At 44.9% G+C, this 288358-nt stretch overlaps 1 protein-coding gene and 2 long non-coding RNA genes across 3 annotated transcripts; 2 read left to right on the top strand and 1 right to left on the bottom strand.

Moving 5' to 3' along the window:
* The first annotated feature begins 10574 nt into the window (after positions 1 to 10574).
* Positions 10575 to 235757, top strand: SMIM24 (small integral membrane protein 24). The gene is made up of 4 exons (XM_040420425.1): positions 10575 to 10763; positions 134625 to 134759; positions 185959 to 185994; positions 235508 to 235757. The coding sequence occupies exons 1-4, from the start codon at positions 10705 to 10707 to the stop codon at positions 235647 to 235649; spliced, it is 372 nt and encodes a 123-aa protein (XP_040276359.1). The 5' UTR covers positions 10575 to 10704; the 3' UTR covers positions 235650 to 235757.
* Positions 32365 to 42104, top strand: LOC120989562. The gene is made up of 3 exons (XR_005776278.1): positions 32365 to 32542; positions 38557 to 38567; positions 42094 to 42104. It is a non-coding gene; the product is annotated as an uncharacterized LOC120989562 (long non-coding RNA).
* Positions 112111 to 120276, bottom strand: LOC120989564. The gene is made up of 3 exons (XR_005776279.1): positions 120145 to 120276; positions 118874 to 118879; positions 112111 to 112121 (listed from the first exon to the last, which is right to left on the bottom strand). It is a non-coding gene; the product is annotated as an uncharacterized LOC120989564 (long non-coding RNA).
* Positions 235758 to 288358: the final 52601 nt, after the last annotated feature.

A 288358-nucleotide genomic window follows, 5' to 3' on the forward strand; every position in this document is an offset into this window, starting at 1 on the left:
TGCATTTCGTGCTGGCAATTTATTTACAGTGATGGGTCTGTGGGACTTTAAGGTTGAGACCGAAGACACTTATGGTGCCTCCGTGCCTGACCCCCATTTTGGTGGAGGTGTGACCCCCTGGTTTGTCACCAGGGACCACACGTTCCCCAAATTTCACCATGGTTCCCTTTTATACTCTGGAGAATGCCTGTGGCACGTTAAGCATAGTTCATCTGGTGATTTCTTCTTATTAATTTTTATTAGCGTTGTTATCATCTATTTTCATTAGCGTTGATATTGTTTCTATGGTTACTGCCCCAAAAATATGGACGCGGTCTTGGGCATGCACGGTCGGCACAGTTATGTAGTAGGTTCCATTTGTAATACTGGCAAGGTAGCTCTAACATTACACCATGCGCATGGATACTGACAATGGGCAATGGGAATCTCCTTGCATCATGATGATCGCTCTGCCCTGCTGAACTTTGACCACATGGGATCTATGAAGGGAGGTGAGCGCCTCACATTTTATAAATATATCTATTGAATCACAATTATTGTGCAACACTTGTGCACCTGTGAGTTATTGGTAAATCCCATTTACTTACATATCACTTTACTCAAAGAAAGTATTTTATTTTATTTCTGAATGAACACCTACAATGCCTTGCAAAAATATTCACCCCCCTTGACTTTTTGTGTATTTCGGTGCCTCACAACCTGGAATTAACATGGATTGTTTGAGGATTTGCATCATTTAATTTACAGAACATGACCACAACTTTGAAGATTTTTTTTTATTGTAAAGGAAACAACAATTAGGACAAAATAACAGAAAAAGCCAATGTGCATAACTATTCACCCCCCTAAAGTCAATACTTTGTAGAGCCACCTTTTGTGGCAATCACAGCTCCAAGTCGCTTTGGATAACTCTCTATGAGCTTGCCACATCTTACCACTGGGATTTTTGCCCATTCCTCCTTACAAAACTGCTCCAGCTCCTTCAAGTTGGATGGTTTGCGCTTGTGAACAGCAATCTTTAAGTCTGACCACAGATTTTCTATTGGATTGAGATCTGGGCTTTGACTAGGCCATTCCAACACATTTACATGTTTCCCCTTAAACCACTCAAGTGTTGCTTTAGCAGTGTGTTTGGGGTCATTGTCCTGCTGGTAGGTGAACCTCCGTCCTAGCCTCAAATCACGCACGGAGTGGTACAGGTTTTGCTCAAGAATATCCCTGTATTTAACACCATCCATCTTTCCCTCAACTCTGACCAGTTTCCCAGTCCCAGCGGCTAAAAAGCATCCCCACAGCATGATGCTGCCACCACCATGTTTAACTGTGGGGATGGTGTTCTTTGGGTGACCATATCTCCAGAAGGATATTGATACTTTGGAGAGAGTTCAGAGAAGAGCTACTAACTGGTACATGGATTGCAGGATAAAACTTACCAGGAAAGATTAAAGGACCTTAACATGTATAGCTTGGAAGAAAGACGAGACAGAGGGGATATGATAGAAACTTTTAAATACATAAAGGGAATCAACAAGGTAAAAGAGGAGAGAATATTTAAAAGAAGAAAAACTGCTACAAGAGGACATAGTTTTAAATTAGAGGGGCAAAGGTTTAAAAGTAATATCAGGAAGTATTACTTTACTGAGAGAGTAGTGGATGCATGGAATAGCCTTCCTGCAGAAGTGGTAGCTGCAAATACAGTGGAGGAGTTTAAGTATGCATGGGATAGGCATAAGGCCATCCTTCATATAAGATAGGGCCAGGGGCTATCCATAGTATTTAGTATATTGGACAGACTAGATGGGCCAAAAGGTTCTTATCTGCCGACATCTGCCTATGTTTCTATGTGTTGGGTTTGCGCCAGACATAGCATTTTCTTTGATGGACGAAAAGTTCAATTTTAGTCTCATCAAACCACAGCACCTTTCTCCATACATTTTGGGAGTCTCCCACATGCCTTTTTGCAAACTCACAAAGTGCCTTTTTGTTTTTAGCTGAAAGTAATGGCTTTCTTCTGGCCACTCTGCCATAAAGCCCAACTCTATGGAGCATACGGCTTATTGTCGTCCTATGTACAGATACTTTGCAGCTCCTTCAGGGTTACCTTAGGTCTCTGTGCTGCCTATCTGATTAATGCCCTCTTTGCCCAGTCAGTCAGTTTTGGTGGGCGGCCGTCTCTTGGCATGTTTGTTGTTGTGCCATGTCTTTTCCATTTGGTTATGATAGATTTGATGGTGCTCCTGGGGATCATCAAAGATTTGGATATTTTTTTTATAACCTAAGGCCTCATGCACACGACCGTTGTGTGCACCCGTGGCTTTCAATGGGTCCGTGGAAAAATCGGAAAATGCACCGTTTTGCAGCCGCATCCGTGATCCGTGTTTCCTGGCCGTGAAAAAAATATGACCTGCGTCCGGTCGGGAGCTCCTCCTACTGGTAAGTGACAGATCTGGCCGAGAGCTCCTCCTACTGGTAAGTGACAGGTCATGTCACTTACCAGTAGGAGGAGCTCTCGGCCGGACCTGTCACTTACCAGTAGGAGGAGCTCCCGACCGGACGCAGACCATCGCAGCTCGCAGGTAAGTATAATGGTTCTACAAATTGCTAAGTAACCATGGCAACCGGGACTGCAGTAGCGTCCTGGTTGCCATGGTTACCGATCGGAGCCCCAGCGATTAAACTGGGACTCCGATCGGTACACTCCGCTGCCACCAATGATAGGGGGGAGATTTTAATTAGGAGGGGGAGCCCACTGGCCACCAACGAGTTAACTACAGGGGAGGGAGGGGGGCCGGCCACACTGGCCACCAATGAGTTAACTACAGGGGAGGGGGGGGCCCACTGGCCACCAATGAGTTAACTACAGGGGAGGGGGGGGGCCCACTGGCCACCAATGAGTTAACTACAGGGGAGGGGGGGGGCCCACTGGCCACCAATGAGTTAACTACAGGGGAGGGGGGACCCACTGGCCACCAATGAGTTAACTACAGGGTAGGGGGGGGCCGGCCGCACTGGCCACCAATGAGTTAACTACAGGGGAGGGAGGGGGGGGGGCCGGCCACACTGGCCACCAATGTGTTAACTACAGGGGGGGGCTGCCCCCTGCTGCCTGGCAGCACCTGCCAGGCAGCAGGGGGCAGTCATGTACACAGTTCTTTTAGTATATTCTAACCTGAAGCGTCCCCATCACCATGGGAACGCCTCTGTGTTAGAATATACTGTCGGATTTGAGTTTCACGATGTAACTCAAATCCGACGGTATATTCTAACATAGAGGCGTTCCCATGGTGATGGGGACGCTTTAAGTTAAAATATACCATCGGATTGGAGAAAACTCTGATCCGATGGTATATTAACTCCTGACTTTACATTGAAAGTCAATGGGGGACGGATCCGTTTGAAATTGCACCATATTGTGTCAACGTCAAACGGATCCGTCCCCATTGACTTGCATTGTAATTCAGGACGGATCCGTTTGGCTCCGCACGGCCAGGCGGACACCAAAACGACTTTTTTTTCATGTCCGTGGATCCTCCAAAAATCAAGGAAGACCCACGGACGAAAAAACGGTCACGGATCACGGAGAAACGGAACCCCGTTTTGCGGACCGCAAAAAAATACGGTCGTGTGCATGAGGCCTAACCCTGACTTTGTTTTGGAAAGGTGTGTATATGTAATGACAGATCATGTGACATTTAGATTGCACACAGGTGGACATAATTTCACTGATTATGTGACTTCTTGGTAATTGGTTGCACCAGAGCTTTTTATGGGCTTCCTAACAAAAGGCGTGAATACATACAGTGCTGCCCATAATTATTCATACCTAGGTTAGGTTCCCTGATCCATCGGCTGAAAAACACCCCCAAAGCATTAGATTCCCACCACCATGTTTGACAGTGGGGATGGAGTTCTTTGGGTTGAAGGCTTCTCCTTTTTACGCCAAATGAAGGAAACATAATTGTGACCAAACAATTACATTTTTGTTTCATCTGACCAAACGTAAATAAAAGCTGAGAAATGTTTTTTTTCCCACAATAATGCCTCTTGTACATCGTCTTTTTATCTTTTGGGAGACACCTATGTCATTTCCCGACAAAAATTTACTTGCTGGTTGAATAAAAGTGACTAAGTTAAAATTTGCCAGAGGTATGAATAATTATGGGCATCACTTGTTAGGAAGCCCAAAAAAAGCTTTGGTGCAACCAATTACCAAGAAGTCACATAATTAGTGAAATTATGTCTATTTCTAAACAATAGTTTTATTTATAAATTTTTCTCATTCACTTCAGCAACTTAGACTATTGTGTCAGATTAACAAAACATTGAACTTAAAGCTGTAATGTAACAAAATACGAAAAAAATCAATACTTTTGCAAGGCACTGTATGTTTAGGTACACTGAGAGATGGTTACCTTGGGATGTATAATATGAATTATGACTGTTTTGCTTATGTAAAATCATGTTCACTTTTTAATTGAGTCTATTATTGTTGAATTATTGTTTAATCATGAAAACCTGTATTGGCCATATATATACTTGTACTGGGCACTGTTATCACTGCTTGACAAAGGCTCCATTTAGATTAGCTGAAACGTTGCATTTGGTGTAATAAAAGAACCACATATTCTTCACCAAGACCGGAGTGCTGCCTTGTTTATCTTTACATATATATATATATTACAGTACAGACCAAAAGTTTGGACACACCTTCTCATTCAAAGAGTTTTCTTTATTTTCATGACTATGAAGGCATCAAAACTATGAATTAACACATGTGGAATTATATACATAACAAACAAGTGTGAAACAACTGAAAATATGTCATATTCTAGGTTCTTCAAAGTAGCCACCTTTTGCTTTGATTACTGCTTTGCACACTCTTGGCATTCTCTTGATGAGCTTCAAGAGGTAGTCCCCTGAAATGGTCTTCCAACAGTCTTGAAGAAGTTCCCAGAGATGCTTAGCACTTGTTGCCCTTTTGCCTTCACTCTGCGGTCCAGCTCACCCCAAACAATCTCGATTGGGTTCAGGTCCGGTGACTGTGGAGGCCAGGTCATCTGGCGCAGCACCCCATCACTCTTCTTCATGGTCAAATAGCCCTTGCTTTCAAAGTTTTCCCAATTTTTCGGCTGACTGACTGACCTTCATTTCTTAAAGTAATGATGGCCACTAGTTTTTCTTTACTTAGCTGCTTTTTTCTTGCCATAATACCAATTCTAACAGTCTATTCAGTAGGACTATCAGCTGTGTATCCACCTGACTTCTCCTCAACACAACTGATGGTCCCAACCCCATTTATGAGGCAAGAAATCCCACTTATTAAACCTGACAGGGCACACCTGTGAAGTGAAAACCATTTCAGGGGACTACCTCTTGAAGCTCATCAAGAGAATGCCAAGAGTGTTCAAAGCAGTAATCAAAGCAAAAGGTGGCTACTTTGAAGAACCTAGAATATGACATATTTTCAGTTGTTTCACACTTGTTTGCTATGTATATAATTCCACATGTGTTAATTCATAGTTTTGATGCCTTCAGTGTGAATCTACAATTTTCATAGTCATGAAAATAAAGAAAACTCTTTGAATGAGAAGGTGTGTCCAAACTTTTGGTCTGTACTGTGTGTATATATATATATATATATATATATATATATATGGGGATTAGCATTCTCACAGATACCTTGCCAGACAACAGATTCTCGTGTCCAAACTATGTATTTATTTTAACATCAGCACACACAAAACAATACAAATGAACACCTGCCCGTCTAGGCTCTCACTAAACAAAAATAATTTCCCTACCTCAGTTAAAGCGCCGTTCACACCCTGTTAACCAACATGCTGCTTTTCCAGCCTCTCAGGTAGTATCAAGTCCAGTACCTTTAGGGGTAGGGGTCTAGCAGTCCTCCTGACTCTGACCTAGCGACCCTACTTTCCGAGGCATTACTGCGTTCCCCAAAGTCCAGGCTATCACCTAGCCTCGTGGCCCCTCAGCCTCCCCGGCTGAGACCACTCTAAACCTCTGCAGGTCTCTCGTCTCAGATAATACACTGGGAGGTGCTTTATCATAGCCTGATTAGAGCAGGCCTCATCTGCGATCACCTCAGGTAAAAGGGAATACCTGTGCAGGAAGGGTGTGGACTGGCAGCTCCCTCTACCAAGCCTATTTGCCAGTCCAAGTAAAATCCAGCCCAGAAAATGTTTAAAAAACGGTCTCAGCAAACTATGCTTTTGCTGAGACCACTGCAACTCTCTTAGTTTATCTGTCTCACACATCTGAGGTACCCAAGTGGGACAACACGCCTTCCAGCACTGTACACCTTACCACAATATATACATACACTATGTAGATACTGAGAACACATTACACCTAGTAAACTGTAGATAGGACATCAGGAGTATAACTGAGCAGTATCACAGGATAAGAGCAAATACAGACACACATATGCATAGAGAGAAACACACTTACATAAAGAGAGAGAAATACACACAATGTGCACTTACAGACTTCTGCCGGTTCTCCACTCTCCATGCTCTCCCAGATCCTAGAGTTTTCTAATTACTCAAGGTTTTTTGATTATTTGACAAGCAAATGTGATCACCTAAAAAGGTCTGACAGCCCTCCATGCCCTCCTCTGGATAGGAGTAGGCTGGTCCTACTTCCTTTCAGGAGGGATAGGTAGCTAGGCTATTGAGGAAACAGGGCGCCCATGTATCAGCACCTGCTCAATAGGGCCTTAGGAACAGAAATAGGCTTGTCTGTGAGGAACACTGCTCCAGGGAGACGAAAAGGTCTAAGGACCGCAGAAACTCATCAAAGCTTTGGAGTTGCAGACAGCAGAGAGACCAGCCACCAGCTTTACATACCCTTTTGCCAGGTGGAGGGGATAACAAGTTAAAACACCCGTCACCATAGCCCAATTTAGGCAAACCTAAAAGCCTGCATTGCACTGTACAGACTTTTACAGACTCAGGTGCCAGTTTACAGCCGAATGGGAATCAGGAGAGAGACTTTGTCAGTTAGCATACTTCTGAGTGGCAGTCATTGCCATATAACCATCCACCGTACCTCATCATCTGCGGATAGAAACTGCACCTTATACTTACTATTGCTGGATGTACCACAAGTTATCCTTTGAACTCGGTAAAGAAAAAGGTTTCACTAGATAACATTTAGTGGCTTACCATTAACTGATAATTGGAAATTGGGGTGCTCAAATTATCACTTTGCCTAAAACTGGATATGGAATATAAGTATTAGTTAATAGTTGGCACTCTCACTCATTGGCACTACTGTGGCAACAAGGTCAAAAAGTTATATCTTTTATTCAAAATATATACAAACATAAAATAAATAACCAAACATAAAGTAAACCGCAATAACAATATATGGCAATCCACCTGTATATAGTATAGTGTGCTGTTGCAGCATTAAAATGGTATTATGCTTATGTCACTTTATCCATATATGCTGGCCTCCTATATTAAAGAAAAATATAAAAATATATATAATAATGTAAAAATGAAAATAATAATATGGAGAATTGTGTAGTTTTTGTAGATTTGGTCCCCTTTATTTAATGCAATTGTCTTTCCTTGTTCCTTGATTTCTCACAAAGCCTCTCCTTACAGTTAATTGCCGTAGTAAAAATGCGGGGGGTAGTGTGACAAAGTAACAATGTAGTTGCAATATGCGCCTTACCACATCCCCTTGTAAATTTTGTCCACGTGGCTATTGCAGTTGCTGCAGCGAGGACGCTATCCCACTTGTGTTCTCTAGCATCGGGCATGTTGACGGCCATATCTAATGCAGTGTGCGAGGCCAGCAGATACAGACCCCCTGGTTAGCTGTGGCTTTTCATATATCTGTAAGGCTGTAATCTGTATTTTAAAACCGCTATACTCACAGATACGAACCTCCCACTTTTGACGTTGTTGCCGGAGTAGTGGCGATGAGTGGGAGTGCAAATTTTTAAAGAAAAAGTTTGGTGTTCTTCTACATTATTCTTATTTATTATTAAATTACAGAAGGAGAGAGGGCGCTTCCAAAAAGGGCTTACAATCTACAAGTATGGAGGAAGGACATAGCAGGTGAGGGTCATATCTGCCTGATTCCTTCACTCCACCTTTTCACTGCACCTAACCCCAGGGAGCGACAGCCTGAGGGAGTACACTGTGATGCAGTATTTCATCAGGGCCACTACCACTCCCATCCTCTGCACCGCACATACATAGAAATCATTGGGCCCTATAGCAAGAATCTGAATTGGACCCTTTACCTTGGCTCATGAACTAAATCTACTGCAAGAATCTGAACAGGCGCCTATGCCTCATCCCTAGCTCCTCATGCTATATGCATCTGGCCCCTTCTTTTGCCACATGAACTGTGCCTGCTTATGCATGTTATATAGTGGCCAGGGCAGATATTCACTTTGCAGCTTGAGAGTCACTCTGGACTGGTGGTGCTGCTTTGACTCACGTTCTCGATCAGGTCACAATGCTTGCTGGCAGAGATGAAGTCCCATGGCATGGTTCTTTATAGTTTCTCTGTTGGGTGCTAGGGTAGCCAATCAGCAGCAGGCTCTGCTAGCACTGCAAATGCTGATTGGCCAGACCAGCATTGAGTGTTCATCATAGCCACTGATGTGCTGGGTAAGGGGGAATCCTTTTAAATAATGATCCAGACTTTTGCCATCCTATCCACTTACTTTCCTTACACCCTTTTCCCTTCTTGTTTCCTTTTCTTTTCCTTTCCTTTTTCTATTTAAACTGTTAAAAGAATTGTAAAACAACAGTTAAAATAAGAGCTACTTGTCAATATTTATTTATGGAAACTATGCTACCTATTAAGTATTTACTCATATAAATGACAATTTAGTATTCTGGCTTTATTTTTACTTTGTAGATTGGGCATTTGGACCAAAGATGGAGGAGCAGAACCCTGTAGAGCAAGGTTTCAAAGATGAGAGTGAGCGTCCTGCTGGTGAGTTCACACTGAGCATGGATGGAGGGGACATACCATGTAGAGAGCTACCATTCCTGGATAGAGATCCATTACCTGCACGCTCAGCTCACCGACCTTCTCTGATCACTTTTAAAGAAGTCAGCCGAGGCAAGCTCTTCTAATAGAACTCTGCAACTAAACTCTGCATGGCCCCAAATAACAGTTAATAAACTGATGGACTAAAGTTTTGCATTGCAATAATGTGATACAGTACACAAATTAATGTTTTATTTAACATCATGATGTAAAAACACATTAAATATTATTCTGATTGCTTATTAACAAAATAGTAACAAAAAATGTAATGAAAGCAATAGTAAACAAAAATGGGGAAGGTTAAACAGTAGATTTATTTCTATTACAAAGTAGATGCATGCCAAATCATGACAACATTGAAATCTGGGAACTGATCACAAGGATGACCAGAGAAGACATTAAAGAGTAACTAAACCTTTGACTAAAAATGTTTTAAGATGTCCCTAATGCCCTAATAAAACTTTTTCTAATAAAGTTTATTAATGGATTTTCTATTTTTATTAGACTTTTCCCTACCTAAAGCGCACCATTCCCTGTGCACTTAAAACTGAGATTTACCATGTATTATGCCAGGATTAGCTCAGCGGAGTGGGCTCCTGCTTCTGCAGCTTCGCTAAGCTAAGAGAACTGCATGTCAGCTCTTAGCTGGTACAGGGTACCCATGTGCTATGCCAGGAGTTAGTAAACCTCCGGAGGGGAAGGAGCAGCAATATGCGCTCCTGCCCGTACACAATGCTGCTACGGTCCCATTCAAAAAGTGCATACAGCCCGTACTCTGTACACCGCTGAGCAGTCAGCGGTGTACGGAAATGTCAGTTTTAAGAGCACAGGAAATGGTATGCTTTAGGTAGGGAAAAGTCTAATAAAAATTGAAAATCCATTAATGAAGTATATTAGAAAAAGTTTTATTAGGGACATCTTATTAAAATTTTAGTCAAAGGTTTAGTTGCTCTTTAAGCACAAAGGCCTACATTTCACCTGAGCAGGTAAGCAGAGGGAGACGTTGTATAAGGGAAAGGATTACTGGGTAATAGTGTCTTACACTTTGAATTGGTTGCTACAGAAATCCCTAACTTACAAGTCCAAATATGAGATGTTTAACTCATTTACAGCAGCAATAAATGTGTAGAACCTGTCGAAATAATGGTCATTATATATGACCTAGCTGAACTGTTACACAACGTACACAGTTCTGATAAATATGCCATATAATCTCTGCTCTTCACACTGGGTATTGTGTTGTCAACAAGCATTCATCCTGTGCTACCTTTCATGTTTCTGTTTGCAATATATGTGTACTTGATAAAAACCGTAACTGTATATAGCTTGTTATAGTGTATCCTTACATTAAATGTCTATAATAAACAGGTGGAGTTCAACGTTCAACTATTGTAGTGCTATGTCATTTCAGTGTGCTATGGTGCTTAATTTGCTATGTTACATAAGTGTGGGAGGAGATATGTTATTGTGTTACAGAATTAAAAGTCAGTGGAGTTTACCCTCTGGACTGCCATAAAATGCAGATAACTGAGTGACTAATGGAGCATTAAGGACAAGGTAACATAAGGAGTATATTCTCTGGATCAGAACAGCCAACACTTAGTGGGATTTCTGCTTTGAAGCTAAAGGTTTCACTAAAGATCGCCTTTTTCTCAATCCTTCACTATGACCATCTGCTGTGAACTTCTTATTGGTTTGCTGTTTGTTTTATCTACAAATGCACAGCAAGGTATGTCTGATGTAGTGATGACTTTATATGTGTACTACTAGGAAGTCACCATATTCTTTCTTTATTATTAGTGACATGTTTTTAGGGGATGGAGAGAGTACTATATATCTGAAGATGAAAATTCATGACCTATTATATTTTCTTATTATTTGGCCACACATACTTTCTTTTATGCGTTTATGTCCTCTGACATCTTGTAGCTTTATTTACCAATGGTATATTGTACATCGGTGACTGCAAAATATGTAATAATAAACATTATAAGGAAGTGAGCAATATTCTATGTTAGAGAAGTTTTGTGGTTATTATGGCCAAATGTGATTCATTAGAATAATGACAACATTTTGATATTCACAGCTTTATAATTTTACTTTCCAGTCTCCAGTATAAAGTATAAGTATGTCTCAGCATATCTTCTGTAGCTACATTGCTGTGATTTCTCAAAGCCTGATATAAATGTGATGTACGTGTGTGTCTGTGGTTATAAATAGGGATGAGCAAAGTTTTCAAAAATTCAATTTGGCAGCTTAGCCGAATTTTTCCAAATATTTTTAACACAACAGTTAAAACCAAATAACTGAAAAAATAGAGCGCTATTTCACCTCAATTACAGAATCAAGGTGTTATAGAATTACTTATGTATACTACAATGTGGAGTACCCCAATAGCAGTAGTATTAGACCAATTTTAACCCCATTTCGAGAATCAAGGCTTAATGGAACTACTTATATATAAAACAAGGTGTAAAACCAAATAACTGAAAATATAGAGTGCTTTTTCAACCCAATTATAGAATTAAGGAGTTAGAGAATTACATATGTATAAAACATGGACACCACAATATCAGTAGTATTAGACAGCTCTTTCACCCCAATTACTGAAGGTGTTATAGAATTTCTTATCTATCAACCAAAGGGGACACTGTTCAATTAGTCCCTGCACTCTCCCTATGCTCTCCCTATACTGTGTAAAAAGTCTCTCTATGATCTCCCTACACTGTCCCAGAGCTGTCCCTGAATTCTCCCTATCGAATATTTCACAATTAAAGGCATTCTTAATCACTGTCCCTAGCGCCTGTCATGTCTCTGCCTACGTTCAATTCATAGTAAAAAGGTAGAGACCGGGCAGGGTGAGGTTTTTATAGGGCTGTGACATCACAGGGGCTGGCCAGCTGTCATTGTGGGCGATCTCACTTTCCCGGGCTTCTTACTTTCATTTTGTAAAAAATGTAGCCACCATTTTTAGAAAAAATCGATTTGTTATCAGAAAGCGCAAGGAAATTTGTATCCGGTGGAAATCTAATTTTTTCTAGACTTCGGATTGAATTCCACTTCGTCAACTTTGATTTGCTCGACACTAGTTATAAACAAATGTTATCAAGGTTGTACATGACATGCAAACACAAAATATTGACAGATTCTGTCCAATGGTACTTGTTCTATAACATTCTATAGTTTGGCAGAATATAAATTAGAATACCATAGCTACAATCTTGATAGCCCATGTTCCCAGATGTATCAGTCCTGGGAAACCCTTTACATTTTTTTGGTTTGACTAGTGGTGACATCTTTATCTTTCTTAAGCTGCATACATATCCCTAGTTTTCTACATAGGAAAAGCTGTATCTCCTGCCAGGAGTAACTGCCACCAGGGGTACAATTAGAAAATTCTGAGGCTCATGCAAAACTTTTAAACAGGTCCTCTCCGTTTCATGTGGCCTATCTGTCACGGCTGAGGATGGGGAAAACCCTCAGCTGTGCGAGGCCAGAAGATGGAAAGGTTGCTACTTGGCCAGAACCACAGAATTAGGGAGCAGGTCACCTCCTAGAGCCTCCCTAATCTGACCCTGACTCCTAGCTGCATGAGCCGCCCTTGAAGGTAGGAGGGCTCATGCTCAGGAACTTCGGATCCCTTCTGACCCTCCGCCGATCCCTGAACTAGGAGCTGGGTAGACAGCCCGTTCCTCCTGGACGCGGAGAAACAGGAGTCTAAAGTGGCCAAGCTATAAAGAAAGGGGAACAGAAGCAGACATATGGCAATGGCAGGTAAGTGCAACCACTACCACACCTACCTGCCACAGACACAGAGCCTGGAACCCAAGTATAAGTGCTGCTGTCCACAACAACACAAGAGACAGAGCACACACCACACAGGAACCCAGGAAACCATACGCTGCAATAAATAAGCATAACACAAACACATCTTCATAACATCTATGACCACAAGGGTGGCCCTCACTGGCAGATGGTATCTGAGACCAGGAGGGTGCCTCCAGCCCACTACAAGGCTGGAGTACCCCTCAGCTTCCGAAACACAACAGAAGCTATATATGCCCAAGTAGCCACACCCACACAGACACACCCAGTGGACACACACTAGGAAGGGAATTAACCCTTCTCACACCAGGGAAGGGAAGACAGCAACTTAAAGGGAAAGTGCACACAACTCAAACCCTGTGCACACCAAACAGGGAATGTGCACACATATAAAGGCAGGTTGCCAGGTGCAACCACATGCACATTGCAGCAAGCTTCCCAGCACCAGCTCAGGCTGCCAAACTGCAATACAACCACATGTTGCCAGCGGCAACCACAAGTGAGGCAACATACAAGCGGCCCTCACCTGTGGCTGAAAATAAAACCAAACCGCAGGCAACTGCATGTGGATCCTGAGTCACGACCATAACCATGGTCGTGACACTATCACATCAGGCCCTTCATGGATTGATCTCGTCGTCAAATAAGTCACACCAAATACTTGCACCCCGCACACAAACAATGATACTGGATCTTTACAGTTAAATATGCAGATAACTTCTCTAGTGATATTCATTACACACAGCAGTATATCATAATAATGATTATCAATAGAATATTTAATATATTTATTTTTCAAAACAAAACAAAAAAACACATCTGTTTAACATACATGTGTTTTACTTGACTCAGCAGGCTGGAAAAGCATAGTGTACTATGCATTTGCATCCTTTTTTCCCCCACACGTACAGTACAGACCAAAAGTTTGGACACACCTTCTCAATCAAAGAGTTTTCTTTATTTTCATGACTATGAAGGCATCAAAACTATGAATTAATTCATGCGGAATTATATACATAACAAACAAGTGTGAAACAACTGAAAATATGTCATATTCTAGCTTCTTCAAAGTAGTCACTAGAGTTGAGCAAACACCTGGATGTTCGGGTTCGAGAAGTTCGGCTGAACTTCCCGGAAATGTTCGGGTTCGGGATCCGAACCCGACCTGAACTTCGTCCCGAACCCCATTGAAGTCAATGGGGACCCGAACTTTTCGGCACTAAAAAGGCTGTAAAACAGCCCAGGAAAGGGCTAGAGGGCTGCAAAAGGCAGCAAAATGTAGTTAAATCCCCTGCAAACAAATGTGGATAGGGAAATGAATTAAAATAAAAATAAAATAAAAATAAATTAACCAATATCAATTGGAGAGAGGTCCCATAGCAGAGAATCAGGCTTCATGTCAGCAGAGAATCAGTCTTCATGTCATAGCAGAGAATCAGGCTTCACGTCACCCAAAACTGGAACAGTCCATTGTCACACATTTAGGCCCCGGCACCCAGGCAGAGGAGAGAGGTCCCATAGCAGAGAACCAGTCTTCATGTCATAGCAGAGAATCAGGCTTCACGTCAGCCAAAACTGGAACGGTCCATTGTCAGATATTTAGGCCCTGGCACCCAGACAGAGGAGAGAGGTCCCATAGCAGAGATTCAGGCTTCATGTCATAGCAGAGAATCAGTCTTCATGTCATAGCAGAGAATCAGGCTTCATGTCACCCAACACTGGAACAGGCCACTGTCAGATATTTTTAGGCCCCGGCACCCAGACAGAGGAGAGGTTCATTCAACTTTGGGTTGCCCCGCAATATAATGGTAAAATGAAAATAAAAATAGGATTGAATGAGGAAGTGCCCTGGAGTACAATAATATATGGTTAAGGGGAGGTAGTTAATGTCTAATCTGCACAAGGGATGGACAGGTCCTGTGGGATCCATGCCTGGTTCATTTTTATGAACGTCAGCTTGTCCACATTGGCTGTAGACAGGCGGCTGCGTTTGTTTGTAATGACGCCCCCTGCCGTGCTGAATACACGTTCAGACAAAACGCTGGCCGCCGGGCAGGCCAGCACCTCCAAGGCATAAAAGGCTAGCTCTGGCCACGTGGACAATTTGGAGACCCAGAAGTTAAATGGGGCCGAACCATCAGTCAGTACGTGGAGGGGTGTGCACACGTACTGTTCCACCATGTTAGTGAAATGTTGCTTCCTGCTAACACGTTCCGTATCAGGTGGTGGTGCAGTTCGCTGTGGCGTGGTGACAAAACTTTTCCACATCTCTGCCATGCTAACCCTGCCCTCAGAGGAGCTGGCCGTGACACAGCTGCGTTGGAGACCTCTTGCGCCTCCTCTGCCTTCGCCTTGGGCTTCCACTTGTTCCCCTGTGACATTTGGGAATGCTCTCAGTAGCGCGTCTACCAATGTGCGCTTGTACTCGTGCATCTTCCTATCACGCTCCAGTGCAGGAAGTAAGGTGGGCACATTGTCTTTGTACCGGGGATCCAGCAGGGTGGCAACCCAGTAGTCCGCACACGTTAAAATGTGGGCAACTCTGCTGTCGTTGCACAGGCACTGCAGCATGTAGTCGCTCATGTGTGCCAGGCTGCCCAGAGGTAAGGACAAGCTGTCCTCTGTGGGAGGCGTATCGTCATCGTCCTGCGTTTCCCCCCAGCACCAGTGATGGGCCCGAGCTGCGTTGGGTGCCACTTCCTCGTCTGGGGAATCCACAGTTCCTCCATAACGGACTGCCCTATCATGGCATTGATCAGGACACAGTAATTATATCTAACTATCTATTGTATTTCATCCTGCATGATGTTAATTATAATTCTTATCCTATAACCGACCCCCTGACGAACCAGAAGTGGGGAAATGCGTCGGGATAAAAATATATATATAAAAAATTATCGGACATCATTTGTAATAAATTCCCACTGTACAGGGCTGTACAGGGTTAGACAGGGTAGGCACGGGGACAGGGTGATCCCACCATCAGGGTTCATCCCTGGGCAGAGGATTATCTTAGGGCGGGTACAGGGAAAGAATCATCCCGAATACCCACATCAATGTGCCCTACTCTCTACCCGACCCCAAGCCTAAAAGGTCACTAATGCCACGGTAATTCTTGGCACATCTGTCTATTTATCTTCTTTGTTTCACCAATTCACGGTGGTAGCTGGGCAACATCTTGTCCTATTATTTGTTTTGGATATCCAGTTATCAAAGGGTGTCTATACTTATGCTTTTTAAATAAAACTAATAAAAGCGAATTTTAAAAGGGTCCACTCCAGGTTAAAAACTCACGTATACGGACACTTATAATATATGTAATTATTTAATATATTTCCTTGTTTAAAAATTATGGCCAGTTTTTTAAATGGGACTGTATTAACGGAGGCTCTAATCAAAGAGGTAGCAGACATTTTCTCGGAGAGAGAGATCCCGGGCCTTTCATCTTCCGTTACCTGTAAACTAGCCTTCAATGACCTTTACACAGCTTTCAAAGAAAATATCAAGTCGTGGTGGGAAATTAGGTCACTGGAAAGCTATCTGTCACATAAGATAGTTCCCAGGGGCCTACGCATAACAATTTCCCCAGCTGAACGTATTCTCTCCGCCAGCTTAAAAATCCGCTGGGAGGAGGAAATAACCAAGAGTTCCCTTAATCTTATGAGTATTCTTCTGGAGGAGGAGAAAGGCCTTTTTGATAGGACCTCAGAGAAACTGAGCAATCTTAAGGAATCCGTCCTTAAGTTTGAAACAGATCCAGACTTCAAAAGAAGAGAATCTTCTCTCCAAACTTCTGTGGAAAGGTTCCAAAATCTCATCAAGGAACGCAAACACAGACAGTTTGTGAAAGATTTGAGTGACTTTCGGGAAAATAGGGCCTATCAAGTGGTAAAAAAGTCAAATTATCCCTCTGCCTCTGAGGTCTCCTCCTCTGATATTGAATACTCAGAGAACGAGTCCACTGGGAGAGGAGACAAGGGTGGTAATAGAAAGGGCCCACCACCCCAAAATAAAAAACAAAGGAACAAATGGAGAAAATGGGGAAGGGAAACAAACAACCAGAGAGGCGGAGGCTACAGGGAGACTACCTTACCCGCAGTGGCATCCTCCTCCTATGGGGCATCGGGCTCGGAAAATGCTGCCACACATCTCCCCTCCCCTTCTGTATCCACAGCATCTACAGCGGTTCCTTTTTTAGGACAGGGTCAACCACCCTACCAACTACGGGACAGAACCAAATAGACAACATGGTCCAAAACAGTGAAGATCTACAAATTATAAATTTGTCTGCGCGGGACCTAAATACCGCAGAGATCACAGTATTGAAAAAGGGACTTTCATTCGTCCCTACGACTGAGTTCAGGATCTTTACATGGATCAAAGATCTTGATTTATTCTGTCGAAAACTCAGGTGGAGGAAATATTTTGACGTTTCTAACAAACAATCCCATGATAGACTAGGAATACAGGAATGCGACCTGGCAGACCTTGCCATCCTAATGTATTTATGGGAGGAGGGTTCAAAAAAAACAGGAGAAGGTCCCTTTACTAAACTTTGCCCTAAAAGTAGAAGAATGCCTCCACCACTTAATTACGAACATATCGATATCTTCCAACAATTGGTCACCAGGGAATTAGAAACAGTAAAAACGCCCCGTTCACACGGCAGGAATCTGACTAGAGGTGAATTCGAGGCCTTGAGGACACTGGAAAAAGACAACTCCATTGTCATCAAGCCCTCGGATAAAGGGGGAAACCTGGTGATAATGAACCATGATATGTATACAAAGATGTGTATGGATCTCTTGAGGGATAAAAGTGGTTACCAAATTTTACCCAGTGACCCGACAGATACTAATCTTACAGAACTCCAACAAATCCTCGACACAGGACTGGAGCAGAGAGTCATTGGTAAATCAGAGTATCACTTTTTATTATCAAGTCATCCACAGATTGCAACCCTTTATGGACTCCCCAAAGTCCATAAGGGGACGACCCCTTTAAAGGGTCGACCGATAGTATCCGGTGTTAATTCAATCACACAAAACTGTGGTCTTTATCTTGATCAGGTATTGAAAGATTTCGTGGTGTCCCTTGCGTCATACACAAGGGACATCATGGATTTTCTGAAAAAAACTGAGTCCCTGGGGATCGAACCTTCTTGTTTATTAGCCAGCATTGACGTTGAGTCCCTATATAGTAGCATCCCGCACGATAAGGGACTTTTGGCAGTCACCTACTATCTTGGCACAAGAGGTAATCATTTCCAGGAACATAATCAATTTATCCTAACCCTACTTAATTTCATCCTGAGGCACAATTTTTTTCTGTTCAGTGGGCGGTTCTACCACCAGCTCAGGGGGACGGCCATGGGATGCCCATGTGCCCCCACATATGCCAACCTCTTCCTGGGCTGGTGGGAAGACAACATCGTCTTTCCAGGTCACCACACTTGGTGGAATGAGAAGGTGGCCTTCTGGACGAGATATATTGACGACATTTTTTTGCTTTGGAATGGGAGTAGGAGGGAATTTGCTGATTTTATCAATGTCTTAAACATCAACGACATAGGCCTTAAGTTCACATCTGAGGTACATGAAGAAAGTATCAACTTCCTAGACGTGACAATACACAAACAAGGCGATAAATTGGTCAGCACAATTTACAGAAAATCTACGGCAACAAATTTCATACTACATTGGGGGAGCCACCACCCCACTCCACAGAAAAGAGGTATCCCCAGGGGACAATACCTCAGGATTCGCAGAAATTGTTCGGGTATACACGATTTTCACTGAGAATCTAAGAAACTCTACAAAAGACTTACCGACAGAGGGTATCCAAAGAATACTTTAAGAGATGCGTTTCAGCAAGCCCTAGCAACAGACAGAGAAACCTTACTTATCCCCAAAACACGTGGGGATGATGGCGGGGGCGAAACACGTCTTATTTCCACATTTGACATGGCCAACACTGAGATAAGGACCATTCTCAATAAGTACTGGCCAATTTTACAAATGGACACAAGTGTCGCCAAGAACATCTCATCCCACCCAAGCATAACCTACCGCAGGGGTCAGAGTCTTAGAGACAGACTGGTCCACAGCCACTATATGCCCCCTTCTCCTTTGGGAACGTGGCTTGATCGCCGTCCCATCGGCATGTTTAAATGTGGGACATGCAAAATCTGTCCCTTTATCACTACAGGTAAATCGATTACATGTTCGGCCACCCAAAAGGTATTTACAATCCGGGATTTTATTAATTGTAAAAGCAAAGGGGTAATTTATATTTGCCGTTGCCCCTGTCCCAAGGACTATATTGGAAAGACCCTGAGGGAATTAAGGAAAAGAGTGGGCGAGCATATAGGTGATATTAGAAACAACAGAATCACACCGGTGGCAAGTCATGTACATGAATGCCACTCAGGAGATCCTCGCTCACTCAGCTTCTCTGCATTAGAACTTGTACCCATGTCCCCGAGAAAGGGGGACTGGGATAACAAGGTTCTGCGCAGAGAAGCAGAATGGATCTACAGATGTCACTCACAAGCACCTGTTGGCCTTAATGAACGATTGACGTTTACTTGTTTTTTGTAGAGTTTCCCCATACCTCATGAATCTGAGAAAGTAGCTAGGAGGGTTCGGGAATCTCCTTCCTCCGATACTTACCTCTATTTCTCATAAATAAATAATGGTCTCAAACTGGTCATGGGTACACAAAGTACCCAATATATGATATCAGAAGGGTCTGTGCTATATCATGCCCCACCCAGCTAAACTATCTACTACCTAATTTTTATTTAGTCTGATCAGGTGTTTACGCTGACTGTACACACGTCTCTACTGATCAGAACAGCTATAACCCAGAAATGAACTTGGTCCTGCTACTGTGTTGCTGTTTATATAAACTTAGAGGGTCTTTTATTACATTGGGAGATTTGGGGATTATGTACAAACGACCCCACAGGGTTGCCTTACCTGGCATACAAAATTTGCTTTACCAAATTTGCTTTACCAAATTTGCTTTACATGGCATATCAAATTTGCCCAGAGTAAAAGTTATCAGAGGAATCGTACCTCAATAAACAATCATATATACCTCAGCCCCAGTAGTGTATAATTAGAATAATCACTGGGGAACAATCAGGTGCCATAGTCGGATTCATCTTAAACCATATATGTATCACATAGGAGCACTAGGAGCGCGCTGGCATCTCTATTCCGGAAATGACGTCTGCGCCTCAGCAGACAGGAAGCGATGCCTGCGTTCCAAGATACCGGAAGTAGTGGAGCGTGCGTTCCAAGATACCGGAAGTAGTGGAGCGTGCGTTCCACCCACCGGACATGCGGCTCCTGACAGGCGCCTTCTAATCAGTCCTCTATAAACAGCACCAACACAGGGATGCCTCACTGCCCCATCGGACACGGCAGGCGGCAGTCTAAACAACAGGGGGACATCTATATGTAAGTCACCGCTAATTGGAAATCCATATGAATATTTTTATGCAGCCATAATATAGACAGCAGGCTCTTGTATAATATTTTTTCCTAGGTGACTTTTCCCCGTCTGGGGAATCCACAGTTCCTCCATAACGGACTGCCCTATCATGGCATCGATCAGGACACAGTAATTATATCTAACTATCTATTGTATTTCATCCTGCATGATGTTAATCATTATAATTCTTATCCTATAAACGACCCCCTGACGAACCAGAAGTGGGGAAACGCGTCGGGGTAAAAAAATATATATAAAAAATTATCGGACATCATTTGTAATAAATTCCCACTGTACAGGGCTGTACAGGGTTAGACAGGGTAGGCACGGGGACAGGGTGATCCCACCATCAGGGTTCATCCCTGGGCAGAGGATTATCTTAGGGCGAGTACAGGGAAAGAATCATCCCGAATACCCACATCAATGTGCCCTACTCTCTACCCGACCCCAAGCCTAAAAGGTCACTAATGCCACGGTAATTCTTTGCACATCTGTCTATTTATCTTCTTTGTTTCACCAATTCACGGTGGTAGCTGGGCAACATCTTGTCCTATTATTTGTTTTGGATATCCAGTTATCAAAGGGTGTCTATACTTATGCTTTTTAAATAAAACTAATAAAAGCGAATTTTAAAAGGGTCCACTCCAGGTTAAAAAATGCCACCCCGCTGTGAACATGCTTCATCCTCATCCTCCTCCTCATCCTCGTCCTCCTCGTCCTCCAGTAGTGGGCCCTGGCTGGCCACATTTGTACCTGGCCTCTGCTGTTGCAAAAAACCTCCCTCTGAGTCACTTCGAAGAGACTGGCCTGAAAGTGCTAAAAATGACCCCTCTTCCTCCTCCTCCTCCTCCTGGGCCACCTCCTCTTCCATCATCGCCCTAAGTGTTTTTTCAAGGAGACATAGAAGTGGTATTGTAACGCTGATAACGGCGTCATCGCCATTGGCCATGTTGGTGGAGTACTCGAAACAGCGCAACAGGGCACACAGGTCTCGCATGGAGGCCCAGTCATTGGTGGTGAAGTGGTGCTGTTCCGCAGTGCGACTGACCCGTGCGTGCTGCAGCTGAAACTCCACTATGGCCTGCTGCTGCTCGCACAGTCTGTCCAGCATGTGCAAGGTGGAGTTCCACCTGGTGGGCACGTCGCATATGAGGCGGTGAGCGGGAAGGCCGAAGTTACGCTGTAGCGCAGACAGGCGAGCAGCGGCAGGATGTGAACGCCGGAAGCGCGCACAGACGGCCCGCACTTTATGCAGCAGCTCTGACATGTCGGGGTAGTTGTGAATGAACTTCTGCACCACCAAATTCAGCACATGCGCCAGGCAAGGGATGTGGGTCAAACCGGCTAGTCCCAGAGCCGCAACGAGATTTCACCCATTATCGCACACCACCAGGCCAGGCTTGAGGCTCACCGGCAGCAACCACTCGTTGGTATGTTGTTCTATACCCCGCCACAACTCCTGTGCGGTGTGGGGCCTGTCCCCCAAACATATGAGTTTCAGAATGGCCTGCTGACATTTACCCCGGGCTGTGCTGAAGTTGGTGGTGAAGGTGTGTGGCTGACTGGATGAGCAGGTGGAAGAAAAGGAGGAGGAAGCAGAGTAGGAGGAGGAGGCAACAGGAGGCAAAGAATGTTGCCGTGCGATCCTTGGCGGCGGAAGGACGTGCGCCAAACAGCTCTTCGCCTGGGGCCCAGCCGCCACTACATTTACCCAGTGTGCAGTTAGGGAGATATAGCGTCCCTGGCTGTGCTTACTGGTCCACGTATCTGTGGTTAGGTGGACCTTGCCACAGATGGCGTTGCGCAGTGCACACTTGATTTTATCAGATACTTGGTTGTGCAGGGAAGGCACGGCTCTCTTGGAGAAGTAGTGGCGGCTGGGAACAACATACTGTGGGACAGCAAGCGACATGAGCTGTTTGAAGCTGTCTGTGTCCACCAGCCTGAATGACAGCATTTCATAGGCCAGTAGTTTAGAAATGCTGGCATTCAGGGCCAGGGATCGAGGGTGGCTAGGTGGGAATTTACGCTTTCTTTCAAATGTTTGTGAGATGGAGAGCTGAACGCTCTGGTGGTGGTGTTGGTGGTACATCCTCTGTTTGCTGGGCGGCAGGTGCCAACGTTCCTCCAGAGGCGGAGGAAGAGGCCGAGGCGGCAGCAGCAGAAGAGGTAGCAGGGGGAGCCTGAGTGAGTTCCTTGTTTTTAAGGTGTTTACTCCACTGCAGTTCATGCTTTGCATGCAGGTGCCTGGTCATGCAGGTTGTGCTAAGGTTCAGAATGTTAATGCCTCGCTTCAGGCTCTGATGGCACAGCATGCAAACCACTCGGGTCTTGTCGTCAGCACATTGTTTGAAGAACTGCCACGCCAGGGAACTCCTTGAAGCTGCCTTTGGGGTGCTGGGTCCCAGATGGCGGTGGCCAATAGCAGACGGACTCTCTTGGCGGCGGGTGTTCTGCTTTTGCCCACTGCTCCCTCTTTTGCTACGCTGTTGGCTCGGTCTCACCACTGCCTCTTCCTCCGAATTCTGAAAGTCAGTGGCACGACCTTCATTCCATGTGGGGTCTAGGACCTCATCGTCCCCTGCATCGTCTTCCACCCAGTCTTCCTCCCTGACCTCCTGTTCAGTCTGCACACTGCAGAAAGACGCAGCAGTTGGCACCTGTGTTTCGTCATCATCAGAGACGTGCTGAGGTGGTATTCCCATGTCCTCATCATTAGGAAACATAAATGGTTGTGCGTTAGTGCATTCTATCTCTTCCACCCCTGGGGAAGGGCTAGGTGGATGCCCTTGGGAAACCCTGCCAACAGAGTCTTCAAACAGCATAAGAGACTGCTGCATAACTTGAGGCTCAGACAGTTTCCCTGATATGCATGGGGGTGATGTGACAGACTGATGGGCTTGGTTTTCATGCGCCATCTGTGCGCTTTCTGCAGAAGACTGGGTGGGAGATAATGTGAACGTGCTGGATCCACTGTCGGCCACCCAATTGACTAATGCCTGTACCTGCTCAGGCCTTACCATCCTTAGAACTGCATTGGGCCCCACCAAATATCGCTGTAAATTCTGCTGGCTACTGGGACCTGAGGTAGTTGGTTCACTAGGACGTGTGGCTGTGGCAGAACGGCCACATTCTCTCCCAGCACCAGAGGGTCCACTAACACCACCACGACCATGTCCGTGTCCCTTACTAGATGTTTTCCTCATTGTTACCGTTCACCACAATAAGAAAAAAATTATTTGGCCCAATGTATTGAATTCAAATTCAGGCCTTTTTTTACAGGCACCTAACACTATCTGGCTATCTATTTAGGTACCGTATTACACTAATACAGGCACAACAGTAACGACAGATTTAGCTGAATATAAATTGTAGGCCTATTATTTAGGCGCTGGGTGACAGGTATACGTTTACGGACAGAATTAGACTTGGAAATGCACGGTAGCGTGTGAAGTTATTGAGAATGACCCTATCCGCACCTTCAATCTGATATACCCTTTTATGGATAGATTTAAACTTGGCCTGATACAGCAGAAAAAAATTATTTAGGGAATTGCTAAGTTGGGAATTGTATTCAACCCAGAACAAAAACTGTGCTTTGGCGGACACTAAATGAATTGACCAGCCTCAGCAATAAACACAGATTTAGCTGAATATAAATTTTAGGCCTATTATTTAGGCGCTGGGTGACAGGTATACGTTTACGGACAGAATTAAACTTTGAAATGCACGGTAGCGTGTGAAGTTATTGAGGAAGACACTATCCGCACCTTAAATCTAATATACCCTTTTATGGATCGATTTAAACTTGGCCTGATACAGCAGAAAAAAATTATTTAGGGAATTGCTAAGTTGGGAATTGTATTCAACCCAGAACAAAAACTGTGCTTCGGCAGACAGCAGACAGTATTACAATTGGCTAGCCACAGCTGAAACACCAGATTTAGGGTACTGCTATTTTGGCAATTGTATTTTACCCCTCAATAAAATAGCAAGCACAGCCAAGCCCCTGATGTAGGATATAGCAAAAAAATAACCACACTATTGATGGTTAAATGGACTTGGTGGCAGCTTGTGCTGGCGCACCACAAGACACAAAATAGCCGCCGGTCACCCAAGAAAAAAGTGACAGAAAAACGCTCTGGGCAGCCTAAAAACAGTGAGCAATTAAATAGCAGCAGTTCAATGATCCACAGCTGTAGATCGATCACTGAATTAAGTGTTTTTGCAGAGTTAATCACTGTCTAATCTGGCCCTAACAGCAGCTGCAACCTCTCCCTACACTGATCAGAGCAGAGTGACATGCGGCGCTACGTGACTCCAGCTTAAATAGAGGCTGGGTCACATGCTGCACTGGCCAATCACAGCCATGTGTCACTACCAGAGCTTTGAGACGTTCTCACAGCTCTGTTTCTCCACCCCTGTGATGATGTCACTACTAGAGCTTGGAGGAGTTCTCTCTGCTCTGTTTCTCCGCCCCTGTGTTGAGATCTTTACTTTCTGTTTCCTTCTTCCCAGCTGTCCCTCCTGTGTTTGATTTCTCTGCCTTTAAATCACCCTTCCTCCTTTGTAGGGGGCGGATTATACTTTTCATTTGAGCTGTATCTCTCGCTTCAGTATCTTCACTTGTGATATCTTTCAATGGACCTGAGTTCTGCTGAAGCAAGTACTTCGGATATTGTCTGCTGACTTTGGATCTGTTTTCACTGCTGCTGCAGCTCCTTCAGTTAAGTGTGCAGACATTGTGTATTTCTGTTTGTTTGCTGACTGGATCCGAGGCGACCCCGGTTCCGTCCATATTCTGAGCAGGGCATCGGTGGCCGTGCCCCTTCCACTATTGTAGGGGTTACAGTGGTTATCAGCCTTAGGTACGCGGGCATGTCTCGATCAACCATCTGGATCTGGACATGTGCTTAGCAGCATAGGGAGAGCTTTTTAGGGTCTGACAGGGGTCACCCTTTATCCTCCCTAGTTTGGGTCCGGTCAGTAGCTAATTCACTGTGTATGCTCTTGTTGCTCACAAACAGCCGTGACACCATGCCAATAGTAGGCATGGCTGTGATGGCCTCTTGGGGCAAGTAGTATGACGCTTGTTGATTGGCTGCTTTGCATCCTTTCAAAAAGCGCCAAGAAAGCGCCGAACACCGAACCCGAACCCGGACTTTTACGAAAATGTTCGGGTCCGTGTCACAGACACCCCAAAATTCGGTACGAACCCGAACTATACAGTTCGGGTTCGCTCATCCCTAGTAGTCACCTTTTGCTTTGATTACTGCTTTGCACACTCTTGGCATTCTCTTGATGAACTTCAAGAGGTAGTCCCCTGAAATGGTCTTCCAACAGTCTTGAAGGAGTTCCCTAAGATGCTTAGGACTTGTTGGCCCTTTTGCCTTTACTCTGCGGTCCAGCTCACCCCAAACCATCTCGATTGGGTTCAGGTCCGGTGACTGTGAAGGCCAGGTCATCTGGCGCAGCACCCCATCACTCTCCTTCATGGTCAAATAGCCCTTACTTTCAAAGTCTTCCCAATTTTTCGGCTGACTGACTGACCTTCATTTCTTAAAGTAATGATGGCCACTCGTTTTTCTAGCTGCTTTTTTCTTGCCATAATACAAATTCTAACAGTCTATTCAGTAGGACTATCAGCTGTGTATCCACCTGACTTCTCCTCAACGCCACTGATGGTCCCAACCCCATTTATAAGGCAAGAAATCCCACTTATTAAACCTGACAGGGCACACCTGTGAAGTGAAAACCATTTCAGGGGACTACCTCTTGAAGCTCATCAAGAGAATGCCAAGAGTGTGCAAAGCAGTAATCAAAGCAAAAGGTGGCTACTTTGAAGAACCTAGAATATGACATATTTCCAGTTGTTTCACACTTGTTTGTTATGTATATAATTCCACATGTGTTAATTCATAGTTTTGATGCCTTCAGTGTAAATCTACAATTTTCATAGTCATAAAAATAAAGAAAACCCTTTGAATGAGAAGGTGTGTCCAAACTTTTGGTCTGTACTGTATATATTAACTGTGAGATGAAAATGTAAGTAAACAGCAAAGGGGTTGTCCAACTTTTTGGACTATTTTAACTTTCACTAGCGGTGTGCTGTAACTTGTTGAAGAAAAGCATACTTACTTACTCCCTGCCATGCCATTCTTTGATCTTCCAGTTGTCGTTCTTTAAACTTTTGGGTGCATGGGAATCATAAGACCTCATAATTATGTATCCCCAAGTGGCAAATGGGGGCCCAGAGGACTGAGGGCATCTCACAGATAGGGAACCAAGATGACTGGGGACATTAGATGGGTAGAGGGCCCAGGGGACTGGTTACATCAGATGGATAGAGGTACCAGAGGCCCTCCCTATCTGACGAATCCTCCCTCCCCATCTGATAAATTCATACCAAAACTGGTTGAGAGTGGTTTAAACATGAATGAGTGGGCTTAGAGAATGCCGCAAAAACAGACCATAATGCTGCCACTACCAGCTTGTGTTCTTCAAGGAATGGTTGCAGCGTGTTTGTTATCTGATGTTTCTCACCTGACACACCAAAATCCAGAAATTAAAGCCTTTTCTGCCAAAGCAACTTTGATAGCAGAGATGCAGTGACATTCCATGCTTCAGAGCCCCATATGCAGTAGGGTTTGCTGAACTCTTGTTTTAGAAAGTGATAGACGATTCGCGAAAGCTATCGCGCGAACGCAATCAAATGTTCGTGAACCGAAAGTTTGCGGTGGGCCCCATTCACTTTAATGGCAGGCTAACCTGAAAAACCTTCAGGTCATATTTGCACCCACCAAATACTTACTAGAAATGCACAAATCATCCCACAACATGGACAGTGACATACCACAGGCAAAAATTCCCCCCAAAAATATGTATTTTAATCAGGGGCCATTTTTATACGTGTTAAAGGGAAATTCTCAGAAATGTGCCCTGCTGGAGCCTAGAAAAATTTTACTTTAAGCCACTGGAGTACAGGCCACAAAAATTAGGCATTCACCTGACAGAAAACATCAAGTGATTATGTGGCTGGAGGTATATTAGACGGTAATTGGATATCAATTTTACTGCAGGCCAGTACAAATAGATGTCAAATCCATATGTTTAAAAGAACAAAAAATATAAAATTGGATTAAAAACATGGCTACCGAAATCCGCTGTCTTGAAAAAAATAAAATGACCTTCAGGTCATATTTGCACCCACCAAATACTTACAAGAAATGCACAAATCGACCCACAACATGGACAGTGACATACCACAGGCAAAAATTCCCCCCAAAAATATGTATTTTAATCAGGGGCCATTTTTATATATGTTAAAGGGAAATTCTCTGAAATGTGCCCTGCTGGAGCCTAGAAAAGTTTTACTTTAGGCCACGGGAGTACAGGCCCCAAAAAATAGGCATTCACCTGACAGAAAACATCAAGTGATTATGTGGCTGGAGGTATATTAGACGGTCATTGGATATCAATTTTACTGCAGGCCAGTACGAATAGATGTCAAATACATATGTTTAAAAGAACAAAAAATATAAAATTGGATTAAAAACTGATGGAATAACGAAATCCGCTGTCTTGAAAAAAAAAAAAAAGATAATAGTTGAAATTCGATAACACGTGGTCGTCGTCAACAGGTGTTGAATTCCTCCAAGGTCCTAAACATTAGGCATTCACCAGACAGAAGAGAACAAGTAATTATGTGGCTGGAGGTATATTAGAAGATCATTCAATATCAATTTTACTGCAGGCCAGCGTAGTACAGGCCCCAAAAATTATTCATTCACCGTACAGAAAAGCACAATTGATATTGTGGCTGGAGGTAAATTAGGCGGTCACCATATAACAATTTTACTGTTGGCCAGTTAGATTACAGGCCCCAAAAATCATGCATTCGCCATACATAAATGATCGAGTGATTATGTGGCCGGAGGTATATTAGACGGCCATTCAATATCAATTTTACTGCAGGCCAGTGTAGTACAGGCCCCAAACATTAGGCATTCACTGGACAGAAAAGAACAAGTAATTATGTGGCTGGAGGTATATTAGACGGTCATTGGATATCAATTTTACTGCAGGCCAGTACAAATAGATGTCAAATCCATATGTTTAAAAGAACAAAAAATATAAAATCGGATTAAAAACATGGCTAACGAAATCCGCTGTCTTGAAAAAAAAAAAATGACCTTCAGGTCATATTTGCACCCACCAAATACTTACAAGAAATGCACAAATCGACCCACAACATGGACAGTGACATACCACAGGCAAAAATTCCCCCCAAAAATATGTATTTTAATCAGGGGCCATTTTTATATGTGTTAAAGGGAAACTCTCTGAAATGTGCCCTGCTGGAGCCTAGAAAAGTTTTACTTTAGGCCACGGGAGTACAGGCCCCAAAAAATAGGCATTTACCTGACAGAAAACATCAAGTGATTATGTGGCTGGAGGTATATTAGACGGTCATTGGATATCAATTTTACTGCAGGCCAGTACGAATAGATGTCAAATACATATGTTTAAAAGAACAAAAAATATTAAATTGGATTAAAAACTGATGGCATAACGATGGCATAACGAAATCCGCTGTCTTGAAAAAAAAAAAAAAAGATAATAGTTGAAATTCGATAACACGTGGTCGTCGTCAACAGGTGTTGAATTCCTCCAAGGTCCCAAAAATTAGGCATTCACCAGACAGAAGAGAACAAGTAATTATGTGGCTGGAGGTATATTAGAAGATCATTCAATATCAATTTTACTGCAGGCCAGTATAGTACAGGCCCCAAAAATTATTCATTCACCGTACAGAAAAGCACAATTGATAATGTGGCTGGAGGTAAATTAGGCGGTCACCGTATAACAATTTTACTGTTGGCCAGTTAGATTACAGGCCCCAAAAATTATGCATTCACCGTACATTAAAGATCAAGTGATTATGTGGCAGGAGCTATATTATACGGTCAATGGATGTCAATTTTACTGCAGGCCAGTGGACTACAGGCCCCAAAAATTATTAATTCACCATACAGAAAAGAACAATTGATACTGTGGCTGGAGGTAAATTAGGCGGTCCCCGTATAACAATTTTACTGTTGGCCAGTTAGATTACAGGCCCCAAAAATCATGCATTCGCCGTACATAAATGATCGAGTGATTATGTGGCCGGAGGTATATTAGACGGCCATTCAATATCAATTTTACTGCAGGCCAGTGTAGTACAGGCCCCAAACATTAGGCATTCACTGGACAGAAAAGAACAAGTAATTATGTGGCTGGAGGTATATTAGACGGTCATTAGATATCCATTTTACTGCGGGCCAGTACAAATAGATGTCAAATCCATATGTTTAAAAGAACAAAAAATATAAAATTGGATTAAAAACATGGCTAACGAAATCCGCTGTCTTGAAAAAAAAAAAAATGATAATAGTTGAAATTCGATAACACATGGTCGTCGTCAACAGGTGTTGAATTCCTCCGAGGTCCCAAACATTAGGCATTCACCGGACAGCCTTTTATGCCACTGTATTTACCTAAGATGGGGACAATAATTTGTTCTGGGTGGTGGCGGATATTTGTGGGCAGTCATGAGGAAATTCAATTAAACGTGGTCGTCACAGGTGTTGAATTCCTCTGAGATCCATGCCTCATTCATTTTTAGAAATGTGAGGTAGTCCACACTGTCGTGAGCTAGGCGAGTGTGCTTATCGGACATGGCTGAACGTCCTTTTGGACAGGACGCTCGACGAGGGTCAATCCAAGAGTTCCATGGCAAATTGTGCCAGCTCTGGCCACAAGCCAAGCCTGCACACCCAGTAGTCCAGGGGTTCCTCGCTTCTCAGAACGTCCACATTGGCTGTTAACCCGATGTAGTCAGATACCTGAGGCTAGATCCGGAGGGCGGCTGTCTATGGGTTGACTGGAAGAATGATCTCATATCCGAAGTGACCAACGCATCTTCAAACCGCCCTCTTCTTGCATGCGCTGTAAGATTGGTACTCGCAAATGTTTCTCTGTGGGTGGAAATTCCTCTGCCAGCACCCGCAACAGCAGAATGCAGCATCTCCCGCAGCAAGGCCTGGAAATGCTGCATTCTGACAGCCCTCTGTGATGCTGGTAACATGTCCGCCATTTTGTGTTTGTACCGGGGTCTAAGTACGTTGCCACCCAGTACTGGTCCTTGCCCTTTATGCTTTTTATACGGGCGTCCCTCTTCAAACACTGGAGCATTAAGGCCCCCATTTGCACTAAATTGGAAACAGTGGAGCGGCCTGGCTCCTGCTCATCGCACAGGAGAATGTCGTTCTTAATCTCCTCCTTGTCTCAGATGGAGTAGCCCCCCTTGGGAATTCATTCAGCATTGCGACTTCCTCATCTTCCTGCTCCTGCTCCTCGACAGCTAGATCAATGACACAACGCAATGCATGCTCCAGAAAGAAGGCATAAGGTACGATGTCACTGATGGCGCCCTGGCTGCGACTGACCAGTTTGGTGATCTCATCAAATAACCGCAGAAGTCTGCATGCGTCGCGCATGAGCCAAGCTCCCCAGAACCTGTCCTGCCACAAAGTTCGTACAGGTAGTCTTTAACGACACGTTTCTGCTGGAGAAGTGCATCAAGCACATACAAGGTGGAGTTCCAGCGCGTCGGCCAGTCACAAATCAGACGTCTGACGGGCAAGTGGTGTCACCGCTGAATGTCAGCAAGGCGAGCCATGGCCGTGTAAGATCTTCTAAAATGGCCAGAGATTTTCCTGGCCTGCTGCAAGAAATCCTGGACCCCGGGTTATTTGGCAACGAATCGCTGCACGACTAAGTTCAGGACGTGTGCCATGCATGGCACGTGTGTCATTTTGCCCTGTTTCAGCAGATTGGCACAGCATCGGTAAGGTCTGGGAATTGATGGAAAAAAAGATCTTCTGACTCGAGTGGAGGGGCTATGTGGTGGTGGTGTCTTTGGGGGTGCACACAGCAGAGAATGAGGAGGGTGCAGATACAGAGGATGAGGAGGGTGCAGAAGCAGAAGGCTGAGTGAGCCACTGAACCAACTCTGGTGCGTCTTTTGATGTAATCGCACGCACCTTCTTTAACTTCCCACTTAGGCTCCGGCCTGGTGCACCTGCCCGACTCCTACCACCCCTGTGAAATGGCCGGCCTCTTCCTCTGCCTGTCTTTTTTAAAATTACCCTGTGACAAAGTCCCTATAGAAGAGCAGTATTAGAAGCAGGTACAGAATATAGAACCACTTGATGATTATTTGCTAGAAGCAGGTATATCAAACCCCTTAATCAGTTTTTTTAGGGGGCAACTGGTATATTACACCAGCTGAAATTATTAGTTCCAATAGCGTTTGTCCCTCTGTATAGCTGGGGTATCTCAGCAGAACCGCACACAACTCCTGCAAATTACAAATGTACTATATCAAAATTATATTATAGGTATATCACACCCATGCCTCAATCAGTTTTTTTGTGGGGCAACTCGTATATCACACCAGTAGAAATTATTTGTTCCAATACCGTTTGTCCATCTGTATAGCTGGGGTATCTCAGCAGAACCACACACAACTCCAGCAAATTACAAATGCACTATACGGAAAGTATATTCTAGGTCAGGGGTCAGCAACCTTTTACACACCGAGTGCCATTTTTGAAACCATCAGACAACCGGGTGCCAGTGAACAACAGCGCTCCATAGTGTTAGTTAGATTTTCATTTTTATACTTTTTATACAGTACAAGTACATAGTTGTACTGCTAATAGTAAGTTAAACTCACTAATTAATTAAAGGTGTTTACCTTGCCATTAGCAGCACAGCTATAAGTGAAAAAATTGAATAACTGGTGCACACACAAAACATGTTCATTTTTACATGTGCTGAAAAGTAAACAGGACTTACAGTTTTAGTGTGATCCCTGTGCTTGTATTTCACGGCTCAGTTGTGCTATGTCTGGCCTGTAGGATGTTACTTTCAGCTGCACACACGCTTCCGAATTATCAGTTGTGAGTCGGCTTCGAGATGGACTTAACACTGTCTTCATGTGAGAAAAAATCTGTTCGCACATATATGTGGATCCAAATGCAGAGATTAATGCAAAGGCCACCTTTTTTAAACATACAAATTTTTCTGGTAAACTCTCCCAACAAGCCACAATGGATGCTGCTTGGTCAGTGTCAGGGTTTTCAAGTTTTTTGCGGAGTTCTGTGAATTTACATGTCCACAGCAAAGAGGTTTTAAACTCAATATGCTGCATTTCAAACTCATCAATCCCCATCCATTCAAAATGAGGTAAAGACAGGTCTTTCTCTTCAAAATGTTCTGGATGAATCAAAAATGAAAACAATGGGCCATTTTGCTCAAAGTCCCTAAACCTGGTGGAGAATTCAAGCTCAAGTCCTTCAACGTACTGAATGATGGCATCAGGATTGACAGCTTGTCGTGACGATAAACTCTTTAAGTGGCTGAAATAACAAAAGCTTCCAGTTTGAATATCACGAGAGAATACTTTAATTTTCACCAGAAATGCCTTCTATGCATCAAACAAAGCTAACACAGTTTGTCCTGCGCCTTGTAATTGCCGATTGAGTGTGTTGAGATGTCCTGTAATATCTGTCAAAAACATAAGTTTTACTAGCCATTGCTCATCCTCTAGCTCTGGGTAGTGCAAACCCTTCTCTTTTAAAAATGTGTGGATCACATCAAAACACTCCACAAACCGCTCCAAAACCTTCCCGCCACTGAGCCATCTTACAGGGCAATGTAGAGGCAAATCTTTATAAACACTCTCCATTTCCTCCAGTTCGAAACTGTCGGTGTATTAATGATGAGCGAGCAATAAGATAGTTAACAATTTTAACTACTGTGTTCATAACAGCACTCAAATCAGAATGAGATATTTTGGCACATAAATTTTCTTGGTGAATAATGCAATGAAATTTCATGACTGGGTGACCGATCTGACTTTCAATTAAACTCACAAACCCCTTTTGCTTCCCCACCATAGAAGGGGCACCATCTGTTGTGATGGCAAACATTTTCTTCATGTCTATATTTTTTTTGTTAAAATGGTCAGTAAATGCTCTTGCCACATCTTCTCCTCTTGTAGTGTCATACATGGACCTAAGGCAGAAGAGTTCCTCTCGCATTCTGTTTCCACCACAGTATCGTGCAACAACAGCTAACCGTGGGATGTCATTGATGTCAACACTTTCATCCACAGCCACACTGAACACCGGTGCATCTGTCAGTCCATCAGATTGCTGGGAACAGATATTTTCTGCCATTAGTGAAATCCTTCGTTCTACAGTTCTTGCTGAAGCTGGCAAATCTTTAATTCTTGAAATAATTGTCTCTTTGTTTGGTAACCCATCAAATAAAATGTCTGCACTGCTTAGGAAGGTATCTTTCAAGTACTCTCCATCTGTAAATGGTTTTCCATGTTTGGCAATACATTCAGAAAGTTTAAAGCTGGCTTGTGTAGCCAGAGTTTTAGTGTTGCTTAGGCCTTTAAACAAAACACTTTGCTTTTCATATTTTGCCACAGCTCTCCTGATACTTTCTGCTCTGTCTGCTTCATCTTTGAACTTTTTCTCATGCTTTGTTTCAAAGTGACGCCGCACACTCGATGTTCGGCACACAACATGTTCACAACATAGAGAACATATGGCTCGATCTCCTCTCTTAACAAAACCAAAGTCATTTGTCCAAACAGTTTGAAAAGAACGACTGCTGCACTTGGCTGCCATTTTTGTACTGTATTAAGGTTCTGGCTAGCTGGTTATGTCAGGACTTCCGGAGCCTGGAAGAGTTAGGAAAAGATTAGGAATTGCTTTATGTGGCCCATGCTCTCTGTATACAGCCAATGTTGGTCCTCAAACCTGCACACACGCAGATCCCCACAAATGCACTGCAGTATCTTGATCCACAAATAGCTTTGTTTTTTTCCCTGTCCTAATATATAGGACAGGAATAAAATCAATGCTATTTGTGGCTGATACAGCTGTGCACTTGTATGAGTCTGCATGCCAGGGGAGACTTCCTCCCGTCACCCTAAGCTCAGTATAACGCGAGCTACAGCTATGTGCATGTGTTAGCTCACCTCCCGATCTACTGAGCCGACCTGTGACAGTCTCATTGTCACAGGTCGGCTAGAACTATGAGGTGAGTGAAAAGCACTCACCTCATAGTTCTCCTTTATGGCAGTGAGAAATTCTATTCCACATTACAAAAAGACCTCAGATCAGCCCTAAACACTGCACCTTCATAAAACACAGGGTTTTTACTTACCTGATGGAGAGCTGAGACAAAAGACCGGAGGCGTGTGGGCTGTAGGCGTTCAAGCTGTAGACTTCTGACTGTAGGTTACTGGCAGGTATTTTCTTCTGGTAGACTGGAAGAAATACAAAATAATTATTACTTACAGAAAATAATTTCTAACAGGCCTACAGCATCACCAAAAGACCTCACGTCAGCCTCAAACCTTTTACCAGACCTCAGACTTCAGGCTGCAACAGCCCCAATTTTGAAATGAAAAAGAAAACAAGTATTGTAGCAGAAGTCTCCCCTGGCATGCAGACTCATACAAGTGCACAGCTGTATCAGCCACAAATAGCATTGATTTTATTCCTGTCCTATATATTAGTACAGGAATAAAATCAAAGCTATTTGTGGATCAAGATACTGCAGTGCATTTGTGGGGATCTGCGTGTGTGCAGGTTTGAGGACCAACATTGGCTGTATACAGAGAGCATGGGCCACATAAAGTAATCCAGAGCAGTATATGGAGAGCATGGGGCACGTAAAGTAATCCTGAGCAGTATATGGAGAGTATGGGGCACATTAAGTAATCCTGAGCATACAGAAAGCATGGGGCACATTAGGTAATCCTGGGCAGCATACAGACAGCATGGGGCACATTGGTACTCCTGGGCAGCATACAGACAGCATGGGGCACATTGGGTAATCCTGGGCAGCATACACACAGCATGGGGCACATAAAGTAAAACTTGGCAACATACATACAGCATGGAACACATAAAGTAAAATTGGGCAGCATACAGAGAGCAGGCAGAAAGCATGGGGCACATACCGTAAACCTGCAGGGTGATCCTTCAGCTCTCTCCACTGCGCTCTGGCTCCTGATGAAACTGGGCAGGGAACAATTTCTGCTGCTGTACGAGGGAACCGCCAGGCACTGCAGGCGGGAGATCGGGCAGACCGCTGAGAGCCTCCTCAGCGCGCCTTTGCAAGCCAATGAAATGCGGCAATGTCAGAGGTGGGTGGGCGAATCACGTACCGTATTTTTCTGTGGATGACAGACACTGTTATGGGGGGGATCTGTGGATGACAGACACTGTTATGGGGGGGATCTGTGGATGACGGACACTGTTATGGGGGATCTGTGGATGACGGACACTGTTATGGGGGGGATCTGTGGATGACGGACACTGTTACAGGGGGATCTGTGGCTGGCACTGTTAAAGGGGGGGGGTTTGTGGCTGGCACTGTTACAGGGGGGGGATCTGCGGATGGCACTGTTATGGGCTGTGGGGATCTGTGGGTGGCACTGTTATATATGTGCCATCCACAGACCCCCCAGCCCATAACAGTGCCATCCACAGACCCCCCCCCAGCCCATAACAGTGCCATCCACAGACCCCCCCAGCCCATAACAGTGACATCCACAGACCCCCCCCCAGCCCATAACAGTGACATCCACAGACCCCCCCCAGCCCATAACAGTGACATCCACAGACCCCCCCAGCCCATAACTGTGCCATCCACAGATCGCCCCCGCCTCCCCCCCCCCCCGCCGCCAGTATACAAATATAAGATGTTATATTCATTTATTGGTTATTAAACATGCCCCCTCAGTCCTATTACTACCTTACATCCTGACCTAATCGCTTCTGTAGAATTCAGGCAGGCCAGGCGGGCGGCTGGCGCGTCTCTCACTGACGTCACTTGCCTGCGCCGCCTGCTTCATTCAGGCACATGACAAGAGTTACGCTGCCGCCCGCCTGGCCTGCCTGAATTCTACAGATATACTACACTGACTGCACCGCCCCGCCGCTATTGCCAGCCCCCAGATCCTCCTCCCAGTCCCTCCCCGAGTCCCCGCTCGCTTCTACATCGCAGCTTGCGATGTAAAACAGCAAGCATTCGCCCCATAAGACGCAGGGGCATTTCTTCCCCATTTTGGGGGAAGAAAAAGTGCGTCTTATGGGGCGAAATTGACAGCCGCTCACACGTGCCAGCAGAGACAGACTCGCGTGCCATGCCGGGCACGCGTGCCGGGGGTTGCCGACCCCTGTTCTAGGTATATCACCCATTTTGGGCAAAAAACTAAATTTGCAGACTTTGCTGCATCTGTCAATGTGAGATACACGCATTAGATACTTGTGTTCTATTCTGTGATAAAAAAATTACCCATTTTGGTCAAAAAAATTAATTTGCAGCCTTTGCTGCATCTGTCAGTGTGAGATACACACGTTAGATACTGGTGAATTATTCTGTTATTAAAAAAACACCCATTTTGGGCAAAAAACTAAATTTGCGGCATTTGCTGCATCTGTCAGTGTGAGATTAGATACTGGTGTTATATTATGTTATTAAAAAAACACCCATTTTGGGCAAAAAACGAAATTTGCGGCCTTTGCTGCATCTGTGTCACGACTGCTATCCCAGCAGCAGTCGTGTCGCACCAGATGGAGGGGAAGGGGGACCCTAATCTACAGATGGGAATAGTATGGCCACCCCTGACTAACCCTAAGCTGGCACCTGTCTGCCCTGATACCCTAGACGGGGTGTGAACCCGTGCGGCGAGCAGTATGCCTAAACCCTCAGTCACCCTAACAAGCCTAGAGTGGGGAAAGGCCGATGGGAGCACTAGTCACCATCACTCATGTCTAGGAGAACAGCAGGGGAAGACAGCAACAAACAAACTATAGCAGAGATAGACTTATCCAGTCACGAGCAGAGAAGGCGATCCCAATCACGACAGTCCACGCCGGACAAGAGCTCCACAGCAACACCATCAAATGATCTCCTTCAAAGGTCAGCATAGAACTGGAAGTAAGGACTATATCTGGCAATGACTGCAAGTGAAACTGAAACTAATATAGTAGCTGGGAGTGGCAGACAGGACTCACCTGAGAAGGATGCCTACAAACTCCCAGTCAGGACAAAAAGGTTCACAAGGCAAAACCCGGATGACGTACCCTGAACCATGGAGATAACTCACAAGCTATCGCGAGTAGCAAGTCGCTGCGACCTTCTCCTCCCAGACCTGTCTGGATCAGTCACAGTCGTGACAGTACCCCCCTATCTACGAGGGGCCCCCGGACCCTCAAGACCAGGCCTCTCCGGATGGGAGCTATGAAAAGCCTGAATGAGTCTGTCCGCTTTTATCTCTGAAGCTGGAACCCACATTCTCTCTTCGGAACCATAACCTCTCCAGTGCACCAGGTACTGAAGAGAGCGGCGAACATATCGTGAGTCAACAATCTTTTCTACCTGAAACTCAAGACTGCCATCAACAACCACCGGTGGAGGCGGTAGTGGCAATGGTTCAGGAGGTTCTACATATCTCTTAAGCAGAGATCTGTGGAAGACATTATGGATCCTTAGAGTCTGAGGTAGCTCCAGACGAAAAGCCACCGGGTTAATGATCTTAATTACCCTATAAGGACCAATAAATCTCGGACCTAATTTCCACGAGGGAACCTTCAACTTGATATTTCTGGTAGACAACCACACCAAGTCATTCACCCCAAGGTCCGGACCTTCAGAGCGCCTTCTATCAGCCACACATTTGTATCTACCACCAATTCTCTTCAAACTTTCTTGCACACTCTGCCACACTGAAGAAAGTGAAGACGCAAATCGTTCCTCCTCGGGAATCCCAGACGGCCCCCCCCTCACTAAACGTACAAAACTGAGGATGGAAACCATACGCACCAAAAAATGGTGACTTATCGGTGGATTCTTGACGACGATTATTAATTGCAAACTCGGCTAACGGTAAATAAGATGACCATTCCTCCTGATTTTCAGAAACAAAGCATCTCAAATATGTCTCTAGGTTTTGATTGGTACGTTCAGTCTGACCGTTGGACTGTGGATGGAAAGATGAAGAAAACGACAGATGAACCCCTAAACAAGAACAAAAAGCTTTCCAAAATTTAGAAACAAATTGGGTATCACGATCCGAAACAATATCGGAAGGGACCCCGTGAAGCTTCACGATGTGGTCAATAAAAACCTGAGCCAGTGTGTTAGCATTAGGCAATGCGGCAAGAGCAATAAAGTGCACCATTTTACTGAATCTGTCAACCACTACAAGAATAACAGTTTTCCCCGCTGATACTGGTAGATCCGTAATGAAATCCATTGATAGGTGCGTCCAAGGCCTGTTGGGGATGGCTAGAGGTAAAAGACGCCCTGCCGGACGAGTATGATCTACCTTAGAACGAGCACAGGTAGCACATGCAGACACAAAATTCAACACCTCCTGGCGCCACTTAGGCCACCAGAACCGACGAGACACTAATTCAGAGGTTGCCCTACTACCTGGGTGTCCTGCCAGTGTGGAGTTATGGTGTTCTTTTAGTATCTCCAGGCGTAAATTTTCTGGCACAAACAGTTTACCCGAGGGGCAGGAGGCCGGGGTGTCCCCCTGAGCCTCCAACACCCTCCCCTCTAAACCTGAGTGTAATGCAGAGACCACCACCCCCTTTTGCAAAATGGGCTCTGGTACCTCAACATCACCCCCTCCAGGAAATCTTCGAGACAATGCATCCGCCTTAGTATTTTTTGCCCCCGGGCGATAGGTTATTACAAAATTAAACCTAGTAAAAAATAACGACCACCGAGCCTGTCTAGGGGTGAGACGTTTAGCAGACTCCAGATATAATAAGTTTTTGTGATCAGTAATCACCGTGACGGGATGAACCGCCCCCTGCAAAAAATGACGCCACTCCTCAAAAGCCAACTTAATAGCCAAAAGTTCCCTGTTGCCAATATCATAGTTCCTTTCTGCAGTAGACAATTTCTTCGAAAAGAAAGCACACGGACGCCATTCACCAGGGGACGGGCCCTGAGATAGTACCGCTCCCACCCCCACCTCTGATGCGTCAACCTCTACAATAAAAGGAAGCGAGACATCTGGCTGTACGAGAATAGGGGCCGAGGTGAATCTCTCCTTCAGAGATGCAAAGGCAGTTTTGGCTGCATGTGACCATTTGGAAAAATCGGATTCCTTTCGGGTCATGTCCGTCAGTGGTTTGATCACCAAGGAATAGTTCTTTATAAACTTTCTATAAAAATTGGCAAACCCCAGGAAGCGTTGCAATGCCTTCAGGTTCTCAGGCAGATCCCAGTCTATAATCGCCCGGACTTTCTCTGGATCCATGCGGAAACCTGAATCTGACAACACATACCCCAGAAATGGCAGTTCTTTTACGGCGAACACACATTTTTCTAACTTAGCAAACAATTTGTTGGCCCTTAATATCTGCAGCACTTGTCTCACATGGATCTTATGTGTATCCAGATCCGGGGAATAGACCAGGATGTCATCAAGATATATCACAACAAATCTCCCGATAAGGTGACTAAAAATATTGTTGACAAAATGTTGGAATACCGCAGGCGCATTAGTAAGACCAAATGGCATGACCAGATTTTCATAATGCCCTTCCGGAGTATTAAAAGCCGTCTTCCACTCATCCCCCTCTTTGATGCGAACCAGGTTATAGGCTCCTCTGAGATCCATTTTGGAGAACCATTTAGCACCAGCAACCTGATTAAAGAGGTCGGGAATGAGAGGAAGAGGATAGGGATCTCGGATAGTTATCCGGTTTAATTCCCGGAAATCCAGGCAAGGACGTAGGCCCCCATCTTTCTTTTTAACGAAAAAGAACCCTGCAGCCACAGGTGAAGAAGAGGGTCTGATGTGTCCCTTAGCCAAACTCTCCGAAATATAATCTTTCATAGCCTTCCTCTCCGGGCCGGAAAGATTGTATAACCGGGTTTTAGGTAGTTTTGCCCCAGGTAATAGATTAATCGGGCAATCATATGGACGATGAGGTGGTAACCCCTGACAACCCTTCTCAGAGAACACATCCATAAAATCTGACAGAAAGGCAGGTAAAGATGTTACAGAGAGTGTAGAGCACCTACTACTCAAGCAGTTGTCCTTACAATGTTCACTCCACTCCACAATCTCCCCGGCCTGCCAATCCACCACTGGATTGTGAGTCACCAGCCAGGGAAGCCCCAATACCATAGGAGCCGAAAGACCGTCCAGGACATAACAAGAGATATGCTCTTTATGGAGGTCCCCTACCTGCAGATGGATATTATGGATGATCTGAGTTAACTCTCTCTGAGTAAGAGGGGAGGAGTCGATGGCAAAAACAGGAATGGTTCTGCGTATCGGTTCCGGAGTAAAACCCAGAGCCTGAGCAAACCGTGCATCCACCAAGTTGACCCCCGCCCCACTGTCAAAAAAGACGGAACAGATCTCAGTCTTATTGCCCGCCTCAACGGTAGCGGACAACAAAAACTGAGACATGCGTATGGAGGAAACGAATACGCCCAGACTGTTATCCTCCGCACAATCTGGGGACTCTAGTTTTCCGGCGGCTCCTTTGTTTGTGGTCTCTTGGGTTCTGAGGGACAAACCTTTACAAAATGACCCCTCCCCCCACAACGAAAACAAACCTCTGACCTACGGCGGAACTTAGGAGGATTCACCCGTCTAGTGGCGCCCCCTATTTGCATTGGTTAGACTGGATCATAACAAACCGATCCCTGCCCTATAGAGGCCTCCGTAAAATTTAATAGTCTCTCCCTGAGTCGTCTGTCGATTCTTATGGACAGAGACATAGCAGCCTCCAGAGACCCAGGGACCTCGTATACCGCCAGCGCGTCTTTTAATTTCTCAGACAACCCCTGGCAGAACTGACTCCTAAGGGCCGAGTCGTTCCATAACGTATCAGTAGCCCACCTACGGAATTCGGAACAATATAGTTCAGCAGACCGGTTCTCTTGCTGAAGTCTACGTAGCTTAGACTCAGCCAGTGAGACCCTGTCCGGGTCATCATATACGAGACCCAGGGCTTCAAAAAACTCCTCCACTGATCGTAAGGCCAGAGAGTCTGATGGTAGGGAGAAAGCCCAAGCCTGCGGATCTCCTTGCAGGAGAGAAATTACAATGCCCACCCGTTGTTCCTCACCGCCGGAGGATCTAGGGCGTAACCTGAAGAACAATTTGCAAGCTTCTCTGAAGGTTACAAATTGGTCTCTCCCTCCTGAGAACCTATCAGGTAAAGCCACTTTTGGCTCAGGAGTACCTTGTTTTTTTTTTTAAAAGGCCAGATATACTGTCACGACTGCTATCCCAGCAGCAGTCGTGTCGCACCAGACGGAGGGGAAGGGGGACCCTAATCTACGGATGGGAATAGTATGGCCACCCCTGACTAACCCTAATCTGGCACCTGTCTGCCCTGATACCCTAGACGGGGTGTGAACCCGTGCGGCGAGCAGGATGCCTAAACCCTCAGTCACCCTAACAAGCCTAGAGTGGGGAAAGGCCGATGGGAGCACTAGTCACCATCACTCATGTCTAGGAGAACAGCAGGGGAAGACAGCAACAAACAAACTATAGCAGAGATAGACTTATCCAGTCACGAGCAGAGAAGGCGATCCCAATCACGACAGTCCACACCGGACAAGAGCTCCACAGCAACACCATCAAACGATCTCCTTCAAAGGTCAGCATAGAACTGGAAGTAAGGACTATATCTGGCAATGACTGCAAGTGAAACTGAAACTAATATAGTAGCTGGGAGTGGCAGACAGGACTCACCTGAGAAGGATGCCTACAAACTCCCAGTCAGGACAAAAAGGTTCACAAGGCAAAACCCGGATGACATACCCTGAACCATGGAGATAACTCACAAGCTATCGCGAGTAGCAAGTCGCTGCGACCTTCTCCTCCCAGACCTGTCTGGATCAGTCACAGTCGTGACAATCTGTCAGTGTGAGATACACGCATTAGATACTGGTGTTCTATTCTGCTATTAAAAAAACACCCAGTTTTGTCAAAAAACAAAATTTGCGGCCTTTGCTGCATCTGCCAGTGTGAGATACAAGCATTAGATACTGGTGTTATATTCTGCTATTAAAAAAACACCCATTTTGGTCAAAAAACAAAATTTGCGGCATTTGCTGCATCTGTCAGTGTGAGATACACGCATTAGATACTGGTGTTCTATTATGTTATTAAAAAAACACCCATTTTGGTCCAAAAACTAGATTTGCAGCATTTGCTGCATTTGTCAGTGTGAGATACACGCATTAGATACTGGTGTTCTATTATGTTATTAAAAACCATGATGTGGGAGATAGGGAGTTGTTGGCCATCAAGTTGGCTTTCGAGGAATGGCGCCATTGGTTGGAGGGGGCCAGGCACCCTATCACCGTTTTTACCGACCATAAGAATCTGGCATACTTGGAGTCGGCCAGGCGTATGAATCCGAGACAGGCCAGATGGTCTCTGTTCTTCTCCAGATTCAATTTTGTCGTTACATTCCGCCCTGGGATCAAAAATGTGAAGGCTGATGCTCTCTCTCGCTGTTTTCCGGGAGGAGGAAACTCCGAGGACCCGGGTCCCATTTTGGCGGAGGGGGTAGTTGTTTCTGCTCTATATTCTGATTTGGAGGCCGAGGTCCAGGCTGCCCAGACTGAGGCACCTGCCCATTGTCCTTCTGGGAAGTTATTTGTGCCTCCTGAGCTACGTCACAAACTCTTCAAGGAGCATCATGGTACTGTTCTTGCTGGTCACCCCGGGAGTAGAGCCACGGTAGATCTCATTGCTCGGAGATTTTGGTGGCCGGCTCTTCGTAAGTCGGTGGAGGGTTTTGTGGCTGCTTGTGAGACGTGCGCTCGCGCTAAGGTCCCTCGTTCACGGCCTTCAGGTTCCCTTCTCCCGTTACCCATACCGTCTCGTCCTTGGACACACCTGTCCATGGACTTTATCACGGATCTTCCTCGTTCCTCATGGAAGTCGGTGATCCTGGTGGTGGTGGACCGTTTTAGCAAGATGGCTCATTTCGTACCTTTCCCTGGTTTACCCAATGCTAAAACGTTGGCGCAAGCTTTTGTCGACCATATTGTTAAATTGCATGGCATTCCCTCTGATATTGTTTCCGATAGAGGCACGCAGTTTGTGTCCAGATTCTGGAAGGCTTTCTGTTCTCGCCTGGGGGTATGGCTGTCCTTCTCTTCTGCTTTTCACCCGCAGTCGAATGGTCAGACTGAGCGCCTCAATCAGAATCTGGAGACATATTTGCGCTGTTTTGTGGCAGAGAACCAGGAGGATTGGTGTTCATTTCGCCCTCTTGCTGAGTTTGCTCTGAACAACCGTCGTCAGGAATCTTCTGATAAGTCACCATTCTTTGGTGCATATGGGTTCCATCCGCAGTTTGGGACATTCTCGGGAGGGGCTCCTTCTGGTTTACCTGAGGAGGAGAGATTTTCCTCGTCTTTGTCTACCATTTGGCAAAAGATTCAGAGTAATCTTAGAAAGATGAGTGAGAAGTATAAGCGTGTGGCTGATAAGAGACGTGTGCCTGGTCCGGACCTGAATGTGGGTGATCTGGTGTGGTTGTCTACAAGAAATATTAAACTGAAGGTTCCCTCCTGGAAATTGGGTCCCAAGTTTATTGGGCCTTATAAAATCTTGTCAGTCATCAATCCTGTTGCCTTCCGTCTTGATCTTCCACGGATTTGGAAGATACATAATGTATTTCACAGATCTCTCTTAAAACCATATGTCCAGCCCACGGTACCCTCCTCTTTGCCTCCTCCTCCGATTTTGGTTGATGGCAATCTGGAGTTTGAGGTTTCCAGAATTGTGGACTCTCGCATTGTCCGCGGTTCTCTTCAGTACCTCGTTCATTGGAAGGGTTATGGTCCTGAGGAGAGGATGTGGGTTCCGGTGTCGGACATTAAAGCCACTCGCCTCATCAGGGCATTTCATAGGGCTCATCCTGAGAAGGTGGGTCCTGGGTGTCCGGAGTCCACCCGTAGAGGGGGGGGGTACTGTCACTACCAGAGCTTTGAGACGTTCTCACAGCTCTGTTTCTCCACCCCTGTGATGATGTCACTACTAGGGATGAGCGAACCCGAACTGTATAGTTCGGGTTCGTACCGAATTTTGAGCTGTCCGTGACACGGACCCGAACCCGAACATTTTCGTAAAAGTCCGGGTTCGGGTTTGGTGTTCGGCGCTTTCTTGGCGCTTTTTGAAAGGCTGCAAAGCAGCCAATCAACAAGCGTCATACTACTTGGCCCAAGAGGCCATCACAGCCATGCCTACTATTGGCATGGCTGTGATTGGCCAGTGCACCATGTGACCCAGCCTCTATTTAAGCTGGAGTCACGTAGCGCCGCACGTCATTCTGCTATGATCAGTATAGGGAGAGGTTGCAGCTGCGATGTTAGGGCGAGATTAGGCAGATTAACTCCTCCAAAAGACTTCATTCTGTGATCGATCTGCAGCTGTGGATCATTGAAGTGCTATTATTGACTTGCTCACTTTTTTGAGGCTGCCCAGAGCGTTTTTAGATCACTTTTTTTCTGGGGTGATCGGCGGCCACTTTGTGACTTGTGGTGCGCCAGCACGAGCTATCACCAAGTGTATTTAACCATCGATAGTGTGGTTATTTTGTGCTATATCCTACATCAGCTGCAGGCTGAGCCTGTGTCACCGAAGTGCATTTAACCATCAACAGTCTGGTTATTTTTTGGCCATATACTACATCAGCTGCAGGCTGAGCCTGTGTCACCCAAGGGCATTTAACCATCAACAGTCTGATTATTTTTTGGCCATATACTACATCAGCTGCAGGCTGAGCCTGTGTCACCCAAGTGTATTTAACCATCGATAGTGTGGTTATTTTGTGCTATATCCTACATCAGCTGCAGGCCGAGCCTGTGTCACCCAAGTGCATTTAACCATCAACAGTCTGATTATTTTTTGGCCATATACTACATCTGGTGCAGGCTGAGCCTGTGTCACCCAAGTGCATTTAACCATCAACAGTCTGATTATTTTTTGGCCATATACTACATCTGGTGCAGGCTGAGCCTGTGTCACCCAAGTGCATTTAACCATCAACAGTGTGGTTATTTTTTGGCCATATATTACATCTGGGGCAAGTTGAGCCTGTCACCCAGCGCCTAAAAAATAGACCTGACATTTCTATTCAACCAAATCTGTACTGTTTTAGCTGGTCAAGTTATTTGTATTGACCGTAAAAGCACACTTTTTTTTTCTGGGTTGAAAAAGCATTCCCAAATTTGCCATTCTCAAAATAACTAGTTTCTGGTATTTGAGGCCTACTTGAAATCTATCCCAAAAAGAAAATCTTACATTGAAGGTATTGATAGTGTCATTCAGAAAAACCTAAGACACACGCTAGCGTGCTGATAGAAGTGTGATTCTGTGATTAAACCTATACCTGTCACACAGCGCAAAAAAAAAACAGGTCTCACATCTCTATTCGACCAAATCTGCACTGTTTTAGCTGGTCAAGTTATTTGTAGTGACCGTAAAAGCACACTTTTTGTTCTGGGTTGAAAAAGCATTCCCAAATTTGCCATTCTCAAAATAACTAGTTTCTGATATTTGAGGCCTACTTGAAATCTATCCCAAAAAGAAAATCTTACATTGAAGGTATTGATAGTGTCCTTCAGAAAAACCTAAGACACACGCTAGCGTGCTGATAGAAGTGTGATTCTGTGATTAAACCTATACCTGTCACACAGCGCAAAAAAAAACAGGTCTCACATCTCTATTCAACCAAATCTGCACTGTTTTAGCTGGTCAAGTTATTTGTAGTGACCGTAAAAGCACACTTTTTGTTCTGGGTTGAAAAAGCATTCCCAAATTTGCCATTCTCAAAATAACTAGTTTCTGGTATTTGAGGCCTACTTGAAATCTATCCCAAAAAGAAAATCTTACATTGAAGGTATTGATAGTGTCATTCAGAAAAACCTAAGACACATGCTAGCGTGCTGATAGAAGTGTGATTCTGTGATTAAACCTATACCTGTCACACAGCGCAAAAAAAAACAGGTCTCACATCTCTATTCAACCAAATCTGCACTGTTTTAGCTGGTCAAGTTATTTGTAGTGACCGTAAAAGCACACTTTTTTTTCTGGGTTGAAAAAGCATTCCTAAATTTGCCATTCTCAAAATTGTGGTGAACGGGAACAATGAGGAAAACATCTAATAAGGGACGCGGACGCGGACGTGGACATGGTCGTGGTGGTGTTAGTGGACCCTCTGGTGCTGGGAGAGGACGTGGCCGTTCTGCCACAGCCACACGTCCTAGTGAACCAACTACCTCAGGTCCCAGTAGCCAGCAGAATTTACAGCGATATTTGGTGGGGCCCAATGCCGTTCTAAGGGTGGTAAGGCCTGAGCAGGTACAGGCATTAGTCAATTGGGTGGCCGACAGTGGATCCAGCACGTTCACATTATCTCCCACCCAGTCTTCTGCAGAAACCGCACAGATGGCGCAAGAAAACCAAGCCTATCGGTCTGTCACATCACCCCCATGCATATCAGGGAAAATGTCTGAGCCTCAAGTTATGCAGCAGTCTCTTATGCTGTTTGAAGACTCTGCTGCCAGGGTTTCCCAAGGGCATCCACCTAGCCTTTCCCCAGGGGTGGAAGAGATAGAATGCACTAACGCACAACCACTTATTTTTCCTGATGATGAGGACATGGGAATACCACCTCAGCACGTCTCTGATGATGACGAAACACAGGTGCCAACTGCTGCGTCTTTCTGCAGTGTGCAGACTGAACAGGAGGTCAGGGATCAAGACTGGGTGGAAGACGATGCAGGGGACGATGAGGTCCTAGACCCCACATGGAATGAAGGTCGTGCCACTGACTTTCACAGTTCGGAGGAAGAGGCAGTGGTGAGACCGAGCCAACAGCATAGCAAAAGAGGGAGCAGTGGGCAAAATCAGAACACCCGCCGCCAAGAGACTCCGCCTGCTACTGACCGCCGCCATCTGGGACCGAGCACCCCAAAGGCAGCTTCAAGGAGTTCCCTGGCATGGCACTTCTTCAAACAATGTGCTGACGACAAGACCCGAGTGGTTTGCACGCTGTGCCATCAGAGCCTGAAGCGAGGCATTAACGTTCTGAACCTTAGCACAACCTGCATGACCAGGCACCTGCATGCAAAGCATGAACTGCAGTGGAGTAAACACCTTAAAAACAAGGAAGTCACTCAGGCTCCCCCTGCTACCTCTTCTGCTGCTGCCGCCTCGGCCTCTTCTGCTGCTGCCGCCGCCTCGGCCTCTTCTGCTGCTGCTGCCGCCGCCTCGGCCTCTTCCTCCGCCTCTGGAGGAACGTTGGCACCTGCCGCCCAGCAAACATGGGATGTACCACCAACACCACCACCTGCGTCACCAAGCATCTCAACCATGTCACACGGCAGCGTTCAGCTCTCTATCTCACAAACATTTGAGAGAAAGTGTAAATTCCCACCTAGCCACCCTCGATCCCTGGCCCTGAATGCCAGCATTTCTAATCTACTGGCCTATGAAATGCTGTCATTTAGGCTGGTGGACACACACAGCTTCAAACAGCTCATGTCACTTGCTGTCCCACAGTATGTTGCTCCCAGCCGCCACTACTTCTCCAAGAGAGCCGTGCCTTCCCTGCACAAAGTGTCCGATAAAATCAAGTGTGCACTGCGCAACGCCATCTGTGGCAAGGTCCACCTAACCACAGATACGTGGACCAGTAAGCACGGCCAGGGACGCTATATCTCCCTAACTGCACACTGGGTAAATGTAGTGGCGGCTGGGCCCCAGGCGGAGAGCTGTTTGGCGCACGTCCTTCCGCCGCCAAGGATCGCAGGGCAACATTCTTTGCCTCCTGTTTCCTCCTCCTCCTACTCAGCTTCCTCCTCCTCTTCTTCCACCTGCTCATCCAGTCAGCCACACACCTTCACCACCAACTTCAGCACAGCACGGGGTAAACGTCAGCAGGCCATTCTGAAACTCATATGTTTGGGGGACAGGCCCCACACCGCACAGGAGTTGTGGCGTGGTATAGAACAACAGACCGACGAGTGGTTGCTGCCGGTGAGCCTCAAGCCCGGCCTGGTGGTGTGCGATAATGGGCGAAATCTCGTTGCAGCTCTGGGACTAGCCGGTTTGACGCACATCCCTTGCCTGGCGCATGTGCTGAATTTGGTGGTGCAGAAGTTCATTCGCAACTACCCCGACATGTCAGAGCTGCTGCATAAAGTGCGGGCCGTCTGTTCGCGCTTCCGGCGTTCACACCCTGCCGCTGCTCGCCTGTCTGCGCTACAGCGTAACTTCGGCCTTCCCACTCACCGCCTCATATGCGACGTGCCCACCAGGTGGAACTCCACCTTGCATATGCTGGACAGACTGTGCGAGCAGCAGCAGGCCATAGTGGAGTTTCAGCTGCAGCACGCACGGGTCAGTCGCACTGTGGATCAGACCCACTTCACCACCAATGACTGGGCCTCCATGCGAGACCTGTGTGCCCTGTTGCGCTGTTTCGAGTACTCCACCAACATGGCCAGTGGCGATGACGCAGTTATCAGCGTTACAATACCACTTCTATGTCTCCTTGAGAAAACACTTAGGGCGATGATGGAAGAGGAGGTGGCCCAGGAGGAAGAGGAGGAAGAGGGGTCATTTTTAGCACTTTCAGGCCAGTCTCTTCGAAGTGACTCAGAGGGAGGTTTTTTGCAACACCAGAGGCCAGGTACAAATGTGGCCAGACAGGGCCCACTACTGGAGGACGAGGAGGACGAGGAGGAGGTGGAGGAGGATGAGGATGAAGCATGTTCACAGCGTGGTGGCACCCAAAGCAGCTCGGGCCCATCACTGGTGCGTGGCTGGGGGGAAACACAGGACGATGACGATACGCCTCCCACAGAGGACAACTTGTCCTTACCTCTGGGCAGCCTGGCACACATGAGCGACTACATGCTGCAGTGCCTGCACAACGACAGCAGAGTTGCCCACATTTTAACGTGTGCGGACTACTGGGTTGCCACCCTGCTGGATCCCCGGTACAAAGACAATGTGCCCACCTTACTTCCTACACTGGAGCGTGATAGGAAGATGCGCGAGTACAAGTGCACGTTGGTAGACGCGCTACTGAGAGCATTCCCAAATGTCACAGGGGAACAAGTGGAAGCCCAAGGCGAAGGCAGAGGAGGAGCAAGAGGTCGCCAACGCAGCTGTGTCACGCCCAGCTCCTCTGAGGGCAGGGTTAGCATGGCAGAGATGTGGAAAAGTTTTGTCAACACGCCACAGCTAAGTGCACCACCACCTGATACGGAACGTGTTAGCAGGAGGCAACATTTCACTAACATGGTGGAACAGTACCTGTGCACACCCCTCCACGTACTGACTGATGGTTCGGCCCCATTCAACTTCTGGGTCTCCAAATTGTCCACGTGGCCAGAGCTAGCCTTTTATGCCTTGGAGGTGCTGGCCTGCCCGGCGGCCAGCGTTTTGTCTGAACGTGTATTCAGCACGGCAGGGGGCGTCATTACAGACAAACGCAGCCGCCTGTCTACAGCCAATGTGGACAAGCTGACGTTCATAAAAATGAACCAGGCATGGATCCCACAGGACCTGTCCATCCCTTGTGCAGATTAGATATTAACTACCTCCCCTTAACAATATATTATTCTACTCCAGGGCACTTCCTCATTCAATACTATTTTTAATTTAATTTTACCATTATATTGCGGGGCAACCCAAAGTTGAATGAACCTCTCCTCTGTCTGGGTGCCGGGGCCTAAATGTGTGACAGTGGCCTGTTCCAGTGGTGGGTGACGTGAAGCCTGATTCTCTGCTATGACATGAATACAGATTCTGCGCTGACATAAGGCCAGATTCTCTGTTACGGAACCTCTCTCCTCTGCCTGGGTGCCTGGGCCTAAATGTGTGACAGTGGCCTGTTCCAGTGGTGGGTGACGTGAAGCCTGATTCTCTGCTATGACATGAAGACAGATTCTGCGCTGACATAAGGCCAGATTCTCTGTTACGGGACCGCTCTCCTCTGTCTGGGTGCCGGGGCCTAAATGTGTGACAGTGGCCTGTTCCAGTGGTGGGTGACGTGAAGCCTGATTCTCTGCTATGACATGAATACAGATTCTGCGCTGACATAAGGCCAGATTCTCTGTTACGGGACCTCTCTCCTCTGCCTGGGTGCCTGGGCCTAAATGTGTGACAGTGGCCTGTTCCAGTGGTGGGTGACGTGAAGCCTGATTCTCTGCTATGACATGAATACAGATTCTGCGCTGACATAAGGCCAGATTCTCTGTTACAGGACCTCTCTCCTCTGCCTGGGTGCCTGGGCCTAAATGTGTGACAGTGGCCTGTTCCAGTGGTGGGTGACGTGAAGCCTGATTCTCTGCTATGACATGAATACAGATTCTGCGCTGACATAAGGCCAGATTCTCTGTTACGGGACCTCTCTCCTCTGCCTGGGTGCCGGGGCCTAAATGTGTGACAGTGGCCTGTTCCAGTGGTGGGTGACGTGAAGCCTGATTCTCTGCTATGACATGAAGACAGATTCTGCGCTGACATAAGGCCAGATTCTCTGTTACGGGACCTCTCTCCTCTGCCTGGGTGCCTGGGCCTAAATGTGTGACAGTGGCCTGTTCCAGTGGTGGGTGACGTGAAGCCTGATTCTCTGCTATGACATGAAGACAGATTCTGCGCTGACATAAGGCCAGATTCTCTGTTACGGGACCGCTCTCCTCTGTCTGGGTGCCTGGGCCTAAATGTGTGACAGTGGCCTGTTCCAGTGGTGGGTGACGTGAAGCCTGATTCTCTGCTATGACATGAATACAGATTCTGCGCTGACATAAGGCCAGATTCTCTGTTACAGGACCTCTCTCCTCTGCCTGGGTGCCTGGGCCTAAATGTGTGACAGTGGCCTGTTCCAGTGGTGGGTGACGTGAAGCCTGATTCTCTGCTATGACATGAATACAGATTCTGCGCTGACATAAGGCCAGATTCTCTGTTACGGGACCTCTCTCCTCTGCCTGGGTGCCTGGGCCTAAATGTGTGACAGTGGCCTGTTCCAGTGGTGGGTGACGTGAAGCCTGATTCTCTGCTATGACATGAAGACAGATTCTGCGCTGACATAAGGCCAGATTCTCTGTTACGGGACCTCTCTCCTCTGCCTGGGTGCCTGGGCCTAAATGTGTGACAGTGGCCTGTTCCAGTGGTGGGTGACGTGAAGCCTGATTCTCTGCTATGACATGAAGACAGATTCTGCGCTGACATAAGGCCAGATTCTCTGTTACGGGACCGCTCTCCTCTGTCTGGGTGCCGGGGCCTAAATGTGTGACAGTGGCCTGTTCCAGTGGTGGGTGACGTGAAGCCTGATTCTCTGCTATGACATGAAGACAGATTCTGCGCTGACATAAGGCCAGATTCTCTGTTACGGGACCTCTCCTCTGCCTGGGTGCCTGGGCCTAAATGTGTGACAGTGGCCTGTTCCAGTGGTGGGTGACGTGAAGCCTGATTCTCTGCTATGACATGAAGACTGATTCTGCGCTGACATGAAGCCAGATTCTCTGCTATGGCATGAAGAGACTGATTCTCTGCTGATATGAAGCCAGATTCTTTGCTATGGCATGAAGATACTGATTCTCTGCTGACGTGAAGCCAGATTCTCTGTTATGGGACCTCTGTCCAATTGATATTGGTTCATTTTTATTTTTTTAATTTTAATTCATTTCCCTATCCACATTTGTTTGCAGGGGATTTACCTACATGTTGCTGCCTTTTGCAGCCCTCTAGCTCTTTCCTGGGCTGTTTTACAGCCTTTTTAGTGCCCAAAAGTTCGGGTCCCTATTGACTTCGGGACGAAGTTCGGATCGGGTTCGGATCCCGAACCCGAACATTTACAGGAAGTTCGGCCGAACTTCTCGAACCCGAACATCCAGGTGTTCGCTCAACTCTAGTCACTACCAGAGCTTGGAGGAGTTCTCACTGCTCTGTTTCTCCGCCCCTGGGATGAGGTCATTACTTTCTGTTTCCTTCCTCCCAGCTGTTCCTCCTATGTTTGATTTCTCTGCCTTTAAATCACCCCTCCTCCTTTGTAGAGTGTGGATTATATTTCTCATTTGAGTTGTAGCTCTTGCTTGAGTATCTTCACTTGTATGCTATCATTTCACTGGACCTGTGTTCTGCTGCAGCAAGTACTCCGGATATTGCCACCTGTCTTTGGATCCGTCTTCTCTGCTGCTGCAGCTCCTTCAGCTAAGTGTGCAGACATTGTAGTGTATCTGTTTGTTTTCTGACCGGATCCGAGGCGACCACGGTTCCCTCCATATACTGAGCAGGGCACCGGTGGCCGTGCCCCTTCCACTATTGTAGGGGTTACAGTGGTCATCAGTCTTAGGTACGCGGGCATGCCTCGTTCCACCATTAGGATCCGGGTATGTGCTTAGCAGCATAGGGAGAGCTTTGAGGGTCTGACAGGGGTCACCCTTTATCCTCCCTAGTTTGGGTCCGGTCAGTGGCTCTATTTTCTGTGTATGCTCTAGTTGCTCACATACAGCCGTGACACCAGCACAGCAGAAGAGGCAGCAGGGTGCAAAAGCGGAGCGGCTGTCCCCTAGACAGTACACCTGCTACTTCTTACCGCAGCAAGGGACGGAGCACACCAAAGCCAGCAGTTCTTCAGACAATGTGCTGACTACAAGATACGAATGGTTTGGACGCTGTGCAATCAGAGCCTGAAGCGAGGCATAAACGTTCTCAACCTGAGCACAACCTGCATGACCAGGCATCTAAGTGCAAAGTACGAGCTGCAGTGAAGTAGACACCTCAAAAACCAAGAAAGGTCTCTGGCTCCTCCTGCTTCCTCTTCTGCTGCAGTCTCGGCCTCTTCATCCACCTCTGGAGTGACAGGCACCCCGCAAACAGAGGATCTGCCAGCAACACCAACACCTGGGTCAACAAGCATCTCCACAATGTCCCACGGAAGCGTTCAGCTCTCCATCTCCCAAACACTGGAGCGGAAGAGGAAGTACCCCCCTACCCAGCCACGATCCCTGGCCCTGAATGCCAGAATTTCAAAATTACTGGCCTTTGAAATGCTCTCATTTCGTCTGGTGGAGACGGAGAGTTTTAAAAGCCTTATGGCAGTGGCTGTCCTACAGTACGTCGTGCCCAGCCGCCACTACTTTTCCAGGCGTGCCATCCCTTCCGTGCACAACCAAGTAGGGGACAAAATCAGGTGTGCACTGCGCAACGCCATTTGTGGCAAGGTCCACCTAACTACGGATACGTGGACCAGTAAGCACGGTCAGGGACGTTATATATCCCTAACAGCACACTGGGTAAATGCAGTGGTGGCTGGGCCTGAGGCGGAGAGCAGTTTAGCGCATGTCCTTCCACCAACGAGGATTGCAGGGCGCTTTAGTTTGCCTCCTGTTGCTTCCTCCTCCTACTCCGCTTTCTCATCCTCTACCGGCTCCTCATCCGGTCAGCATAACATCTTCACCACCAACTTCAGCACTCACTGCCAGGGGTAAACGACAGCAGGCAGTTTTAAAACGTATCTGTTTGGGGGACAAACCCCACACCACGCAGGAGCTGTGGACAGGCCTTGAACAACAAACTGATGAGTGGTTGCTGCCAGTGAGCCTCAAGCCCAGCCTGGTGGTGTGCGATAATGGGCGAAATCTCGTAGCAGCTCTGGGACTAGCCGGTTTGACGCACCTCCCTTGCCTGGCGCATGTGCTGAATTTGGTGATGCAGAGGTTTCTTAAAAATTACCCCGATATGTCAGAGCTGCTGCATAAAGTGCGGCCTGTCTGTGCACGCTTTCGGCGTTCTCACCCTGCTGCTGCTCGCCTGTCAGCGCTGCAGCGTAACTTCGGCCTTCCCGTTCACCACCTCATATACAACGTACCCACAAGGTAGAACTCCACCTTGCACATGCTGGCCAGACTGTGCGAGCAGCAGCAGGCGATAGTGGAGTTTCAGCTGCAGCACACACGGGTGAGTCGCTCGGCGGAACAGCACCACTTCACCACCAATGACTGGGCCTCCATGCGAGACCTGTGTTCCTTGTTGCGCTGTTTCTCCAGCAACATGGCCAGTGCTGATAATGCTGTTCTCAGCATTACTATCCCTTTTCTATGCCTCCTTGCTTCTGGCGATGATGGAAGAGGATGTGGCACAGGAGGAGGAGGAGGAGGGATCATTTCATAGGGTTTCCACAATTGTCCAGCCAGCTACAATTGTCCAGCCAGGGCACAGTTCTGGAGGATGACAAGGTGGAGGATGAGGAGGAGATGGAGGAGAAGGAACCGTGTTCACAGCAGGGTGGCACCCAAACCAGCTCATGGCCATCACTGGTGCGTGGCTGGGGGGATACAGAGGACACAGACGATACACCTCCTACAGAGGATAGCTTTTAATTGGCTCGTGGGCAGCCTGGCACACATGAGCGATTACATGCTGCAGTGTCTCCGCAACGACCGCCGAGTTGCCCACATTCTAACTTGTGCTGATTACTGGGTGGCCACGCTGCTGGATCCCAGTTACAAGGACAACGTACCGTCCTTAATTCCATCACTGGAGCGTGATCGTAAGATGTGCGAGTACAAGCACACCCTGGTAGATGCGCTGCTGGTGGCATTCCCACCTGACAGCGGGGGCACAATGGAAGCACAAGGCGAAGGCAGAGGAGGAGGAAGAGGTTGCCAACACAGCAAGGGCACCGCCAGCACCTCAGAAGGCAGGGTTAGCATGGCTGAAATGTGGAAAAGCTTTGTCAGCACGCCACAACAACCAGCACCACCAGCTGATATGGAACATCTTAGCAGGAGGCAGAATTTCACCAACATGGTGGAGCAGTATGTGTGCACATGCCTACACGTACTGAATGACAGGTCTGCCCCCTTCAACTTCTGGGTCTCCAAATTGGGCACATGGCTTGAGCTTGCCCTTTACGCCTTGGAGGTGCTGGCCTGCCCTGCAGCCAGTGTATTATCTGAACGTGTTTTTAGCACGGCAGGGGGCGTTATCACAGACAAGCGCAGCCGCTTGTCAATAGCCAATGTGGACAAGCTCACGTTCATTAAAATGAACCAGGCATGGATCCCACAGGACTTGTCTGTTCCTTGTGCAGAATAGACATGTATACCGGCCTTACCCAGCCATTGTTATACTACAGCGCAATTGCTCATTGTTGTATTTTGGATATTTCCCACTCTTTTGAGTGTACCCTAATAAAAAATGAAAATTAAAAATTAAAACCAAAAACCAGTGTTGGCTATCTCGTACTCCTCCACCGCCGCTTCCACCTATACCACTACGTCCACCGCCTCCTCAAACTCCGACTCCATATGGACCTCCACCTCATAAATCAAGATAATTTTTTTTGATTTGTACATATTTTATTTTATTTTATGCCGTTTCACTAATTTGTCTGTTACATTTTTGGGTGAAATTCACCAATTTTTGGGTGTGAAATACCCCTGCTCTACCTAGTAGACAGGTAACACCATTTAAGTAATTTGTCTGTTACATTTTTGGGTGAAATTCACCAATTTTTGGGTGTGATATACCCCTGCTCTACCTAGTAGACAGGTAACATTTCACTAATTTGTCTGTTACATTTTTGGGTGGAATTCACCAATTTTTGGGTGTGATATACCCCTGCTCTACCTAGTAGACAGGTAAGATTTCACTAATTTGTCTGTTACATATTTGGGTGAAATTCACAAATTTTTGGCTGTGATATACCCCTGCTATACCTATTAAACAGTTAAAAAAAAATCACTAATTTGTCTGTTACATTTTTGGGTGAAATTCACAAATTTTTGGGTGTGATATACCCCTGCTTTACCTAGTAGACAGGTAACAACATTTAAGTAATTTGTCTGTTACATTTTTGGGTGAAATTCACCAATTTTTGGCTGTGATATACCACTGCTATACCTAGTAGACAGGTAAAAACATTTCACTAATTTCTCTGTTACATATTTGGATGAATATCAACAATTTTTGGCTGTGATATACCCCTGCTATACCTAGTAGACAGGTAAACAATTTTCACTAATTTGTCTGTTACATTCTCGGGTGAAATTCACAAATTTTTGGCTGTGATATAGCCCTTCTATTCCTAGTATACAGGTAAAAACATTTCACTAATTTGTCTGTTACATTTTTGGGTGAAATTCACCAATTTTTGGGTGTGATATACCCCTGCTCTACCTAGTAGACAGGTAAGATTTCACTAATTTGTCTGTTACATATTTGGGTGAAATTCACAAATTTTTGGCTGTGATATACCCCTGCTATACCTATTAAACAGTTAAAAAAAATTCACTAATTTGTCTGTTACATTTTTGGGTGAAATTCACCAATTTTTGGCTGTGATATACCACTGCTATACCTAGTAGACAGGTAAAAACATTTCACTAATTTCTCTGTTACATATTTGGATGAATATCAACAATTTTTGGCTGTGATATACCCCTGCTATACCTAGTAGACAGGTAAACAATTTTCACTAATTTGTCTGTTACATTCTCGGGTGAAATTCACAAATTTTTGGCTGTGATATAGCCCTTCTATTCCTAGTATACAGGTAAAAACATTTCACTAATTTGTCTGTTACATTCTTAGGTGACATTTGACAATTTTTGCTGTGATTAAACCCCCTGCTCTGCATAGGTGACAGGCAATTAAATTTCAAAAATTCTTCTTTAATTGATGCGCGCCCCCTCCTTACTTTCAATGCTTAAACTTCAATAATTTGTCCCACTTTTCCGCTCAATCACATTTAATTTCAAACAATTAACCTCCCTTGGATGTGGTATCCCTTTCTCACGCTCCCTCTCCGGCAAGGAACCCTGATTCGCCGCTAACCGTGGTCAACATGATAGGCGCAGAAAAGAACATGGAAAGTCGATAGAGCAGATATCCAATTGGATCGTGGACATCACGGGGACGTGCGACATGGTGGAGCAGTATGGGAGCACACGCTTACACGTACTGACTGATGGGTTTGCCCCCTTCAACTTCTGGGTCTCACCCTAAAAAAAAAAAAAATGAAAATTTTAATAAAAAACCAGTGTAGGCTACCTCCTCCTCCTCTACCGCCGCTTCCACCTACACCGCCACATCCACTGCCTCCTCAACCTCCTACTCCATATGTATCTCGTCCTCCTAGATCAAGATTATTATTTTTTATTTTTACGTATTTTATGTTATTTGAAGTTATTTCCCTATCCACATTTTTTGCAGAGCACTTGCCATGTCTCTTAACCACATTTTGCTGGCATTTGCAGCCCTCTAGCCCTTTCCATGACATTTTTAGAGCCATTTTAGTGCTCAAAAGTTCGGGTCCCCATTGACCCGTCGAAACCGAAGATCCAGGTGTCCGCTCAACTCTAATTATAGCACTATATTAGCTAAATTGCTCTATATTTGTATTTGGCGAATATTCACTATATTGCTATATATTTTTGTTTTAGAATATGACGAATATTCTAAAAAACAAATATATAGCAATATAGCGAATATTCGTAACATACACATATAGACTGCAATTAAGCCAATATAATGCTTTTTTTTCAAAGTTGTAATTTTTCTTCAAATCTGAAGTTGATAAGAGAAAAAAATTTACGACTATGAAAAAACGTTTATAGCACTATATTACCTAAATTGCAGTCTATATGTGTATTTTATGAATATTCGCTATATTGCTATATATTCTTGTTTTAGACTGACGAATATTCTAAAAAACAAAGTTATAGCAATATAGCGAATATATTCGTTATTTAGAATATTCATATTTTTTTTTCAATGTGTACTGTTATTCCACTTTGGCATACTCCTCCCCAACAAGCGTCCCCGTCACCATGGGAACGCCTGTGGGTTAGAATATACCATCAGATCTGAGTTTTCGCGATCTCAAGGAAAACTCAGATCCAATGGTATTTTCTAACCCACAGGCGTTCCCATGGTGATGTGGACGCTTGTCGGGGAGGAGTATGCCAAAGTAGAATAACAGTACACATTAAAAATACAAAATAAACTAATATTCTATATAACAAATATATTCGCTATATTGCTATATATTCGTATTTTAGAATATTCCCCAAAAAATTTCCATAGAAAAACATGATTCCTTCCTGCTTAAGTTGCTTGTGGGCCAATGACTTATTGACCCACAAGAAAGAAGCACGGAGGAATCATGTTTTCAGATGTAAAAAAATGACGATTATTCGATATAGCGAATATATAGCACTATATTAGAAATATTTGCGAATTAGCGAAGTTGCGATATTCGCGATAAATATTCGATATTCGAATATTCACGCTCAACACTAATCCTGGGAAGGTCTTGCAAACGACCGCAGGTTAACATATGCTGCCATAAACTCTGATTCAGATTCTTCTACCGTTTCTACTATATCACTCAAGTTCCTTTTTATACTTTCTTGCTTTAGCTTTCTGGGAATGTCTTTAATGTATGATTTCCACCTATCATACATCCGGGCAAACTTTTTCTCTTTTAATGCTGCTTCTGGCTCTAAATTTTCCAGCATTTTTGGGGTTGATTTTCTGACACGTGATGAACGTCTGAGTTCATTTTTTTGGGCTAGATTTGTTTGAAGCAAGACTAGTGCTGCATTAGACTCTTCTAACTCAGACAGGTTTTCTTGCTCTTCACCTTCTACACTATCTATCTTTGTATCCTCTAACAGTGGCATGGTTAAATACTATATATAACGGTGTGCAGCCATTTTGTTTTTTGTAATCATGTTTGCTTCATGGATATGCACCTTTGATTCTAAAGGTTCTAGTCTAAATTTTCTTGCATGGTTATACTAGACTCAGACATTTTTACTTTAACCTCTTAAGGACTCAGCCCTATTTCACCTTAAGGACTTGGCCATTTTTTGCAAATCTGACCAGTGTCACTTTAAGTGCTGATAACTTTAAAACGCTTTGACTTATCCAGGACATTCTGAGATTGTTTTTTCGTCACATATTGTACTTCATGACACTGGTAAAATGAAGTAAAAAAAAATTCATTTTTATTTATAAAAAAAATACCAAATTTACCAAATTTTTTAAAAAAATTGCAAATTTCCAAGTTTCAATTTCTCTACTTCTATAATACATAGAAATACTTCCAAAAATAGTTATTACTTTACATTCCCCATATGTCTACTTCATGTTTGGATCATTTTGGGAATGATATTTTATTTTTTGGGGATGTTACAAGGTTTAGAAGTTTAGAAGCAAATCTTGAAAATTTTCTGAAATTTTCAAAAACCCAATTTTTAGGGACCAGTTCAGGTCTGAAGTCACTTTGCGAGGCTTACAGAAACCACCCAAAAATGACCCCATTCTATAAACTACACCCCTCAAGGTATTTAAAACTGATTTTACAAACTTTGTTAACCCTTTAGGTGTTCCACAAGAATTAGTGGAAAATAGAGATACAATTTCAAAATTTCACTTCTTTGGCAGATTTTCCATTTTAATAATTTTTTTCCAGTTTTAAAGCAAGGGTTAACAGCCAAACCAAACTCAACATTTATGGCCCTGATTCTGTAGTTTACAGAAACACCCGATATGTGGTCGTAAACTGCTGTACGGGCACACGGCAGGGCGCAGAAGGAAAGGAATGCCATACGGTTTTTGGAAGGCAGGTTTTGCTGGACTGGTTTTTTTGACACTATGTCCCATTTGAAGCCCCCCTGATGCACCCCTAGAGTAGAAACTCCATAAAAGTGACCCCATCTAAGAAACTACACCCCTCAAGGTATTCAAAACTGATTTTACAAACTTTGTTAACCCTTTAGGTGTTCCACAAGAATTAATAGAAAATAGAGATACAATTTAAAAATTTAACTTTTTTGGCAGATTTTCCATTTTAATAATTTTTTTCCAGTTACAAAGCAAGAGTTAACAGCCAAACCAAACTCAATATTTATGGCCCTGATTCTGTAGTTTACAGAAACACCCCTTTTGCTGGACAGTTTTTTTGGACACATGTCCCATTTGAAGCCCCCCTGATGCACCCCTAGAGTAGAAACTCCTAAAAAGTGACCCCATTTTAGAAACTACGGGATAGGGTGGCAGTATTGTTGGTACTAGTTTGTTGGTACTAGTTTAGGGTACATATGATTTTTGGTTGCTCTATATTACACTTTTTGTGAGGCAAGGTAACAAGAAATAGCTGTTTTGGCACCGTTTTTATTTTTTGTTATTTACAACATTCATCTGACAGGTTAGATCATGTGATAATTTTATAGACCAGGTTGTCACGGACGCTGTGATACCTAATATGTATACTTTTTTTTTATTTATGTAAGTTTAAGGCCTCATGCACACGACTGTTGTGTGCATCCGCGGCCGTTGTTCCGTTTTCCGTTTCTTTTCGCGGACCCATTGACTTTCAATGGGTCCGTGGAAAAATTGGAAAATGCACCGTTTGTCTTCCGGGTCCGTGATCCGTTTTTCCAGTCCGTGAAAAAAATATGACCTGTCCTAGTTTTTACACGGACAACGGTTCACGGACCCATTCAAGTCAATGGGTCCGTGTAAAATCACGGATGCACACAAGATAGTCATCCGCGTGCGTGATCCGTGTCCGTGATCCGTGTCCGTGATCCGTGTCCGTTTTTCCTATAATTTTCAATGCAAACTTGACTTAGTTTTTTTTTTCACTTTTCATGTCCGTGGATCCTCCAAAAATCAAGGAAGACCCATGGATTAAAAAACGGACACGGATCACGGAACAACAGAAACCGTTTTTGTGGACCGCAAAAAAAATGTCCGTGTGCTTGAGACCTAACACACTGATTTCATTTTTGAAGCAAAAAAAATCATCTTTTAGTGTTTCCATAGTCTGAAAGCCATAATTTTTTCACTTTTTGGGCGATTACCTTGGGTAGGGTATGATTTTTGTGGGATGAGATGACGGTTTTATTGGCACTATTTTGGGGTGCGTGTGACTTTTTGATTGCTTGCTATTACACTTTTTGTGATGTAAGGTGACAAAAAATTGCTTTTTTTACACAGTTTTTATTTTTATTTCTTTACGGTATTCACCTGAGGGGTTAGGTCATGTGATATTTTTATAGAGCAAGTTATTACGGACGCTGCGATACCTAATATGTATACTTTCTTTTTATTTATGTAAGTTTTACACAATGATTTCATTTTTGAAGCCAAAAAAATCGTTTTAGTGTTTCCATAATATGAGAGCCATCATTTTTTCAATTTTTGGGAGATTACCTTGGGTAGGGTATGATTTTTGCGGGATGAGATGACGGTTTTATTTGCACTATTTTGGGGTGAGTGTAACTTTTTGATTGCTTGCTATTACACTTTTTGTGATGTAAGGTGACAAAAAATTGTTTATTTAGCACAGTTTTTATTTTTTATTTTTTACGATGTTCATCTGAGGGGTTAAGTCATGTGATATTTTTATAGAGCCGGTCCATACGGACGCGGCGATACTTAATATGTATACTTTTTTTTATTTATGTAGGTTTTACATAATAATATTATTTTTGAAACAAAAAAAAGTCATGTTTTAGTGTCTCCATATTCTGAGAGCCATAGTTTTTTCAGTTTTTAGGTGATTATCTTAGGTAGGGTCTCATTTTTTGTGGGATGAGATGACGGTTAGATTGGTACTATTTTGGTGGGCAAACGCCTTTTTGATCGCTTGCTGTTGTACTTTTTGAGATGTAAGGTGACAAAAAAATTGTTTATTTAGCACAGTTTTTATTTTTTACGGTGTTCATCTGAGGGGTTAGGTCATGTGATATGTTTATAGAGCCGGTCGATATGGACACGGCGATACCTAATATGTATACTCCCCCCCCCCCCTATTTTTTACCAATTTTTTTTAACTTTATTTGGGGAAAATTATGTTTTTGTTTATTTTTACTTGAAACGTAAAATTTTTGGGGGGAAAACTTTATTTTTTAAACTTTTTTTTCACTTTATTTTTTGTCCCACTTTGGGACTTGAATTTTTGGGGGTCTAATCCCCTTTACAATGCATTCCAATACTTCTGTATTGGAATGCATTGGCTGTATGAGTAATACAGTGTGTATTACTCATACAGCTTCCGGCCTGTGAGATCCAAGGGGCTGGATCTCACAGGCACGTCACAGGAAGGTAGCGGCGATGCCTCAGAAAGGCATCGCACTACCTTCCAAGCCATTGGGTCCCCCCTACAGCCGCATGGGGACCCGATGGCACCTGCGCCTGCCGCCGCCGCACCATAGAAAAGCTGCAAGCCGCAGGTTTGAATTGACCTGCGGTTTGTGGCGATCGCCGATACGGGGGGTCACATGACCCCCCCCCGGCGTTGTGACAGGATGCCCGCTTTTGCTGGACTGTTTTCTTTGACACCATGTCCCATTTGAAGCCCCCCTGATGCACCCCTAGAGTAGAAACTCCAAAAAAGTGACCCCATTTTAGAAACTACGGGATAGGGTGGCAGTATTGTTGATACTAGTTTGTTGGTACTAGTTTAGGGTACATATGATTTTTGGTTGCTCTATATTACACTTTTTGTGAGGCAAGGTAACAAGAAAAAGCTGTTTTTGCACCGTTTTTATTTTTTGTTATTTATAACATTCATCTGACAGGTTAGATCATGTGATATTTTTATAGACCAGGTTGTCACGGACGCTGTGATACCTAATATGTATCCTTTTTTTTTATTTATGTAAGTTTAACACACTGATTTCATTTTTGAAGCAAAAAAAAATCATGTTTTAGTGTTTCCATAGTCTGAGAGACATAATTTTTTCACTTTTTGGGCGATTACCATGGGTAGGGTATGATTTTTGTGGGATGAGATGACGGTTTTATTGGCACTATTTTGGGGTGCGTGTGACTTTTTGATTGCTTGCTATTACACTTTTTGTGATGTAAGGTGACAAAAAATGGCTTTTTTTACACAGTTTTTTTTTTTTTTTTTTTTACGGTATTCACCTGAGGGGTTAGGTCATGTGATATTTTTATAGAGCAAGTTATTACAGACACTGCGATACCTAATATGTATACTTTCTTTTTATTTATGTAAGTTTTACACAATGATTTCATTTTTGAAGCCAAAAAAATCATTTTAGTGTTTCCATAATATGAGAGCCAAATTTTTTTACATTTTTGGGCGAATACCTTGGGTAGGGTATGATTTTTGCGGCATGAGATGACGGTTTTATTTGCACTATTTTTGGGTGCGTGTGACTTTTTGATCGCTTGCTATTACACTTTTTGTGATGTAAAGTGACAAAAAATTGTTTATTTAGCACAGTTTTTCTTTTTTCTTTTTTACGATGTTCATCTGAGGGGTTAGGTCATGTGATATTTTTATAGAGCCGGTCGATACGGATGCGGCGATACCTAATATGTATACTTTTATTTCTTTATGTAAGTTTTACACAATAATGTCATTTTTGAAACAAAAAAAGTCATGTTTTATTGTCTCCATATTCTGAGAGCCATAGTTTTTTCAGTTTTTAGGTGATTATCTTAGGTAGGCTCTCATTTTTTGTGGGATGAGATGACGGTTAGATTGGTACTATTTTGGTGGGCAAATGCCTTTTTGATCGCTTGCTGTTGTACTTTTTGTGATGTAAGGTGACAAAAAAATTGTTTATTTAGCACAGTTTTTTTTTTTTACGTTGTTCATCTGAGGGGTTAGGTCATGTGATATGTTTATAAAGCCGGTCGATATGGACACGGCGATACCTAATATGTATACTTTTTCCCCCCCTATTTTTTACAAATTTTTTTAAACTTTATTTGGGGAAAATTATGTTTTTGTTTATTTTTACTTGAAACGTTTAATTTTTTTTGGGGAAAACTTTATTTTTTAAACTTTTTTTTTTACTTTATTTTTTGTCCCACTTTGGGACTTGAACTTTTGGGGGTCTAATCCCCTTTAGGCTCCATTCACACGTCCGCAAAATGGGTCCGCATCCTTTCGCAATTTTGCGGAATTGGTGCGGACCCATTCATTCTCTATGGGGACGGAATGGATGCGGACAGCACACAGTGTGCTGTCTGCAGCCGCAATTGTGGAGCGCGGCCCCGATTTTGGGTCCGCAGCTCCGCAAAAAGATAGAGCATGTCCTATTCTTGTCCGCAGCTTGCGGACAAGAATAGGCATTTCTATGGGGGTGACGGACTGGTGTGTTGCGGAATGCATTGGCTGTATGAGTAATACAGTGTGTATTACTCATACAGCTTCCGGCCTGTGAGATCCAGGGGGCTGGATCTCACAGGCACGTCACAGGAAGGCCTTCCATGCCATTGGGTCCCCCCTACAGCCGCATGGGGACCCGATGGCACCTGCGCCTGCCGCCGCTGCACCATAGAAAAGCCGCAAACCGCAGGTTTGAATTGACCTGCGGTTTGTGGCGATCGCCGATACGGGGGGTCACATGACCCCCCCGGCGTTGTGACCAGGGGCGTACACAGAATTCATTGGGCCCCATAGCAAGAATTTAGATTGGGCCCCCATGCCCGTTCCTAGTCCCTCCCACGATGCTCCCTGGCTCCTCTCACTACCCTCCCTAACTTCTCCCCTGACCCATCTCGTGCAGCAGTACTCACGCTGGAACCCAACAGACCCATTATAGTGAATGGGATCTGGTAGGTTCTGGCGGTGTTCAGCATATATTGACAAGAATCTGGGGCATTACATGATGGAATACCACCCAACTTTCCTGCTGTCCAGCATGGCACATGCGCATACGCAGAGACATGAGAAAAGTTTGATGAAGTGAGTGCCCCCTTCCCCCATCCTCTGTGTCATGCAGGACAGCTGGGAGACACTGATATTACTTGCTGTCCTGCATGACACATGTGCAGAGACATGAGTCTCTGGGACAGCTGAGTGACCCCCTCCCCCCTGCCTTTCCATGTTCTTATTATCTGCTTTTATGCCTTGCAGGATAGCAGGAAATCTGAGTGACATTGCATGATGTAATAGCACCCAGCTTTTCTGCTCTCCTGCATGGCACATGTGGAGAGACATGAGAAAGCTGAGTAACACAACCCTCATATCTTCTCATGCCTCTGGACTTGTGCCATGCAGGACATCAGGAAAGCTGAGTCACATTACATAATGTAGTGACACCCAGCTTTTCTCCTGTTCTGAATGGCATATGTGCAAAGGAATAGCCTGGGAAAGCTGAGTGACCTTGCCCCCTTCCACACACACACACCTCTGCACTGACCTCACCTACAAGTCGTCACTTACTTCATTACTGGTTGTGGCAATCCAGAGGAATCAGGTGGGGGCGGAGCTAACAGGCAGGAGGCGGGGCTAGGAGGCGGGGCTAGTAGACGGGAGATAGTTAGGAAGATAGACGGGGGTGTGGACTCTCCTCCACTGCAGGGCCCCCCCTTCCTCACGGGCCCCATAGCAGCTGCGTGGTCTGCCTATATGGTAGGTACGCCACTGGTTGTGACAGGATGCCCGCTTTTGCTGGACTGGTTTTTTGGACACCATGTCCCATTTGAAGCCCCCCTGATGCACCCCTAGAGTAGAAACTCCAAAAAAGTGACCCCATTTTAGAAACTATGGGATAGGGTGGCAGTATTGTTGGTACTAGTTTGTTGGTACTAGTTTAGGGTACATATGATTTTTGGTTGCTCACTTTTTGTGAGGCAAGGTAACAAGAAATAGCAGTTTTTGCACCGTTTTTATTTTTTATTTACAACATTCATTTGACAGGTTAGATCATGTGATATTTTTATAGACCAGGTTATCACGGATGCGGTGATACCTAATATGTATACTTTTTTTTAATTTATGTAAGTTTTACACACTGATTTCATTTTTGAAGCAAAAAAAATCATGTTTTAGTGTTTCCATAATCTGAGAGCCATAATTTTTTCACTTTTTGGGCGATTACCTTGGGTAGGGTATGATTTTTGTGGGATGAGATGACGGTTTTATTTGCACTATTTTGGGGTGCGTGTGACTTTTTGATCGCTTGCTATTACACTTTTTGTGATGTAAGGTGACAAAAAATGGCTTTTTTTACACAGTTTTTATTTTAATTTTTTTACGGTATTCACCTGAGGGGTTAGGTCATGTGATATTTTTATAGAGCAAGTTATTACGGACGCTGCGATACCTAATATGTATACTTTCTTTTTATTTATGTAAGTTTTACACAATGATTTCATTTTTGAAGCCAAAAAAATCGTTTTAGTGTTTCCATAATATGAGAGCCATAATTTTTTCAGTTTTTGGGCGATTACCTTGGGTAGGGTATGATTTATGCGGGATGAGATGATGGTTTTATTTGCACTATTTTGGGGTGCGTGTGACTTTTTGATCGCTTGCTATTACACTTTTTGTGATGTAAGGTGACAAAAAATTGTTTATTTAGCACAGTTTTTATTTTTATTTTTTTACGATGTTCATCTGAGGGGTTAGGTCATGTGATATTTTTATAGAGCCGGTCGATACGGAAACGGCGATGCCTAATATGTATACTTTTTTTTATTTATGTAAGTTTTACACAATAATATCATTTTTGAAACAAAAAAAAGTCATGTTTTAGTGTCTCCATATTCTGAGAGCCATAGTTTTTTCAGTTTTTAGGCGATTATCTTAGGTAGGGTCTCATTTTTTGTGGGATGAGATTACGGTTAGATTGGTACTATTTTGGTGGGCAAATGCCTTTTTGATCGTTTGCTGTTGTACTTTTTGTGATGTAAGGTGACAAAAAAATGGTTTATTTAGCACAGTTTTTATTTTTTATTTTTTACGATGTTCATCTGAGGGGTTAGGTCATGTGATATTTTTATAGAGCCGGTCTATACGGACGCGGCGATACCTAATATGTATACTTTTTTTTATTTAAGTTTTACACAATAATATCATTTTTGAAAAAAAAAATCATGTTTTAGTGTCTCCATATTCTGAAAGCCATAGTTTTTTCAGTTTTTAGGCAATTATCTTAGGTAGGGTCTCATTTTTTGTGGGATGAGATGATGGTTATATTGGTACTATTTTGGTGGGCAAACACCTTTTTGATCGCTTGCTGTTGTACTTTTTGTGATGTAAGGTGACAAAAAAATGGTTTATTTAGCACAGTTTTTATTTTTTATTTTTTTTACGTTGTTCATCTGAGGCGTTAGGTCATGTGATATGTTTATAGAGCCGGTCGATATGGACACGGCGATACCTAATACGTATACTTCCCCCCCTTCCCTATTTTTTACCAATTTTTTTTTAACTTTATTTGGGGAAAATTACGTTTTTATTTATTTTTACTTGAAACGTTTAATTTTCTGGGGGGAAAACGTTATTTTTTCAACTTTTTTTTCACTTAATTTTTTGTCCCACTTTGGGACTTGAACTTTTGGGGATCTAATCCCTTTTACAATGCATTCCAATACTTCTGTATTGGAATGCATTGGCTGTATGAGTAATACAGTGTGTATTACTCATACAGCTTCCGGCCTGTGAGATCCAGGGGGCTGGATCTCACAGGCACGTCACAGGAAGGCAGCGGCGATGCCTCAGGAAGGCATCGCGCTACCTTCCATGCTATTGGGTCCCCCCTACAGCCGCATGGGGACCTGATGGCACCTGCGCCTGCCGCCGCCGCACCATAGAAAAGCCGCAAACCGCAGGTTTGAATTGACCTGCGGTTTGTGGCGATCGACGATACGGGGGGCATTGTGACAGGATGCTCGCTTTTGCTGGACTGGTTTTTTTGACACCATGTCCCATTTGAAGCTCCCCTGATGCACCCCTAGAGTAGAAACTCCAAAAAAGTGACCCCATTTTAGAAACTACGGGATAGGGTGGCAGTATTGTTGGCACTAGTTTGTTGGTACTAGTTTAGGGTACATATGATTTTTGGTTGCTCTATATTACACTTTTTGTGAGGCAAGGTAACAAGAAATAGCTGTTTTGGTACCGTTTTTATTTCTTGTTATTTACAACATTCATCTGATAGGTTAGATCATGTGATATTTTTATAGACCAGGTTGTCACGGACGCTGTGATACCTAATATGTATACTTTTTATTTATTTATGTAAGTTTTACACACTGATTTCATTTTTGAAGCAAAAAAAATCATGTTTTAGTGTTTCCATAGTCTGAGAGCCATAATTTTTTCACTTTTTGGGCGATTACTTTGGGTAGGGTATGATTTTTGTGGGATGAGATGACGGTTTTATTGGCACTATTTTGGGGTGAGTCTGACTTTTTGATCGCTTGCTATTACACTTTTTGTGATGTAAGGTGACAAAAAATGGCTTTTTTTACACAGTTTTTATTTTTATTTTTTTACGGTATTCACCTGAGGGGTTAGGTCATGTGATATTTTTATAGAGCAAGTTATTACGGACGCTGCGATACCTAATATGTATACTTTCTTTCTATTTATGTAAGTTTTACACAATGATTTAATTTTTGAAGCCCAAAAAATCGTTTTAGTGTTTCCATAATATGAGAGCCATAATTTTTTCAGTTTTGGGGCGATTACCTTGAGTAGGGTATGATTTTTGCGGAATGAGATGACGGTTTTATTTGCACTATTTTGGGGTGAGTGTGACTTTTTGATAGCTTGCTATTACACTTTTTGTGATGTAAGGTGACAAAAAATTGTTTATTTAGCTGAATACAGAATGCTAAGTAAAATAGCGCTGGAGGGGTTAAAAAAATAAATAAATAATTGAACTCACCTTAATCCACTTGATCACGCAGCCGGCATCTCTTCTGACTTCTTTCTTTGCTGTGTGAAGGAAAAGGACCTGTGGTGACGTCACTCCGGTCATCACATGGTCCATCACATGATCTTTTACCATGGTGACGGACCATGTGATGACCGGAGTGACGTCACCACAGGTCTTGTTCCTGCACAGAGCAAAGAAAGAAGTCAGAAGAGATGCCGGCTGCGCGATCAAGTGAATTAAGGTGAGTTAAATAAGTATAAGTATTTTTTTTTAACCCCTCCAGCGCTATTTTACTTAGCATTCTGTATTCAGAATGCTATTATTTTCCCTTATAACCATGTTATAAGGGAAAATAATAAAGATCGGGTCCCCATCCCAATCGTCTCCTAGCACCGTGCGTGAAAATCGCACCGCATCCGCACTTGCTTGCGGATGCTTGCGATTTTCACGCAACCCCATTCACTTCTATGGAACCTGCGTTGTGTGAAAAACGCACAAAATAGAGCTTGCTGCGATTTTCACGCAACGCACAAGTGATGCGTGAAAATCACCACTCATGTGAACAGCCCCATAGAAATGAATGGGTCCTGATTCAGTGCGGGTGCAATGCGTTCAACTCACGCATTGCACGCGCACGGAATACTCTCCCGTGTGAAAGAGGCCTTACTATCACCATTATTCCTTTCCTTCACATGTTCTATTAATCTAGGTTATCCTACTTCTGTTTTAATAGAATTCAGATGTTCCTTAAAGGGGTTGTTTCACTTCAGCAAATAGTATCTGTAACGGATCTCCTAGCACCCCGACCGGGTACCTCCGTTGATAGGTGCTCCTAGTGCTTCCAGAGGTCCCCAAGCACTCCACTTGACACCGTAAGCGCTGCAGACCCCACTAACCGCCGAAGCTTGGTTGAGGTCTCACCGTCTCCTACCTCCCCCTGGACCTACGACAAGGCTCCAGGCTCCAGTGGATGAACCTCTCCCAAATACCGAGAGCAGGAACAGCTCTTACAAGAGCTAGTAGTTATGCCAGGGAAGTATAGCAAATATTCAGCGTATAGCAATCCCCCAGTGTCGATCAGTTACCCAAACACCAGCCTCAACATGGTAAAGGGTAAAACAGGAACTCTTTATTTGAACACACAAGCATTGATTTATACACATTTTCCAACAAGGTTACCACCCACAGGGTTTTTTAAAAACAGCCAATAACCACGTACAATACACTCAGACACTCCCACACAAAATCCTCCCCTCTGCCCGCGATACAATTACCTCACTCTGGGTTGATGCAATCATCACAGGCAGGAGAATACACAATGTCCTCTGTCCTGGAGACAACCGAGAAGTAATTCAATTATCTCTCAGGACAAAGGACATCGCCAATACACACAGAGAGACAATGGAACAGACCTCACTACTCAACGTATACAATGTCCCACCTTTTTCAATACACATAGTCATGTAACCTCCCAAAATGGCACGAATTAGACCAGGGGTTCAAGTTAGTACAAGTCCTTTGTGAACAAGGGAAGCCTGGCTGATGAGAGGGCCCATAGTCCTGGGGCAAGAGGCTGGTAGCCAGGCCCCTCCAAAACCCAGTGGCGAGGTTGGTTTCGCCACAGTATCCATTATGTAGAGCAAGTTAACACAAGACACTTGCTAGTGTATTGTTATTATCAATATTACAGTACTTCCTTTGCTGACTGGATTCATTTTTCCATCACACTCTACAATGCTTGTTTTCATGGTTACGACCACCCTGCAATTCATCGGTCGTGGCCCTACTTGCACACTATAGGAAAAATCACAAATCTATGTGCACGGTCTCAGCAATCAGAGAGGACGTTGCTTTTTCCTATAGTATGAAAGCATGGCCACCACTGATGGATTGCAGGGTGGTTGTAACCATGAAAACGAGCACTGTATAGTGTAATGGGAGAATGAGCCCAGCCAGAAAAGGAAACATAATGGATAATCACAATACATTAATAAGTGGCTTGTATTAACTTTCTCTACATAATAAATGCTATTTGCTGAAGTGAGACAACCCCTTTAAAAATTTTGTGCAAACATCTAATCGTTTTACCTATGTAGAATCTATTACAACTGACAATATTGCATACACCACAATATCCTCTTTTCCCACTGACCTACCTTCTCAAAGTCGCTGCATTGACCCTCATAATCAATCATCTTGCAGCGCCTTGCTGCCGTCTGCAGCTGGTGTGAGCAGGAAATATTTGAATATATCCCAATGGAGGGCCCCCAAAATAAATTTTACTGGCAACCCAGTCCAACACTGCAAAAGACCCTTGTGCCACATAAGAAAACACCTGTATTATAGAAAGTGCATGCTGGTCAAGTTACACCTCTGGCTGGAGGAAAGGGGTTAGGTCGAGTATTTGGCATGGGGGAGGTACCGTTTCAATTTTTGTCTCAAACAGCATGAAGGCCATGTGCTTCTCTTCCCCTGGCCACAAAGCACAGAGGGAAGGGGGCCCAGCTGAACTCTTGTACCAGGGCCCATGAGCCTTTAGCTACTCCCCTGGATGGACTACATGCCTTAGGCTAGTTTCAGCACTATATAGCACTACAAGCACTAAATATATGGCTTGGCTATTCCAGCAGGGAACAGCCTGCCCGATCTCCTTGCATTCCATCATTGACGGAAGTTTTTAAATCTCTAAGAGATGAAAAAAATAAAAACCTGGAGACAGCACGTCCAAAGTGATGGAATTTAATCCGGATGCAACGTTTCTGCTCTAACAGCCTTTGTCAAGCATGCACCTACACCATAAGGTGGGGTTATAAATACCCACAAGATAATCACATAAGTGGGAGTAACCCTGCAGACCCAATTACTTTCATTGGGGTCAAGGGGTGTGTGTAACATGATACATGAACATACAGTGATTTAAAAACCGTGGGAGGTACCTGTATTCTTCCTAGTTTCCATGATGTGGACCCATGTGGGACGCCAAGCCTGGATGCTGTGATGGAGCGCAACTGCGTTCCACCGTATTACTTCTGGAAGCTAACTCAATTCAAAACTACCTACGCCCAGTAGATGACTTACTATGTAGTGTGCATTATTCGGTGGTGGTGCCGGAGCTGCCAGCACATCAGATGGAGTAGATAAAAAAGTGGCATTGCCACTATTTCTACCTATAATTCTCTGTACATCTTCTTCTGTATATGCAAAGGTTCCTGAAGCCTGTATATTTGCCATTGCCATTCGTTCACAAAAAGAATAGGGTGCCCGTCCACAAAAATTGCCATCCAATTAGAGAAAAACAAGGAGGAACAGCACTCCTTAGTATCAGTGTGGTGGGTGCATGTCTCCGGGGGGTGGTAAAAATACCCCCAATCTAGTGTACATAACCAACAGATGAAAAAAATAAAAAAAACTGGAGACACCGCCGAATAATGCACACTACATAGAAAGTCATCTACTAGGCGTAAGTAGTTTTGAATTGAGCGCAGAGCGGCGCTCATATTATTATTTTTTTTAACTTATATTCATGCTAAAGTGCAGAGGAGCGGCACCGGAAGTTAGCTTCCGGAAGTAATACCGTGGAATGCAGTTGCGTTCCATCATGGCATGCAGGCTTGGCGTCCCTCATGGGTCCACATCATGGAAACTAGGAAGAATACAGGTACTTCCCACGGTTTTTAAATCACTGTATGTTCATGTATTATGTTACACACGCCCCTTGACCCCGTTACTCCCACTTATGTGATTATCTTGTGGGTATTTATAACCCCACCTTATGGTGTATGTGCATGCTTGACAAAGGTTGTTAGAGTCGAAACGTTGAATCCGGATTAAATTCCATCACTTTTGACGTGCTGTCTCCAGTATTTTATTTTTTCATCTCTTGGTTATGTACACTGGATTGGGGGTATTTTTACCACCCCCCGGAAACGTGCACCTACCGCACTGATACTAAGGAGTGCTGTTCATCCCTGTTTTTCTCTGTTTGTAAATCTCTGTCTGGCCCTATTAACTATTAATAGTTAATTTGCCTGCAACTTGGAAAGTATGAATCAGCCAGAAGAAAACCGTAAATGCAACACTTCACCTCCACTTAACGAGGAGCCGAGCGTTGCTCTTCTGCCTGTGTAAATCTACCTTAAGGCATGTAGTCCGTCAGTTTTTTCTCTTCTAAAACTGAGTTTGTAGTGTACGTAATATTGTGCAGTTGTGATAGATTCTATTATTATTATTATTTATTATTATTATTATTATTATTAAAGCTCCATTCATTCCATGGCACTGTACATATGACAAGGGGTACACATTAGTGTTGATCAAGCACCGTAGTGCTCAGGGGCTTTGGCCTAACACATCGGGATGTTCGGATGCTCGACCGAGCACCCGAGTATAATGAAAGTCAATGGGAGACCTTGAGCATTAAACCAGGAACCCCCTGCTCTGAAGAGGGGAGGGTGCCTGGTTCATAGGAAAATGTCTGAAATTTATGGAAACACCACCGAAATGGTTCTGTAACAGCATGGGGAGGATGTCTGGATGCATCTTGGACTCGCAGGTCGCTGCTGGGAATGATGTTGTCTGAATAGTACGCCACTTTTACAGACTGACAATAATATGCACAAAACCTAATAAAAAATCTATTTTAGAGGAAAAATTTATAGGAAACATTCTTTCCTGTATATCTACTTGTATATAAAGTGCAAATGCTGCCAAAAATTACGAGGAAGAGGCACTCCGAATCAACCTGTATATTACATAAAGGAGGGCCTCATTCACATTGTGGTACAATTGTTCATGTAGTGGGACTCCTACACTCATAAAGCCTATGCACTAAGTGAAAGGCCTGTCAAAAATTACAAGGAACTGACACTCCAATACACCCTTTATTACACATAAAGGAGGGCATCATACACAGCCTTGAAAAATTATGATTGATGGCCTGCTGGTGACCCTCAAAAACATTTGGATCAACGGCCTTCTGATCTGACCATCTAAAACATTATGGGTGAGGGCCTGCTGCCGCTTTGGTGACTCTAGTTAACCTGGGACCGATCGCACGTCCCCGTGACGGCGAAGATCCATTCGGATATCTGGCCCATAAACTTTTGATGTTATTGTCAGTGCAAACAATTGTAACTATGGGTAACGGAGAATCAGTGTTTGATTCACGAGAGGGAGCCTGAGAAACAGTTAAATCAACCACATCCAAGCAAGGCAGCATGCGCACAAATTACCTATTAGGTATAATTAGGTGAGGGCCTGCAGGTGAGCTGACCCAGTAAAAGATTTTAGGTGCGGGCCTGCAGGTGAGCTGACCCTGTAAAAAAATTTAGGTGCGGGCCTGCTGGTGAGCTGACCCTGTAAAAAATTATATGCGAGCGCCTGCTGGTGAGCTGACCCTGTAAAACATTATATGCAAGGGCCTGCAGGTGAGCTGACCCTCTAAAAAATTATATGCGAGAGCTTTCAGGTGAGCTGACCCTGTAAAAGTTTTGAGATGCGGGCCTGCAGATGAGCTAAACCTCTAAAAAATTGAATGTGAGGGCCTTCAGGTGAGCTGACCCTGTAAAAGATTTGAGTTGCGGGCCGGCTGGTGAGCTGATCCTGTAAAAGAGTTGAGGTGCGGGCCTGCTGGTGAGCTGACCCAGTAAAAGATTTTATGTGCCGGCCTGCTGGTGCGCTGACCCAGTCAAAGATTGTAGGCGAAGGCCTGCTGGTAAGCTGACCCTCTAAAAAATTAAATGCGAGGGTTTTTAGGTGAGCTGACCCTTTAAAAGATTAGAGTTGCGGGTCTGCTGGGGAGCTGACTCTGTAAAACATTTGAGGTGCGGGCCTGCTGGTGAGCTGACCCAGTAAAAGATTGTAGGTGAAGGTCTACTGGTGAGCTGGCCACTTTCCTCTGGTGGAGTCGAGAAGTTATAGTCAATCCAGGCCTTGTTCATTTTTATAAGAGTCAACCTGTCAGCATTTTCAGTTGACAGGCAGATACGCTTATCTCTTTTATAATGCCACGAGCAGCACTAAATACCCGTTCAGACAAAACGCTGGCGGTAGGCCAGCACCTCCAAAGCGTAGAATGCCAGTTCGTGCCATGTGCCTAGATTGTACACTCAGTAGTTGTAAGGCACTGAGGGATCATTGAGGACGCTGACACGGACTGCTATGTACTCCTTCACCATCTTCCAAAATTTTTCTCTCCTTGTGACAGTAGGCCGCACATCAGGGTGAGGGTGCTGGCGGGGTGTCATGAAACTGTCCCAGGCTTTGGAGAGCATTGCCCTGCCTCTGTTGGAACTGCAGTGTGTTCCCCTTGTCTCCCCTCCTCGGTTGGCCAAGGAACTACGAACTCTGCCGCCAGTGTTGTCAGATGGAAATTTTTGGAGCAATTTTTCAACAAAGACCTTCTGGTATTCCACCGTTTTGCTCATCCTCTCCACCAGAGGAATGAGAGATGTAGAGGGGGTCGAGAAGAGTGACAACCAGTATTCCGTGTGGTCTAAAATGCGTATAATGCGCAGGTCGCGGGAAAGGCTGCCTAATATGAAGTCAGCCATGTGTGCCAGAGTACCAACAGGCAAGACTTTGCTGTCGTCATCAGGAGGATCACTCTCAATCTCCTCATCCTCTTCTGCCCACCCACGCTGAACCGATGGAATTAAACTTCCATGGGTACACCCTCTGTAGCGGAGGCAACTGTCTCCTGCTCCTCCTCCTCCTCCTCTTCTTCATCATCCAATTCGCTTTGAGAAGAGGAACTAAGTGTGGTCTGGTTATTTCCCAGTGTAATGTCTTCCCCCATTTCCACTTCTTCCACATGCAAAGCGTCGTCCATAATTGTGAGCAGCGAGCGTTTGAGTAGACACAGAAGTGGGATGGTTACGCTGATAATAGCATTGTCGCCGCTCACCATCTGTGTTGATTCTTCAAAGTTTCTTAAAACCTCACAGAGGTCAGACATCCATGTACACTCCTCGCTTGTGAATAGCGGGAGATGCCTGGAAAGGCGACGACCATGTTGCATCTCGTATTCCACTACTGCCCTCTGCTGCTCACAAAGCCTGGCCAACATGTGGAACGTGGAGTTCCAGCGCGTGCTCACATCGCACAACAGCCCAGTGAGCTGGCAATTTCAAGCTCTGCTGCAGTGTTGACAGACTGGTTGAAGCTGTTGGTGACTTGCAGAAATGTGCACACACGCGGCGCACCTTCACTAGTAGCTCAGGCAAATTGGGGTAGGTTTTGAGAAACCGCTGAACCACAAGGTTGAAGACGTGGGCAAGGCATGGGATGTGTCTAAGCTTGCCAAGCTCCAAAGCCGCCACCATGTTACGGCCATTATCAGACACGACCATGCCTGGTTCTAGGTTGAGTGGCGAGAGCCACAGCTCAGTCTGGTCTCTTATCCCCTGCCACAGCTCTGCAGCGGTGTGCTGTTTGTCCCCTAAGCATATCAGCTTCAACAGGGCCTGTTGCCACTTACCCACTGCAGTGCTACACTGGATCTGGTCAAGATAGCAGGTAGGTTGATGTACTGCTCCAAATTAGTAGATATTGTCTTCACGTGCACGGAGGAATTAAGCAAAGGCACACACACTGGAGTCAAAGCAAAATCTCTAGTTTAATATGAGTGTTCACACAGAATATACCCCCCTGTGGGAGGTGACTAAATGTGGTCCATTTTATTGGTTACTGGGAAGCAATAGCAAGCATTTAATGGGTTAATCTTACACTTCTTTTCCATCAGGCTGACTTAAGATATCAGCTAGGAGCGCAGCTACGCAGCCCTCTCACTGACATGTACATAGGGCTTTGGAATGCGCTCCTTCCCCCCACCCATCTTTATGATAGTGGATAAGCTGTATGCGTGCCTGGTGGTACATCCAGGAAGCAGGATTTTTCTACTAAGTGGTGTCTGAGCAGTGTAACTCAAGTGCATATAAAACAAGCAATTATACATACTATTTCAGTAGTCCATAACAGTCCCCCCTTGGAAACTTGATTGTAGGCTATCCCTACCTAACGAATCCACTGGGCATACCCTCTGTATCCTCTTCACCTGCAGTGGCGACAACTTACCGACAACCATCATTTTCTCTAGACCCACCTTAACTTGCAAATTACCTTGCGGGTCTATGTAATGGCAACAAGTGGGTCCCACAACCTGGCACATACCTCCTTTTTTAGCTGTAACATAGTCTAGAACTAATGTGTGTTGGTTGGTAACAATGATCAACTGGTTCTGCATAATGTTCGAGGTATTCATAAGTCTCATTGCTTCCCATATTTGATTATCTAGATAATCAGTTGCTACCACCAAATAATCCCACATCTGCACTATCATGGGATATGTGTTAGTCAATTGTACATTGCTGTGTTTGTGAGAGGGGAGACAGGGCCCTACAGCCTATTTATACCTGCAGGCACACAGCCACAGGTGCGGTACGTCGACGTTACAGGCACTTCTGGTTCGGCTGGGTTACCATCAGGTTCTGTGTGCACTACTGGTGGTTCAGCATTTTTCCACAGCAGGCGCTGCTACAACTGGTAGGATGAAGGCTGCTGGGGCTTGCTGGCAGCATGGGACATGTTACGATCATAGCTGTTATCCGGGGGGCAGGGTTGGTGGTGCTTACTTTCAGTTTCGTTCCTGTCTTGAACGGCGCACACTGGGCTTACAGCCGGCGTGCTCGGCCCTTCCCAGTGCGCGTCGCAGCGGTCGGGGTGTGCGCGCGCCATCTGCTGGTCTTTTTTCGCTGCGCAGCTCTGCAGCTTCACCAACACATCTAAGCGCTGCTCGTTATGTTCTATGTGTTTAGCTGTTTGTTGCTGGGGGGTCGGGGGGGGGGGGGGCCTGGGGCCCACAAGTCCGTTTAATACTGAAAAAAAAAAAGGAGAAAATAAAATAAAGCTATGCAATTAATAATTGTTATATTATAATGGTGCATTTTCTGGTTGGTTATCATAGGGGGGTTACTTGACTACTACTTTTACATAGTAAGTTGATTTTCCTTCATTTCAGTAGTACAGTCAGCTACACTAGGTGTGTGCTGCAGTCCTATCGTTATCTTGTTTACCTGTATTCAAAGGTAGGTATGGTAGGGGCCTTGTTTGTCATACTATTTACACATGCTGCTGGGCTGGGGGTTAGACTGTGTTTTATCACGGGTGCGCCATTTTTCCATCTCCTCCACAGGCACTAGATTGCCTGTTGGCGCTTCTAGTAGTTCTACTGTTCACGTATGGGGCTAGTTGGTATCTGCAGTCGGGCCACTGTCATGGCATTTCCATTAAGGTATATGTCTTTAAAAAAAAAAAAATGGTACGTTTAATTTTTTTGATAAATAAATAAAATATTTTATTTAAAAAATATATATATCTATATATTTTTTTATTTTTATACGCAAGGTCTGTCAAGACTACAGGCTCGATTTCAAGTCCTGTCACGACTTCAGGCAACGGGGCTAGTTGGTACCTGCAGTCGGGCCCACTGTCACGGCATTTCCATAAATAAAAAAAAAGGAAAGGAAAGGTGTATATATATATATATATATATATACATTCATCTAAAGAATTATTAGGAACACCTGTTCTATTTCTCATTAATGCAATTATCTAGTCAACCAATCACATGGCAGTTGCTTCAATGCATTTAGGGGGGTGGTCCTGGTCAAGACAATCTCCTGAACTCCAAACTGAATGTCAGAATGGGAAAGAAGGGTGATTTAAGCAATTTTGAGTGTGGCATGGTTGTTGGTGCCAGAGGGGCCGGTCTGAGTATTTCACAATCTGCTCAGTTACTGGGATTTTCACGCAGAACCATTTCTAGGGTTTACAAAGAATGGTGTGAAAAGGGAAAAACATCCAGTATGCGGCAGTCCTGTGGGCAAAAATGCCTTGTGGATGCTAGAGGTCAGAGCAGAATGGGCCGACTGATTCAAGCTGATAGAAGAGCAACGTTGACTGAAATAACCACTCGTTACAACCGAGGTATGCAGCAAAGCATTTGTGAAGCCACAACACGCACAACCTTGAGGGTGGGCTACAACAGCAGAAGACCCCACCGGGTACCACTCATCTCCACTACAAATAGGAAAAAGAGGCTACAATTTGCACGAGCTCACCAAAATTGGACTGTTAAAGACTGTAAAAATGTTGCCTGGTCTGATGAGTCTCGATTTCTGTTGAGACATTCAAATGGTAGAGTCCGAATTTGGCGTAAACAGAATGAGAATATGTATCCATCATGCCTTGTTACCACTGTGCAGGCTGGTGGTGGTGGTGTAATGGTGTTGAGGATGTTTTCTGGGCACACTTTAGGCCCCTTAGTGCCAATTGGGCATCGTTTAAATGCCACGGGCTACCTGAGCATTGTTTTTGACCATGTCCATCCCTTCATGACGACCATGTAACCATCCTCTGATGGCTACTTCCAGCAGGATAATGCACCATGTCACAAAGCTCGAATCATTTCAAATTGGTTTCTTGAACATGACAATGAGTTCACTGTACTAAAATGGCCCCCACAGTCACCAGATCTCAACCCAATAGAGCATCTTTGGGATGTGGTGGAACGGGAGCTTCGTTCCCTGGATGTGCATCCCTCAAATCTCCATCAACTGCAAGATGCTATCCTATCAATATGGGCCAACATTTCTAAAGAATGCTATCAGCACCTTGTTGAATCAATGCCACGTAGAATTAAGGCAGTTCTGAAGGCAAAAGGGGGTCCAACACCGTATTAGTATGGTGTTCCTAATAATTCTTTAGGCGAATGTATATTTATTAATTTTTTTATACGCAAGGTCTGTCACGACTACAGGCTCGGTTTTAAGTCCTGTCACGACTACAGGCAATGGGGCAATGTCTGTCACGACTACAGACTCGATTTCAAGTCCTGTCACGACTACAGGCAACGATACAATGTCTGTCAAGACTACAGACTCGATTACTAGTCCTGTCACGATTACAGGCAACAGGGCTATGTCTGTCACGACTACAGACTCGATTAGTAGTCCTGTCATGATTACAGGCAACAGGGCTATGTCTGTCACAACTACAGACTTGATTACTAGACCTGTCACAATTACAGGCAACAGGGCTATGTCTGTCACAACTACAGACTCAATGTGAAGTCCTGTCATGACTACAGGCAACATTCCAATGTCTGTCTCGATTACAGACTCGATTTGTAGTCCTGTCACGTCTACAAGAGCAGCATTGACACGTCTGTCACATCTTCAGACTCAATTTATAGTTCCGTCACGACTACAGGCTCAGTATGGTAAACTACCATGACTGTAGTCCTAGTCCACGGTCATTAGTCCTGTCACGTCTACAGGATCGGGGTATAGTGGTTCACGACTATAGTTGGCGTGTATTTAGTCTCGGTTGTACGTGGCGGTTGTCTTTACATAATTCATACTAAGGTGTAGGTATATTGTTTTCAGGGTCTGCACGATGCTTGTCAATTAGGGTGCTAGTTTGGTCTCTTGATTTATTTATCATTTTTAGTAGAGATGTCTCAAGAGTTTCTCGCTGAGGGCTCATCCTCCTCTCGCGACAGTGGTGATCTGCAATCAGTACAAGGTGCTGTATCATCGTTGAGGTCATGGACCTTCCCCTATGGCCTCATGCACACGACCGTTGTGTGCATCCGTGGCCGTTGTGCCGTTTTCCGTATTTTTTCGCAGACCCATTGACTTTCAATGGGTCCGTTGAAAAATCGGAAAATGCACCGTTCTGCAGCCACATTCGTGATCCGTGTTTCCTGTCCGTCAAAAAAATATGACCTGTCCTATTTTTTTGACGGACAACGGTTCACGGACCCATTCAAGTCAATGGGTCAGTGAAAAAACACGGATGCACACAAGATTGGCATCCGCGTCCGTGATCCGTGGCCGTTGACAACTTTCACACAGATGGATCACAGATCCGTCTGCATAAAAGGTTTTTCAGATATGAGTTTTCACTTCGTGAAAACTCATATCCGACAGTATATTCTAACACAGAGACGTTCCCATAGTGATGGGGACACTTCAAGTTAGAATATACTGAGAACTGTGTACATGACTGCCCCCTGCTGCCTGGCAGCACCCGATCTTTTACAGGGGGCTGTGATCCGCACAATTAACCCCTCAGGTGCCGCACCTAAAGGGTTAATTGTGCGTATCATAGCCCCCTGTAAGAGATCAGGTGCTGCCAGGCAGGAGGGGGCAGACCCCCTCCCTCCCCAATATTATATTCATTGGTGGCCAGTGCGGCCTCCCCTCTCCCTCCCCCCTAGTTAAAATCATGTTCCGAATCCCCCATTATTGGTGGTCAGTGCGGCCTCACCTCTCCCCCCCCCTAGTTAAAATCACGTTCCGAATCCCCCATCATTGTTGGCCAGTGCGGCCTCACCTCTCCCCCCCTAGTTAAAATCACGTTCTGAATCCCCCATCATTGGTGGCCAGTGCGGCCTCACATCTCCCCCCCCCCCTAGTTAAAATCACGTTCCCCCATTATTGGTGGTATTATGCTTCTAAAAATTGCTAAGTAACCATGGCAACCAGGACTGCAGTAGCGTCCTGGTTGCCATGGTTACCGATCGGAGGCCCCAGCGATTAAACTGGGACTCCGATCGGAACTATCCACTGCCACCAATGATGAACGTGATTTTAACTAGGGGGGGGGGAGATGTGAGGCCCCACTGGCCACCAATGATGGGGCATTCGGACCTTTTTTTTTATGTCCGTGGATCCTCCAAAAATCAAGGAAGACCCATGGACGAAAAAACGGTCATGGATCACGGACCAACGGAACCCCGTTTTGCGGACCGTGAAAAAATACTGTCGTGTGCATGAGGCCTAATTGACTGCAGAATTAGTTAAAAGAGGAATCCGTTCTCAGCCTCAGCTAGAAAGGCAGTACTTTACCGTCTTCTCTACGGATTCGGCTGCATCAAGCCAGGAAGTGGTATCCATGAATACCATCCAGACTTCACTTACGCAGCTGCGCGCTGTCATTTATACGATGGCTTTTTCAATGTCTGACATTCAGGCTAGACTGTACAGTCCTAGCCAGTACTGCTGCTTCTGGCTTGATGGGGCAGACACCGACACCAGTTTATGCTCCTGGTAACGCTAGATTGAATAGAAAGCTCAATATTGCAGAGTTGGTGTTGGCCTTGTTTGGGGATGTGGGTTGTACGCTTAGCCCACTTAGGAGGGAGGACTTAGACCTCTATATGTTTGAAGTGGTAGACTTGGGATACAAATATGGTGGTACTGCATTCTACGACTATCATCGCTCATTTTCGGCTTAGGCAGCAGCTGCTCTTGCTCAGTGTCAGCATACCGTTGATTGGTCTATTATTGATACAGAGCTATTTTGTCGCCATTTTGTGGGACTTAAAGCCCCAATCTGTACACTTTGTAACTCCTACGCCATACTGCTGGGTGGTGTTCTAATATTAACTACACAACGGAACCATTCCCAGTCTAGCGCTGTTCCGGCCCGTCAGTTAGCAGGGTAGTCTCCAGGGTCGATAAATTGGGTCGGCCAATTAAATATTTAGGTAAACCACAAATTTGTAACAATTTCAATTATTCTGCGTGCCACTACAGCCAGTGTAGATTGTTGCATTTGTGTGCTATTGCTTTAGTGCCCACCCCCGAGTTTCTTGCCCTCAAAAGGGCAATAATCCTGCATGACTAAGTGTGGTGAATGTAGAACTCCTTAGTTGTCACTTAGCCGCTAATCCAGACCCAGCTTAGGTACAGTTAGTGCTCAACGGCTTAGTTAAAGGTTTTGATATGGGTATGCTCGCCCTCCCTCAATCTCCATACGAGTGCACGAGTCTTGTCACGCCTACAGGCACGATATTACGAAGTCAGGCACCACTACAGACACAAGGTAATGAGTCCTATCACGACTGCAGGCACGATATTACGAAGTCTGTCACGACTACAGACATGAGGTTACGGGTCCTATCACGACTGCAGGCACGATATTACGAAGTCTGTCACGACTACAGACATGAGGTTAAGAGTCCTGTCACGAATACAGGCACGATCATAAGTCCTGTCACGACAAGCGTAAGATTACGAACCCTGTTACTACGACAGGTACAAGGCTAGTAAGCCAGTAATGGCCACAGGCAGTGTGGTCTCAGCGGTCCGGTCACGATTACAACATGCAACGCAGCAGCAATGTTGGTCCTGACAGGACTATAGCCATGGTTATTAGTTGATTGGCGCAGGATATAGGCACGGTTTCGATATCTACGGCTAATGGCACGGTTTTGGTAGCTGGTCACGTTACAGGCTTTAGGTAGCCCGGGTTCTTTAACCCCTTCAGGACACAGCCTTATTTCACCTTAACCACCTCCGGACCGCCGAACGCAGCGACGCATCCTGGAGGTGGTTGATTCATTCCTCCTGGACGCATATACGCGTCCTCTCGCGAGACGCGAGATTTCCTGTGAAGGCGCGCGCGTTCACAGGATCGGAAAGTAAGCGAGTGGATCTCCAGCCTGCCAGCGTCGATCGTTCGCTGGTAGGCTGGAGATGCGATTTTTTTAACCCCTAACAGGTATATTAGATGCTGTTTTGATAACAGCGTCTAATATACCTGCTACCTGGTCCTCTGGTGGTCCCTTTTACTTGGATCGACCACCAGAGGACACAGGCAGCTCAGTAATAAGTAGCACCAAACACCACTACACTACACCCCCCCTGTCACTTATTAACCCCTTATTAACCCCTGATCACCCCATATAGACTCCATGATCACCCCCCTGTCATTGATCACCCCCCTGTCATTGATCACCCCCTGTAAGGCTCCATTCAGACGTCCGTATGATTTTTACGGGTCTACTGATACATGGATCGGATCCGCAAAACACATACGGACATCTGAATGGAGCCTTACAGGGGGGTGATCAATGACGGGGGTGATCACCCCATATAGACTCCCTGATCACCCCCCTGTCATTGATCACCCCCCTGTAAGGCTCCATTCAAACGTACGTATGTTTTTTATAGATCCACGGATACATGGATCGGATCTGCAAAACACATACGGACATCTGAATGGAGCCTTATAGGGGGGTGATCAATGACAGGGGGGTGATCACCCCATATAGACTCCCTGATCACCCCCCTGTCATTGATCACCCCCCTGTCATTGATCACCCCCCTGTAAGGCTCCATTCAAACGTCCGTATGTTTTTTACGGATCCACGGATACATGGATCGGATCCGCAAAACACATACGGACATCTGAATGGAGCCTTATAGGGGGGTGATCAATGACAGGGGGGTGATCACTTCATATAGACTCCCTGATCACCCCCCTGTCATTGATCACCCCCCTGTCATTGATCACCCCCCTGTAAGGCTCCATTCAGACATTTTTTTGGCACAAGTTAGCGGAAATTTTTTTTTTTTCTTACAAAGTCTCATATTCCACTAACTTGTGTCAAAAAATAAAATCTCACATGAACTCACCATACCCCTCACGGAATCCAAATGCGTAAAATTTTTTTGACATTTATATTCCAGACTTCTTCTCACGCTTTAGGGCCCCTAAAATGCAAGGGCAGTATAAATACCCCACATGTGACCCCATTTCGGAAAGAAGACACCCCAAGGTATTCCGTGAGGGGCATATTGAGTCCATGAAAGATTGAAATTTTTGTCCCAAGTTAGCGGAAAGGGAGACTTTGTGAGAAAAAAATATAAAAATCAATTTCCGCTAACTTGTGCCAAAAAAAAAATATTTCTATGAACTCGCCATGCCCCTCATTGAATACCTTGGGTGTCTTCTTTCCAAAATGGGGTCACATGTGGGGTATTTATACTGCCCTGGCATTTTAGGGCCCCTAAAGCGTGAGAAGAAGTCTGGGATCCAAATGTCTAAAAATGCCCTCATAAAAGGAATGTGGGCCCCTTTGCGCATCTAGGCTGCAAAAAAGTGTCACACATCTGGTATCGCCGTACTCAGGAGAAGTTGGGCAATGTGTTTTGGGGTGTCATTTTACATATACCCATGCTGGGTGAGATAAATATCTTGGTCAAATGCCAACTTTGTATAAAAAATGGGAAAAGTTGTCTTTTGCCGAGATATTTCTCTCACCCAGCATGAGTATATGTAAAAAGACACCCCAAAACACATTGCCAAACTTCTCCTGAATACGGCGATACCACATGTGTGACACTTTTTTGCAGCCTAGGTGGACAAAGGGGCCCACATTCCAAAGAGCACCTTTAGGATTTCACAGGTCATTTACCTACTTACCACACATTAGGGCCCCTAGAATGCCAGGGCAGTATAACTACCCCACAAGTGACCCCATTTTGGAAAGAAGACACCCTAAGGTATTCCGTGAGGGGCATGGCGAGTTCCTAGAATTTTTTATTTTTTGTCACAAGTTAGCGGAAAATGATGATTTACTTATTTTTTATTTTTTATTAGAAAGTCTCATATTCCACTAACTTGTGACAAAAAATAAAAACTTCCATGAACTCACTATGCCCATCACGAAATACCTTGGGGTGTCTTCTTTCCAAAATGGGGTCACTTGTGGGGTAGTTATACTGCCCTGGCATTTTAGGGGCCCAAATGCGTGCGAAGTAGTTTGAAATCAAAATCTGTAAAAAATGGCCGGTGAAATCCGAAAGGTGCTCTTTGGAATGTGGGCTCCTTTGCCCACCTAGGCTGCAAAAAAGTGTCACACATCTGGTATCACCGTACTCAGGAGAAGTTGGGCAATGTGTTTTGGGGTGTCTTTTTACATATACCCATGCTGGGTGAGAGAAATATCTTGGCAAAAGACAACTTTTCCCATTTTTTTATACAAAATTGGCATTTGACCGAGATATTTATCTCACCCAGCATGGGTATATGTGAAATGACACCCCAAAACACATTGCCCAACTTCTCCTGAGTACGGCAATACCACATGTGTGACACTTTTTTGCAGCCTAGGTGGGCAAAGGGGCCCACATTCCAAAGAGCACCTTTAGGATTTCACAGGTCATTTTTTACACATTTTGATTTCAAACTACTTACCACATATTAGGGCCCCTAGAATGCCAGGGCAATATAACTACCTCACAAGTGACCCCATTTTGGAAAGAAGACACCCCAAGGTATTTCGTGATGGGCATAGTGAGTTCATGCAAGTTTTTATTTTTTGTCACAAGTTAGTGGAATATGAGACTTTGTAAGAAAAAAAAAAGAAAAATCATCATTTTCCGCTAACTTGTGACAAAAAATAAAAAATTCGAGGAACTCGCCATGCCCCTCACGGAATACCTTGGGGTGTCTTCTTTCCAAAATGGGGTCACTTGTGGGGTAGTTATACTGCCCTGGCATTCTAGGGGCCCTAATGTGTGGTAAGTAGTTTGAAATCAAAATCTGTAAAAAATGACCTGTGAAATCCTAGTGGAAAGTTAGTGGAATATGAGACTTTGTAAGAAAAAAAAAAAATATATAAAAATCATCATTTTCCGCTAACTTGTGACAAAAATTAAAAAGTTCTATGAACTCACTATGCCCATCAGCGAATACCTTAGGGCATGGGTGTCAAACATGCGGCCCGCAATGAATATCTTTGCGGCCCGGCAGTCTAGTATCTCTGAACATGAGCGCGCTGCTATCGGCGCGCTCATGTTCTCTCAGCAGCACGGGGAGAAGGAAGCTGTCCTCCCTCCCCCTGTGCTGCTGCCACCAATGAGAAGAGAGGGGGGGAGGGGCGGGCGCACTGCGCCACCAATGAGGAGAGAGGGGCGGAGGAGGGGCCGGCGCACTGAGCCACCAATGATAGGACTATTCCCATTTCCCACACAGAGCGGCGCCCAGCGATGTCTCAGCACTCACCATTAGTCCTGGGCGCCGCTCCGTTCACCCGCAGTGCCCCATTACTGTCTCCTCTCCTGCTCCACATGCTGCTGATTACTATCGGAGCGATGGGAGGAGACATCAGCTTCACTAGTGGGCGTTCCTTCTTCCTGGCTGTAGCGCTGTCCAATCGCAGCGCAGGGAGAAGGAACGCCCACTAGTGAAGCTGATGTCTCCTCCCATCGCTCCGATAGTAATCAGCAGCATGTGGAGCAGGAGAGGAGACAGTAATGGAGCACTGCAGGCGAACGGAGCGGCGCCCAGGACTAATGGTGAGTGCTGAGACATCGCTGGGCGCCGCTCTGTGTGGCCTGAGAGTGAAAGTCAGTCTTTAACACAATACAGGAGGCGGGTGCCGGCAGCAGAATCGCATTGCCGGCACCCTGCCGCTGACAGGGAGCTGCGATCAGAGGCAGTTAACCCCTTAGGTGCCGCACCTGAGGGGTTAACTGCTGATCTGCCAGTACCAGCCTCCTGTATAAAGGGGTAATTTATCATTGGTGGTGCAGTGTGCCCCCCCCCCTCAACCCCCCATCCCATTAAAATCATTGGTGGCACAGTGCGCCAGCCCCTCTCAACCCCCCCAGTATTAAAATCATTGGTGGCAGTGGCCACAGGGACCTCTCCCCTCCCCCTCATTGGTGGTGCAGTGGCAGCTTCTGATCGGAGCCCCAGCTGTGTAAGCCTGGGGCTCCGATCAGTTACCATGGCAGCCAGGACGCTACAGAAGCCCTGGTTGCCATGGTAACATCCCTGATGCTGTGTGCCCTTTTTTTAGGACAGGCAGGGATCCAACTGAGGGATCGAGAAAAATGGGGGTACAGCAAATAGAAGATCAAACAACAACTGATGAAGTGAATGATAGACAAATTATCAATCTGTCTGGGCATGTACTCACAATGGCACAGAAAATACTCCTTAAAAAAGGCCTGACATTCTCACCTGTTCCACAGTGTGATAAATTCATGTGGATAAAGGATGTTAACCTTTTCGCACGGAAGTTGGCATTACATAAGGTCCATAAACAGGAAGAATGGGACCTAAAAAAGATGCATGAAAATGAAAAGAGATGTGTCCAGACCTTGGAAGACCTACTCAAAGAGAATGAGGGACAATGTATCCCTCCAGACCCCCCTTTCTCGTCTCTTAAACCTAAGTCAAAAACTACTCCCTCCTTTGTACAGTTTAAGGAGATTGACACTTTTGTGAATCTGGTGACGCAGGATATTAAATCTCTGAAAATGAGGAAAGACCAGATTATACCCAATCTGAGCACTCAGGAACTGGAGGCCCTTGAAGAACTTAAGGAAAATGAAAATATCATAATTAAGCCTAGTGACAAGGGTGGAAACATAGTCATCCAAAACAGGGATGACTATGTTGGAATGGTACTGAGATTGCTGAGGGACAAAAAAACATATCAAATACTCCCGAACGATCCCACTAAGACCTATACAAATGAATTGAAAACTCTACTCTGTGATGCCAGATCTAGAGATTTAATATCAAAAGACGAATTCCTGTACCTTCTTAAGAAAGATCCGACCATCTCCACTTTTTATGCACTGCCCAAAGTGCATAAGGATAAAATTCCCATTCCTGGAAGACCAATAGTGTCCGGAAATGACAACCTAACCCAAGGGATCAGTCAATATATTGACCAGATACTGAGACCCTTTGTCATCACACTTCCATCTTATATCAAGGACACAAAAGACCTCCTCTTGAAAATCAATGACATAACAATAACGTCAAATACCATCTTAGCAAGCCTGGATGTCGAATCCCTATATAGTAATATCGAGCACTCACTAGGGCTTAAAGCAGTTCACCAATTCCTCAGTACAAGAAGTAGGAACTTTCACCAACACAATCACCTTGTTCTATCTATGCTAGAATTTGTTTTGGAGCACAATTTTTTTATATTCCAAGGGCACTTTTACAGGCAGATTAATGGAACCGCGATGGGGACATCATGTGCCCCCACTTATGCAAATTTATTTTTGGGGTGGTGGGAAAATGATTTGGTGTTCACGGAGGGGCTGTCGTCATATACCTGCCACATCCTCTTTTCGGGCAGGTATATAGACGACATCCTCATCCTGTGGGACGGGGGACAATCACTATTTAAAGAATTCACTCAAATACTAAACACTAATAATATAGGGATGAGATATACATATGAAATACAGGAAAAGGAGATAGTCTTCCTCGATTTAAAAATAAAAATTTTGGAGAATGGACGTCTTAATACAGAAGTGTACAGGAAGCCAACCTCGACCAATAGTTACTTACATTGGACTAGCTGGCACCCGGAGCCCCTCAGGAGAAGAATACCTACGGGCCAATATTTAAGGGCCCGTAGGAATTGCTCTGATGAGGGGACTTTTGAGACGGAGAGTGAACATCTCTATGAAAGGTTCAAAAGGAGGGGATATCCATCTGCCCCCCTAAAAAAAGCTTATAATAGAGCCCGGACTATAAATAGATCAGACCTCTTAAAACCCTCCCCCCAGAAAAGGAATGACATCATTCGATGTATAGGTAAATTCGATGGATATAATAAAGAGATACAGAATATCCTAAAGAAATATTGGTATATAATACAATCAGACAGTGATCTAAGACCAATACTCACCAGCAATCCAAGTGTAACATACAGAAGAGGGTCCAACCTAAAGGATCAATTGGTGCACAGCCACCTAAAGGAAAAAGGAACAAGTAGTATTCAAAATAGAGAGAAGTATCAAGGGTCATCACCGTGTGGAGACTGCACCTTTTGTAAATACATTCCACGAATTAAAAAATTTACTAATCCAGCCGACAAAAGGGTGTATGAGATCAGACAACTGATCACATGCAAAACCCAAGGAGTGGTGTATATAGCATCATGCCCGTGTCCCAGACTATATGTGGGAAAAACCATTTAGGAATTGAGGCGGCGGATATCAGGTCATCTAAGCTCAATAGAAACAGAGAAAGATACACCCATTGCAAGACATATAAAATATGTACATGGGAATAATAAATCAGTACTACGTTTCTGGGGCATAGAGAAAGTAACCATGGGCCCTAGGGGAGGCAATCTTGACAAAAAACTACTACAGAATGAAGCCAGATGGATTCAACGACTCAATACAATGAGTCCAGTGGGCCTGAATGAGGGCTTCACATATGCAGCATTCATATGACACCTCAAATGTGGGAACAAAATAAACAAATAAACAAATAAATGATAGAAAGTTTATAGAAATATACCTTGTACATATCTCTCTCTTTATATATAAAGAAAGATTGTAGGAAATGACTACAATAAACAGATTAAAAGGATTAGATCAAAGGTTTGATCAGAAAAAATACAGGCCATAACATATTCAAAGGTGAATCCGAGAGACGAATCTGGAAAACTATGAATAAATAAAGGGAAAAGTCTCCATAATAAAATAAAAAAATAAAAAAATAATAAACATGAATATATTATATAGTACTGACCTGATGGTTGGAAGTCTGCCCATATGCGGTTCGGTGTCTCCCTTTCCTTTTTTTGGGGGGATTTATGATGTGGGATATGGCTGGTCGTCGGGAGGAACCTTTATCCTGGTGGTCTGGTGGATCTGGATTAGTGCTGGGCTATGGGAAAAATACTAATATTACAGTGTATAGTAATGTGCATATAAATGAGGTGATATAGGTAGAAATACAGCCCTATAAATATTGAAATATGATAGGGGCATGATAGTAGCAAAATCTAATAGGATAGAAACATCAGCATCTATATTATGCACATCAATGGAAAGAACAGAATGATATGGCTAAGTTCGGATACCCCCTGGATGGGTGGTGAAATTAGTACCAAGAACGAGCCTATCTCCCAGCACATGAGTGTAAACTCACCAGAGGTAAATGCATCTTAATACCCCAGGCGCAAGCACAGAGGATGAGGAGAAAAGTCATTCCAATTCGGGAGTGTACGAACATAAATCAAAGTCCTGACGCATGCGCATAAGCTCACAGAGTAAAAATTAACAAACACCGGACGCAGGCGCAGAAGATAGGGGAGACGAGGAAATCCAAGTCCCAGAGCATGCGCATATGATAGGAACTCTAGCTGACAATATATCTATTTTCCCACGCATGCGCATAACCCATAGCAAGACAGAAATTGCTAAACACCGGACGCATGCGTGGAATATATTCTGGAAAATAGTCTATGTAGCTACGCATGCGTACCAACTCATAGTAGTGGGAGAAAATCTAAAGACCGGACGCAAGCGCAGAATATATGCTGGAAAATAGTCTATGTCGGCACGCACGCGCATACCATTTATAGCGGCGGGAGAGAATGTTCAAACATCGGACGCATGCGCAGATGACACTATACTCTGTCTTACTCGGAAGTAATGTGTGATTGGCCACAATAGACATCAGTCAACGCGAGGCTGCTATGTGATAGGCGATCTTGAAGCGTGACCCACCCTACTGGTATAAAGAGGTGGAATTAGCAGACGCTCGTGTTGATAGTAGCTCCATTCCCCTGAAGACGCCGCTTATGCGGTGAAACATGTTGGGGGAGCTGTGTCTTTAACAATTTTAACTAATTGGTAGGGCAATGAATGGATAGGGAAAGGCGATCTGCAGACGCCGCATCCCCCTGAGGGCCAGAGTACAAATATGAAAAGCAGCCTGCAAATAGGCAGTATAGGACATATCATATGGGTTAAGCCTAAAACATATTAATCAGCAAGTGCGGTATTACGGGTCAATGACCTGGCAATAGGCGACACCTATAGATACCCAAGCGCAACTACATGGGCTGAACACCAATAGCCTATGTGCGATACATATGTGGGAAAGAGCAAGTCCTTGAACAATATAATAATTCCCTTGTAGGATATAGATACGGAGCCCACAGGTCCAGGTCCTCCATATATTTTTTAAAGTGTGTGTTTTTTCTGTGTTGGAATATAGTTTATTAAAAGACAAATAAAAGTTATATTTTAATAGGACCAGAAACGGGAATTATAGCCAGTAGGCTATTGGAACAAATTGAATTAATATCCTGGGTTAGTGGATCATCTGGTAATATACACAAGGCACAGAGCAGCAGGGACAGTGTGAAGTCCTATTCACCCTGATAGAGCTGAATAGGACAAGGGATGAAAGATCCCAGGTTCTCGCCCCTAAGGCTACTTTCACACTTGCGTTCAGAGCGGATCCGTCTGAGACGGATCCGCTCATATAATGCAGACGGTGGATCCGTTCAGAACGGATCCGTCTGCATTATATTGTAAAAAAATATTATTATTTTTTTGATGCGGCCCACATAAACTTAAATTTTGTTTTTTTTGGCCCATGTTAGCCTTTGAGTTTGACATGCTTGCCTTAGGGTGTCTACTTTCCCGAAATGGGGTCATTTGTGGGGTGTTTGTACTGTCTGGGCATTGTAGAACCTCAGGAAACATGACAGGTGCTCAGAAAGTCAGAGCTGCTTCAAAAAGCGGAAATTCACATTTTTGTACCATAGTTTGTAAACGCTATAACTTTTACCCAAACCATTTTTTTTTTACCCAAACATTTTTTTTTATCAAAGACATGTAGAACAATAAATTTAGAGAAAAATTTATATATGGATGTATTTTGTTTTGCAAAATTTTACAACTGAAAGTGAAAAATGTCATTTTTTTGCAAAAAAACCCGTTAAATTTCGATTAATAACAATAAAAGTAAAAATGTCAGCAGCAATGAAATACCACCAAATGAAAGCTCTATTAGTGAGAAGAAAAGGAGGTCAAATTAATTTGGGTGGTAAGTTGCATGACCGAGCAATAAATGGTGAAAGTAGTGTAGTGCTGAAGTGTAAAAAGTGGTCTGGTCATTAAGGGTGTTTAAGCTAGGGGAGCTGAGGTGGTTAAAAAGTGAGTTTTGGCAATTTTCTTAAAAATTCTAAGAATTGCTTCTAAACTTCTAAACCTTCTAACGTCCTAAAAAAATTAAATGACATTTCCAAAATAATGCCAACATAAAGTAGACATATGGGGAATGTTAAGTAATAAATATTTTATGAGGTATCACTTTCTGTTTTAAAAGCAGAGAAATTGAAATTTTTGAAATTGCTCATTTTTAATTTTTTTGGTAAATTTGGGATTTTTTCATATATAAAGGTGAAATATATTGACTCAAATTTATGACTAGCATGAAGTACAATGTGTCACGAGAAAACAATCTCTGAATGGCTTGGATAAGTAAAAGCGTTCCAAAGTTATTACCACATAAAGTGAGATATGTCAGATTTGCAAAATTAGGCCTGGTCAGGAAGGGGGCAAATGGCCCAGATGTGAAGTGGTTAACAGACTCCTTCTGAATACCCTTCAATAACACCTTAACGGGATGGGCTGAGAACAGAGACGGTTGATCAGAATACTAGCAATACCAATAATGTTGAATACCAGCGAGGTACAGTTTAATAGTGCTATGGGCCAAATGTAGATGAGAGTGGCAAAAGGCCACAAATGCGAGTAGGTAAGTTATAGGCCCTTGTGCCGCAGACGGGTAGGTATGCTTAATTACTAAACAAGTGCAAGACGTCTTATATGTCCTAAGGATATTAGTGAACAATGATTTAACCATAAGGCTTCAGGCTACACCGAGATGTGCCCCTAATCCATCAGCAACTGGCAATGATGAGGAGTTGGCTTCGACAAACGATCTGTGCCCGGAAAGCCTGAAAAGAGAGTTGAAGATTAAGCTGGAATAGAGCATCCGCTGCGACATAACACTGCCCACTAATACGTGTGCAAATGAAGTGAAGATTATGTTGTAAAGACAACCAAACAAATCTCCTCACAAATGACATTATCTGTTTAGAACTAGATCTACCCTACATAAGGATGTCAGCCACTTTTTATTTTTTTTATTTTTTTATTCTTAGTTTTTTAAATTTAACTGACCTTACCCTGGGCCTACTTGTGACCTCTTTAACCTCTTCAGGACACAGGGCGTACCGGTATGCCCTGATGTCCTGGTACTTAAGGACACAGGGCGTACAGGTACGTCCTGTGTATTTATGATCACCTCTGCCCGGCAGGCGGTGATCGGAACCCGGTGCCTGCTCAAATAATTGAGCAGGCACCTCGGCTAAATGCGCGGGGGGTCCTGTAACCCCCCCGTGTCGGCGATCGCCGCAAAACTGCAGGTCAATTCAGATCTGCGGTTTGCGGCTTTACCAGCGGTTTGCGGTGGCGTGTGGCGGTGCCATCGGGTCCCCATGCAGCTGTACGGTGGACCCGATGGCTGCCTTCCGGTGTTGAGCCTGTGAGTTTTCCCCCCAAAAAATTTAAAGTTTCAAGTAAAAATAAACAAAAATGTCATTTTCCCCAAATAAAGTTATAAAAATATGGTAAAAAAATAGGGGACAATTTTTTGCAGCCTAGATGCGCAAAGGGGCCCACATTCCTTTTAGGAGGGCATTTTTAGACATTTGGATCCCAGACTTCTTCTCACGCTTTAGGGCCCCTAAAATGCCAGGGCAGTATAAATACCCCACATGTGACCCCATTTTGGAAAGAAGACACCCTAAGGTATTCAATGAGGGGCATGGCGAGTTCATAGAATTATTTTTTTTTGCCACAAGTTAGCGGAAATTGATTTTTATATTTTTTTCTCACAAAGTCTCCCTTTCCGCTAACTTGGGACAAAAATTTCAATCTTTCATGGACTCAATATGCCCCTCACGGAATACCTTGGGGTGTCTTCTTTCCGAAATGGGGTCACATGTGGGGTATTTATACTGCCCTGGCATTTTAGGGGCCCTAAAGCGTGAGAAGAAGTCTGGAATATAAATGTCTAAAAAATTTTACGCATTTGGATTCCATGAGGGGTATGGTGAGTTCATGTGAGATTTTATTTTTTGACACAAGTTAGTGGAATATGAGACTTTGTAAGTACAAGTACAGGACAGATCCGCACGAGCGCAAGTGTCAAAGTAGCCTTAGGGGGTGATGTTTACATGGGATTGTGCGTTGGAGGCGGCTGGGGAGGAGGTGATGTTATTTACATGGGACTGTATGGTGGAGGGAGGATTATAACTGCAGGGGGCACTGCAGATCCAGGGGACATTATAGGCGGTCTTATTACTACTGGGGGCTCTATAGGAGGGTCTTATAGATCCGCCTTTTTTCTACTAAGAGCACTATGGGGGCCTTATTACTACTGAGGGGTCTGTAGGGAGCTTTATTACCACTGGGGGAACAATAGGGGGCCTTATTTCTACTGGGGACTCTGTGAGGGTATTATTAATATGGGAGGGCTCTTCTAAAAATGGGGGCATTCTTGAGGAGCATTATCACGGTTGGGGTAGTGTTACTAGTGAGGGCATTCTGGAAGGGAATTACTATTGGTGGGACTATGAGGAGCACTATTACTATGGGGGGATACCACAGAGTGGCAAGGTGACATAGTGTGAATATGGCAGTAGCAGGAGGATACCACAGAGTGGCAATGTGACATAGTATGGAAATGGCAGCAGCAGCAAGAGGATACCACAGAGTGGCAAGGCGACATAGTATGAATATGGCAGCATCAGGAGTATACCACAGAGTGGCAATGAGACATACGGTAATGCGGAGATGGCAGCGGCAGCATGAGGATACCTCAGAGTGGCAAGGTGACATAGTGTGGAGATGGCAGCAGCAGCAGGAGGATACCACAAAATGGCAAGGCGACATAGTGTGAATATGGAAGCAGCAAGAGTATACCACAGAGTGGCAAGGTAACATAGCGTGGAGATGGCATCAGCAGCAGGAGAATACCACAGTGCCACACTGTGTAGAGATGGCAGCAGTAGCAGGAGGATACCAAAGAGTGGCAAGGTGACTTAGTGTGGATATGGCAGCAGCAGGAGGATACCATAGTGTGGCAAGATGACATAGTGTGGAAAAGGCAGCAGCAGCAGGAGGATACTCCAGTGTCAAGGTGACATAGCGTGGAAATGGCAGCAGCAGCTGAATCAGGAGACCACAAAGCGACCCGGTTACAGAGTGGGGTGGTGGGTGGCAATACCAGTACCTGCTGATGAAGGTGGCTGAAAGAAGTAGCACTTGGCATCAGATGTGTGGCATCAGGTGGGCAGCAGCATCAGAGTAGTAGCTGGGGCAGGTAGTCAGAAGAAACCGGTCTCTTTTATCAAAGTGTTGGTGTGGCACCATGGATGAATTGGTGGTTGGAAATCCTGGCTGATCCACGTCTGATTCATTTTCACAAAGGTCATTCTCTCCACATTTTGGGTGGACAGGCGAGTTCTCCTCAGGGTAACTATGGCCCCCGCTGCACTAAACACCCGCTCTGATGCCACTCTATTAGCTAAGAAGGACAGCTTTTCTGTGGGCAAACTCTGCTAGTTGCGGCCACAAATCCAGTTTTGCTGCCCAGTTGTCCAGCAGATCTTCAATGTGGGTTGGCAGGGTGTTGTCCAAGTATGCCACCACCTGCTGGTTCAGGTCCTACTCCAGATCTACCTGCTGCTGCTGGTGAGTAGTTTCTTCACTATATGCGGGGGAAGAAATCTACTCATCAGCGAAATCTACTCTGTAGACTCATGCGACTGCTGGTGGCAATGCGACTGTCTCTACGCAAGCAAGTGCGCATGGATCGGGCCATTTGCGCAAGTGACTCGGAGGTACTCCCTGCCTCCATCTCTACTGCATACTGCCACGGTGTGTCTGGGTCCTATGTCTCGTCTTCCTCATCGCCCTGGAGCTCCTCTGGCTGCTCCTGCTCCTCCTCTCCTGTCACCTGAGTAGAAAAACCACGCATTTGGCTACACATTGCCTGTCCCCCTCCCACTCCTCCTCCTCTTCCAGTTCAGCCCCCACCGGGCTCATGTGGCCATGAGATCTATGCGCCATGTCTCCAGTCCCCTGACCAGCCATTGTTACCATTGTTACCAGCATCTGTTCCAGGACATTAAGTAATGGATTGACATCATTCAGCCCGTAGTCCTGGCAACTGACAAATAATGTGGCATTGTCAAAGGGCCTGAGAAAACGACAGGTGTCATGCATGAGGTGTCACTGGCTCACATCGAAGTTACACAGGGAGTACTCCTATTCATTTGCATCATCAAGAAATCGTTGATGGCCTTTCTCTGTTTGTTTAGTTTGTCCAACATATGGAGTGTGGAATTCCAACGTGTGGAAACGTCGCATGTCAGCCTATATTGGGGGATGCCATTGTCACGACCATGGTTGTGGTCGTGACTCCTTGGTTCGCATGCTGTTGTCAGCGGTTTGTCTTATGTTGTCTTCCACAGGTGTAGGCTCTGTATCTTGCCTCACGTGTGGTTGCCGCTGGCAACATAAGGTTGTTGGCAGTGGAGCGACCTGAGCGGTTGCTAGGCGCTCACTGTCACGGCATGCGGTTGCCTCTGGCAACGTGTGGTTTTAGTGTTCACTTTTTATGTTTGGTGAAAGGGAGTTTGATGTCTGTACACGTCCCCTTTAAGGGACACTTAGCTGGTTTGGTGATGGAAGGGTTAAGCTCCTTTCCTAGTGTGTGTGTGGGTGTGGCCGCTTAGGTTATTTAGCTTCCTGCTGGATGGCAGAAGCTTGAGGGGTACTCCAGGCATGTTGCTGGAGTCGTCCTCCTGGTATCCTGTTACCATCCTTCCAGTAAAGGCCACCTTTCCGGTCATAAATCCAAATCCCTGATGTTTAGTAGATGTCCTATGCTTTTGTACGGCATACATATTAGGACATCGTCAGACATCATCTACAACTCCATCCTCCGTCAGGCAAAACTCCCTCCAACCTCAGACTTTAGACAAAACTCCGTCCTCCCTCATCCAAAACTCCATCAGACCTCAGACAAAACTCCGTCCTCCCTCATCCAAAACTCCGTCCTCCCTCAGACATCAGCCAAAACTCCGTCCTCCCTCAGACATCAGCCAAAACTCCATCAGACCTCAGACATCAGCCAAAACTCCATCAGACCTCAGACATCAGCCAAAACTCCATCAGACCTCATCCAAAACTCTGTCGTCCCTCATCCAAAACTCCGTCGTCCCTCATCCAAAACTCAGTCGTCCCTCAGCCAAAACTCCGTCGTCCATCAGCCAAAACTCCGTCGTCCCTCAGCCAAAACTCCGTCAGACATCAGCCAAAACTCCGTCAGACATCAGCCAAAACTCCGTCGTCCCTCAGCCAAAACTCCGTCAGACATCAGCAAAAACTCCGTCAGACATCAGCCAAAACTCCGTCAGACATCAGCCAAAACTCCGTCAGACATCAGCCAAAACTCCGTCCTCCCTAACTCAAAATATGCCCTACTACACACACTCTTCACCTGACAGAGCTGCTAGCTGCTGGAGAGGCAAAGGACCTGTGATGATGTCATGACCATGTGATGAGTCACGTGTGTGGGAGGGGTCAGGCACAGCAGCTGGTAGAGTGTACAGAACTGTAGCCATCAAATAGAGCTCTGTACTAGAGATGTGTGTGTAACCTGCATGTTACAGTGTTGTGTACTGTGTAGCAGAGCTGTATGTGTAACCTGCATGTAGCAGTGCTGTGCAATGTGTAGCAGAGCTATATGTGTAACTTGCATGTAGCAGAGCTGTGTACTGTGTAGCAGAGCTGTATGTGTTACCTGCATGTAGCAGAGCTGTGTACTGTGTAGCAGAGCTGTATGTGTAACCTGCATGTAGCAGAGCTGTATGTGTAACCTGCATGTAGCAGAGCTGTGTACTGTGTAGCAGAGCTGTATGTGTAACCTGCATGTAGCAGAGCTGTATGTGTAACCTGCATGTAGCAGAGCTGTGTACTGTGTAGCAGAGCTGTATGTGTAACCTGCATGTAGCAGTGCTGTGTACTGTGTAGCAGAGCTGTATGTGTAACCTGCATGTAGCAGAGCTGTGTTCTGTGTAGCAGAGCTGTATGTGTAACCTGCATATAGCAGAGCTGTGTACTGTGTAGCAGAGCTGTATAACCTGCATGTAGCAGGGCTGTATGTGTAACCTGCATGTAGCAGAGCTGTGTACTGTGTAGCAGAGCTGTATGTGTAACCTGCATGTAGCAGTGCTGTGTACTGTGTAGCAGAGCTGTATGTGTAACCTGCATGTAGCATAGCTGTGTACTGTGTAGAAGAGCTGTATGTGTAACCTGCATGTAGTAGAGCTGTGTACTGTGTAGCAGAGCTGTATGTGTTACCTGCATGTAGCAGAGCTTTGTACTGTGTAGCAGAGCTGTATGTGTAACCTGCATGTAGCAGAGCTGTATGTGTAACCTGCATGTAGCAGAGCTGTGTACTGTGTAGCAGAGCTGTATGTGTAACCTGCATGTAGCAGAGCTGTATGTGTAACCTGCATGTAGCAGAGCTGTGTACTGTGTAGCAGAGCTGTATGTGTAATCTGCATGTAGCAGTGCTATGTACTGTGTAGCAGAGCTGTATGTGTAACCTGCATGTAGCACTGCTGTGTACTGTGTAGCAGAGCTGTATGTGTAACCTGCATGTAGCAGTGCTGTGTACTGTGTAGCAGAGCTGTATGTGTAACCTGCATGTAGCAGAGCTGTGTACTGTGTAGAAGAGCTGTATGTGTAACCTGCATGTAGCAGAGCTGTATGTGTAACCTGCATGTAGCAGTGCTGTGTACTGTGTAGCAGAGCTGTATATGTAACCTGCATGTAGCAGTGCTGTGTACTGTGTAGCAGAGCTGTATGTGTAACTTGCAGGTAGCATTGCTGTGTACTGTTTAGCAGAGCTGTATGTGTAACCTGCATGTAGCAGTGCTGTGTACTGTGTAGCAGAGCTGTATGTGTAACCTGCATGTAGCAGAGCTGTGTACTGTGTAGCAGAGCTGTATTTGTAACCTGCATGTAGCAGTTCTGTGTACTGTGTAGCAGGGCTATATGTGTAACTTGCATGTAGCAGAGCTGTGTACTGTGTAGCAGAGCTGTATGTGTAACCTGCATGTAGCAGAGCTGTGTACTGTGTAGCAGAGCTGTATGTGTAACTTGCATGTAGCAGAGCTGTATGTGTAACCTGCATGTAGCAGAGCTGTGTACTGTGTAGCAGAGCTGTATGTGTAACCTGCATGTAGCAGTGCTGTGTACTGTGTAGCAGAGCTGTATGTGTAACCTGCATGTAGCAGAGCTGTGTACTGTATAGCAGAGCTGTATGTGTAACCTGCATGTAGCAGAGCTGTGTACTGTGTAGCAGAGCTGTATGTGTAACCTGCATGTAGCAGAGCTGTATGTGTAACCTGCATGTAGCAGAGCTGTGTACTGTGTAGCAGAGCTGTATGTGTAACTTGCATGTAGCAGTGCTATGTACTGTGTAGCAGAGCTGTATGTGTAACCTGCATGTAGCACTGCTGTGTACTGTGTAGCAGAGCTGTATGTGTAACCTGCATGTAGCAGTGCTGTGTACTGTGTAGCAGAGCTGTATGTGTAACCTGCATGTAGCAGAGCTGTGTACTGTGTAGAAGAGCTGTATGTGTAACCTGCATGTAGCAGAGCTGTATGTGTAACCTGCATGTAGCAGTGCTGTGTACTGTGTAGCAGAGCTGTATATGTAACCTTTATGTAGCTGAGCTGTGTACTGTGTATCAGAGCTGTATGTGTAACTTGCAGGTAGCAGTGCTGTGTACTGTGTAGCAGAGATGTGTACTGTGTTACAGACATGTGTGTGTAACCTGCATGTAGCAGAGCTGTGTACTGTGTTACAGAGATGTGTGTGTAACCTGGGAACTATAAAAAAGTGTAAAAAAAATAATAATCTGATCACCCCCCTTTTCCCAAAATGAAAATAAAAGAACTGAAAAAATACACATCATGGGTGTCGCAATGTGTAAAAACACCCATTGTATAAAAATATATTCCCCATACGGCAAACAGCAAAACAGAAAAAAAAAAGAGTCCGATTCGCCGTTTTTGGTCGCTTCATTTGCTACAATTTTTTTTATAAAGAGTGATCAAAAAGTATTAAACACCCCAGAATGGTATCAGTGAAAAGTTCAGATTGCCCTGCAAAAAATTAGCCCCACCCAGCTCCATACACATAATTACAAAAAAGTTATAGGGGTCAAAATATGGCGACAAAAAAAATAAATCAGATTCTGGAAATCTCCTGTCACTCCGAGTTACTCAGAATTGGTAGCCCTAATTAATAAATACATGCAACATGAATGCATATATGCCGCTTCACACAAAACTAGATCACAAGTGTTAGGCCTCTTGCACATAAACGTTGTTGGTCCATTCCGTGCATTGGGGACAGCAATTTGCAGTCCCCAATGCACAGGCAACGTGCATGCAGCGGCCGGGACAGATCCAGACCCATTCGACTTGAATGGGTCCGTGAGCATGTTCTACTTTTTTGCTGTGCGGAGGCACGGCCAGAAACACCACGGAAGCACTCTGTAGTGCTTCTATGGGGATCCGATCCATGTTTCCTTCAATTCAAGTGAATGGGTCGACATCACGGATGCGGGATGCACACGGCTGGTGCCCTGTGTATTGCGGAACTGCCGTATGTGGTCCACAATACAACCACAGGCACACAGCGGCCATGTGCAAGAGGCCTTACAAAGATGGGATTTATGGTGCACATCCTCTTATGCTTCCCATATTCCACAGATTTATATCACACAGCTACTTACAGTTGTGCTGATAAGTTTACATACCCTTGCAGAATTTATGATTTCTTAAAGGGGTATTCTCATCTTTCCTTTTCATACTTACCTTCCTTGAGCGCGACGTTCACTTCCTGGATCCTTCTCCTGGCCGGGCCGCGCTTGCGCAAGAAGACTGAAGATTTTCTCCCGGCCGGGCCGCTCAATGTCCTGAACGCGCACGCCGCTGCGCATGTGCCATGGTGACTTATTACTGGCCTGTATAGCACAGAGTCGGCGTACTATACTGGCCAGGAAGAAGCCATCATGGCGCATGCGCAGCAGCATGCGCGTTCAGGACATTGCGCGGCCCGGCCGGGAGAGAATCTTCAGTCTTCTGCGCAAGCGCGGCCAGGCGGGATTCGACAGGAGAGGTGGCCGTAACCAGGGGAGACCAAAGACAACATCAGGTAAGAGGTGACTTATTTTCTAAAAAAGGGTGGGAATTGGGTAATAAAATGTATTTAGAAAAATGATCACTGTCAAATCATTAACAGATTTAACAGTGATCATTAAGATGAGAATACCCCTTGTGCAGAGAATATGATAACACGGACACTTTTGTCTCGCTCATGGTTAGTGGTCGGCTGAAGCCATTTATGTCAAACAACTGTGTTTACTCTTTATAAATCATAATCACAACACAAACTCCCCAAATGACCCTGATCAGAAGTTTGCACACCCCAGTTCTTAATACCATGTATTGCCCCCTTTAACATCAATGACAGCTTGAAGTCTTTTGTGGTAGTTGTGGATGAGGCTCTTTATTTTCTCAGATGGTAAAACTGCCCATTCTTCCTGTTGAAAGAAAAAAAGCAATTCCACCACAGTTTTAAGGGATTTTTATTTACGACATTCGATGTGCAATAAAACTGACTGGTTACTTTTATTCTACAGGTCAGATCGAATCCGGCGATACCTTATATGTTCAGTTTTTCTCGTGTTTTAACCACCTCAGCCCCTATAGCTTAAACACCCTTAATGACCAGGCCACTTTTTACACTTCTCACCTACCCTAATTTCACCATTTATTGCTCGGTCATGCAACTTACCACCCAAATGAATTTTACCTCCTTTTCTTCTCACTAATAGAGCTTTCATTTGGTGGTATTTCATTGCTGCTGACATTTTAACTTTTTTTGTTATTAATCGAAAGTTAACGATTTTTTTGCAAAAAAATCACATTTTTCACTTTCAGTTATAAAATTTTGCCAAAAAAATGACATCCATATATAAATTTTTCTCTAAATTTATTGTTCTACATGTCTTTGATAAAAAAAAAATGTTTGGGTAAAAAAAAAAAATGGTTTGGGTAAAAGTTATAGCGTTTACAAACTATGCTACAAAAATGTGAATTTCCGATTTTTGAAGCAGCTCTGACTTTCTGAGCACCTGTCATGTTTCTCCTGAGGTTCTACAATGGACAGACAGTACAAACACCCCACAAATGACCCCATTTCGGAAAGTAGACACCCTAAGGTATTCGCTGATGGGCATAGTGAGTTCATAGAATTTTTTATTTTTTGTCACAAGTCAGCGGAAAATGATGATTTTTTTTTTTTCTTACAAAGTCTCATATTCCACTAACTTGTGACAAAAAATAAAAACTTCTATGAACTCACTATGCCCATCAGCGAATACCTTGGGGTGTCTTCTTTCCAAAATGGGGTTACTTGTGGGGAAGTTATACTGCCCTGGCATTCTAGGGGCCCAAATGTGTGGTAAGTAGTTTGAAATCAAAATCTGTAAAAAATGGCCGGGGAAATCCGAAAGGTGCTCTTTGGAATGTGGGCCCCTTTGCCCACCTAGGCTGCAAAAAAGTGTCACACATGTGGTATCTCCGTACTCAGGAGAAGTTGGGCAATGTGTTTTGGGGTGTCATTTTACATATACCCATGCTGGGTGAGATAAATATCTCGGTCAAATGCCAACTTTGTATAAAAAAATGGGAAAAGTTGTATTTTGCCAAGATATTTCTCTCACCCAGCATGGGTATATGTAAAAAGACACCCCAAAACACATTGCCCAACTTCTCCTGAGTACGGGGATACCAGATGTGTGACACTTTTTTGCAGCCTAGGTGGGCAAAGGGGCCCACATTCCAAAGAGCACCTTTCGGATTTCACCGGCCATTTTTTACAGATTTTGATTTCAAACCACTTCTCACGCATTCGGCCCCTAAAATGCCAGGGCAGTATAACTACCCCACAAGTGACCCCATTTTGGAAAGAAGACACCCTAATGTATTTCGTGATGGGCATAGTGAGTTCATGGAAGTTTTTATTTTTTGTCACAAGTTAGTGGAATATGAGACTTTGTAAGGAAAAAAAAATAAAAAATCATAATATTCCGCTAACTTGTGACAAAAAATATAAAATTCTAGGAACTCGCCATGCCCCTCACGGAATACCTTGGGGTGTCTTCTTTCCAAAATGGGGTCACTTGTGGGGTAGTTATACTGCCCTGGCATTTTCCAGGGGCCCTAATGTGTGGTAAGTAGGTAAATGACCTGTGAAATCCTAAAGGTGCTCTTTGGAATGTGGGCCCCTTTGCCCACCTAGGCTGCAAAAAAGTGTCACACATGTGGTATCGCCGTATTCAGGAGAAGTTGGGCAATGTGTTTTGGGGTGTCTTTTTACATATACTCATGCTGGGTGAGAGAAATATCTCGGCAAAAGACAACTTTTCCCATTTTTTATACAAAGTTGGCATTTGACCAAGATATTTATCTCACCCAGCATGGGTATATGTAAAATGACACCCCAAAACACATTGCCCAACTTCTCCTGAGTACGGCGATACCACATGTGTGACACTTTTTTGCAACCTAGATGCGCAAAGGGGCCCACATTCATTTTATGAGGGCATTTTTAGACATTTGGATCCCAGACTTCTTCTCACGCTTTAGGGCCCCTAAAATGCCAGGGCAGTATAAATACCCCACATGTGACCCCATTTTGGAAAGAAGACACCCCAAGGTATTCAATGAGGGGCATGGCGAGTTCATAGAATTTTTTTTTTTTGGCACAAGTTAGCGGAAATTGATATATTTTTTTTCCTCACAAAGTCTCCCTTTCCGCTAACTTGGGACAAAAATTTCAATCTTTCATGGACTCAATATGCCCCTCACGGAATGCCTTGGGGTGTCTTCTTTCCGAAATGGGGTCACATGTGGGGTATTTATACTGCCCTGGTATTCTAGGGGCCCTAAAGCGTGAGAAGAAGTCTGGAATATAAATGTCTAAAAAATTTTACGCATTTGGATTCCGTGAGGGGTATGGTGAGTTCATGTGAGATTTTATTTTTTGACACAAGTTAGTGGAATATGAGACTTTGTAAGAAAAAAAAAAAATATTTCCGCTAACTTGGGCCAAAAAAATGTCTGAATGGTGATCAATGACAGGGGGATGATCAATGACAGGGGGGTGATCAATGACAGGGGGGTGATCAGGGAGTCTATATGGGGTGATCACCCCCCTGTCATTGATCACCCCCCTATAAGGCTCCATTCAGATGTCCGTATGGGTTTTGCGGATCCGATCCATGTATCAGTGGATCCGTAAAAATTATACGGACATCTGAATGAAGCCTTACAGGGGGGTGATCAATGACAGGGGGGTGATCAGGGAGTCTATATGGGGTGATCACCCCCCTGTAAGGCTCCATTCAGATGTCCGTATGTGTTTTGCGGATCCGATCCATGTATCAGTGGATCCGTAAAAATCATACGGACATCTGAATGCAGCCTTACAGGGGGGTGATCAATGACAGGGGGTGATCAATGACAGGGGGGTGATCAATGACAGGGGGGTGATCAGGGAGTCTATATGGGGTGATCACCCCCCTGTAAGGCTCCATTCAGATGTCCGTATGTGTTTTGTGGATCCGATCCATGTATCAGTGGATCCGTAAAAATCATACGGACATCTGAATGCAGCCTTACAGGGGGGTGATCAATGACAGGGGGGTGATCAATGACAGGGGGGTGATCAGGGAGTCTATATGGGGTGATCACCCCCCTGTAAGGCTCCATTCAGATGTCCGTATGTGTTTTGCGGATCCGATCCATGTATCAGTGGATCCGTAAAAATCATATGGACATCTGAATGCAGCCTTACAGGGGGGTGATCAATGACAGCGGGGTGATCAATGACAGGGGGGTGATCAGGGAGTCTATATGGGGTGATCACTTCCCTGTAAGGCTCCATTTAGATGTCCGTACGTGTTTTGCGGATCCGATCCATGTATCAGTGGATCCGTAAAAATCATACTGACATCTGAATGCAGCCTTACAGGGGGGTGATCAATGACAGGGGGGTGATCAATGACAGGGGGGTGATCAGGGAGTCTATATGGGGTACCCCCGTCATTGATCACTCCCCTGTAAGGCTCCATTCAGACGTCCGTATGCGTTTTGCGGATCCGATCCATCTATCAGTGGATCCGTAAAAATCATACGGACATCTGAATAGAGCCTTACAGGGGGGTGATCAATGACAGGGGGGTGATCAATGACAGGGGGGTGATCAGGGAGTCTATATGGGGTGATCAGGGGTGATCAGGGGTTCATAAGGGGTTAATAAGTGACGGGGGGGTGTAGTGTAGTGTAGTGGTGTTTGGTGCTACTTTACTGAGCTACCTGTGTCCTCTGGTGGTCGATCCAAACAAAAGGGACCACCAGAGGACCAAGTAGCAGGTATATTAGACGCTGTTATCAAAACAGCGTCTAATATACCTGTTAGGGGTTAAAAAAAAATCACATCTCCAGCCTGCCAGCGAACGATCGCCGCTGGCAGGCTGGAGATCCACTCGCTTACCTTCCGATCCTGTGTTCGCGCGTTCACAGGGAAATCTTGCGTCTCGCGAGATGACGCATATATGCGTGACTCTGCGCAGGGCTGCCGCCTCCGGAACGCGATCCTGCGTTAGGCGGTCCGGAGGCGGTTAATAGGGATAAAAAAATAAAATAAAAATTTTATTTTTGGTCGCCATATTTTGAGCCCTATAACTTTTTTGTAATTATGTGTACGGAGCTGGGTGGGGGCTCATTTTTTGCGGGGCAATCTGAACTTTTCACTGATATCATTCTGGGGTGTTTAAGACTTTTTGATCACTTGTTATTTAAATTTTTGTAGCAAATGAAGCGACCAAAAATGGCGAATCGGACATTTGGACTCTTTTTTTTTTTCTGTTTTGCTGATTGCCTTATGGGGAATATATTTTTATACAATGGGTGTTTTTACACGTTGCGAAACCCATGATGTGTATTTTTTTAGTTTTTTTATTTTCATTTTGGGAAAAGGGGGGTGATCTGAATTTTTATGTTTTTTTTTTTTTACACTTTTTTATAGTTCCCAGGTAACACACACATCTCTGTAACACAGTACACAGCCCTGCTACATGCGGTTAGACACACTGCTCTATATACACAGTACACAGCTCTGCTACATGCAGGTTATACACATACAGCTCTGCTACACAGTACACAGCTCTGCTACATGCAGGTTACACATACAGCTCTGCTACATGCAGGTTACACATACAGCTCTGCTACACAGTACACAGCTCTGCTACATGCAGGTTACACATACAGCTCTGCTACATGCAGGTTACACATACAGCTCTGCTACATAGTACACAGCTCTGCTACATGCAGGTTACACATACAGCTCTGCTACATGCAGGTTACACATACAGCTCTGCTACACAGTACCCAGCTCTGCTACATGCAGGTTACACATACAGCCCTGCTACATGCAGGTTACACATACAGCTCTCCTACACAGTATACAGCTCTGCTACATGCAGGTTACACATACAGCTCTGCTACACAGTACACAGAACTGCTACATGCAGGTTACACATACAGCTCTGCTACACAGTACACATCTCTGCTACATGCAGGTTACACATACAGCTCTGCTACACAGTACACAACTCTGCTACATGCAGGTTACACATACAGCTCTGCTACATGCAGGTTACACATACAGCTCTGCTACATGCAGGTTACACATACAGCTCTTCTACATGCAGGTTACGCATAGAGCTCTAATACACAGTACACAGCATTGCTACATGCAGGTTACACATACAGCTCTGCTACATGCAGGTTACACATACAGCTCTGCTACACAGTACACAGCACTGCTACATGCAGGTTACACATACAGCTCTGCTACACAGTACACATCTCTGCTACATGCAGGTTACACATACAGATCTGCTACACAGTACACAGCTCCACTTTTTTATAGTTCCCAGGTAACACACACATCTCTGTAACACAGTACACAGCCCTGCTACATGCGGTTAGACACACTGCTCTATATACACAGTACACAGCTCTGCTACATGCAGGTTGTACACATACAGCTCTGCTACACAGTACACAGCTCTGCTACATGCAGGTTACACATACAGCTCTGCTACATGCAGGCTACACATACAGCCCTGCTACATGCAGGTTACACATACAGCTCTGCTACACAGTACACAGCACTGCTACATGCAGGTTACACATACAGCTCTGCTAAACAGTACACAGCGCTGCTACATGCAGGTTACACATACAGCTCTGCTACACAGTACACAGCACTACTACATGCAGGTTACACATACAGCTCTGCTACACAGTACACAGTTCTGCTACATGCAGGGTACACATATATCTCTGCTACATGCAGGTTACACATACAGCTCTGCTACACAGTACACAGCTCTGCTACATGCAGGGTCCACATACAGCTCTGCTACATGCAGGTTACACATACAGCTCTGCTACACAGTACACAGCACTGCTACATGCAGGTTACACATACAGCTCTGCTACATGCAGGTTACACATACAGCTCTGCTACACAGTACCCAGCTCTGCTACATGCAGGTTACACATACAGCCCTGCTACATGCAGGTTACACATACAGCTCTCCTACACAGTATACAGCTCTGCTACATGCAGGTTACACATACAGCTCTGCTACACAGTACACAGAACTGCTACATGCAGGTTACACATACAGCTCTGCTACACAGTACACATCTCTGCTACATGCAGGTTACACATACAGCTCTGCTACACTGTACACAACTCTGCTACATGCAGGTTACACATACAGCTCTGCTACATGCAGGTTACACATACAGCTCTGCTACACAGTACACAACTCTGCTACATGCAGGTTACACATACAGCACTGCTACATGCAGGTTACACATACAGCTCTGCTACATGCAGGTTAGACATACAGCACTGCTACACAGTACACAGCACTGCTACATGCAGGTTACACATACAGCTCTGCTACACAGTACACATCTCTGCTACATGCAGGTTACACATACAGCTCTGCTACACAGTACACAACTCTGCTACATGCAGGTTACACATACAGCTCTGCTACATGCAGGTTACACATACAGCTCTGCTACACAGTACACAGCTCTGCTACATGCAGGTTACACATACAGCTCTGCTACATGCAGGTTACGCATACAGCTCTAATACACAGTACACAGCACTGCTACATGCAGGTTACACATACAGCTCTGCTACATGCAGGTTAAACATACAGCTCTGCTTCACAGTACATAGCTCTGCTACATGCAGGTTACACATACAGATCTGCTACATGCAGGTTACACATACAGCTCTGCTAGATGCATGTTACACATACAGCTCTGCTACATGCAGGTTACACATACAGCCCTGCTACACAGTACACAGCTCTGCTACATGCAGGTTACACATACAGCTCTGCTACACAGTACACAGTACTGCTACATGCAGGTTACACATACAGCTCTGCTACACAGTACACAGCTCTGCTACATGCAGGTTACACATACAGCTCTGCTACACAGTACACAGCTCTGCTACATGCAGGTTACACATACAGCTCTGCTACATGCAGGTTACACATACAGCTCTGCTACACAGTACACAGCTCTGTTACATGCAGGTTACACATACAGCTCTGCTACACAATACACAGCTCTGCTACATGCAGGTTACACATACAGCTCTGCTACACAGTACACAGCTCTGCTACATGCAGGTTACACATACAGCTCTGCTACACAGTACACCGCTCTGCTAAATGCAGGTTACACATACAGCTCTGCTACACAGTACACAACACTGCTACATGCAGGTTACACACACATCTCTAGTACAGAGCTCTATTTGATGGCTACAGTTCTGTACACTCTACCAGCTGCTGTGCACATCTGACCCCTCTCACACACGTGACTCATCACATGGTCATGACATCATCACAGGTCCTTTGCCTCTCCAGCAGCTAGCAGCTCTGTCAGGTGAAGAGTGTGTGTAGTAGGGCATATTTTGAGTTAGGGAGGACGGAGTTTTGGCTGATGTCTGACGGAGTTTTGGCTAATGTCTGACGGAGTTTTGGATGAGGGACGACGGAGTTTTGGATGAGGGACGACGGTGTTTTGGATGACGGACGACGGAGTTTTGGCTGAGGGACGACGGAGTTTTGGATGAGGGACGACGGAGTTTTGGATGAGGGACGACGGAGTTTTGGATGAGGGACGACAGAGTTTTGGATGAGGGACGACAGAGTTTTGGATGATGTCTGAGGTCTGATGGAGTTTTGGCTGATGTCTGAGGGAGGACGGAGTTTTGGATGAAGGAGGACGGAGTTTTGGATGAGGGAGGACAGAGTTTTGTCTGAGGTCTGATGGAGTTTTGGATGAGGGAGGACGGAGTTATGTCTAAAGTCTGAGGTAGGAGGGAGTTTTGCCTGACGGAGGACGGAGTTTTGGCTGATGTCTGACGGAGTTTTGGCTGATGTCTGACGGAGTTTTGGCTGACTTCTGATGGAGTTTTTGCTGATGTCTGACGGGGTTTTGGCTGAGGGACGACAGAGTTTTGGATGAGGGACGACAGAGTTTTGGATGAGGGACGACGGAGTTTTGGATGAGGGACGACGGAGTTTTGGATGAGGGACGACGGAGTTTTGGATGAGGGACGACGGAGTTTTGGATGAGGGACGACGGAGTTTTGGATGAGGGACGACGGAGTTTTGGATGATGTCTGAGGTCTGATGGAGTTTTGGCTGATGTCTGAGGGAGGACGGAGTTTTGGATGAGGGAGGACGGAGTTTTGTCTGAGGTCTGATGGAGTTTTGGATGAGGGAGGACGGAGTTATGTCTAAAGTCTGAGGTAGGAGGGAGTTTTGCCTGACGGAGGATGGAGTTGTGGATGATGTCTGACGATGTCCTAATATGTATGCCGTACTTTTGGTTTTTATTGCAGCTATGGATGTCCTGGTTCCTCTGTGTTCTTATGTGTGTGCTGTTTGTCTAATGTTTGTGTGGACAGCATTTCTGAGCACGGGTTCCAGTCAGCAAGGCTGTGGCAGGTTAGTGTGGAACTGTTTGGTTCACCTGTCATATTCATAGGTCTGTTCTTGTTCCCCTTCTCCCTGCTGCTTGGCCAGTGAGACTCCTGTTCCTCCGTGCCTAGGAGGAATAGGTAGTCTTACCCTCCTCCTAGTTCAGGGCCAGCCTGAGGGCTTCTAGGGACTATTAGGTTCCAGAGTATGAGCCCTCCTACCATCGGGGTCGGCTCATACGGCTAGGAGACAGGGTCAGTGTTAGGAACGCAATAGGAGGTGACCTGCTCCCTAATTCTGTCGTCCTGGCCGAGTAGCGACCGGACATCTTCAGAATATAGCACGGCTGAGGGTTTCCCCATCCTCAATCGCCATTCTGTCGCTGCAGCTCATAGAGGATGTATGAGTGGCTGAAGTGCATGAAAAGTTTCCTGCCAATTTGTAGGATGTCTTGCAGATGGGTGGAAGACTTCAGGAACCGCTTGACAAGCAGATTGAACACGTGTGCCATGCAGGGCACATGGCTCAGCCCTCCTTGACGCATATATATATACTTTCTTTTTGTACTGAAATAGGCCACTAAATGCTTTGACCAGAAAAAACTGCAACAATGCAGTGCGTATATATTTTTCTTTTTTTACTGAAATACACTCCTATACGCTTTCACCAGAAATAACGGCAGAAGTGAACTGAGAATATATTTTTCTTGTTAAACTGAAATAGGCCACTATGCGCTTTCACCAGAATTAACTGCAGAAATGCACTGTGAATATATTTTTCTTATTGTACTGAAACACGATCGTATACGCTTTGACCAGAAATAACTGCAACAGTGCAGTGCATATATATTTAATTTTTTTTTTTACTGAAATACACTATAAGTTTGCATCAGAAATAACTGCAGAAGTGAACTAAAAATATATTTTTCTTGTTGGACTGAAATAGGCTACTATATGCTTTCACCAGAAATAACTACAACAGTGCAGTGCATATTTTTTTATATTTTTTTATTGAAATACACCACTATACGCTTTCACCAGAAATAACTATAACAGTGCATATATATTTTTCTTTTTTTACTGAAATACGCCCCTATACGCTTTCACCAGAATTAACTGCAGAAGTGAAATACGTATATATTTTTCTTACAATACTGGCTGGCTGCTGATTGGCTGCATGCAGGCATGTCAATCTGTGATCCCGCCTTCCTAGAATTTCTTGCCCCATGTCCTCAGTCCTCACACGTGTAGCAGCCATTTTAGGAAAAATGCGATTCATTACCACGAAGCGCGAAATGTTTCCTGAAATTTGGATCGAATTCCACTTTGCCAGCTTCGATTCACTCATCTCTAACTAGCACCTTGTGCAAGCCAGTGTAGTTTTTCAAAGTGTGCACAACTAGGTTAATGACATGAACTATGCAGGGAGCATGTCTTATTTTCCACATGTTTAGGGTGGCCACAATGTTGTCGCCATTGTCGCTGACCACCTTGCCCAGTTGAGGTTGGTGAGGTGACAGCCAGCGGGATGTTTGGTGCTTGATGTTCTTAAGCAGCTGTTCCTCTGTGTAGGTACTGTCGCCTAGGCTGATCAACACCCCATGCCAACTCTTGACTTGACACATATGAGGCAGAAAGTGAGGACAACAATGTGAAAGACACCGTACTGCCCTTGGATGTGGCCTGGCTGCTGCAAGGAAGATTGGAAGAAGGAGTAAACTCTTGTTCCGGTAGCTGGCTGCCAACTTTGCCACAGAATGGGATGATGCCCCTTAATGTGATTCAAAAGAGCTGTGGTGTCTATTTTTGTATTTAGCTACCTACAGCTTTTTTTTTATTTTTGCACAACTTGCACAGGACAATGCTATCCTCTGATGTTGCCTCCTCCTCAGAACCCCAATCTGGGTCACAGGTCCTATCCAACACACAATCATCATCGAAGTTCTCACCCTTCATGGTGATTTCATGGTGGGCTCCTTGGCTACTCTCCCCTGCTCTACATTTCCTCCTGACTTATCTGACTGGTGCTGCAAGATGATAATTCAGAGGTGGAAGTGGAGAAGGGGGGGGGGGTTGCAACCACTAATGTAGGTGGTGGCGGAAACCCTGATGGAAGTAGGGCCCGCAATCATTGGCTTCGGTAGCACCTGTGCCATCCTAGTTTATGACTCGCTCCCTGCCTCCACAACGTTCACCCAGGAAAATGTAGCGTCCCTGGCCAAAAGCACTTGTCCATGTGTCGTTAAGTGGACCTTCCCAATAACTGCGTTGGTCAGGGCACGGGTGATGTTATGGGACACATGCTGCTGTAAGGCTGGGACTGCACACCGTGAGAAATATTGGCGGCTGGGGACAGAATAAAGCGTGATGGCAACCACAATCAGGCTGCGGAAAGCCTCAGTGTCCACAAGCCTAAATGGCAACATTTCCAGGGCCATCAATTTGGAAAGGTGCGCATTTAGTGCTATGGCCTGTGGGTGGGTGGCTGGGTATTTACGCTTTCGTTCAAAGGCCTGGGGTATAGACATCTGTACGCTGTGCTGGGACACAGAAGTTAATGTGCTAGCTGATGGTGCTTGCGAAGGTCCAGGTGCATGGCGGGAGGAATCCGGGCCTGCGTCTTGGACAGGGGATTGGCCAGCACATAACACAGGGGAAGAGGAGGCAGTGGTGTGACCCACATACACTGATTGTGGACCCAGGCGTTCGGCCCACCTATTGGGGTGCTTTAATGCCATGTGACGGATCATGCTGGTGATGGTGAGGTTGCTAGTATTCACGCCCCTGCTCATTTTGGTACGGCACAGGTTGCAAATGACAATTCTTTTATAGTCCGCACTATCCTCAAAAAAGCGCCAGACTGCGGAACACCTACTCCTTGGGAGATTGACGCAAGGGGGTGCTCCGGGGAACAGTTGTGGACCTGTTTGGTGTGGCCACCTTCTCTCTTTTGCCACCCCACTGCCTCTTCCAGCCTGTTGCGGTTCTGTGGATCCCTCCCCCTCTGTATTGCTGTCCTCACTCGGCTTGCCACCTTCCCAGGTTGGCTCAGTGACTTCATCGTCCACCATCTCCTCTTACACTTTCTCACTCTGGTTATCTTCCCGACTTGTTGACCTAACAGCAACCTCAGTTATTGACAACTGTGTCCCATCATCATCATCCACCTCGTGAAACACTAATTGCCGTTCCCCACAGTCATCTTCTTGTGACTGTGGATGCTCAAGTGTTTGGGACTCAGAGCACAAGATCTCCTCATGTTCCTCTTCAAGCGACCTGTACTAGAGGGCCAAATCAAGGAATGGTGCTGAAAAGAGCTCCTCGGAATATCCAAGTGTGGGTCACTTGTTTGCCAAGACTCTCCATAGTGGGAGGAAGGAGGATCAGGGTGAGGATTCTGTTGACCAGACTTTTGGCTACTGAAACTGGACATTGTGGAAGACAGGGTGGTGCTTAATAAAGTTGAGCGGACACCTGGATGTTCGGGTTCGACGGGTTCAGCTAAACTTCACAAGAAAGTTCGAGTTCGGGACCCAAACTTGACCCCAAACCCCACTGAAGTCAATGGGGATCCGAACTTTGGAGCACTAAAATGGCTCTAAAAAAGTCATGGAAAGGGCTAGAGGGCTGCAAATGCCATCAAAATGTGGTTAAGAGCATGGCAAGTGCTCTGCAAACAAATGTAGATAGGGATATGACTTAAAATAACAATAATAATCTAATAATTTTATTAATTAATAATCTTGATCTAGGAGGACGAGGTCCATATGGAGTAGGATGTTGAGGAGGTGGTGGATGTGGCGGTGTAGGTGGAAGCGGCAGTGGAGGAGGAGGAGGTAGCCAACACTGGTTTTTGGTTATCATTTTTTTTATTTTTTTTTATTAGGGTACACCCCAAAACATTGGGAAATATAACCTGTGATAACCCCCCCCAGCCATGCTAAACTAACCTTCAGACAATACACTTGCTGCAGGGCAGGCAAGCACCTCCAAGGCGTAAAGGGCAAGCTCAGGCCATGTGCCCAATTTGGGGACCCAGAAGTTGGAAGGTGGCAGACCCATGAGTTAGTACGTGTAGGTGTGTGCACACATACTGCTCCACCATGTCGCACGTCTCTGTGATGTCCATGATCCAATTGGATATCTGCTTTATCAACTTTCGATGTTATTTTCTGTTCCTACCATGGTGATAATAGTTAGCGGCGAATCAGGGTGCCACGCCGGAGAGGGAGTGGGAGAAAAGGAGACCATATCCAAGGGAGGTCAATGTATGAAATTAATTGTGATTGAGCGGAAATGTGGGACAAATTATTGAAGCCGAAGCTTCCAAGTAAAGGAGAGGGCGCACGGCAATTACCCACTCCCGACTTAGGGCCCCTAAAATACCAGGGCAGTATAAATAACCCACAAGTGACCCCATTTTGGAAAGAAGACACCCCAAGGTATTCCGTGAGGGGCATGGTGAGTTCCTAGAATTTTTTTTTTTGCCACAAGTTAGCGGAAAATGTTTTTTATTTTTTTTCTCTTACAAAGTCTCATATTCCACTAACTTGTGACAAAAAATAAAATTTTACATGAACTCGCCATGCCCCTCACGAAATACCTTGGGGTGTCTTCTTTCCAAAATGGGGTCACTAGTGGGGTATTTATACTGCCCTGGTATTTTAGGGGCCCTAAAGCGTGAGAAATAGTTTGGAATCCAAATGCGTAAAAAATGCCCTGTGAAATCCTAAAAGTACAAGGGTCACTTGTGGGGTAGTTATACTGCCCTGGCATTCTAGGGGCCCTAATGTGTGGTAAGTAGTTTGAAATCAAAATGTGTAAAAAATGACCTGTGAAATCCTAAAGGTGCTCTTTGGAATGTGGGCACCTTTGCGCACCTAGGCTGCAAAAAAGTGTCACACATGTGGTATCGCCGTACTCAGGAGAAGTAGGGCAATGTGTTTTGGGGTGTATTTTTACATATACCCATGCTGGGTGAGAGAAATATCTATGTAAATGACAACTTTTCCAATTTTTTTATACAAAGTTGTCAATTTACAGAGATATTTCTCTCACCCAGCATGGGTATATGTAAAAAGACACCTCAAAACACATTGCCCTACTTCTCTTGAGTACGGCGATACCACATGTGTGACACTTTTTTGCAGCCAAGATGCGCAAAGGGGCCGAAAGTTCAACGAGTACCTTTTAGGAGGGCATTTTTAGGCATTTGGATTCCAGACTTCTTCTCACGCTTTAGGGCCCCTAAAATGCCAGGGCAGTATAAATACCCCACATGGGACCCCATTTTGGAAAGAAGACACCCCAAGGTATTCCATGAGGGGTATGGCGAGTTCATAGAAGATTTTTTTTTTTGGCACAAGTTAGTGGAAATAGATATTTTTTTAGTTTTTTCTCACAAAGTCTCCCTTTGTGACAAAAAGTTCAATCTTTCATGCCCCTCAGCGAATACCTTGGGGTGTCTTCTTTCCAAAATGGGGTCATTTGTGGGGTGTTTGTACTGCCCTGGCATTTGAGGGTCTCCGCATTCGTTACATGTATGGCCAGCATTAGGAGTTTCTGCTATTCTCCTTAGGCCTCATGCACACGACCGTTGTTTGGGTCTGCATCTGAGCCGCTGTTTTGGCGGCTCGGATGCGGACCCATTCATTTCAATGGTGCCGCAAAAGATGCGGACAGCACTCCGTGTGCTGTCCGCATCCGTGGCTCCGTTCCGCGTCCCCGCTAAAAAAAATAACATGTCCTATTCTTGTCCGCGCTTTGCGGACAAGAATAGGCATTTATATTGCCGGCGACCGTTCCGTTCCGCAAATTGCGGAAGTAAACACAGGGCACCTTCCGTTTTTTGCGCATCCGCGGTTTGCAGACCGCAAAAAAACAGCACAGTCGTGTGCATGAGGCCTTATATTGAGCATACGGGTAATTTTTAGCCAGAGGCTGAACAGATTTTTTTTTTCCGTTCAGCCTCTGGGCTGAAAGAAAAAATGAACGGCACAGATTTCTTCATTCGCATCGATCAATGTGGATGAAAAAATCTCTGCCAAAAAATGTGCAAAAAAAAAAAAAAAGCTGTGATCGCTAATAAAGATCCAAAAAGCTCAAAAGTGATCTTTATAGCGCCGCAGCGATTTTACTGTGTTTTTGCAGTGATCAGAAAAAAATAACATTTCTGTCACTGCGGTGGGGCGGACTGAACGCAAGTGTGCACACAAGTTCAGGCCTGATGGGGCAAACACTGCGTTTTTTGTAGAGCCTAAGGTGACCCTAATGTACTGATATAGATCTGATTGCGATCAGTCTTGATCACTTACAGATACTATAAAGTACTAGCGCTGATTAGCGACTGTGATGACGCTAATCAGCGACTAATCAGTGACTGCGGTGCGGTGGGCGCTAACTACCTAACAAGTGGCTAACTAACTGGCGGTGATAAGGGACCCTTAGGCCCCATTCACACGTCCGCAATTCTGTTCCGCATTTTGCGGAACGTAATTGCGGACCCATTCATTTCTATGGGGACAGACTTTGTCCCGCTCGGATCCGAAATTGCGGATCTGCACTTCCGGGTCCCCAAAAATATAGAACATGTCCTATTCTTGTCCGCAATTGTGGACAAGAAAAGGCATTTTCTATATAGTTCTGGCAATGTGCGGATCTGCAAAATGCGGAAAGCACATTGCCGGTGTCCGTGTTTTGCGGATCCGTGGATCCGCGGATCCGCAAAACACATACGGACGTCTGAATGGAGCCTTACAGGGGGGTTATCAATGACAGGGGGGTGATCAGGGAGTCTATATGGGGTGATCAGGGGTTAATAAGGGGTTAATAAGTGACAGGGGGGGGTGTAGTGTAGTGTGGTGCTTGGTGCTACTTACAGAGCTGCCTGTGTCCTCTGGTGGTCGATCCAAGCAAAAGGGACCACCAGAGGACCAGGTAGCAGGTATATTAGATGCTGTTAACAAAACAGCATCTAATATACCTTTCTGATGTTAAAAAAATCGCATCTACAGCCTGCCAGCGAATGATCGCCACTGGCAGGCTGTAGATCAACTCGTTTACCTTGCGATCCTGTGAACGTGCGCTCCTGTGAGCGCGCGTTCACAGGAAATCTCGCGTCTCGATGCGTCCAGGAGGAATAACCCGGCCGCCCGCAGGACGCTGTAGTATAACAATGGCTGGGTAAGGCCGGTATACATGTCTATTCTGCACAAGGTACGGACAAGTCCTGTGGGATCCATGCCTGGTTCATTTTAATTAACTTGAGCTTGTCCACATTGGCTGTGGATAAGTGGCTGCGCTTGTCTGGGATAATGCTCCCTGCCGTGCTAAACACGCGTTCAGACAATACACTGGCTGCAGGGCAGGCCAGCACCCCCAGGGCGTAAAGGTCAAGCTCAGGCCATGTGCCCAATTTGGAGACCCAGAAGTTGAAGGGGGAAGATCCGTCATTCAGTACGTGTAGGCGTGTGCACACATACTGCTCCACCATGTTGGTGAAATGCTGCCTCCTGCTAAGATGTTCCATATCAGCTGATGGTGCTGGTTGTTGTAGCGTGCTGACAAAGCATTTCCACATTTCGGCCATGCTAACCCTGCCTTCTGAGGTGCTGGTGGTGCCCCAGCTGCGTTGGCGACCTCTTCTTCCTCCTCTGCCTTCGCCTTGTGCTTCCACTGTGCCCCCGCTGTCAGGTGAGAATGCCACCAGCAGCGCGTCTACCAGCGTGCGCTTGTACTCGCGCATCTTACAATCACGCTCCAGTGACTGAATTAAGGACGATACGTTGTCCTTGTAGTGGGGATCCAGCAGCATGGCCGCCCAGTAATCAGCACAAGTTAGAATGTGGGCAACTCGGCGGTCGTTGCAGAGACACTGCAGCATGTAATCGCTCATGTGTGCCAGGCTGCCCAGAGGCAGCGAAGGCAGCGAAAAGCTGTCCTCTGTGGGAGGTGTATCGTCTCTGTCCTCTGTATCCCTCCAGCCACACACCAGTGAAGGCCATGAGCTGGTTTGGGTACCACTCGCTGTGAACACGGTTCCTCCTCCTCCATCTCCTCATCCTCCACCTCATCATTCTCCAGTACTGTGCCTGGCTGGACAATTGTGTACCTGGCGTTTGTGGGTGCAGGAACCCACCCTCGGAGCCACTTGTGAATGACTGACCAGAAACCCTATGAAATGATCCTTCCTTCTTCTCCTGTGCCACATCCTCTTCCATCATCGCCAGAAGTGTTTTTTCAAGGAGGCATAGAAGTGGCATAGTAAGGCTGAGAATTACGTTATCGCCACTGGCCAGCGCAACAAGGCACACAGTACCCGCATGGAGTCCCAGTCATTGGTGGTGAAGTGGTGCTGCAGCTGAAACTCCACTATCGCCTGCTGCTGCTCGCACAGTCTGGCCAGCATGTGCAAGGTGGCGTTCCACCTTGTGGGCATGTCGCATATGAGGCGGTGAGCGGGAAGGCCGAAGTTACGTTGCAGCGCTGACAGGCGAGCAGCAGCAGGGTGAGAACGCTAAAAGCACGCACAGACGGCCAGCACTTTCTGCAGAAGCTCTGACATATCGGGGTAATTTTTAAGGAATTTCTGCACCACCTGTGGACCTTGCCACAGATGGCGTTGCGAAGTGCACACCTGATTTTGTCCCCCACTTGGCTGTGCAGGGAAGGGATGGCTCGCCTGAAAAAGTAGTGGCGGCTGGGCATGACGTACTGTGGGACAGTGTTGTGGCAGGCCAAGGGTCAGCCATGTGATGATCGTTGCCTCATGTTCAGGTGAATGACGTCGACGGAGGAAAATGACAGAAGTCTGAGTATAGTTCAAAACCTTGTCAGGATCCCAACATGAAAGTTTCCTGCACCCTTTATTTATACACAGTTCAAAGGGTGTAACCCCTCAAAGTAAAACATGATTGGTTTACAGACATTTCAATAATGGCTTTTGAATCCATCTATTGATTGGTTAGTATTTTACCAGTTTCACTTTAGCAAAAATGTGTTAACTAATGAGTTTAGGTGTCTTAGCAAGAGATGCATATTTTTGGTTAGTAGTACGTACAAATCTTATCTTCTCTTAACACACACAGTTCACTTCTATAGGTTTTTTAGCTTATGCTTGTTCTTTTCCAAATGTCACCACATTGTATCACGTATACAGAGAAAATGAAAACATCTTATGAATTTTATATCCACTTTCAGAAAAGCTGGATAATTTCCTTAACATAACAACAGCCACCGCCATAAGGCTTTTAGAACTCTATGTCTCCATCAGATGGAATGACAGCATTTCAAAGGGGGGTACTTCCTCTTCCGCTCCAGTGTTTGGGAGATGGAGAGCTGAACGCTTCCGTGGGACATTGTGGAGATGCTTGGTGACCCAGGTGGTGGTGTCGCTGGCAGATCCTCTGTTTGCAGGGTGGCAGGTTCCACTGTCACTCCAGAGGTGGATGAAGAGGCCGAGACTGCAGCAGAAGAGGAAGCAGGAGGAGCAGGAGACCTTTCTTGGTTTTTGAGGTGTCTACTCCACTGCAGATCATGCTTTGCACTTAGATGCCTGGTCTTGCAGGTTGTGCTCAGGTTGAGAACATTTATTCCTCGCTTCAGGCTCTGATTGCACAGCGTCCAAACCACTCGTGTCTTGTCGTCAACACATTGTCTGAAGAACTGCCACGCCAGGGAACTCCTTGGAGATGGCTTTGGTGTGCTCGGTCCCTTGCTGCGTTGGGCAGTAGCAGGCGTACTGTCTAGGGGACTGCCGCTCCGCTTTTGCACCTTGCCCCCTTTTCTGCTGTGCTGGTGGCTCTGTGCGACCACCGCCTCTTCCTCCAAACTAGACAGGTCACTCGCATGACCTTGATTCCATGTGGGGTCGAGGACCTCATCGGCCTCCACATCATCTTCCACCCAGTCTTCACCCCTGCCCTCCTTATCGGTCTGCACACTGCAGAAAGCCACAGCAGTTGGCACCTGTGTTTAGTCATCATCCGAGACGTGCTGCGATGGTCCTCCCATGTACTCATCTTGAAACATAAGTAGTTGGGCATCGGTGAACTCAATCTCTTCCACTTCTGGGGCAGAGCTAGCAGAGTCAGCAAAAAGCAGAAGAGACTGCTGCATGACTTGGGGCACAGACTGCTTGGCTGATTTGCAAAGGGGTAAGGTGAAAGACTGATGGACATCGGCTGCAGGTGCCAAGTCTGATCTTTCAGTAAGAGACTGGGTGGGAGATAATGTGAAGGAACTGGAGGCACTGTCAGCAACCCAATCTACTATTGCCTGTACTTGTTCTGGCCTCACCATTCGTAGAGCCACATTAGACCCGACCAAATAACGCTGAAGGTTCTGTCGCCTACTCGCACCTGAGGAAGGTGTTTCACTTGTGCGTGTAGCTGGCACATGTCTCTCCCTGCAACAGGACCTCCACCAGCAGCACCACGACAGGGGCCACGTCACTTATTTGACTCTCTCCTCATTCGCCGCAAATTTAGTATTTTGCCCAAAATTGGTGTTTTTTTAATAACCGAATATAACAGCACTATCTAACGCGTGTATTTAACACTGACAGATGCAGCAAAGGCACCAGATGTAGGATATTGTCAAAATTGGGTGTGTTTTTAAACACAGAATATTATTGCAGTATTTCAAGCTTGTATTTCACACTAACAAGTGCAGCATAGGCCCCAGATGTAGGGTATTGGCAAAAATTGGTGTTTTTTTAAACACAGAAAATTATTGCAGTATTTCAAGCTTGTATTTCACACTGACCAATACTGCAAAGGCACCACATTTAGGATATTGCCAAAAATGGGTGTTTTTTTAAACCCATAAAATTATTGCAGTATTTCAAGCTTGTATTTCACACTGACAAATGCTGCAAAGGCACCCGGTGTAGGATATTGCCAAAAATGGGTGTTTTTTTTTTATTAAACCAAGAATATTATTGCAGTATTTCAAGCTTGTATTTCACACTAACAAATGCAGCAAAATGCCCCAGATGTAGGGTATTGCAAAAAATGGGTGATTTTTTAAAACCCAGAATATAATTGCAGTATTTCAAGCTTGTATTTGACTGTCACAAATGCACATATGCTGTGCTGGTGCACTGAAATTGCATAAAATGGCCGCCGACACCCACCTAACTAACAGATGGAGAAAAGTTATTTTTCTGTGTCACTGGGCTCAGGGCAGGGTAAAAAGATTGTGCATTGCACCCACAGAACAAAATCTATGTAGATCGCTGTGTTAACAAGCACTTCTGATTAAAGAGTCTTTCCTATTCTCTCCCTCACAGCAGCACATCCTATCCCTACACTAATCAGAGCAGAGTGCTGCAATCCAACTGACCACCTGGTTGCACTGGTCTGAGAGTGCAACCAGGTGGTTTCCTGTGCCGCCCTGCAAACTGGGACATGAAGCTAGGTATCGTGGATGAGTGTGTTTCTTGTGCTCTGGCAGCAGGCACAGTTTCACCGGGCACAGGGCCACGGCCTCTGCGTGCACCATCAGCATCACGGCCACTTCCCCGTCCCTTACTGTTCAACTTGCACATATTAAATGGTATATATGCTTGCAAGTATGTCACACGTACATTAGTGCAGGTTTTGTAAGTGTATGCGCAAATAAAGTACACAGAATGTCACAGATATTTTTTTGATGCGCACACATTAAACAGGAGCTGTAGCACAGAAAATGTCGCTGTCCGCAGCATCTATGACAAAAGTACACTGAATGTCATTGATATTTAGGATGCGCAAACGTTATATAGGAGGTATAGCGCAAATAATGTCGCTGTCACTACCGGCTAATAAAAAATTACACTGAATAATTGTCACTGATATTTAGGATGCACAAACGTTATACAGGAAGTAGAGCGCAAGTAATGTTGCTGTCACCACCACCTAATAAAAAATGACACAGAATTAATGTCACTGATATTTAGGTTTAACAAACGTAATACAGGAGATATAGCGCAAGTAATGTCGCTGTCACCACCGCCTAAAAAAATTACACTGAATGAATGTCACTGATATTTAGGATGCGCAAATGTTATACAGGAGGTATAGCGCAAGTAATGTGTCATGGCAAATGGGGATAAGGGGAACACCAAGTAAACAAACCGCAACAGGTAAACAGACTAGGTCCCAAAGCTAGGGAGGAGGGAATGGTAACCTCCTAACAATCCCTGAGCCTTTCCCTGACTGCTGACAGTATGAGCAAGTCCTGATGGTGAATGAACTCATACGCTGGAACCTAAGCCCTGCTGACACTGTAGAAAACCCTAACTTAGGGAGCGGGGAATGAGGCTGTCGGTACCTTCCACTGTGAAGGGACTAGCATCTCCCTGAGACCTAGAAGCAACACACGCAAAAAGGAGAAAACAGGAGGACTTGAGACGAGCGGAAGGTAGAGCATCCACAAACAACCAGTATAGAACTCCAGAAGGAAAATATCAACCATAAAGTCAGCAGTAAGAGGCGGACTTAAATAGAGCCTCTTAAACAGCTAACGAGTAGGGATGGGCGAACCCGAACTGTATATGAATTTTGGGGTGTCCGTGACACGGACCCGAACCCGAACATTTTCGTAAAAGTCCGGGTTCGGTGTTCGGCGCTTTCTTGGCGCTTTTTGAAAGGCTGCAAAGCAGCCAATCAACAAGCGTCATACTACTTGCCCCAAGAGGCCATCACAGCCATGCCTACTATTGGCATGGCTGTGATTGGCCAGTGCAGCATGTGACCCAGCCTCTATATAAGCTTGGGTCACGTAGCGCTGCACGTCACTCTGCTGTTACAAGTGTAGGGAGAGGTTGCAGCTGCGACGTTAGGGCGAGATTAGGCAGTGATTAACTCCTCCAAAACACTTAAGACAGTGATCGATCTACAGCTGTGGATCATTGAAATGCTGCTATTCAATTGCTCACTGTTTTTAGGCTGCCCAGAGCGTTTTTCAGTCACTTTTTTCTGGGGTGATCGGCGGCCATTTTGTGGCTTGTGGTGCGCCAGCACAAGCTGCCACCAAGTCCATTTAACCATCAATAGTGTGGTTATTTTTTGCTATATCCTATATCAGGGGCAAGCTGTCACCAAGACCATTTAACCATCAATAGTGTGGTTATTTTTTGGCTATATCCTACATCAAGGGCAAGCTGCCACCAATAGTGTGGTTATTTTTTGGCTATATCCTACATCAGGGGCAAGCTGCCACCAAGTCCATTTAACCATCAATAGTGTGGTTATTTTTTGGCTATATCCTACATCAGGGGCAAGCTGCCACCAAGTCCATTTAACCATCAATAGTGTGGTTATTAAAATCTATCCCTAAAAGGGTATATTAGATTCAAGGTGCTGATAGGGTCATTCTCAATAACTTCACACACACGCTACTGTGCATATCCAAGTCTAATTCTGTCCGTAAACGTATACCTGTCACCCAGCGCCTAAATAATAGGCCTCAAATTTATATTAAGCTAAATCTGTCATTACTGCTGTGCCTGTATTAGTGTAATACGGTACCTAAATAGATAGCCAGATAGTGTTAGGTGTCTGTAAAAAAAGGCCTGAATTTGAATTCAATACATTGGGCCAAATAATATTTTTCTTATTGTGGTGAACGGTAACAATGAGGAAAACATCTAGTAAGGGACGCGGACGCGGACATGGTCGTGGTAGGGTTAGTGGACCCTCTGGTGCTGGGAGAGGACGTGGCCGTTCTGCCACAGCCACACGTCCTAGTGAACCAACTACCTCGGGTCCCAGTAGCCAGCAGAATTTACAGCGATATTTGGTGGGGCCCAATGCCGTTCTAAGGATGGTAAGGCCTGAGCAGGTACAGGCATTAGTCAATTGGGTGGCCGACAGTGGATCCAGCACGTTCACATTATCTCCCACCCAGTCTTCTGCAGAAAGCGCACAGATGGCGCATGAAAACCAAGCCCATCAGTCTGTCACATCACCCCCATGCATATCAGGGAAACTGTCTGAGCCTCAAGTTATGCAGCAGTCTCTTATGCTGTTTGAAGACTCTGCTGGCAGGGTTTCCCAAGGGCATCCACCTAGCCCTTCCCCAGGGGTGGAAGAGATAGAATGCACTAACGCACAACCACTTATGTTTCCTGATGATGAGGACATGGGAATACCACCTCAGCACGTCTCTGATGATGACGAAACACAGGTGCCAACTGCTGCGTCTTTCTGCAGTGTGCAGACTGAACAGGAGGTCAGGGATCAAGACTGGGTGGAAGACGATGCAGGGGACGATGAGGTCCTAGACCCCACATGGAATGAAGGTCGTGCCACTGACTTTCACAGTTCGGAGGAAGAGGCAGTGGTGAGACCGAGCCAACAGCGTAGCAAAAGACAAAGAGGGAGCAGTGGGAAAAAGCAGAACACCCGCCGCCAAGAGACTCCGCCTGCTACTGACCGCCGCCATCTGGGACCGAGCACCCCAAAGGCAGCTTCAAGGAGTTCCCTGGCATGGCACTTCTTCAAACAATGTGCTGACGACAAGACCCGAGTGGTTTGCACGCTGTGCCATCAGAGCCTGAAGCGAGGCATTAACGTTCTGAACCTTAGCACAACCTGCATGACCAGGCACCTGCATGCAAAGCATGAACTGCAGTGGAGTAAACACCTTAAAAACAAGGAAGTCACTCAGGCTCCCCCTGCTACCTCTTCTGCTGCTGCCGCCTCGGCCTCTTCTGCTGCTGCCGCCTCGGCCTCTTCCTCCGCCTCTGGAGGAACGTTGGCACCTGCCGCCCAGCAAACATGGGATGTACCACCAACACCACCACCTGCGTCACCAAGCATCCCAACCATGTCACACGGCAGCGTTCAGCTCTCCATCTCACAAACATTTGAGAGAAAGCGTAAATTCCCACCTAGCCACCCTCGATCCCTGGCCCTGAATGCCAGCATTTCTAAACTACTGGCCTATGAAATGCTGTCATTCAGGCTGGTGGACACAGACAGCTTCAAACAGCTCATGTCGCTTGCTATCCTACAGTATGTTGTTCCCAGCCGCCACTACTTCTCCAAGAGAGCCGTGCCTTCCCTGCACAACCAAGTATCCGATAAAATCAAGTGTGCACTGCGCAACGCCATCTGTGGCAAGGTCCACCTAACCACAGATACGTGGACCAGTAAGCACGGCCAGGGACGCTATATCTCTCTAACTGCACACTGGGTAAATGTAGTGACGGCTGGGCCCCAGGCGGAGAGCTGTTTGGCGCACGTCCTTCCGCCGCCAAGGATCGCAGGGCAACATTCTTTGCCTCCTGTCTCCTCCTCCTCCTACTCAGCTTCCTCCTCCTCTTCTTCCACCTGCTCATCCAGTCAGCCACACACCTTCACCACCAACTTCAGCACAGCCCGGGGTAAACGTCAGCAGGCCATTCTGAAACTCATATGTTTGGGGGACAGGCCCCACACTGCACAGGATTTGTGGCGGGGTATAGAACAACAGACCGACGAGTGGTTGCTGCCGGTGAGCCTCAAGCCCGGCCTGGTGGTGTGCGATAATGGGAGAAATCTCGATGCAGCTCTGGGACTAGCCGGTTTGACGCACATCCCTTGCCTGGCGCATGTGCTGAATTTGGTGGTGCAGAAGTTCATTCGCAACTACCCCGACATGTCAGAGCTGCTGCATAAAGTGCGGGCCGTCTGTTCGCGCTTCCGGCGTTCACATCCTGCCGCTGCTAGCCTGTCTGCGCTACAGCGTAATTTCGGCCTTCCCGCTCACCGCCTCATATGCGACGTGCCCACCAGGTGGAACTCCACCTTGCACATGCTGGACAGACTGTGCGAGCAGCAGCAGGCCATAGTGGAGTTTCAGCTGCAGCACGCACGGGTCAGTCGCACTGCGGAACAGCACCACTTCACCACCAATGACTGGGCCTCCATGCGAGACCTGTGTGCCCTGTTGCGCTGTTTCGAGTACTCCACCAACATGGCCAGTGGCGATGACGCCATTATCAGCGTTACAATACCACTTCTATGTCTCCTTGAGAAAACACTTAGGGCGATGATGGAAGAGGAGGTGGCCCAGGAGGAGGAGGAGGAGGAAGAGGGGTCATTTTTAGCACTTTCAGGCCAGTCTCTTCGAAGTGACTCAGAGGGAGGTTTTTTGCAACAGCAGAGGCCAGGTACAAAAGTGGCCAGACAGGGCCAACTACTGGAGGACGAGGAGGACGAGGATGAGGAGGAGGTGGAGGAGGATAAGGATGAAGCATGTTCACAGCGGGATGGCACCCAACGCAGCTCGGGCCCATCACTGGTGCGTGGCTGGGGGGAAACGCAGGACGATGACGATACGTCTCCCACAGAGGACAGCTTGTCCTTACCTCTGGGCAGCCTGGCACACATGAGCGACTACATGCTGCAGTGCCTGCGCAACGATAGCAGAGTTGCCCACATTTTAACGTGTGCGGACTACTGGGTTGCCACCCTGCTGGATCCCCGGTACAAAGACAATGTGCCCACCTTACTTCCTGCACTGGAGCGTGATAGGAAGATGCGCGAGTACAAGCGCACGTTGGTAGACGCGCTACTGAGAGCATTCCCAAATGTCACAGGGGAACAAGTGGAAGCCCAAGGCGAAGGCAGAGGAGGAGCAAGAGGTCGCCAACGCAGCTGTGTCACGGCCAGCTCCTCTGAGGGCAGGGTTAGCATGGCAGAGATGTGGAAAAGTTTTGTCACCACGCCACAGCTAACTGCACCACCACCTGATACGGAACGTGTTAGCAGGAGGCAACATTTCACTAACATGGTGGAACAGTACGTGTGCACACCCCTCCACGTACTGACTGATGGTTCGGCCCCATTCAACTTCTGGGTCTCCAAATTGTCCATGTGGCCAGAGCTAGCCTTTTATGCCTTGGAGGTGCTGGCCTGCCCGGCGGCCAGCGTTTTGTCTGAACGTGTATTCAGCACGGCAGGGGGCGTCATTACAGACAAACGCAGCCGCCTGTCTACAGCCAATGTGGAGAAGCTGACGTTCATAAAAATGAATCAGGCATGGGTCCCACAGGACCTGTCCATCCCTTGTGCAGATTAGACATTAACTACCTCCCCTTAACCATATATTATTGTACTCCAGGGCACTTCCTCATTCAATCCTATTTTTATTTTCATTTTACCATTATATTGCGGGGCAACCCAAAGTTGAATGAACCTCTCCTCTGTCTGGGTGCCGGGGCCTAAAAATATCTGACAGTGGTCTGTTCCAGTGGTGGGTGACATGAAGCCTGATTCTCTGCTATGACATGAAGACTGATTCTCTGCTGACATGAAGCCAGATTCTCTGCTATGGGACCTCTCTCCTCTGCCTGGGTGCCTGGGCCTAAATATCTGACAATGGACTGTTCCAGTGGTGGGTGACGTGAAGCCTGATTCTCTGCTATGACATGAAGACTGATCCTCTGCTGACATGAAGCCTGAATCTCTGTTATGGGACCTCTCTCCTCTGTCTGGGTGCCGGGGCCTAAAAATATCTGACAGTGGCCTGTTCCAGTGGTGGGTGACATGAAGCCTGATTCTATGTTATGGGACCTCTCTCCTCTGTCTGGGTGCCGGGGCCTAAAAATATCTGACAGTGGCCTGTTCCAGTGGTGGGTGACATGAAGCCTGATTCTCTGCTATGACATGAAGACTGATTCTCTGCTGAGTCGCTGACATGAAGCCTGAATCTCTGTTATGGGACCTCTCTCCTCTGTCTGGGTGCCGGGGCCTAAATTATATGACAATGGACTGTTCCAATGTTGGGTGACGTGAATTATGATTCTCTGCTATGACATGAAGACTGATTCTCTGCTGACATGAAGCCAGATTCTATGTTATGGGACTTCTCTCCTCTGTCTGGATGCCGGGGCCTAAAAATATCTGACAGTGGCCTGTTCCAGTGGTGGGTGACATGAAGCCTGATTCTCTGCTATGACATGAAGACTGATTCTCTGCTGAGTCGCTGACATGAAGCCTGAATCTCTGTTATGGGACCTCTCTCCTCTGTCTGAGTGCCGGGGCCTAAATTATATGACAATGGACTGTTCCAATGTTGGGTGACGTGAATTATGATTTTCTGCTATGACATGAAGACTGATTCTCTGCTGACATGAAGCCAGATTCTATGTTATGGGACCTCTCTTCTCTGTCTGGGTGCCGGGGCCTAAAAATATCTGACAGTGGCCTGTTCCAGTGGTGGGTGACATGAAGACTGATTCTCTGCTGAGTCGCTGACATGAAGCCTGAATCTCTGTTATGGGACCTCTCTCCTCTGTCTGGGTGCCGGGGCCTAAATTATATGGCAATGTACTGTTCCAATGTTGGGTGACGTGAATTATGATTCTCTGCTATGACATGAAGACTGATTCTCTGCTGACATGAAGCCAGATTCTATGTTATGGGACCTCTCTCCTCTGTCTGGGTGCCGGGGCCTAAAAATATCTGACAGTGGCCTGTTCCAGTGGTGGGTGACATGAAGCCTGATTCTCTGCTATGACATGAAGACTGATTCTCTGCTGAGTCGCTGACATGAAGCCAGATTCTATGTTATGGGACCTCTGTCTGGGTGCCGGGGCCTAAATTATATGACAATGGACTGTTCCAATGTTGGGTGACGTGACGCATGATTCTCTGCTATGACATGAAGACTGATTCTCTGCTGACATGAAGCCAGATTCTATGTTATGGGACCTCTCTGCTCTGTCTGGGTGCCGGGGCCTAAAAATATCTGACAGTGGTCTGTTCCAGTGGTGGGTGACATGAAGCCTGATTCTCTGCTATGACATGAAGACTGATTCTCTGGTGACATGAAGCCAGATTCTATGTTATGGGACCTCTCTCCTCTGTCTGGGTGCCGGGGCCTAAATTATATGACAATGGACTGTTCCAATGTTGGGTGACGTGAAGCATGATTCTCTGCTATGACATGAAGCCTGATTCTCTGCTGACATGAAGCCTGAATCTCTGCTATGGGACCTCTCTCCTCTGCCTGGGTGCCTGGGCCTAAATATCTGACAATGGACTGTTCCAGTGGTGGGTGACGTGAAGCCTGATTCTCTGCTATGACATGAAGACTGATTCTCTGCTGACATGAAGCCAGATTCTCTGCTATGGGACCTCTCTCCTCTGCCTGGGTGCCTGGGCCTAAATATCTGACAATGGACTGTTCCAGTGGTGGGTGACGTGAAGCCTGATTCTCTGCTATGACATGAAGCCTGATTCTCTGCTGACATGAAGCCAGATTCTATTTTATGGGACCTCTCTCCTCTGCCTGGGTGGCGGGGCCTAAATATCTGACAATGGACTGTTCCAGTTTTGGGTGACGTGAAGCCTGATTCTCTGCTATGACATGAAGACTGATTCTCTGCTGACATGAAGCCTGATTCTCTGCTATGGGACCTCTCTCCAATTGATATTGGTTAATTTTTATTTATTTTATTTTAATTTTAATTAATTTCCCTATCCACATTTGTTTGCAGGGGATTTAACTACATTTTGCTGCCTTTTGCAGCCCTCTAGCCCTTTCCTGGGCTGTTTTACAGCCTTTTTAGTGCCGAAAAGTTCGGGTCCCCATTGACTTCAATGGGGTTCGGGTTCGGGACGAAGTTCGGGTCGGGTTCAGATCCCGAACCCGAACATTTCCGGGAAGTTCGGCCGAACTTCTCGAACCCGAACATCCAGGTGTTCGCTCAACTCTACTAACGAGCAGAACCTGTGGAAAGCTGGGATCCTGCTCACAACAACAAACTGTCACAGCCAGATCTCTGAGAAGTTCTGATAGACGTTCAGATACACCTTAATAAAATGGGAACGGTTGGTGATATTAACTTCCTGTTTGTGGCACATTAGTATATGTGAGGGGGGAAGTTTTCCAAATGGGTGGTGACCATGGCGGCCATTTTGAAGTCGGCCATTTTGAATCCAACTTTTGTTTTTTCAATAGGAAGAGGGTCATGTGACACATCAAACTTATTGGGAATTTCACACAAAAAACAATGGTGTGCTTGGTTTTAACGTAACTTTATTCTTTCATGAGTTATTTACAAGTTTCTCTTTGTTTACAGCTATTGACATGTCACCGAGGTTAACACGTGAGGAGCGGATAGAAATTGTGTTGATGTCTGGTGAATGCAGTAACCGGGTCATTGCAGCAGATTTCAATGCAAGACACCCTACGAGACCACCCATCTCCCATGCTACAGTTAGCAAACTGCTTGCTAAGTTTCGTGAAACTGGTTCAGTGTTGGATTTGCCAAAATGTGGACGCATGAAATCTGTCTCTAATGAAGAAACATCAGTGGCTGTCCTAGCTTCATTCAGCAAGAGCCCACAGCGTAGCACTCGCCGCATGTCACTGGAGAGTGGCATTAGTCGAACATCCCTTTCGGCGGATATTAGCTACTCACAAATGGCACCCTTACAAACTCCAGCTACTGCAGCATCTCAACGAGGATGACCCAGATAGGCGCACTGAATTTGCAGAATGTGCAAAACAAAAATTGGAACAGGACCCTCAGTTTACGCAGAAGATTTGTTCAGTGATGAGGCAAACTTTTATGTAAATGGTGAAGTTAACAAACAAAACCACCGCTATTGGTCTGACACTAACCCACATTGGATAGATCCCTCCAAGACTGTTGGAACAAAAAAATTGATGGTATGGTGTGGTATATCGGGTACAAAGATAGTGGGGCCATTCTTCATCAATGGAAACCTCAAGGCCACTGGATATGCGAAATTGCTACATGATGATGTGTTTCCTTCTTTATGCACTGAAGCTGGCACGTTCCCTTAGTTTTTCCAGCAAGATGGTGCACCACCACATTATAGGTGTCAGGTCCGAGCATTCCTAGATGAACAGTTTCCTGGAAAGTGGATTGGTCGTCGTGGGCCAGTTGAATGGCCCCCAAGGTCTCCCGATCTGACCCCCTTAGACTTTTATCTTTGGGGTCAACTGAAGGCAATTGTCTATGCTGTGAAGATACGAGATGTGCAGCACCTGAAACTACAGATACTGGAAGCCTGTGCTAGCATTTCTCCTGCGGTGTTGCTATCAGTGTGTGAAGAGTGGGAGAAGAGGGTTGCATTGACAATCCAAAACAATAAGCAGCACATTGAACACATTTTATAAGTGGTCAGAAACTTGTAAATAACTCATGAAAGAATAAAGTTACGTTAAAACCATTGTTTTTCTTGTGAAATTCCCAATAAGTTTGATGTGTCACATGACCCTCTTCCTATTGAAAAAACAAAAGTTGGATTCAAAATGGCCGACTTCAAATTGGCCGCCATGGTCACCACCCATCTTGAAAAGTTTCCCCCCTCACATATACTAATGTGCCACAAACAGGAAGTTAATATCACCAACCATTCCCATTTTATTAAGGTGTATCCATATAAATGGCCCACCCTGTAGTATTTCACATTTTGTTAAAGAGATTTCAAATGTTATCTACTGTATTGCAAGACATATGTTGCACACTAGTATAACTATATTTCACAAAACAAAAAAAAATGTTTTAACTGTCTGGAGATGCACAGATTTCAGCCTAGTATTTCACATTATCAGATTTTAAACACTACCCTAAGTATTGTAAGACATACTTTGTACAGTAGTATTGCAACATTTTTCAAAACAGAAAAAAAACATTTTTGAAATGTCTGGAGATGCCGCTACAACGATTTTGGACTAGTATTTTACATTATCACTCAGACATTTCAAATGCTACACTCTGTATTGTAAGACACATGTTGCACACTAGTGTTATTTTTCACAAAAAAAAGTTGTCTGATGCCCTGACAGATTTTGGACTAATATTTCACATTTTCACTCAGAGATTTAAAACTCTACCCTTTGTATTGTAAGACACATGTTGCACAGTAATATAACTATTCTGTATTTTGCAAAACAAAAAACTTGAACTGTCTGGAGGTGTCCTGACACAGATTTCGTTCTAGTATTTAACGTTTTCACACAAAGATTTAAACTGCTACCCTCTGTAAGGGTCCATTCACACATCGGTAGTGTGTTTTGCGGATCCACGGATCTGCAAAACACGAACACCGGCAATGTGCGTTCCGCATTTTGTGGACGGCACATCGCCGGCACTAATAGAATATGCAATTGCGGACAAGAATAGGACATGTTCTATTTTTTTCGGGAATGGAAGTGCAGACCCGGAAGTGTGGCCCCATAGAAATGAATGGGTCCGCAATTCCATTCCGCAAAATGCGGAACGAAATTGCAGATGTGTGAATGGGGCCTAAGACACATGTTGCACAGAAGTATTGGTATATTTTGCAAAAAATGCCCTTACCTGGCTTTTGGCCTAGTATTTCACTTTATGGCTCAAAGATTTCAAAAGCTATCCTCTGTATTGTAAGACACACAGTAGTATTGCTATATTTCACAAAACAAAAAGTTGAACTGTCTGGAGATGCCATGACACAAATTTTGACTAGTATTTCCCATTTTCACTCAGATATTTATGCATATACAGATGTAGCAGCGCTAGTGATCATAGTGGAATCGTGTAAGCACAGAGCGATATTCTGTTTCATTAGCTGCAAAGCGCATAAAAAGTATAGTAAGAAAATTCAGTATGCAATTTGGGTTTGTAACCAGCAGATGGCGCATGACCCTAATGAAGTAATGAATTAATGACACCCTGTGACTTCGTCATTTAACAATACAGGTATTGCGATCCTGAAAGAAAACACCAATACTCTAGATTTTTTTTTTTTTTTTATAGTTATCATTTTACTTACCATTAATAAACTTTTTTTTGATAGTTATTTTACCTATCATTTATAATTTCTTTTGATAGAAGCAATATTATTATCTATGATATACAATAGACAACATAGAACAGATAATCACACACAGGCTGTATGCCAAATGACGGGTATGTGCAAGCCAACAACCTATCCAGGAGACAGGTACAGTCAGCATACCTTACAATGGCAGCCTTTCAAGCCAATCTCTCATCTGACTGAGAGCTGGTAAGCCTCAAAGTTGCTTAAATCCTGTTGGACGGCATGGGGGACCTGCGCACCTAGATCATTATCATTAGGGTGACAAGAATTGTAATTCATTAATTTTTTCGATGCCAGCTAACTCTTCTCTCACTGCTTAGAAGGGCTGTATAAACATTTTTTATTGTCCTAACATTAATTTAATAACCTTTCTATACTGTTTTGTCATGTAAAATCATTTGCATAAACATGGGCATATGGGAAAGAAATGCAAATTAGCAATAAGCAAAATCTGCCTTGTTTTTCAGCTGAAACACAATTGGAAATGTCTTTCCCATATGTCCATGTTTATGCAAATGAGTTTGCATTACAAAACAGTATAGAAAGATTATTAAATATAGTATAGTATATATATTGTATATTGCTATCCTTCCATCCCAAAAAAATATACATATTGAACTGTCTGAAGGTGCTATGATTTCAATCTAATATTTCAATTTTTTTTACTGAGATTTCAATTTACTTTTTCTCCTCCCTTGTATGTCTAAAATATTGATTTTCTCCTGCAGGTTTGCAGCAAGAATCAGGCAGTTCAAGTTCTGCTGGACTTCAGCCATGGTTGATTGGTCTCACAGCCATGGTTGTGTTCCTTTTCATTGTATTCATCTTACTGATTGTGAACAGAGCCTGGTGTAAAAAAAGGTATGTGATAAACTAAGTGTAGAATCTGCTGAGTTTTGGGGGGCCAATTAATTATAAATTAACAAAATAGCTACTGGATCTTTAAAAAAATGGGATTTATTAATGGTACAGGGAATTATACATAAAAGGTTAACTAAATAACTAACTAAAGGGCAGAAACAAAGGGAATATAAGGGAAGGAGTAAGGAAGGAAGTGCCTAACTAGCTATCTATGTACAGTCTTATATACTAGCCATACAATACACCCATAACCCATACATTGTCCACCCCTGAAACACCTCCCAGATACTGTCTTAGCCAATCAGCAAAGCCCACTATAGTTTGTAGACATCCTTGAGTCCAGAGCTGTTCTTTCTCTAAAGGTCAAACAGACTTGCAAAACAGATCACCGCAGGCCGTGGCTCTCCCTAGGTCTGGAAGCATCATCAATCACATGTTCACAGATGTGCTCCTCAGGGGGCAAGACCCTGTATTGTTTCCCAGGCATGGTGACTAGAGATTAGTGAATCGAAGTTGACGAAGTGGAATTCGATCCGAATTTCAGGAAAAATTCAATTTGCACCGAAGCCGAATTTCCTCACCCTTCGTGGTTACGAATCTCATTTTTTCCTAAAATGGCTGCTGCACATGTTAGGACATGGAGCAAAAAACGAGGGATCACTCACAATGCCATGCATGCAGCCAATCAGCAGCCAGCCAGCCCCTGTGATGTCACAGCCTTATAAATAGCCTCAGCCATCTTGGATTCTGCCATTTTCCAGTGTGCTTAGTGCAGGGAGAGACGTCAGCAGGCTCTAGGGACAGTGCTAGGAAAGACTTCATTGTGCTGAAAAAACGATTTACAAGTTCAGGGAAAGATTATTGAAAGGTGTAGGCAAAGGATAGGGAGGGATCATCTAAAAGGAGAACAGTGTGCAATAGGAGAGTGTACAGCCTGGGTAATAAGATTAATTACTATTACACCTTGCTGCACTAATTGGGGATTCAAATTGCAGTTATACTGCTGCTTTTAGGTTGTTTGCACTATGATAAATGACTAATTTCAGCAAACCTTGTTTGTGATTGGGGTTCTGTGTGATACAGCCATTAACAGTGTGTATTAAAAGGATAGATACATATGTTGTTGATTTTACATTGTTTTACAGTTTTTTTGGGGGTGTATTAGGGGAAAAAAAGTAAAAAAAAAGGGAAAAATATGTCATAATTGCCGTTCAGCGGTGAAGTTACAGATGTACCAGGGTTAGCACTCAAGCTCTTAACTCAAATTTCTTACTCATCGCGTTATCTTGAGACAAAAGCCATTGAAAAGCAATTGAAGGTGTTTGCTTAACGCATTTAGTTTAGATAACACGTCTCATAAAGCATGAGTGTTAACTCTGCTGCATCCGTACATTGTACTACAGCCACTAATGTGGTATATTAAAAGGAAATATACGTACTTTACATTAGCCGTTCTGCGGTGAATTGTGATTGTTGTATTTTTTTGGGGGGGGCTGTAGTAATAGGAAAAATAATATGTTTTAATTGCTGTTCTGCTGTGAATTGTGATTGTTATTTAATTTTTAATTTTTTTTTGGGGGGGAGTTTATTAATTAGAAAAAAAAAAGTCTTAATTGCCGTTCTGCAGTGAAGTTACATTGTACTACAGCCATTTAGGGGGGGGGGGGTATTATTTTAATTTTAATTTAATTCTTTTGTTATACAGTATTTGAGACAGGTGACAGGCCCTTCAAAGGGAACAAGCAGTGGCCAAAATGTTTCTGTTGCAGGCAGCATAAAAAGGGCGGTGGCAGCAGGACTCACAGCGAGAGGCCTGAACTTCCGGTGTCATCTAGCTTCAATGGTTGACTCGGTCTTCGATGTTAGCCAGTGGCAGCTCAGGCATGACACCTGCCGTTTGATCGGGCCCTTTGAGGAGGCCACTTTATTCATCAGTCGCCAGGACTACGGGATGAACAACATCATTTCGCTGATTCATGTCCTAGAGCACATGCTGCTAAATCTGGCTGTGACGTGGCGAATATATCTCACGGCCACATGAGCCCTGTGGGGGATGAATTAGAGGAGGAGGACATTTGAGCACAAGCAATGCGTAGAGAAATGGTTGGTTTTTCTACACAGGTGACAGGAGAGGAGGAGAGGGAGCAGCCAGAGGAGCTACAGGGGGATGAGGAAGACGAGGCAGATGAGGCAGACACACAGTGGCAGTATGCAGTGGAGATGGAGGCAGAGAGTCCCTCCGAGTCACTTGCACAAATGGCCCGATGCATGCTCACTTGCTTGCGTAGTGACAGCAAAATTGTCACTATTCGGCAGAGTGATGACTACTGGCTCTCCACCATGTTAGACCCTCGCTACTGGTCGAAAATGGGGACCTTTTATACACCTGCTGAGAGGGAGGACAAACTGAACTACTATCGAGACATCCTATGTAGTCAGTTGGCCGCTGCCTATGTGCGCCATTGTCCATCCTCACGCAGGTCTGACCTGGGGGACCGTCTGCACTCACGTTCGACTGACATAGCTGCTGGGGGGGGAGGCAGGAGCAGTACCAGCTCTATCAGCAGCAACTTCAAAGCAAAGTCTAGAGTCGCTGATGAGCAGTTTTCTTCACCCGCCTACTGAAAAAACCACTCACCAGCAGCAACTAGACATAGAGCAGAACCTGAAACAGCAGGTTGCAACTTACTTAAAGTGCACCCAGCCACCCCACATCGAAGATCCCCTGGACTACTTAGGCAGTCAAACTTGATTTGTGCCCGCAACTGGCCAAGTTTGCCCTGGACAAGCTTTCCTGCCTGGCCAGCAGTGTGGCATCAGAGCAGGTGTTTAGTGCGGCGGGGGCCATAGTCCCCCAAGGAGAACTCACCTGTCCACCCAAAATGTGTAGAAACTGACCTTTCTGAAGATGAATCAGGCGTGGATCAGCCAGGATTTTCAAACACCAGTGCTTGATGGATCAGAGTAGATCAGCCATGGTGCCACACCTATACTTTGACAAAAGAGACCTGTTTGTTATGACTACCTGCTTCAGCTACTATTCAGATGCTGCCACCTGCCTGATGCCACACCTGCTGCCAGGTGCTCCTACTGCCACCCACCATCTTTAACTAGTACTGGTATTGCCCCACCCCACCTCACCACTCTGTCACTGGGCCACTCTGTGGTCTACTCGTGCTGCTGCCACCTCAACACTAGGTCACTGGGCCACTCTGTGGTCTCCTCCTGCTGCTGCCATCTCACCACTCTGTGGTCTCCTCATACTACTGCCACATCACCACTCTGTGGTCTCCTCATGCTGCTGCCACCTCACCACTCTGTGGTCTCCTCATGCTGCTGCCACAACACCACTCTGTGGTCTCATCATGCTGATGCCACCTCACCACTCTGTGGTCGCCACATGCTGCTGCCACCTCACCACTAAGTCACTGTGCCACTCTGTGGTCTCATCATGCTGCTGACACCTCACCACTATGTCATTGCGACACTCTGCGGACTTTTCATGCTGTTCCCACCCTCCCCACTTCATGACTGGGCCACTATTTTGCCTTTATGGCCTGGTTGACATCATCATTTATTTGACCCTTCTTCTGATCTGTAAGAAGAAAGGAAAAATGAGATGCACAACAGATCCTTTTTATGTAGCAGCTTTAAGGCCTGTATGAAATGGTCCCTATTTTGCATCAGAATTGGCTTATGATTTGGTAGCCAAAAGCAGGAGTGGGTACAAAACACAGAAGACATGCTATATTCCATTCACGTGTCATCTCTGTTTTGGATCCACTCCTGTTTTTTTTTTTTTTTGGGCTTTAGCAATACTGATGGATTACTGACCAAATGCTGACCGGGTGAAGTCAGATGCTCAACAGACAGGGTTATTGGGGGTTATTGTTCTGACGGATCACAGGAAGGGCAAAATAATCAGGGACCTCAAAACACAAACTTACTGCTGACACCCTCTCCACTCTGTCAGGGGGGCTTTACTAAGAGTTTAATAGAACAGGTTCTGTAGAAATCTATGTGGAATCAATTGACAACGGTGTAAAAGGAGTGTGTTATTTCATGCTATAGTAGGATCTTGGGCCTCTGCATGGTTCTTTATACCTGGCGCTAACATTGACATGTAAGGCTGAGCTCATACTTAAGTTATTTGGTCAGTTTTTGCCCCGTAATTGACCAAATGTAGTGTGAAGTGATTCTTAAAGTGGCGCCTGTCATCTGTAGATCATACTGACTCACAGTATTGTTTCACTACCACAGCAGACTCCCTATGCGTGTTACTGCAAGACACAGTGTTCTACACCACTATACAGGCTCTCTACAGCCAGGAAATAGCTGTTTTTTAACGCGATTCACCACAAGTAAATTCAAATCGAATTGAATCTTTTCGGAAAATTTGTCGAACCGACCAAATAGAATTTTTTAGAAATTCGCTCATCTCTAATGGTGACTCTTGGTTTCTCAGATAAAACAGCAGTGTCCTTTGAGCAGATAAGACCTGTCCACAACGACTGCTTTGTGGGAGAGTTAGCAGGGTATTTATGGCACAATTCCATTCTGCTGTAAATGCCTGAAGTCAGTAGTCAATAAAATGTTGGGCTTCCAACACAAAGTATAAGGTATTAAATTGTCTCACATTCTGCAATTGAAAAAGGAAATTTATATTGATAAAAGTGTAGGTTTATATCTCCATATTTATTTACTTTATTCTGTTCCTATGCTATGTTTCCTATATATGCACATCATGTCATGGGCGGATTAAGTGCGTTATAGGCCTGGGCATGTCTACCCAACTTGGGCCCCTCCCTCAATTTTAGTTTATATATTTTTTTCTGGATGAAGAGGCTGCTGTCACGGATGGTGTTGCAGAAAGCTGGAACTTATAAATAAACATCCGACTGGCTTGATCCCAAACTAAGGAGCATATGGGTGAGCCCTATAAAACCCCTAGAGCTCTCCCTGACTGCTATGCCCATGCAAAGATCTTTATGGTAGACGATTGCATGTCCACGTACCCTATACTATCTGACACCTGAAAACCCTATAATAGTGAGGGGACACGACCACCGGCTCCCTGCACTTAATACGGACGGAGTCAGGGTCACCTACAATCAAGCCAGCAAGTAAACACAAATAAAGGAAACAGACTTATCTGAGGAATCAGGAGAAGGAGCATCCAGCAGTGAACAACTCATCCAGGAAGAAGTATAAACCGCAAAGTGAGGCAGTATGGGAGGGAATATAAAGGGAGACAATCAGTGCAAATAGATGACAGCTGGGGGAAGGAAAGGAGATGACAAAGTGAAACCAAAACAAAGAACTTCATGCAAGAGGTAGCGAAGAACGTCTAACAGACCTTCTCACAGAGCTGGCGGTGACAGTACCCCTCCCTCTACGGGTGGACTCTGGACACTCAGAGCCCACCTTCTCAGGATGAGACCTATGGAAAGCCCTGATGAGACAAGTGGCCTTAATGTCCGCCACTGGGACCCACATCCTCTCCTCAGGACCATAACCCTCCCAATGAACGAGGTACTGGAGAGAACAGCGGATAATGCGAGAATCCACAATCCTAGAGACCTGAAATTCAAGATTACCATCAACAACAATCGGAGGAGGAGGAAAAGAGGAGGGTACCATGGGTTGGACATAAGGTTTTAATAGGGACCTGTGAAAAACATTATGGATCTTCCAAGTCTGAGGAAGATCAAGACGGAAGGCAACGGGATTGATGACGGACAAGATCTTGTAAGGCCCAATAAACCTAGGACCCAACTTCCAGGAGGGAACCTTCAGTTTGATATTCTTTGTAGACAACCACACCAGATCCCCCACATTCAGGTCCGAACCAGGCACACGTCTCTTATCCGCCACACGCTTATATTTCTCACTCATCCTCTTCAGATTACCCTGAATCTTTTGCCAAATAAATGACAAAGACGAGGAAAATCTCTCCTCATCAGGTAAACCAGAAGACCCCTCTCCAGATAATGTCCCAAACTGCGGATGAAACCCATATGCACCAAAAAATGCTGACTTATCAGAGGACTCCTGGCGACGGTTATTTAAAGCAAACCAATCCTCCTGATTCTCCGCCACAAAACAGCGCAGATATGTCTCCAGATTCTGATTGACGCGTTCGGTCTGCCCAGTCGACTGCGGGTGAAAAGCAGAAGAGAACGACAACCGAACCCCCAGGCAAGAACAGAAGGCCTTCCAGAATCTGGAAACAAATTGCGTGCCCCTATCAGAAACGATGTCTGAAGGAATGCCATGCAATTTAACAATGTGATCAACAAACACTTGCGCCAGCGTCTTAGCATTGGGTAACCCAGGAAAGGCTTAACAACAGAGGAATTCAAAATGAAATTTCTGTAATAATTGGCAAAACCCAAAAACCGCATCAGCGCCTTCTGATTCTCAGGAAGCTGCCAATCAAGCACAGAGCTGACCTTCTCAGGGTCCATGCGAAAACCAGAAGCGGAGAGAAGAAAACCAAGAAATTGAATCTCCGAAGCCGCAAACACACATTTTTCCAGTTTAACGTACAAATTATAATCCCGCAGAATCAGCAAGACCTGACGTAGGTGGTCTCGATGAGTCTTGAAATCAGGAGAAAAAATCAAAATGTCATCCAGATACACCAGTACAAATTTCCCCATTAAATGATGAAAAATGTTGTTCACAAAATGTTGGAAGACGGCCAGAGCATTCATCAAACCAAAGGGCATAACCAAATTCTCGAAATGACACTCAGGGGTATTGAAGGCCATCTTCCATTCGTCCCCTTCCTTGACCCTGACTAGGTTGCATGCCCCTCTTAAATCCAACTTAGAAAAAACCTTAGCCCCAACAATCTGGTTAAACAGGTCCGGGATCAGAGGAAGCGGATATGGGTAACGAATCGTGATACGGTTCAGCTCCCTGAAATCCAGACAAGGTCTTAAAGAACCATCTTTTTTCTTAACAAAAAAGAAACCAGCGATAACAGGTGACTTCGAGGGTCGGATGTGTCCCTTTCTCAGGCTCTCAGAGATATAAGTACGCATAGCGACTCTTTCAGGTTGGGAGAGATTGTATAAACGTGATTTTGGCAGTTTGGCGCCTGGGATGAGATTAATAGGGCAGTCGTACTCCCGATGCGGGGGCAACTCCTGGACACCACTCTCGGAAAACACATCCGAAAATTCTGAGAGAAAAGATGGCACAGTCTTGGTAGAAACCTCTGAAAGAGACGCCGTGAGGCAATTCTCTCTGCAAAACTCACTCCAACCATTTATTTGCCTGTAGCTTATCAGAGAAATGGGCAAGGGAGACGCCTCTCCCATGCTCCTCCACACCATTCATCTGTATCGCAGTCCTAAGGACGGCGATACATATGAATATGGAGATGAGCGCTTCCACAATGAAAGCGCTCATCTCCACTCCTGCTGCCTCTGGACAGAAAGGGCCCCCCTCCGGCACTGGGCCCTGCTGATGGCGCTCCCCTTTTCTGTCCTGAGCAATGCGCCCCATGCGGTCGCACCCCTCGCCCTGCTGTAGAAACGGCCCTGGCTCCAGGTACTATACTGCTGAAAAAATAGTGACCCTAGTAGATATAATTGGGGTTATTTATTAAACTGGTGTAAAGTAGAACTGGATTTCTAAAGGAGCTGTCAAAAATGAAAGGTGGAATCTGATTTGTTGCTATGGGTAACTAGATAGTAAGAAAGCTCCAGCACCAAAATGGACGTAGTGAAAAATCCCGGTCTTTATTCGTCACCAAAATACAGGTCGATACAGCAAACAGTGACACTGGCTCCCACTTTATCCCAAAGATCTACGCGTTTCGAACAATAGTGTTCTTAGTCATGATCTAAGGTGTCTGACATGTTCCGAACTGAAATAAGGTTCACATCCAATGTTCCCACCCTCGGGGAGGGGTCACGGGAGGCAGGGTGAACAGAAAATCAGTCCGGTCCACGTGAGACACCTGTGCAAACATTTTCACCTGTGACATATAAAGACATACCTGACAGTGCTACAAAGTACACTGCTCAAAAAAAAAAAGGGAACACAAAAATAACACATCCTAGATCTGAGTTAATTAAATATTCTTGTGAAATACTTTGTTCTTTACATAGTTGAATGTGCTGACAACAAAATCACACAAAAATAAAAAACTGGAAATCAAATTTTTCATCCCATGGAGGTCTGGATTTGGAGTCACACTCAAAATTAAAGTGGAAAAACACACTACAGGCTGATCCAACTTTGATGTAATGTCCTTAAAACACGTCAAAATGAGGCTCAGTAGTGTGTGTGGCCTCCACGTGCCTGTATGACCTCCCTACAACGCCTGTGCATGCTCCTGATGAGGTGGCGGATGGTCTCCTGAGGGATCTCCTCCCAGACCTGGACTAAAGCATCTGCCAACTCCTGGACAGTCTGTGGTGCAACGTGACGTTGGTGGATAGAGCGAGACATGATGTCCCAGATGTGCTCAATTGGATTCAGGTCTGGGGAACGGGCGGGCCAGTCCATAGCAGCAATGCCTTTGTCTTGCAGGAACTGCTGACACACTCCAGCCACATGAGGTCTAGCATTGTCTTGCATTAGGAGTAACCCAGGGCCAACCGCACCAGCATATGGTCTCACAAAGGGTCTGAGGATCTCATCTCGGTACCTAATGGCAGTCAGGCTACCTCTGGCGAGCACATGGAGGGCTGTGCGGCCCTCCAAAGAAATGCCACCCCACACCATTACTGACCCAATGCCAAACCGGTCATGCTGGAGGATGTTGCAGGCAGCAGAACATTCTCCACGGCGTCTCCAGACTCTGTCATGTCTGTCACATGTGCTCAGTGTGAACCTACTTTCATCTGTGAAGAGCACAGGGCCAATCTTGGTGTTCTCTGGCAAATGCCAAATGTCCTGCACGGTGTTGGGCTGTAAGCACAACCCCCACCTGTGGACGTCGGGCCCTCATATCACCCTCATGGAGTCTGTTTCTGACCGTTTGAGCAGACACATGCACATTTGTGGCCTGCTGGAGGTGATTTTGCAGGGCTCTGGCAGTGCTCATCCTGTTCCTCCTTGCACAAACACGGAGGTAGCGGTCCTGCTGCTGGGTTGTTGCCCTCCTACGGCCTCCTCCACGTCTCCTGATGTACTGGCCTGTCTCCTGGTAGCGCCTCCATGCTCTGGACACTACGCTGACAGACACAGCAAACCTTGCCACAGCTCGAATTGATGTGCCATCCTGGATAAGCTGCACTACCTGAGCCACTTGTGTGGGTTGTAGACTCCATCTCATGCTACCACTAGAGTGAAAGCACCGCCAGCATTCAAAAGTGACCAAAACATCAGCCAGGAAGCATAGGAACTGAGAAGTGGTCTGTGGTCACCACCTGCAGAACCACTCCTTTATTGGGGGTGTCTTGCTAATTGCCTATAATTTCCACCTGTTGTCTATCCCATTTGCACAACAGCATGTGAAATTGATTGTCACTCAGTGTTGCTTCCTAAGTGGACAGTTTGATTTCACAGAAGTGTGATTGACTTGGAGTTACATTGTGTTGTTTAAGTGTTCCCTTTATTTTTTTGAGCACTGTTACATTTTTGAGCAGTGTTAATTGTCTCAACATTGTTATATTGTTATCTTTCATATTCCACTGTGGTCCTATTTACTGGGAATCACATAGTGTGAACATTGATCGTTTTTATATATATATATATATATATATATATATATATATATATATATATATATGTTTTTTATTTATTTATTTTTTATTCTTTATTTCTTATTTTTTATTTTTTGTTTTATAATTTTAATACCCATATTAATGTTATTATTATAACATTAAGATGGGTATTAAAATTATAAAACAAAAAATAAAAAATTAGAAATAAAGAATAAAAAATAAATAAATAAAAAACACACATATATATATATATATATATATATATATATATATATAAACGATCAATGTTCACACTATGTGATTCCCAGTAAATAGGACCACAGTGGAATATGAAAGATAACAATATAACAATGTTGAGACAATAACCACAGGGAATAATGATAGAATATATAGTACCTACCTGAAACTAAATTGTCTCGGAGTGTCTGATACCTGTAGACCTTAGCCTTAGCCCATACTATGCAATTTCTCCACTAATATGGAGCCGTATAACACTGACATTACAATGAACTAACATGCTGCTTTACCAATAGATCGGCTTGTATTCCCGGGTTCATACTACAGTTCACATAGAGCGATTTTTCAAGATTACGATGTGAATGAGTATAAGTAACTAATACAATCCAACTGGGCAAAGCAGCATGGTCAGCGATCCCTGAATGCATCGCAGTTACTATAATTTCTCTGATCACTTTTTATGTAGGGATCCTGGCTTCTGTCTGCACCCTGCGTTAATTCGCAAATACGGTCCAGACAGAACAACTAGTTCACCTTGGACTTATATTTAAACTATATCAAAAATCAAATAATAAATAATAATAGAAATGAAAACAAATAAAATCAAAAAATAACAAAAATACGATGCACTCAAGTATTGCTGAAATATAACTGTAGGAAATTGTTAACTTTATTTTATATAAATTTTACCAGTTTAGTTCATTTTCTATGGGCATTATTAATGCAACCTATACTATGTAAGGTTTTTAATTTTATGTTAAACTTTATAATTTATACTTTATTTTGGAGGAATATAACTACACGGTTTTATACTCTATATCTTATATATACTTTTCATTATACTTTGTAGCACTGCCAGGTATGTCTTTATATGTCACAGGTGAAAATGTTTGCACAGGTGTCTCACGTGGACCGGACTGATTTTCTGTTCACCCTGCCTCCCGTGACCCCTCCCCGAGGGTTGGAACATTGGATGTGAACCTTATTTCAGTTCGGAACATGTCAGACACCTTAGATCATGACTAAGAACACTATTGTTCGAAACGCGTAGATCTTTGGGATAAAGTGGGAGCCAGTGTCACTGTTTGCTGTATCGACCTGTATTTTGGTGACGAATAAAGACCGGGATTCTTCACTACGTCCATTTTGGTGCTGGAGCTTTCTTTCTATCTTTTGTACTACTTCTGAGGACTGGCTTGAGTCCGCCCCGTGCACCGCCATACAGGATAAGACAGGTGAGCTGGCTGTAACTCTTCTATTTCGTATGGATAATTAAGCCAGTTCTACTTTACACCAGTTTGATAAATTACCCCAAATGTCCCTATAGTGTTCACAGCAGTTATAATGTCCCCTCGAGTGCCCCCAGTAATAACACCCTATATTGTGCTCCAGGTAATAATCCCTGTATAGTGTCCCAAAAAATAATGTCCCCTAATTTGTCCCTGTAATAGAAATGCCCCTACAGTGCGTCCCCAATAGCAACACCCCCCACACTGCCCCCATATAGTAATTTTCCCCCAAACAATAATTTCCTCCACATAGTAATTTCCACCACACTGCTCCCACATAGTAATCCACCATTAGTAATTTGCCCCCACACAGCAAATTCCCCCACACTGCCCCCACATAGTAATCCCCCATAGTAATTTGCCCCCACACAGTTATTTCCCCCACACTGCCCCATACAGTAATTTCCCCCATGCTGCCCCACATAGTAATCCCCCTATAGTATTTTGCCTCGACACAGTAATTTCCCCCACACTGCACCCACATAGTAATTTCTACCACACTGCCCCACATAGTAATTCCCCACACACAGTATTCTCCCCATAGTAATTTGCCCTGACACAGTAATTTCCCCCACACTGCCCCTACATATAACTTTTCCTCACATAGTAATTTTCCCCATACTGCCCCATATAGAAATTTCCCCCACACTGCCCTCACATAGTAATCCCCCCCACTGCCCTCACATAGTAATCCCCCCCATAGTAATTTGCCCCGACACAGTAATTTCCCCCACATAGTAATCCCTCCCATAATAATTTTCCCCCACACAGTCCTCACATAGTAATTTCCCCATAATAATTTCCCCCACATAATAATCCCCCATAATATTTTGCCCCACATAGTAATTTCCCCTCACACTGCCCTCACATAGTAATTCCCCCTCCCCACAGTAATTTGCCGTCACACAGCCCCCATATAGTAATTTGTCCCGATGTAGTAATTTGCCCCTACTGCCCCTTCACTAATATGTCCTCTTGTGTTACCCCTAGTAATATCCCTCAAAGTTGGAACATAAAATAAAAAACAAAAAGAAATAAAAGCTAAATACTTAGCTATATTCAGGCGCTCACTCGCCGCTGGTACAGGCTGGCAAACGCGCACACGTCACTGTGCTGCGTACTGGCACAGGCGCGCGATACTGCTGCATAGGACTCAGGCCTACTAGGTCTGAAGCCTATGTGTCACTACCAGAGCTTTGGGACGTTCTCACAGCTCTGTTTCTCCACCCCTGTGATGATGTCACTACTAGAGCTGGGAGGAGTTCTCACTGCTCTGTTTACTTTTGGTTTCCTTCCTCCCAGCTGTTCCTCATGCGTTTGATTTCCCTCTCTTTATATCACCCCTCCTCCTATTGTAGGGCGTGGATTATAGTTCTCATTTCAGTTGTAGCTCTTGCTTTAGTATCTTCACTTGTAGCTATCAGTTCACTGGACCTGTGTTCTGCTGCAGCAAGCACTCCGGATATTGCCAGCTGTCCTTGGATCCGTCTTCTCTGCGGCTGCAACACCTTCAGCTAAGTGTACAGACATTGTTGTGTACCAGATTATTTTCTGACTGGATCTGAGGTGGCCACGGTTCCCTCCATATACTGAGTAGGGCACCGGTGGCCGTGCCCCTTCCACTTTTGTAGGGGTTACAGTGGTCATCAGTCTTAGGTACGTGGGCATGCCTCGTTCCGCCATTTGGATCCGGGCATGTGCTTAGCAGCATAGGGAGAGCTTTGAGGGTCTGACAGGGTTCACCCTTTATCCTCCCTAGTTTGGGTCCGGTCAGTAGCTCTTTTACTGTGTATACTATTGTTGCTCACATACAGCCGTGACATTATAATCCACCAAAACCGTCCTTTTTTGACATGGATCCGCTTTCTGGCCTGGTTGACCGCATGCAGGGTCTTTCTTTGGAAGTAGCGGATCTCCGTCAATCTATGACTCAGCTTCAAGCATTGGGCTCTGCTCCGGCTCATGGAGTCTGTTGCGAGCCAAAGGTCTCACTTCCGGAAACGTTCTCCGGGGGCAGTGAGAATTTTGTTCGCTTCAGAGAGGCATGCAAACTCCATTTTTGCTTGTGTCCCCACTCCTCTGGTAATGAGCAGCAGAGGGTGAGGATTGTCATCTCCCTGCTCAGGGGTAATGCTCAGACTTGGGCTTTTTCGCTGCCATCAGGGGATCCCTCCCTTCGATCCGTGGAAAGATTTTTTGTGGCCCTGGGGCAGATTTATGATGACCCGGATCGTGTTGCTCTGGCCGAATCTAACTTACGTGTTTTATGCCAGAACAAACTGTCTGCGGAGCTTTATTGTTCTGAATTTCGGAGATGGGCAGCTGATTCGGGTTGGAATGATGCTGCACTCCGGAGTCAGTTCTGTCATGGTCTCTCAGAGAGATTGAAAGATGCGTTTGCTTTCCATGAGAGACCAACGTCCTTAGAGTCTGCCATGTCATTGGCAGTACGCCTTGACAGGCGTCTAAGAGAAAGAAACGAGACCTCTCTGTCCAGCCATTGTCAGTCTAGGGGCAGTGGTGCAGACTCATTCAGTGTGCAGGGGCCTCATCCTGTCTCGCTCCCTTCTGAGGAGGAGCCCATGCAGCTAGGTCGACTTGCCCCTGACAAAAGAGGATTTAGTCCTCAGAGTATGGTGTGTTTTTGTTGTGGGGGCATAGGTCATTTGGCAAATGTTTGTCCGTCTAGGAGATTCTTGAACTGTACTAAGAGCGATAATAAGAGAAAAACCTCAAAAGGTAGATCATCAAATTCTGCTTCATCTGCTACTTTGGGCAAAGTTGATGTAGGAATTGATGCTTTTCCTCTGACCTGCAGTTCCCGTTTTCTCCTGTCTGCCAGGGTGGCGCTAGAGAGCAAAGTCATTTCTTGTGAGATTTTTGTCGATAGTGGAGCGGCCGTCAATCTTATTGACACTCAATTTGTAGCCATGCATGGTTTTCAGGTTTGCACATTAGAAAAGGATATACCTGTTTTTGCTATTGACTCTGCTCCACTCTCACAGAGATCTCTGAAGGGCATTGTTCACAATATCCGGCTAGCTGTAGGTGACACTCATGTGGAGGATATATCTTGTTTTGTCCTTAACGGATTGCCTTCTCCTCTAGTTTTGGGGTTACCCTGGCTCACTAGACATAACCCCACTATTGATTGGCAAGGAAGGCAAATAAATGAGTGGAGTGACTTTTGTAGAGAGAATTGTCTCACAGCGACTTTTGCAGAGGTGTCTACTAAAACTGTGCCATCATTTCTCTCTGATTTCTCGGACGTGTTTTCCGAGAGCGGTGTTCAGGAGCTACCTCCTCACCGGGAGTTTGACTGTCCCATTAACCAGATTCCCGGCGCCAAGCTGCCAAAAGCACGCCTCTACAATCTCTCACAACCGGAAAGAATCGCAATGCGAACTTATATCTCCGAGAGTCTCGAGAAGGGGCATATTCGTCCCTCAAAGTCACCTGTGGCCGCGGGTTTTTTTTTTGTTAAATAAAAAGATGGCTCTCTGAGACCTTGCCTAGATTTTAGGGAGCTGAACCGTATCACGATTCGCGATCCCTATCCCCTTCCTCTGATCCCGGACCTCTTCAACCAAATTGTTGGGGCCAAGGTGTTTTCCAAATTGGATTTGAGAGGCGCGTACAACCTGGTCAGGGTCAGAGAGGGGGATGAATGGAAAACGGCCTTTAATACCCCTAATGGGCATTTCGAGAATCTCGTTATGCCTTTCGGCCTGATGAATGCTCCGGCCGTCTTTCAGCATTTTGTTAACAGTATTTTCTACCATTTAATGGGGAAATTTGTATTGGTGTATCTTGATGATATTTTGATTTTTTCCCCTGATGTTCAGACCCATCAGGATCCTCTTTTTCAGGTTCTGCAGATTCTGCGGGAAAATAAATTGTACGCCAAGCTGGAGAAATGTCTTTTTATGGTATCGGAGATTCAATTTCTGGGTTTTCTCCTCTCTGCTTCTGGTTTTCGCATGGATCCGGAGAAGGTCCGTGCTGTACTTGAGTGGGAGCTTCCTGAGAATCAGAAGGCATTGATGCGCTTTCTGGGTTTTGCGAACTATTACAGAAAGTTAATTTTGAATTATTCCTCTGTTGTCAAACCCCTTACTGACATGACAAAAAAGGGGGCGGATTTTTCCTCTTGGTCGGAGGAGGCGCTTGCAGCCTTTTCTAAGATTAAAGAGAGTTTTGCGTCTGCTCCCGTCTTGGTGCATCCCGATGTTTCCTTACCTTTTATTGTTGAGGTGGATGCTTCCGAGGTGGGTGTGGGTGCGGTTTTGTCCCAGGGCCCTTCTCCTGCCAAATGGCGACCCTGTGCCTTTTTCTCTAAAAAACTCTCCCCGGCAGAGAGAAACTATGATGTGGGAGATAGGGAGTTGTTGGCCATCAAGTTGGCTTTCGAGGAATGGCGCCATTGGTTGGAGGGGGCCAGGCACCCTATCACCGTTTTTACCGACCATAAGAATCTGGCATACTTGGAGTCGGCCAGGCGTATGAATCCGAGACAGGCCAGATGGTCTCTGTTCTTCTCCAGATTCAATTTTGTTGTTACATTCCGACCTGGGATAAAAAATGTGAAGGCTGATGCTCTCTCTCGCTGTTTTCCGGGAGGAGGAAACTCCGAGGACCCGGGTCCCATTTTGGCGGAGGGGGTAGTTGTTTCTGCTCTATATTCCGATTTGGAGGCCGAGGTCCAGGCTGCCCAGACTGAGGCACCTGCCCGTTGTCCTTCTGGGAAGTTGTTCGTGCCTCCTGAGCTACGTCACAAACTCTTTAAGGAGCATCATGATACGGTTCTTGCTGGTCACCCCGGGAGTAGAGCCACGGTAGATCTCATTGCTCGGAGATTTTGGTGGCCGGCTCTTCGTAAGTCGGTGGAGGATTTTGTGGCTGCTTGTGAGACGTGCGCTCGCGCTAAGGTCCCTCGTTCACGGCCTTCAGGTTCCCTTCTCCCGTTACCCATATCTTCCCGTCCTTGGACACACCTGTCCATGGACTTTATCACGGATCTTCCTCGTTCCTCGGGGAAGTCGGTGATCCTGGTGGTGGTGGACCGTTTTAGCAAGATGGCTCATTTCGTACCTTTCCCTGGTTTACCCAATGCTAAAACGTTGGCGCAAGCTTTTGTCGACCATATTGTTAAATTGCACGGCATTCCCTCTGATATTGTTTCCGATAGAGGCACGCAGTTTGTGTCCAGGTTCTGGAAGGCTTTCTGTTCTCGCCTGGGGGTTCGGCTGTCCTTCTCTTCTGCTTTTCACCCGCAGTCGAATGGTCAGACTGAGCGCCTCAATCAGAATCTGGAGACATATTTGCGCTGTTTTGTGGCAGAGAACCAGGAGGATTGGTGTTCATTTCTCCCTCTTGCTGAGTTTGCTCTGAACAACCGTCGTCAGGAATCTTCTGATAAGTCACCATTCTTTGGTGCATATGGGTTCCATCCGCAGTTTGGGACATTCTCGGGAGGGGCTCTTTCTGGTTTACCTGAGGAGGAGAGATTTTCCTCGTCTTTGTCTACCATTTGGCAAAAGATTCAGAGTAATCTTAAAAAGATGAGTGAGAGGTATAGGCGTGTGGCTGATAAGAGACGTGTGCCTGGTCCGGACCTGAATGTGGGTGATCTGGTGTGGTTGTCTACAAGAAATATTAAACTGAAGGTTCCCTCCTGGAAATTGGGTCCCAAGTTTATTGGGCCTTATATAATCTTGTCAGTCATCAATCCTGTTGCCTTCCGTCTTGATCTTCCACGGGTTTGGAAGATACATAATGTATTTCACAGATCTCTCTTAAAACCATATGTCCAGCCCATGGTACCCTCCTCTTTGCCTCCTCCTCCGATTTTGGTTGATGGCAATCTGGAGTTTGAGGTTTCCAGAATTGTGGACTCTCGCATTGTCCGCGGTTCTCTTCAGTACCTCGTTCATTGGAAGGGTTATGGTCCTGAGGAGAGGATGTGGGTTCCAGTGTCGGACATTAAAGCCACTCGCCTCATCAGGGCATTTCATAGGACTCATCCTGAGAAGGTGGGTCCTGGGTGTCCGGAGTCCACCCATAGAGGGGGGGGTACTGTCATTACCAGAGCTTTGGGACGTTCTCACAGCTCTGTTTCTCCACCCCTGTGATGATGTCACTACTAGAGCTGGGAGGGGTTCTCACTGCTCTGTTTACTTTTGGTTTCCTTCCTCCCAGCTGTTCCTCATGCGTTTGATTTCCCTCTCTTTATATCACCCCTCCTCCTATTGTAGGGCGTGGATTATAGTTCTCATTTCAGTTGTAGCTCTTGCTTTAGTATCTTCACTTGTAGCTATCAGTTCACTGGACCTGTGTTCTGCTGCAGCAAGCACTCCGGATATTGCCAGCTGTCCTTGGATCCGTCTTCTCTGCGGCTGCAACACCTTCAGCTAAGTGTACAGACATTGTTGTGTACCACATTATTTTCTGACTGGATCTGAGGTGGCCACGGTTCCCTCCATATACTGAGTAGGGCACCGGTGGCCGTGCCCCTTCCACTTTTGTAGGGGTTACAGTGGTCATCAGTCTTAGGTACGTGGGCATGCCTCGTTCCGCCATTTGGATCCGGGCATGTGCTTAGCAGCATAGGGAGAGCTTTGAGGGTCTGACAGGGTTCACCCTTTATCCTCCCTAGTTTGGGTCCGGTCAGTAGCTCTTTTACTGTGTATACTATTGTTGCTCACATACAGCCGTGACACTATGGTGGTGATTGGTGGGACAGGGAACTATGTGCTCCCGTGCCCCACTGCAGTATGTGGGTGTTTGGGTCGGCGTTGGGCCCACCAGAAATGCCAGACCCAGTGCTGCCAACCCAAACGCCCCTATTATTATCCGCCATTGCATCATGTACACACCATCCAGTCCTTAATACACCCCCGAAGTAAAATACAAACCTTGCAGATACTGTTGAGAAACAGTCGAGTCACGTTATTATTACCACCAACCAATATTCAGAGAGCCCACTGTGTGCAGCAAGGACAGCCACAAGATGGGCTGGGAGTGACTCAATAAGGTCCTGGTAGGTTGTCATAGGTATCTGGAGCCATGTTGACTGCAGTGCATCCCACAGCTGCTGGAAGGTGTGTAGAGGAGGATCCATGGAGTGAACATGTTGATAGAGGTGGTCCCATAGATACTCAATTGCAGGGGTGGACTGGCCATAGCCCCTACAGGGAAATTTCCTTGTGGGCTGATGCTCAGGGGGCCTGAGGTGCAGCTTTTTCTGTCCCCACATGAAGACGAATGAAAGTGTAACTGATAGCGGCTGTGTGACTTTCCTACCTTCGTATCCAAGCAGTGGAGAAAACCGGACCGGCAGAAGCTCTGGTTAGATGGATTCAAACATAGACACAGTGATTTGAATCAACGTGGGTTTATTTGACCCAAGTACAGCGACAAGCGATGGTACAATACTGTAATGGCTTTGGTAGTAGTGGTATTGATGGAATCCTGTTTGTGTCTTTCCAGAGGCTAACTGCTGGTCAAAAACTGATGCCTTCTCGAGCCTAAAGTGTTTGAATGTCATGTAACACAGCTATGAAGCACTGAACATGGCTGCAGGAAGTGACATGGACCAAGGCTGCCTAAAACCACGCCCAGAAGAGAAAAACTTTAATAACAAGAGCAGAGGCGTGCAGCATGCAAATTTTGGCCAGCAGATGGCAGCAACACATCAATGCATAGAAACACCATGGTGAAGGAAGAATTGGTAATACAGTGGACAGTTAAAAGGAAGAATTGGTAATACAGTGGACAGTTAACCACCTCAGCCCCCCTAGCTTAAACACCCTTAATGATCAGGCCACTTTTTACACTTCTGCACTACTCTAATTTCACTGCTTATTGCTCGGTTATGCAACTTACCACCCAAATGAATTTTACCTCCTTTTCTTCTCACTAATAGAGATTTTATTTGGTGGTATTTCATTGCTGCTGACATTTTTACTTTTTTGGTTATTAATCGAAATTGAACGAAATTTTTGCAAAAAAATGACATTTTTCACTTTCAGTTGTAAATTTTTTTTAAAAAACGACATCCATATATAAATTTTTCTCTAAACTTATTGTTCTACATGTCTTTGATAAAAAAAAAAAATGTTTGGGTAAAAAAAAATGGTTTGGGTAAAAGTTATAGCGTTTACAAACTATGGTACAAAAATGTGAATTTCCGCTTTTTGAAGCAGCTCTGACTTTCTGAGCACCTGTCATGTTTCCTGAGGTTCTACAATGGCCAGACAGTACAAACACCCCACAAATGACCCCATTTCGGAAAGTAGACACCCTAGGGTATTTGCTGATGGGCATAGTGAGTTCATAGAACTTTTTATTTTTTGTCACAAGTTAGCGGAAAATGATGATTGTTTTTTTTCCTTACAAAGTCTCATATTCCACTAACTTGTGACAAAAAATAAAAACTTCCATGAACTCACTATGCCCATCACGAAATACCTTGGGGTGTCTTCTTTCCAAAACACATTGCCCAACTTCTCCTGAGTACGGCAATACCAGATGTGTGACACTTTTGCAGCCTAGGTGGGCAAAGGGGCCCACATTCCAAAGAGCACCTTTAGGATTTCACAGGTCATTTTTTACACATTTTGTTTTCAAACTACTTACCACACATTAGGGCCCCTAGAATGCCAGGGCAGTATAACTACCCCACAAGTGATCCCATTTTGGAAAGAAGACACCCCAAGGTATTTCGTGATGGGCATAGTGAGTTCATGGAAGTTTTTATTTTTTGTCACAAGTTAGTGGAATATGAGACTTTGTAAGAAAAAATAAAAAAATAAAAAAACTTGTGACAAAAAATAAAAAAATTCTAGGAACTCGTCATGCCCCTCACGGAATACCTTGGGGTGTCTTCTTTCCAAAATGGGGTCACTTGTGGGGTAGTTATACTGCCCTGGCAATTTAGGGGCCTTAATGTGTGGGAAGTATTTTGAAATCAAAATGTGTAAAAAATGACCTGTGAAATCCTAAAGGTGCTCTTTGGAATATGGGCCCCTTAGCCCACCTAGGCTGCAAAAAAGTGTCACACATCTGGTATCGCCGTACTCAGAAGAAGTAGGGCAATGTGTTTTGGGGTGTCTTTTTACATATACCCATGCTGGGTGAGAGAAATATCTCAGCAAAAGACAACTTTTCCCATTTATTTATACAAAGTTGGCATTTGACCAAGATATTTATCTCACCCAGCATGGGTATATGTAAAATGACACCCCAAAACACATTGCCCAACTTCTCCTGAGTACGGCGATACCAGATGTGTGACACTTTTTTGCAGCCTAGATGCGCAAAGGGGCCCAAATTCCTTTTATGAGGGCATTTTTAGACATTTGGATCCCAGACTTCTTCTCACGCTTTAGGGCCCCTAAAATGCCAGGGCAGTATAAATACCCCACATGTGACCCCATTTTGGAAAGAAGACACCCCAAGGTATTCAATGAGGGGCATGGCGAGTTCATAGAATTTTTTTTTTTTTGCACAAGTTAGCGGAAATTGATTTTTTTTTTTTTTTCTCACAAAGTCACCCTTTCCGCTAACTTGGGACAAAAATTTCAATCTTTCATGGACTCAATATGCCCCTCACGGAATACCTTGTGGTGTCTTCTTTCCGAAATGGGGTCACATGTGGGGTATTTATACTGCCCTGGCATTTTAGCGGCCCTAAAGCGTGAGAAGAAGTCTGGAATATAAATGTCTAAAAAATTTTACGCATTTGGATTCCATGAGGGGTATGGTGAGTTCATGTGAGATTTTATTTTTGGACACAAGTTAGTGGAATATGAGACTTTGTAAGAAAAAAAAAAAATCCGCTAACTTGGGCCAAAAAAAGTCTGAATGGAGCCTTACAGGGGGGTGATCAATGACTGGGGGGTGATTAGGGAGTGTATATGAGGTTATCACCCCCCTGTCATTGATCACCCCCCTGTAAGGCTCCATTCAGACGTTCGTATGTGTTTTGCGGATCCGCGGTGTCCGTGTCTTGCGGATCCACGGATCCGCAAAACACATACGGACGTCTGAATGGAGCCTTACAGGGGGGTGATCAATGACAGGGGGTGATCAATGACAGGGGGGTGATCAATGACAGGGGGGTGATCAGGGAGTCTATATGGGGTGATCACCCCCTGTCATTGATCAACCCCCTGTAAGGCTCCATTCAGATGTCCGTATGTGTTTTGCGGATCCGATCCATGTATCTGCGGATCTGTAAAAAACATACGGACGTCTGAATGGAGCAGGGGTGCACAACGTTTCCTTGTCGGGGGCCACATTGCCAGACTGAACCAATGACGAGGGCCGAAATTAAAATTTTAAGGGGTATTAACAACTGAAAAACTGTATTTATGCCTGATTGAACATATGGTATTTACCATTAATGTCTGGTTAAAGTTCTGGGACTCCTATCTAATGGGAAAAATACATGTGAGCAGCCACAAGACATAGACATACATGTCTGTTATTAGATGGTTGGGGGCCGCACAGAATGGTATCAAGGGCCGCATGTGGCCCCCGGGCCGCAGGTTGTGCACCCCTGGAATGGAGCCTTACAGGGGGGTGATCAATGACAGGGGGGTGATCAATGACAGGGGGGTGATCAATGCCAGGGGGGTGATCAGGGAGTCTATATGGGGTGATCACCCCCCTGTAAGGCTCCATTCAGATGTCCGTAAGTGTTTTGCATATCCGATCCATGTATCCGTGGATCTGTAAAAAACATACGGACGTCTGAATGGAGCCTTACAGGGGGGTGATCAATGACAGGGGGGTGATCAGGGAGTCTATATGGGGTGATCACCCCCCTGTCATTGATAACCCCCCTGTAAGGCTCCATTCAGACGTCCATATGTGTTTTGCGGATCCGATCCATGTATCCGTGGATCCGTAAAAAACATACGGACGTCTGAATCGAGCCTTACAGGGGGGTGATCAATGACAGGGGGGTGATCAATGACAGGGGGGTGATCAGGGAGTCTATATGGGGTGATCACCCCCCTGTCATTGATCACCCCCCTGTAAGGCTCCATTCAGTCGTCCGTATGTGTTCTGTGGATCCGATCCATGTATCCGTGGATCCGTAAAAAACATACGGACTTCTGAATGGAGCCTTACAGGGGGGTGATCAATGACAGGGGGATGATCAATGACAGGGGGGTGATTAGGGAGTGTATATGGGGTTATAACCCCCCTGTCATTGATCACCCCCCTGTAAGGCTCCATTCAGACTTCCGTATGTGTTTTGCGGATCCGCGGTGTCCGTGTTTTGCGGATCCACGGATACGCAAAACACATACGGACGTCTGAATGGAGCCTTACAGGGGGGTGATCAATGACAGGGGGGTGATCAATGACAGGGGGGTGATCAATGACAGGGGGGTGATCAGGGAGTCTATATGGGGTGATCACCCCCCTGTCATTGATCACCCCCCTGTAAGGCTCCATTCAGATGTCCGTATGTGTTTTGCGGATCCGATCCATGTATCCGTGGATCCGTAAAAAACATACGGACGTCTGAATGGAGCCTTACAGGGGGGTGATCAATGACAGGGGGGTGATCAATGACAGGGGGGTGATCAGGGAGTCTATATGGGGTGATCAGTGGTTAATAAGGGGTTAATAAGTGACAGGGGGGGGTGTAGTGTAGTGGTGTTTGGTGCTACTTATTACTGAGCTGCCTGTGTCCTCTGGTGGTCGATCCAAGCAAAAGGGACCACCAGAGGACCAGGTAGCAGGTATATTAGACGCTGTTATCCAGCCTGCCAGCGAACGATCGCCGCTGGCAAGCTGGAGATCCACTCGCTTACCTTCCGATCCTGTGAAAGCGAGCGCCTGTGTGCGCGCGTTCACAGGAAATCTCGCGTCTCGCGAGATGACGCGTATATGCGTGACTGTGCCTGCAGCTGCCGCCTCGGGAACGCGATCCTGCGTTAGGCGGATATGAGAACAGCACACTCCCCATCTGAAATTCCCATTGGGGATTTAACTATGACTAGTGTCCATAAAATATACAACAAACCTGTCACAAAGGACATGTTGCGATAAACATTACAACAGGTCCTGTTTTCCAACTTGGAATGGAGATGATACAAGAAATTCAAGTTCAGTTCTGTTCATCCTGCAGGGACATTCTCGATGGGTAGTATCAGAATGAGTTTGTTAATTGGCCTTGCGAATGTTTTAGGCTCGTCCCTTTCTGAAGATCTTCAACTCCACTTTCCGGACCTTGCCATCTTTGCTCGGAAAAACCTTTGTAATTAGTCCCATAGGCCAGTTAATACACTGCTCAAAAAAATAAAGGGAACACAAAAATAACACATCCTAGATCTGAATTAATTAAATATTCTTCTGAAATACTTTGTTCTTTACATAGTTGAATGTGCTGACAACAAAATCACACAAAAAAAAAAAATGGAAATCACATTTTTTAACCCATGGAGGTCTGGATTTGGAGTCACCCTCAAAATTAAAGTGGAAAAACACACTACAGGCTGAATCAACTTTGATGTAATGTCCTTAAAACAAGTCAAAATGAGGCTCAGTAGTGTGTGTGGCCTCCACGTGCCTGTATGACCTCCCTACAACGCCTGTGCATGCTCCTGATGAGGTGGTGGACGGTCTCCTGAGGGATCTCCTCCCAGACCTGGACTAAAGCATCTGCCAACTCCTGGACAGTCTGTGGTGCAACGTGATGTTGGTGGATAGAGCAAGACGTGATGTCCCAGATGTGCTCAATTGGATTCAGGTCTGGGGAACGGGTGGGCCAGTCCATAGCATCAATGCCTTCGTCTTGCAGTAACTGCTGACACACTCCAGCCACATGAGGTCTAGCATTGTCTTGCATTAGGAGGAACCCAGGGCCAACCGCACCAGCATATGGTCTCACAAGGGGTCTGAGGATCTCATCTCGGTACCTAATGGCAGTCAGGCTACCTCTGGCAAGCACATGGAGGGCTGTGCGGCCCTCCAAAGAAATGCCGCCCCACACCATTACTGACCCAATGCCAAACCGGTCATGCTGGAGGATGTTGCAGGCAGCAGAACGTTCTCCACGGCGTCTCCAGACTCTGTCACGTCTGTCACGTGCTCAGTGTAAACCTGCTTTCATCTGTTAAGAGCACAGGGCGACAGTGGCGAATTTGCCAATCTTGTTGTTTTCTGGCAAATGCCAAACGTCCTGCACGGTGTTGGGCTGTAAGCACAACCCCCACCTGTGTACGTCGGGCCCTCATATCACCCTCATGGAGTCTGTTTCTGACCGTTTGAGCAGACACATGCACATTTGTGCCCTGCTGGAGGTCATTTTGCAGGGCTCTGGCAGTGCTCCTCCTGTTCCTCCTTGCACAAAGGCGGAGGTAGCGGTCCTTCTGCTGGGTTGTTGCCCTCCTACGGCCTCCTCCACGTCTCCTGATGTACTGGCCTGTCTCCTGGTAGCACCTCCATGCTCTGGACACTACGCTGACAGACACAGCAAACCTTCTTGCCACAGCTCGCATTGATGTGCCATCCTGGATAAGCTGCACTACCTGAGCCACTTGTGTGGGTTGTAGACTCCGTCTCATGCTACCACTAGAGTGAAAGCACCGCCAGCATTCAAAAGTGACCAAAACATCAGCCAGGAAGCATAGGAACTGATAAGTAGTCTGTGGTCACCACCTGCAGAACCACTCCTTTATTGGGGGTGTCTTGCTAATTGCCTATAATTTCCACCTGTTGTCTATCCCATTTGCACAGCAGCATGTGAAATTGATTGTCACTCAGTGTTGCTTCCTAAGTGGACAGTTTGATTTCACAGAAGTGTGATTGACTTGGAGTTACATTGTGTTGTTTAAGTGTTCCCTTTATTTTTTTGAGCAGTGTACATTCGGTTTGTTGCTCCTTCATCAACATGAGGTCTCCTTCTTTCAAGTTTGGTTTGTGGTGTTTCCAGTTTCTTCTTCCTTGAAGAATCATGAGATACTCCTTTCCCCACCTGTCCCAGAAGTAATCCGCTAGGTATTGTACACATTTCCAGTTCTCCACTAGGCATAGTTTTTTGCGTAAGGAGAATAGCTGGAGTCAGTATGGCTGGTGTTTCAGGATCCATAGACACTGGCACAAGGGGTATTGAATTGATTATGGCCAAAACCTCAGCGAGAAGGGTGACTAGAGTCTCATGTGTGAGTCTTGAAGAGTTTACACTCATTAACATAGAATTCAACATGCTGTGTGAGATCCCGATCATTCTCTCCCAGGAGCCCACTATGTGGGAACTATGAGGAGGATTGAAAATCCAGGTGCAACCCTTCTCAGCTAACTGATCTCTTGAATGGGCTTGGTGTCGATGTTCAGTTCTCTACGTGCTCCGATGAAGTTGCTTCCACGGTCAGACCTCAACTGTTTTACTGGTCCTCTGAATGCGAAGAGCCGTCTTAAAGCATTAATAAGGCTGGATGTGTCTATGGATTCTATCACCTCTATGTGAACGGCACGCACACTCATGCAAGTGAATAATACAGCCCAATGCTTACTGTTTCCGTGATCGCCACAGGTCCTGCGTGCGGACACCATCCATAGCCCAAAGATGTCTAGGCCAACGTAGGTGAAAGCTGGATCTGTACATAGTCTATCTGCAGGCAAGTCAGCGATTTGTTGGTGTGGTTGTTTTTTTATCACTTTACGACACACAGTCATGCAGTAATTGGGCCACATGTTTTTTTCATACCTATAATCCAAAGGCCTGCAGATCTTAACTTGCCCTCAGCGAGTGGTGATTTTTTTCTTTTTTACCTCAGCGATTTGCCTGTCTTGGTGTTTAGTAGTGTTGATCGAGCACCGTAGTGCTCGGGGGCTCGGGCCGAACACATCGGGATGTTCGGGTGCTCAACCGAGCACTCGAGTATAATGGAAGTCAATCGAGCATTAAACCAGGCATCTCCTGCTCTGAAGAGGGAACAGTGCCTGGTTCATAGGGAAATGTCAGAAATTGATGGAAACACCACCGAAATGGTTCTGGAACAGCATGGGGAGGATGTCTGGATGCATCTTGTACTCACTGCTGGGAGCGATGTTGTCCAAATAGTACGTCACTTTTACAGACTGACAATAATACGCACAAACCCCCCCCCCCGTCCCAAAAAAAAAACTATTTTATAGGAAAAATTGTTAAGAAACATTCTTTCCTGTATATTTACTTGTATATAAAGGGCAAGTGCTGCCAAAATTTACAAAGAGGTACTCCGATCACTTAATGGAGGGCCTCATTCACATTGTGATACAATAGTTCAGGTAGTGAGATTCCTGCACTCATAAAGCCTATCCACTAAGTGAAAGGGCTGCCAAAAATTACAAGGAACCGGCACTCCAAAACACCCTTTGTTACACATAAAGGAGGGCATCATATACACCCTTGAAAAATTATGATTGATGGCCTGCTGGTGACCGCCAAAAACATTTGGAGCAAGGGCCTGCTGATCTGACCATCTAAAACATTAGGGGCGAGGGCCTGCTGCCGCATTGCTGACTCTAGATATTCATTCGGATGTCTGTCCTATCAACTTTCGATGTTCTTTTCTGCGCCTACCATGGTTATCACGGGTAACAGGGAATCAGGTTTCGATGCCGGAGAGGGAGCCTGAGAAACTGCTACCACATCCAAGGGAGGTCAATGGCTGAAATCTGATTGGCTGTTGTTACATTGCCCCTTTTTTTTCCTAATTGTGAATCACCCAAAGAGGGTGTGTAAAGTTATTAAAGCACAAGCATCCAAGGAAGGCAGCAGGCGAGCGGCAATTACCCACTCCCGACTCGAGGAGGTAGTGATGATAAATAACAATACAGCTCTCTTTAGAGGCCCTGTTATTGGAATGAGTACACTTTCCATTAATGAGGATCTATTGGAGGGCAAGTCTGGTGCCAGCAGCCAACTTGTTCCTGGCCTCCACAACGTTCACCAAGTGTGCCATCATGGTGAGGATTGTGTTGACCAGACTCTTGGCTACTGAGACTGGACTTGTAGGTGAGGGCCTGCTGCCGCTTTGTTGACTCTAGATAACTTCTAGGCGATCGCACGTCCCCGGGGCGGTGACGATCCATTTGGATGTTTGCCCTATCAACTTTGGAGCAATTTTTCAACAAGGACCTTCTAGTAGAGCACCGTTTTGCTTGTCCTCTCCACCAGAGGAATGAGTGAGGTCGGCGTCGGCGGCCATTTTGTTAAATGCAGTCACCTTGAAACTGCATGTTAACTGCAAGGGACATTAGTCTACTTCTGTTCTGGTAGCTCAGTGGAGGTGAAATTCACTTTTTTGGCAGGTCAAGTACCCCTACAGCCGGCAGTGCATACCTGGCATTGAAAATTATTCAATTACATTAGTCTGTCTGACTGTCACACATTTTTGTGAGCTAAAGCAAGTTTTTTTTTATCTGTCTGCCACAGGCACTGCATATCTGACAGTCCAATAAAACCGTTAAATAGTGCCGGTACATTGCTGCTGTAAAAAAGCACAATTTTTTTGCTAGATAGCACTTTTGCGTACAGCGCAGTGAAATACTGCATTTCTATAGTTGGTTGCCAAAAAGTGTTTTAGTGCCATAGTGCACATGTCACGACCGCTATCCCAGCAGCAGTCGTGTCGCACCAGACGGAAGGGAAGGGGGACCCTTATCTACGGATGGGAAATAGAATGGTCACCCCTGACTAACCCTAAGCTGGCACCTGTCTGCCCTGATACCCTAGACGGGGTGTGAACCCGTGCGGCGAGCAGGATGCCTAAACCCTCAGTCGCCCTAACAAGACTGGACTGGGGAAAGGCCGATGGGAGCGCTAGTCACCATCACTCACGTCTAGGAAAACAACAGGGGAAGACAGCAACAAACAAACAACAGCAGAGTTAGACTTATCCAGTCACGAACAGAGAAGGCGATCCCAAACACGACAGTCCACGCCGGACAAGAGCTCCACAGCAACACCATCAAACGATCTCCTTCCAAGGTCAGAGTAGCACTGGAAGTAAGGACTATATCTGGCAATGACTGCAAGTGAAACTGAAACTAATATAGTAGCTGGGAGTGGCAGACAGGACTCACCTGAGAAGGATGCCTACAAACTCCCAGTCAGGACAAAAAGGTTCACAAGGCAAAACCCAGATGACATACCCTGAACCACGTAGCAAACTCACAAGCTATCGCGAGTAGCAAGTCGCTGCGACCTTCTCCTCCCAGACCTGTCTGGATCAGTCACAGTCGTGACAGCACATTTGCGTACACCTCAGTATTAATACCTATTTTATAAACTAAGCAGTGAAATACTGCATTTCTATAGTTGGTTGCAAAAAAAAGTGTTTTAGTGCCCCAGTGCACATTTGCATTTCTACAGTTGTTTGCAATAATTAAATAGTGCAAATTAGTAAAATAGTTGGTTTGAAAATTCAAACATTTGGTTATAGTGAAGTAATTGTATGCAATTGCTCTGTTACACTGTTGTGTGACCTAAAGAAATTTATTCTGTTTATGACACGGGCACTGCCTTACTGTTAAGGAAATTAATTGTTGACTATTGGCAGTTTAATTGAACGCAAATAATGATAACATCAAATAAGGGACGTGGACATGGTCGTGGTGTTGGTGGAGCTCCTGTTGCAGGGAGAGGACATGGCTGTTCTACACCAGCTACACATCCAAGTGAAACACCTTCCTCAGGTGCGAGTAGGCGCCAGAACCTGCAGCGTTATTTTGTAGGCCCCAATGCCGCTCTATGGATGGTGAGGCCAGAACAAGTACAGACGCTAGTAGATTGGGTGGCTGACAGTGGATCAAGTTCCTTCACGTTATCTCCCACCCAGTCCTCTGCAGAAAGCTCAGAGTTGGCACCTGCAGCCCATGCCCATCAGTATTTCACCTCACCCCCTTGAAAATCAGCCAAGCAGTCTGAGCCCCAAGTCATGCAGCAGTCTCTTATGCTTGTTGATGACTCTGCTGGCAGGGTTTCCCAGGGCCGTCCACATAGCCCTGCCTCAGAAGTGGAAGACATTGAATGCACTGATGCCCAACCACTTATGTTTCAGGATGAGGACATGGGAATACCACTGCAGCACGTCTCTGAGGATGAAACACAGGTGCCAACTGCTGCGGCTTTCTGCAGTGTGCAGACTGACAAGGAGGGCAGGGGGGAAGACTGGTTGGAAGATGATGTGGAGGACAATGAGGTCCTAGACCCCACATGGAATGAAGGTCATGCCAGTGACTTTCATAGTTCGGAGGAAGAGGCAGTGCTCCCACCAAGCCAACAGCACAGCAAAAGAGGGAGCAGGGTGCAAAAGAAGAGCGTCCGTCTCGAAGACAGTACTCCTGCTACAGCCCACTGCACCCAGGGACCGAGCACACCAAAGCCAACTCCAAGGAGTTCCCTGGCATGGAAGTTCTTCACACAATGTGCTGACGACAAGACCCAAGTGGTTTGCACGCTGTGCCATCAGAGCCTGAAGCGAGGCATTAGCATTCTGAACCTGAGCACAACCTGCATGACCAGGCATCTACATGCGAAACATGAGCTGCAGTGGAGTAAGCACCTTAAAAACCAAGAAAGGGCTCAGGCCCCTCATGCTCCCTCTTCTGCTGCTGTCTCGGCCTCCTCCTCCACCTCTGGAGAAACATTGTCACCTGCCGCCCAGCAAACAGAGGATGTGCCACCAACACCACCACCTCCGTCACCAAGCATCTCCACCATGTCACACGGAAGCGTTCAGCTCTCCATCTCCCAAACCCTGGAGAGAAAGCGTAAGTACCCACCTACCCACCCTCGATCCCTGGCCCTGAATGCCAGCATTTCTAAACTACTGGACTTTGAAATGCTGTCATTCTGTCTGGTGGAGACAGACTATTTCAGACAGCTGATGGCGGTTGCTGTTCCACAGTACGTCGTTCCCAGCTGCCACTACTTCTCGAGGCGAGCCTTCCCTTCCCTGCACAACCAAGTGGCGGATAAAATCAAGTCTGCACTGCGCAACGCCATCTGTGGCAAGGTCCACCTAACCACAGATACATGGACCAGTAAGCACAGGCAGTGACGCTATATCTTCACACTGCACACTGGGTAAATGTAGTGGCGGCTGGGCCCCAGGCGGATAGCGGTTTGGCGCATGTCCTTCCACCAGCAAGGATCGCAGTGCATTATTCTTTGCCTCCTGTTGCCTCCTACTCGGATTCCTCCTCCTGTTCTACCACCTCCTCATCCGGTCAGCGAAAGACCTTAACCACCAACTTCAACACAGCCAGGGGTAAATGTAACTTCGGCCTTCCCACTAACCGCATCGAGCAACAGCAGGCGATAGTGGAGTTTCAGCTGCAGCGCGCACGGGTCAGTCGCTCTGCGGAACAGCACCACTTCACCACCAACTAGTGGGCCTCCATGCGAGACCTGTGTGCCATGTTGCGCTGTTTCAAGTACTCCACCAACATGGCCAGTGGCAATGACGCCGTTATCAGCGTTACAATACCACTTCTATGTCTCCTTGAAAAAACACTTAGGGCGATGGTGGAAGAGGATGTGGCACAGGAGGAGGAGGAGGAGGAGGAGGAGGAGGAGGAAGAGGGGTCATTTCAGCGTTTCAGGCCAGTCATTTAGAAGTGGCTCAGAGGGTGGGTTCCTGCACCAGCAAAGGCCAGGTACACATTTGGCCAGCCAGGGCACAGTTCTGGAGGAGGAGGAGGAGGAACCATGTTCACAGCAGAGTGGCTCCCAATGCAGCTAGTGGCCATAACTGGAGCGTGGCTGGGGGGATACGGAGGACACAGACAATACACCTCCCACAGAGGACAGCTTGTCCTTACCTCTGGGTAGCCTGGCACACATGAGCGACCACATGCTGCAATGCCTGCGCAACGACCACAGATTTGCCCACATTTTAACGTGTGCAGACTACTGGGTGACCACCCTTCTGGATTCCCGTTACAAAGACAACGTGCCGTCCTTAATTCCCTCACTGGAGTGTGATAGGAAGATGCACGACTACAGGCGCATGCTGGTAGACGCGCTCCTAAGAGCATTCCCAACTGACACCGGGGGACAAGTGGAAGCACAAGGCGAAGGCAGAGGAGGAGGAAGAAGTCACCAACGCAGCTGGGGCACCGCCAGCACCTCAGAAGGCAGGGTTAGCATGGCCGACATGTGGAAAAGCTTTGTCACCTCGCCACAACAACCGGCACCACCAGCTGATATGGAACGTCTTAGCAGGAGGCAGCATTTGAACAACATGGTGGAACAGTACCTGTGCACACACCTGTACTGACTGATGGTTCTGCCCCATTCAACTTTTGGGTCTCCAAATTGTCCACATGGCCTGAGCTTGCCCTTTATGCCTTGGAGGTGCTGGCCTGCCCTGCAGCCAGTGTATTGTCTGATCGTGTATTTAGCACAGCAGGGGGCGTCATTACAGACAAACGCAGCCGCCAGTCCACAGCCAACGTGGACAAGCTCACGTTCATTAAAATGAACCAGGCTTGGATCCCACAAGACTTGTCTGTACCTTGTGCAGAATAGACATTTATACTGCCATCAAACATACATTCTTGTACACAGGTCATGTGCAATGATTCTTTGTTTTCTTTTTTTTATTTGTTCCAATAATTTGGGGGCTACCTACCCCATTTTAAAAAACAAAAACCAAAACAAAACATTGTTGGCTACCTCCTCCTACTGCATCGCTGCCTCCACCTACAACACCTTGTTCAACGCCTCCTCAACCTCTGACTCCATATCCACCTCCTCCTATGAGTTGCAGGTTAATAATTAGTAATTTTTAGTTATTTTATTTTAAGTTATTTCCCTTTCCACATTTGTTTGCAGAGCAGTTGCCATGCTCTTAACCACTTTCCGTCCGCCCATAGACTATAAACGTCCTATGGGTGGATCTCTATTTCTGAACGGATGTTTTAAATTGTCCGTTCAGAAACTGCAGCTGCACGCTAATCGTGCAGCTGCTGATCGGGTTGCCCGCTGTCAGTGACAGCAGGGCAACCCAGAGAGAAGGCAGGGACAGTGCCCAGGTGTCCCTGCCTTCTGGATCGCTGCATACACAGCGCTCACCGAGCGGGACCGGAGAGTGCAGGAGCTGTGTGAGGTCTTTCACAGACCTCGATCAGCCCTGCTCTGAGGCTGTACAGTGCAGAATTATGCTGTACAGCCTCTCTGGGGGGTGCATTTCTTCTGTAACTGGGGCTACTATGTCAGCCCCAGTTACAGGAGAAATCAACAGTGAAAAAAAAAAAGAAAAAGTGAAGCAAATGTCCCCCAGAGGTCTTGTATGACCTTATGGAGGACAAAAAGTGTAAAATAAAAAAAATAAAGGGTTGAAAAAATAAAATAAAATAAAGTTTCACATGTAAAAAAAAAAAAGTCCCCAAGTAAGGAATAAAAATAAAATGTTCAAAATAAAATAAAATAGACATATTTGGTATTGCCGCGTCCGTAAAAACCAGCTTTATAAAAATATCACATGACCTAACCCCTCGGGTGAACACCGTAAAAAAAAAAAAAAAAAAAAAAACTGTGTTAAAACAAGCAATTTTTGTCACCTTACATCACAAAAGGTGCAACACCAAGTGATCAAAAACGCGTATGTCCCACAAAATGGTACCAATAAAACCGTCACCTCATTCCGCAAAAAATGAGCCCCTACATAAGAAAATCTCTCAAAAAATAAAAAAAAACTATAGCTCTTAGAACATGGAGACACTAAAACATCATTTTTTTGGTTTCAAAAATGCTATTATTGTGTTAAAGTGAAACAAATAAAGAAAGTATACATATTAGGTATTGCCGCGTCCGTAAAAACCAGCTCTATAAAAATATCACATGCGCTAACCCCTCAGGTGAACACCGTAAAAAAAAAAAAAAACTGTGTCAAAACAAGCAATTTTTGTCACCTTGCATCTCAAAAGGTGCAACACCAAGTGATGAAAAACGCGTATGTCCCACAAAATGGTACCAATAAAACCGTCACCTCATCCTGCAAAAAATGAGCCCCTACATAAGAAAATCTCTCAAAAAATAAAAAAACTATAGCTCTCAGAACATGGACACATTAAAACATAATTTTTTTGTTTCAAAAATGCTATTATTGTGTAAAACTTTAATAAATGAGAAAAAGTATACATATTAGGTATCGCCACGTCCGTAACAATCTGCTCTGTAAAAATGTCACTTGACTGAACCCCTCAGGTGAACGCTGTAAAAATAAATAAATAGAAACTGTGCTAAAACAACCAATTTTTTGGTCACCTTGCCCCATAAAGTGTTATAATGAATGATCAAAAAATCATATGTACCCAAAAATAGTACTAATAAAACTGGCACCTTATCCCCTAGTTTCCAAAATGGGGTCACTTCTTGTGACTTTCTACTGTAAGGGTGCATCAGGGGGCTTCAAATGGGACATGGCATCTAAAAACCATGTGGAGTTCCTTTTCTTCTGTGCCCTGCTGTGTGCCCATACAGCAGTTTATGACCACATGTGGGGTGTTTCTGTAAACCGCAGAATCTGGGTAATAAATATTGAGTTTTGTTTGGCTGTTAACCATCGATGTGTTAAAGAAAATGGAAAATCTGCCAAAAAAGTGAAATTTAAAAATTAGATCTCCATTTTCCTTTAAATCTTGTGGAACGCCTAAAGGGTTAACAAAGTTTGTAAAATCGGTTTTGAATACCTTGAGGGGTGTAGTTTCTACAATAGGGTCATTTATGGGGGTATCCACTATGTAGGCCCCACAAAGTGACATCAGACCTGAACTGGTCCTTAAAAAGTGGGTTTTGGCAATTTTCTTAAAAATTTGAAGAATTGCTTCTAAACTTCTAAGCCTTCTAACGTCCTAAAAAAATAAAATGACATTTCCAAAATGATGCCAACATAAAGTAGACATATGGGGAATGTTAAGTAATAAATATTTTATGAGGTATCATTTTCTGTTTTAAAAGCAGAGAAATAGAAATTTAGAAAATTGCAAATTTAGAAAATTGCAAATTTAGAAAATTGCAAATTTAGAAAATTTTTGGGTAAATTTGGGATTTTTTCATAAATAAAGGTGAAATATTTTGACTCAATTTATGACTATCATGAAGTACAATGTGTCACGAGAAAACAATCTCTGAATGACTTGGATAAATAAAGGCGTTCCAAAGTTATTACCACATAAAGTGAGATATGTCAGTTTTGCAAAATTAGGCCTGGTCAGGAAGGGGGCAAATGGCCCAGATGGCAAGTGGTTAAGCATATTTTACTGCCTTTTACATCCCTCTAACCTTTTCAAGGTCTGTTTTAGAGCCATTTTAATGCCTAAAAAGTGCCTATTTTAGTGCCTTAAATTTAAAACAATCTTCTTTTCAATTGTTGGGTGACATGTTACCATTTTTGCTGGGTATAAAACCCTGCTCTGCATAGGTGACAGGGACCTAAATTTAAAAAATTCTTATTTTCAATTGTCGGGTGACATTTTTCCATTTTTGGCGTATACAAACCCCTGCTGTGCCTGGGTGACGGGGGCCTAAATCTCTCAAAACTGTCTTTTCTATTGCTGGGTGACATGAACCCCCTTTTGCCGTGAATTAACCCCTGCTGTGCCTGGGTGACAGGGGCCTAAATCTCTCAAAATCCTCTGTTCTTTTGCTGGGTGACAAGAACCCACTTTTGCCGTGAATGAAGTACCCCTGCTGTGCCTGGGTGATATGGGCCTCCTTCTCTCAAAATCCTCTGTTCTATTGCTGGGTACCATGAACCCCCTTTTGCCGTGAATGAACCCCTGCTCTGCATTCCTGACAGGGAACTACATTTTGTGAAAACATCTGTTACTGATCGGAAGATGCGTGAATACAAGCGCACGTTGGTAGACGCGCTGCTGATGGCATTCCCACCTGATAGCAGGGGCACAGTGGAAGCACAAGGCGAAGGCAGAGGAGGAATTGGTAGCCAATGCAGCTGGGGCACAGCCAGCACCTGAGAAGGCAAGGTTAGCATGGCCGAAATGTGGAAAAGCTTTGTCAGCCTTAGAGGTGCTGACCTGCCCTGTGCGGTATGCCAGACCTTGCAGGGGTATTATGTGTGAGGTCACGATGTGAGCAATAGGTGGGTCGAGGTAAATACAGTTCTGGTTACTCACGGTTTGTCGTCTCTGGGCAGGCTCGCATAAGTGAAAAGGATTCTCTGGGGCACACTCTGGTGTAAGGGACACTGGCCAGATGCTGGTTTGAGGTGCCCTTGGTGGTCTGTATTAATGTGCCAGTGGCAAGGTCCCTTGTAGTCGTGACGCCAGTACCTTTTGTATGGAGCTACAACCATTTACTATAGTGTTAATAGAGGAACTGAGTCTGAGGCAAGCAGGGTGAAACTCCAAATGGCACTTTACTGATGATGACTCTTGATTACAATACATCCATTGGCAATAAACAGTCTCTTGATACAATCCGGCATTAAGCACCTTCTCCCACGCATATGGGGAAAGGGAAATGCAAATCCTCAATGAAGTACAGGCTCTTGTAATACATGAGAAAGCTACTGCTCAGACTAGACTGGTAATAATGAAAGTCTTACACTGGTAACAACTCCGGCCTGATCCTAATCCTTGATTAAAAAGGTGTTTTTCTGAATCCTGAAACTTCTATTCCAATGTTGTTCTGACAGTTGGCCTGACTGTCCTCAGGATTTAAACTGGAGATGTAGATGCTTCAAGCTGTCTCCTACACCTAGTACAAAGGTGCCTAATAAGTCCTCAGGTAATGACTATCTTGCTAATCCTTTGTCTTGCATAAACGTGGTAATTCCTTATATACTCGGCTGCATACAGTTTAGACATTGGTCACCCTGGAAGAGCGATCTATAGTAGTGGATTGCTCACCTCTAGGAAGAATACTTGCAGGCCTTAACCCTGGGCTATGGAACCGACAGTGACAGAGTAGAGAGGCTAGGAAGATGCCTCCCTCCAGACATTCAGCTTCATGGCTGTTGCTTTTTTGTAGGCTCATGAGTAGGGTTGAGCGAACCCGAACTGTAAAGTTCGGGTTCGTATCAAACTTTAGGATTTTTGGACCCCGGACCCGAACCCGAACATTTCCGTAAAAGTTCGGGTTCAGTGTTCGGCGCATTATTGGCGCTTTTTGAAAGGCTACACAGCAGCCAATCAACAAGCGGTTAACTGTCTGACCTTAGAAGCCATCACAGCAATGCCTACTAATGGCATGGCTGTGATTGGCCAGAGCAGCATGTGACCCAGGCTCTATATAAGCTTGAGTCACGTAGCGCTGCAGTTCACTCTGCTGTTACAAGTGTAGGGAGAGGATGCTGCTGGACTTGTGATTTCAGGGAGAGAATAGGAGAGAATCTAACTCAGAGAAATCTACAGAGAAATAGTTGTGTGGGTGCAGGGCACAATCGTTTCACCCTGCCCTGAGGCCATTGACCAAAAAAACAAAAACTTTTATAATTCTGTTAGTTAGGTGGGTGGCGGTGGCGGCGGCGGCCATTTTATGCAAGCTCAGTGCACCAGCACTGCATCTGAGCTTTTGGGACATTGCAAATAAAAAATTTTTTTGGGGCAAACTACAACATCTGGATTAGTCAGTGTGCAATTTAAGGTAGAAATACACCCATCATTTTCTGGGGCTTTAAAAACACACTTTTTTGCAAAAAAACTGTATTTTCCTGATCTGCAATGTTAAATTCAAGTTTAATATATACAGCTTTCATATTCTGTTACCAAAAAAGACTTGTTTGGCAATCTACAACATCTGGATTAGTCAGTGTGCAATTTAAGCTAGAAATACACCCATCATTTTCTGGGGTTTTAAAAACACACTTTTTTGCCCAAAAACTGTATTTTCCTGATCTGCAATGTTAAATTCAAGTTTAATATATACAGCTTTCAGATTCTGTTACCAAAAAAGACTTGTTTGGCAATCTACAACATCTGGATTAGTCAGTGTTCAATTTAAGCTAGAAATACACCCATCATTTTCTAGGGTTTGAAAAACACACATTTTTATTTCAAAAAACAGTATTTTCCAGATCTGCAAGTGTTAAATTCAAGTTTAATATATACAGCTTTCATATTCTGTTACCAAAAAAACACTTTTTTGACAATCTACAACATCTTGATTAGTCAGTGTGCAATTTAAGCTAGAAATACACACATTATTTTCTGGGGTTTTAAAAACACACTTTTTTGCCAAAAAACAGTATTTTCCAGATCTGCAAGTGTTAATTTCAAGTTTTATATATACAGCTTTCATATTCTGTTACCAAAAAAACACTTTTTTTGCAATCTACAACATCTTGATTAGTCAGTGTGCAATTTAAGCTAGAAATACACCCATCATTTTCTTGTAAAAAATCTTTTTATTGAATTTTTTCATTTTAAACATATCACAATTTTAACATTGAAAAGGGAAAATGTAAGAAAACACATTTTCCAAGCATTAAGTATATAATATGCATAATATCTTTTCTTGTACAGTTTCAGTAACATTGGTGTAAATCATATATGTGTAATGAAATTTGACTAAAAAATTTACTTCTTTATTGACATTATGTAAACATAGCAACTACAATTAAAGTATCAAGTGATAGTATTATTATAAAACCATATAGTATTGAATAATGTGGGTTGATTGTATTCACTTATTAACAGTATTGTAAGTGTGCTTTTTATTGACATAGTGTTTTAGATAACATCGTTACATAGTTCAAAAATGTATCATGTGGACTTGCATATAAATGAATATGAAAAATATTGTTATTATTGCAATTATATTTGGTATTGAATATTGGTACATTGTGATTGTAGTAGAACAATAAAGGAGTAATAATAACAGAAGAATAACATAACAGTGCAGGTTTGCCCCTCAAAGTTGAGAACTATAGTAGGTACTGTCTATCCATTTGTCCCATCTATGATGAAAGGTGGAGATTCTATTTTGGACACGGGCAATTGCCATTTCGAATGAGCAAGTACTATTAACAGTCTGCCAAACTTCTTTTATGTGGGGAGTATCTTTTGACTTCCAGTGCCTAGTTATAACCAGTTTAGTAGCCATGACTACATGTGCTACAATTGATCTAGAGTCTTCAGGGAGATCGTTTAATCCTAACAGTAGTAAAGCGAGTTGTGGTGATAAATTAATTTGAAATCCTAAGATGGATCTTATAAGTGTTTCTGTAGCTACCCATAAAGGTTTAATTGTCTCGCAATCCCAGAGGGTGTGTATTAGCGTGCCTTTTTTCCCACATTGTCTCCAACATGTATCTGAGGTATCTGGGAAGATTAGGTGTAGTTTACTTGGAGTATAGTACCATCTAAGGTATGTTTTTATCAGGGCCTCTCTATGATTAGTACTATTAAAATATTTGTGGGTGTTTGAAAATGCACCGTGCCAGTCTTGTAGTTCTATCTTCATTTGTAGATCTCCCCCCCATTTTTCCATGTATTTATTGGTGGAGGAATTTTGTGATTCTGTTAGTTGATTGTAAAATGTCGTAATTCCCCTAGTTTTCTTAAATAAATTGGAGACCAGGGTCATGTAAGGTGATTTCCTCCCCTCTAATATTTTATGTTTGTTAATAAATTCTCTTATATTTAAAAACCTGTAAAAATCGTCGTTTCCAAGTTTGAATTTGGCTTTAAAGTCTGAGAAAGACATGAGTACGCCCCCCTCAAAAAAATCCTGGAGGGAGTTAATACCCAAGTTCCTACATTCTGGTATCGGAACCATGGCAACTTGGTCGTGTAAAAACTCTAATGTGGAATCAGTCAGAGGGGAGTATATTTTTCTCTTCCTCTGTTTGAGGAACCACTTCCACGTTTCATCTGATATTTTTATCACATTAATTGGGGGAGAAGGAGGAGAAAAGCCCCAGATATGTGCCAGTAACCTGGTTCTCATTGTAGATAGGCCACATATATTTTTCTCAATTTGAACCCATAATTTGTTTGGATTATCAGACCACCAATGTGAAAGTTGGTCTAATATAGCTGAAAAATAATAATTTTGTATATGTGGGACTCCCAGGCCTCCTTTTTTGTGGTGTCCCGTAATAGTTTTGAAGGCAACTCTGGGTCTTTTATCACTCCAAATGAATGATTTAAATCTAGAATTCACTGATGCAAAATACGACTTCGGAATTTCAGTTGGCAGTGACCTGAAGAGGTACAAAAGCTTTGGCAAAAGCAACATTTTATATGCTGCTATTCTGCCTAGCCAAGAAATCATATTTTTGGAGAACTCAGCTATGTCTTTTTCAATCTCAGAGGCTATTCTGGGGTAGTTTGTCTCAAAAAGTTTTGAGGAGGGATGTGACACCTGAATGCCCAAGTATGAAAAGAGCAAAGGGGAGAAAGGTCATCCTTGACGCGTTCCATTTGTAATGTTAAAGCTTTCTGATAAGGAGCTATTGACATATATGTTTGCAGAAGGGTTGCTATGCAGTGCTTCAATGCCAGAATGGATGTCTCCTACTATACCAAATTCCTCTAGTACTTTAAAAGCATATCCCCAGTTTATGCGATCGAATGCTTTTTCTGCATCGATTGTTAGGAAAATGGATGGGGTTTTAGACCTTTCACAGTTTTGAAGCAGTGAAATAATCCTTCTGGTATTGTCTGGACCTTGTCTACCTTTCAAAAAGCCTACTTGATCTTTATCAATTAGGTCTGGTAAAATATTTTGGAATCTATCTGCTATTATTTTGGTGTATATTTTAATATCCACATTTAACCACCTCAGCCCCCATAGCTTAAACACCCTGAAAGACCAGGCCACTTTTTACACTTCTGACCTACCCTACTTTCACCGTTTATTGCTCGGTCATGCAACTTACCACCCAAATGAATTTTACCTCCTTTTCTTCTCACTAATAGAGCTTTCATTTGGTGGTATTTCATTGCTGCTGACATTTTTACTTTTTTTTGTTATTAATCAAAATTTAACGATTTTTTTGCAAAAAAATGACATTTTTCACTTTCAGTTGTAAAATTTTGCAAAAAAAACGACATCCATACATAAATTTTGCTCTAAATGTATTGTTCTACATGTCTTTGATAAAAAAAAAATGTTTGGGTAAAAAAAAAATGGTTTGGGTAAAAGTTATAGCGTTTACAAACTATGGTACAAAAATGTGAATTTCCGCTTTTTGAAGCAGCTCTGACTTTCTGAGCACCTGTCATGTTTCCTGAGGTTCTACAATGCCCAGACAGTACAAACACCCCACAAATGACCCCATTTTGGAAAGTAGACACCCTAAGGTATTCGCTGATGGGCATAGTGAGTTCATAGAACTTTTTATTTTTTGTCACAAGTTAGTGGAAAATGATGATTTTTTTTTTTGATTTTTTTTTCTTACAAAGTCTCATATTCCACTAACTTGTGACAAAAAATAAAAACTTCTATGAACTCACTATGCCCATCAGCGAATACCTTGGGGTGTCTTCTTTCCAAAATGGGGTCACTTGTGGGGTAGTTATACTGCCCTGGCATTCTAGGGGCCCAAATGTGTGGTAAGTAGTTTGAAATCAAAATGTGTAAAAAATGACCGGTGAAATCCGAAAGGTGCTCTTTGGAATGTGGGCCCCTTTGCCCACCTAGGCTGCAAAAAAGTGCCACACATGTGGTATCGCCGTACTCAGGAGAAGTTGGGCAATGTGTTTTGGGGTGTCATTTTACATATACCCATGCTGGGTGAGATAAATATCTTGGTCAAATGCCAACTTTGTATAAAAAAAATGGGAAAAGTTGTCTTTTGCCAAGATATTTCTCTCACCTAGCATGGGTATATGTAAAATGACACCCCAAAACACATTGCCCAACTTCTCCTGAATACGGAGATACCACATGTGTGACACTTTTTTTCAGCCTAGGTGGGCAAAGGGGCCCATATTCCAAAGAGCACCTTTTGGATTTCACCGGCCATTTTTTACACATTTTGATTTCAAACCACTTCTCACGCATTCGGGCCCCTAAAATGCCAGGGCAGTATAACTACCCCACAAGTGACCCCATTTTGGAAAGAAGACACCCCCAGGTATTTCGTGATGGGCATAGTGAATTCATGGAAGTTTTTATTTTTTGTCACAAGTTAGTGGAATATGAGACTTTGTAAGGGAAAAAAAAAATCATCATTTTCCGCTATGTGTTTTGGGGTGTCATTTTACATATACCCATGCTGGGTGAGATAAATATCTTGGTCAAATGCCAACTTTGTATAAAAAAATGGGAAAAGTTGTCTTTTGCCAAGATATTTCTCTCACCCAGCATGGGTATATGTAAAATGACACCCCAAAACACATTCCCCAACTTCTCCTGAGTACAGCGATACCACATGTGTGACACTTTTTTGCAGCCTAGGTGCGCAAAGGGGCCCACATTCCAAAGAGCACCTTTCGGATTTCACCGGCCATTTTTTACAGATTTTGATTTCAAACCACTTCTCACGCATTCGGCCCCTAAAATGCCAGGGCAGTATAACTACCCCACAAGTGACCCCATTTTGGAAAGAAGACACCCCCAGGTATTTCGTGATGGGCATAGTGAGTTCATGGAAGTTTTTATTTTTTGTCACAAGTTAGTGGAATATGAGACTTTGTAAGGAAAAAAAATAAATAATAATAAATCATCATTTTCCGCTAACTTGTGACAAAAAATATAAAATTCTAGGAACTCGCCATGCCCCTCACGGAATACCTTGGGTGTTTTCTTTCCAAAATGGGGTCACTTGTGGGGTAGTTATACTGCCCTGGCATTTTCCAGGGGCCCTAATGTGTGGTAAGTAGGTAAATGACCTGTGAAATCCTAAAGGTGCTCTTTGGAATGTGGGCCCCTTTGCCCACCTAGGCTGCAAAAAAGTGTCACACATGTGGTATCGCCGTATTCAGGAGAAGTTGGGAAATGTGTTTTGGGGTGTCTTTTTGAATATACTCATGCTGGGTGAGAGAAATATCTTGGCAAAAGACAACTTTTCCCATTTTTTTATACAAAGTTGGCATTTGACCAAGATATTTATCTCACCCAGCATGGGTATATGTAAAATGACACCCCAAAACACATTGCCCAACTTCTCCTGAGTACGGCGATACCAGATGTGTGACACTTTTTTGCAGCCTAGATGCGCAAAGGGGCCCACATTCCTTTTATGAGGGCATTTTTAGACATTTGAATCCCAGACTTCTTCTCACGCTTTAGGGCCCCTAAAATGCCAGGGCAGTATAAATACCCCACATGTGACCCCATTTTGGAAAGAAGACACCCCAAGGTATTCAATGAGGGGCATGGCGAGTTCATAGAAATTATTTTTTTTTTGGCACAAGTTAGCGGAAATAGATTTTATTTATTTTTTTCTCACAAAGTCTCCCTTTCCGCTAACTTGGGACAAAAATTTCAATCTTTCATGGACTCAATATGCCCCTCACGGAATACCTGGGGGTGTCTTCTTTCCGAAATGGGGTCACATGTGGGGTATTTATACTGCCCTGGCATTCTAGGGGCCCTAAAGCGTGAGAAGAAGTCTGGAATATAAATGTCTAAAAAATTTTACGCATTTGGATTCCGTGAGGGGTATGGTGAGTTCATGTGAGATTTTATTTTTTGACACAAGTTAGTGGAATATGAGACTTTGTAAGAAAAAAAAATAATTTCCGCTAACTTGGGCCAAAAAAATGTCTGAATAGAGCCTTACAGGGGGGTGATCAATGACAGGGGGGTGATCAATGACAGGGGGGTGATCAGGGAGTCTATATGGGGTGATCACCCCCCTGTCATTGATCACCCCCCTATAAGGCTCCATTCAGATGTCCGTATGTGTTTTGCGGATCCGATCCATGTATCCGTGGATCCGTAAAAATCATACGGACATCTGAATGCAGCCTGACAGGGGGGGTGATCAATGACAGGGGGGGTGATCAATGACAGGGGGGGTGATCAATGACAGGGGGGTGATCAGGGAGTCTATATGGGGTGATCACCTCCCCTGGAAGGCTCCAGGGAGACGCCTGTATGTGTTTTGCGGATCCGATCCATCTATCAGTGGATCCGTAAAAATCATGCAGACGTCTGAATGGAGCTTTACAGGGGGGTGATCAATGACAGGGGGATAATCAATGACAGGGGGGTGATCAGGGAGTCTATATATTTGGTGATCACTACAGTCATTGATCACGCCCCTGTAAGGCTCCATTCAGACATCCGTATGCGTTTTGCGGATCCGATCCATCTATCAGTGGATCCGTAAAAATCATGCGGACGTCTGAATGGAGCTTTACAGGGGGGTGATCAATGACAGGGGGGTAATCAATGACAGGGGGGGTGATCAGGGAGTCTATATGGGGTGATCACCACAGTCATTGATCACGCCCCTGTAAGGCTCCATTCAGACGTCCGTATGCGTTTTGCGGATCCAATCCATCTATCAGTGGATCCGTAAAAATCATGCGGACATCTGAATGGAGCTTTACAGGGGGGTGATCAATGACAGGGGGGTGATCAGGGAGTCTATATGGGGTGATCACCACAGTCATTGATCACGCCCCTGTAAGGCTCCATTCAGACGTCCGTATTCGCTTTGCGGATCCGATCCATCTATCAGTGGATCCGTAAAAATCATGCGGACATCTGAATGGAGCTTTACAGGGGGGTGATCAATGACAGGGGGGTAATCAATGACAGGGGGGTGATCAGGGAGTCTATATGGGGTGATCACCACAGTCATTGATCACGCCCCTGTAAGGCTCCATTCAGACGTCCGTATGCGTTTTGCGGATCCGATCCATCTATCAGTGGATCCGTAAAATCTTGCGGACATCTGAATGGAGCTTTACAGGGGGGTGATCAATGACAGGGGGGTAATCAATGACAGGGGGGTGATCAGGGAGTCTATATGGGGTGATCAGGGGTGATCAGGGGCTAATAAGGGGTTAATAAGTGTAGTGGTGTTTGGTGCTACTTTACTGAGCTACCTGTGTCCTCTGGTGGTCGATCCAAACAAAAGGGACCACCAGAGGACCAGGTAGCAGGTATATTAGACGCTGTTATCAAAACAGCGTCTAATATACCTGTTAGGGGTTAAAAAAAATCACATCTCCAGCCTGCCAGCGAACGATCGCCGCTGGCAGGCTGGAGATCCACTTGCTTACCTTCCGATCCTGTGAACGCGCGCGCCTGTGTGCGCTCGTTAACAGGAAATCTCGCGTCTCGCGAGATGACGCATATATGCTTGACTCTGCGCAGGGCTGCCGCCTCTGAAACGCGATCCTGCGTTAGGCGGTCCGGAGGTGGTTAATAGGGATATAGGTCTATAGTTTTTTACTTCTGAGTTGTCTTTACCAGGCTTAGGGATGGTTACTATTGTTGCTCTTAACATATCTTTTGGAAATTTTCCTGTGGTAAATGCTAAGTTGTATATTTTATGGAGGTATGGGAGTAATATTTGTGTAAACTTTTTATAATATTCAGCAGTAAATCCATCAGGGCCAGGGGATTTCTGATTAGGGGATGATGTACAGGTAGCTTACAGGTAGCTCTCAGGGATTTTTCATATTTATATACGAGCAGATTATACATCCGGAACCTTGCCTTTTGTAGTTCTGCTGTTGTATGGTAAGATGGTTTTGTTATGCTAGGTTTTTGATTATCTGTAGAGAGGGGGAGTACTGTCGGGATTCGAACTGGTGACCAGCCATGTCCCAGGCGGTAGCTCTAGCCACTAGACTACCAACCCTTCTGGATTTTCCTTCTACTGAACTCTTTGATCTACCTTGTTCCAGCCTTGCCTTGTTAATCTCTGTGATTCCATGCACCCGCTACTTCCTCTTTATAAGCCCAGCCTCTTGCACCTGACCCCGGCTGGTCATTGTTCTTCTGAACTTGATCCTGCTGTATCTACCGCTGTTCCTCTGTTGCTACTACTACCAACTCGACTGCTGCCAACCTTGGAATCGTCCCCGACTACTCTCTTGCTTGATCCTCTACTACCATCTACCTCTCTGCTGTCGACCCGGACGCCTCCACCCCGCCTCTCTCCTTGCGGTCTCCCGCTACTGGACTCCACCCAGTACACTGCCCGGTGCCCTCCCACGCAGGTGAGCTAGCACCCCTAACACCAAAAGACCCGGAAGACCACGGAAAATAACTGTGGTGGATGACCGAAGAATTCTTTCCCTGGTGAAGAAAACACCCTTCACAACAGTTGGCTAGATCAAGAACAATCTCAGGACATAGGTGTATGTGTGTCAAAGTCAACAATCAAGAGAAGACTTCACCAGAGTGAATACAGAAGGTTCACCACAAGATGTAAACCATTGGTGAGCCTCAAAAACAGGAAGGCGAGATTAGAGTTTTCCAAATGACATCTAAAAAAGCCTTCACAGTTCTGGAACAACATCCTATGGACAGATAAGACCAAGATCAACTTGTACTAGAGTGATGGGAAGAGAAGAGTATGGAGAAGGAAAGGAACTGCTCATGATCCTAAGAATACCACCTCATCAGTGAAGCATGGTTGTGGTAGTGTCATGGCGTGGGCATGTATGGCTTCCAATGGAACTGGTTCTCTTGTATTTATTGATGATGTGACAGCAGGATGAATTCTGATGTGTTTCGGGCAATATTATCTGCTCATATTCAACCAAATGCTTCAGAACTTATTGGACGGCGCTTCACAGTGCAGATGGACAATGACCCAAAGCATATAGCAAAAGCAACCAAAGAGTTTTTTAAGGGAAAGAAGTGGAATCTTATGCAATGCCCAAGTCAATCACCTGACCTGAATACGATTGAGCATGCATTTTACTTGCTGAAGACAAAACTGAAGGGAAAATGCCCCAAGAACAAGCAGGAACTGAAGATAGTTGCAGTAGAGGCCTGGCAGAGATATCACCAGGGATGAAACCCAGCGTCTGGTGATGTCTATGCGTTCCAGACTTCAGCCTGTAATTGACTGCAAAGGATTTGCAACCAAGTATTAAAAAGTGAAAGTTTGATTTATGATTATTATTCTGTCCTATTACTTTTGGTCCCTTAACAAGTGGGAGGAACATATGCAAACTGTTGTAATTCCTACACCGTTCACCTGATTTGGATGTAAATACCCTCAAATTAAAGCCGACAGTCTGCAGTTAAAGCACATCTTGTTCGTTTCATTTCGAATCCATTGTGGTGGTGTATAGAGCCAAAAATGTTAGAATTGTGTTGATGTCCCAATATTTATGGACCTGAATTGTAGTATGTACAGGTAGCTTGCATTATTCCTTCCCATGTGCATAACCTTAAATTTGTTAGTGTTAAACCGCGTCTGCCATTACTCTGCCCACGCCTCCAATCTATCCAGATCCATCTGTAGCACTATATTGTCCTCTTCCGTGTCAATTACTTTACACCAGGGGTGCACAACCTGCGGCCCCCAGAGCCATGGTTTGCGGCCCCCGCAAAGCTGGGCAGAAACACAGCTGATCCTGCAATCAGCTATGTTTCTGCACAGAGAGCCGCACAGCAGATGGATCACAGGTTTTGTTCCTTCACTGTAGCAGAAGCGGAAAGGGTTCCCGGCTATTAGTGAGAGTGGGGAAGCCGAGGAGAAGACAGAAGCGCTTTATTAGCGCTTCTGCCTTCTCCTCTATGAGCGCTCTGCAATGTGGACCCGGCGATCACGTGATCGCTGGGTGTCTCGGGAACAGAGGAGCGCTGCCCTGGTACAAAGCCCCCGCAGCAGGCTGGTTTCCCTGTAACTGGGGCTCCTAAGGGAGACAAATTATGTGGTAAAAATATATAAAAAAAAAGTAAAAAAATGATTTAAGAAAACTAAATAAAAATATAATAAAATATAAAGAAAAGAAAAGAGAAATAAAATATTATGTGGCACCAAAAAATTGAAAATTATTTAAAAAATAAATACAATAAAAAGGAAAAAGTGCTAAATTTTAAAAAGTGACAGTGTCCCCCAAGGTCTTTTTATGACCTCTTGGGGGACATATTATGTAGCAGAAATATATTAAGTTAAAAAAATAATACATAAAAGAAAAAACACCCACACCAATCAAAACCGTCACCATTCACGTGAACAAAATGACAACTAAATGACAAAAAAGTGTCTGGTCATTAAGGCTTTTTCAGGCCTGGTCATTCAAGCGTTAACCAATAGGCGCCTTCCCCACCAGCAATGTAAAGTGCTTACTGGTTACTGCAGGGCGCCTATAACTGGTTCGGCAGGAGATGGTAATAACCAGTGAGTTCTGTCCTCTGCAATGAAGGAAAACGCAGATTTATAAATAGGAGGCAGGATGGAAGGAAATGTCGCAATTTTTCTGGTAAAAAAGATTTTTAACAAGTTCCTGCAGCATGGCCTCTGAAATAGAAGATTCATAATTACCTGCTCCACTCTGCTCCTCTGCGCTGCCCTCGCTGCCTCCATCTTCTGGTTCCTGCGCTGTTTACATCTGGCAGTGCATGGCCATGGTCACATGCACGGCTCCAGTCAATGACTGGCTTCAGCAGTGACACGCTGCTTGTGGCCACATCACCGCCTAAGCCAGTCATTGGCTGGAGTGGTGTATGACTATGTCCATGTACTGCCAGGTGTAAACGGTGGGGGCAGTGCAAAGGACCGGAGCGGTGGGGAGCAGGTAAGTATAACTCTTCAGTTTTAGGGGCTATGCTGCAGCACGATATTTGGGACAATTACTGGGAACAAGTGTTCATAGGAGCGCTCATATCTTATATCTGGCCAGTATAATCATGCAGCTGATCAGTCGATAAACACGGAATTGCTCATTTGTCGGCTAATTTGCATATTTTATCAGGATGAAAGATGTACGATTATCTGCAGCACATCTCCCTGTGTAATCTAAATGAAGGCGGAATGACTCCCCAGTCACTTTGCACTGACTTGTGACAGGGCCGTCTTTAATATTGATTGGACCCTGGGCAAGAATTTACTTGGGCCCCCTGGATCCCGCCCCCCCCCTCCCCGCACTTTGCTGTACTTGCTATACAGCAGAACTTACCTGTCACATCCAGAGCCTCCAGGTGACGTCTCCTCTCTGTCATCATCTTCTCTGTAGATCTTCTCTCTCATCATCTTCTCCACTCGGTCTGGACAACTTTTCTCAGCCGCCTCGTCTCTGCAGAGTGTGACACAAAGACATCTTAGCTTCCTCACATTCTATCATTATCCCCCAACTGGAGTCCCCACAGTGTTATCCTGCTGCTTGCTGTGCCCCCCCCCCCCCCAGGGGTGTAGCTATAGGGGGTGCAGAGGTAGCAGTCGCTACCGGGCCCAGGAGCATGAAGGGGCCCAAAGACACTTGTGCCGCATAAGAAGACACACAAAGCACTGAGGGAAGGGGGGCCCAAGCTGAACTCTTGCACCGGAGCCCATGAGCCTTTAGTTACGCCCCTGCCCCCCCCCAATACCCCCAAATACTATCCTGAAGAAACATTACTGCCCCCCATAGTAATAGTGCTCCTCATAGTCCCACCAATAGTAATTCCCTTCTAGAATGCCCTCATTAGTAACACTGCCCCAACCGTGATAATGCTCCTCAACAATGCCCCCATTATTAGAAGAGCCCTCCCATATTAATAATACCCTCACAGAGTCCCCAGTAGAAATAAGGCCCCCTATTGTTCCCCCAGTGGTAATAAAGCTCCCTACAGACCCCTCAGCAGTAATAAGGCCCCCATAGTGCGCTTAGTAGAAAAAAGGCGGATCTATAAGACCCTCCTATAGAGCCCCCAGTAGTAATAATGTCCTATAATGTCCCCTGGGTCTTCAGTGCCCCCTGCAGTTATAATGCTCCCTCCACCATACAGTCCCATGTAAATAACATCACCTCCTCCCCAGCCGCCTCCAACGTGCAATCCCATGTAAACATCACCCCCTAAGGCTACTTTCACACTTGAGTTCGTGCGGATCTGTCCTGTACTTGTATCCCAATACGGATCGGTCCTGACTTACATTGAAAGTCAATGGGGGACGGATCTGTTTACAATTGCACCATTTTGTGTCAATGCAAAGGGATCCGTCCCCATTTACTTACATTGTAAGTCAGGACGGATCCGTTTGGCTCCTCCAGGGCATGCGGACACAAAAACGCTGCTTGCAGCATTTTGGGGTCCGCCTCCAAAACGGAACGGGGGACTGTACGGAGCCGAACGAATGCATCCTGAATGGATCCGCATCCATTCAGAATGCATTGGGGTTAAACTGATGCATTTGGGGCTGCTTGTGAGAGCCTTGAAACGGATCTCACAAGCAGATCCCCAAACCCAAGTGTAAACGTAGACTAAACATTAAGTCCCATGTACATAAACATCATTCCCCCCCACCATCCACTTTCAACATACAGTCCCATGTAAATAACATCACTCCCTCCCCCAGCCACCTCAAGCACACAGTTCCATTTCAATAACAATAACCCTCCCTTCAGCCCTAACATACATCCTAGTTAAATAACTATAACTCCCAGCATTGCTCTGCCTCTCCCTTCACTTACCTCTCCAGTCCTCATATACAGACATCAGCATTAGGCTCCTTCTCCTCTTCACTCCGGTCCAATCCTGCACTGGTCACATGATGGTGACATCATCCAGGTCATCCTATCACAGCCTGTTTTGCTGATCACATGACCTGTGATGTCACCACAGGTCCTTCTCCTCTTCCCAGTGTATTAGATTCAATTGTATTGCCGTTCTGTGTACGGCAATACAGTTATGCCTAGCAGGCAGGCAGGACATTCGGGGCCTGGGACAAAGCATCAGGGGCCCTGGCCCCGAATGTTTTAACCTAGCGACGCAGTCACTAGTGAATGGGAGTCAGGAAACGGAGCTCCCTTGGGCCCCCAGGAGCAACTGGGCCCGGGGCAGCTGCCCCTTTTGCCCTGCGGCAAAGACGGCCCTGCTTGTGTAATAGGCAGATGAGCGCCAATCATTATTTTTTTAAAATTTGTGGCCCCTTGAAATAGAGAGTGCATCCCTGCTTTACACAGTTTAGTGTCATCAGCAAAGATTGATAAATATATTGAGGAAAATAGGGCGCAATACTGATCCCTTAGCAGCCCAGTCTACACTCTCACATGAAAGCCACACTCCTGCTGTAGCAGACCGGACCAGGAGGAGTGCCGATCCAGACTGTTTAACCCCTTATATGACACATGTAAGCAGTGACACAGGAAGCGAACTCCCTCTGTTTCCTATTGGCATTCCACAAATGCGATTGCGGGTGTCGATGTGTGTAAAGGCTGGCTGGTGCCTTGTGTAGGCCCCAAGCCTGCCTTGAGTGTATAGCAGTGACATTAAAATGCAATGCACTATAGGGATAGTGCATTGCATATTAAAACTAATTTTTTTAAAAAATATGCATTTTTTTTCCCCATTTGATATATGCTTTTCAATGAAAAAATATATAATTTCCTCCACATGTTTGGTATTGCAAATATGTAAATTATCCCTTACAGTGAACATCATAAAATTTATTACTACTATTATTAATACCAAGTGCTGTTTAGAAAGCGTTATTTACCCTGAAATGATACCTATGAAAACTACAAGTCATTTCTCAAATCAAGCCCGCACACCATAGAAATTCCATACAAAGAAAAATTAAAAAGTTATTGGTCTTCCTTCTGTCTTTCAGAAAGAGTTAATAAAAGTTATTAAGAGAGTTATGTGTACCCCAAAATGACACTAGTAAAAATTACAACTTGTCCCGTGATAAAACCAAGCTCTTATTCAGCTACATAGATGGAAAAGTAAAAAAATGTTATAGCTCTTGGAAGGCAACAATGAAAAGAAGAAAAACGTATGGTCAGTAAGGCCCAAAACAGACTAGTCACTAAGTGGCTAAAAAAACAAAAAACATAAAATCCTGCAGTTTTTCGCACTGGTCACTAAGCCTATTAATGATAAAGCTCCCCCATATTGTTGAATATTAAACTTGCATGTTTTATTTATTTATTTTACAGGAATGATACTGATAAGGAAGACAACAAAAGAGAAAGGTAATGCAACAGGACTTACAGAACTAAGATTTTTATTTGTGTACAGTATAAGATCAAATGAGCAAAAAGAACTGGTTGTCTGTAGGATAACTGGCTGTAATATATACTTCTATGCAATCATGTTTTTGGATCCTCTGTGTACTGTAGTTCGATGTATGCAGGCAGATACTGTATATTCAGTCGTAGCCAAAAGCTTTGAGACTGACACAAATTTTGTTTTTCACAATTTGTTGCTTTAGGGTTTTTAGATGTTTCTATGGTATACTGAAGTAAAATTGCAAGCATTTCACAAGTTTAAGTTTTATTGACAAATACATCAAGTTTTTCCAGACGATTTTCCATTTACAGTGTTTACTAGAGATGAGCAAACTTTTTAAAAATTTGATTTGGATGGTTTGTTGAATTTTCCCCAAAAATTTAATCCGAATTTATTAATGACAAATCTGGTTAAAAAAACAGCTATTTCCTGGCTGCAAAGACCCTTTATATTGGTGCAGAACACTGTGCATTGCATTGAAACATCTATAGGTAGTTAAATAGTTACTTTGCGTTTGTATAATGGGCAGTTGACAGGCGTCACTCTTAGAATAACTTAATACTTCACTTAATAACTTATTTAGTCAGTTACGAGGCCACAACTGACCAAATAACTCAAGTGTGAACACAACCTTACAAGTTAATGTTATGATCAGGTATAAATAACCGTGCAGTGGCCCAAGATTCTACTATAGAGTGAAAGAGCGCACTTCTTTTATACAGTTGTCAGATGATTACACATAGATTTCTACAGAACCTGTTCTGTTACACGTTGAAACAAGAAGTGCCCCCATGAAATAGTGGAGAGGGTGTCAGCAGTAAGTTTGTGTTGATGTCACTGTTTATTTTGCCATTCTCATCTGTCATAAGAAAAATACCCCAAAAACAGATCCTGTTTTTTGTGGATCCGCCTTCACCCGGTTAGCATTTGCTCAGTAATCATCAGTGAATGGAAAGTTTGCATGTAGAGTTGAGTGAACACCTGGATGTTCGGGTTCGAGAAGTTCGGCCGAACTTCCCGGAAATGTTCGGGTTCGGGATCCGAACCCGAACCGAACTTCGTCCCGAACCCGAACCCCATTGAAGTCAATGGGGACCCGAACTTTTGGGCACTAAAAAGGCTGTAAAACAGCCCATGAAAGAGCTAGAGGGCTGCAAAAGGCAGCAACATGTAGGTAAATCCCCTGCAAACAAATGTGGACAGGGAAATGAATTAAAATAAAAATTAAAAAAATTAAAATGAACCAATATCAATTGGACAGAGGTCCCATAGCAGAGAATCTGGCTTCACGTCAGCAGAGAATCAGTCTCTTCATGCCATAGCAAAGAATCTGGCTTCATGTCAGCACAGAATCAGTCTCTTCATGCCATAGCAGAGAATCTGGCTTCATGTCAGCACAGAATCAGTCTTCATGTCATAGCAGAGAATCAGGCTTCACGTCACCCACCACTGGAACAGGCCACTGTCACACATTTCGGCCCCGGCACCCAGACAGAGGAGAGCGGTCCCGTAACAGAGAATCTGGCCTTATGTCAGCACAGAATCTGTCTTCATGTCATAGCAGAGAATCAGGCTTCACGTCACCCACCACTGGAACAGGCCACTGTCACACATTTAGGCCCCGGCACCCAGACAGAGGAGAGCGGTCCCGTAACAGAGAATCTGGCCTTATGTCAGCGCAGAATCTGTCTTCATGTCATAGCAGAGAATCAGGCTTCACGTCACCCACCACTGGAACAGGCCACTGTCACACATTTAGGCCCAGGCACCCAGGCAGAGGAGAGAGGTCGCGTAACAGAGAATCTGGCCTTATGTCAGCACAGAATCTGTCTTCATGTCATAGCAGAGAATCAGGCTTCACGTCACCCACCACTGGAACAGGCCACTGTCACACATTTAGGCCCAGGCACCCAGGCAGAGGAGAGAGGTTGCGTAACAGAGAATCTGGCCTTATGTCAGCACAGAATCTGTCTTCATGTCATAGCAGAGAATCAGGCTTCACGTCACCCACCACTGGAACAGGCCACTGTCACACATTTAGGCCCCGGCACCCAGACAGAGGAGAGCGGTCCCGTAACAGAGAATCTGGCCTTATGTCAGCGCAGAATCTGTCTTAATGTCATAGCAGAGAATCAGGCTTCACGTCACCCACCACTGGAACAGGCCACTGTCACATATTTAGGCCCAGGCACCCAGGCAGAGGAGAGAGGTCGCGTAACAGAGAATCTGGCCTTATGTCAGCACAGAATCTGTCTTCATGTCATAGCAGAGAATCAGGCTTCACGTCACCCACCACTGGAACAGGCCACTGTAACACATTTAGGCCCCGGCACCCAGACAGAGGAGAGTGGTCCCGTAACAGAGAATCTGGCCTTATGTCAGCGCAGAATCTGTCTTCATGTCATAGCAGAGAATCAGGCTTCACGTCACCCACCACTGGAACAGGCCACTGTCACATATTTAGGCCCAGGCACCCAGGCAGAGGAGAGAGGTCGCGTAACAGAGAATCTGGCCTTATGTCAGCACAGAATCTGTCTTCATGTCATAGCAGAGAATCAGGCTTCACGTCACCCACCACTGGAACAGGCCACTGTCACACATTTAGACCCCGGCACCCAGACAGAGGAAAGCGGTCCCGTAACAGAGAATCTGGCCTTATGTCAGCACAGAATCTGTCTTCATGTCATAGCAGAGAATCAGGCTTCACGTCACCCACCACTGGAACAGGCCACTGTCACACATTTAGGCCCCGGCACCCAGACAGAGGAGAGCGGTCCCGTAACAGAGAATCGGGCCTTATGTCAGCACAGAATAAGTCTTCATGTCATAGCAGAGAATCAGGCTTCACGTCACCCACCACTGGAACAGGCCACTGTCACACATTTAGGCCCCGGCACCCAGACAGAGGAGAGCGGTCCCGTAACAGAGAATCTGGTCTTATGTCAGCGCAGAATCTGTCTTCATGTCATAGCAGAGAATCAGGCTTCACGTCACACACCACTGGAACAGGCCACTGTCACACATTTAGGCCCAGGCACCCAGGCAGAGGAGAGAGGTCGCGTAACAGAGAATCTGGCCTTATGTCAGCACAGAATCTGTCTTCATGTCATAGCAGAGAATCAGGCTTCACGTCACCCACCACTGGAACAGGCCACTGTCACACATTTAGGCCACGGCACCCAGACAGAGGAGAGCGGTCCCGTAACAGAGAATCTGGCTTCATGTCAGCACAGAATAAGTCTTCATGTCATAGCAGAGAATCAGGCTTCACGTCACCCACCACTGGAACAGGCCACTGTCACACATTTAGGCCCCGGCACCCAGACAGAGGAGAGGTTCATTCAACTTTGGGTTGCCCCGCAATATAATGGTAAAATGAAATAAAAAATAGTATTGAATGAGGAAGTGCCCAGGAGTAGAATAATATATTGTTAAGGGGAGGTAGTTAATATCTAATCTGAACAAGGGATGGACAGGTCCTGTGGGATCCATGCTTGGTTCATTTTTATGAACGTCAGCTTGTCCACATTGGCTGTAGACAGGCGGCTGCGTTTGTCTGTATGACGCCCCCTGCCGTGCTGAATACACGTTCAGACAAAACGCTGGCCGCCGGGCAGGCCAGCACCTCCAAGGCATAAAAGGCTAGCTCTGGCCACGTGGACAATTTGGAGACCCAGAAGTTGAATGGGGCCAAACCATCAATCAGTACGTGGAGGGGTGTGCACAGGTACTGTTCCACCATGTTAGTGAAATGATGCCTCCTGCTAACACGTTCCGTATCAGGTGGTGGTGCAGTTAGCTGTGGCGTGGTGACAAAACTTTTCCACATCTCTGCCAGGCTAACCCTGCCCTCAGAGGAGCTGGGCGTGACACAGCTGCGTTGGCGACCTCTTGCTCCTCCTCTGCCTTCGCCTTGGGCTTCCACTGGTTCCCCTGTGACAATTGGGAATGCTCTCAGTAGCGCGTCTACCAACGTGCGCTTGTACTCGCGCATCTTCCTATCACGCTCCAGTGTAGGAAGTAAGGTGGGCACATTGTCTTTGTACCGGGGATCCAGCAGGGTGGCAACCCAGTAGTCCGCACACGTTAAAATGTGGGCAACTCTGCTGTCGTTACGCAGGCACTGCAGCATGTAGTCGCTCATGTGTGCCAGGCTGCCCAGAGGTAAGGACAAGCTGTCCTCTGTGGGAGGCGTATCGTGATCGTCCTGTGTTTCCCCCCAGCCACGCACCAGTGATGGGCCCGAGCTGCTTTGGGTGCCACACCGCTGTGAACATGCTTCATCCTCATCCTCCTCCACCTCCTCCTCATCCTCGTCCTCCTCGTCCTCCAGTAGTGGGCCCTGTCTGGCCACATTTGTACCTGGCCTCTGGTGTTGCAAAAAACCTCCCTCTGAGTCACTTCGAAGAGACTGGCCTGAAAGTGCTAAAAATGACCCCTCTTCCTCCTCTTCCTCCTGGGCCACCTCCTCTTCCATCATTGCCCTAAGTGTTTTCTCAAGGAGACATAGAAGTGGTATTGTAACGCTGATAACGGCGTCATCGCCACTGGCCATGTTGGTGGAGTACTCGAAACAGCGCAACAGGGCACACAGGTCTCGCATGGAGGCCCAGTCATTGGTGGTGAAGTGTGTCTGATCCACAGTGCGACTGACCCGTGCGTGCTGCAGCTGAAACTCCACTATGGCCTGCTGCTGCTCGCACAGTCTGTCCAGCATATGCAAGGTGGAGTTCCACCTGGTGGGTACGTCGCATATGAGGCGGTGAGCGGGAAGGCCGAAGTTACGCTGTAGCGCAGACTGGCGAGCAGCAGCAGGGTGTGAACGCCGGAAGCGCGAACAGACGGCCCGCACTTTATGCAGCAGCTCTGACATGTCGGGGTAGTTGCGAATGAACTTCTGCACCACCAAATTCAGCACATGCGCCAGGCAAGGGATGTGCGTCAAACCGGCTAGTCCCAGAGCTGCAACGAGATTTCGCCCATTATCGCACACCACCAGGCCGGGCTTGAGGCTCACCGGCAGCAACCACTCGTCGGTCTGTTGTTCTATACCCCCCCACAACTCCTGTGCGGTGTGGGGCCTGTCCCCCAAACATATGAGTTTCAGAATGGCCTGCTGACGTTTACCCCGGGCTGTGCTGAAGTTGGTGGTGAAGGTGTGTGGCTGACTGGATGAGCAGGTGGAAGAAGAGGAGGAGGAAGCTGAGTAGGAGGAGGAGGAGACAGGAGGCAAAGAATGTTGCCCTGCGATCCTTGGCGGCGGAAGGACGTGCGCCAAACAGCTCTTTGCCTGGGGCCCAGCCGCCACTACATTTACCCAGTGTGCAGTTAGGGAGATATAGCGTCCCTGGCCGTGCTTACTGGTCCACGTATCTGTGGTTAGGTGGACCTTGCCACAGATGGCGTTGCGCAGTGCACACTTGATTTTATCGGACACTTGTTTGTGCAGGGAAGGCACGGCTCTCTTGGAGAAGTAGTGGCGGCTGGGAACAACATACTGTGGGACAGCAAGTGACATGAGCTGTTTGAAGCTGTGTGTGTCCACCAGCCTAAATGACAGCATTTCATAGGCCAGTAGTTTAGAAATGCTGGCATTCAGGGCCAGGGATCGAGGGTGGCTAGGTAAGAATTTACACTTTCTCTCAAATGTTTATGAGATGGAGAGCTGAACGCTGCCGTGTGACATGGTTGAGATGCTTGGTGACGCAGGTGGTGGTGTTGGTGGTACATCCCATGTTTGCTGGGCGGCAGGTGCCAACGTTCCTCCAGAGGCAGAGGAAGAGGCCGAGGCGGCGGCAGCAGCAGCAGAAGAGGTCGAGGCGGCGGCAGCAGCAGAAGAGGTAGCAGGGGGAGCCTGAGTGACTTCCTTGTTTTTAAGGTGTTTACTCCACTGCAGTTCATGCTTTGCATGCAGGTGCCTGGTCATGCAGGTTGTGCTAAGGTTCAGAACGTTAATGCCTCGCTTCAGGCTCTGATGGCACAGCGTGCAAACCACTCGGGTCTTGTCGTCAGCACATTGTTTGAAGAAGTGCCATGCCAGGGAACTCCTTGAAGCTGCCTTTGGGGTGCTCGGTCCCAGATGGCGGCGGTCAGTAGCAGGCGGAGTCTCTTGGCGGCAGGTGTTCTGCTTTTTCCCACTGCTCCCTCTTTGTCTTTTGCTACGCTGTTGGCTCGGTCTCACCACTGCCTCTTCCTCCGAACTGTGAAAGTCAGTGGCACGACCTTCATTCCATGTGGGGTCTAGGACCTCATCGTCCCCTGCATCGTCTTCCACCCAGTCTTGATCCCTGACCTCCTGTTCAGTCTGCACACTGCAGAAAGACGCAGCAGTTGGCACCTGTGTTTCGTCATCATCAGAGACGTGCTGAGGTGGTATTCCCATGTCCTCATCATCAGGAAACATAAGTGGTTGTGCGTTAGTGCATTCTATCTCTTCCACCCCTGGTGAAGAGCTAGGTGGATGCCCTTGGGAAACCCTGGCAGCAGAGTCTTCAAACAGCATAAGAGACTGCTCTTGCTCAGACAGTTTCCCTGATATGCATGGGGGTGATGTGACAGACTGATGGGCTTGGTTTTCATGCGCCATCTGTGCCCTTTCTGCAGAAGACTGGGTGGGAGATAATGTGAACGTGCTGGATGCACTGTCGGCCACCCAATTGACTAAGGCCTGTACCTGCTCAGGCCTTACCATCCTTAGAACGGCATTGGGCCCCACCAAATATCCCTGTAAATTCTGGCGGCTACTGGGACCTGAGGTAGTTGGTACACTAGGACATGTGGCTGTGGCAGAACGGCCACGTCCTCTCCCAGCACCAGAGGGTCCACTAACACCACCACGACCATGTCCGCGTCCGCGTCCCTTATTAGATGTTTTCCTCATTGTTCCCGTTCACCACAATTTTGAGAATGGCAAATTTGGGAATAGTTTTTCAACCCAGAAAATAAAATGTGCTTTTACGGTCACTACAAATAACTTGACCAGCTAAAACAGTACAGATTTGCTTGAATAGAAATGTGAGACCTGTTTTTTTTTGCACTGTGTGACAGGTTAAGGTTTAATCTCAGAATCAGACTTCTATCTGCACGGTAGCGTGTGTCTTAGGTTTTTCTGAATGGCACTATCAGTACCTTCAATGTAAGATATCCTTTTTGGGATAGATTTCAAGTAGGCCTCAAATACCAGAAACTAGTTATTTTGAGAATGGCAAATTTGGGAATAGTTTTTCAACCCAGAAAAAAAAAAGGGCTTTTACGGTCGCTACAAATAACTTGACCAGCTAAAACAGTACAGATTTGCTTGAATAGAAATGTGAGACCTGTTTTTTTTTTGCACTGTGTGACAGGTTAAGGTTTAATCTCAGAATCAGACTTCTATCTGCACGGTAGCGTGTGTCTTAGGTTTTTCTGAATGACACTATCAGTACCTTCAATGTAAGATATCCTTTTTGGGATAGATTTCAAGTAGGCCTCAAATACCAGAAACTAGTTATTTTGAGAATGGAAAATTTGGGAATAGTTTTTCAACCCAGAAAAAAAAAAGGGCTTTTACGGTCGCTACAAATAACTTGACCAGCTAAAACAGTACAGATTTGCTTGAATAGAAATGTGAGACCTGTTTTTTTTTGCACTGTGTGACAGGTTAAGGTTTAATCACAGAATCAGACTTCTATCTGCACGGTAGCGTGTGTCTTAGGTTTTTCTGAATGACACTATCAGTACCTTCAATGTAAGATATCCTTTTTGGGATAGATTTCAAGTAGGCCTCAAATACCAGAAACTAGTTATTTTGAGAATGGCAAATTTGGGAATAGTTTTTCAACCCAGAAAAAAAAAGGGCTTTTACGGTCGCTACAAATAACTTGACCAGCTAAAACAGTACAGATTTGCTTGAATAGAAATGTGAGACCTGTTTTTTTTTTGCACTGTGTGACAGGTTAAGGTTTAATCACAGAATCAGACTTCTATCTGCACGGTAGCGTGTGTCTTAGGTTTTTCTGAATGACACTATCAGTACCTTCAATGTAAGATATCCTTTTTGGGATAGATTTCAAGTAGGCCTCAAATACCAGAAACTAGTTATTTTGAGAATGGCAAATTTGGGAATAGTTTTTCAAACCAGAAAAAAAAAAGTGCTTTTACGGTCACTACAAATAACTTGACCAGCTAAAACAGTACAGATTTGCTTGAATAGAAATGTGAGACCTGTTTTTTTTTGCACTGTGTGACAGGTTAAGGTTTAATCTCAGAATCAGACTTCTATCTGCACGGTAGCGTGTGTCTTAGGTTTTTCTGAATGACACTATCAGTACCTTCAATGTAAGATATCCTTTTTGGAATAGATTTCAAGTAGGCCTCAAATACCAGAAACTAGTTATTTTGAGAATGGCAAATTTGGGAATAGTTTTTCAACCCAGAAAAAAAAAATATGCTTTTACGGTCACTACAAATAACTTGACCAGCTAAAGCAGTACAGATTTGCTTGAATAGAAATGTGAGACCTGTTTTTTTTTGCACTGTGTGACAGGTTAAGGTTTAATCTCAGAATCAGACTTCTATCTGCACGGTAGCGTGTGTCTTAGGTTTTTCTGAATGGCACTATCAGTACCTTCAATGTAAGATATCCTTTTTGGGATAGATTTCAAGTAGGCCTCAAATACCAGAAACTAGTTATTTTGAGAATGGCAAATTTGGGAATAGTTTTTCAACCCAGAAAAAAAAAAGGGCTTTTACGGTCGCTACAAATAACTTGACCAGCTAAAACAGTACAGATTTGCTTGAATAGAAATGTGAGACCTGGTTTTTTTTTGCACTGTGTGACAGGTTAAGGTTTAATCTCAGAATCAGACTTCTATCTGCATGGTAGCGTGTGTCTTAGGTTTTTCTGAATGACACTATCAGTACCTTCAATGTAAGATATCCTTTTTGGGATAGATTTCAAGTAGGCCTCAAATACCAGAAACTAGTTATTTTGAGAATGGAAAATTTGGGAATAGTTTTTCAACCCAGAAAAAAAAAAGGGCTTTTACGGTCGCTACAAATAACTTGACCAGCTAAAACAGTACAGATTTGCTTGAATAGAAATGTGAGACCTGTTTTTTTTTGCACTGTGTGACAGGTTAAGGTTTAATCACAGAATCAGACTTCTATCTGCACGGTAGCGTGTGTCTTAGGTTTTTCTGAATGACACTATCAGTACCTTCAATGTAAGATATCCTTTTTGGGATAGATTTCAAGTAGGCCTCAAATACCAGAAACTAGTTATTTTGAGAATGGCAAATTTGGGAATAGTTTTTCAACCCAGAAAAAAAAAGGGCTTTTACGGTCGCTACAAATAACTTGACCAGCTAAAACAGTACAGATTTGCTTGAATAGAAATGTGAGACCTGTTTTTTTTTGCACTGTGTGACAGGTTAAGGTTTAATCACAGAATCAGACTTCTATCTGCACGGTAGCGTGTGTCTTAGGTTTTTCTGAATGACACTATCAGTACCTTCAATGTAAGATATCCTTTTTGGGATAGATTTCAAGTAGGCCTCAAATACCAGAAACTAGTTATTTTGAGAATGGCAAATTTGGGAATAGTTTTTCAAACCAGAAAAAAAAAAGTGCTTTTACGGTCACTACAAATAACTTGACCAGCTAAAACAGTACAGATTTGCTTGAATAGAAATGTGAGACCTGTTTTTTTTTGCACTGTGTGACAGGTTAAGGTTTAATCTCAGAATCAGACTTCTATCTGCACGGTAGCGTGTGTCTTAGGTTTTTCTGAATGACACTATCAGTACCTTCAATGTAAGATATCCTTTTTGGGATAGATTTCAAGTAGGCCTCAAATACCAGAAACTAGTTATTTTGAGAATGGCAAATTTGGGAATAGTTTTTCAACCCAGAAAAAAAAATGTGCTTTTACGGTCACTACAAATAACTTGACCAGCTAAAACAGTACAGATTTGCTTGAATAGAAATGTGAGACCTGTTTTTTTTTGCACTGTGTGACAGGTTAAGGTTTAATCTCAGAATCAGACTTCTATCTGCACGGTAGCGTGTGTCTTAGGTTTTTCTGAATGACACTATCAGTACCTTCAATGTAAGATATCCTTTTTGGGATAGATTTCAAGTAGGCCTCAAATACCAGAAACTAGTTATTTTGAGAATGGCAAATTTGGGAATAGTTTTTCAACCCAGAAAAAAAAAAGAGCTTTTACGGTCGCTACAAATAACTTGACCAGCTAAAACAGTACAGATTTGCTTGAATAGAAATGTGAGACCTGTTTTTTTTTGCACTGTGTGACAGGTTAAGGTTTAATCTCAGAATCAGACTTCTATCTGCACGGTAGCGTGTGTCTTAGGTTTTTCTGAATGACACTATCAGTACCTTCAATGTAAGATATCCTTTTTGGGATAGATTTCAAGTAGGCCTCATATACCAGAAACTAGTTATTTTGAGAATGGCAAATTTGGGAATAGTTTTTCAACCCAGAACAAAAAGTGTGCTTTTACGGTCACTACAAATAACTTGACCAGCTAAAACAGTACAGATTTGGTTGAATAGAAATGTCAGGTCTATTTTTTAGGCGCTGGGTGACAGGCTCAACTTGCCCCTGATGTAGTATATGGCCAAAAAATAACCACACTGTTAATAGTTAAATGCACTTGGGTGACACAGGCTCAGCCTGCACCAGATGTAGTATATGGCCAAAAAATAATCAGACTGTTGATGGTTAAATGCACTTCGGTGACACAGGCTCAGCCTGCAGCTGATGTAGTATATGGCCAAAAAATAACCAGACTGTTGATGGTTAAATGCACTTCGGTGACACAGGCTCAGCCTGCAGCTGATGTAGGATATAGCACAAAATAACCACACTATTGATGGTTAAATACACTTGGTGATAGCTTGTGCTGGCGCACCACAAGTCACAAAATGGCCGCCGATCACCCCAGAAAAAAAGTGATCTAAAAATGCTCTGGGCAGCCTCAAAAAAGTGAGCAAGTCAATATTAGCACTTCAATGATCCACAGCTGCAGATCGATCACAGAATGAAGTCTTTTGGAGGAGTTAATCACTGCCTAATCTCGCCCTAACGTCGCAGCTGCAACCTCTCCCTATGCTTCAATCAGCAGAGTGACGTGCAGCGCAACGTGACCCAAGCTTATATAGAGGCTGGGTCACATGCTGCACTGGCCAATCACAGCCATGCCAATAGTAGGCAAGGCTGTGATGGCCTCTTGGGGCAAGTAGTATGACGCTTGTTGATTGGCTGCTTTGCAGCCTTTCAAAAAGCGCCAAGAAAGCGCCGAACGCCGAACCCGAACACAGACTTTTACGAAAATGTTCGGGTTCGGGTCCGTGTCACGGACACCCCAAAATTCGGTACGAACCCGAACTATACAGTTCGGGTTCGCTCATCCCTATTTGCATGTCTTCTGTGTTTTGTATCCACTCCTGCTTTTGGCTTGCAAATCATAAGCATATCCTGATGCAAATTAGGGGCCGTGAGATACAGGCCTTAGAGATGCTCCAAAGACAGGATCTGTTGTTTCTCATTTTTCAGTCCTTCTGACAGATCAGAAGGGCAAAATAAACAGTGATGTCAACAATGCCAAACAGGGACAATAGTGGCCCCGTCAGAGTGGGGAGGGTGGCAACCGCATGAGGAGTCAACACAGTGACCCAGTTATATTATGGGGAGAGTGGAAACCGCATGAGGAGTCAACACAGTGGCCCAGTCACAGGGTGAGGGGCAACAGCAGTGGCAGTAACAGCACAAGATGTAGGCGTTGTCTCCTGTCCCCTGTCCAGCCAGATTCATCAGCATCTGCTCCAGGACATGAAGGAGAGGAATGCCGTTGTTTATCTTGTAGTCCTGGCGACTGACAAAGTAGCCTCTTCAAAGGGTCTGAGCAAACGGCAGGTGTCATGCATGAGCTGCAGCTGGCTAACATCAAAGTTACAAAGGGGAGTGCTCCTGCAGTTGGATGGAAGACTTCAGGAATTGCTTTACAACCACATTAACCCCTTAAGGACACAGCCCTATTTCACCTTAAGGACCAGGCCATTTTTTGCAAATCTGACCAGTGTCACTTTAAGTGCTGATAACTTTAAAACGCTTTGACTTACCCAGGCCGTTCTGAGATAGTTTTTTCGTCACATATTGTACTTCATGACACTGCTAAAATTGGGTCAAAAAAGTTAATTTTTTTGCATAAAAAATACCATATTTACCAAAAAGTTTGAAAAATTAGCAGATTTCAAAGTTTCAGTTTCTCTACTTCTGTAATACATAGTAATACCCCAAAAATTATGATGACTTTACATTCCCCATATGTCTACTTCATGTTTGTAGCATTTTGGGAATGATATTTTATTTTTTGGGGATGTTACAAGGCTTTGAAGTTTAGAAGCAAATTTTGAAATTTTTCAGAAATCTTCAAAATCCCACTTTTTATGGACCAGTTCAGGTTTGAAGTCACTTTGTGAGGCTTACATAATAGAAACCACCCAAAAATGACCCCATTCTAGAAACTACACCCTCAAGGTCTTCCACAAGACTTCATGGCAAATGGACCTAAATTTTTCGAATTTTCCAATATAATCAATTTTTTCCAGGAAAAAAACAAGGGTTAACTGCCAAACAAAACTCAAAATGGGTTGCCCTGATTCTGTAGTTTGCAGAAACACCCCATATGTGGTCGTAAACTACTGTTTGGCCAAACGGGAGGACATAGAAAGAGGGGAACACCATATAGGTTTTGGAAGGCAGATTTTGCAGGACTGGTTTTGTTTATACCATGTCCCATTTCAAGCCCCCCCTTGCACCCCTAGAATAGAAATTACAAAAAAGTGACTCCATCTAAGAAAGTACACCCCTCAAGGTATTCAAAACTGGGTTTACAAACTTTGTTAACCCTTTAGGTGTTCCACAAGAGTTAATGGCAGATGGAGAAACAATTTAGAAATTTCTATTTTTTGGAAAATATTCCATTTTAACCCATTTTTTTCAGCAATAAAGTAAGGGTTAACAGCCAAACAAAACTCAATATGGGTTTCCCTGATTCTGTAGTTTGCAAAAACACCCCATATGTGGTCAAAAACTACTGTTTGGCCAAACGGGAGCACGTAGAAAGAGGGGAACGCCATATGGGTTTTGGAAGGCAGATTTTGCAGGACTGGTTTTGTTTATACCATGTCCCATTTGAAGCCCCCTGTTGCACCCCTAGAATAGAAATTTCAAAAAAGTGACTCCATCTAAGAAAGTACACCCCTCAAGGTATTCAAAACTGGGTTTACAAACTTTGTTAACCCTTTAGGTGTTCCACAAGAGTTAATGGCAGATGGAGAAACAATTTAGAAATTTCTATTTTTTGGAAAATTTTCCATTTTAACCCTTACTTTATTACTGAAAAAAATGGGTTAACAGCCAAACAAAACTCAAAATGGGTTGCCCTGATTCTGTAGTTTGCAGAAACACCCCAAATGTGGTCGTAAACTACTATTTGGCTAAACGGCAGGACATAGAAGAAGGGGAACGCCATACGGTTTTTGGAAGGCAGATTTTGCTGGACTGGTTTATTTACACCATGTACCCTTTCAAGCCCCCTGATGCACCCCTAGAGTAGAAACTCCATAAAAGTGACTCCATCTAGGAAACTACGGGATAAGGTGGTTGTTGTTTTGGGACTATTTTAGGGGTAAATATGATTTTTGATTGCTCTATATTACACTTTTTTGAGGCAAGGTAACAAAAAAATAAAATTCTAAAATTTTTCTACATTCGCTATTTAGTTTTGTGGAACACCTAAAGGGTTAACTAAGTTTGTAAAGTAACTTTTGAATACCTTGAGGGCTGTAGTTTCTTAGATGGGGTCACTTTTTTGGAGTTTCTAGTCTAGGCTACATCAGGGGGGGCTTCTAATGGGACATGGTGTCAAAAAAAAAAAACTGTCCATCAAAATCTGCCTTCCAGAAACCATATGGAGTTCCCTTCGTTCTATACCCTGCCGTGCGGCTATATAGCCATTTACGACCACATATGGGGTGTTTCTGCAAACTACAGAATCAGGGCCATAAATATTGAGTTTTTTTGGCTGTTAACCCTTGCTTTATTACTGGAAAAAAAGGATTCAAATGGAAATTTTGCCCAAAAATGGGTGTTTTGGCACCTTTTTTATTTTATATTTTTAACGCTGTTCATCCGAGGGGTTTGGTCAAATGTTATTTTTATAGCGACGGCTTTTACGCACGCGACGATGCCCAATATGTATGGCTCTCAGACTTTGGAGACACTAAGCAGGCATCCTAAAACTGCGGCCCTCCAGATGTTGTAAAACTACAATTCCCACCATGCCCTGCTGATGGCTGTAGGTTGTCTGGGCATGCTGGGAGTTATAGTTTTACAACATCTGGAGGGCCGCAGTTTGAGGATGCCTGCACTAAAACGAATATTTTTTTGGGGAAAAAAAATTGTTTCTGTGTCTCCAAAGTCTGAGAGACATAGTTTTTTATGTTCTCTAGGGGACTGTTGGAGATTATAAAAATTTAGTACTCCATGGAAGTGTGATACTCCCTGAAGCAATCGATAACACAGAGGCCCGGATGATCGGGGCAAGTGTCACATTGAGTGGTGGTGTCCTTCCGTATCCCCCTCTTGTGACACACTCTGCATCTTTTTTGGGTTCGTCCCTTCTTTCCAGTATGGGGGACCACACCTGGAAAGTGTTGGCCAGGGACGATCTGGGCGCCTCCAGTTCCCGAGGTACTCCGGCCTGCTCTTTCCCGGTCCGAAAATATCAGGGCCTTGAGGACTGCCTCATAGAATTGGAGGAATGTCCCTGTGCTGCCAGCACTTCGGGATAGTACAAAAGAGTTGTACATGGCAACCTGTACCAAGTAGACCGCAACTTTTTTGTACCATGCCCGGGTTTTGCGCATGGCATTATATGGCTTGAGGACTTGATCAGAGAGATCAACTCCTCCCATATACCGATTGTAGTCGACGATACAATCGGGCTTGAGGACCGTTGCCGCGGTACCTTGCACAGAGACGGGGGTGGTGCTGTTACCGTGGATTGTGGACAGCATAAGGACATCCCTCTTGTCCTTATACCTGACCAGCAACAGGCTTCCACTGCTAAGAGCATGGGTCTCACCCCTGGGGATAGGTACCTGGAGGGGGTGGGCAGGGAGGCCGCGTTGATTTTTCCGCACGGTCCCACAAGCGAACGTGGATCTGGCAGCAAGGGACCTGAACAAGGGAATACTGGTATAAAAGTTGTCCACGTACAAGTGGTAATCCTTATCCAGCAGTGGGTACATAAGGTCCCACACGAGTTTCCCGGTAACACCCAGAGTGGGGGGACATTCTGGGGGTTGAATCCGGGAATCTCGCCCCTCGTACACACGAAATTTGTAAGTGTACCATGAGGTACTCTCACAAATTTTGTATAGCTTCACGCCATACCTCGCCCGCTTTGTGGGAATGTATTGGCGGAAACTGAGTCTCCCCTTGAACGCAACGAGAGACTCATCAACCGCGACCTCCCTTCCAGGTACGTAGGCCTGCTGAAATGTGGCCCCAAAGTGATCGATGACCGGCCGTATCTTATACAGCCGGTCATAGGCAGGATCACTTTGGGGGGGACATGCTGCATTATCGGAATAATGCAGACATTTCCGGATGGCCTCAAACCGGGAGCGTGTCATGGCCGTACTGTACAGTGGGGTCTGGTAGAGTATGTCCCCACTCCAGTATTGCCTGACACTGGGTTTTTGCACTAGACCCATATGCAGCACGAGGCCCCAAAATGTCCTCCTCTCGGCTGCACTGACCGGCGTCCAGCCACCGGGTCTAGCCAAAAATGAGCCCGGGTTTTGAGCGACGAACTGTTGGGCGTACAGATTCGTCTGCTCCACCATCAGATTCACCAGTGGGTTACTGAAAAAAAAACTAAAAAAGTCAATTTCAGTAAACCCCACTGTGGGAATCTGGATTCCTCGATTGCCAGCAAAATCCGGAATCTCGGGCTCAAAGTCCACTGGGGGACACCAGCTAAGTTCATCGGCAGGGGGCTTCGGTGGGCTTATTTGGTGGGCCGGGAAACCAGTACGAACCCCAGGGCGGCTCGTACTAGGGTGGGCCACAGGATCCGCCGCCTTGGTGGCTCATCGTCATCCGATGATGATGAGGAGGATGTGGATGACAAAAGGAACGTGGGGTCATCCTCATCCTCACTGGGGCTCTCGGAGTCGGAGGCAATCTGGGCATATGCCTCCTTCACCGAGAACATCCGGCGGGCCATGGGTGTGTGTGTGTGCGTGTGTATGTGCGTGCGTGTAAACCTTTATTCTATGTGCGTGTGTGAGGGGGCACGGGTGTTCACGTACTAAAAAGTCCAGGCAAAAAAATGGGCAAGTGTTAGGAAAAAAAAAAAAGTTCAAACTTGCTGATCAGCGGTTCAACGCTGATCAGCGGTGGGGCGGGCGATGCACTAACAGTGGCCGGACGCTAAGAGTGCCGGCCAGTCAGCGCACGCAGAAAAAAAAAGTGGTGGTGGGGGAAGGGGCTGGTGGAGGGGGGTGGAGGGGGTGGAGGGGGTGGAGGGGGGTGGGGGGGCTGGTGGTGGGGGGGATGCGGGGGGGCAAGTGGCAGGGGGTCTGGGGTCTGAAAGCTGAAACAAAAAAGTTTAGAATAAATGTGCATTTTTTTTCCCCTAACTTTTCCCTTCTATCCCTGCCTAAAGGTGCCTCTCCCTCACTGACCCTAACCTACCTGGGTGGCGATGGGTGCAGGAGGGTGATGGATGGCGATTTAGGGGGACGCAGGAGCTAGTGCTGAACGGTGCTGCACAGTCAGGGTGCTGGACAGGAAGAGGAGGGGAGAGAGGAGCGCAGGAAGTTTGAATCTCGCGCCTCTCTCCCCTGCACCAATCAGCACCCTGGACAGCAGTGTTCAGCACCAGGGCTAGCACCGCCTCTCCAAATCCTCGGACTGCGATAGGTGGTGTATAATTACGCCACCGATCGCAGTCTTTTTCCGGTTCATCGGGTCACAGGACACCCGAATGGACCGGAAACGCAGAAAACCGCAGGTCTGAATTGACCTGCGGTTTTCTGCGATCGTCGATGCGGGGGGGGGGTCAAATGACCCCCCCTGCATTGTTACAGGATGCCGGCTGAATGATTTCAGCCGGCATCCAGTTCCGATTAACCCCCCGCGGCGCCGGCATCGCGATTTCAAGCCATGACGTACCGGTACGTCATGTGTCCTTAAGGACTCGGGAAACATGCCGTACCGGTACGTCATGTGTCCTTAAGGGGTTAAAGACATGCGCCACGCAGGGCACATGGGTCAGCCCTGCTTGATGTAGCACCGACACATTCTTCCCTTTGTTGGTGACCATGGTTCTGAACTTAAGAGGAGACAGCCAGGATTTGATTTCTTGATGGAGGATGCAGAGCAGTTCCTCCCCAGTGACTCGGTTCACCTAGGCAAACCAGGTGCAGAACAGAGTTACACCACCGTGCTCTGCTCAGGTGGTGTGCTTGAGTAGCACTCCGAATTGTGCCTGCAGTGGAGGCTGAGGGCAAGGTGGAGGATGTGGAAGTAGAGGAGGACATTGGCGCAGGACCCACAGCTTGAGAACGCAGAGGTGGCAGTGCCGTCAAATTGCTGGTGTGGCTGGACAGGAACCACATTTACCCTATGGGCTGTAAAGGACATATATTGTCCTTAACTGTACCGTAGTTATAGCTCCACACATCAGTGCTGCCGTGAACTTTAGCAGACACCAAAAGGCTCAAGGACTGGGCCACCTTGTGTGCAACATACATGTGCAGGGCTGGTACAGCCTTTTTGGAGAAGAAATGAAGGCTTGGGTCTCTCCACCTTGGCTTGGCACAAGCCATCAGTTCTCTAAAAGGTGCCGAGTCCTCCACATGGAAAGGGAAGGACTGTAGCACCAGCAACATGGCCAGGAGCACGTTCAGCTTTTGTGCCATTGGATGAATGCACGTGTACTGTTTTCTTTTTGCAATAGCCTCGGTGATCGATTGCTAACTAAACGATTTACGAGGAGTAGGAGCAGGGTCATCAGAACCAGTAGATGATGGGAAGGAAACAGAGCTCCCTTCTGCTGAGGTGGTGATCCTTGACTGCAGGAAAAGGGGTGCGGGCCACTGGGTGTAGTGGCTGTACCACTACCTTAGCTCCACGGTTTTCCCAGGCCACTTTATGGTGACGCTGCATGTGTTGAAGCAGGGCCATGGTGTCAACATTACTGGTCAAAACAAAACCGCTAGATGACACTGGCAGCTCTGGCCTGTTGCTGTAACTGCTGCTACCCCCCCCCCCTGCTGCTACTTTGGCCAACTCCAGAAACATTTTGGCCACTGTCCGTTCCCTTAGAAAGGCCGATGACCTGTCTGTCCGACATACTGTACATTAAAAGAAACTGCAAGGCCGTAGGGCAAAAGAAATAGGGAAGGACGTGATGATGTGATTGAGCACTGTCGCGCTCTCCCTCCTCCTTCAATGCCGGAGGCTTCCCGATCCACCTCAGCTGCCATGTAGCGAACGTCCTGTTTGAGTGATGATATCGAGAGCCTGAATCTGTGCCGATCCCTGTGTCAACCCCTTCCTGTACTGAATTGCTTACGGACATAGGACCGCTTGTTTGCTGCGGGAGGTGCAAGTGCAGATGTCCTGGACGCTGTCTCCCCCTCCCCGTTGTATGCATCCTGTGCCGTATCTGGTGGTTTTCCCTCCATGTGCTGTGTCCCCTGTGTGCCGCTTGGGTGGTTGGACTGGATTATTTGTTGTCCGGCTGGCCCCTTGTGTCGGTGTCGGAACCGTGGGGTCTCCGGGCTCTCTGTCTGTCTCCGGTGTCTTGTATTCCTGAGCCCGTTGCTGTGCGGACGGGGTGTGAAGACCGGCGGCTCTTCTGCATAGCTTTTCTGGACTGGTGCTGAGATCTGAATCGGACTGTGAACACCGTGGATGGGTGAGATCTAACCTGATTGCCCCCCTGTGGATATTGTGTTTTTCTTTCTACTTGTGCTTTTTGGCTTCCCTTACCTCCTCAGTTAACCAAAGTTCTCCTTTTTTCTTTATTAACCCTTTATTACCGAGTTTTTTCAACAAATAACTTATACTAACTTTCTGTTATTGTTCATCTGGAAACCGAAGGAAAAAGGGAAAAAAGAGGGAGAGAAAGAAGAAAAAAAAATAATAATATAAGGAGGGGAGAGGAAAAAAAAAAAAAAGGAAAGAAAGAGAGAAGAGGAGGAAAAAAGGGAAAAAAAACCAAGGGAAAAAAAAAAAAAAAAAAAAAAGAGAGAAAGAAAGGGAATAGTATAAAAAAATAAATAAAAATAATGGCCCCTAAACAGAACAGACGTTCAACAGACCTGACTAGGGGTAAGGCATCGCAGAAACAAATAGAGTCCTCTAGAATTGATTGGTTTCTGAGATCTCCAAATTTAAGCACCAGGTCGGGATTAAAAGTGAAGCCGGATATTAACATGAGAAAGAATATTGAAGAACATAGGCACTTGAGGGGGACCCCAATATTGGAGATGGGGAGATGTCTATGGATAACTCCTTTCCATTAGAGAAAATTTTATCAGCTGTTAAAAATAACAGAAAGGCGATACAAAACATGGCAGTGCAATTGGGGTCAATACAGACAGATGTCCTTATTATAAAGGATGATTTGACAAAGATCCGGGATAGAATTAAAGAATTAGAAAATACAGCGATTATTTGGAGCAAGAAGTGAAAACATTAAAAGAAGAGAACACTGCATTAAAAATAGATTATAACTACCTGAAGAAAAAAAAACGGTTGATTTAGAAGATCGGTCATGAAGATCTAATGTACGAATTATTGGACTGACAGAAGATGCAGATGATAAAAATCTAGTTGGAACAATACAATCTATTATTTTTGATAATTTCGGGAAGGAACATTTTTCACCCTTATTTTTAATCGAAAGGGCCCATCGAATTCCTGGGGGTAAACCCCTTCCGGGGCGGCCGCCAAGGACAATGATAATTAAGATACTGGCTGCTTCTGATAGAGATATGATTCTGAGGCGAGCATGAAACTCCCCTTCAATTTTGCATAATGGATGTAAACTCTCTTTCTTTCCGGATTTCTCAAAGGAAGTGCAAGATAAGAGACGTACTTTTCTGGATGTTAAGAAACGTCTTCAGTCCAAGGATATTAAGTACTCTTTTTTATATCCGGCTAAATTAAGGATTGTGTTTGATTATATTGTGCTCTTTTTTGATACTCCAGATGCAGCTACGGATTGGTTAGATCGGAAAAATGTTTAAAATCTGTATTTTTTATTATTTTTGGAGGTTCGGCTGAGGGAGTGGGGGAGGGACGGTCCTAGTTAGGGGGTCTGTCACAGGTAGTGATGGAGCAAAAGGGTCACAGGGTTTTGGGAGGGAGGGGGAGGGGGGAGGAATACGGGGGTATGCTGCCTGCCCGGGGTTGGCCTTTTTTTTCCGCCGTTGATTAATGGTTAAGATTTTATCTTGGAACGTGAGGGGCCTTGGAGAGAGAGCTAAGAGACAGGCAATGATGGACGCAATTCGGAGCCATCTCCCTGCAATAGTTTGTTAGGTTGAAACTCATTTTTCAGGGACGGTGACCCCTCATTTGGGGGGGAAGGGGGTGGTGGGCAGCACAGATCTACCATTCAAAATTTAACAGTTACTCCAGGGGGGTATCAGTCTTGATACACCACGCAGTGGACTTTGTCCTGACTGATTTCTGGATAGATGATCAGGGAAGATTTGTTTTTCTCTATGGTAGACTTTGGGGTCAGCCATATATCCTTGCTTTTTTTTATATACCACCTCCATTCTCCATGCACCCCCTCAACTGCCTGTTGTCCTTTGTGGAATGGTGGCCAGACTGTCTGGTTGTTCTGACAGGCGACTTCAACAATGTGATGGATCCCAGTAGAGACAGGTTGACGGCAGATCCCAGCACCACATTTAGTGGGACTGAGACGCTGTTGTCACGTTTCTGCCGGGAGATGGGCTTTGTGGATGTGTGGGAGTTTATGGGGAGGGGAAAGAGTGTTTTCTCATGCGTTAGTAATGGAGGGAGGTCAATGTCCAGGATTGAAATGGCACTGATCAATAGAGATAATATTAGAAATATTAAATCTGTTAAATATGGAATGAGAACTCTCTCAGATCACTCTCCCCTTTCAATAGAAATTCTGGTAGGGTCAGGTCAGGCCAAATCAGACTTGCTATTTAGATTGAACTCATATTGGTTGGCCATAATGGATGACCATCAGCTTATTAAAAAACAGCTAACTTCCTTTTGGCAGATTAACTACCCCTCAGCTGGTATTGGTTGTGTATGGGATACTTTGAAGGCCTATATGAGGGGGTTGTTTATTAGCAATATCTCTGCACTGAGAGGATCATTCAAGAGAAGAGAGAAGGAATTAATTAATTTAGCGGCTAGTACTACGGAGCAGTTCATCACTCCAAAGACGGAACAAAATAGAGAGAAAATGCAGAAAGCCAGTCAGGACCTTAACAATTTTCTCCTTGATAAGGCCCACCATAGTTTGTTTTTTAAGGGACAGAAATATTTGTCGGAGTCAGGACGACCAGGCAGGCTCTTAGCTAGGATAGTTAAGCAACAAGAGAATAGGAGGAAGGAAATAACTGGCATTCGTGGGCCTGACAGTACGATTGTGCGAGATTTGGAGGGTATAGCTGAGGTCTTTCGGGAATACTTTGCAGCGGTTTATAGGGAGGCTCCTCCTGTGCCGGACAGCCTCGTGGACGCGTATCTGAATGGGCTTTCTTTTTCGGTTCTGTCAGAAGGCCAGAGGATTCTCCTGGAGAGGGAGATAACCGTCCAGGAGATCCATTTGGTCCTTGAGTCAATATCGGGTAGTTCGTCCCAGGGGCTGGATGGCCTTCCGTATGAATTTTACAGGAAATATGGGGATATAGTTCTCCCGTATCTTTCAGAAGTATTTACAAAGGGGCTGCAAGGAGAGGGCCTTCCGACCTCCATGTATAAAGCACTGATAGTTCTAATTCCAAAAAAAAGATAAAGATATTTTGGAGATGGGTGCTTATAGACCTATCTATTTACTTAATACTGATATTAAGCTGCTCTCCAAGGTCCTGGCTAATAGACTTTCCAAGGTGATTACATCATTAATTCATCCAGACCAAAATGGGTTTATGCCTGGGAGGGGTACCCATTATAATATACATCGCTTGTTTGCTAACATTCAATCCTCCGGGGGGACCGCCCGCTCGATCCTGTCGTTAGATGCCACGAAGGCCTTTGACAGGGTTGAGTAGAGCTTCCTCTGGAGGGTGATGGGAAGAATGGGATTTGGCCCAAGGTTTATAGCCATGGTCCGTCTGCTTTACAAATCCCCTTTAGCCAAACTCAGGATTAATGGGACCCTGACCAGGAGTCTGATGTTGGAGAGAGGCACCAGTCAAGGATGTCCTCTCTCGCCACTCCTATTTAACATTTATATTGAGCCTTTGGCCATAAAAATCAGACAGGACTCTGGGGTTCTTGGATTTGGTATTGCGGGAGATCATGATCGGATTTCTCTATATGCAGACGATATTCTGTTCTTTATGCAACAGACCACTATTATCCTGCCAAAAGTTATGGAGATTGTAGAATTGTACTCCAGGTTTTCGGGCCTGGGAGGTAAACTGGTCCAAAACTACCCTCCTCCCTATAGATAAGCCACAATGGTCAGTGGAGAATTTACCTCTGGACCTGGGGGTCGAGGATTCTATGAAGTACTTGGGGATAACTGTCTCTGCTAATATTCAGGACTATGTTCAACGTAACCTACTCCCGGTCATTATGAAGATTAGGTCTAAAATTAAAATATGGCATCGGTTCACCCTTTCGAGAGGGTCTGGATAGAGGATAAATTCTCCGGTCTGGATAGAGGATAAATTCTTTAAATTGATAGAGAAGATGATCAATGATTTGTTATGGGGGAGAAAGCGGGTAAGGCTGAAACTGGATTATTTTTCAATGCCGCTGGAACGGGGGGGTTTGAACCTCCCCAGCTTCAGGGGATATTTTATTGCGTCTCAGCTATGTCTATTTCATGAGTGGGAGACCAGCCCCCTATGTAAAAAATTAGTGGATCAATTTGGTTTTCTTGACTTCTTTACTTTATTAGAGTCAGGATGCCTATTGAGTCGGAGGCAGGAGTTTGGAAGTTTCGTTAAGCTTGTTACCAGGGCCTGGATATTGATCAGGAGCTGGCTTTCTATTACATCCTCACTGGTTTGCACCCCACTATGGCAAAATCAAAGACTTCCAATGCTGGGGGACCTTGATTGTCAGCAGTATTGGAGGTCTAAGAATATTCACTACATAGCGCAAGTAGTTGGTGATGGCCGGATCCCCTCTCTTGAGGAGATCGCACAGAAGGAAAACACCGGTGAAACAGCTTGGTTTAGATATTTTCAGTTACAATTGGCACTTTGTAGTATTTTGGATAGAACTTTATTAAGTATAGACACGTCTAGTTTTTTGCACAGTCTAATAAAGAAAAAGAATCACGTAAAAGGCTAAGATAGCTTATTGTTATAAACCCCTAATCAGGGCACGCTTTTTGGATTGTCTCTCCCCTGGACAAAAGTCCTCGAGACTCACTTACCCTAACTTATTTGCTGAGGCTTGGGAAAGTGTATTGAAGAATATGGGTTTAGTTTCTTTTAGTTTTAACCACATAGTTGTTCAGTTTAACATTATGCACAGGATGTATGTAACGCCGGTGTGGCTTCAGAGGCGTGGATTACGAGACAACTCCAACTGCATACGTTGTGGGAGCCCGAACGCAAATTATCTTCATCTGTTTTGGGATTGCCCCCTTTTAGATGGTTATTGGGGAGCAATACAAGAACTTCTTGCTCGGCGACTGCAGATGGAGCTCCCTCGCCAGCCTGAGCTATGGATCCTCGGGGATCTGTCGGCTTTAAACTGCCAGAAGCCAAAGCAGTGATTTTTGACTAGGGTGATGTTTTTGGCCCGTCTCCTGGTCTCCAGGTCCTGGTTTGCAGCCACCCCTCCTCACGTTAACCAGTGGCTGAAACTACAGTAGTCAATAAAATCAAAGACTATGAGGCCATTTTGTACAGGCAGAGAGGTTCATATGATAAATGGCTTAGAGTTTGGGCAGTATGGAACGGGTGAAAGAATAATTGGAAAAGACTCTACGGTGACTTAGTTTTTTTTATATATATTTTTTATATATATGTATTTCTTTTCTTTTTTTTCTTTTTTTTTTCTCCCCGGGGAGGGCGGCAATGTGTGGGAGGGAGGTGGGTGGATGGGAATGTATGCATTTTGTTTTTTCCTAATTTTGTAAGTGTTTCATGAGATCAATAAAGAAAAATATTGAAATTTTAATAAAAAAAAAAAAAGGGCAAAAGAAATAGTATCGCGCCATAATTTCTAACCAACTCCCCAACTAGGGATTAACTGATATATTTATGTGTAATATAATTTGAGTACCCTAAAATCTGTAGTATCAGGCTACAATTTCACTCCAGAATCAAGAATAAATGGATGTACTTATATATAAACTAAATACACCCCAAAACTTCAGACTGCAATTTTACCCCAATAACAGAATCAAGGATTACTGGAATTACTGATGTATCAAAGAATCCAAGAAACCTCAAATCTGTAGTAGTAGATCACTTTGTGTAACCCCAATTAGTGCAGCAAGGTGTAATAGAATAGCTCCTATTACACAGGCTTTACATTGTGCAATTGGCCCCTGCTCTCTCCCTATACACTGCGTGCAGAATTATTAGGCAAATGAGTATTTTGACCACATCATCCTCTTTATGCATGTTGTCTTACTCCAAGCTGTATAGGCTCGAAAGCCTACTACCAATTAAGCATATTAGGTGATGTGCATCTCTGTAATGAGAAGGGGTGTGGTCTAATGACATCAACACCCTATATTAGGTGTGCATAATTATTAGGCAACTTCCTTTCCTTTGGCAAAATGGGTCAAAAGAAGGACTTGACAGGCTCAGAAAAGTCAAAAATAGTGAGATATCTTGCAGAGGGATGCAGCACTCTTAAAATTGCAAAGCTTCTGAAGCGTGATCATCGAACAATCAAGCGTTTCATTCAAAATAGTCAACAGGGTCGCAAGAAGCGTGTGGAAAAACCAAGGCGCAAAATAACTGCCCATGAACTGAGAAAAGTCAAGCGTGCAGCTGCCAAGATGCCACTTGCCACCAGTTTGGCCATATTTCAGAGCTGCAACATCACTGGAGTGCCCAAAAGCACAAGGTGTGCAATACTCAGAGACATGGCCAAGGTAAGAAAGGCTGAAAAACGACCACCACTGAACAAGACACACAAGCTGAAACGTCAAGACTGGGCCAAGAAATATCTCAAGACTGATTTTTCTAAGGTTTTATGGACTGATGAAATGAGAGTGAGTCTTGATGGGCCAGATGGATGGGCCCGTGACTGGATTGGTAAAGGGCCGAGAGCTCCAGTCCGACTCAGACGCCAGCAAGGTGGAGGTGGAGTACTGGTTTGGGCTGGTATCATCAAAGATGAGCTTGTGGGGCCTTTTCGGGTTGAGGATGGAGTCAAGCTCAACTCCCAGTCCTACTGCCAGTTTCTGGAAGACACCTTCTTCAAGCAGTGGTACAGGAAGAAGTCTGCATCCTTCAAGAAAAACATGATTTTCATGCAGGACAATGCTCCATCACACGCGTCCAAGTACTCCACAGCGTGGCTGGCAAGAAAGGGTATAAAAGAAGAAAATCTAATGACATGGCCTCCTTGTTCACCTGATCTGAACCCCATTGAGAACCTGTGGTCCATCATCAAATGTGAGATTTACAAGGAGGGAAAACAGTACACCTCTCTGAACAGTGTCTGGGAGGCTGTGGTTGCTGCTGCACGCAATGTTGATGGTGAACAGATCAAAACACTGACAGAATCCATGGATGGCAGGCTTTTGAGTAATAATAAATTATTCCTCAAAAATACAACTTGCCTAATAATTCTGCACTCCCTGTAGTGTGGATAATGCCTCCCTGTTATATCCTTGCACTATCTTTCCCTGGACTGCTCAATAGTTATTTTTCCACAATAAAGTTTTTTCTGATCAATGTCCCTAGTGCCTGTAATGTCTCTTCCTGCACTAAGTACACTGGAAAATGGCAGCGACCGAGCAGACTGAAGATTTTTATAGGGCTAAGACATCACAAGGGCTGTCTAGCTGCTGATTGGCTGGCTGCATGCATGGCATTGTGGTGTTTCCTCGTTCCCAGGCTTCTTAAGTTTTTTTGGTCCGCATCTGAGACGCCCGTTTCCTAAATTGCGGAAGGCACATGGGCGGCCCATTCTAGAAATGCCTATTCTTGTCCGCAAAACGGACAAGAATAGGATATGTTATATTTTTTTTGCGGGGCTAAGGAACGGAGAAACTGATGCGGACAGCACACGGAGTGCTCCCCGCATCTTTTGCGGCCAAATTGAAGTGAATGGGTCCACACCTGAGCCGCAAAAAACAGCGGCTCAGATGCTGACCCAAAAAAACGGTCGTGTGCATAAGGTCTAAGTGCGAGGAAATGCGACTTCGGGACTGATTTAATTTTTCCTGAAATTTGGATCAAATTCCACTTCGTCAATTTCAATTCTCTCATCTCTAGTGTTGACCCTTCTCTTTCAAGATTTTTGCAATTCACCTTGGCATGCTAGATACCAGTTTCTGGGCCAAACCCTGACTGACGGCAACCAATTCTTGTCTAGTCAATTATTGGAGTTTATCACAATTTCTGTGTTTTTGTTTGTCCACCCGCTTTTAGAAGTTTGACCACAGATTCTCAATGGGATTGAGATCTGGGGAGATTCCTGGCCATGGACACAATTTTACCAAGCAACTTATTGTATTGACTGTATCACTTTTGCCTTATGACATGATGCCCCATCATGCTGGAAAAAGCATTGTTCATCACCAAATTGCTCCTGGATTGTTGGAAAAAGTTGCTCTTGAAGGATATTTTGATACTATTCTTCTATTGATGGCAATTAGGGTTGAGCCGTAAAGTTCAGGATTTTTGGACCCTGGACCCGAACCCGAAAATTTCAGTAAAAGTTTGGGTTCAGTGTTCGGCGCTTTCTTGGCGTTTTTTTGAAAGGCTGCAGAGCAGCCAATCAACAAGCGTTTAACTGTGTGCCCTTAGAAGCCATCACAGTCATACCTACTAATGGCATGGCTGTGATTGACCAGTGTAGCATGTGACCCAGCCTCTATATAAGCTGGAGTCACGTAGCGCTGCACGTTACTCTGCTGTTACTAGTGTAGAGAGATGATGCGGCTGGTGACTTCCGGGAGAGAATAGGACTGAATCTTTGTTCAAATCTAACTCAGCGATTTACATGCATTTTGTTGTGTGGGTGCAGGGCACAATTTTTTTATCCTGCCCTGAGCCCAGTGTCAGTTAGGTGGGCTGCCATTTTATGCAAGCTCAGTGCACCAGCACTGCATCTGAGCTTTTATGACATTGAAATCCAAGCTTGAAAAACAGCACTAATAATCTGGTTGTAAAAAAACACCCTCTTTTAGCAAAATACAACATCTAGTGCACTTGCAGGATTAGTCAGTGTGCAATTTAAGCTAGAAATACAGCCATAATTTTCTGGGTTTTTAAAAACACACTTTTTTGCCAAAATATACAATTTTTCTGGCCTTGCAGCATCAAGATGTTTGAAATTCCAGGATTATATACTGCTGTCATATTCAGTTATTAATCAAATACCCATTTTTGGGACAAATCTTTAATTGCAGCCTAGTGTGGGTCAGGGCGTGTGAGATACACCCTTTATATACTGGGGTTATATTGTTCTATTAATAAAACACCCTTTTTTGGGCAAAATACACAATTTTCCTGGCCTTGCACCATCAGCACGTGTGAAATTCCAGGGTTATATACTGCTGTCATATTCAGTTATTATTCAAATACCCATTTTTGGCACAAATCTTTAATTGCAGCCTAGTGTGGGTCAGGGTGTGTGAGATACACCCTTTATATACTGGGGTTATATTATTCTATTAATAAAACACCCTTCTTTGGGCAAAATACACAATTGTTGCGCCCTTGCAGCATCAAGACGTTTGAAATTCCAGGGTTATATACTGCTGTCCTATTCAGTTATTAAACAAACACCCGTTTGGACAAAAACATTTTATTTGGCAGCCTTTGCTGCAGATGTCATTGTGAGATGTACCCTTTATATATTTGGGTTATATTCAGTTATTTGAAATACAGCCATTTTGGGCATAAATCTCTAATTGCAGCCTAGTGTGGGTCAGGGCATCTGAGATACACCCTTTAAATACAGGGGTTCTATTCAGGTATTTGATATACAACCATTTTGGGCACAAATCTCTAATTGCGGCCTAGTGTGGGTAAGGGCGTGTGAGATACACCCTTCAAATACAGGAGTTATATTCAGTTATTTGAAATACAGCCATTTTGGCCATAAATCTTTAATTGCGGCCTAATGTGGGTCAGGGCGTCGGAGATACACCCTTTAAATACAAGAGTTCTATTCAGTTATTTGAAATACAGCCATTTTGGGCACAAATCTTTAATTGCGGCCTAGTTTGGGTCAGGGCGTGTGAGATACACCCTTTAGATACAGTGGCTTCTATTCAGGTATTTGAAATACAGCCATTTTGGGCACAAATCTTTAATTGCGGCCTAGTGTGGGTCCGGGCGTATGAGATACACCCTTCAAATACAGGGGTTATATTCAGATATTTGAAATACAGCCATTTTGGGCAAACAAATTTAATTGAGGCCTAGTCTGGTTCAGGGTGTGTGAGATACACCCTGTACATACTGTCGTTCTATTCTACTATTATTTAAACACCCATTTAGGGCAAAAGCCTAAATTCGAGAAATATGAGGAGAGCGTCAAATAAGGGACGTGGCCCAGGTCGTGGTGCTGCTGGTGGAGCTCCTGTTGCAGGGAGAGGACGTGGTCGATCTGTGCCAGCAACACGCACAAGTGAAACCCCTTCCTCAGGTGCGAGTAGGCGACAGAACGTGCTGCGGTATTTGGTTGAGCCTAATACAACTCTACGAATGGTGAGGCCTGAACAAGTACAGGCGATAGTAGATTGGGTTGCTGACAGTGGTTCTAGTTCATTCACATTGTCTCCTACACAGTCTCCTGATGAAAGAGAGTTGGCACCTGCAGCTGATGTCCATCAGTCTTTCACCTCACCCACTTGCAAATCAGCCAAGCAGTCTGAGCCCCAAGTCATGCAGCAGTCTCTTCTGCTTTTTGATGACTCTGTTAGCAGGGTTTCCCAGGGCCATCCACCTATCCCTGTCCCAGAAGTGGAAGAGATTGAGTTCACCGATGCCCAACCACTTATGTTTCAAGATGAGTACATGGGAGGACCATCGCAGCACGTCTCGGATGATGACGAAACACATGTGCCAACTGGGGCTTTCGAAAGTGTGCAGTCCCACAAGGAGGGCATGGGTGAAGACTGGGTAAAACATGATGTGGAGGACGATGAGGTCCTCGACCCCACATGGAATCAAGGTCATGCGAGTGACCGATGTAGTTCGGAGGAAGAGACGGTGGTCGTACAGAGCCACCAGCACAGCAAAAGAGGGAGCAGGGTGCAAAAGCAGAGCGGCCGTCCCCTAGACAGTACGCCTGCTACTGCCCACCGCAGCAAGGGACCGAGCACACCAAAGCCAGCTCCAAGGAGTTCCCTGGCGTGGCAGTTCTTCAGACAATGTGCTGATGACAAGACACGAGTGGTTTGCACGCTGTGCAATCAGAGCCTGAAGTGAGGCATAAACGTTCTCAACCTGAGCACAACCTGCATGCATGACCAAGCATTTAAGTGCTAAGCACGAGCTGCAGTGGAGTAGACACCTCAAAAACCAAGAAAGGTCTCTGGCTCCTCCTGCTTTCTCTTCTGCTGCAGTCTCAGCCTCTTCATCCACCTCTGGAGTGAGAGTGCCACCTGCCACCCCGCAAACAGAGGATCTTCCAACAACACCACCACCTGGGTCACAAAGCATCTCCACAATGACCCACGGAAGCGTTCAGCTCTCCATCTCCCAAACACTGGAGAGGAAGAGGAAGTACCCCCCTACCCACCCGCGATCCATAGCCCTGAATGCCAGCCTTTCTAAATTACTGCCCTTTAAAACTATCCGTCTCCACCAGACGGAATGAGTGCATTTCAAAGGCCTTATGGCGGTGACTGTCCCACAGTATGTCGTGCCCAGCCGCCACTACTTTTCCAGGTGAGCCATCCCTTCCCTGCGCAACCAAGTGGGGGACAAAATCAGGTGTACACTGCGCAATGCCATCTGTGGCAAGGTGCACCTCACTACGTCTACGTAAATCAGTAAGCACGGTCAGGGACGTTATATCTCCATAACAGCACACTGGGTAAATGCAGTGGCGGCTGTACCTGAGGCGGATAGCAGTTTTGCGCATGTCCTTCCACCACCGAGGATTGCAGGGCGCTTCAGTTTGCCTCCTGTTGCTTCCTCCTCCTACTCCGCTTCCTCATCCTCTACCGGCTCCTCATCCGACTAAGGGTCTAGCACCCGAAACGCGTCAACTTGTCTTGTGTACCAAGTGGCTGTGTCTGCTGCAAATGAATGTATTAATAAAGAAGAAGTTTTAAAGAGGATCTCCATTTGTATCCGGAACCGTTCCTTTTTTCAAGGGAATAAAATTGTCAGTTACATTTTCAGGTGAAATTCACCAACTTTTGGGTGTGAAGTACCACTGCTATACCTAGTAGACAGGAAAAAAATAAATAATAATTGTTAGTTACATTTTCTGGTGAAATTCATCAATTTTTTGGTGTGATGTACCACTGCTATACCTAGTAGACAGGTTAAAAAAAAATGATTGTCAGTTATATTTTCTGGTGAAATTCACAAATTTTTGGGTGTGATGTACCACTGCTATACCTACAACGACCTACAAGAATCGAAGCCAAAGGTACAAATGCAAAAAAATGGTGTAAATTTTATTAAATAACATGATTACATACGGTACATGACGTTACGTTTAAAAAGAAGTAGCAGCAGGAAAAAAACACCATCCCAGTGGTATACTACATAAGGAATAACGATGATAGCATACCAATCACAAATCTATATAGTATGTGGTGAAGTCTCCTATATACATACGTTCAATATCCCTGCGTAGGACAAGAAAGTCACTTCCAGGGAAGTAACCACAGTCAGAACTGCAAAAATAGCCGGACCATATGGAAACTATGTGTACCCATGGTACCAAGCGGAGTGCTGACCAAAACATAATGGTGAACATATATAAGGGAGACTTACCAAACAAAGTAGTGTATCCAGACCGGGATGGCGTTACCCTAATGCGCGTTTCGGCGTGCCTTCATCAGGGGGTAGCGTCATCACCGTGGATCAAAGATTATAAAAGCCTCTCCTCCAATCAAGTTGCATTAAAATCACTTATAATTCTAATCACCTGGATGTTTTAGCGGCAGGGATCTGATGAACATAGTCCAGCATGCGATCCTCCCCCCAGCTGGTGTCACCTCGTACTGCCCATGACACGTGACGTCTCACGTCATGCGGCCGGCCGACGTCAAGACGCCCGGTGGGAGGTGTCATACGCCGTCTTGTGCATCATCTGCACACATCACAGGGGAGGAGAATCAAATCAGACAGATGCTATGTCATGCCTGCACAAGGATGTCTCTCGTGTGCGCTGTCTCCCCTCACTACACAGCTGTACATGATTCCACAATGTATATTAATCATAGAACACAGTGAACAATATCATAAAATATGTCAGAATCAGTTTTGTATGCACATCAATCACATAGTACCTCCTATACATGATATCAACAGTGTAAAAAATTATACAATATATACATAGCAGCAACATGTAAACTGATATGGAACATAGTTAAATTCCTATACATATTCATGCAGTTCAACAGTTGATATTCACACATATGTACAATCAGCATATAATATGAAATCACACAGTGCATGATCATAAAAAAGACTTCATAATACATGATTACATATAATATAAAGAAAGAAAGAAAGAAAATAATAGATGTGGAAGGGTGATTAATTAGAGTTTAAAAAAAGTGAAAAAATAAAAAGTGAATGAAAAATAAAAATCACTAGAGAATGCATGTGAAGTGCATGAAAAAATGTGCATGGTAGAAAAATGAATGAATGAAAAATAAAACATGGAGGACATTCTCCGTGAAATGTGAACGTTATAATAAATGTAACATGACTCAAATTGTGATGTTAGAAGACCTCATATGTGGAGAGCTGATATGTGAACTACAAGAACTATGTGAAATGATGTAAATAATCACAGCACTAAAATAATGCTGATTCAGACTAAAAATGTATATACATATACATATGTGTGTAGCAATAATAATGGACAAAAAATAAGTCCATAAGAATGTACAGTTGTGTGAATAGGATGTCCAGGAGGATGTGGAGTTACACTAGATGTCTAGATATATAGTGTAGTATATTATAGAGAAGGGTGAGGAAAGGGAGGGGTGAGGAAAGGGAGGGGGGAGGGGGATGGGGGCAAGGGGAGGGAAAAAAAGGGGGGGGGGAGAAGGAGGGGGGTAAGGGGGTGGAAAGGGGGGGGGAGCGAGGGGGGAGGATGGGGAGAGGGAAGGGACGAAAAAGCCGCAGAGTGAAGATCTCACTCAACCTAATGACTGGAAAAAGGGGGAGGGGGGGAGGCTGCCGGTAACAGCCAACCCTCATCCAATGTAGCTTGATGACGAAACCAATTTATTCCTATTGTCCCTATATCCCTATCTTGTCCATCCTGCAATTGTGCAGAGAAATTATTTTTTTCCACAATAATGCCTCTTGCACATCTTTTGGGAGACACCTATGTCATTTCCCGTCAAAAAATTACTTGCTGGTTGAATAAACAGAAACTTTAAGTTTAAATTTGCCAGGGGTATGAATAATTATGGGCAGCACTGTATACCTAGTAGACAGGTTAAAAAAATAAATAAAAATTGTCAGTTATATGGATATATTATGTGTAATCTGGTAAGTTTTGATCTGAGTAGAATTGGTAAAGTCAACAGCTCTTTCTACATTCGGACATGCGACACATCTGCCACATGGGGAACAACCCCATTTTGGTCTATCAGACCTAAAGATTGTCCCCCTCCCTTGGGGGGAATAGTAAGACTTTACAAGATAGTCTCTCAAATTCTTTGACCTCCTAGCCACCAAAGTTGGAAAGGGTGTCAAAAAATTCTCAAGGGTAGGATCCGTTCTTAGGATTGGCCAAAATCTTTTTAACAAATCACGCATATTCTCCCACTGAGAATGATAGTTGGTAATATATCTCACAGTTTCATCTTATTTATCCTTTGGTTTGGAATAGACTAAGCTCTCCCGAGTCATATTCTTGTCCCTATTATAGGCCTTCTTAATGGATCACTTGCTGTATCCTCTTTCAAGGAAACATTTTTTTTAAATGTCAGCTTGTTCGAGGATTATTCGAACAAATCTTCCTAATAAATTGGCCAGTTGGAATTCCTCAAATTGTCTGCTTCGGATGTGAGGATGATGCATGTAGTAATATGTTCACAGACGTCGCCTTCCTATATACATCTGTCTGTAAAAAGCCAAATTCGTCAACCTTAATTGTGACATCCAAAAAATCTATTTTCTTTGGGTTATAATTGAAAGTTAAATGGATGTTGTGTTCATTTACATTAAGATCCCTAATGAATTGTTAAAGCGTATCAGATGTACCATGCCAGATCAGAAAGATGTGTGTCAACACAAAACGTAATAGATCAACCAGACATTTAAACATGTCACCATCATTATCACTCATACTGTAGATAAAAAATAGGATACAGCTCTTATCCCATCTTCGTGTTTGATGTTAGTATACAGTGACTCCACATCATAAGTCACAAGTAACATTTCAGGGTCTAAATGGATACCATCAATTATTTGAAGAAAATCTGCAGTATCCCGAGTGTATGAAGGTAGACATTCAACAAGTGGTTTTAATCTATAATACAAAAATTTGCAGACATTCTCAAAGGGTCCTCCACAACCTGAAATTATGGGACTACCTGGGAGTTTTGTTACACTTTTATGAATTTTGGCTAGGAGATATAGTGTCAGTATCATAGGAATGTTCACAATTAGTCCCTCCCGTAGTTGTTGAGAGATAATACTATCCCCCACAGCTCCATTTAAGAAATCCAGTAGTAATTTACTAAAAGATGAAAGGGGATTGTAAGTGAGTTTTTTATAACATGATGTATCTCTTAACTGGTGGTAAGCTTCCAACTTGTACATTTTACGTGGCCAAATGACCATGCTACCACCCTTGTCCGCCGGCTTGAAGATTAAGTTCCTCAGGGACTGTAACTTCTTCAAACTCCGGCGTTGGTCCAATGTCAAATTGTCCAGTGTCTTACTCTTATGCAACATATGAAATTCATTAGTGACTGATTTTACAAAGAGGTCTACAGCTGGACAAATTGACAGGGGAGGAAATTTCTCTAACCGTTTTTTTAAAACCATGGGGATCTTACCTGATGTATCTACATGTTGTTCTTGTAATAGGCTCTCCAGAATCTCCAGGGCCTCACTTTCTGCAGGTGTATTAAAAACATTATTCCCCTCAGGTTTGCAAAACCACTTTTTAAAAATTAGTAACCGTCCAAAAAGGTGAAGATCTTTCACCACTGTGAAAATATCAAAAGGAGCACAGGGGGCGAAGGTGAATCCCTTCTGTAATACGAAAATATCCTAATCAGATAAATTACCTTCAAGCTGTTGGTATTTTGTGCTCCAGCATTCCTCTCATCCTGTCTCTTCTTATTTGGTTGTCCCTTATGGTCCCATCTCCTCTTGTTTTTACCCTTCCATCTTGTAGTTACACCCGAGCCAGCGTGGCTATCAGTATTGCTGGTTATCGACAATGAAGACATCGAGGAAGTACAGACCAATACATTTGTTTGCTGTGTGTGTCTCTAATGATATACCTTATTCAGCTGCACTTCATTCGAATCCCTGTCAATAATTTTTTTTTTTTATCGCCTGTATTTCCTTTTCCCATATATCTAATTGTGATTCCAGCTGATGGTTGAATGTGTTCCATTCCTCATCTGTTAAGTTCTGCCTAAGTTGTCCCTGTGTTGATTCAATATCTTGATCCAGCGTGCATAACATTTTAGAGTTTAGGCCTACAAGGAGTTCCATAAATTGTAAGGAGCTGTTAGTACAAACTTCCTCCGATTTCTCTATAAACACGAGCGTTGAGCTCGAATATTCGAATAGCGAATATTAATCGCGAATATCGCAACTTCGCTAATTCGCAAATATTTCGAATATAGTGCTATATATATTCACTATTTCGAATAGACTGCAATTTAGCTAATATAGTGCTATAGTATTTTTTTTTGTGTACATTTTTTCAAAAACTGAAGTTCAGAAGAGACAAAAAAAATTAGACTATAAAAAAAAATATTATAGCACTATATTAGCTAAATTGCAGTCTATATGTGTATTTTACGAATATTTGCTATATTGCTATAACTTAGTTTTTTAGAATATTCATCATATTCTAAAACAAGAATATATAGCAATATAGCAAATATTCGGAAAATACACATATTAGCCATAGCCATAGCCAACCAATAGGAAAGTTGCCTTATACAGTTAAAAGAAAATCACAATACGCGAATATTCAATTTTGACGAATATAAGACAAATATTCAATCGAATATTCGCAAAATATTGCGAAATCGAATATGGCACAATCCCGCTCATCACTAATAAACACTACATTTGTAATTGGAAATTATGGAATCACCTAAATGCGTAACCCCCTAGGGATTAGTCTCCGCTGGACATAATTTACCAAAAAAAGCTTTATTCCACCATGTTTTCATCCTACGGTGAAATTGTGTTTTTAATGTGTTCTGAAGCTCACTCACATTTCTCTGAGTACTATAGCCATCTGATGAATTCACATCTCTAAATACTTCTGCAAGGCGAGATTGCCAAGTACATTCTCTTGCCTTTAAGTCCATGGGGTCCGTAACTAAAGGTTCTGTGGGGACCACAGTAACAATTAGCACACACAGGTTACAAAGCATAAAAGTCAAATAATCACCCAGATATAAAACTGGGTATTGTAACAAACCCTCCACAAGAACCCACTCAGTATACAATGAATACACCTACATAAAGAAAAACTGAGACTAAACAGGCAAAAATATATTTTATTAAATACACAATGTATAACATAAGTAAAAAGAGACATGATACATCAAATATAAAGTGCGGTCTACCACTGAGGAGATGTAAAAATTCATATATAAGGGAAGAAGACTAATTCATATAAATACATGATTGTAAAGTCCACCAACATGAGTATTGAAGTGCAAGTGCATATTAAAGTGCAAATGCATATATCATGGCTGGCGGAGTAGCTGACTGCATCACAAAAACCTGAATACAAAATGGCTAGCATAATAATGTTATTAAAGTGCATGTGCAAAATATAATGAAATTATTCCCTCATATGACATAACATCCAAGTATCACATACCCATTTTAGGGAGATCCACCTCAGGAGAGCCGCACACCCCGAACGCGCATTTTGGCGATGCCTTCCTCTTTGGGCATGACTCTCCTTGTAAGTGTGCTCCTTATAAAACACCCAGCTCACCTGGTAGAAATAATACAAATTAAAAATTAAATACAAATTAAAAACATTCATTTGCGCAGTTCTGTGGGGATCGTAGATGGCGTGTGGGCAAGGAGGCGTGCACCGAACACCTGATGGCCAGTCAGGTGATCGCACGCACGACTCCGCCCACGTGACGGGGGCTGGCTGGCTGCTGATTGGCTGCATGCATGGCATTGTGGGTGTTTCCTCGTTCCCAAAATTCTTTGCTCCATGTCCTAACACGTGCAGCAGCCATTTTAGGAAAAAATTTGATTCGTTACCACGAGCCAATTTGGCTTTGGTGCGAATCAAATTTTTCCTGATATTCGGATCGAATTCCATTTCGTCAACTTCGATTTGCTCATCTCTAGTTAGAACACATCACATTAAAAAAGAACAGATGTCATATATCAATTCAGGATATATGAGGCTGTAATATTGCCAGGCATTTAAAAGATTGACGGAAATAAATAATAAAGGTACCCAGGTCAATGTACTGACTAAATAAATCTAATGAAAATTACTAGGATTCAATAAAATCCATCAGTCTCTCATATACATAGAAATCAATAGCACTACATACCCCACAGGAATGTAATAATCACTCACGGAGCCATAATTAAAAAAAATATATACAGCCTAAGGCCCCATGCACACGACCGTATGTATTTTGCGGTCCACAAAAAACGGATACACAAAAAATACGGATGACGTCCGTGTTCATTCCGTGTTTTGCAGAACGGAACAGCTGGGCCCTAATAATAAAGCCTTTTGTGCTGTCCACACACAGTTCTTGTCCATAAAATGGCCACTAATGGAGGGTCATGTGACCAGGGAGATAATTTCCATGTGATCTATCCTCCATTCAAATGCACTGCACCTGTACTAAACTCCCAACAGTACAAGTGCAGATGGCAGATGCAGTGTATTTGAATGGAGGAAGCATCCCATTAGTGGTCATTTTATGGACAGGACCTCTGTGTGGACAGAACAAAAGACTTTGTAAACATGGGAGTATACCCAGTGGCGTTGCTAGGGCTGGTGTCACCCAGTGCGGTAGAAAATGGTGTCACTTCCCCCCCTTCCGAAGCAATAATTTTTTTGCCATATATGGGGGCTATGGTGGTGCTACTGCCATAGGGGGCATCCGTTAGCTCAGCAGACCCCCCCTAGCAGTCAGAGCCTGGTCTCGGGAGGGGCACTTCCAGATTATTTTCTGTCCGCCGCCACAAAACAATGGTGCTTATAGAACAGACTACACAGTGTAGAGGTATACTGTATATTGTGTGGCACAGTGTATATTATATGTGTATAACATAAACATATTTTTTTATTTTTATTTTTTTAACAAATTTTATTGAGCAAATCAATACAGTACAAAAATAGAGCAGTGGAGGAACGACAATCCCCACTACTCTTGCATAGGTCAACAAACAGAATACAGGTCTGTCAAGCACATAGCATATATTGCAGTGTAATCATTGAGGCAAGTCAACGTACGATGACAATTGAAGATTGAGGAGATAAATCATTGTCACTAGAGTTGCAACATCACCGTGTATTTCATCTGTATAGTTCATCCGAGACGGGTCAGGGGAGGAAGTAATACATACAATTGATTTCACGGAAGAGAGTGAATTAGAAGTGAAGAGGGGCAATAGAAGCATCCACCCTGTATAAATAATGCCACTATGGTTTTAGAATATGTAGGGCAATTAGTCTAATAACCTCTAAAGGAGATCCATTGATTCCAGATTTTTAGAAACTTGTGGTGTGATCTCAATTCCCAAGAGGATAGCTCTTCTAAACGGTATATCTGGTCAATTTTCTGGAGCCATTGTTCCATGGGTGGAACATCAGTGGATAGCCATAATAGTGGGACCAATAATTTGGCTGCATTCACTAAATGTTTAAAAAGTGCCACGTTGGGAGGAGGAGGATTACGAGGGAAAAGATTCAGGAGAGCAACTTCTGGTGATGGGGTGATAGTGGAACCACATATCTTATTACATGTTTGAAAAATCTTCAACCACCACTGTTGTAGTATTGGGCACGTCCACCATATGTGGAGGAAAGTACCTCTCTGCTTTAAGCATCTCCAGCATATATCTGATGCCGAAGCTGAATAAAGACATGTCTTGTCAGGAGTTTTATACCAGCGTGTAATAATTTTATAGTTATTCTCCTGAATCCTGACACATCTCGAAGCCTTGTGTGAAGAGTTAAAAATACTGAAATTGTCTTCTGGAGATAAACATCTATCTAGATCTTTTTCCCATAGTCTAATGAAAGCTGGTGTAAAAGAGGTGGGAGGAGTTCTCAACCTATTATACCATTGAGATATTAATTTATGTGGAGTAAAACTTAGAGAAATAAAGTACTCAAACCAAGTTATGGGGCGTAGTAATGTGTGTAATTGGGCGTTTTGAGATATGTATGCCCTTAAAAAATGAAGCCCATTAAAGCTAGATTGGTGTACCTTAAAAAGTTCACACATCAGTTGACCATCATTGTAAAGATCTACTAATTTTGTCTTAGAATGTCTAATCTCACTAGGAAGGCTGTTCATTAAGGCCTGAGGAGCTAGGTGGAATACATCTTCTATATTAAGAATAGGAGACGGGAGTGGAGAGTTTAGGGGTGAGTTCTGTAAAGTGTTCCATGCATGTAAAGTAGTTTTCATGATCGGGGTGATATTTGGGTGGAGAGGTAACGGGGACATACGTCCTAGCAGAGCCGCTCTGAAGGGTAATCCAAATAAGGAGTCTTCCATCGGGACCCAGGATTTTTGTTTAGGGGCAGACAGCCAATCTACTACTCTAGTGAGTAAGACCGCTCTGCCATATAATTTGGGGTCTGGTAGTGATATACCTCCCCTCTCTCTCCGGTGAGACAGAGTTTTTTAAGATATTCTTGCCTTTTTTTTATTCCATATGAAGGACCTGAACATGGTTCTAAGTTTAGAGTAGTACGAGGCGGGAACGGGAATCGGTAAAGTCTGTTGTAGATAAGGGAGTTTAGGGATAACAAGGGAAAGCAGGATATTTTTCCTCCCAAACCACGAGAGTGTAGGGACATCCAGGGAAGCTAAGTCATCAGCTAATTTATTCTGAAGAGGGATGTAGTTCAAGTTAAAGAGTTGGTTTGGGTCCATGCTCATTTTTACACCTAAGTAGGTTAGAAAGGGGGAGGACCAATTAAAAGGTAAACATGACTCAAGTTGATTCCTCAAGGATTTTTTAAGACCAGTGGAGATAATCAGTGATTTATTGTGATTCACTTTGAAATTGGAGAGTATCCCATATGTTTCTATGTGGCCATAAATCTTTGGAAGAGCTGTTTCGGGATTGCACACTATTAAAAGCAAGTCGTCTGCGAAAGCAGCAATTTTGTGCTGTTGGTCACCAAGAGTTATTCCCTGGATGTCCCCATCTATCCGGATGGTCTGCAGTAGAGGTTCTAGGGCGAGGACAAAAAAGAGGGGAGATAGGGGGAAGCCCTGGCGAGTACCATTTCTTATCTTAAAGGGAACGGACAGGGTATCATTTACCCGTACTGATGCTGAGGCATGGAAATACATAGCTTCTATTGCTTGTATAAAGGGAGAAGGAAAGTTGCGGGAACGCAACGCTGAGTACATAAAGGACCAATTGACTCTGTCGAAGGCCTTCTCCGCGTCTGTGCTGAGAAGGACTAATGAGAGGCCTTTTTTTTTGACATAGTGGATAATATTAAGTATACGAGCCGTGTTATCTTTCCCCTCTCTTTGTTTAACAAAGCCCACTTGATCCCTGTGGATTAATGAAGGGAGGAGTTTCGCCAATCTGTTTGCCAGCATTTTTGCCAAGAGTTTTAAATCTATATTAAGAAGGGAAATGGGTCTGTAGTTGGGACATAGAAAATGGTCTTTACCTTCTTTTGGGATTAATGTGATATGAGCTCTGGTCATATCAATAGAAAGTGGCATACCCTGCAGTGTATTGTTAAAAACTGGGAGAAGGTGTGGGATCAGTACTTCGTGGAAAGACGCGTAGTAAGGTGTCGGGAGTCCATCAGGACCTGGGCATTTCCCTCTGGGAGAATTTTTTATGGCCTCGAAAAGTTCATCAGAGGAGAAGGGTGAAGATAAGTGGTTTTTGTCTTGTTCTGAGAGTGAAGGGAGGGCCAGGTTATCCAAATATGAACTATTAAATGGCTTAGGTTCTGTGTCACCCGAGAGAGATTGCGGTGAGCTTAGGTTATAGAGGGATTCATAGTAATCCCTGAATAGAGAAGCTATTTTTATTTGATTCAAACGTTAATTCACCTTCTGGGGTTTTCAGTTTATGAACAAAGATTTAGCTTCTGACGTTTGAGCCTGGACATCATATAGCGGGAGGCTTTATTTCCATGCGCAGATATTTTATATTGAGAGTGCAAAAAGAGCTTGGCAGAAGCCACATTCATGAGGTTTTTGAGGGAGGCCCTACAGTTCCTGTAAGTGTGATTCTAATAGAGATCTTTTATGGGCGCTTTCTAGAGAATTGATTTTTTCATGAAGGGAATCTGTTTTTGTCTCTCCTTTTTAAGATGGGCACCTAGGCTGATACAATGGCCCCTAATAAATGCTTTATGAGCATCCCAAATTGTTTGGGGTGTTACCTCGGAAGTGCAGTTCGTATTAAAGTATTCTTCCAAAAAGCATTTCAGCTTAGATTTGGTGTTCGGCGAGCTAATAAGTTGTTCATTAAATCGCCAGTGGCTAGTGGGCCTATGATTAAGGGGAGATTTCATGTTGAGATATATGGGAGCATGATCGGATAGTATTATGGAACCTATTTCAGCTGTGGAGCACAATTGGAGATGTTCCTTTGAAACAAATAAATAGTCTAATCGTTGATATGACCTGTGCATTGATGAGTAAAAGGTATAATCTCTGGACTCTGGATGCATGGTGCGCCAGACATCAATCAGATGGGCTTTGGCCAAAGTTCGCAGTAGTGAGCGAATGCCCTTTTGGGATTGAGCTGATTTATGGGAGGAAGAGTCGATGAAAGGGTTTAAGACCAGGTTTAAATCTCCACCTAATACTGTAATACCTTCTCTAAAAGCTTCCAATTTTAGCAAAACTGATGTTAGCCAGGATATCTGGCAGCTGTTTGAAGTGTAGATATTTACAAAGGTATACAGGTGCAAGCCTATTTTACCTTTGATCATTATATAGCGACCATCTGGGTCACATAGTTGCTCGACTAATATAAAGGGAATCTTATTCTGAAAACCAATACTCACACGTTTAGAGTTAGATGTGGGGGAACCGCAATGAAACCATGTAGGTTAGAATGAAAATGACAGGTTAGGAAAGTGGTGGGTCTTGAAGTGTGTTTCCTGCAAGAAAACTATGTTTGCTTTATTTTTCCTCAATATCCCAAAAATCTGGCTCCGTTTAGACGGTGAGTTGAAGCCCTTAACATTATAAGAGGCAATTCTAATAGCCATCATAGGGATGAAGAGGAGAGGTAAATTGCTGAGTTATGTATGTATGATAGCTTGTTATAACAGTGAACTGCAAAGGGTACTTAGCCTTTAGCCGGATTGGTAAAAATGAAGGACGTAATTTTGATGATGAGATGACCCACTTCGGATGAACACTCCGTTGACTATTGAGAGACCTAGGAAAAGAACAGTAAAACAAACATAAAATGAATAATAGAATAATGTGATCGAACACAACAACGTAGTCCTGAAGGACCTGTGAAGGGGGGGAAAGTGGCATTTGCCAATAATGGACCCGGCTTTCTGTTATAAGTATAATATAAACCTTAAGGCTGATATCTTATGGAATGGGTGATATATGTGTGTGGGCGCGAATTGTCAAAATCTCCCTCACTAGGTTATCTAATATGAGAGTAAGATGGGACATATATGGAGGTATATCAGTGGGTAAGGGGGGGGGGGGTATGGTAGGGAGGGAAAATAAATCTAGATATAACTTCAAGTCGTTTAAGCTCGGGGAGTTTAAAAAAAAGCAGAGGGTAACCCTGAGGAAGGAGTTAACCTAAGGACCATTAGATAAATAGTCGGACTGTGTATGGTCTAGAAATCGGGTTAAAACCTTGAAGGGATATAAAATACCGGCAGTATAGAATTAAGCCAAAGGCCGCTGAATACAGAACATAGCCCACAGGCGCAGAAAACAGAATAAAGCAGAATAATGATGGGTCCCTAAAATAATCGGATATCCCTAGTAACAACATAAGGTAACATATTACCGAGTGTATAAAGGGTCATAATAAGCCCTAAAAATAAAACTTTGGGGCGTTGAAGTACATAATATGGTAATACCAAGCTGAATACTCTTAAGATTAAGCCCGAGGCCGCTAGATACATATTATAGCCCGAGGGCGCTGAGAACACTATATGGCATTATAATGCTAAATACATAAGAAAGTAGTATGGCAATACAATACTTGACCACTAGTGAGATTAAGCCAGAGGCCGCTGAATACATAATATAACCCTAAGGCGCTGAGAACACTATATGGCGCTATAATGCTGAATACATAAGAAAGTAGTATGGCAATACAGTACTTGACAACTAGTGAGATTAAGCCAGAGGCCGCTGAATACATAATATAACCCTAAGGCGCTGAGAACACAATATGGCAGTATAATGCCTGACATATAGTAAGTCCGAATATTAGAAGGGAGATACTGAGGTAATGTGTCACCGGGTATATCGATAAGGAAAACTGCGTACCTAGCCTAATCATATACTGTATCTCCAGGAATTTTATATGGCAGTTATATTTCTGGTCACGTCATGAGACAACGTGACCAGGGATAAATCCTAAGGCACAATAATGCAGGGTAAGCTACTCATTAGCGGTCAGGGAAAGCTGGGTGTATAAAATAGCCGGACGTCCCTGAAAACAGTATAAGGCACTATAATACCTGATATATTAAGGGCCATCATGGACCGTAATGCCCAATGTCGTTAGGTATATCGCACTGTAAAGGTTAGGAAATACTGATTATATAACACAGCATGGTGGCACTGACAGCAAAATATTTCTAAAGATTACTGAGAGCATCCTGAGATAATATATCAAGAGGTAGACATTGAAGGGTTATGTCACAGGATGCCTTACATGAAAAGGACATGGCGTATTGGGTATAACTTAAAGCAAGAGGAAGGAAAGAGGGAATCGAGAAATGTGTCTTGACAAGGAAAGATAGGAAGGAAAAGAGGGATACAGGTAGGGAAAGTTAATAGGTTTATACTCATCATATAGACAAATAATGAGGAGACATATTGCGACTTTGCTTCAGAAGACGTCTGTAGCTATGCGTCTTGGGGTGAGGGGCTGGCTTTTCTTCTTCTCCTTCTGTCTTTGGGCCTTGGGAGTGCCTTTTATTTCATAGGGCACAATCCTGGGTAGCTCCGGTAGTGCTGTTAAGTCCTGGACTGCATCCCAGTCCACGATTTCCATGGGAGGAATTTCCAGGAGATCAAATGTTGGGCCTAAGTCCAGATGAGATTTAATGGTGATCCTCTTGCCAAGGTAGGAAAAAGATAATCCAAAAGGAAACTGCCATCTGTAGAGGATTTTATGATTTCTGAGCCAATCTGTGAGGGGTTTGAGGGATCTTCTTTTTTGAAGTGTCATTGGGGCTAAATCTTGATAGACACTTATCTGCACCCCGTTGTATTTCACTCCTCCTGGCTGACGGGTCTTGGATATTACTGCCTCCTTATCTTGGAAGTGGAGGAAACGGCATATGATGTCTCTTGGGGGCTCATTGCCCTTTGGTTTCGGACGTAAAGCCCTGTGAGCTCTCTCAAGGACAGTCGAAGCGGAGCGTTCTGGGCCCAGTAAGTCATCGCAAATTTCTTTAACAATCTCTGCGGAGTCTTGAGGAGAGTCCATCTCTGGGACACCTCTAAAGCGCAGGTTGTTCCTTCTCCCTCGATTTTCCTGGTCTTCCAGGGCACTAAATGCAGCATTTAGATGTGCTTGACATTTCTGAATACTAATGGCTGTGGCCGCCTGGAAATCCAGGATCACGGCCTGGTTGATCTCTAGGACTTCTACCCTGCCCCCCACATGCCGGGCGTCTTGTCTCAGGGAGAATAGTTCAGACACGAGCGGTTCCATCGCTCTTTGTAAAGCAGAGTCCAGGTATTTTCTGGAGATTGGGAGGTGTTTGCGATGTTTGTGATCTTCCACATCGCTGCCGTCAGCTTGAAGATCCGGCTCACTCTCCTCTGTTTCTTTGCATGCCTCTGGCATGCTTCCTGAGCTGCACAGATTGCGGCAGCTTTTTTAATAAACTTATCCATATCCCCACAGTTTGTCGAGTGCTTTTGAGTGAGGGATGAGTCCCCCGCTCTCTGCTGGCCGATTTTGCCCATTCTAAATGCCAGGTAGCTAACGTAAGCCAATATAAAGCCGGGTCTTGGTAGCAGAGCTCAGGCACACACGTCCATACCGGTCAGGCGCTAGCTCCGCCCCCCAACTAACATAAACATATTTCACATGAAAACTTACAGTTACTTGGCTTGGCCCTTGGGGATCTCGGACACCACTTCAACACTTGGCCGGGGGCTCGGTGGAGCTGATGTATTTTATCCTAATGAGAAAGATTTCATAATAAGGATTTGGAGAAGGGGCAGAGGAATAGCAGAGCAGGGAGAGGCTGGTGCTGCTACTAGGGGGTCATACCATGGGGGAGTAATAAAGCCCACCATAATGCCCCCCCAGTAGAAATAATTCTCCTTATAATAGACAGTGCAAAAATACCCCCTTGTAATTCCCCCAGTTGAGCTAATGTCCCCATAGTGCCCCCATAATGTCCCAGTATAAAATACCCATATATAGTGCCCACAGTAAATTCCCCCATAGTGCTCCTCTCCCCCCTTCCTGCTAGTGCCCCCCATAATGTACCAGTATAAAATGCCCCATATATAGTGCCCCAGTAGATGCCCCCAGTGTCCGGCCTCTGATAGGCTGCCGGCCTAGTGTCCCCCATAATGCCCCCCAATAATGTGCCAGTAAGTGTCCCCATAGATGCCCCCCCATCATGTGCCAGTAACAACTGCCTCTCTCCCCCCCCACATGTCCCAGTATCATAGTGCCATCTTCCCCCCAATGTGCCAGTATCAAGTGCCTCTCTCCTTCCCACCCCCATGTGCCAGTATCATAGTGCCAAACCCCCCCACCTGCCAGTATCAAGTGCCTCTCTCCTCCCCCCATGTCCCAGTATCATAGTGCCATCTCCCCCCAAAAAAAGTGCCAGTATCAAGTGCCTCTCTCCTCCCCCCATGTCCCAGTATCATAGTGCCATCTCCCCCACAAAAAAAGTGCTAGTATCATAGTGCCATCCCCCCCCAAAAGTGGTGCCAGTATCAAGTGCCTCTCTCCTTCCCCCATGTGCCAGTATCATAGTGCCAACCCCCCATGTGCCAGTATCAGGTGCCAACCCCCCTCCCCCCCATGTGCCAGTATCAGGTGCCAACCCCCCTCCCCCATGTGCCAGTATCAAGTGCCTCCCGCTCCCCCCATGGCAGTAACAGTCGGGTATTTAAAATAAAAATAAAAACACTTATACTTACCTCCATGTCAGCGATGCGATGCAGCCTCTTCCTGTGTCCCGTCCTGTATGTCCATATATGGAGTCAGTGCTTGTATTTCAGAAAAGTTTCTGCTTGGATTTGAACCCACGACCTTCTGTATCAAAGGCAAAGCACTTACCCACACAGCCATAAGAGCTGCATTGCCACTGACTGAAAAAATATGAGACTTATACTGTTATAGCTGGCTAAATGTACATCTATACACATGACAGCTGCCCTAACACACCCAGCACTGCTATATCGCTATATGACAGCTGTCCCAGCACACTCAGCTCTGTTATATCTCTATATATGATAGCTGCCCCAGCACACCCAGCTCTGCTACATCTAATACACATGACAGCTGCACCAGCACACTCAGCTCTACTATATCTCTATATATGACAGCTGCCCCAGCACACCCAGCTCTGCTACATCTATATATCTCTAAGTATTGCTATACAGTAGATAGATATATAGAGATATAGCAGAGCTGAGTGTGCTGGGGCAGCTGTCATGTGTATAGATGTAGCAGAGCTGGGTGTGTTTGGGCAGACGTCATGTGTATAGATGTAGCAGACCTGGGTTTGCTGGGGCAGCTGTCATATATAGAGATATAGTAGAGCTGAGTGTGCTGGTGCAGCTGTCATGTGTATTAGATGTAGCAGAGTTGGGTGTGCTGGGGCAGCTATCATATATAGAGATATAGCAGAGCTGAGTGTGCTGGGACAGCTGTCATATAGAGATATAGCAGTGCTGGGTGTGTTAGGGCAGCTGTCATGTGTATAGATGTACACTTAGCCAGCTATAACAGTATAAGTCTCATATGTTTTCAATTAGTGGCAATGCAGCCTTTATGGCTGTGTGGGTAAGTGCTTTGCCTCTGATACAGAAGGTTGTGGGCTCGAATCCCAGACACATCTCTCCCTCTCCTGAGGACGGTGGAGACGACTGCAGATAAAGCCGATGATGCCTCCACTTCTGTGTGGAATGACCCTACATCAACCCTACCAGGCTATATGCCTGGTTTAATAGGGTTGATCCTGGTGACAGAGCCTCTTTAAGAATTGGAAACATTGGCTACTGAAAAGTCCTGATTTGGGCCTCATGCACACGACCGTTCCATTTTTTGCGGTCCGCAAACCATGGATACGCAAAAAACGGAAGCCACCCGTGTGACTTCCGCAATTTGCGGAACGGAATGTGCGGTCCATTGTAGACATGCCTATTCTTGTCCGCAAAACGGACAAGAATAGGAAATGCTATTTTTTTTTGCGGGGCCTCAGAACGGAGCAACGGATGCGAACTGCACACGGAGTGCTGTCCGCATCTTTTGCGGCCTCATTGAAGTGAATGAAAAAGAGAGGAATAATCCAGCTTCATCTTCAACGTGGCAGCTTTATTGGTAAACGTAGTGCATTAAAAACCATACAGACAGTCCATGTCAACGCGTTTCGGATCCCCTTAATGCTGATCCCCTTAATTCTGATCCTGTGGATCAGCATTAAGGATCAGCATTAAGGGGATCCGAAACGCGTTGACATGGACTGTCTGTATGGTTTTTAATGCACTACGTTTACCAATAAAGCTGCCACGTTGAAGATGAAGCTGGATTATTCCTCTCTTTTTCATGATTAAGAATCTTTTTCCGTCCGGTTCCTGACGGCAATCCGTGCTTCCATGAGTATTCACATACAGGTGAGCACACCCAACCCTCATTCACTTGCACTTTCAGCATTGAAGTGAATGGGTCCGGCTCGGATGCGGACACGAAAAACGGTTGTGTGCATGAGGCCATAGAGAAATGTACCAATATGCTGGAAGAGGATAATATATCATTCTGCCACAGATTTATCGAATTTCTCCCTTTAGAGCTTGAAATGTGGGTAGGAGGGAATAGGGTATTTTTTGAGCGTATTGTAAATTAAAAGTGGATTATTATGTACTGTATTTTATATGCAAAGAAAAATAAAAAATGGATAAAAAAGCTTTCACTAATAGCAACTGATCCCTAGGACAGCTACTGTATAATTAGTGAAGGGGTTGCAGCCATTACTCAGCTCTGATCAACATAGTGGGCTGAAGCTGCTATACCCTTTTTAGCATAATTGTAACATTTAACACCATGGAATAAAAGACTACTGACTGGGATGGCATATTAGGGCTCTTTCACACTTGCGTTCTTTTCTTCCGGCATAGAGTTCCGTCGTCGGGGCTCTATGCCGGAAGAATCCTGATCAGTTTTATCCTAATGCATTCTGAATGGAGAGAAATCCGTTCAGGATGCATCAGGAATTCAGGATGTCTTCAATTCCGGACCGGAACGTTTTTTGGCCGGAGAAAATACTGCAGCATGCTGCGCTTTTTGCTCCGGCCAAAAATCCTGAACACTTGCCGCAAGGCCGGATCCGGAATTAATGTCCATTGAAAGGCATTAATCCGGATCCGGCCTTAAGCTAAACGTCGTTTCGGCGCATTGCCGGATCCGACGTTTAGCTTTTTCTGAATGGTTACCATGGCTGCCAAGACGCTAAAGTCCTGGCAGCCATGGTAAAGTGTAGTGGGGAGCGGGGGAGCAGTATACTTACCGTCCGTGCGGCTCCCCGGGCGCTACAGAGTGACGTCAGGGCGCCCCACGCGCATGGATGACGTGATCGCATGGACACGTCATCCATGCGCATGGGGCGCTCTGACGTCATTCTGGAGCGCCCCGGGAGCCGCACGGACTGTAAGTATACTGCTCCCCCGCTCCCCACTACTACTATGGCAACCAGGACTTTAATAGCGTCCTGGGTGCCATAGTAACACTGAACGCATTTTGAAGACGGATCCGTCTTCAAATGCTTTCAGTTCACTTGCGTTTTTCCGGATCCGGCGTGTAATTCCGGCAAATGGAGTACACGCCGGATCCGGACAACGCAAGTGTGAAAGGGCCCTTAGAGACAGATCCCCACTGTTTAAAAGACTTGTTTACATATATGGATGATAAAAACTTTCCAAATATATGTAATATATTAAGTTCATAGCTCATGTTTAATTTTCTAAGTAATATTTGTTGTATACTTACAGAGTTAATATGAATGTCTATGACAATGCTGTGCTTGATGAAGAAGGATTGGAAGACAAGCTAAAAGAATATGAGGAAAACAAGAAAGCCGCTGGCAAGTGGGTCGAAGAAGAAAATGCAGAGCCAAAAGTCACAGCAATGTGACATTACATGAGTGCCTTTATACTAAACTCAGAAATGATATGTGCTGCAAACATATTTGTTTCCTCCCAAACTGATCTTGCTTGAACATGTTTAATAAATTCTTGCCATCACCACTGATAAAACAGAGCCTTGCATTACAAACTGACTTCTATAAAGTTATTATTATTTCTGTATTTTTCCATTCGCTAGTCATGTAGAATGGTCCATGGACATAGAAGATTGTGACACGGGTAGCATCGGTGTAAGCCCACCTATAATAATTCATGTATACAGGGGCGAATTAGCCATAGACCCTACAGGGAAACTTCCCAGTGGGCCAATGCTCAGCGGGCTGCCCAAGCCCTTCTCGTAAACCACTGGCTGGGTACATAATGATCTGATGCTCTAAGTATTAATTAATGCTAGGAGCACCAGGTACTTATGCATCTGGCCAATGGCTCCAGGTGCCCTCCTGAATTCAATTGCATCATGGTCCTTAGGATAGTGATACAGTTGAACACTGTACCGAGGATGGCAATATATTGTGCCACAATGTCATATTTGTTTCTGCTAAAGCAGTATTTTGTGCTTCAGAATGGTATTTCAGGCCCCACCTACTTCTGTTGTTCCTGCCACTGTCAATTTGGACCAATCTACAACATGGGTCTTTTCCAGGGTCACTTTAAGTTCCCAGTCTGTCCCTGAATGTATATGGCATGTATTATTAGAGAAATTATAACCTACAAAGGTTTTAAAGGGGTTGGCCAATCTCACAAATTGGTGGTGTATAACTAGGATATGCCACTGATGTCACCTCTGGGACCTGCACCTATCTCTAGAAAGGGGCTCCCAAAGTGAGTGAGGGCGCACCGCAAAAGCCCATCCACCCTCCACTCACTTCTATAAGTGTGCTGAAAATAGCTGAGTGTTGACTGGATTGGTGGCCGTGCTTGGGTAGTGCGTTCTCCATTCACTTCTATGGGATTTCTGGAAATTGCTGAGCATGCTCACTCGCCTCTTTTAGGAACTCCCATAGAAGTGAATAGAGAGCACGCCACACATGCACAATACTTTCTCCTTCGTTTTGGGGCCCTCATTCTAGAGATCGGTGCAGGTCCCAGACGTGGGACCTGCACCTGTTTCACATCAGTGACATATCTTAGCGATAGGCCAGCCCTTTTAAATAAATAAAGCTTTAAAATGTCCCAGCAAGTATGACAGGCTTATGTGTGCTTGCATGAAATTCTACTCAATATATTTTTAGGCTTAACTTGATATAACTTTTGTAAGAAATTATTATATATAAATGTAGTTTTTTTTGGATAAATATAGATATATAAATATAGGTTTTGTGGATGTTTGGGGATGCCTGAGGCGGGGGGAAAGAGTGTATTCCTGTGTAAATAGATCTGCAAATTCAATGTCTAGGATAGACCTCGCCTTAAAGGGGTTTTGCAGTTTGTTTAAACTGATGATCTATCCTCTGGATAGATCATCAGCATCTGATTGGCAGGGGTCCGACACCCGGGACCCCCGCCGATCAGCTGTTTAAGAAGGCAGCGGCACTCCAGGCCCAGTGACGTCACAACTAGTATCAACTGGCCTGGGCGGGGCTAAGCTCTGTTCACTTGAATGAGAAATATCTGAGATACATAAAAAGGATGAAATATGAGGCCAGATCTCTCTCGGACCATGTACCCTTTTCCCTTGAGCTTTGTATGGTGCACAACCTAGGTAGGGTAAGACCTCCATTTAGACAAAATCCCTATTGGATATGGATAATGGACAATCATGAGTTGATAAAACAGGAAATTGTGCATTTTGGGGATATTAATTATAATTCTGCAAAGACCCAACTGGTATGGGATACATTTAAGGCCTAAATGAGGGGGTCTTTGTTAGTACTATTTTTAATTTAAGAAAGGGGTATGGTATTAAGGAGAGAGCTTTAAAGGAAGCAGCAATGGCAGGTATGAACGAGTTTGCTAACAATAAGACAGAAGAAAAAAGAAAATCTATGCAGAATGCACGTGCAGCATACTCCGATTTCCTGCCCAGTAGAGGTTGTTTTTTAACCCCTTAAAGACACAGGGCGTACAGGTACGCCCTGATGTCCTGGTACTTAAGGACACAGGGCGTACCCGTACGTCCTGTGTAGTTCCGATCACCGCCACGCCGCAGGCGGTGATCGTAACTGAGTGACTGCCGAATTCATTCGGCAGGCACTCTGGCACAATGCCTAGGAGGGTCCTGTGACCCCCCCGCATCGGCGATCGCAGCAAACCGCAGGTCAATTCAGACCTGCAGTTTGCTGCGTTTCTGGGTTATTCGGGTCTCTGGTGACCCGATAACCCGGAACAGGATGGTGATCGGTGGTGTGATAATACACCACCAATCACCATCCTTAGATTCTGTGAGGTGATGGTGACATCACCTCACAGGATCTCTTCTGATTGGCTGCACGGTCGGGTGGGGGTTAACTTCCCCGTTCTCTCCTCTCCGGCCACTGTTAGTGCATCGCCCACCCCACCGCTGATCAGCTTCGGACGGCTGATCAGCGAGTTAGAATTTTCTTTTTCTTTTTCACATTTTTTGGGGCTCTTTTTTTTTTTTTTTTTGTTGTTAGTTTTCTTTTTGTTATTTTTAGTCCGGGAACACCCATGCCCCCACACACACACACACCTAATAAAGATTTACACGCACGCACACACACACACACGCAGACACACACTCCCCTATGGCCCACCGGACGATCTCGGCCGAAGAGGCATACGCCCTCCTTGCCTCCAAGTCCGAGAGCCCCAGTGAGGACGAGGATGACCCCACGTTCCTTTTGTCATCTGCGTCCTCCTCATCATCAAGCGGATCGAGGGGACCCCCATGCTAGAGACCCTGTGGCCCATCCTAGTACGAGCAGCTCTGGGGCTCGTACTAGTTTTCCGGCCCACTAGGTCAGTCCACCTGAGCCCCCTGCAGGTGAACTTGACTGGTGTACCCCAGGGCGATTTGAGCCCGTGATTCCTGATTTTGTTGGACAACCAGATATCCAGATTTACACAGTGGGCTTCACTGAATACGACTTTTTTAGTCATTTTTTCAGTGACCAACTGGTAAATCGAATGGTGGAGCAGACGAACCTGTACGCCCAACAGTTCATCGCTCAAAACCCGGGTTCCTTTTTGGCTAGGCTGGACCCCGGTAAGTGCAGCCAAGATGAGGACATTTTGGGGCCTCGTGCTGCACATGGGCCTAGTCATAAAACCTAGTGCCAGGCTGTACTTGGAGTGGGGACATCCTATACCGGACCCCACTCTACAGTACGGCCATGACACGCTCCCGGTTTGAGGCCATCCGGAAATGCCTGCATTATGCAGATAATGCAGCATGTCCCCCACGAGGTGATCCTGCCTATGACCGCCTATACAAAATCAGGCCGGTCATTGATCACTTCGTGGCCAAATTTTTGGAGGCCTACGTACCTGGAAGGGAGGTCGCGGTTGATGAGTCTTTCATTGCGTTCAAGGGGAGACTCATTTTCCGCCAGTATGTTCTCTCAAAGCGGGTGAGGTATGGTGTGAAGCTGTACAAACTTTGTGAGAGTACCTCAGGGTACACTTACAAGTTTCGTGTGTACGAGGGCCGAGATTCCCCGTATTCAAACCCCAGAATGTCCCCCCACTCTGGGTGTTAGCGGGAAACTTGTGTGGGACCTTATGCACCCACTGCTAGATAAGGGTTACCACCTTTACGTGGATAACTTTTTTACTAGTATCCCCTTGTTCAGGTCCCTCGCCACCAGATCCACGTCCGCTTGTGGGACCGTGCGGAAAAATCAACGCAGCCTCCCTGCCCACTCCCTCCAGGTACCTATCCCCAGGGGTGAGACCCGTGCCCTTACCAGTGGAAACCTGCTGCTGGTCAGATATAAGGTGTAACGGACCGTTTCAGCAGACAAGGGGTTAAAATCCATTTAGGCGATATGCCCCTTTTCTGAGAGACAGGCACAGCTACTGCAGGACACCAACCTCCCGAACTGGATACAAAATAGCACTCCAAACTGGAACCTCACGAATAGCTGCTAGCAGACGAACAGGAATCGGCTTACACTCCTGGCAATCAGTCTCTAACAGCATACAGCGGATCCCCCCAATAACGAGACAAGGCTCCGTGTTGAGGGTCAAGCAGTGGTCTGAGGTGCTGGCACACCCAGACTGGTTTTTATTACAGTCTTTTCAAATACAGGACCGCCCACAGGGAGGTATAAAACAACCAATCACATATCAGTTACATCCCACATATTACCTCCCCTTATCCTGAGAGGAAACGATAATTACACATACAGTTAAAACATACTTTCTACCTAACTTTCATAACTCTAAAACCATACATCACATTCACATAAAAATTACATATTCACAATCAATCCATTCAGGGGAACAACATATTACAAAATGGCATTAATCAGACCAGGGGTTGAAAAGTTAGTAAAAGTATCTTTTGGGCCCTGGCTGGCAGCATGGCAATCTGGCTCAAGCAGGTTTTACAGAGACAATACATCCCCACAATGCATCATGGTTTCCTCCTCTCTGCCCTGGAGACACCCGAGGCGTAATCCAATTATCTCTCAAGACAAAGAGAAATCACCAATACACATGTGCAGACAACAGGACAGACATCACCATTTAAACACACAATGGGACAATGGCACAATAGAAACACACCCAGCATTTCCTCCCAAGCTGACCATTTAAATATACAATATCACAACCCTTTTCAATACACAGACATTTAACACATTCCCAGACAGCTCAAGTCTGAGTGCATATTATTAGGTGAATGGCACTCAGACAACATGAATACAATAAAATGAGCTAACTGGGTACCCTCACATAACATACAATACAATTACACAGACAGATGGTTCTGTCACACATCTCAAAACCCCATGTGTCCCCATATGGCTTGGATCTGAGCGCTCAGATGCCACAAACACAGTCAAATTGCCATGGGGTTTAAGTTTTGCATGGGCTGATGAGAGGGCCCATAATCCTGGGGCAAGAGGCTGATAAAGAGGCCTCTCCAAAACCCAGTGGCGAGGTTGGTTTCGCCACACATCTCCCCCCCCCCAGGGAAGACTAACCAGATACCTGACCTCACGCCAGTCGGTACCTGAGTTAGTCTGGCAGCCCACCCACAATCCAATACTGGACCTGTTGCATTTGGTAGCCTGTCTCGGTCCCGTGAGTCCACCAAGGTTATGTTGGTAGCGGGTACTCCCGGTCTCTGTGTTGCTCCCTGGCTTGGAGTGGAGGTTGCTTTGTGGGCAGATATCAGCGGTACTCTGCCCTGGTGCCAGCATTACCATGGAAGAAGCCTGGTTGGTACCTGGTTGTTGGAGTGGGAGACCGACTGTCTCTACCCCCTGTGCTGTAAGTGCAGAGACCACGGTCCCATCTGCACTGTTGTGGGGCTTACTGTCTCCCCCTGGTGCGTTAAGCTGCCGCTGGGGAGAGGGGGTAATGAGCTCCTCTCCCATACATAGTTCCAGCCGCTGGGGAGGGCGACCGACCGTCTCCGCTCCCAATACAGTGTCCTGCTGCTGGGGAAAGGAGACTGGGCTCTCTATTCCCTGCTGGACACTCTGCCGCTGGGGGACAGGACCGACTGTCTCTGCCCCCAGTAACTCCGCCTGCCGCTGGGGAATGGAGACTGGGCTCCCAATTCCCTGTACATCACTCGGCCGCTGGGGAATGGAGACTGGGCTCCCAATTCCCAAAAAATCATGCTGCTGCTGGGGGACAGGAACAACTACCTCTGCCCCCTGTAACTTAGCCTGCCGCTGGGGAGGGAGGATGCTGCTCTCCTCTCTCTGCATTTCACACTGCCTTCCCGGCATATCACTCTGCTGCTGGGGGCAGGAACAACTACCTCTGCCCCCTGTAACTCAGCCTGCCGCTAGGGAGGGAGGACGCTGCTCTCCTCTCCCTGCACTTCACACTGCCTTCCCGGCATATCACTCCACTGCTGGGGGGCAGGAACAGCTACCTCTGCCCCCTGTAACTCAGCCTGCCGCTGGGGAGGGAGGACGCTGCTCTCCTCTCCTTGCACTTCACACTGCCGCTGGGGAATGGAGACTGGGCTCCAAATTCCCTGCAATTCACACTGCCGCTGGGGAATGGAGACTGGGCTCCCAATTCCCTGCAGGACCGGTGGAGAGACCTCGGTCCCATCTCTACCGGCCACCTGGGGTCCTTCCCAATAACACTCTACAATATCTGCCCAGCTGAATGGGTTTGGATCTGGGTCTGTCACCTTACCGTCCTGCTGAGCCTTCTCAATGGAGTGGAAGAGATCTCGGTAGTCCTGCTCCAGTTCCCACTCCAGGGTTGCTAGGTGAGCCAGGTCTTGCTCTACCTCATGGGGGTCATCCCACTCATGCCTAGCCTCCCTCTCATAGAAAATGTCCTGAAGTCTGGACTGTGCAGGGCTCCCGAAGTCAGGCTCTGCAAAGGACTCCCATAACAAGCCAGTACCATCAAACGCCTCTCCCTCTGGCTTGTCATGTTCGGCTGTCCAGGGTATATACTGTGCCATATACCACCAAAGCGCCTGGTAGGCATCCTCCAGCCATAGCTCCTGCCATATCCGGTGCTCTAGATCCTTCACCCATTCCTCCAGGGGCTGCTCTCCCAGGAAGGGCATCCGCAGGGCCACTTGCTTCTGCAACCGCTGCTCTTCACTGGGGAGACTCTCACCCCGCTGGTATTGTACATTATCCAGGGCCTGGTACCAGATGCCTTTCCTTAATGCATCCTGGCCATCCAGGTCCTCCTCCTCGTATAACACTGCTGGTTCCATCCTGCTGCTGTCAGGGACGCTGTACTGGGACATGCGTTGCCCTTAAATTGTAGAATCCACAGAAATGGTGTCTCCTGTAGCTGTCCTTCTGGCTGTAGGAACGATCCCGCCGCTTGCCACCAATGTAATGGACCGTTTCAGCAGACAAGGGGTTAAAATCCGTTTAGGCAATATGCCCCTTTTCTGAGAGACAGGCACAGCTACTGCAGGACACCAACCTCCCGAACTGGATACAAAATAGCACTCCAAACTGGAACCTCACGAATAGCTGCTAGCAGACGAACAGGAATCGGCTTACACTCCTGGCAATAAGTCTCTAACAGCATACAGCGGATCCCCCCATTAACGAGACAAGGCTCTGTGATGAGGGTCAAGCAGTGGTCTGAGGTGCTGGCACACCCAGCCTGGTTTTTATTACAGTCTTTTCAAATACAGGACCGCCCACAGGGAGGTATAAAACAACCAATCACATATCAGTTACATCCCACATATTCCCTCCCCTTATCCTGAGAGGAAACGATAATTACACATACAGTTAAAACATACTTTCTGCCTAACTTTCATAACTCTAAAACCATACATCACATTCACATAAAAATTACATATTCACAATCAATCCATTCAGTGGAACAACATATTACAAAATGGCATTAATCAGACCAGGGGTTGAAAAGTTAGTAAAAGTATCTTTTGGGCCCTGGCTGGCAGCATGGCAATCTGGCTCAAGCAGGTTTTACAGAGACAATATATCCCCACAATGCATCATGGTTTCCTCCTCTCTGCCCTGGAGACACCCGAGGCGTAATCCAATTATCTCTCAAGACAAAGAGAAATCACCAATACACATGTGCAGACAACAGGACAGACATCACCATTTAAACACACAATGGGACAATGGCACAATAGAAACACACCCAGCATTTCCTCCCAAGCTGACCATTTAAACATACAATGTCACAACCCTTTTCAATACACAGACATTTAACACATTCCCAGACAGCTCAAGTCTGAGTGCATATTATTAGGTGAATGGCACTCAGACAACATGAATACAATAAAATGAGCTAACTGGGTACCCTCACATAACATACAATACAATTACACAGACAGATGGTTCTGTCACACATCTCAAAACCCCACATGTCCCCATATGGCTTGGATCTGAGCGCTCAGATGCCACAAACACAGTCAAATTGCCATGGGGTTTAAGTTTTGCATGGGCTGACGAGAGGGCCCATAATCCTGGGGCAAGAGGCTGATAAACAGGCCTCTCCAAAACCCAGTGGCGAGGTTGGTTTCGCCACATAAGGACAAGAGGGATGTCCTTGTACTGTCCAAGAATTCACGGTAACGGCATCACCCCTGTCCCTGTGCGAGGTACTGCGACAACGGTCCTCAAGCCCGATTGTATCGTCGACTACAATTGGCATATGGGAGGAGTTGATCTCTCTGATCAAGTCCGCAAGCCATATAACGCAAGGCGCAAAACGCGGACATGGTACAAAAAAGTTGCGGTCTACTTGGTGCAAGTTACCATGTACAACTCTTTTTTACTGTTCCAGTCTGCTGGCAACACAGTGAAATTCCTCCAGTTCTATGAAGCAGTCCTCAAGGTCCTGATCTTTTCGGACCGGGAAAGAGCAGGCCGGAGTACCTCGGGAACTGTAGGTGCCCGGATCGTCCCTGGCCAACACTTTCCAGGTGTGGTCCCCCATACTGGAAAGAAGGGACGGACCCCAAAAAAGTGCAGAGTGTGTCACAGGAGGGGGATATGGAAGGACACCACTACTCAATGTGACATGTGCCCCGATCATCCGGGCCTCTGCATTATTGGTCCATGGAGTACTACATTTATAATCCCCTTTTCCATTTAGCCACTGACAATCGATAAAAACTATGGTTCTCAGACTTGAGACACCCAAAAAAATTTGTTCAAAAAGTTTGCAAAACTAAAATAATAAAAAAGTATACAAATTTGGTATCGCCACGTCGGTAATAATCTCCTCTATAAAAATACCCCATGACCTAACCCCCCAGATTAACACGGTCCAAAAAAAAAAAAAAACGGTGCAAAAAAAGAAATTTTTTGTCACCTTAGATAACAAAAAGTTTAATAGCAAGCGATCAAAAAGTCATATAGCCCCAAAAGTAGTGCCATTAAAACCGTCCCCTCATCCCACAAAAAAGGAGCCCCTACCGAATACAATCGGCTAAAAAACAAACAAAAAAAATGACTCTTAGACTTTAGATGGTGACATTGTTTTTTTTTTTTTTTCCCAAATTTTTTTTGGGGTATCAAAAAGGGTAATATAGTCTAAAACCTAAATGATTGTAAAAAAGTTTAATTATTAGGTATCGCCACGTCCGTAAGAATCTCCTCTATAAAAATACCCCATGACCTAACCCCCCAGATTAACACGGTCAAAAAAAAAAAACGGTGCAAAAGAAGATTTATTTTTTTCACCTTAGATAACAAAAAGTTGAATAGCAAGCGATCAAAAAGTCATATAGCCCCCAAAATAGTGTCATTAAATCCGTCCCCTCATCCCGCAAAAAATTAGCCCCTACCTAATACAATCGGCTAAAAAACAAACAATAAAATGACTCTTAGACTTTAGAGATACCAAAAATAAAATTTGTATCAAAAAGGATAATATAGTCTAAAACCTAAATAATTGTAAAAAAGTAGACTTATTAGGTATCGCCACGTCCAAATGAATCTCCTCTATAAAAATACTTCATGACCTAACCCCCCAGATTAACACGGTCCAAATATTTTTTTTTAAACGGTGCCAAAACAGATATTTTTGCCACTTTTCCCTTTCAATCAGTTTTTTCCGGTAACAAAGCAAGGGTTAACAACCAAACAAAACTTTATATTTATTACCCTGATACTGCAGTTTACAGAAAAGCCACATTTGTGATCGTAAACTGCTGTATCACTAAAAGGCAGGGCGCAAAAGGAAAGGACCGACATGGTTTCTGGAAGGCCGATTTTGATGGCCTTTTTTATTGACACCATGTCCCTTTTGAAGCCACCCCTGATGCACCCCTAGAGTAGAAACTCCCTAAAAGTGACCCCATCTAAGAAACTACACCCCTCAAGGTATTTAAAACAGATTTTACAAACTTTATTAACCCTTTAGGTGTTCCTCAACAGTTAATGGCAAATAGAGATGAAATTTCAGAATTTCAATTTTTGGTAACCTTACCTCACAAAAATGAAATATAGAGCAACTAAAAATCATATGTACCCTAAAAATAGTCCCAACAAAACTGCCACCTTATCCCGTAGTTTCCAAAATGGGGTCACTTTTAGGGAGTTTCTACTCCAGGGGTGCATCAGGGGGGTTGAAACAGGACACGGTGTAAATAAACCGATCCATAAAAATCAGCCCTCCAAAAACCACACAGCGCTCCTTTCCCTCCACACCCCGCTGTGTGGCCGTACAGTAGTGTACGACCACATATGGGGTGTTTCTGCAAACGGCAGAGTCAGGGCAATAAAGATACAGTCTTGTTTGGCTGTTAACCCTTGCTTTATTAGTGGAAAAAATTGGTTAAAATGGAAAATTTGGCAAAAAAATGAAATTCTGAAATGTCATCTCCATTTGCCAATAACTCTTGTGGAGCACCTAAAGGGTTAACATAGGTTGTAAGATCAGTTTTGAATATCTTGAGGGGTGTAGTTTCTTAGATGGGGTCACTTATAGGGAGTTTCTACTCCAGGGGTGCATCAGGGGGGTTGAAACAGGACACGGTGTAAATAAATCAGTCCATAAAAATCAGTCCTCCAAAAACCACACGGCGCTCCTTTCCCTCTACGCCCCGCCGTGTGGCCGTACAATAGTGTACGACCACATATGGGGTGTTTCTGTAAACGGCAGAGTCAGGGCAACAAAGATACAGTCTTGTTTGGCTGTTAACCTTTGCTTTGGAAAAAATAGGTTAATGAAATTCTGAAATGTCATCTCCATTTGCCAATAACTCTTGTGCAACACCTAAAGGGTTAACAAAGTTTGTAAAACCAGTTTTGAATACCTTGTGGGGTGTAGTTTCTTAGATGGTGTCACTTTTATGGAGTTTCTACTCTAGGGGTGCATCAGGGGGGCTTCAAATGGGACATGGTGTAAATAAACCAGTCCAGCAAAATCTGCCTTCCAAAAAACACACGGCGCACCTTTCCCTCTACGCCCTAACGTGTGCCCGTACAGTAGTTTACAGCCACATATGGGGTGTTTCTGCAAACTACAGAATCGGGGCAATAAATATAGCATTTCGTTTGGCTGTTAACCCTTGCTTTGTTACTGGAAAAAATTTATTAAAATTGAAAATTTGCCAAAAAATAGAAATTCTCAAATTTCATCTCCATTTGCCAATAACTCTTGTGCAACATCTAACGACGTTTGTAAAATCAGTTTAGAATACCTTAAGGGGTTTATTTTCTAGAATGGGGTAATTTTTGGGTGGTTTCTATTATGTAAGCCTCACAAAGTGACTTCAGACCTGAACTGGTCCCTAAAAATTGGGTTTTTGAAAATTTCAGAAAAATTTCTAGATTTGCTTCTAAACTTCTAAGCCTTGTAACATCCACAAAATATAAAATATCATTCCCAAAATGATCCAAACATGAAGTAGACATATGGGGAATGTAAAGTAATAACTATTTTTGGAGGTATTACTACTTATTATAGAAGTAGAGAAATTGAAACTTGGAAATTTGCCATTTTTTTACAAATTTTTGGTAAATTTGGTATTTTTTTATAAATAAAAATGATTTTTTTAGCTTCATTTTGTCATGAAGTACAATATGTGACGAAAAAACAATCTCAGAATGGCCTGAATAAGTCACAGAGTTTTCAAGTTATCACCACTTAAAGTGACACTGGTCAGATTTGCAAAACATGGCCTGGTCCCTAAGGTGAAATATGGCCGTGTCCTTAACCGCTTTACGTCCGCCCATAGGATATAAACGTCCTATGGGTGGACGTCTATTTCTGAACGGACGTTCCAGAACGTCTTTTCAGAAAGTGCAGCTGCACGCTAATCGTGCAGCTGCTGATCGGGTTGCCCGCTGTCAGTGACAGCAGGGCAACCCTAAGACAAGGCAGGGACAGTGCCCAGGTGTCCCTGCCTTCTAGATCGCTGCAGACACAGCGCTCACCGAGCGCTGTGTCTGCAGAGAAGGAAGCGCTGTGCGCTTCCTGTTCCGGCCCGGCGGTCATGTGACCGCCATGACCGGAGTGTGCAGGAGCTGTGTGAGGTCTCTCAGAGACCTCGATCAGCCCTGCTCTGAGGCTGTACAGCGCTGGATTGCTGCTGTACAGCCTCTCTGGGGGGTGCATTTGTCCTGTAACTGGGGCTACTATGTCAGCCCCAGTTACAGGAGAAATCAACAGTGAAAAAAAAAAAAAAAAAGTGAAGCAAATGTCCCCCAGAGGTCTTGTGTGACCTTATGGGGGACGAAAAGTGTAAAATAAAAAAAATAAAAATAAAAAGTTAAAAATAGAAAAAATAAAAAAAAAGTATACATATTAGGTATTGCCGCGTCCGTAAAAACCAGCTCTATAAAAATATCACATGACCTAACCCCTCGGGTGAACACCGTAAAAAAAAAAAAAAAAAAACTGTGTCAAAACAAGCAATTTTTGTCACCTTGCATCACAAAAGGTGCAACACCAAGTGATCAAAAATGCGTATGTCCCACAAAATAGTACCAATAAAACCGTCACCTCATCCCGCAAAAAATGAGCCCCTACATAAGAAAATCTCTCAAAAAATAAAAAAACTATAGCTCTTAGAACATGGAGACACTAAAACATCATTTTTTTGGTTTCAAAAATGCTATTATTGTGTTAAAGTGAAACAAATAAAAAAAAGTATACATATTAGGTATTGCCGCGTCCGTAAAAACCAGCTCTATAAAAATATCACATGACCTAACCCCTCGGGTGAACACCGTAAAAAAAAAAAAAAAAAAAACTGTGTCAAAATAAGCAATTTTTGTCACCTTGCATCACAAAAGGTGCAACACCAAGTGATCAAAAACGCGTATGTCCCACAAAATAGTACCAATAAAACCGTCACCTCATCCCGCAAAAAATGAGCCCCTACATAAGAAAATCTCTCAAAAAATAAAAAAACTATAGCTCTTAGAACATGGAGACACTAAAACATCATTTTTTTGGTTTCAAAAATGCTATTATTGTGTTAAAGTGAAACAAATAAAAAAAGTATACATATTAGGTATTGCCGCGTCCGTAAAAACCAGCTCTATAAAAATATCACATTACATAACCCCTCGGGTGAACACCGTTAAAAAAATAAAATAAAAAACTGTGTCAAAACAAGCAATTTTTGTCACCTTGCATCACAAAAGGTGCAACACCAAGTGATCAAAAACACGTATGTCCCACAAAATAGTACCAATAAAACCGTCACCTCATCTCGCAAAAAATGAGCCCCTACATAAGAAAATCTCTCAAAAAATAAAAAAACTATAGCTCTCAGAACATGGACACATTAAAACATAATTTTTTTGTTTCAAAAATGCTATTATTGTGTAAAACTTTAATAAATGAGAAAAAGTATACATATTAGGTATCGCCACGTCCGTAACAATCTGCTCTATAAAAATGTCACTTGACTGAACCCCTCAGGTGAACGCTGTAAAAATAAATAAATAGAAACTGTGCTAAAACAACCAATTTTTTGGTCACCTTGCCCCATAAAGTGTTATAATGAATGATCAAAAAATCATATGTACCCAAAAATAGTACTAATAAAACTGGCACCTTATCCCCTAGTCTCCAAAATGGGGTCACTTCTTGGGAGTTTCTACTGTAAGGGTGCATCAGGGGGCTTCAAATGGGACATGGCTAGAGTTGAGCGAACACCTGGATGTTCGGGTTCGAGAATTTCGGCCGAACTTCCCGTAAATGTTCGGGTTCGGGATCCGAACCCGATCCGAACTTCGTCCCGAACCCGAACCCCATTGAAGTCAATGGGGACCCGAACTTTTGGGCACTAAAAAGGCTGTAAAACAGCCCAGGAAAGAGCTAGAGGGCTGCAAAAGGCAGCAACATGTAGGTAAATCCCCTGCAAACAAATGTGGATAGGGAAATGTATTAAAATTAAAATTTAAAAAATAGAAATGAACCAATATCAATTGGACAGAGGTCCCATAGCAGAGAATCTGGCTTCACGTCAGCAGAGAATCAGTCTCTTCATGCCATAGCAAAGAATCTGGCTTCATGTCAGCAGAGAATCAGTCTCTTCATGCCATAGCAGAGAATCTGGCTTCATGTCAGCGCAGAATCAGTCTTCATGTCATAGCAGAGAATCAGGCTTCACGTCACCCACCACTGGAATAGGCCACTGTCACACATTTAGGCCCAGGCACCCAGGCAGAGGAGAGGTCCCGTAACAGAGAATCTGGCCTTATGTCAGCGCAGAATCTGTCTTCATGTCATAGCAGAGAATCAGGCTTCACGTCACCCACCACTGGAACAGGCCACTGTCACACATTTAGGCCCCGGCACCCAGACAGAGGAGAGCGGTCCCGTAACAGAGAATCTGGCCTTATGTCAGCGCAGAATCTGTCTTCATGTCATAGCAGAGAATCAGGCTTCACGTCACCCACCACTGGAACAGGCCACTGTCACACATTTAGGCCCAGGCACCCAGGCAGAGGAGAGAGGTCCCGTAACAGAGAATCTGGCCTTATGTCAGCGCAGAATCTGTATTCATGTCATAGCAGAGAATCAGGCTTCACGTCACCCACCACTGGAACAGGCCACTGTCACACATTTAGGCCCCGGCACCCAGGCAGAGGAGAGAGGTCCCGTAACAGAGAATCTGGCCTTATGTCAGCGCAGAATCTGTATTCATGTCATAGCAGAGAATCAGGCTTCACGTCACCCACCACTGGAACAGGCCACTGTCACACATTTAGGCCCCGGCACCCAGACAGAGGAGAGCGGTCCCGTAACAGAGAATCTGGCCTTATGTCAGCGCAGAATCTGTCTTCATGTCATAGCAGAGAATCAGGCTTCACGTCACCCACCACTGGAACAGGCCACTGTCACACATTTAGGCCCAGGCACCCAGGCAGAGGAGAGAGGTCCCGTAACAGAGAATCTGGCCTTATGTCAGCACAGAATCTGTATTCATGTCATAGCAGAGAATCAGGCTTCACGTCACCCACCACTGGAACAGGCCACTGTCACACATTTAGGCCCCGGCACACAGACAGAGGAGAGCGGTCCCGTAACAGAGAATCTGGCCTTATGTCAGCGCAGAATCTGTCTTCATGTCATAGCAGAGAATCAGGCTTCACGTCACCCACCACTGGAACAGGCCACTGTCACACATTTAGGCCCAGGCACCCAGGCAGAGGAGAGAGGTCCCGTAACAGAGAATCTGGCCTTATGTCAGCGCAGAATCTGTATTCATGTCATAGCAGAGAATCAGGCTTCACGTCACCCACCACTGGAACAGGCCACTGTCACACATTTAGGCCCCGGCACCCAGGCAGAGGAGAGAGGTCCCGTAACAGAGAATCTGGCCTTATGTCAGCGCAGAATCTGTATTCATGTCATAGCAGAGAATCAGGCTTCACGTCACCCACCACTGGAACAGGCCACTGTCACACATTTAGGCCCCGGCACCCAGACAGAGGAGAGCGGTCCCGTAACAGAGAATCTGGCCTTATGTCAGCGCAGAATCTGTCTTCATGTCATAGCAGAGAATCAGGCTTCACGTCACCCACCACTGGAACAGGCCACTGTCACACATTTAGGCCCAGGCACCCAGGCAGAGGAGAGAGGTCCCGTAACAGAGAATCTGGCCTTATGTCAGCACAGAATCTGTATTCATGTCATAGCAGAGAATCAGGCTTCACGTCACCCACCACTGGAACAGGCCACTGTCACACATTTAGGCCCCGGCACACAGACAGAGGAGAGCGGTCCCGTAACAGAGAATCTGGCCTTATGTCAGCGCAGAATCTGTCTTCATGTCATAGCAGAGAATCAGGCTTCACGTCACCCACCACTGGAACAGGCCACTGTCACACATTTAGGCCCAGGCACCCAGGCAGAGGAGAGAGGTCCCGTAACAGAGAATCTGGCCTTATGTCAGCACAGAATCTGTATTCATGTCATAGCAGAGAATCAGGCTTCACGTCACCCACCACTGGAACAGGCCACTGTCACACATTTAGGCCCCGGCACACAGACAGAGGAGAGCGGTCCCGTAACAGAGAATCTGGCCTTATGTCAGCGCAGAATCTGTCTTCATGTCATAGCAGAGAATCAGGCTTCACGTCACCCACCACTGGAACAGGCCACTGTCACACATTTAGGCCCAGGCACCCAGGCAGAGGAGAGAGGTCCCGTAACAGAGAATCTGGCCTTATGTCAGCGCAGAATCTGTATTCATGTCATAGCAGAGAATCAGGCTTCACGTCACCCACCACTGGAACAGGCCACTGTCACACATTTAGGCCCCGGCACCCAGACAGAGGAGAGAGGTCCCGTAACAGAGAATCTGGCCTTATGTCAGCGCAGAATCTGTATTCATGTCATAGCAGAGAATCAGGCTTCACGTCACCCACCACTGGAACAGGCCACTGTCACACATTTAGGCCCAGGCACCCAGGCAGAGGAGAGAGGTCCCGTAACAGAGAATCTGGCCTTATGTCAGCGCAGAATCTGTATTCATGTCATAGCAGAGAATCAGGCTTCACGTCACCCACCACTGGAACAGGCCACTGTCACACATTTAGGCCCCGGCACCCAGGCAGAGGAGAGAGGTCCCGTAACAGAGAATCTGGCCTTATGTCAGCGCAGAATCTGTATTCATGTCATAGCAGAGAATCAGGCTTCACGTCACCCACCACTGGAACAGGCCACTGTCACACATTTAGGCCCAGGCACCCAGGCAGAGGAGAGAGGTCCCGTAACAGAGAATCTGGCCTTATGTCAGCGCAGAATCTGTCTTCATGTCATAGCAGAGAATCAGGCTTCACGTCACCCACCACTGGAACAGGCCACTGTCACACATTTAGGCCCAGGCACCCAGGCAGAGGAGAGAGGTCCCGTAACAGAGAATCTGGCCTTATGTCAGCGCAGAATCAGTCTTCATGTCATAGCAGAGAATCAGGCTTCACGTCACCCACCACTGGAACAGGCCACTGTCACACATTTAGGCCCCGGCACCCAGACAGAGGAGAGCGGTCCCGTAACAGAGAATCTGGCCTTATGTCAGCGCAGAATCTGTCTTCATGTCATAGCAGAGAATCAGGCTTCACGTCACCCACCACTGGAACAGGCCACTGTCACACATTTAGGCCCAGGCACCCAGGCAGAGGAGAGAGGTCCCGTAACAGAGAATCTGGCCTTATGTCAGCGCAGAATCTGTATTCATGTCATAGCAGAGAATCAGGCTTCACGTCACCCACCACTGGAACAGGCCACTGTCACACATTTAGGCCCAGGCACCCAGGCAGAGGAGAGAGGTCCCGTAACAGAGAATCTGGCCTTATGTCAGCGCAGAATCTGTATTCATGTCATAGCAGAGAATCAGGCTTCATGTCACCCACCACTGGAACAGGCCACTGTCATACATTTAGGCCCCGACACCCAGACAGAGGAGAGGTTCATTCAACTTTGGGTTGCCCCGCAATATAATGGTAAAATGAAATTAAAAATAGTATTGAATGAGGAAGTGCCCTGGAGTAGAATAATATATTGTTAAGGGGAGGTAGTTAATATCTAATCTGCACAAGGGATGGACAGGTCCTGTGGGATCCATGCCTGGTTTATTTTTATGAACGTCAGCTTGTCCACATTGGCTGTAGACAGGCGGCTGCGTTTGTCTGTAATGACGCCCCCTGCCGTGCTGAATACACGTTCAGACAAAACGCTGGCCGCCGGGCAGGCCAGCACCTCCAAGGCATAAAAGGCTAGCACTGGCCACGTGGACAATTTGGAGACCCAGAAGTTGAATGGGGCCGAACCATCAGTCAGTACGTGGAGGGGTGTGCACAGGTACTGTTCCACCATGTTAGTGAAATGTTGCCTCCTGCTAACACGTTCTGTATCAGGTGGTGGTGCACTTAGCTGTGGCGTGTTGACAAAACTTTTCCACATCTCTGCCATGCTAACCCTGCCCTCAGAGGAGCTGGGCGTGACACAGCTGCGTTGGCGACCTCTTGCTCCTCCTCTGCCTTCGCCTTGGGCTTCCACTGGTTCCCCTGTGACATTTGGGAATGCTCTCAGTAGCGCGTCTACCAACGTGCGCTTGTACTCGCGCATCTTCCTATCACGCTCCAGTGTAGGAAGTAAGGTGGGCACATTGTCTTTGTACCGGGGATCCAGCAGGGTGGCAACCCAGTAGTCCGCACACGTTAAAATGTGGGCAACTCTGCTGTCGTTGCGCAGGCACTGCAGCATGTAGTCGCTCATGTGTGCCAGGCTGCCCAGAGGTAAGGACAAGCTGTCCTCTGTGGGAGGCGTATCGTCATCGTCCTGTGTTTCCCCCCAGCCACGCACCAGTGATGGGCCCGAGCTGCTTTGGGTGCCACCCCGCTTTGAACATGCTTCATCCTCATGCTTCATCCTAAAAATGACCCCTTTTCCATCATCGCCCTCAGTGTTTTCTCAAGGAGACATAGAAGTGGTATTGTAACGCTGATAACGGCGTCATCGCCACTGGCCATGTTGGTGGAGTACTCAAAACAGCGCAACAGGGCACACAGGTCTCGCATGGAGGCCCAGTCATTGGTGGTGAAGTGGGTCTGATCCACAGTGCGACTGACCCGTGCGTGCTGCAGTTGAAACTCCACTATGGCCTGCTGCTGCTCGCACAATCTGTCCAGCATATGCAAGGTGGAGTTCCACCTGGTGGGCCCGTCGCATATGAGGCGGTGAGCGGGAAGGCCAAAGTTACGCTGTAGCGCAGACAGGCGAGCAGCGGCAGGGTGTGAACGCCGGAAGCGCGAACAGACGGCCCGCACTTTATGCAGCAGCTCTGACATGTCGGGTAGTTGCGAATGAACTTCTGCACCACCAAATTCAGCACATGCGCCAGGCAAGGGATGTGCGTCAAACCGGCTAGTCCCAGAGCTGCAACGAGATTTCGCCCATTATCGCACACCACCAGGCCGGGCTTGAGGCTCACCGGCAGCAACCACTCGTCGTTCTGTTGTTCTATACCCCGCCACAACTCCTGTGCGGTGTGGGGCCTGTCCCCCAAACATATGAGTTTCAGAATGGCCTGCTGACGTTTACCCCGTGCTGTGCTGAAGTTGGTGGTGAAGGTGTGTGGCTGACTGGATGAGCAGGTGGAAGAAGAGGAGGAGGAAGCTGAGTAGGAGGAGGAGGAGACAGGAGGCAAAGAATGTTGCCCTGCGATCCTTGGCGGCGGAAGGACGTGCGCCAAACAGCTCTCCGCCTGGGGCCCAGCCGCCACTACATTTACCCAGTGTGCAGTTAGGGAGAAATAGCGTCCCTGGCCGTGCTTACTGGTCCACGTATCTGTGGTTAGGTGGACCTTGCCACAGATGGCGTTGCGCAGTGCACACTTGATTTTATCTGACACTTGTTTGTGCAGGGAAGGCACGGCTCTCTTGGAGAAGTAGTGGCGGCTGGGAACAACATACTGTGGGACAGCAAGTGACATGAGCTGTTTGAAGCTGTGTGTGTCCACCAGCCTAAATGACAGCATTTCATAGGCCAGTAGTTTAGAAATGCTGGCATTCAGGGCCAGGGATCGAGGGTGGCTAGGTGGGAATTTACGCTTTCTCTCAAATGTTTGTGAGATGGAGAGCTGAACGCTGCCGTGTGACATGGTTGAGATGCTTGGTGACGCAGGTGGTGGTGTTGGTGGTACATCCCATGTTTGCTGGGCGGCAGGTGCCAACGTTCCTCCAGAGGCGGAGGAAGTGGCCGAGGCGGCGGCAGCAGCAGCAGAAGAGGCCGAGGCGGCGCCAGCAGCAGAAGAGGCCGAGGCGGCAGCAGCAGAAGAGGTAGCAGGGGGAGCCTGAGTGACTACCTTGTTTTTAAGGTGTTTACTCCACTGCAGTTCATGCTTTGCATGCAGGTGCCTGGTCATGCAGGTTGTGCTAAGGTTCAGAACGTTAATGCCTCGCTTCAGGCTCTGATGGCACAGCGTGCAAACCACTCGGGTCTTGTCGTCAGCACATTGTTTGAAGAAGTGCCATGCCAGGGAACTCCTTGAAGCTGCCTTTGGGGTGCTCGGTCCCAGATGGCGGCGGTCAGTAGCAGGCGGAGTCTCTTGGCGGCGGGTGTTCTGATTTTGCCCACTGCTCCCTCTTTTGCTACGCTGTTGGCTCGGTCTAACCACTTCCTCTTCCTCCGAACTGTGAAAGTCAGTGGCACGACCTTCATTCCATGTGGGGTCTAGGACCTCATCGTCCCCTGCATCGTCTTCCACCCAGTCTTGATCCCTGACCTCCTGTTCAGTCTGCACACTGCAGAAAGACGCAGCAGTTGGCACCTGTGTTTCGTCATCATCAGAGACGTGCTGAGGTGGTATTCCCATGTCCTCATCATCAGGAAAAATAAGTGGTTGTGCGTTAGTGCATTCAATCTCTTCCACCCCTGGGGAAGGGCTAGGTGGATGCCCTTGGGAAACCTTGGCAGCAGAGTCTTCAAACAGCATAAGAGACTGCTGCATAACTTGAGGCTCAGACAGTTTCCCTGATATGCATGGGGGTGATGTGACAGACCGATGGGCTTGGTTTTCATGTGCCATCTGTGCGCTTTCTGCAGAAGACTGGGTGGGAGATAATGTGAACGTGCTGGATCCACTGTCGGCCACCCAATTGACTAATGCCTGTACCTGCTCAGGCCTTACCATCCTTAGAACGGCATTGGGCCCCACCAAATATCGCTGTAAATTCTGCTGGCTACTGGGACCTGAGGTAGTTGGTTCACTAGGACTTGTGGCTGTGGCAGAACGGCCACGTCCTCTCCCAGCACCAGAGGGTCCACTAACACCACCACGACCATGTCCACGTCCGCGTCCCTTATTAGATGTTTTCCTCATTGTACCCGTTCACCCCAATTTTGAGAATGGCAAATTTGGGAATGCTTTTTCAACCCAGAAAAAAAAGTGTGCTTTTACGGTCACTACAAATAACTTGACCAGCTAAAACAGTGCAGATTTGGTTGAATAGAGATGTGAGACCTGTTTTTTTTTGCGCTGTGTGACAGGTATAGGTTTAATCACAGAATCACACTTCTATCAGCACGCTAGCGTGTGTCTTAGGTTTTTCTGAAATGACACTATCAATACCTTCAATGTAAGATTTTCTTTTTGGGATAGATTTCAAGTAGGCCTCAAATACCAGAAACTAGTTATTTTGAGAATGGCAAATTTGGGAATGCTTTTTCAACCCAGAACAAAAAGTCTGCTTTTACGGTCACTACAAATAACTTGACCAGCTAAAACAGTGCAGATTTGGTTGAATAGAGATGTGAGACCTGTTTTTTTTTGCGCTGTGTGACAGGTATAGGTTTAATCACAGAATCACACTTCTATCAGCACGCTAGCGTGTGTCTTAGGTTTTTCTGAATGACACTATCAATACCTTCAATGTAAGATTTTCTTTTTGGGGTAGATTTCAAGTAGGCCTCAAATACCAGAAACTAGTTATTTTGAGAATGGCAAATTTGGGAATGCTTTTTCAACCCAGAAAAAAAAGTCTGCTTTTACGGTCACTACAAATAACTTGACTAGCTAAAACAGTGCAGATTTGGTTGAATAGAGATGTGAGACCTGTTTTTTTTTGCGCTGTGTGACAGGTATAGGTTTAATCACAGAATCACACTTCTATCAGCACGCTAGCGTGTGTCTTAGGTTTTTCTGAATGACACTATTAATACCTTCAATGTAAGATTTTCTTTTTGGGATAGATTTCAAGTAGGCCTCAAATACCAGAAACTAGTTATTTTGAGAATGGCAAATTTGGGAATGCTTTTTCAACCCAGAACAAAAAGTCTGCTTTTACGGTCACTACAAATAACTTGACCAGCTAAAACAGTGCAGATTTGGTTGAATAGAGATGTGAGACCTGTTTTTTTTTGCGCTGTGTGACAGGTATAGGTTTAATCACAGAATCACACTTCTATCAGCACGCTAGCGTGTGTCTTAGGTTTTTCTGAATGACACTATCAATACCTGCAATGTAAGATTTTCTTTTTGGGATAGATTTCAAGTAGGCCTCAAATACCAGAAACGAGTTATTTTAAGAATGGCAAATTTGGGAATGCTTTTTCAACCCAGAACAAAAAGTCTGCTTTTACGGTCACTACAAATAACTTGACCAGCTAAAACAGTGCAGATTTGGTTGAATAGAGATGTGAGACCTGTTTTTTTTTTGCGCTGTGTGACAGGTATAGGTTTAATCACAGAATCACACTTCTATCAGCACGCTAGCGTGTGTCTTAGGTTTTTCTGAATGACACTATCAATACCTTCAATGTAAGATTTTCTTTTTGGGATAGATTTCAAGTAGGCCTCAAATACCAGAAACTAGTTATTTTGAGAATGGCAAATTTGGGAATGCTTTTTCAACCCAGAACAAAAAGTCTGCTTTTACGGTCACTACAAATAACTTGACCAGCTAAAACATTGCAGATTTGGTTGAATAGAGATGTGAGACCTGTTTTTTTTTGCGCTGTGTGACAGGTATAGGTTTAATCACAGAATCACACTTCTATCAGCACGCTAGCGTGTCTCTTAGGTTTTTCTAAATGACACTATCAATACCTTTAATGTAAGATTTTCTTTTTGGGATAGATTTCAAGTAGGCCTCAAATACCAGAAACTAGTTATTTTGAGAATGGCAAATTTGGGAATGCTTTTTCAACCCAGAACAAAAAGTCTGCTTTTACGGTCACTACAAATAACTTGACCAGCTAAAACAGTGCAGATTTGGTTGAATAGAGATGTGAGACCTGTTTTTTTTTGCGCTGTGTGACAGGTATAGGTTTAATCACAGAATCACACTTCTATCAGCCCGCTAGCGTGTGTCTTAGGTTTTTCTGAATGACACTATCAATACCTTCAATGTAAGATTTTCTTTTTGGGATAGATTTCAAGTAGGCCTCAAATACCAGAAACTAGTTATTTTGAGAATGGCAAATTTGGGAATGCTTTTTCAACCCAGAACAAAAAGTCTGCTTTTACGGTCACTACAAATAACTTGACCAGCTAAAACAGTGCAGATTTGGTTGAATAGAGATGTGAGACCTGTTTTTTTTTTGCGCTGTGTGACAGGTATAGGTTTAATCACAGAATCACACTTCTATCAGCACGCTAGCGTGTGTCTTAGGTTTTTCTGAATGACACTATCAATACCTTCAATGTAAGATTTTCTTTTTGGGATAGATTTCAAGTAGGCCTCAAATACCAGAAACTAGTTATTTTGAGAATGGCAAATTTGGGAATGCTTTTTCAACCCAGAAAAAAAAGTGTGCTTTTACGGTCAATACAAATAACTTGACCAGCTAAAACAGTACAGATTTGGTTGAATAGAAATGTCAGGTCTATTTTTTGGGCGCTGGGTGTTTTTTGGGCGCTCAATTTGCCCCTGATGTAATATATGGCCAAAAAATAACCACACTGTTGATGGTTAAATGCACTTGGGTGACACAGGCTCAGCCTGCACCAGATGTAGTATATGGCCAAAAAATAATCAGACTGTTGATGGTTAAATGCACTTGGGTGACACAGGCTCAGCCTGCACCATATGTAGTATATGGCCAAAAAATAATCAGACTGTTGATGGTTAAATGCACTTGGGTGACACAGGCTCAGCCTGCAGCTGATGTAGGATATAGCACAAAATAACCACACTATCGATGGTTAAATACACTTGGGTGACACAGGCTCAGCCTGCAGCTGATGTAGTATATGGCCAAAAAATAATCAGACTGTTGATGGTTAAATGCACTTGGGTGACACAGGCTCAGCCTGCAGCTGATGTAGTATATGGCCAAAAAATAACCAGACTGTTGATGGTTAAATGCACTTCGGTGACACAGGCTCAGCCTGCAGCTGATGTAGGATATAGCACAAAATAACCACACTATCGATGGTTAAATACACTTGGTGATAGCTCGTGCTGGCGCACCACAAGTCACAAAATGGCCGCCGATCACCCCAGAAAAAAAGTGATCTAAAAACGCTCTGGGCAGCCTCAAAAAAGTGAGCAAGTCAATAATAGCACTTCAATGATCCACAGCTGCAGATCGATCACAGAATGAAGTCTTTTGGAGGAGTTAATCTGCCTAAACTCGCCCTAACGTCGCAGCTGCAACCTCTCCCTATACTGATCATAGCAGAGTGACGTGCGGCGCTACGTGACTCCAGCTTAAATAGAGGCTGGGTCACATGGTGCACTGGCCAATCACAGCCATGCCAATAGTAGGCATGGCTGTGATGGCCTCTTGGGCCAAGTAGTATGACGCTTGTTGATTGGCTGCTTTGCAGCCTTTCAAAAAGCGCCAAGAAAGCGCCGAACACCGAACCCGAACCCGGACTTTTACGAAAATGTTCGGGTTCGGGTCCGTGTCACCCCTATACAGTTCGGGTTCGCTCATCCCTACCCACAGCCTGGCCATAGAATCTGGACGGCATCGACAGAGCTACATGCCTAGAGAAAGCAGACTGTGCCAGCAGTGCCACATGGAGGCGGTGGAGGATGAGGCGAAAATTCCTGATATACTGTCCCAAATACTCACTTTAGGAGACTCTCTGATCTACTCCCAGACTTCAGCTCCATGGAGGAGGAAGAGAAACTGCCCATCCTGCTGGGAGAGAAAGAGAACACTGTGGACCTAGCAGCACAATATATCAGTGCCTGCCACAGACTGATAGGAGCCTGATATGCCATGGACTCTGATACCCTGACCCGGGGTGTGTCTGCCCCCCCTCCCCCCATCGTGATATGCCACGGACTCCTATATACCGACCATGTGTGTGTCCCCATTTCTCAACCCCCTATTCCCCCTATTTCCCACATGCTTTGGCAATACTAATGTATAATTTTTAGACCTGCCAATAAAGCTTTTTTTATTTGATAGATAGAAAGATAGTGGAAAGATAGACAGAAAGATAAATAGATATGTGAAAGATAGAAAGATAGTGGAAAGATAGACAGATAGAAAGATAAATAGCTAAATGTTTGATAGATAGCCATGTTATAGATAGATAGCTAGATAGAAAGATAGTTCGTTAGAAAGATATTAGAAGCTTGATAAATAGATATGCGTATACATAGATAAATAGATAAATAGATATATGGATAAATATATAGATGGTTAGATAAATAGATATGTGATGTATAGATAAATAGATAGATATATTGATAGATAGATAGATAAATAGATAGATAGATAAATTGATAGCTGTCAGAAGCTAGATAGATAGATAAACTGATAGATAAATTGATGAATTGTTAGATGGATAGATAGAAAGGTTGATAGATAGAGTAGATAGATAGGTTGATAGAAAGATAGATAGATAGATAGATAGATAGATAGATAGATAGATAGATAGATAGATATATAGATAGGATGTTAGATAGATATTAGAAGCTAGATAAATAGATAGATAAAATAGATTGGTAGATAGTTAGAAAGGTAAATAGATACATTGTTAAATAGATAGATAGATAGAAAGATTGATAGATAATAGATAAAAAGATAGAAAGACATAGATAGAATAGATAGATAGGTCACTATATAGATAGATAGATAGATAGATAGATAGATAAATAGATAAATAGTTAGAAAGATGGATAGATAAATAGATAGGACGTTAGATAGATATTAGAAGCTAGATAAATAGATAGATAAAATAGATAGATTAGTAGATAGATAAATAGATAAATTGTTATATAGATGAATAGATAGATAGATACATAGATAGATAGATAAACAAAAATATTCCACGGCACTCCAGAAGAAGTAAAATGAATGTGACTTTAATTCACCAAGGCAACGTTTTGGTCCAGTAAAGGTAAAATGAATGTGACTTTAATTCACCAATGCAACGTTTCGGTCCACACACTGGGACCTTCCTCAAGCAGTCACTGATTTAAAGTCACATTCATTTTACTTCTTCTGGAGTGCCAAGGAATATTTTTGCTTTTCTATAATTTTAGGGAGATTGGATCGCTCCAACATCTGCTGGCACCCTATTGTACTTTGGACCTGCGGTGCTGCTTATATTATCAACTCTGCTAGATAGATAGATAGATAGATAGATAGATAGATAGATAGATAGATAGATAGATAAAATACATCCTGATCAAAAGTTTAAGACCACTTGAAAAATGGCAAAAAAATCATATTTAGCATGGCTGGTTCTTAACAAGGTTCCAAGTAGAGCTTCAACATGCAACAAAAAGAAATGGGAGTGAGACAAAACATTTTTTGAGCATTCAATTTAATGGAAACAACAAATAAACTGAAACAGGCTGTTTTTCAGCTGATCAAAAGTTTAGGACCACACCTCCAAAAAAAAACTAAATTCCCCCAAAACAGAAATCCATGAACTCAGTAATGAGTAGCTCCACCGTTATTGTTTATCACTGCCAAAATTCGTTTCGGCGTGCTTGATTCAAGCGTTTCCATGAGGTGAGTGGGAACATTTCTCCAAGTGGTGAAGACAGCCGCACGAAGGCCATCTACTGTCTGGAACTGTTGGCCGTTTTTGTAAACTTCCCTTGCCATCCATCCCCAAAGGTTCTCAATTAGATTTAGATCAGAGGAACACGCAGGATGGGCCAAAAGAGTGATATTCTCCTGGAAGAAGTCCCTTGTCCTGCGGGCATTGTGTACTGTAGCGTTGTCCTGTTGAAAAACCCAGTCGTTACCACACAGACGGGGGGCCTCAGTCATGAGGAATGCTCTCTGCAACATCTGGACATAGCCAGCGGCCGTTTGACGCCCCTCCACTTCCTGAAGCTCCATTGTTCCACTGAAGGAAAAAGCACCCCAGATCATTATGGCGCCCCCTCCACTGTGGCGTGTAGAAAACATATCAGGTGGGATCTGCTTGTCATGCCAGTAACGTTGGAAACCATCAGGACCATCAAGGTTAAATTTTTTCTCATCAGAGAATAAAACTTTCTTCCACCTTTGAATGTCCCATGTTTGGTGCTCTCTTGCAAAATCCAAACGAGCAGTTCTGTGGCATTCAAGGAGACTGTAATGACCGGCGTCACGCACAGGGAGGAAAAAGGGAAAGCCCTGCCCAAGGGAGAGGGAAAGGTGGTGACCCCTAACTCACCTTGCGGCTGGCACCTGACTGCCCTGACGTCCCTAGACGGGTTCCTCACCCGTGCGGCGATCACGTGCCTAAACCCTGGCTTTCCCTAAAATGAGCCCTAGATAGTGAACGGGCCGGTGGGATCGCTAGTCCGCACCACTGTCACTAAGAGGGAAACACCAGGGAGAGGACAGAAAAAACAGACAAACACATACACCCAGGTGGGCGACCACAATAGACCACAAAGGTCCAACAGGGATCCGGAGGGTAGCGTTCTGGACCAACTACCAGAGAACGCAGCAACACAGCTCCAGAGGGTCAGAATAGATGTCCAGGCAGGAAGCTCTATATCTGGCAACCAGAGAAGTGTGAGAGGGGAATATAAGGAGGTTTGGGAGTGCTGGACAAGGAACAGCTGAGGAGAAGGAGCTACGGATCCCTGAGTGAGCCAAAAGGGTCTGCAAAGCAAACCCAGAAAGCTACCATAAGGAAACAGCCCTATCTTACATAGAGCGTGCAGCCAACCGCTGCGACTTCCTGACCCCGGGTATAACGGAGTCAGGCGTGGTTCTTGACACCCTCGTGACAGTACCCCCCTCCCTACGAGGGGCCTCCGGACACTCAGGACCAGGTCTCTCAGGATGAGAGGCATGAAAAACCCGAACTAGCCTGTCGGCGTTTACCTCAGACGCAGGAACCCACATTCTTTCCTAGGGACCGTAACCTCTCCAATGCACCAGATATTGAAGATAGCGGCGGACCCGACGAGAATTAACAATTTTGGATATCTGAAATTCTAGATTACCATCCACGACAACAGGAGGGGGTGGCAGCGGTGACGGTTCTAGAGGTGGAACATATTTTTTGAGTAACGACTTATGAAAAACATTATGGATTTTAAAAGTCTGAGATAACTCCAGGCGAAAAGCCACGGGGTTGATGATGGCTACAATTTTGTAAGGGCCAATAAACCTAGGACCCAGTTTCTAAGAGGGAACCTTCAATTTAATATTCCTAGTAGACAACCACACATAGTCATTCACTCCTAGGTCCGGACCTGGTGACCGTCTCTTATCAGCCATGTATTTGTATTTACCTCCCATATTTTTCAAGTTAGCTTGCACCTTCTGCCATACCGATGAAAGAGATGACGAAAACCGTTCCTCTTCGGGAACCCCAGAAGACCCCCCCTCTTTGAAAGTACAGAATTGGGGATGAAAACCATATGCACCAAGAAATGGTGACTTGCCAGTGGATTCCTGACGACGATTATTTATGGCAAACTCAGCTAACGGTAAATATGATGACCACAACTCTTGGTTTTCACACACAAAACATCTTAGATATGTCTCAAGGTTTTGGTTGGTACGCTCAGTCTGTCTATTCGACTGAGGATGGAAAGCTGAGGAAAAGGACAAGTGTACCCCCAAACGGGAACAAAAAGCTTTCCAAAATTTAGAAAAAAACTGGGTACCCCGATCCGAAACAACATCGGAGGGGACCCCGTGAAGCTTCACGATTTCACTGACGAATACCTGAGCAAGAGTCTTAGCATTAGGTAGTGCGGGTGACGCAATGAAGTGTACCATTTTGCTAAACCTGTCCACTACAACCAAAATAACTGTTTTACCCGCAGACAAAGGAAAGTCAGTGATAAAATCCATTGACAGATGTGTCCACGGTCTATTGGGAATGACGAGTGGTAATAGAGACCCTGCAGGACGTGTATGTGAAACTTTTGCGCGCGCACAGGTAGAACAAGAAGACACAAAATCCAATACATCCTGACGCAACCTTGGCCACCAAAAACGACGAGACAATAGCTCCAAGGTTGCTTTACTACCCGGGTGCCCAGCAAGTGCCAAATTATGATGTTCCTTTAATAATTCGAAACGTAGGTTCAACGGTACAAACAATTTCTCTGAGGGGCAAGAGACCGGGGCGTCCCCCTGGGCCTCTAACACCTTCCCCTCCAGAACAGAGTGTACCGCAGAAACAACCACTCCTCTTTGAAGAATGGGCACCGGATCACTCACATTGCCCCCTCCAGGGAAACAACGAGATAGTGCATCAGCCTTGGTATTCTTTGCCCCAGGACGATAGGTAATCACAAAGTTAAACCTGGTAAAAAATAGCGACCACCTAGCCTGTCTAGGGGTGAGACGCTTAGCTGATTCGAGGTACAGAAGATTTTTGTGGTCCGTAATCACAGTGACGGGGTGGACTGCCCCCTCTAAAAAGTGACGCCACTCCTCAAACGCAAGTTTAATAGCTAATAGTTCCTTATTGCCAATATCGTAGTTCTTTTCTGCTGCAGATAGTTTTTTAGAAAAGAAAGCACAAGGACGCCATTTGCCAGGAGACGGACCCTGAGACAGCACCGCCCCCACTCCCACCTCTGACGCATCGACTTCAACAATAAAAGGCTAAGAGACATCAGGTTGGACTAGTACAGGTGCTGAGGTAAACCTCTCTTTTAGAGAGGAAAAAGCAACATTAGCGGCGTCAGACCATTTAGAAAAATCAGTCCCCTTCCTAGTCATGTCAGTAAGGGATTTTACAATAAGTGAATAATTTTTAACGAATTTCCTATAGAAATTCGCGAAGCCCAAGAACCGTTGTAGTGCTTTGAGGTTCTCAGGAAGATCCCAATCTAAAATTGCCTGGACCTTCCTAGGATCCATACGGAAACCTGAAGCAGATAAAAAATAACCTAGGAATTGTATCTCCTGAACAGCGAAGACACATTTTTCAATTTTAGCATATAATTCATTCGTCCGTAGGACCTGCAGTACTTGTCTGACATGCACCTCATGTGTTTTCAGATCAGACGAATAAATTAAAATATCATCTAGGTATATTACCACAAACCTGCCGATTAGAGGACTAAAAATGTCATTAACGAAATGTTGAAAGATGGCAGGAGCATTGGTCAGAAGGAAAGGCATAACTAGATTTTCATAATGCCCCTCAGGGGTGTTAAAAGCTGTCTTCCACTCATCCCCCTCTTTAATACGAATCAGATTGTAGGCCCCCCTAAGATCAAGTTTGGAGAACCACCTTTCACCCGCAATCTGGTTAAACAGGTCAGGAATGAGAGGAAGAGGGTATGGGTCTCGGATGGTTATCCGATTTAATTCGCGAAAATCTAGGCAAGGACGCAGGCCCCCATCTTTCTTTTTAACGAAGAAAAACCCTGCAGCCACGGGTCAAGAAGAGGGTCTGATGTGTCCCTTAGCCAAGCTCTCGGAGATATAATCTTTCATGGCTTGTCTCTCTGGACCCGAAAGATTATTTAACCTGGTCTTCGGTAATTTTGCGCCGGGAATAAGGTTAACCGGGCAATCATAAGGACGATGAGGTGGTAACTTCTGACAAACCTTTTCAGAAAAAACATCCTCAAAATCCGAAATAAATGTAGGTAGGGTAGTTATGGAGGCGACTAAGCAATTGCTATTTAAGCAATTTTCTCTGCACTGCTCACTCCACTCCCATATCACCCTGGCCTGCCAATCCACCACTGGATTGTGCGCTACCAACCAGGGAAGACCCAGCACTACCGGAGTGGGATGCCCCTCCAGAACATAACATGAAAGCATCTCGTTATGGTGGTCCCCTACCCGAAGGTGTAAATTATGAACAATGTGGGTGAGGTTTCTCTGAGACAGAGGAGCAGAATCAATAGCGAATATGGGAATAGTAGCGTACAGAGAGACAAACCCATAGTGTGGGCAAAATGGGCATCTATCAAATTTACCCCTGCTCCACTGTCTAGAAAGAAAGAAATAGTCTCCGTCTTATCACCAAAAACAATAACCGCTGGCAACACAAATTGCGATGTACGTATGGAGAAAACGTATACCCCCCGGCTGACATCCTCCACACAGCCTGGGGTTAGTAGTTTTCCGACGGTCTTTTGTTTCTGAGGAAAGAAGGACAGACATTAATGAAATGACCCCTCTCCCCACAAAAAGAACAAACCCCACGCCTACGGCGAGCCTCAGGAGGACGGACCTGACAAGTAGTTCCTCCTAGCTGCATAGGCTCGTCTAAGTCCGTACAGACTAACTGCTGCTTGGGAGGGGTTACCAATTGCTCCGGTTTTTTCAACCTGTCCCTAAGGCGTCTATCTATTCGGATAGAAAGGGACATAACCGCATCAAGGGAAAAGGGGGTCTCATATAATGCAAGCGCATCCTTAACCCTTTCGGATAACCCAGAGCAGAACTGACTCCTGAGAGCCGGGTCGTTCCATTGGGTATCCGTAGCCCACCTACGGAATTCAGAGCAATACTCCTCTACCGGCCGCTCTCCTTGTAGGAGTCTCCGTAAACTTGATTCAGCCAGTGTGACTCGGTCAGGGTCGTCATATATGAGACCCAAGGCCCCGAAAAACTCATCCACTGACCGAAGAGCCTGGGAATCAGTAGGTAAAGAGAACGCCCAGGACTGCGGGTCCCCCTGCAGCAGGGAAATAACAACCCCCACCCGCTGTTCTTCATTACCAGAGGAGTAAGGGCGCAGTTTAAAATATAATTTACAGGCCTCACGGAATGTCAAAAACTTGTCCCTTCCCCCAGAAAATCTGTCAGGGAGAGGGACCTTGGGTTCCGCAACAACCTGGTTACCAGTAGCAACCGCTGGGCTTGCGGTCAGTTGTAATTGCTGCTGTTGCTGGAGGACCGACGCCTTCAATCCTGCCACCTCCAAAGACAGGCCATGAAATTGTTTGGACAGAGCAGCAATTTGATCCATACTGGATTCTAAGTAGGTAAAAAAAAAATATTATTATTATTTTTTTTTTTACCTACACAAAATAAGGGCCAGATATAATGTAATGACCGCCGTCATGCACAGGGAGGAAAAAGGGAAAGCCCTGCCCAAGGGAGAGGGAAAGGTGGTGACCCCTAACTCACCTTGCGGCTGGCACCTGACTGCCCTGACGTCCCTAGACGGGTTCCTCACCCGTGCGGCGATCACGTGCCTAAACCCTGGCTTTCCCTAAAATGAGCCCTAGATAGTGAATGGGCCGGTGGGATCGCTAGTCCGCACCACTGTCACTAAGAGGGAAACACCAGGGAGAGGACAGACAAAACAGACAAACACATACACCCAGGTGGGCGACCACAATAGACCACAAAGGTCCAACAGGGATCCGGAGGGTAGCGTTCTGGACCAACTACCAGAGAACGCAGCAACACAGCTCCAGAGGGTCAGAATAGATGTCCAGGCAGGAAGCTCTATATCTGGCAACCAGAGAAGTGTGAGAGGGGAATATAAGGAGGTTTAGGAGTGCTGGACAAGGAACAGCTGAGGAGAAGGAGCTACGGATCCCTGAGTGAGCCAAAAGGGTTTGCAAAGCAAACCCAGAAAGCTACCATAAGGAAACAGCCCTATCTTACATAGAGCGTGCAGCCAACCGCTGCGACTTCCTGACCCCGGGTATAACGGAGTCAGGCGTGGTTCTTGACACCCTCGTGACAGAGACGAGGTCTTTGAAGACGTTTTTTGTTTTTGAAGCCCTTCAGTCTCAGATGCCATCTGATGGTTATGGGGCTGCAGTCAGCACCAGTAAGGGCCTTAATTTGATTTGAGGATCGTCCAGTGTCTTGATGGACAGCCAATTGGATCCTCCGGCTCAGTGCTGATGAAATTTTTTTGGGTCTTCCACTTGACTTTTTTGTTCTATAACCCTCAGGATCATTTAAGAAATTCCAAATGACTGTCTGACTGCGTCCCACCTCAGCAGCGATGGCGCACTGTGAGAGACCCTGCTTATGCATTTCAACAACCCGACCATGTTCAAAAAGGGAGAGTTTTTTTGCCTTTGCCATCACCATGTGTGACTACCTGACAGAAAATGACAATGACTCCACATATTTGCACAGATTTGGCATTTTAAAGGCAAGTGGTCCTAAAATTTGGATCAGCTGAAAAACAGCCTGTTTCAGTTTAATCGTTATTTTCAATTAATTGAATGCTCAAAAAATGTTTTGTCTCACTCTCATTTCTTCTTGTTGCATGTTGAAGCTCTACTTGGAACCTTGTTAAGATCCAACAATGTAAAATATGATTTTTTGTCATTTTTCAAGTGGTCTTAAACTTTTGATCAGGACTGTATTTTTGGTATTATTTTATTAAGCCGGATTATAGATAACACTACACAACAATGATTTCGCTACTGAGAGAAAAACATGTTATTTATACTAAAATGAGCACGCTGATTCCAAATATGAACTCAGAATTTGCCTGACACGTCTAGATTTTAACCCCTTAAGGACCGTGGGATTTTCCATTTTTGCGTTTTCGTTTTTTACTCCCCGCCTTCCCATAGCCCTAACTTTTTTTTTCCCATTCACATAGCCTTATGAGTGCTTATTTTGTGTGGGACAAGTTGTACTTTCCAATGGCACCATTTACGGTTGCATACCATGTAGTAAGAAGCGGGAAAAAAAATCCAAATGGTGTAGTATTGGGAAAAACTCAATTCTGATAAAGGTTTTTATTTTATTTTTTTACACTGTACACTATGCGGTAAAATTGACCTGTTATCTTCATTCTCCAGGTCAGTACGGTTACAACGATACCACACTTGTATAATTTTTCTTGCATTTTAATAACGGAATTTTTTTTAAACCTTTGAGGAAAAAAAAAACATTTTTATAACCATATTCTGACTCCTATAACTTTTTTGTAGCTATGTGTATGGGGCTGTGTGAGGGCTAATTTTGTTGCAGGATGATCTGTTCTTTTCAGTGATATCTCTTTAGTGTGTTCGACTTTTTGATCACTTTTTATAAATTATTGGGTAGTTGAAGTGACAAAAAATGGCAAATTGGCCATTTGCCGTATGACATTAATATTGTTATATTTTAATAGTATGGGCATTTTCGCACACGGCGATTCCCATAGTGTTTATTTTTTTAATCGTTTAACTATTTTTATTTTAGGGAAAGAGGGGTGATTTGAACTTTTTTATATATTTTTTTTATATTTGCAAAAACTTTTTTTTTACTTTTTACTTGGGTGACAATAACTAGCAATCATTAGATTGCCTATTGTATTCATTGACGTCTATATAGACACCATTGAACACTTTATTTGCAATATAGTGGCCTGTATTGGTATAGTCATCTAATAGGCACCAAATCCCGCTTGAGGCTTCAGTCTATTAGATCAATGTAACAGGTTCCCTGATCTCAGCCGGGGAACGCTGTTACCGGAGCGGAAGTGCGCGACTTCCGCTTCTGGACTGCGCAGATGCCGTGGTCATATTTGACCACGGCATCTGAAAGGGAAAATGTATGCGATCATACATGTGCCGCGGGTCTCTGCTATTTAAAATAGCAAAAATCCCGGCTGCTATGGCGCCTGCTACACGTGCGAGCGGGCACCATGTTTGGGGACCAGACTTCCGCCATACATGTACGGCGGAGGTCCTTAAAGAGTTAAGTTATACATGCAAAACCTATTCAGTTATAATATTAATGCATTATATTGGAGATATTCCTTTTTTTTAATTTTTATTTTTTATATCTTTTTATTGTTTTCGATAAGGGGTATCAGCAAATCAAGAATGCCATTGCCACATACAGAGATACATTCAGATAGTACATAAACATTTGTAATGTACAATCGTAAATAGCGGACAATTGCTGTAACAAAGATGGAATAATGGGGACTTTTACGCCCACAATAAGCAAGCAAAGGGAGCTCAGTGCGTTGTAATACATGAGGTAGCAGGAAAATCAAGAGCAAGAGACCCATAAGTTTGAAAGGAAACTCTTGACTGTGTATATTGAAGGTCAACAAACCCTGGAATCCCTAATAACATCTATCTCCAAGTAATGACTACATCATAAGCTATTGAGATTTCATTTAGGGAGGGATGTCAAAAGGGGTAGCAGGAAAAATGCTACTACATGGCTTCTCTGGTATTGCAGTGGCCAGAATCGATTATAATAACTACATAGAATCAAGACATTGAAAAGGAACAAAAACATGAAAAAGGGGGGGGGGTGAGGGGGGTGAGGGGGGGTGGGAAGGGGGAGAAGGGAAAGGGGAAGTGATAAGTACCCGATTGAGGGCAAGATATGTGAGTAACATATATGAGAAAACTGAAACATATAGGATATATTTATTTCTGGGTTAAGGGAAGTGTCTGTATATAAAGCATTAATATCAGTGAGTGAGAGAGAGTGATCATGAATTAAGGTTTTGAGGATCTCCAGTTGAGCCAAGGGGACCAAATTTTCTTTTATTTATGTTGTGATCTCAATTCCCAATGAGATAATTCTTCTAGTCTGGAAATAGAGGCAACTTTATGTATCCAAAGTGTCTCAGAAAGAGGACCTTGTGTTTTCCAATTTGAAGCTATGATAAGTCTAGCTGCCGCAATCAGAGATCTAAAAAGACTTTTCTCAGATAGGGTTATTAAGTCTGGCAGAATATTTAGCAAGGCTATCTTGGGACAACTGATGATCCTCTTTTTGTCTTTTTTGTCTAGGATGCCATTGATATGTACAAAAACCTTATTCCAATATGTTTGTATAAGTGGGCAAGACCACCAAATATGTAAGAAGGTGCCTCTCTCTTTGAGGCATCTCCAGCACACATCTGAAGTAGTGCTATACATTTGGCTTAATCTAACAGGTGTAAGGTACCATCTAGATATCACCTTGTATGTGTTTTCTTGAATGTTAGAGCATCTTGAGGATAATTTGGGTGAGAGTAATATATCTTTGGTATCTTCCTTTGTGAATTGGGTATTTAAGTCTTTTTCCCATTCTTTTAGAAAGTAAAGAGCTTTTGGTATTTCATTTTGGAGTAAATTCCTGCTTATCGTGTGTATGAGTTTTTTTGGGGTCTGTGATTGAGATATTAATTTCTCAAACCAAGAGGGTTCCCTAGTCTGAAAATCTTGTGCTAAAGCTCTTTTTAGGGACTTCAATATGATAATGTGCTGGAGACAATTCAGTTTAGGTGTGCCAAAACATTCCCTCATAGCTTGCAAATTCAATATTGCTCCATCTGGGTCTAGGACGTCAGAAGGCGTTAAAATACTGTTGCGTATTTGTGCTGGTAGAGTTGTATAGCCTTCTCTGGTTGTAATGAGGACGTCATTGAGGTTGCTTAAGTGAGAGGGGAATTTGGAGCATGTATCTCTGATATGTTTTATTTTCCAAATTGATAATGTGGCCTGAGCTAGGATATTATCTTTATCTATAATTGGGGTGTTTTGTGGGTCTGTAAATACTAGTCCTTTTAATGGGTATTTTGTTAGTTCTTTTTCTAATGAAATCCAAGTTTTGTGTTTTGGGTGTCTCACCCAATCTATGATTCTACTTAGATGGACAGCAGTAATATATTTGTCTAAGGAAGGGAAGCCGATCCCTCCTTTGGTTGTGGGAAATTGAAGAATATTGTGTGAAATCCTCGGTTTTATATTTCCCCATATATAATTAGAGCATATTTTCCTGAAAGAAGTCAAGAAATGTTTTGGAAGTTTGATTGGGAGCACCTGTATGAGATATGTAAGTTTGGGTAAAATTAAGGTATTGAACATATTTTTCCGTCCTAACCAGGATATAAATGTGGTTTTACAAGAGCTCAGCATATTTGGTATGGAATTTATAAGTGGGGTAAAGTTTAAACTGAATAACCTATTGAGATCATGAGGAATGTTAACACCCAGGAATTTCAGTGAGCTTTTGGTCCATTGGAAGGGGGAGTCTTTCTCTAGATATTTAAGAGCATTATGAGAGTATAGTATGCCCATTGCTTGTGACTTTGCGATATTTATTTTGAAGTTGGATATTTTTCCAAATCTATCTAAGGTATCAATTATAAGGGGGAAAGCTTGTCTAGGATTTGAGATAACCAATAAGAGGTCATCTGCATATGCAGCTTGTTTTATCTCTAAAGTGCCACAACTTAAACCTTTAATGCCAGGGTTTTGTCTTATAGCTTGTAACAGAGGTTCCATTGATAAAATAAATAATAAAGGGGATAGTGGGCAGCCCTGTCTAGTTCCATTATTAATGTGTACTGCCCGGGACAGAATATCATTTACTTTTATATAAGCGCATGGAGAGGCATACATTGAGAAGATGGCTTTGATAAAAATCTTTGGAAAGCCACATATTTCCAGGGTGCTGGTGATAAAGGGTCAGGCCACTCTATCAAAGGCTTTTTCAGCATCTGTCCTGAGCAGTACAATAGGTGTGTTATTCTTTTTAGCTAGGGAGATAGTGTTGATAATTTTGTACATACCATCTTTACCTTCTCTGCCTAAGACAAAGCCGGTTTGGTCGGGGTTAATCAGGTCTTGGAGAAGGGGTTTTATTCTGGCCGAAAGGATTCTAGCGTAAATTTTAAGATCTAGGTTCAATAGAGAAATGGGTCTGTAACTAGAACAGAGTGTGTGGTCTTTTTGGGGTTTTGGGATTAAAGTAATATGAGCACTTAATGTTTGGGGGGTGAAGGGTGTTCCTTGGAGAGCTGTATTATACACCTGGGCCATATGGGGAGCTAGGGTATCTTTGAACGTTGCATAATATATGGCTGGAAGGACATCTGGTCCTGGAGATTTCCCTTTGGCAATTGTTTTCAGGGTTTCCATGACTTCTTTCTCCGAAATTGGGGCGCATAGTCTAAGCTTCTGATCTTCATTGATTTCTGGTAAATCAAGTTTACTCAGGAAGTCAGAGGTAAGTTTGTTTCTATCTTGTGTGGCCGTATCTGTCTCAGCTACATTAATATTGTAGAGTTCAGTATAGAAGTCATGAAAGGCCTGAGCAATGGCAGTGTCATCTTTATGTAATGGCAGACCACCTGTTTTGATACCCGCTATTCTAGATTTGCGTTTTTGTTGGCGTAACATTGAAATCATGAATTTGGAGGACCTGTTTCCATGTGCAAAGAATTTTTGTTTTAAGGCTAAATATAGCTTTGCTGATTGGGCATTAAGATGGGTTTTCAGTTCCTCTCTAGCCCTGTTAAGTTTATCTTGAATGTTGTTTTTCTTGAGGGATTCATTTGTCTTTTTTTGTCTAGCTTTATTAGGTTTGCCGCAAGTGAAATGAACTCTCCTCTAATTACCGCTTTATGTGCTTCCCATATAAATTGTGGGGACATTTCTCCCTGTGTATTATCAGTAAAGTAGTCTTTTAATTTTTTGTTTATGGCAGAGTATATATCTGTATAGCTGAGTAAGGTTTCATTCAGGTGCCAATTAAAATATTTGGGCGAGCAGTTAGGTGGTTTGAAGGTGAGAAATACTGGTGCATGATCTGAATGTAGAATAGGGCCTATTTTGGTTTCTGTGCATAAATGAAGGTTGTTAGCGGGGAAGAATATGTAATCTAATCTTTGATAAGATTTGTGTGGGGCAGAAAAATGGGTAAAGTCCCTTTCTTTTGGGTTGTGGGCTCTCCATACGTCTACCAGGGAGTTGAGGAATCAATGCGAGGGTTAAACGTGACATTGAAGTCCCCGGCTACTATGACTAGTCCTTCTCTGAATGCTTCAAATTCTGGCCAAAATTTGTCGAACCATTTCTTTTGCGCCGTGTTGGGAGCGTAGATATTGACCATGGTGTATATTTGGGAATTGATTTTCCCTTTCACCATTAAATATCTCCCTTCATCATCCGATATGGTGAAAGTGTGTAGGAAATCAGTATTTCTATGTATTCCTATGCTAGTTCCTGATTTGTTGGAAGCTGACGATGAGTTATGGTACCAAAGATTATATTTTGTCTTGGATAGCTCTGGTATTTTATTGTGCTTAAAGTGTGTTTCTTGTAGAAATATTATGTTGGCCTTTTCCTTGTTTAGCTGATTAATGATTTGACTTCTCTTCACAGGAGACTTAAAGCCTCTAACATTGTAGGTAGCTACTCTAAGTTCTGCCATGAGGAGAAGTGGGTATGAGATCTTGTGTATGTAATTTACTCACTAGTGAGATGCTCCATTCTGCTCCTATTGGGTATTCATATCTTCCGAAGGCATTCAGTGGTACTCAGGGTATTGGAATGAGTGGGGATGAGGAGGGGAATAAAAGCATTCTAAATACATAGAAAACAAAACAAAGATTAGACATAAGCAACATTTTTGGTAGCCATTCCCGAAGAGGCATCTCTAATGAGAGAATAGGCGGGAACATGTACATTATACATTGCTCAAAAAAATAAAGGGAACACTTAAACAACACAATGTAACTCCAAGTCAATCACACTTCTGTGAAATCAAACTATCCACTTAGGAAGCAACACTGAGTGACAATCAATTTCACATGCTGTTGTGCAAATGGGATAGACAAGGGATAGGTGGAAATTATAGGCAATTAGCAAGACACCCCCAATAAAGGAGTGGTTCTGCAGGTGGTGACCACAGATCACTTCTCAGTTCCTATGCTTCCTGGCTGATGTTTTGGTCACTTTTGAATGCTGGCAGTGCTTTCACTCTAGTGGTAGCATGAGACGGAGTCTACAACCCACACAAGTGGCTCAGGTAGTGCAGCTTATCCAGGATGGCACATTAATGCGAGCTGTGGCAAGAAGGTTTGCTGTGTCTGTCAGCGTAGTGTCCAGAGCATGGAGGCGCTACCAAGAGACAGGCCAGTACTTTAGGAGACGTGGAGGAGGCCGTAGGAGGGCAACAACCCAGCAGCAGGACCGCTACCTCCGCCTTTGTGGAAGGAGGAACAGGAGGAGCACTGCCAGAGCCCTGCAAAATGACCTCCAGCAGGCCACAAATGTGCATGTGTCTGCTCAAACGGTCAGAAACAGACTCCATGAGGGTGATATGAGGGCCCGACGTCCACAGGTGGGGGTTGTGCTTACAGCCCAACACCGTGCAGGACGTTTGGCATTTTCCAGAGAACACCAAGATTGGCAAATTCGCCACTGGCGCCCTGTGCTCTTCACAGATGAAAGCAGGTTCACACTGAGCACATGTGACAGACGTAACAGAGTCTGGAGATGCTGTGGACAACGTTATGCTGCCTGCAACATCCTCCAGCATGATCGGTTTGGCATTGGGTCAGTAATGGTGTGGGGTGGCATTTCTTTGGAGGGCCGCACAGCCCTCCATGTGCTCGCCAGAGGTAGCCTGACTGCCATTAGGTACCGAGATGAGATCCTCAGACCCCTTGTGAGACCATATGCTGGTGCAGTTGGCCCTGGGTTCCTCCTAATGCAAGACAATGCTAGACCTCATGTGGCTGGAGTGTGTCAGCAGTTCCTGCAAGACGAAGGCATTCATGCTATGGACTGGCCCGCCCGTTCCCCAGACCTGAATCCAATTGAGCACATCTGGGACATCATGTCTCGCTCTATCCACCAACGTCACGTTGCACCACAGACTGTCCAGGAGTTGGCAGATGCTTTAGTCCAGGTATGGGAAGAGATCCCTCAGGAGACCGTCCGCCACCTCATCAGAAGCATGCACAGGCATTGTAGGGAGGTCATACAGGCACGTGGAGGCCACACACACTACTGAGCCTCATTTTGACTTGTTTTAAGGACATTACATCAAAGTTGGATCAGCTTGTAGTGTGTTTTTCCACTTTAATTTTGAGGGTGACTCCAAATCCAGACCTCCATGGGTTGAAAAATTTGATTTCCATTTTTTTTATTTTTGTGTGATTTTGTTGTCAGCACATTCAACTATGTAAAGAACAAAGTATTTCAGAAGAATATTTAATTAATTTAGATCTAGGATGTGTTATTTTTGTGTTCCCTTTATTCTTTTGAGCAGTGTAGGTCCTAAAGGGAACCTAAAAGATAATTTAACAGGTTTTGAAACAAAACTCTTTCTTTTACAGTACAAATCATGTACGGCACAGGTGATGTTATGTAGTATATATTCTAACTACTATTAATTCAAGTAATAACAGTGATACAAATTCTGGTGTGAGGTAAAGGGCTTTACTAAGTGGCTCTAGGTGTTAATCCAAAGTTGCAGCATAAGCGATCATCCTGGGTTGGTGGAGGGAAGGAAGAGTGGAGAGGGAGGTTTGGGGATAAGAAGGGGGAAGGAGGTCCCATGCTGCACATCTGGATCTTGGGAATTATAGAACTCTCTCTATAAATTAATAGAGGAGAAATTTAGTAGAGCACACTCAGTAACCTTCTTATAAGTATGAGAACAAATTATTTATCTAAAAATAGCTTCAGTCCTCATCTGCCATGAGACGTCTGGGGGTCATCCTCCCTTGTCTTCTTTTGTTCTTCAGTGCTTTGCTGGAGAGGACAGTCTCCCATGTGGTTGGGGGAGGAACTTCAGATGGTATAAGGATATCTGTAGCAATAGACCAATCTGGGATATCAATGTCCGTAATTTCTAGGGCAGCAAGAACATCTGGTAGATGTTTTGGTGTTCTTATGGTGTATCTTCTCTCTCTCCAGGTTATAAGCATTGCAAAGGGGAACAGCCATCTGAAAGCAATTCTCTTGTGTCTTAGGCTACTTTCACACTAGCGTTCGGAGCGGGTCCGTCTGATGTTTCATCAGACGGATCCGCTCCTATAATGCAGACGTTTGCATCCGTTCAGAACTGATCCGTCTGCATTATAACTTAGAAAAATTTCTAAGTGTGAAAGTAGCCTGAACGGATCCGTCCAGACTTTACATTGAAAGTCAATGGGGGACAGATCCGTTTGAAGATTGAGCCATATAGTGTCATCTTCAAACGGATCCGTCCCCATTGACTTACATTGTAAGTCTGGACGGATCCGCTTGCCTCCGCACGGCCAGGCGGACACCCGAACGCTGCAAGCAGCGTTCAGGTGTCCGCCTGCTGAGCGGAGGCTGAACGCCGCCAGACTGATGCATTCTGAGCGGATCCGCGTCCACTCAGAATGCATTAGGGCTGGACGGATGCGTTCGGGGCCACTTGTGAGCCCCTTCAAACGGAGCTCACAAGCGGAGCCCCGAACGCTAGTGTGAAAGTAGCCTTAGATGGTCTGTTAGAGGTTTCAACATGCGTCTTTTGTTCAGGGTTACAGGTGCAATATCTTGGAATAATTGAATTATGGCATCTCCGTATTCAATGCTTTCCATTTCTCTCGCTTTCTTCATTATTGCTTCTTTCTGAGCAAAGTTCAAAAGCTTACATATTACGTCTCTTGGGGGGTCCTCTGGTTTCGGTTTAGGACACAAGGCCCTGTGTGCCCTTTCAATGACAACTGGATTAGGAGGATCGTCTGCCAGCAAGGATTTGCATATTTCTTCAACTGCTTTGGGGATTGCCTCATTTGCAACTGATTTAGGGATGCCATGGAAGCATATATTGTTCCTCCTGCCTCTGTTGTCTTGGTCTTCAATATAGTCATGAAGATGATTGATGTGTTGTTGATATTTATAGAAAGCTTCAGAAGCTTGTTTAGTGTAGTTAGTAATAGCTGTTTGAGTGGTCTCAAGTATTTCGACTCTATTACCAATCTGTCTCATTTCTCTTTTAATTTCAGACAGCTCTTCAAGTACTGGGTTCAAAGCATCTGACAGAGCTCTAGAAATAAAGGATCTGGATAATGGTAGTTCTGTAGTGGGCTCTGTGACATTTTCATATTCACTGTCTCCTTCTTGAGAGCGTGATGTAGATTTCTGTGCGGCTCCTTTAGGAGTGGAGACTTGTGTCCCAAGGGGGGCCTGTGATTTCTTCATTATGAACTTGTCCAGACCTGGTTGAGACAGATGTGGAGGTTCAGTAGGATTGTGTACTTCTTGGCTGGTGCCTCTAAATCTTCCCACTTTTACCATAGGTGTTAGTGTTTGAGACCACTTTATAAATTCAATCACCTGCGCCCGATTTGGTGTAAGTTAGCAATTAATACATCATCTGAACCTTCATTTAGTTACTTGAGAAACCACAGACTTGGAAAAGGTAGATAAAATAGAAACTTTGGATGATGGAATATTGTAGGTCTGTGGATAGTGCTGTTTGCTTATAAATGTTGTCGTATTGCTCATTCAGATGTATGTTATCAGGTATTTATGTGATATCACACAGTGAAGATGATGTTGTTTCACATACCAGGAAAGTCACTGTGCCTTTAAGAAAAGCAGGAGCAGGACTTCTCCCAGATAACTTTTAATCGCTGGGGATGAGTAGTGAATAGTGGTTAGGAGGGGAAGGGGGGGGGGCAAAGAGGAAAGATCGTCGATCTTATGAAACCTGGATATGACTAGGCTTGCGAAAAGGGATCAATCCTAATACTTTGCGGTGGAGCTCTCAGGGGATGGAAACTTGAAGCGTGATACTCCTTACACTGCCGTATCGCAGCGGTTGCAGCGCACGGACCGTGCTGTTATCTTCGTCTGTGGCAAGTATAGCACTCGATATAATGGGGTAATGAAGTGCCAAGCAGGTCTGGAAGTCTTCCTGTGAGGTATTTCTTGTGGATCAATGTAGAAGAGCCGTTCGGCTTTAATGCGCTGACATTAGTCAGTTGCCGCCACGTAATACAAAAAGTGTCCCCAAGGCCTAGAGTCAGTGCGGTGCCTGTATCGGTATAACAAAGATAGATTCTTCTTACCGGTAGGTGATCTCCGTTCGGAGGTAGGAGTGCTCCTTGTGTAGGGCCCTGTTGTCGGGTTGGCGCTGTTTGCTGTGTGAGCAGGAGCCGTGGAGCGAGTCCCAGGCTTCGGCGCTCCGGCTAGGCCGCAGATGGAATCCGGCTTTTTCTGCAGATGGAATCCGGCTTTTTGCGCTCTAATATGTCCGATAGAGGACTTAAAATGATCCAATCGGTGTTAGTAGTCCAGCAGGACCTGTTTGGTGTAGCTTCCAGCTATTATATCGCCTGGATGCCTCAGGATTAAGATTCAGATGCAGGAGCTCTGGGTAGATGCTTCTTCCCTGTTCGGCTGTTAGCCACGCCCCCATATTGGAGATATTCCAATGGACATGTCCAGACCTGTTCGGACGCACTCAGGCTGATGTCAGCAGTAAGTATATAAGGCAAGCTGGGCAAGTGATCTGTTATAGTGCTATCAGTTTTGAAACTTATCCACTTCCAGACCGGGCCATTTGTCCCCTTGCTGACCAGGCTTAATTTTGTAATTCTGACATATGTCACTTTATGTGGTAATAGCTTTGGAACACTTTTATTTCATTCTGAGATTGTTTTCTCGTGACACATTTTACTTCACGATAAATTTGAGTCAATATATTTCATAATTATTTTGAAAAATTCGCAATTTTCAAAATTTCTGTTTTTCTGCTTTTAAAACAGAAAGTGATACCTCATAAAATATTTATTACTTAACATTCCCCATATGCCTACTTTATGTTGGCATCATTTTGTAAATGTCATTTTATTTTTTTAAGACATTAGAAGGCTTAGAATTTTAGAAGCAATTCTTACATTTTTAAAGAAAATTTCCAAAACCCACTTTTTAAGGACCAGTTCAGTAGAGATGGCTTTGCGGTTCGCCCGGCGGTCGTTTCGCGGCGAACTTTGCGTGTTTGCGATTCGCCAAACATGCGAACATATGGAGATATTCGCGCTCGCCATATTCTTTTACATTGTGAAGAACTTTGACCCATGACACATCCATCAGGTGGTACAAGACAGCCAATTGAGACGTTTCAGCACATGGACATACCCCCTACCTTATAAATAAACCTGATCTGGCAGCCATTTTACATTCAGTGTTTTGCCAGTGTAGGCAGAGGTTGCTGTGTGGAGCAGGGACAGGCTGTTAGGGACACCAAACGCTATCTAATAGGGCCACAAAAGTCCTTTTAAGGACTGGTATAGGTGTGCTATCGATAGGTGTGATACACAGAGGGGTGCGATATACTTATAATATACTTTTATAATGAGTCAAAAACACATAGATCTATATAGTGATCACCTGGAAGTCAGGGGCCTAGGGGCTAGGGGCTTACTAGGGCCATTTTTATATAGGGTAAGGATACGGACGGGGTCGCTCTTATCAGGTCGTGCGGTCTGGGGTTAGGCTATCAGGGCCAGAATAGCACCCCCCTGTAGGGCAATATCAGGGACAGTTCTTTGCCCACCCTGTCCTTCAATACCACATCATCATCTAGCCCAGGGATAGATGTTTTTTTGCTTTCCCTCCGGGATTCATGGATGTGCACTGGAACCCCCCAGATTGTGGTAGGACATATGGTTTCTGATTTGGTGCCGCCGAGCACCTGATTTAGTGCAGCCGAGCACTTGTTATTGCCTACCACATCTATGCTTTTTGCTTAACTTTAATAATTTAATGTATTTTCATTTTGAGGGATATCTTTTCCATTCACACATCCGCAAAATGGGTCCGCATCCGTTCCGCAATTCATTTTCAATAGTGCTATCCTCATCCGCATTTGCGGATCCACACTTCCGCATCTGTGCTTCCGTTTCCGCAAAAAAAATAGAACATCTCCTATTCTTGTCCGCAATTGCAGACAAGATTAAGCATTTTCTATCATAGTGCCGGCGATGTGAGGTCTGCAAATTGCGGAATGCACATTGCCGATGTCCGTATTTTGCGGATCCCCTTAATGGACCCACATAGTAACATTATTTTTTTTTGTAATTGTCTTTGTATTAAAGTATTTTATATAATACAGTAATACACAAATAGAAGCAAACAATTGTCCATTAAATACATAGATAATCAAAGAAGGGACACAAATCCAATAACAATAAAGATAGCAATTGAGTTTTTGCAAGATACATGGACCAAGACCTATTTAGCAAAATATAATAAAGTATACCATACTTTGTGATGTTTGCACTAAAGAGTCATATAAACAGTAAAGTTGTACAAAAGGGGAAGACACTATAGGACAAGATAAAAAGGGGGGTAGGAAGGAGGGATAGGAGACTGGTACCTTTAATGTTTAAGAGTGTGAGTCAAAAAACTCATCCCATAACTTCCATACTTTCTCAAATCGGTCAGTCTGATTAGCCAATATGGCTGCTAGATGTCCATTTTTATAACCTCAGCAATACTAGCAATAAGATCAAGCTGTACAGGTGGGACAGATCTCTTCCAAATGCTCGCATTTAGACGCCTGGTGACTGTCAAAATGTGCAAAGTTAGTCTTAGGAAGTGCCTTTTCAATGGGATATGAGGCATGTTCAATAGAAAAAAAAAAAAGAGTCCAATGGAAATCTAATATTGAGAAGTTGGAAGAGAATGTCTTGTACTATAGACCAGAAGGGGCGTATCAGGGAGCATTCCCAAAAAATTTGAATATGAGATCCAAATCCCGTTCCACATCGCCAATATCTGTCTGAAACATTGGAGTTAAGATGTCTCAGCAGCTGTGGAGTATGGTACCAAAACATCAACACCTTGTATGAGTTTTCCCTATGAGTAATACAGGAGGAAGTCATTGTCGTCCTACTCCAGATCATTCCCCATTCACCAATCAAGATAGTACGATTCAGAATTTTTTCCCATTTAGTCATATATGCATGTGTAACAAGTGTAGAAGAAGGGGGAGAAGATAAGATAACATATATATCAGATATCAGCCACTTTGTAGTGTCCGATAGCTTACACAATTTTTCAAATGCAGTAGGTTTGGACACCTGGGAAGAACCGTATAAGCTATGAAGAAAATGTTGTAATTGGGTATGATGAAAATTGGCGGAATCCGGCAACTTGAAGGAGAATTTAAGACTATCCCATGGTAATAATCGCAGGGATCTGTAGTCTACAATATCTGCAAACCTGAATAATTTATTAGTAAACCAAGGTTTTAAAAAAGATGGCTCCACACTCATTAGGAACTGCGGATTAAATAGGAAAGAAGTCATAGATGATTTTCCAGAGACCAAGGAAAAGCATTGCTTGCAATTTCTCCAAACGTTATATGTGAGGGCCATAGGGCCTAGTAATTTCGGAATAAGTGCTGCTGGTAGGGGTGACCATAACAGAGAGTTGGGGTGTATGGGGGCTATCCATAGTTTTTCTATCTCAACCCATCTAGAATATGCCAGAAGTGCAGACCAGGCCAGAAGCCTCCTAAGTGCGTAGCCCAATAATACTTTGCAATATCAGGTACCGCAAATCCGCCTTGTGACCTAAGTGCGGTGAGGGTAGAGCACGCTATGCGGTGTCTCTTCCCGTTCCAAATAAATCTAAGTATCAGGGATTGGAAACCCCTTAGTTCTTTACTGGGTACAGCAACCGGCAGGGTTTCAAAGAGGTACAGCAACTTGAGTAATATGGACATTTTAACAGCAGCTATGCGACCAAGAAAAGATATCGGTAGTGACATACACTTGTTCATAAGGGCTTTAAGATCCTTGAAGACCGCCAGGAAGTTATTGGCATATAAGGAGGAGTACGTATTTGTAAGATTAACACCCAGATAGCATATAGAGTTCTCACTCCATTTAAAGTGAAAGTTAGCTTTCAAGATGGATAGTCTATCAGGGGGAAGGTTAAGCGGTAAAGCCTCAGTCTTAGTGGTATTCACCTTATACCCTGAGAGCCTACCATATGACTCTAGCAATTTAAAAAGATTCAGGAGTGTGACATGAGGGTTTGTTAAAGTCAGTAGGATGTCATCTGCAAACAGGGATAGCTTGTATTCAACCTTATTAACCGTGAGGCCATGTATATATGGGTGAGACCTAATGGCCGTCGCAAGAGGCTCAATACAGAGGACAAATAAAAGAGGGGACAGTGGGCACCCCTGACGCATGCCATTGTGAATAGAAAACACCTCCGATGGGGCATGTGGAAATTTGATAATTGCTGTTGGCTGGGCATATAGTGTATGTAGGGCATTCAGAAATGCTCCTTTAAAGCCAAAGGCCTGCAAGGTGGAGAACATAAACAACCAGTTCAAGCGGTCAAATGCTTTCTCCACGTCAAGACCCAATATCAGCGTAGAGGAGTTATATTTATTGATAATTTCAATTAGGTCAATTGATCTTCTAGTATTGTCTCCACCTTGTCGGCCCCTAACAAAGCCCACTTGATCTTTATGAATTAATTGTGGGAGCCTAAATGCAAGCCTATTTGCCAGAGTTTTAGTAAATATTTTCAAATCCGAATTTAAAAGAGCTATGGGTCTGTAGTTTGTGCAATCCATAGGCTCCTTTCCCGGTTTGTGGATTAGTGTTATATAGGAATGCAAGATAGATGCAGGTATCGGAGTACCCTGCAGGAAAGAATTAAAAAGAGCCACCATATGGGGTAGAAGAATAGAGGAAAAGGTCTTGTAATATATGTAAGGTAAGCCATCAGGCCCAGGGGACTTATTGTTTGGTAGCTGTTTCAAAACCTCCTGCAGTTCTTCAATTATCTGTGCATTGTCACGGCTGAGGATGGGGGAAATCCTCAGCCGTGCGATGCCAGTTGATGTTTTGGCTGCTCGGCCAGGACAACAGGATTAGGGAGCAGGTCACCTCCTAAAGCGTTCCTAACCTGACCCTAACTCCTAGCTGCATGGGCCGACCTTGAGGGTAGGAGGACCCATGCTCCGGAACCTCGGATCCCTAACTCACCCTCCGACCGGTCCCTGGACTAGGAGTCAAGGTAAGACGGCCTGTTCCTACTGGACACGGAGGAACAGGGGTCTCACTGGCCAAGCTGCAGGAAAAAGGGGAACACAAACAAACTTACGGATATGGCAGGTGAACTATCCGAGTTCCACCTACCTGCCACAGCCCTGCTGACTGGATCCCTGTGCAAACAGGAATCCAGATCCATAAGCTGCACTAACACAAGATAGAACAGGAAAACATCAAATAGACATCACACATAAACTTAACAAAACTAAAATGTGACATATGGTTTATGAACCACAAGGGTGGCTCTCACAGGCAGTTGGTATACACAGGAGGTTGCTATCAGCAAGCATGCTGAAGCAACCTACTGAGCCCTGCCAAACACCAAGGCTATATAGGCCTAAGAGGCCACACCCAACAGTCAGATCCACCCAGTGACATCACACACACTGGGAAGGGAGTTAACCCTTCCAGCACCAGGGAAGGGAAGACATCAACTTAAAGGAGACGTGCACACAATAACATAAAAAGCAAGTGCACACATACACACATCACACAAAACCGCATGCACAACGTAGCAAGCTGCAATGGCACAGCTCCGACTGCTACGCTGCCCATACACACTGTTGCCAGCGGCAACCACAGGTGAGGCAAATACCACAGCCCCAACCTGTGATTGAACACCAAAGAAAACCGCTGACAACCGCATGCGGTTCAGGAGTCACGGTCATAGCCATGGCCGTGACATGCATTTAGTGTGGATATGGCCTCTTTGGAAATCTGCGGTAAGTTTCATTGAGTCAGGAAGGAATTGAAAGGATTTTGGCGTTCTGTTTGATTAGACGGTAGCTGTTGTGGAAGGGAATACAAAGTCGCTGAAATGGCTTTTGGTTAATAAACCAGTGTACCGTCAGTTTTTCTCATAACTGATGGGGATCCCAATAAGTTAGAATCCTGCAACTGGCGCGCTAGAATAGTATGCGATTTATTGCCCCAGCTATAAAAAATTAGTAGTGAAAACAGCAGCTGTTTTTCCGGTTTTTGGTATGCCAGTTCATGCAGTCTAGTACGTAGCAGAACAATGCGACCTATTAGATGTCGCGAGGTTTTGGATCGCAATTGGATTTCCAATTCTTTCAACTGAGTAGTGAGAGTGCGGTGTTGGAGGTTACGGTCTCTTTTTAGTTTAGATCCCACGGCAATGCATTGACCTTTGAAAACCGCCTTGTGCGCCTCCCATAGCGTAGATGCAGAAGACACCGAAGATTGGTTCAAAGCAAAATATTCCACAATAGAATCATGGAGTTCCTGTCTAGGAGTTGGGTTGGCAAGGAGGGTTTCATTTAGCCGCCAATGACATATTTTCGTGTGATATCCCGATGTTTTGATATTAATAAAAATAGGAGCATGATCAGACCAGGAAATGTTGCCCAACTCTGCTGAGTCTAGCATTCAAAGAGCCGGGGTGTTCACAATAAAATAGTCTATGCGAGTATGCGTGCCGTGCGGATGGGAATAAAAGGTGTAGCTCTTAGAGGTAGGGTAATTTATTCTCCAGAAGTGATAGAGTGCATGCTTTCTAATCAGTCACCTAAACCGATGTGACAGCTTACGCTGTGTGGGTGAGGGCCGTGCTGCATGTGGAGATAACCTATCGCAATGATCAGAGAATGAGATATTAAAATCTCCACCAATCATCATTGTCGCTGGCAAGTAGGTAGATAGTTTCCCAAAAACCTTGTTAAGAAATGGGATTTGAGCAGAATTAGCTGCATATAAGTTACACAACACCAGGGGGGTACCATTAAGTCATGCTCTTAGAATAACATATCTACCGTCAACATCAGATATATGGGAATCCACTTGAATAGGGCAATTGGCGGAAAGAAGAATAGTGACTCCCGCGGTTTTCCTGCTTGCAGTGGCAGCATAAACTCGTGGGTACAATTTAAATGCGAATTTGAAGGAACCCTCCTTGTCAAAATGTGTCTTCTGAAGGATCATCGTGATCATCAAGCTCCTGAGGGCAACAGCCTCAAAAGTCTCACTGGGCATGTGCCGAGCCCAGTGACGTAATCTGAGCGCTGTTGCCGTGAGGAGGTTGATGATCGTGCAGGCCGCAGGCGGTACTGCGCCTGAGCGAGATTTCTGGCTGCCGACAGGAAGAAGGACGGGCAATTTCTAGAAGGTAGACGATGACGTGGGGAGGGGGCGGAACCGTTTGCCGTGGCTGTGGAGGTTATTTGAGGATCAGGAGGCGTTCTTGGGATTCAAATTAAGGCGGGCTGGGCACTGCAGGGGGGGCGTCACTGGGCACCTGTTGAGGGAAGTGTCATATTTAAGTATATATATGTATATATGCCCTGACATATATGCATATATATGGGCCCTTTTTATGGGCCCGTCCAGGTAGGATGTGTATGCATACGTGGAGATGTATGTATGCCCCCTTGGCAGCATACATCTCTATGTATATAGAGTATATTATATAGGTGGGTTTCATGGGTATGGGTACATATATGTCTATGGATGTGTCCCAAACATCAATGGATATATACAGTACAGACCAAAAGTTGGACACACCTTCTCATTCAAAGAGTTTTCTTTATTTTCATGACTATGAAGGCATCAAAACTATGAATTAACACATGTGGAATTATATACATAACAAACAAGTGTGAAACAACTGAAAATATGTCATATTTTAGGTTCTTCAAAGTAGCCACCTTTTGCTTTGATTACTGCTTTGCACACTCTTGGCATTCTCTTGATGAGCTTCAAGATGTAGTCCCCTGAAATGGTCTTCCAACAGTCTTGAAGGAGTTCCCAGAGATGCTTAGCACTTGTTGGCCCTTTTGCCTTCACTCCGCGGTCCAGCTCACCCCAAACCATCTCGATTGGGTTCAGGTCCGGTGACTGTGGAGGCCAGGTCATCTGGCGCAGCACCCCATCACTCTCCTTCATGGTCAAATAGCCCTTACTTTCAAAGTTTTCCCAATTTTTCGGCTGACTGACTGACCTTCATTTCTTAAAGTAATGATGGCCACTCGTTTTTCTTTACTTAGCTGTTTTTTTCTTGCCATAATACAAATTCTAACAGTCTATTCAGTAGGACTATCAGCTGTGTATCCACCTGACTTCTCCTCAACGCAACTGATGGTCCCAACCCTATTTATAAGGCAAGAAATCCCACTTATTAAACCTGACAGGGCACACCTGTGAAGTGAAAACCATTTCAGGGGACTACCTCTTGAAGCTCATCAAGAGAATGCCAAGAGTGTGCAAAGCAGTAATCAAAGCAAAAGGTGGCTACTTTGAAGAACCTAGAATATGACATATTTTCAGTTGTTTCACACTTGTTTGTTATGTATATAATTCCACATGTGTTAATTCATAGTTTTGATGCCTTCAGTGTGAATCTACAATTTTCATAGTCATGAAAATAAAGAAAACTCTTTGAATGAGAAGGTGTGTCCAAACTTTTGGTCTGTACTGTATATATATATACAGGGAGTGCAGAATTATTAGGCAAGTTGTATTTTTGAGGATTAATTTGATTATTGAACAACAACCATGTTCTCAATGAACCCAAAAAACTCATTAATATCAAAGCTGAATATTTTTGGAAGTAGTTTTTAGTTTGTTTTTAGTTTTAGCTATTTTAGGGGGATATCTGTGTGTGCAGGTGACTATTACTGTGCATAATTATTAGTCAACTTAACAAAAAACGAATATATACCCATTTCAATTATTTATTTTTACCAGTGAAACCAATATAACATCTCAACATTCACAAATATACATTTCTGACATTCAAAAACAAAACAAAAACAAATCAGTGACCAATATAGCCACCTTTCTTTGCAAGGACACAAGCAAGGACACAAGCCTGCCATCCATGGATTCTGTCAGTGTTTTGATCTGTTCATCATCAACATTGCGTGCAGCAGCAACCACAGCCTCCCAGACACTGTTCAGAGAGGTGTACTGTTTTCCCTCCTTGTAAATCTCACATTTGATGATGGACCACAGGTTCTCAATGGGGTTCAGATCAGGTGAACAAGGAGGCCATGTCA

The sequence above is a fragment of the Bufo bufo genome, chromosome 2, assembly GCF_905171765.1.
Source record: "Bufo bufo chromosome 2, aBufBuf1.1, whole genome shotgun sequence".
In the NCBI taxonomy this organism is placed as follows: Eukaryota; Metazoa; Chordata; class Amphibia; order Anura; family Bufonidae; genus Bufo; species Bufo bufo.

Excerpts from the sequence above, each read along its gene's own strand:
- SMIM24 (XM_040420425.1), top strand. The coding sequence starts at position 10,705 with ATGACCATCTGCTGTGAACTTCTTATTGGTTTGCTGTTTGTTTTATCT. Across the intron at positions 10,764-134,624 it reads GTTTTATCTACAAATGCACA|AGGTTTGCAGCAAGAATCAG; the intron begins GCAAGGTATGTC and ends ATTTTCTCCTGC. Across the intron at positions 134,760-185,958 it reads AGAGCCTGGTGTAAAAAAAG|GAATGATACTGATAAGGAAG; the intron begins GTATGTGATAAA and ends TTTATTTTACAG.